Genomic DNA, 260,760 nt, shown 5'->3' with positions numbered 1-260,760 from the left:
TTTTTTTTTAACCACAATCCTGTGAGGTTGGTAGAACAGGAAAAATCTACAATTCAGAGATGACAACAGGGACGAGGGTGGAAACGAGTGCGTATTGAACACCTACTCTGAGCCAAGTCCTGGGCTTGGAATTTTCCCATGTATTAATGGCTTGCTGATACTCACAGCAACCCTGTGGGGCTGCTGTGTTATAAGGAGGAATACGGTGGCTGCAGGCAACGGTGTACTTGCTAATGTCCTATGGGATAAAGATCCGTCATTACCTCAGATAAGACGTCTGGAGGTATAAGCAATCCAGGGTTGATGAAGCAGCGCAGTAAAGTCGTCTAGGATCCAGTCCTCTTTCTGTTTGCCTGCTCCACCATCCTTGGTATGTTAGCCTTTCTATCTCAGGCTTAGCACCTGATGGTTGCAAGATGGCTGCCACAGCTCCAAGCATCACATCCCCACCCAACCTCATCCACAGCAGGAAGATGACAGCAGGACTTCCTGGCATATGAGGAAGAAAAGTCCTTCCTGGAAGTCCAATAGCCTTCCTCTTATATCTCAGTGGTTAAAATTGTATGTCCACCCTTAAACCAAGCGATAACAAAAAGAAAATGACATGACCACGCTTAGATTAGACCAAGTGTAGTTTATCCACTGAGTTTGTTAGACGGGCCCTTCTTCCCTGAGCATGTTTCATCTAAACAAGCTCTAAGGAGAAAGGAGACATTAGCTTTTAGATGAACAACAAGCAATGACATCCACAGTTGTTCTTATTCCCACTTTACAGATAATGAAACTGAGGCTTGGGTATTCAAATAAGCTGCCGAGGTCATCCAGCTAAGAATTGGTAGAGCTAAGATTCAAGTCCAGCTCTGTCTGGCTGCAAACTACATTGTAAATCTACTACATTGTAAAGGGTCCTTGATCAAATTTATGCAACTAAGCAGTGCCAGAGCAGGGCTAGGACCTGAGTCTCCTGGGTGGGAGCTTTAGCCTCACTGGCTGCCTGTTTCTCCCCCGCCTGGACATTCCCTTCACACACACAATCCTGTCACACTGCTCCCTTCCCCCCTTTCTTTTGAGTATTTCCAGTGGCTCTGGAGTAGCCATGGTTCCACGATTTATGGTGCATCACAGGGGGTGCTCCCACCCCATAATATATTCCAGCCTGAGACCCGGTCACAGCTTCAGGGTCCAAAAAATGATTTAGAGACCTACCTTTCTCACCATAAATCCAAAAGCCTGTGCATCGCATTATTCGAACAAGGATATATGTACCTGAGCCTGGTAATAGATAGCCCCCATCTACCCACCCCAATCCCCTGACTACTTCTCCCCAAGAGAAATGGCCTCAAGCTCCAACAATTCAGCAAATTTTACCGTCTCACTGCCTCCTTTCTGGCTCTCCAAGAAGCATCCCAGGGATGTCCCTTTTCTGTTCAGAGGTTCCAGTATGCCAGCTGGTTATGCCCACTGGTTGCTCCATACCAACTCCAGGTCAACTTGATATCCAAAAAAAGACCCTCATGGGGGGTGGGGGGGTGGGGGGCTCACACTTGATCTCTGCTCCCACCCTCCACTGGGTCTGGGAGTTTGCTGGCATTTCCCACAGACCTATCACAGAGACAACGAAATGGGTTCCTACTCCTTCACAGACAGCCTTTTCTGTGTGGAACACACACACACACACACACACACACACACACACACACACACCCTGAAAGTCTCTTGGTATCCATTCAAACCTCCTCCCACCCCAGCCAGCCCTGTCCGCTTGGCCCAGAGACACCCTCCTAGACAGGTCAGTGACTGGAACAGTGGCCAACCTGCCTTGCTTGCCACCCCCCACCTCCATCCTGGAAGAAACACATATTCTTAAGCACTGAGTTTCAGAAACTTGAGGAAAAGCTCAAGGCTGATGTCACACATAGGCTGGGACTTGAAAAAGATGTAGAGGCCAAAGAACCACAGAATCTAGACCATACAACCAGAGCAAGAAAATCTTCAAGATCATCTAGGCCAGTGATTGTTAGCAGCAGAATATCTGTCTTCCAAATGAGTTGTTTACACCGAATCTCAAGATATAAAGTAAATGTAAGAGGGGTGCCTGGGTGGCTCAGTCGGTTAAGCGTCCGACTTCGGCTCAGGTCATGATCACATGGTTTGTGAGTTCAAGCCTCACGTCGGGCTCTGTGCTGACAGCTCAGAGCCTGGAGCCTGCTTCGGATTCTGTGTCTCCTTCTCTCTCTGCCCCTCCCCTGTTTGCACTCTGTCTTTCTCTCTCTGTCTCAAAAATAAATAAACATTAAAAAAAATGTTTTTTTAATTAAGTAAATGTAAGTGAAGCCACTCTAATTAAGCAGAGGTGGTAAACTTGGAGTATACCTTGACCCTCAGCAGAACCCTGGGCCCTGTGGCACACAGTTTGAAAACCATTGCTATCGTCTAGTTTTTAATTTTACCAATGGGGAAATTGAGGCCCAAATAAAGGAAATGATTTGTCATGCAAAATGTCCAGCCAAGCTGGAGCTGAGATGTCAGGAAATGTTCACCAAATCCAGAGGCCAAGGGATGCGCAAGGTCTCCATGCTAGAGCCTGGGGAGGAGGGAGCAGGCGAGGGGAGGGGAGGGGGGTCTGGTGGGAGCTGGGAGGACTATGCAAGTGGCTGGTTACCTTGGGCAGAGCTTCAGTAGACCGTTCTGGGGCTTGGATGAGAGGCCCTCCACCCCAGAGGGGAGGCCAGGCTTTTGTTCGTGTTCCCCCCACACCAGGCTTTGGGGAAGGATTCCCAGGGCAATCCTTCACCACACTCAACTCCTGTCAGGCATTTAACACGCTGAATAAAAATATGAATCACTCACCGAGAACAGCTTCAAAGCGGAAAGTTGATTGAAGCTGGTCCCAGGCCACACTGTGGCCACAATTCCTGCGATGCGGTGGACCCCAGCGAAAGGCCCATCTCGTTTCCAGAGTCAGAACAGGGGACACTCATGCTCCAGATGGGGCTGGACAGAGGGGCCAAGGGTCTAGGAACTGAGGAAGCAGAGCCAACATTTCCCTCCCTCCCCCACCCGTCCAACCGCCCAGTCTAACAAGATCTGGGGGAAGGGAAGTTTGAAGAAAATTGAGGTGAAGGGTGCTATCGTTTTATGCAAATGAGGAAGGAAAGTAGGGACCTCCCAGGACAAGATGCAGGAAGTGGTACCTTAGAGCGGTGGTTCTCACGGGGTTTCCCAGAAGATAGCGTTAGCACCAGCTAGGCATTTACTAGAAATGCAAATTCCAGAGCCCCATCCCAGACCCAATGGAACAAAAACTCTGGGGATGGGGCTCAGCCCTCTTTGTTTTCCATGCCCTCGGGGGCCCTGGCGTGCACCTGTCCCTGATGGCTTCAGCAGCACTTGGGCTGAGGAGACAGGAGTGTGAACGAGGCATTGGCGATTAGATCCTAAAGGGGACAGCTCGGGGGTGACCCCGCCAGGACTGCTGTCAGAGAGGAAAAAGAAGCGTGTTTCCAAAATAACAAATGTTGGCCGGGAGGTGGAGAAATCGGAACCCTTGCGCTTTGCTGATGGGAATGTAAAATGGTGCAGCCTCTGTGGAAAACAGTTTGGCAATTGCTCAAAAAGCTGAACGCAGAGGTACCGTTTGGTCTAGCAATTCCGGTCCTGGGTCTGCGCACCAAGGAAGTGAGGCGGACCACAGGTGGGCGAGAGCTTGGGTCCTCACAGTGCTGCAGTGACACATCTCCATCAACACGGAGGCCTGACCGCATCTCCTGCACCTCCCAGGGCCTGAACCAGAGCCCTGGAGGGGCCTGCGCGCCCCCCCCCCCCCCACCTCAGCTGCTTGACCTGAGGGGAAACCAGGAGGCCTGGGATCTGAAGAAAAAGAGTGCCTGGAGAAGAATGGCCGGGATGTGAATCCTGGGGAGCATGTGGACACAGCCAGCCTATCACCGGTCTGACCCTTACCCTGAGGACACCCACCGGGATCATGTGGACAACATGCTAACCTGGGCCTCCTGACTAGGTTCATCTGGCACCAATAGGGTCCCCAGGGGCCTTTTCTATGGTCTAGAAAAGCAAGCTCCTTTCTTTTAGGGGCTTTAGTTTCCTCCTCCGTAAAATGAGGAATTGAACTAGGGGTCTCCAAGGTCCCTCTTGGCTCTGACCTAGGATGTGTAGGACAGGGTAAGGGGGGTAAGCTTAAGAGTATACCTTGACCCTCAGCAGAACCCTGGGCCCTGTGGCACACAGTTTAAAAACCATTGCTATGGTCTAGTTTTTAATGGGGTTTCTGGGTACAAACCAGGATCACAATGAACCTGGAAAGGGAGCCCAAACCAGTCCTCCCAGACCTCCTCCACCCCAATGCCTTCTGCACCTCTTCTCTGGCCCGCCTTCTCTGGCTGAGGCAGCCCATGGCGCGCTGAGACGAGTTTTCTCTAACGTGAGTTGTTTTGCAACTCCTTCATTAGGAAGCCTTTTAAAATGCATTTTCATTTCTGTGTTCCGTACAGTGTGTCTTGATGACAGAATTTTCAGACAAATCACTTTAAGCAGGTGGGTTGTTTTTATTCTTTCCCCCTAGGCTTCCCGGGTCTCAGCTCAATGCAAACCATGCAGGCACATCAAAAACCATAAAGCAGATTTGGGGCCACCAAGGGCCTGGAGCTGCTTGATCATCTCAGTTTTGCCTAACTGGCTGGGGCCCCTGTGTAGCACCTGTGCAGCTGGCCCAGAGGACAGGCTGTGAGGTGTCAGTGTCCCTTCCCCAGCCCCCACCCTCCCAGATCCATGCTGACCTTGATCACAGTGACAAACATTGTCCTTCACAGGGGTTATTTCCTCAGTTTACAGAAGAGGAAAAAGAGGCCCAGGGAGATGAAGGTGTCCTGCAAGGTCACCCAACGAATCTGTGGCCTGGTCTTCTGAGATGGCCTCAGAAATCACTGCCAGCTTGATTTTCTGCTGTTTGAAAATTCTAAGAAAGGTTGCATGCGGGACCTAGGTTTGGTCTGGAGTTTTCCAGACACTGCAGTTCGATCAGCTCAAAAAGGCCCAGACAGTGCCAGGGAGAATCGTGGGAACAGGGCTGACAACTGGGCTCCAGACCAAGTGTCCCAGTCCAGACTGCTGACTCCTCGTGGTGACACTCGACTCCAGCTCTTCAAGAGGAGTGATGTGTTTGACAGAGGGGCCCGGGACACAGCTGAGCCCTCTGTTCCACAGCAAGTCTGAGGTCTCTGCAGTTTCTACAGGAACATTTCCTTTTAAAAACAAGACAGACAGCAGCATGGATTTCTCCTCTGAGCACAGCAGCCTGACGTCCACAGATGACTTCTTGTATCTTCAGGTCACACATGGCCCTGCTCTCCCATCTGGCTTTCTGTGCTCGCTCTCCTCCTCCCCGCCTTTGCACTGATGCTGCCTGCATGGACCTAGGAGCTCCTTGGGTCAGGACCAATGTCCCCTGGGCTGGTGCCTAGCTCAACCCTACAACAGAGGTGGATGATGAAGGCTCCAGCCCAGTGCCTGGCACATGGGGAGCATTCAACCATCTTTACTGAGTTAAAAAGTTGGAAAAAATCATGAAGGCGACCTACAATCTGGAAGAGCTAGTGTGTTGGGGAAGATGCTTCGTAATCTACTGGTTCCAGGCTTCTCCTGGCTGGGGGAGTTTATTGGGAAACTAATAAGCTTATGCCTGAGGCCCTCCACTTGCAAGGGCCCCTTCCAAGCCCTGTACATAATTCTGAATTACAGAAGGTACCTATTTTTCTTATAGAAGGTACCCAAAAGAGTATAAGCTTCAGGCTTCACAAAACCTGGATCCACCTCTGGTCCTGGCCATTCTGCTTTGCAAACTCTGAGGCAAACTCTGAGTATTTGAGAATAGAACCTCAGAATCAGGTGGGATCTCAAAAGATTAACTGGTTCATCTCTTGAGCGGGGAGATCCATCAGTTCTCAGGAACACTTTTCCTAAGGATCTATAAGGGTAAATGTCACTTCTCAATTGCCCATTCTAATGTTCGACTCCCTTACAGTCAAGAAATTTCTCTTTATATCTGACGGCTGTCTCCTACTTTAATTGAGCATTATTTCCTCGTGATCAGGCATTATGGACACGGAGACCATACCTCCCCTCCTCCTCAGAAAGCCTGGTAAACAGATGACAGAGACAATGCAACACCCTTACTTCCAGAGCACACAGGAAGACCACACTTCCCACATCCTCTCTTGCAGATAATTTGGGACCAAGGGACAGAGTTCTGGCCAATGGATGTGGGTAGAAGATATAAACCACTTCCGGTCTTGGCGCTTAAAAGCATCTTGCATGATCTTCCAGTTCTCTCTCCCCTTCTGCAGAACCTTGGGAAGCCATGTGTTCCAGACAGTATAGCTAAGAGATAGATGTAGCCTGGGCCCCTCGCTCACCTCTTGGAGGAAACTACCAAACAGTGAGAAGATGGTGAAGTGAGAGAGGCATGAACTTTTACTGTGTTAAGACGCTGACATTTCCATGTTTATCCATTACGGTAGCATTGCCTAGTCTATCCTGATTAATACAGTCTTAGTCTCTCCCCCACTCTTCCTCTCTCTCAAGTCTTAAGATGCCTCTTCTATGGCAACGTGGAAGTTCAAACCAACACAAAATCGTACAGTGCGGCATGATGAATCAGGACGAAAATCACTCAAAAGAAAATGAATTCCAATGAATAACTGAGCCATCTCTGAGCCTCTTTGCCCATGTAAACAGCACCAACACCTTCAAATCTTCCCTGGATCCAATGTCCATCCCTTTGATCATCCCTTCTCAAGATTTCCTTCCATTTTCCACCTTTTTGTTCTTTTAAAGAACCAGTGACCCAGATTAGAAAGATTGCTCTGGTAGGAAGAGAATCCATAACATGTTGAGTATAGAATACAGGAGACCTCCTCTTGTTTCTCCTTATGTCTACAGTTACAAAAACACAGCTAAAAAAACAAAGCTTGAAAGGCCTTTAGTCCCACATCTCAGGTAAAGCCTGGCAAATTGAGCACATGGATGTAGCATTGTTCTTCCTGAAATACCACTAGAATGTGAGTTAAGGAATTTTAAAAAATGTATGAGCCCACAAGAATGAAAAGAATGAGAGAAAAAAACCCAGCAGAAGACAAAAGATGTCAACAGATTTTTGGAAGATGGAAAGCAAGTGGAAGAATCATCAGAGCTGAGAAATCTGAATACCATGTGCCTACACAGGGGGATGCTAACGAAAACAGAGCCAATTCAAGCCGCGGATTCTTGGCAAGACACAGGTATTGCAGGCACCGGGGACTGCGAAAGACAAGGATGAGTTGTAGAACTGGAAACTTGGCAGGTTCTGGCCAACTGGAAACTGAGAGATCGGTAGGAAGACGCCCCAAGTTCCCACCCCCATTCAGTACAGCCAAGTGACCACCTCTCCCCTCCTCCAGGAGTGGATTTATTCTGTGGCGAAACTGAGGGTCTAAGCCCAGATCAGCAAGAACAGTATAAGTGGGAGGCACCAGAGGGAAAACAGGAGGATTACATGAAAGTCTATCTGCAAATGGCTGTACCCCCAGTCCCCTGCGCCGTGCATCTCCAAGGATATTGGCAAACAGATCAGCACTAGCCCACCACACTCACCCACCCCAACCCCAGAGAGGTTGGTAGACTCTTTTCTGGAGAAATTGAATGACTCCTAGAAAAGACTCCCTGATACTGACATTTGGGGAACCTCAAAGAAATGGCCTTCATATAACTCCCATAGTGAAGCTTGCCAATTGACAAATGATGTTCATTCGCACAGTGTCCAGATGGCTTTTTAATACTTTACTCTTAAATATCGGTGGACCGCAAAGAATAACCAAGAACTTGAGGAACGTCTCCAACATGAGGAAAGGCAGAAACTGAAACCAGCTGACCAACAACCAAAGGGAGGAACTTGAAAACATCAAAGAAACAGGCATTAATGTCTTGGGAGAGACAGGAGAAGATATGTCACCCATGAAACTAGAATAAAAGACTATGTGAGAAGGAGTGATCCAAACTGGATTATGGTAATGGTTTAATCTCTGTAAATTTACTAAAAATCATTGAATCATGCACTTAAACATAGATGACTTTCCTGGGATATAAATTGTGCCCCCAAAAAACTGTTTTGAAAAGGGAATAATCAGGGGCGCCTCGGTCGGTTAATTGTCCAACTTCAGCTTAGGTCATGCTCTCATGGTTCTTGGGTTCGAGCCCCACGTCAGACTCTGCATTGGTGGTGTGGAGCCTGCTTGGGATTCTCTCTCTCCTTCTCTCTCTCTCTCTCTCTCTCTCTCTCTCTCTCTCTCTCTCTGCCCCTCCCCACTTGTTCTCTCTCTCTCAAAAATAAATAATTTTTTTAAGGCAATAATCAGGGGGAGAAAGGGAGCAAACCCTTGGATATTGAAAATCTGAGAGCAGAGGGGCACTGACTGACTCATTTGGTAGAGCATGCGACACTCGATCTCGGGGTTGTGAGTTCAAGCCCCAGGTTGCATGTAGAAAGGATGGGGGGGTTGGGCTAAATGGGTGATTGGCATTAAGGAGGTCACTTGTTGGGATGAGTACTGGATGTTAAAACTAAGTGACGAATCACTGGGTTCTATTCCCTGAAACCAATACTATAGTGTATGTTAACTGACTTGAATTTAAGTAAATAAATTTAAAACCAAAAAAGAAAGAAAGAAAGAAAGAAAGAAAGAAAGAAAGAAAGAAAGAAAGAAAGAAAGAAAGAAAGAAAGAAAGAAAGAAAACGGAAGGAAGGAAGGAAGGAAGAAAACATGATAGTGAAACAAAGTTGCCAATAAAAACAAAATAGGCAACAAATAAAGTTTGAAAGGATCAAGGAAAACTTTCAGAAAGTAGGAAAGAAATAAAGATATGGAAAAGAGGAGAGAGAAAAAAAAATAGGGAAAGTAAAAGATCCACCTAGGAGGCCCAACAGAAGAAATACAGGACAGAGAACATGGAAGGGAGTCCATTGTCAAAGGAACATAAGAAAGACTTACATTTCCGGATTTAAAAAGCCCATTGAGAGGCTCCTGGGTGGCTCAAGCTGGTTAAGCAGGTGACTCTTGGTTTGGGCTCAGGTCATGATCTCGTGGTTCATGGGATTGAGCCCCGAATCAGGCTCCGTGCTGACACTGAGGAGACTGCCTGGGTTTTTCTCTCTCTGCCCCTCCCCTGCTCGCTTTCTCTCTCTCTCTCTCTCTCTCTCTCTCTCTCTCTCTCTCTCTCTCTCTCTCATGTTTAAAAAATCCCACTGAAAATAAAGAAAGAAATAATAAATAAAAATAAAAGCCCACTGAGCACCCAATACAATGAACGAATAAAGTTCATGCTAATTTCACGGTGGTGCGTTTGAAGTAAAAGACGATCTTAAAAGTTTTCAGAAGGGGGAAAAAAAAAGAACAGGTTACAAAACAAAGCAAAACAGATCAACACGAAGAATGACATCAGGCATCTCACTGGGAATTTTTCTTTCTAGAAGTCAGAAAATAGAGAAATGTGTTTGAAATTGCATCCCTCTCACTCGTAAAAACAATAACAAAACACAAGACACAATTAAAGAGCAAGTGTCGGAGGGCCTCCTGTGTGTGTTTCCACCATTTCTTTCTCAAATTCCTTTCTCTATCTCGGCCCCCCGCTCTCATGCTATTATCTGTACATCTTCCCACCTTCTTTGGTCTTCCCCTTCCTCCTCTCTGCCCTGCTCTCTCTCTCCCTTAACTGGCCATCCCATGGGACGGCAGGAACTTTTTTTCCAATTACTTTTTCATTTGTTAAGTCATTTTATGTTCTCTCTCCTCTGTTTTAAAAGCAACCACGAGGAACACTTTATGTGTCTGCATTACAAAATTGAGACAGAAACTGCTTTTTTGTTTTTCCCCTCTGTGATCTGGGAGGCATCTCCCTGGATTTCTGCCCCAGGGAGCCCTGCCTCATTTCTGCCTCCGGTGGGTGCCATTCATGGTTTGTGGGTCGCCTCAGATAGGAAGAAGAGGCTTAACTAGTTCTGAGCTCAAACTCCTCATGTACATTTAAAGACAATTCCTGGGTGGCTCAGTCGGTTGAGTGTCTGACTTCGGCTCAGGTCATGATCTCTCAGTTCATGAGTTCGAGCCCCACATTGGGCTCTCTGCTGTCAGCACAGAGCCTGCTTTGGATCCTCTGTCTCCCTCTCTCTGCCCTGTCCCCACTCACGCGCTCTCTCAAAAATATACATTTAAAGGCAATTCCAAACTGGTATCCCCTAGTTCTTTAGGAAAAGAGAGCTTAGATCTGGCCTTCAATAGGAAAAGGCCTCCTCATTCTAGATCCTTCTAGCCAGCTGGCTTTCTAAACCTCTCACTAAAGCAGGATGTCCCTCTAGGCCAGACATCAAGTGGGGATTGGATCCTGCTCAGCATCGAGATGTATGTAGAGACGGATGGTGACAGCAATGGCAATCCACTCCTCAGCACACATTCGTTAGGTGCCACCTACGTGCTCAGCCCTAGGATGCAGAGAAAGCTGAGCCCTGGCCTTTCGTCTCAAGAACTCACTGTCTGTGGCAGGGGGAACAAACACCTAAACAAATAACTGTCATTCGCTGTGACCACTGCGTTAGGAAAAGTATGTACAAGGCATCCGAGCAGCATGGAGGAGGATGGGCTTCCTTCTGTCCTGGAGTACTGAAGAAGGCTTCCCAGGTGTGCCCTAGGAACTGAGTCTGGAAGGATGCTCAACACATTGTCAGATGGAGGAGGCCTGAGGTAGGGGAGGGAAGGTCGGGTAGAGGGAATGGCCCATGCAAAGGCACTGAAGTGTGTAAGAACATCTCTGTGTGACTTTGGGAGATGTGACATGACTTGGGGGGAGGAGGGTATCCCAACTCTCCCCCTCGGAACCCCCCAAGCCCCCATGACATCTGTCACCCTGTCTGGGGACAGACAGCAGTGTCTGGTCCTGCACGATGCCATGGTGCCCTGTGAGTGATGGCTCTGTCATTAGCAGGACAGAAGCACACTGTCCCCAGATGAGGAGCTCCTGGGTTTGACAGCCGTGCTGTCCCCCAGCAGCCCCATTCACTCCCAGCCAGACTCTTAGCAGTGCTGCCCTCGTCTCAGGAAGGAAGATTCCCTCCCCCAGAATCACCTCTCCCTGGAGGCTGAGGGCAAAGGCAGCCCTGCCTTCTGTGGGAGCTGGGCTGGATCAGTCTTCGGGGCCTGGGAGACCAGCCCCATTGCAGTGATGGCGAAGACATCAGCTGTGTGGGCAGATCACAGCCCTGACAAGGGGTGGACCTTGGAGAGTCCTGTGCTCACAGTGTCCCATTGTTATGTGCCCCTCAGCTCCCCTCCCCATAGCTTGGCATGTTTGTTGAATGGATGAGAAAGGCAAGAGAAAAGGGAGGGAGGGAGAGAGAGAGGTAGGAGACAGAGACTGATGGGGTTTAAAAGAAGAGAAAGGGATGAGGTGTTGGGTGCCTCGGGCACACCAGGCCCGACTGCGTCCTTACATGGCATTAACTCAATGAACACTCACGACAACTCATTTTGCAGTTGAAAAAACTGAGGCACAGTGGGGCTATGCAACTTGCCAAGGTCACACAGCCCGTGTGTGTGGGAGCAGGAGGTGAATCCAGGCCGTCTGGCCTCAGAGCCCGAACTTCTGACCGTGCAGTGTAATAAATACCACAGTGGTGGTAGGAAGGCACCTTCATGGGACACAGAGGAGGTTGTGCCCCTGGAGGAAGAAATCGCTGGCCAGGAGGAAGGGCAAATCCTCTCAGGATTTGCCGTTTGCTCAGCGAAGGTTCTGGCCCTTGGGCCTCTGTGCCTGCTTCCTTGAGGCTAGATCCTGACCTCACCTGCTGCGGCAGCGTGCTGGCCTGAATGCTGCTGACAGGGGTTGGGGGGTCTCCAGGAGGCCCTGGCCTCCACTGCCAGTTGTGGTCAACAGGGTATGGCTCTCCAAGCCCCTGCCACTATCTATTTTTGTTACAGAAACAACTGGCCAGACGGTTGGTTCGTTCTGCCTGGCACCCGGCTCTGCCAGCACGGCTGCCCCAGGGGTCAGCCGAGTGAGGGTGGGTCCCCTCGGTAGCCTTCCAGGGCCAAGAAACCTTCCTCTCCACTGCCACCTTTCCTCCCTCACAAGCTGCCCATCTTCTCCCTGGTCCGATCCCTCCACCTCCTCACTTCTGCTCCTCACTGAATACTGATCACCATCCTTTGAACCTTGCTGTGTACCACGCACTCTGCGAAGCCCACGGGATGACTCATGTCACTTAGTCTTTGCTACTGCATCCTAGAGGGCAGGTCTAATTCTCTTCTCTTCGCAGGCAGGGAAGGGGGCTCTGGGCATCCCCCAGAAGGAGCCCCTGGACACAGAAATGCTGGGTGGTGGGCCAGGATTCCCACCTGACGGGAGCCGAGCCCACCTGTTAGCCTGGCCTTTTGTCTTCTGAGCACCACTTGGGGGTCCCGGTGCCTTCTCTCTTTTACTGGCCTAGATCCTTTGTCAGATTGCCTCAGATGGGAAACAAAGTCAGGATAAGGATGTTTCCCAGAGAAGAGCTGGTGGCCACCATCACAGATAGATGGAGCCCCGGGGGGTTATCTAAGCGTTAAGATGCCCCCATGGGATCGAAAGGGCTGCAGACGCACCACCTGAGAAGGGGTCAAAGAGCATGAGCAGGTAGGCAAGACCCAGCACTCCATCCACTGGAGGGCAGAAAAGGAGAAAGAGAGGACCACTGGTTTAGCAGGCAACTGGCCCTGTGAGAAGCCCAATGTGACCATGGGGGACCTGTCGGTGGGACACACACCCAGGACACACAGGAAGTAGAAATCCAGACTAGACCCACCCATTGTCCAGCCCTCTCAGGTGCAGTCCCACCTGCCGGAGTTCTCTCTGGGAGCATTCCCTGGGCCACAGCGCCATCTGCAGGGCAGCCCTGCGTCCGCGCGGAGGCTGCCAGGGCTGGCTCAGCAATGACTGTGGGTGGCAAAACCAGCGCCCATACGGTTCTTTAAAGCCTCGTGTAGCCACCCAGGCACCTCCCCTTGCCAGCAACCTTCTGAATGATTCTGGTGGATATCATCATACCATTTGATAGATGGAGAAGATGAGCCTTGGAAAGCTAGAATCACCTAACCAGACGGCAGTGGAGACAGGCAGGACACCAGCTCAGGCCCTTTGACAAAGATCTGTGTTCTACCGCCGTCTCTCTGGTCTCAGAAGAAAGAGAAGTGTGGCGGGTGAAAGATAAAGTGAAATCTGCTGATTGGAGAGGTCAGAGAGGCTGGATCTGTGGCTTGATTCTGTCACACCAGCCATCTGGCAGCCACACCCTTAACCCACCCCAGCCAGGGAAAGCAAACACCCCCAGACAGCGCATCCTTCCCAGCCCGTCAGCCAATTAATCCACCGAGAATTGAGCTGTTTTATTAAAGGGGACTGCCGAGGGGATAAAATGCATCTGTTACACGTCTCAATGACTGCCAAGATAATGGAGAACATTATATTTTCTCCTCTCAGTGCCCATCTCGGCAGCAAGCCTGGTCAGCCAGGGTTTAGAGGCAGAGACTGTCTACCCTCATGAGAAGATACTCAAGTTGCCCAGATGTGCTAATTTTCCCGAAATTTGAAACCTACAATTTCCTGAGCCATGTCCTGTTAATTGCCCACCCAAATTCTTCTTTAAAAAAGAAAAAAAAAAAAGATCTCAGGCGCCTGGGTGGCTCTGTTGGTTGAGCGACTGACTCTTGATTTTGGCTCAGGTCATGATCTCACTGTTCATGAGATTCTCTCTTTCTCTGTCCCAGACCCACGGACACTCTCGATAAATAAATAAACAAACAAACAAACAAACTCAAAAAAAAAAAAGACCTAATTGGCTTTAATAGATGATTCATGGATCACGCGGCACCCCATCTAGCAAGTAGAGATGCTCCTGGCCTTCTAAATTCTTGAGCTTACATTTAAGTGTCATTGATGCAAAACGCAGCGACCCAATCAGGTTAATATTGATGGTTAACGTTTCATTAGCTATGTGTGGAGTATTCACTCAGGAGTGGTCCCAATGTATTTATTTATTCCTGGGACAGCCTCCTTCTACTGCCCAACTTGAATCTCCCACGAGTTTATTCCAAGAGTAGCAGATAAGCGCAATAATATCCCTAGCTACTTGCAATGTTATCCTAACGGAAGCCTAATTAGAAGGTAGATCTCTCTAGCTGGTGGAGGCTTCCTCTCCCTATATGCAGAGCACAGTAGACTCGGCTGTTCTAGATAACTTGTTATCTGCTTATCTGTAACACAGCTCTTTTTTAATTTACCACTCTTGCATATTTATGGTCCCTAATTGGTAACTGAGTACTTATCAACTACGTACTGCATGCTTATCCCTAAGATGCCTGCTTTGGGTTGGGGAGCCTTAAAAGAGAAATATATGCTCCTTTGGGGTGCTAGTCTCTTCTGGGGTCTTCAGTCAGGTGAACAAGTGATATACATTGAACCATCTTTGTGTGCAAAATGCTTGCATGGAAATCCATGCATCTGAAAATGGACACATTGTGAGAATTATCAGGGTCAGTTAAAGGGGACAGAAATACAAATGACGGCGTTTCGGGATTCTTCCGTACACTACCCAGCCAGAAGAACAGAACACCTTACCCAGTGCTAGGCCCTAGGAGGGAATTTTGCAAAAATTCACAGTCCTTTATCTCAAAGCTGATGGCACAGTGGGAAGACTCTAACTTGTTTTCTTTTTCAATACAAGTCACAGAATGGAACAGAGGCAAAATCCAGGAGGGGTGAGGAAATTTGGCTCTGGGGGGGAAAACAGATAGAAAGGCTCATTCTGCTAAAAGTAGAGCATCCTGGAAGGTCTTACCTGCTTGTGGCCGGTCTTCGTCCTCAGTAGGTTGAGGAAGTAGGGGAGAGAGCCACTCCTCTGGACTCATTTCTGACCCTCACGGTTGAAAAAAGAAATGATGGTGTATTGAGGTTCTCCAAAGAAACAGAACCAATAGGATACGTGGTGATACACAGGGGAGACTTATTACGCGGACTGGCTTATGTGGAGGCTGAGATATGCCATGATACGCTGTTGCAAGATAGAGCTAACGGGAAAGCTGGTGGCATAATTCAGTCTGAGGCCAAAGGAGGTTAGGCCTATGTAAATCCCAGAGTCCAAGGACCAAGAACCATGAACTCCGATTCCGATGTCCAAGGGCAGGAGAGATGGATGTTGAAGCTCAAGAAGGAAAAGAAAGAATTTGCCCTTCCCCCACCTTTTTGTTCTATTCTGGCCCTCAATGGATTGGGTGACGCCAGCCCCCATTGGTGAGGATGGGCCTTTTTTACTCAGTCTCCGGAGTCAAATGCTAACCTCTTCTGGAAACACTCACCCAGAAATATACCCAGAAATACTGTTTGTCAGCTATCTGGGCATCCCTTAGCCCAGTTAAATCAACACATACAAAGAACCCTCACAGATGGGTTCACACTGTTACAGCCTCTATCTGGAAGGAGGCTCCTTCTCTCCACTTCCTGCCACGCCCACATATCCTAGACTTTAACCTTTGGACTCCTTCCCACTGCATTCCTAGGGCCAGACCACTTTTCTGCCTTCTGCATCCCTCCTCAGTTAAATTTGAGTTTCTCCCTTTGTATGTAGCCATCAGTTATGCGGAGTCATGCAGCCCCAGGGAACCTCCCCCCACCCCCCACCCCTGCAGGTCTGGGAAGGCAGGACTTCCTCAGAGGCAGGACCCACCCAATCAGGAGGAAGGGACGTGCAGCAGCTTTTAAGGAAATGTAAGTGGTGGCAACACTGGGAGCTCAGGGCTAAACTCAGATTATAAAAGGACAATGAAAGAGAAACACCGAAGGATAAGCGAGAAGAATGGACAGTTGCAGGAATGTTTACAAATGAAACGAATAGGTGTAAGACAGCATAGTGACTAGAACATGGTAAGTATACAAGAAATATTAGGTGGTATTATTATCATCATCATCATCGAATACCAGAATGATGAGGGCTTGTGATAAGATGTGACAAAGGCAGCCTTTAAAAGCTCATTTTTTTTTCTCCTGAGCAAGAGTAACAGGGAGATGTTCAAGGCAGATGACGCGATATTAATAAAAGACTGGGAAAGAGCTAAAGCCTCCTTTCTATTTTCTTACGTTTCCTTTGTTAAAGGGAATAATCCTCAAGCTGGAAAGGTTAACTAACATGATTATGGAGTAACTGAGATCCAAGACAGGTGACGCAGTGCTCAAGGAGAGCCCTGCTGCTTTACATGGGCTCAGCTTTCCTGATTCCAACTAAATATATCCGAGAACTTTCTGGTGTGACTGCAGAACCCTCACTGATAAATATTGAGAAACCAGGAAGGTGCAAGGGGTGGGCGGAAATTGGAAATAGGAAAATGTTGCCCACATTTGAAAAAGAAAGTGGATTCCGGAAATGAGATTGGCATGTCTGACGTTGACCTGTAGTCAGCTCTGTTTTGAGCCCTCAGAGAAGATGGCAGGTGTTACTTGTGGCCAACGTACTCAGTAAGGGTAAATGGTCAAATTGACCTCATTGTACTGTTGATCAATCGGTACATGAAGATGCTGCTATGCACATTGTATACTTATTCTTGGCGAAGCAACTGACAGAATCTTTGAGGATTCATGGTGAGCAAGATGAAGAAATAAGGTTTAACAGATTTAAATATAAGGCACAGAAAGGTTGGTATTTTAACCATTGTCACACAGCTGACCTTTAGTGGAGCAAGGATTTGAACTCAGAGAACTTAACTCCAGGATTCAAACTATTAGCCATATCACCGGGCTGGCATCTGATCATTGGGCTCACCCCTGGCCCTTACATTTTAAGAAAGATGCTGACAGATCAAAGCAAGTATGGCAGAGAGCGACCAGAATGGGAGAGGCTAGAAATCTTACAGATGAAAAATCCGGGGGTTTCCGTATGGGATAAAAAATGAACTTGGGGGGTGGAGTGCATGAGTGGCTCAGTCAGTTGAGCGTCCAACTCTTAATTTCGGTTCAGGTCATGGTCCCAGGGTTGTGGGATCGAGCCCCGTGTCAGACTCTATGCTGAGCTTGGAGCCTGCTTAAGATCCTCTCTCTCTCTCTCTCTCTGCCCCTCACCACCGCCCCCCCCCCAGAACTCTCTAAAATCCCAAAAAACAAAACAAAAATAAAAATAATTCGGGGGGGAACGCAACGTCTGCCCTCAAGCACTCAAAGAAATGTCACATGCCAAAGCAAAGAGATTTATTCTGCACAGAAGGATAAGGGCAAGAGACAGATTTCAATTTTCTGAAGATTAGAGAGTTCTCCCAAACTGGAATCAGCTGCTTTATTTAAGGTACTGAGCTCCCTGGCACCAAAAGCATGCAAGCAGAGGCTGGACAGCTTGTCAGCCAGGCTTCCTACTGAGATGATACTCTCCCTCTTCTCAAGGTGCCTACAGCACTGCCAAGATGCACTAACTCAGCACCCTTGTTGTCATTGGTTTTGTGATTGTAAATTTCACACAGCTTTCTTGAGGTAATTTACCTACTATCGAATTCACCCATTGTGAGAAAGCAATTTGGAGGTTCTTAATAAATGTATACAGTGGTGCAGCCATCAGCACAATCCAGTTTTAGAACAGATTGTAGTTTTTGATTCCCAAAGAACATAAGCATCCAAGGTAGGTTGAGGTGTCCCTTGGCTGCAGCCTCCACTGGCCTAATAATGCAGCCCACGTCCCCATGCCCTGGCTCTTCCCCTCCATCCACCACTCATTCTTTCTTGTCAGCTGACTTGGTTCTGTACCTGCCGCTGTGAGCCTGGGCCCTGGACCCTCCCCAGCTGTCTCCACTGTCACTTTTGCTTCCTTCTCTCGCCACGTGCCAGTGTCTGGTCTTCGGCACAGAGTCTGAGGTGGCAGTGTGTTCTGGAAGACTATGAACCCTTGTGCCCCAGATCTACATTTGAATCATGGCCATGTGGCCTCACAAAGTTACTCTATCCTCTTGAACCCTGGCTTCTCCCTTTGCAAAGTAGATGTAATACATGTGCCTTGCTGGGTGTGAAGAGCAGAGCTGATGTACGTAAAGTGCCTACAATGGTACTATGCTCAATAAATGGCAGTGATTACTGCTTTGCGATTATGATTACCGCTTCTAATCTTGCTGCCACCTTTATTATCATTGGCACTCACAAGTGTTCTGCTCTGGGTGTCCATTTGCCTTTCTCTTCCAGGCACATCCCTAACTGCAGGCCGTTTCCTAGGTTACTCCTGACGTCCCGGGAAGAAGACGGATGCTGCCAGCACCTGGAACCCCCAAGGCCCACCTCTGCCAGCGCTGCGTGTAGGTCAGTGGGATGAAGCAGCAGCACCACCTAGTGGCGATGAGCAGCAGCAAGTTATTTACTGGTCAAATTAGGAGCTAGTCTGACTAGACACTTCGGAGCCTTAAAGGTCAGTGGTCCATCCAATGCTTGTGTGTGAGTCTTGTGTGTGCACAGCACCCTCCTTCTCATGGCCATGCATTAGAATAAAAGAAGACGATTAAAAAAAAATAAAAATAAAAAGAGAAGAAAATTTCGTAGCATGGTGCTCCTAGAGACCACAAGGTGTGACAAGCCAGTTTAACAAGCATCCCCAGCAGGGGCGTCTGGGTGGCTCAATCGGTTGAGAGTCCGACTTCGGCTCATGATCTCGCAGTTCATGAGTTTGAGCACATGCCGGGCTCTGTGCTGACAGCTCAGAGCCTGGAGCCTGCTTTGGATCTGCCCCTCTCCTGCTCACGCTGTCTCTCTCTCAAATATAAACAAACATTTTTAAAAAATTAAAAAAAAAAAAAAAGCATACACCAAATCTACAGACAGAAAGATCAGTGTCAGTGGTTAGTGGTTGCCTAGGATTGGGGTGGGGGGGAGGGAGGATGGGGAGCAAATGCTAAAGGGCATAGGGTTTCTTTTCAGGATGACAAAGATGTCCTAAAATTACAATAATGGTCACACAGATCTGAGTATACTGAAAACCACTGACTGTACACTTTTAAATGGGTGAACTGTAGAGTATGTGAATTATGTCTCAATAAAGCTGCTACCAAAAAAGGTGAGAAGAATATCGAAACTTTCAAAGGGAAAAAAAAAATTCATCTCCACAGCGTATCATCAGTTTGTGTGTACTATTTGACGACCTCCATCAGACCTGTGGACAAAGGACTCAGGTCACTTCGTGGTGTCCTACTTCACTTGAAACCTACCTCAACAGGAGTGTAAACCCTCCTGTGCTGAGCAACTCACATGGAAACATTCCCAGTTCTGCTAAGGCATTATATGCCTATATTATATTATAAATCTGATTATACGACCCACTATATATAGAATTGACTCACAGAACCCCCATATTACCCCATATTCTTGGTATCCACACAGAGCTGTATCCCAGAGGTCAGGCTTCTAGGTAAGGAAATGCAGGGTCATTGGTTGAGTAGCCCAACCAAATCCAGCCAGGAAGTGGGCAGAGCTTTAATTTCAGCCTCAGACTTGGATTCAAGGTTCAGAGCCCTTACCATTCCATAGGGTGACCACACAACCCATTTTTTGCCCTGTGTCCCGCATAATTATTGGTAGCATTCCATTCCCTCTCAAGATAACACATTCCATGGTTCCTATGGGGCAGTCCTTCCCCTGGGGTTCTGCCTCATCTGTGCCTCAGATCTATGTCTCTGGATGGATGCTGTGGTCAGGCCAACAGCACCTCAGCACTTCCTAAAGCACCCACCAGCCCCAGGCCCCTCACCTGCCCGGAACAGGCAAATCCAAAGAAACAGAAAATAGATTAGTGGTTGCCACAGGCCTGGGGGAAGGGAGGAATGGGGAGTGGATGCTACTGGATCCAGAGTTTCTTTGGGGGGGGGGGGGGGTGTCTAAAATCAGTCATTGTGGTTGCATATACTAAAAACCACAGAATGAACCAAAAAAGGGAAGAGAAACAGGTGAGGATAGGACACAGCAACATGCTTGGTAATCAAGGACCCCAGCTGGTCTCGTGAACATTCTCCATGGTTAGAAAAGGACCAAGCATCCAGCAGGAATAGAAGGTAAAGACAGCAAGAGAGAGATTTATACAGCCCCCACACACGATCCCGCTTCCCTTCTCCTACAAATAACGCTCATCGGTTTGTGGCCACCAGCACTGTTGTTCACACTTAGACATGAAGATACTCCCCGGGAAACACCAGAGCAAGGTATACAAAGGTCTGAGACACTGAATCCGCACAACCTTACTGGGTAAGTATCATCATTCCCATTTAACAGTTAAGGAAAAAAGGGGCCCCTGGGTGGCTCAGTCGGTTAAGCGTCCGACTTCGGCTCAGGTCATGATCTCATGGTTCGTGGGTTCAAGTTTGGCGTCAGACTCTGTGTTGACAGCTCCGATTCTGTGTCTCCCTCTCTCTCTGCCCCTACCCCACTTGTACTCTGCCTCTCTCTCTCTCTCTCTCAAAAATAAATAAGCATAGAAAGAAAGAAAGAAAGAAAGAAAGAAAGAAAGAAAGAAAGAAAGAAAGAAAGAAAGAAAGAAAGAAAGAAAAGAAAGAAAGACAAAGAAAAGAAAGAAAGAGAAAGGAAAACAGGTAAGCAAATGGAGGCTCAAGAGATACAGAAGCTAAGAGTAAATGGCCAAAGGCCAGCAGCCAGTAAGGGACATAACTGGGATATCAACATGGCTTTCAGGGACCCAAGTCTTTGTTCAAAGTGACTACACTGAAGTGGCCCCGCTCACCCCCACTCACCAGCTCCAGACCACAGGGAAAGCTCATGGTTTGAAAGTGTCACGGATGCGATCAGTGAGGATACTGCTAGAGGCACAAAGGCCCAGGACAGCACCTCCGGGGTCGTCTTTTGCACAAGTACCCTGGGAATGTTCAACAGGAAGTCTGCTAAGACGGAGGGAAAAGGGATCTTAAAGTAGTTCGACGACACATACAGAAGCACGTGGCTGTCCTCTCCTCCTTCCAAAGCAAGTTCTTTATTGTCCAACCGACCGACAATTGTTAAACGAGGCCTAGCACTGTACTAGGTACACCGTACTAAGCACAAATACAAAAGTAGAGGACACAGTCCCTGCCCATTTGAGGCGCACAACTTAAATCTCTCAGGAACTGTTCCAGGGTTAAAAACCAAATCGGGACTTGGATGCCAGTATTGCAATGAACAGTCTTTAGGGTCAACATCTTACAGAAAAACATCACACCCCACGTTGATCGTGGCAGGAAATCTCTTCCTGGGAGTATCGACTTCATTATTATCAATAAACAAGGGTTACTTTAGTTCAAGTTCACCTTACATTCCCCTCCTCTGTAATTTGAATAAGAAGCTTTTTTGAAAAAGGACTTCTCCAGGGTCACGTAGTGGAAGTGCTCAGGTACACATCCGGTCAACAGCTGTCTGGCCAAACGAGCTCTAGACTACCACGTGAAACCAAGCTCACCTCCAGGCCATTTTCATGAACATTCTGAGGACCACATAAAGCACGTTTCCACGTAGGACATTATTGCCATCCGGGAGGGGGAGCGGGCGCCGCAGAGAGCGGTCCGGAGGAGACATTTTCATATCAAAAGTGAGCACCGACTCAGGGGCAGTCACAGGGGTGGCCGGGAATTTCATCTCGACCCCAAAGGAAGCTCTCAACCCTCTCTCACTCGCAGAACTCACAGGTGTGTGGTTCTGGGAACAGAAACAGACCAAAACCGAAAGTTGAAGGGAGATCCTGAACTTGGCGACGATTCCATCACAGGAGTGAACCTCCCGCTTTGAGCACAGCACATTAGCATGGGACAGAGAAGTGGGAGCAGCAGCCTCAGGAGCCTGAAACCTGAGAAGGGGAGACAGACGCAGGGACACACGCCTGCCCCTCCGCAGGACCCTGTGGCCAAGAACCTCGGCCTCCCGCTGGGTTACTTACCCCACATGGTCTCCATCGGGCAAATAAGAGGCAAACGGGAAGGAACTAGCATGAGGAAAGGACTGGACAATTTTCTAGTGTTATGGAGACTTGACACTCTAATGAAAAAGACCTCGAGTTCCTTTAAATGAAGCACATTACACCAGGAAGAAAATAACTTAAGGGAAAAGTTCAGATCTGAACTTCAAACCTGCAGGAAGCAAGTGCCTTTTTCCTCTTGAGGATCTTTTGCTTTAAAGCACTGACAAGTGAGTTGCTAGCTCTGGCAGTGATGGGCAAGAAGGACGGGCCCTTCCTGCTTACAAAAGAACACCAGCGTCTAAGGGGACTCGAGCTGTGCGGAGACGCCAGCCCCGGCTCTGCCAGCTCCACTCAGCCCCCAGCCAGCTCCCCGCCTCCTGCCCGCTGTGGAGACGGCTCTGGCGAGCGTGCACCAGGAAGCCCCCGGGGGCCCTCCACCCGCGGCCAGGCTGAGCGCCGGAGCTACTGAAGTGGAAGGTAGCATTTCACATGTAACACTGGTTTTTCTTCACACCTAAGACTGGTTTTCTTACAGCATGTATAAGGCACAGTGTGAGAAAGCTGCTCCCGCTCCCAGCCACACACCCACACTCAGCTCCTCGCACGCACGCACGCACGCACACAGAAGAGGCCAGCTGACTTTGCCACAACGCACGGGGAAGGGATCGCTTCCGATCACTTCTGGTTTTTGAGCTGGTTGGAGAGCCAGTCCAGGCCTTCGTAAAGCCCATCTCCACTGGTGGCACAAGTGGCCTGAATGTACCAGTTTCTCTGGCGGAGGGAATGTAAGCCGAGCTTGTCTGTTATCTCCGCTGCGTTCATAGCATTCGGAAGATCCTTGAAAAAGAAAACCCGAAAGTCAGTTTTTAACGATGCATTTATATAACAAAATACTACGTTCTTCTCCCCAAACCTACCCCACCCCACGGTCTGAGCTCAGCTGATCCTTAATCTCTCTCTCTCTCTGACCTCTCAACTCCACACTGGGTAACACCACTGGTTGTACCATCAAAACAGATGCAGAATCTGACCCCTCCTCAGCACCTCCACAGATACCCTCCCGATGCCAGCACCATGACCTCCACCCTGGAGCACTGAAAGAACTTTCCTAATTGGTCCCCTTGCTTCTGCACTTGTTCCCCTCAAGTCTGCTCTCAACCCAGCGGTCAGGGGAAGAGAGAACCATTCTTTCAAAACCCGACAACAGCTCCGTCTCTCTCAGGGGGAGAGCCAGCGTCCTTGTGATGGTCTGCAAGGCCTTCGCGACCTGAGCCCCCAGGACCCCTCCCTAATTGTCCTGCTTAATCTTTTCAAATGCCGCAGTCACCATATGTTGCTACATTATAAAACTTACTTATTTGGTACGTGAATTACTTATCATCTGTCTCCTCTAACTAGAACCCAAGCTTGTTTACAAGCTTGTTCTCTGATATATTTCAAGTTCCTACAACTCTGCCTGCCACGTAATGTAGATCTAGACACATTGATATGGATCTGGATATATCGATATGGATCTAGATATAGTGATATGGAATGACATCAAAGATATGCTAAGTAAAAAAGCTGATCTCCAGAATGTAAATATGAATACGATCACATAACTGTTTACACAGGCATAGAACGTTGTAACTCTGGGAAAAGAAGAAATTCAACAATGTTTTACCCTGAAGAGTGAGGCTAGAACATTTCACTTGGTATTCTGAACTGCTGGCATGTTTTTACCACGGGCATGTTCTGTTTTTATAATTAAAAAGAACAAGTGTCATTTTCTTTTTGAAAGTCTATCGTGCTCACTAGTGAAATTCTGGACTGGCATCGAACCCAGCGGTAGGGTAATCACTGAGTGATGACCCAGCCACCATTTAAAATCATGATTACAAAGAGCCGGATGGCAAGAGAAAAAGTGACACACAGGATGCAACCCAGTCAGAAGAGCGTGAGCTCAGTCACATAACGAATGTGTTCATGGAGGAGAAAGTGGATGGAAACACACCACAATCGACTGAGGTTATCTCGGGCTGGTACGTTCCACAACTCTACCTTCTTTTCCAAGCTTAGTTCGGCTTTGAGTCCCCAGGTGGGACGGCTCTACACTTGGCCCTCCTCCCACTCTTCCTTTACTGCTTTCCATTACATTTATGTAGAAGACCCTTCTCTTCCTGGAAGATAGGCCCCCTATGATGCAACCATCTCCTCCCTCACCGCCCCCGCCCGCTCTGTTCCAGCTGTATTGGCTGCCTTGCTATTTTTGGCCCCACATGGCTCCCTTCCTGCTGGCCTTCAGGTCTTCTTCTCAAATGTCATCTTATGATGGAGGAATCCTGGCCCTTCCCCACATCTATCCTCCACACTTCCAGCAGACACATTACATATTATTTACCGACTGGCTCTGCTTGCGCTAGAATGCAAACTCCATGAACACAGGGATTTTTGTCAGTCTTGCTGCTCACTGCTACAACACCAATACCTAAAACAATGCCTGGATCTTAGTAGATGCTCAATTAATGTTTGTTGCATGAATGAATAGAAGACATAAGCTAAAAAGGAGGTGCATAGGGGGCGCCTGGCTGTCTCGGGGTTGTGAGTTCAAGCCCCATGTTGGGCCTAGAGCTTACTTTAAAAAAAAGAGAGAGAGAGAGATGGGGTAGGTAAGGTGGGAAGGTTACAGTAGAGACTAGAGAGAGAGGAAGGCAGATATCTAATTTAAGTATCCATATTTTTAAGTGAACATCTGGCAGAAATTTCAGTCCCGGTATTCAGAAAGCCAACAACATACCTGTTTATTTACAAACACCAATAAAACTGCATCTCTGAGCTCATCTTCTGCCAACATTCTGGTTAGTTCTTCTCGGGCCTCATTGACCCGCTCTCTGTCATTACTGTCAACCACGAAAATCAGGCCTGGAAAGAAATCACAAGCATGTTGGTAATCTGAACCTGGAAAGGGGAACTGTTTATATGTCCTTACAGCTTCTCCCTACTTATGTGTATGGTTTCACCGAAAGCAATCCATAAGGAAGGACATCTAATCTCCAGTCAGGAAGCCTGCTGCACACTCAACCCACCTACCTTTTCAGAAGCATCACAGGCCTTCACCAGATTAACAGAAACAAGAATACAGAGAGAAAAGGTTAAGGTTCATGCTTTATCACCTTGCTTCTACATCATGCCTACATAATGAAGTCCCAATAAGAACAAAGGACGTCAAAGTTCAGAGAAGCATCCCAGGTTGGCAAGACTCTAATGATGTTACACATCAGCGTGCCAGAGGTAATGCAGTGTTTTCTCCGTGTGCAAAGGACCATGGAAGCTTTGTGTCTGGTAACTCCCAGACCTCGCCCTATGTGTCTCTCCCTTTGGCTGGTTCATTTGTATCCTTGTGCTATAACAAAACTGTAATTCTAAGTATCTCGCTTTCCTGAGTCCTGTGAGTCATTCTGATGAATTACCGAACCTGAGGGGGTCGTGGGAACTGCTGAATTTGCAGCCACCCAATGAGAAGTGAGGGTGGTCTGGGGACCCCATTTATGGCTGGTGTCTGCAGTGAGGGAGTCTTGTGCCTCTAACCTGTGAAGTCTGGCCCAACTCCAGGTAGCTGGTGTTGGGAAATCTTTGCAGGATCCCACACTGGAGAGAGCATCAGGGGATCCCCAGGAAGCAAGAGACAGGTTGAAGAAAGATACCACCACACTGTGTGGAAGCAAAGGTGGTAGAAACCTGCACAGACCTGGTTGCTGCTACGTTGGCTGGAGGAAGCACTGGGCCAAGATGATTCCCTGGGAAAACCTACTCACGCCCAAATAGAGAATGGGGAAGACCGTCTTCGCAGCCATCCGTGTATGGTAAAGTACATAATGATAGTAAGAACTTGGTGGCTAGCTGACAATAAGCCCTCCATGCGACAAAAACGTGAAGTGGCTGCCAGAACTAATTTGCTCTCAGGCTGTATCGAGAGCAGTGTCGGCAGCTCAGTTTCTAGGGTATGGGCGATAAAAAGCCTTCTCTATCGTGTGTCAGTCAGAACATCCTGTGAAGATTACATGGTCGCTGCAGGACCCACGCTCTACAACGCAGGCGCACTGGAAGGATTCAAAGAAAGACTAGGACGGCAGAGGAACTAGAGACGATGTCAGACGAAAAAGAACTGACATAACCGGGGATATTTTATCTCGAGAAAAGACTCACTGGGGAGACTGACAGCTGTCTTCAAATATCTAAGAGTTCATGCCATAAAGAGAGGTTCAACCAGTTTTATATAGCTCTATAAGTACCCTGAAGATCAGTGGGTACAAACTACAGGACATCGACAAAGAGTCAACAAAACTGAAGACCCAACGGGCTGCCTCAGGAGGCCTCCTTGTCGCTGGGGAGATTTGTGCCCCGCTTCAGCCACAGCTTATGGGGACACTGCCAAAGGGACCTTCCCGGTAGCAGAAGTGTAGCGTGAGAGGATGACTTCTTGGCTGCCTCCAACACGGATTTCACAGCGATGTCAGGAGGGAGAACCGGCGCTGGCCCTCTGCCCCTTTCCTCCTGCTTCCCAGGCCCACCCGACAGCTGCCTGGCCAGCTGCTCTGGGGTGGCCCACTCCTCAGACAGGAGCTCCCGCGGCTTCGGGGTGCTCGGGTGCTGCACCCGAGCCAAAGTCCCGTCTGTTACATCACATCAGATTAAAACAACGCAGAACATCCAAAACTTCTCCCAAAGATGCAATATTCTACCAATAGTATAACCAGGTCTCTGATCATAACTAAGCAAACAACGTTACCCAGAAATTCGAGGAGATCCTTAGTCTCCAAAGCAGAGCTGACAGGGTGGGAGCATAGAATCCCTTTGCCATTCCTGATAGAAACAAAGGTTTATAAATATCAGGGCCCACTTTATACTGCTTTCACATAAATCCTGATCTGAGAAACAAAAGAATCTAGCATCAGACTGACTCTACTTTTGAACGGGGAGAACCTAGAAAAGATCATTTTACACATGAATGGTACACTACAATTTGTTTTAAAAGGCCGGGAGGCTGGGGCACCTGGGTGGCTCGGTGGGTTAAGCACCGACTTTGGCTCAGGTCATGATCTCACGGTCCACGAGTGAGTTCGAGCTCGGCATTGGGCTCTGAGCTGACATGCAGAAATATCTTTGGACAGATGTGCAAAAAAATAGAAGTGCTGGTCTACGGAGGGAGAACTGGGTGGTTAGGAGACAGGAAGGAGACAGTGGCATTTCATTATACACTTTTATTTCTTTTGGAAATTTGAACCATATAAATGTATGGCCATTTAACAAATTAAAATTACTACACTTACAATCAAGGAGAAAAACCTTAAAAAAAAAAAAGAGAAAAATCTGTCCACGTGAGAACTAATGGACCATTTTATGCACTCTATGTAATATAATCAACTAAGAAATCACATAAACTATTCAAATTCCAATCTATACAAGCGAAGCCTAGTGAAGACAGTCAAATGTCTTAATGGAGAGCTAAAAGCTATCATTTAGTCTGTCATACTCAACATACTGATGAAGAAAATTTAAATAATAAAAGACAGCCTGACCTTTGAGAAGCCGGCAGAAGAAAAAGAGGCAGCATCCAAGGCCACTCAGAACTGAGATGCCTGGACCCACCACAGACAGCAAATCCATTCTTCAAACACTCCCCATTTGCTAATCTCACGAGCAGTCTAAATTACGCACCGCAAGGTCCTAGAACACAGCCAGGTGCCTGCCATCAAAGCAACAGTCGCTGGAGTTCAATTAAACTGGACTTGTTAAGAATAGAAGATTGAAAACAAAAAGGCATTTCAACTTGGTGACTGAAGGTGACAGCACTGAATCAGGCAGGCAAAAGAAATCTTGCCAGAGAATGAGGAAGTAAAACCTCTCACAATTTGGGCTCTGTGATGGGGTAATTTACAAGTCAACTTGACTGGCCAACGGGGTGCCCAGACATGTGGCCAAACGCTTCTCTGGGTGTGTCTGGGAGGGGGTTTCTGGATGAGGTTAATGACATTTGAATCAGCAGACTGAGTACAGCAGACTGCCTTTCCCCGCGGGGGTGGGCCTCTCCAGTCCACTGAAGGCCTGAAGAAAAGAAAAGAGTGAGAGAAGTCCCTGCCTGGCCATCCTGGAACTGGCCTCCAGGACTTCTGGCTCTGGACTGGAACTTCCAGCATCAGCCACCCTGGTTCTCCTGCTTGCCAAATGCAAATCCTGGGACTGCTCAGCCTTTGTAACCACGTGAGCCAGTTCCTTATAATAAACCTGAGAGATATATAGAGAGAGATCTATATATATATATATATATTTCCATCCACCCTATTGGTTCTGTTTCCTCTGGAGAAGCCAGACTAATACAGGCTCCCAGCCTACTACCATCTAACCACCGAACAAAGCGTTTTACAAAATCAATCTCATTCAAGCCAAATGATCCAACACAGGAGGTGGTACCTCCATTTTATAGATAAGGGAACTGAGAAAAGATTACTTAACCTTCCCAAGGTTTCATAGCAGAGCTGTGGTTCAGACCCACGCTTTCTAGATTTATTGACTAATGAGGAATTGCATCCGTCTGGCCATTATGGCAAGTACCAACCCAAGATAAACGAACACTCTTGAGTATCAGAAGGTATATCGTCTGCAGCGGATTGAAACAGAGATGTAAAAATCTAACAGTCATCATGGAAGTTGCTAGGTTATCAAGTTCGTTCTCTGAAGATCAGTAAAGGTAAAGAATTAAGCACTTTTTCTGCCTTTCTTATATAAACTATATTTCAGAGAAACCAAATATTTGATGGGAGTTCTCTGTTTAGAAGGATTTCAGCTAACAAATACAACTGAAATGACACGATCTAGAAAAATCACCATTCTGTAACTCTAATAACAGATCTAGCAGTCTTCCACGAATGCTAGAATCACTAAGTGAAAGGCAACTTTATTTTGGGAGAAGTATGCTGAAACCATCTGAATCCATTTAGCATCACTAAAAGTGGGACAACCAGGCCTGTGTTAAGATGTGATACAACAGGAAGTACTTAGCACCACTTCTGAAGTATTCTTGCCGCCAATATGAACCAGAATGTAACCAAACCTCTAGAATAAACTACCATTTTACAAGATATCCATAGACAAATTAAGTAACACTACAATAATCAGCCAAATCCAAAATGCAGGATAAACATCTAACAAAAAATGACACAGGAAAAAAAGAGGTGGGGAGAAGTTCTGTTTTAGAGTAAGAGACTAAAGGGACATAACCATGAAACGCAATGTGTGAACTTTGGTTCCCAATGCAAACAAATCAAACGTAGAAAGGACATATCTGACCCACCTGGAGAAACTTGAATACGGACTGGGTACTTGTCATTAAAGAATTAATACTAATTTTGGGGGTGTGATAATGGCATGGAAATTATGTTCAGAAAAAAAGGCCTTATCGGTTTGAAATGAAAACTGAAGGATACATGAGCAAAAGGTATCACGTCTGGGCTTTGCTAGAACATACTCTGGGCAAAATGCTAGTAAACTGTTGAAGCTGGGCAATGGGTACAAGGGGGGTTCATTCTGCATCCTCTCCTCCTTATATCTTTTGAAGTTTCCACTAACAACAACAAGTGTGTGTGTGCATACATACACACATATATATGTTTACACGCACACACACACACACACACACACAGCATTTTAAGAAAAAAAATATACAATTTAATTTAAAGGCTGAGAAAATAGCTGCAAATGAAGTGAAGTGCTACAACAATGATCTAAAACATAAAGGGCCAGCAGGCTTGGGCACTGGGTGTGACAAGACCGACAAATACAGGCCTTTACTATGAACCACATGCAATGAAAACACCACCAGTAGTAGAATCTGCAAAATTAAGACTCCAAATAAGTTCTAAAGTGAGCGTGAAGATGCCATCTGGTTATGATTCTACATGAGAATCAGGGTGCAAACAGCTATGTGAACAGTTTATGGATATCTTGACAGGCAACATTCTAGAAGGTAGCATTTATCCAACACAAAATCCATGGAAAAAACCTCAAAGAGATTGATGATGGGTGTGGACCCATTAGAACCCCAATTTCTAAGAAACCAGTGATAAGGAAACAAGGCAAGGATCTGGATATGCATGTCGATTCCTGCACCTCTAGAATAGCAGGGCAACAGGGAGGGACTGTGGCCACACAAGATGCTGGCATCTGGGGTTCCAGCCACGCCTGTTCATTTCTTTCTCTCCAGAGGCATGATTCTTAGATATTCTCAACAGGTTTAAAAGAGCTTACTGAATCCAAATTCTTCAAATACTGGTACTTCATCTAACATACATACAATTCTCAATGAACCAAAAGACACAATTCATCAGGATAGCCTTTTAATGAATCTGGATTAAGAGAAGTTTTCTAGGTAGGGCATTAAGGCCCAAGCACCTTTTTTAGAAAGGCAGGGACCATTTTCCGAAAAGAAACCTCCCAAGGAAGTGTAAGTGGGTCATCGGAAGAGAAGGAATGACTGACAGTCCAAACAGAGCAGAGCACAAGGTTTTGCCACAAGCATCCAACTTTAGACGCATTTAATACAAACGGTTCCAGGGCCACAGACTGGATAACCTTTACCTTGGGTGTTCTGGAAATAATGTCGCCACAAAGGTCTGATTTTGTCCTGGCCACCAACATCCCAGACTGTGAAGCTGATATTTTTATATTCTACCGTTTCCACATTGAAACCTAAATTGGAAAGATGGAGAAAATTGTTAATGAAGACTTCTGTTGGCTGAACAATTCCAATGAATTTCAGCTAACATTTGGACAGTTCTTTTAATTTACAAAGCAACTTGCTAGTCAAAGATCTATAGCTTACAGGGGCGCTGGGCTGGCTCAGTGGATAGAGCATGCAACGCTTGATCTTAGGATAGTGTGTTCAAGCCCTACTCTGAGCCTAGAGCTTACTTGAAAAAGAAAAAAAGATCTATGGCTTACAAAACCGAGTATGTTAGCTCGCTCTTTCACTCATCACCTTCTCTACTCTCTCCAGACTCAAACCTCACACATCCCCTTCTTTTCTCTCAGCAGATCTTACAGTGCACTTCAGAGCAAACAGAAGCCACTAATGGGACGACTTTCACCTCCCACCAAACAATGTAGAAACCTACCTACACCTTTCCCCACCCTTTGCTTCTCTCCTTGGAACAACAGAAGAGGGCCACTATCCAATGTCAGTTCTAACCACTCATACCGCCAGACCTTGGGCTGCTCTCCCCCCGCTCTCTGAAATCCCCACCTTGTTCTTCTTAGCACACTTAAATCTTCACATCTTTCAAAAAAAGCCCTTCCTTGACTCCACATCTTGAACTGCTACCACCCTCTATTTTCCCTGTTAAAGCCAAACTTCTCCAAGAATAGTTACATTCACTGCACCTACTGTGTCACCTTGTACCCTAGAAAACCTTGGTTCTGCCCACAATGTTACAGACCTGGCGTTGCCGAGGCAAGTAGTGATCGATCGGCATGTCAATAAATCCAACAGATGCTCTTTGGTTCTTAGGTAATTTGACTTCACATCTGACACTACTGCTCACTCCCTCCTTGAAACTCTTCCCTGGTTTCCCATTCTCCTTCTAATTCTATGGCTGAACCTTCTCGGTCTACTTAGTGAGCTCAACCACATTTAATTGATCCTTAGATGATGGACTTCCTAGGACTCTGTACTGCCCCATCCATTCTCTTCTTTCCACATCCCCAGAGGTAATCTCCTTCCCTCCTGGGGCTGTATCACCATTTTTGTGCTAATGACTCTCAAATTTACATGATCTGAACCCAGATCTCCTGAGCTTCAGGTCCACAATCCAACCTTCTATCCAACATCTTTGGTTAAATGTCTCAAAGGCTCCGGTAAGGCAGTACGTCAAAACTGAACTTAAGATCCCCACCCCTCTAACCTGCTCCTCTCCTAGCTACCTCTGCACCCCTTCATCCCACAAGCTGGAAATCTGGAAGGCATCACTGACACTTTCAACTCTCTCACCCCTAAAATTCTCATTATGGGGGCACCTGGGTGGCTCAGTCAGTTAAGTGTCCGACTTCGGCTCAGGTCATGATCTTGCGGTTCACGAGTTCGAGCCCTGGGTCGGGCTCTGTGCTGACAGCTCAGAGCCTGGAGCCTGCTTTGGATTCTGTGTCTCCCTCCCTCGCTCTCTCTGCCCATCCCCCACTCACACTCTGTCCCTCTCTCACTGTCAAAAATAAGAAAAAATTTTAATAAAAAAAAATTCTCATTATCAAATCTTATCTGTCCAACCTCCTAAATATCTAATAGTCATCCTAACCCCTGAAACTGTCATTTCTTGCCTCAATTATTGAAGCAACCTAACTAATCTAGCGGCAGCCACTCTTCCTCTCTGTCCACTACCATTTTCTAATCAAAACTCTCAAAACACATGTGGTCATATCACTTCCCTACACATTCATGCTTGATTGAAATATTTAAAATAAGGGGGGGGAAAATAATCTCTCTTTGGCTTCCCACACCCAAATCCCAAACATGACTGTCGAGGCCTACCACAACCTGGGACTGCTCACTTTCCAAATCTCACTTTGAGTCAAGCCTGGTTTTCGTGAGGGGCTCTCACTACATTGCAGAAATCTCAATTCTTGCTAAATAAATGTACAATTTCAATGCCATTCTAAAACGAAGAGGGAAAGGAAGTGGGACAGGAAACTTAGCAAAACAATCTTAAATGTAATCTGGAAAAATAAGTAAGCATAACCAAGAGCTCTCTGAAAACAGGTAACAAATTACGTTTAAGATATTAGGGGTGCCTAAGTGGCTCAGTCGGTTAAGTGTCTGACTCTCGGCTCTGGCTCAAGTCATGATCTCACGGTTTCGTGAGTTTGAGCCCCGCATGAGGCTCTGCGCTAATGGTGCGGAGCCTGCTTGGGATTCTCATTCTCTGTCTCTGTCTCTCTCTCTCTCCACCCCCGTCTCTACCCCTCCCCCGCTCACACTGTGCGCACGTGTGTGTGTGTGTGTGTGTGTGTGTGTGTGTGTCTCAAAATAAATAAATAAACAAAATTTTTTAAAGATATTATCAAACCTTAATAATACTTGAAATAATGAAGTTCAAATGACGACAACAGGGGGTTGTCCAGAAGGACACACACACCCATGAAAACTTAATATACGACAAAGAAGGCATTTAAAATCAGTGTGGAAACACTATCCAATAAATGGTGGAGAGCTGTCTATCCCTGCACATGTCCTATACACATGTGACTGTCTGGATTTAATTGAAATTAAAAACGTGGGCTCCTCAATCGCACTAGCCACATTTCAAGCACTCAAGAGCCACTTGCGGCTATGGCTATCAACCTGGACAGTGGTCACAGAACACTTCCATCACTACAGAATGTTCTACTGGACAGCACTGGCCTTCTCACTTGAAAAATGTAACTAGGGGCACCTGGGTGGTTCAGTCGGTTAAGCGGCCGACTTCGGCTCAGTTCGCAGCTTCGGCCTCGCAGCTTCGGCCTCGCAGCTTGTGAGTTCGAGCCTCACTTCGGGCTCTGCTGACGGCTCAGAGCCTACAGCCTGCTTCAGAGTCTGTGTCTCCCTCTCTCTGCCCCTTCCCCAGCTCACACTCTGTCTCTCTCTCTCTCTCTCAAAAATAAATAATTAAAAAAACCAAAATATAAATAAATATAAATATAACTAAATCCCTAACTTACTTGTAACAGAAAAATAAACTTCAAGTAAATATTTCAATGTTTTTAAAAATGAAATAAAAATAATGCAAAAAAAAAAATAATGCATTATTATTAGCAGTAGAAAATATTGGTGAATACTTTTATGACCCCAGAGTGAGGAAGACCTTTCTAAAAATGATACCAAACCTAAAAAAAGAAAAAAATTGGTAAATTTGGCTACCTAAAATTCTGTATGGCAAAACACAGAAAAAATGAGGTTGAAAGACCATTAACTGGAAAACCAGCATGGGACAAGACTTGTTCCTGACCCATAATGTCCTTCAAATCGTTAAGAGACATATAAACATGCCAACAACAACAAAAAAAAACCCTAGAACCATATTAAAATCAAGTCACAGAAGAGCAAATACAAAAGACCCACTGATGTTTGAACATATTCACTTACAATAGAAGAAATCCCAATAAAAATCAGTGTTTTTTCTCTATCAGATCGGCAAATTCCCTGGAGAAATTAACAGTTTTTAGTAGCTGCTGACACAACCTTTTTGGTGAGTGTGTACCCATATTAAATGTACGTTGTTTTTAAGTAAACTCTACGCCCAATGTGGGGCTCAAACTCACAACTCCAAGATCAAGAGTCACATGCTCCACTGACTGAGCCAGCCAGCCCCCCCTAAATGTACATTGGTTTTAACATAGCAATCCCTCCTCCAGAAATTACTGCAAGGAGAAAACTTTGCAAAAATGTTAAAGATGCTTACTTCAGCATCACTTACAAAGAACAATCATCAATGGAAATTCATTAAGATATAGCTACAATGGAATACTATCCAGTTATTAAAATGCGATGTTCATCTGTATCAGTCGTTAGGTAAGCCCCCAAACTTAGTGACTTAGAATAATGATTCCCTCCATCACCACCACCAATTCTGTGGGTTGCCTGGGTTTCCCCTTGTAGTACATTCAGCCAAGGAATCCCCTGGGGGCTGGGCCAGGCTTCTCTCTCTCTCCAGATAGTCTTTTCATTCTCAAGGAACATTGGGCTTCCTCTTCTGAAGGTGGCAGTGTTCCAAAAGTGCAAGCCCCAGGGCAAAAGCACTAACTTCACCTTTGCTTGAATTACATTTGTTGATGCTCCCTAAGCCAAAGCAAGCCTGTGGCCAAGCTGAGCATCACAGTAGAAGGGAACTGCATATGGGCGTGAATACAGAGAGGAATGATGCATTGGGGGCCATTAGTTTAATGATCTACCACAAGGTTGGTATCCAATTCATTCACCAAACATTTACTGGACAGGGGTGCCTGAGTGGCTCAGTCAGATAAGTGCCCCACTCTTGACTTGATTTTTGGCTCAGGCCACGATTTCATGGTTCCTGAGTTCAAGCCCCACGCTGGACTCTCAACGCGGAGACTGGTTGGGATTCAATCTCTCTGACCCTCCCTGCCCCCCCGGCTGGCTCATGTGTGCGCATGCATGTGCTCGCTCTCTCTCTCTCAAAATAAATAAATAAACTTAAATATATATATATACGTGTATATATGTATATATACGTATATATATGTATATATACATATATATACGTATATATACATATATACACGTATATATATATATGTATACGTATATATATATATATATATATATATATATATATATATATATATATATATATACATACATATTTATGGGGTGTGTGTGTGGCTCAGTTAAGTGTCAGGCTCTTGATTTCCGCTCAGGTCATGAAATAGAGCCAGCATCTGGCTTTGTGCTAATAGCATGGAGCCTGCTTGGGATTCCCTCTCCCTCTCTCTCTGCCCCTTCTGTGTGTTCTCTCTCAAAATATGTAAAATAAACTTTAAAAATTATCTCAAAAATAAGTAAACTTAAAAATAGTTACTGGACGACTATGTGCCAGGCATTTTGCTAGGGGCTTGGGAACAGTGGTGAAAAAGACAGACCTGGTTCCTGCCCTTATCTTACACACACACACTGTTGGAAGGAAGACAAGTGAGCAAGCAATGACAAATGTGTTGAGAGTTACTAAGAAGTTCAAGTTACCATGGAAACTTTTACCAGGGGAAAACCAGTCCAGGGTATCAGGAGAGGTGTCCCTGAGAAATAATGTGTAAACTAAGACCAAAAGAATGAGCTGGCATTAGCTACATAAAGGGGGAGGAGGCTAAGGAAGAAAGCGGGAAAGCATTCCACAGGGAGGAAATAACAAGAGAGATCCAAATATACTGTCTAATGCAGAGTAGGGTGGAAAACAGCACACGTATGATTTTACAAAAATATTTACCAAAATCTTTTTTTTGTTTTAGGTTTATTTATTTTGAGACAGAGAGAGAACAAGGAAGGGACAGAGAGAGAGGGAGAGAAAGAATCTCAAGCACGCTTCATGCAGTCAGTGCAGACAGAGCCCAACACGGGGCTCGATCTCAAGAACCCTCACAAACCACGAGATCATGACCTGAGCCAAAATCAAGAATCGGACACTTAATCGACGACTGAGCCACCCAGATGCCCCTTCACCAAAATCTTCATGGTACAGTGTTTTTAACACTTGTTTATGTTTTGCTGTAGGTCTGATATCATGGAGGCATGAATTATTTTTATAACTGGAGAAAACCACACAATTCTGCTATTTTCATTTGGGACTGATGACATTTTTTTCAAATTGTGGGTACGAACGTTTTGTCCATCTGGTTTCCTCCTTCTCCAAATGTTGCAATCTCTGAAACCATTGCCCAAGTTGGAAGTCGATCCTTTGGTTCCTGTGACTAATCCAACATTCAGAATGCTACTGACTTCACACATCATCCTCGGGAGCCTATTCTTACGTGGGAGTTTGGATCTAGAGGCAGTTCATAAGGCAGAGATCAAGTCCTGTCAAACCTGCCTTTGCAAAATCCCTAAATGGCCCACAAAACACAGTGCCGGGGTGCAGGGATAACTACACTGCCATGTCGTCCTCCAGCATTGGAATAAATCAGATTCTTCAGCTGGACACCAACTCAAGCAACTGGTTTGAGCCAGAGTGAAGAAAATCACGCTGCATCTTTAAACCTAGAAGCATACTTCCTGCGGACATGCTTCCCCTTAGAAAGGCCAGCTGGAAGGAAGTCTGACTGAAGAGGCAACAGTAATTGCCAGCTCCCATCTCAGGCTGAGGCTGGGACACACACTGAGTGGAAGAGAGGACATACCTGCCCTCCCGGTTTGTTTCTTTTAAGATTTTATCTTTAAATGATCTCCACGTGGGACATGAGGGTCAAACTCCCAACACCCAAGATCAAGAGTCCCAAGGAGCCTGCTATGGAATCTGTGTCTCTCTCTTTCTCTGCCCTTCCCCTGCTCACGCTGTCTCTCTCTCCTTCAAAAATAAATCAACATAGGGGCACCTGGGTGGCTCAGTAGGTTAAGTATCCAACTTCGGCTCAGGTAATGATCTCACAGTTCGTGAGTTCAAGCCCCGCATCCTGCTCTGTGCCGACAGGTTGGAGCCTGGAGCCTGCTTCAGATTCTGTCTGTCTGTCTGTCTGTCTCTCTCTCTCTCTGCCCCTTTCCCTGCTCGTGCTCTGTCTCTCAAAAATAAACGTTAAAAAAAATTTTTTTAAATAAATAAACGTTAAGATTTTATTTTTATGTGATCTCCACATCCAACATGAGGCTCAAACTCACAATACCCAAGATCAAGAGTCCCAAGCTCTACCAACCAAGCCAGCCAGGTGCCCCTGCCCTCCCTGTTTTAATCATTATCTTTTTCCTTTTTTTGCCAAGCAGATAGGGTTAAGTGTGCTTAAACCGAAATGTGTTCATTTGAATGCCCTGTAAACCTAGCAATGTCCTAGAGATGCCGAGGAACTAAGAAATTCTATACCACCTAGTTTTAGCCTCAAAAAGTTTACGCTCTTGGGGCAGACAAAATTTTCAAAAAAAGTATTCAGTAATAGGGATGCCTGGGTGGCTCAGTCGGTTAAACATCTGACTTCAGCTCAGGTCATGATCTCACAGTTCGTGGGTTCAAGCCCACGTCAGGCTCTGTACTGAGGGCATGGAGCCTGCTTGGGATTCTCTCTGTCCTGCTCTCTCTGCCCCTCCCCCACTCACACTGTTTCTCTCAAAATGAATAAACTTAAAAAAAAAGCATTCAATAACAAAAAAGCATGCGAAAGTACAACATACTAAGTTGTAAATTGGTCTTGTCACAGGTCCTGAACATACCTATTGTAGGGATGGTAGTCACAATCTCTCCCAGTTTCAATTTATACAAGATGGTGGTTTTTCCAGCTGCATCCAAACCCACCATAAGAATCCGCATCTCTTTTTTCCCAAACAGACTTTTAAACAGTTTTTCAAAAACGTTCCCCATTGTGACTGAATTCTGTTACCTGAAAAGAAAGGCAAATTAAGTAACTGTTCTTTGCAGAGATATAGAAACACCATACATAAAATACAAGTCTCTGTCAGAGTGGCTCCTAGTAAAATTTAAACAATTTTAAGTATAATTTGGCCAATAAAGAGTAGTGTATCTAATTTTTAAAGGGAAATTCAACTAAGCTTTTTGATGTCTTGCCACAAAATTCTCTTTTTTCATTGCAGCACCCAAATGGGATAATGGAAACACAGTCAATGATACCACTATGGCAGCAGGCTTTGGTCACCCTAAGTATGGAAGCCATGCCACAACATACACATCTACACTCTCTTGAAATGAGAACTAATGAAGGACAGAACCAGTGTATTTTTTTTTTTAATGTTTTTATTTATTTTTGAGACAGAGAGAGACAGAGCATGAGCAGAGGAGGGGCAGAGAGAGGGGGAGACACAGAATCTGAAGCAGGCTCCAGGCTCTGAGCTGTCAGCACAGAGCCTGAGGCGGGGCTCGAACTCACAGACCGCGAGATCGTGACCTGAGCCGAAAGGACGCTTCACCGACTGAGTCACCCAGGCGCCCCAGAACCAGTGTATTTTACTGGATGTGAAGCAAAGTCCTTAAGGCAGGTTAAGTATCAGTATCTCTTAGAAATTTAGTAGTTGCCTTTGGCTAGCAATCAGTATCAATATCCAGAAAAGAACCTACAAAATTTTCAGAGGGGAGGAAATAGGGCATTGAGACACTGCACTGCTAATAGAGAAACTGGGCAAAGAGTTGAGGAGATCCCATAGCATCCAGTGTTGACATCACCTGCCTCTCAACCAATTTTTTTTTACTTTTTGTTGAAATATAATTTACACACAGATAAAAACACACACGATAACCATACAGTTCAATGAAATGTCAGGAACCAATCATAAAAAGATGATTACCAGCGACCCAGAGCTCCTTGTTCCTCAATCCCAATCTTTACCTCCCAAAAGGTAATCACTACTATTGATATCTAACAGATACATGTTCAATATTTTATTTTTTAGGAGTGCATGATAGATTCTATAAAGAAAGGCAATAGTAAAGACAGACTAGCTTTGCAGGAATTTACAGTCTTTTAACACATCAGCCTATGAAGTGTAAGCTTGACATTCTAAAGACTTAAAATAGTACTGTGTCTGAATCTCGAACCAAGCTCCTCAAAGTCTACAAAGATTCTCCCACCCACCCCCCCCACCCCCAAAAATCCTTGTTATAAAGACTATGATTTTCCAGTTAAACTGCTAAACAAAGAAAAACTTTACTCCCTGGCAGAGCAGAGAGAAAATGCAGTAAGGACTGCCAATCTCATTCATCTGGACCCTAGTGACCTCAGAGGGGAGGTCACCAAATTCCAGAGGCCTCACGAATGAAATTCAACGGTTTCCCACAGTAGCCTAACACGTATGATGTCCAAGCATACACCATTCTGTTCCGCCATCAGAGAAAAGAAGCATTTATCCCGTACATAAATGAAGTAAAGATGAACTGCTACAACCAAAGAACGATGAATGCTTTTATCATTCATAGATGGTTCGTATGTAAAGTATACAAACGTCCAGGGCATTGCAGCAGTCAAAATCTTGTTGGGCGACAAAACTAGAGACGCCTTGTCTTTGTTTCCGAAAAAAACGCAAACCGCATAGATGAGAAAAACTGTAAGGAACGTGCTGGGAGTGGAGTGGGGAGGTACTTCCCACTTACACGTCCTTGGAGCCAAATACTCGTGCTCCGTTCCCCCTCCCAACCACACACGGTACACCACCTAGGTTTTCCCTCCTGCTTCTCTTTCCCTCTTCTCCCTCCTCATCTGCCAGAGGCTCCCAAATCCCGCTGCGTTTCTGGAAACCCTCTGGGGAAAAATATCCCCGATCCCGGCGCCTCTTTAGCACGTTCACCCTTCCCTGCCACAAGCACCAACTATCCATCAAGGAGGAACAGCGGCGAGATCCTCTGGGCGCGAACGAGAAGGGGGCGGGGGAGGGGAGCAAATGGGCGTGCGCGGCGGGCAGGCACGGGCTCCGGGTCCCCGGGAAGAACCCAGAATGCCTTTTCTGCCTGTCCGCCAGGCCGCTCCCTCTCAACCTGCCGGCCCTCGGGAGAGTGGAGGGTCACGGTGGACGCGCCAAGCTTCCCCCGGGTACCCGCAGCGCTGGCCCTACAGAAGGTGGAAAAGGGACAAGAAGCCCGACCCCTTTCCGCAGGCCAACCGCTGTTCTCTGGTTTCCTGGCCGCTGACGGTGCGGAAATCCAGCCAGGCCTTGAATGCTGCCGCCCCTTCTACCCAGCCGCACTTACCTGCCGCCGCACAGGGCACCGTTACCCGCACCACTGCCTTTCGGATTTCGGCTCCCCTCTGCAAAATGGCGACTGGCGCGGGGGCGGGAACGGCAGCCAACCAATCATCCATCGTCTCTTGGAGCTTTCGTACCAATGAGCTCGAAGTTCTGTGAGTGACGACATGTCTGGCCAATGCAAAGGATAATAAGAGCCTGGGCGGGAGGAGGCCCGCCCCTCGCGACCTAGGCGACGGCACGAAGCTCTGGAAATGCCGGGTTTATCTTCCAATGACAGCTCCCGGCTTCCAGGCAAGACACTCCCACATGCCCCGCCCCAGTGCCGCGCGCGACCAATCAGAAAAGTAAAAGGATTTCCGATTTGCTGCGCCAATCAACTCGGAAAAATCCTTGGGATTGAACTAACCCCGGGAGCATTGGAACCAACCGGGTGGGGGCATGTGGGCGGGGCCAAGTTCATAAGGATATTTAAGGAAATTTACCGGGGTTGAGCTAAAAGTAGAAACTAGTTTGGGGTGGTGTCCTGTGTAGGAAATACCCAGACGCTGACACCGAATTTAGGCTTAAGGAAAGTTTCCTACTCAGTCTGAAGCTAGACTGCAGCTCTGCCTCTAAACAAACAGATTTTCAACAGTTGGGTAAAATACTAGCCACCTGCAGAGTTCAGATGTCACAGTACCACAGTCTTCACTTCACTTCCACTCAATAATAACTCAGTCCCTCTCAATGCCAACTTGGTTAGCTAAAAAGGTAACCAACTGCTGTAAATGATACCTAACAATAATCGAAAATGAACACCTGCTGAACACATACCGTGTGCCATGAAAGTCAAGGGCTTTACCTGCATGACCATAAAGCCTCGTGAATTAGAAACTATCATTTCCATTTTACAAAGAGGAAAATTAAGTAGCCGACCACAGATAAAAGCTTAGGTCTTAATCTTTTTAGTGAAATACTTTCTGTCCTGGTCACAGTGATTGTACATATGGAAGTAAACATATAGGAGGTTTTTCTACATGACTCCTTAAAAATTTTTTCTGACTATAAAAAACTTACACAAAGTTGCTTTTAAAAATACATGAAAAATGGCATTCCTCACCAGAGAGAGGAAGAAAAGGAGGAAGGGGAAGAGAAAAGAAAAAAATTACCCATCATTCTATCACTTAGAGGCAATCACTGATATATTTTCAATTACTTCTTTCCAGTCATTCTTCTGTGCAATTTTTACATAGTTCAGATTAGGAATACATAAAACTTGGGTTTTTTCCCAGTTAGCATTTTAATCTGAGCATTTTCCACATTACTTAACATTCTAACATTTCTTAAATTTTTTTTTTAATGTTTATTCATTTTTGAGAGAAAGAGAAAGATAGAATGCAAGCAGGGGAGAGGCAGAGAGAGAGAGGGAGACACAGAATCTAAAGCAGGCTCCAGGCTCTGAGCTGTCAGCACAGAGCCGGATTTGGGTCTTGAACTCATGAACCATGAGATCATGACCTGAGCTGAAGTCGGATGCTCAACCCACTGAGTCACCCAGGCGCCCCAATATTTTAACATTTCTGATAGCTGTGTGATATTCCATCATACAGATATACCCTGATTTATTTAATCATTTTCAAGGAGTTCAACATTTAGATTGTGTTTAAGTTTTTCTATGTGAATATTGTTGCGGTGAACTTCCCCCCCCCCCGCCCCCCCGCATTCCTTGCTATTTTTTTCAGGAAAGAAGTCCAAAAGTGGAATCGCTGGGCCAAAACATGAAGTTGTTTAAGTCTCGATAACAATTACACAGCCAAATTGTATTCTGAGTAGACTGTACAAACGAACATTCCCATCAACCAAGTGAAAACAGTGCTTACTTCATCATTTGGTAAGCTCTTTTTAATGTGTTTTGTTTGCTAATTTGATAACCACCAAAAAAAGGATCTCATGTTGGTTTCATTTTCATTTCTTTGATTACTTGTTTTTTCCCAAATGTTTACTAATATTTGTATTTCATCTACTACATCTATTCATGTCTTTCTGCTGACTTTCAAGTCAAAGATGCAAAACTGTTTTGCCAGCAACTATAAGGTTGCTTAAATGGATTCCTCATAACGTGAAAAAAGGATGAAATAGCAAAAAGCTTTTTATCTACCATTGTTTATACCTACAGAAGGAATGTTGGAGCTAATAATAATGAGACTTTATCCCTCCACCCCTACTGACCTGAGAATACGCATTATTTTCCCAAGATCTGCATTATGACTGTGAATAAAACAAAGTCCCTGCCCACATGGCACTCAATTATTAAAGGATTACAACCATATATAGATTCACACATTAACACAGAGACATGTTTTATATACATACACACATATTTATGTTTTATCTTTTTATATGTGTTTTTTTATGGGGAATGTGTGGGAGAGGGGCTAGAAGAAAACAGCTCTAATTTGCTAGTAAGTGTATTCGGGAGACAAGGTTGTGATTTTAAGTGATCTAGAGAAAATACTAATTTCAGAGGGCAAAACTCAGCTTATTTTTTTTTTTAAATACAAAACTGACAATTAGGAAGAAGGTTTAATTGAGATCATGGTAACTGTTTAGGGGAGGTTCATCCAGCTCAATTGTGGTGATCCAATGAATAAATTGCTACTGTAAGTGATGTTGACTGATTGGTTTTTATTTTTTATTTTTTTTTAATGTTTATTTATTTTTGAGAGAAAGAGAGAGAGCGCGCGCGCGCAAGTGGGGGAGGGGCAGAGAGAGAGAGGGAGGCACAGAATCCAAAGCAGGCCTCAGGCTCTGAGCGGTGGGCCCAGAGCCTGATGTGGGGCTCAAACCCATGAACTGTGAGATCATGACCTGAGCCGAAGTCGGCCGCTCAAGCTCAACCCACTGAGCCACCCAGGCGCCCCGGGGGCTTTTTGTTAATAGAAAAGATCACATGTCAATAGAAGGTTATTTGTACAGCATGGAAAGTACAGAGTGCTCTTGGGAGATCCTTTCACCCTGAGAAACATTTTATTTGGAGATAGCTTTCCTTCTCTAAGTTAGACTTTAAGATTAGTTAACAGCATTACCAGTAGTATAGTATTCTTGGTAGTGGTGGTTAGCTTTCTGCTGCGTAATTGCTGGATCTGGTACTAAATGTGTCAGGTACCGTGTGATAATTATCTCATCTAATTCTCACATGCAAACATTTAAGTTCAGAGAGGCTAAATGTCACATAAGATACCCACATCGCCTTTCCCCAAGTATCACTAAACTTATCCCTCTATTGTTTATTATTATTTATTTATGCCCAACATGGGGCTCAAACTCATGACCCTAAGATCAAGTGTCACATGCTCTACCTACTGAGCCAGCCAGGCGCCCCCTTAGCCCTCTATTCTGGTCACACTTCTGCTCAAGAGATGTCTTCTCCCTCTCTTGAAAAACCCTGCTGTACCTGTTCCTTGCCCTAGAAACAGCCCTCCAGAAAATTAATCCTTAGGAGAAACCTTAAGACACACCTTCACTTTTTCTCTAAAGCCTTCCTGAGAACCGCCAGATAGCCAGTATTGCCAAGCCCAGTGAGCTGCAGTTTGTGGGCCTCTAGTGTCTTAAGATTTCAGGCAACTCAGCCTTCCCAGAAGACTCTGACTCCCTTTTCTCAAAATGCGTGAAAGCTCATATCTGGGGGCGCCTGGGTGGCATAGTCGAGTAAGTGTCAGACTCTTGATCTCAGCTCAGGTCATGATCTCACAGTTGGTGAGTTCGAACCCTCTGTAGGGATCTGCACTGATGCTGCGGAGCCTGCTTGGGATTCTGTCTCTCCTTCTCTCTGCCCCTCTCCTGCTTGTGCACGCACTCCCGCTCTCTCTCTCTCTCAAAAAAATAAATAAATAAATAAATAAATAAATAAATAAATAATAAAACTTAAAAAAAAAAAAAAAGACCAATCTCTGAATAATTTCTTTTCAAAGAGGTGCAAGCAGCTCTTCAGACCCACAATATTAATATGCAGGGTTAGGCAGCCCGGCAAGCGCTTTGGGGCTTGCACTGAGGGATCATCTGGTTTCCATAGCAACATTCATTCCCTTCCATGGAGGATTCTATCATCACTCCTGCCCACTCAGACTTTCCAGAACAAATTGATTTTTGTGACTATAGGTGTTTGTCCTTGATCCTCCAAAGAGAAAAGACCTATTCATAAACAAACAAACAAAACAAACAAAAACAAAACAAAACCCAGAAGGCAAAAAAAAAAAAACAAACCCAAAAAACAAAAAGCCCAACAACAAAAAATCTGACTGCAGCTAGAATGCTGCATTGCATCAGCTAGTCTTCCTTTCTTTAAAAATTCCATATCGTTTCCTCATTTTGCTCCGTCCCCTGGCCTTATCCATCATTTTGGAAAATAGGTTTCTCTGACAGAAAACAAACAGATGGCAACTCCATTTTCCTAAAACTGGCAATGATGGGACTGTAAAATGAAATTTTCAGCAAGGCTCCCTTAAGCTTAGGGCATGGGTGGCTGACCTGTGGGTTATGATTGGAGGGGCAAGAATAAGGATTATTATCCACATTCAGAGAGATGTCACAGTTTTTGAAATTTCACCAGTAGCGATTTGTTTCCTTAGGGAAGGCATCGCTCTCCCAGCAATAATCTCTTAAATTGCATATACTTCTGGGAGGAGTGATATATTAGGTTACTAATGCTGGAAGAACTTGGGAAAGAGAGGAGGGGGTGCAGAGGGAAGGGTATAAAAGGGCCCCTGGAGACCGCTTTTATTTGCTTTACAATGATATCTTCTACAAGAGGGGTGGGCAGCTCCTTGTCACTCACATACACACGGCCACTGGAGGATGCTCTCTGACATCTACAATGCAGTGGCGAATTCACTGCATAGCACTGTTTTCTGAAACACCTGCATGCAGTCTTACTGGAAGATCATTGAAACCCACGCCTTAAAGTGACTAAAACACCTTTCTCTTCCCCCCATCATTCGTTTAACCCTAGAGTTTCCGCAAGCAAAAGGTTCATTCTGGGTAACGTGGCAAGTGCCAAAAAGCTGCACTGCTTTATTAAATAAACTAGATGACACTGAATCAGTTCACTTCTATGTTGTTTACTATTGCCCTCATTCTTCAAAACACAGAAGAAATTTTTTCCCCCAGTTAAATTGTCACGACTGTTAAACCAAAATGTCTATGTAACCAGGTCAGGGTTCTCCAGAGAAACAGACTCAATGGATATATATTGAGATTAAATATATAATATGCATCCATATAAAATAAAAAGATTTATTGGCTCATGCAGTTGTGGAAGCTTAGGGAGTCCAAAAATTTGATAAGGGAGGCTGGCAAGCTGGAGATTCAGGAAAGAGTTGCAGTTCAAGTCTAAAGGCAGCATGCTGGAACCAAGACGATGTGATATTGCTGATGAATTCAAAAGGCAGTCTGCTGGAAAATTTCTTGTTGCTCCAAAAAGCTCAGCCTTTTAGTCAATTCAGGCCTTTGGCTGGTTAGATGCGGCCCACCCACATTATGGAGAGCAATCTACTTAAAATCCATGGGTTTAAATGTAAATCTCATCTAAAAATATCCTCGTGGAAAAACATGCTGCATAATGTTTGACCAAGTATCTGGGCACGGTGACCCAGCCAAACTGATACATAAAATTGGCCATCACACGGAGTCACCCAGTAGCTATGTTCAACAAGAACTGATCTTGATCAAATCCTCACTACCCACTTCCCACTATTCACTGCTATTTATCCTAGATACTGCTATATCCAATTCCTTACTAGGTCATTATCTTTTGCACTCTCATTTGAGGTACCTACTACCCCTTTCCTCTCTGGCTCTATCCCTAGTCTCACCTCATCCACCTCCTGGTCCTCCTAAAACACCCTCCAGCCCTTAGAAAATGATGTCAGTCATTTATACTTTAGGATAAATTTAGGGATGCCAAGCAGGCTCAGTCACTAGGGCACGTGACTTCTGATCTCAGGGTCATGAGTTCGAGCCCCATGTTGGGCAATTTTAAAAAGGTTAAATTTATTTTATTTATTATTATTTTTAAATTTTTTGAACATTTATTTACTTCTGAGAAAGAGAGGGAGACAGAGACAGAACATGAGCAGGGAAGGGGCGGAGACAGACAGAAACACAGAATTCAAAGCAGGCTTTAGGCTCTGAGCCATCAGCACAAAGCCTGATGTGGGGCTTGAACTCACAAGCCATGAGATCATGACCTGAGCTGAAGTCAGATACTTAACTGACTGAGTCACCCAGGCACCCCAAAAGAAGGATAAATTTAAATCATTGTTAGCTGTCTTACCTATTTTCTCATTGTAAAAGGAAAGCTTGTTAAAAAGGTTTTTAGGATTAACGAAGAGCTGAGGGAAGTATTTTTTTTGAGGAAGGGAAAGAAAAAGGAAAGTGACCACACACACACAAATGAAGACAAAGGGGAACAGCCAGATTTTGCCTAAGACAGAAGCCAGATAAACTCCAGGGGTCTAGATGATTCAGGAATGGTCTTTTCAAGCTGACACCATTGCAGTAAATCCACTGTTTTCTTTCTTCCTCAGGATAGTCAAGATTGCAGTTGCTCGGGGAGAGACAGCATCTGACCGATGGAGCTTGGGTTCTGTGCTCCCTCCTGGGCCAGGGGATGGCAGGGCACTTTGTCTGACAATATTTCCAAGCTGCATGAGCTGGAAGAACTGTGACTAGGAAAGGGGGACATGGATTTGGGGCAGCAAAATATTTATTGTCTATTGACTATCTCTGTAAGGACTGCTCAAAGGTGTTGCAGAATCAGCTCCACTAGATCTAAGATAACCTTGAATATCAGAGCAAGGCACAGACAGGAAGCACAGACACGGAGACAGCTTGGAGCAAGGTCTCAGAATCCTGTTGCTCCAGCTGGATACTAAGCACCTTAAGGACAAGAGCTCATGTTTCCCGAGAGCTTCTTTGGTACACCGACCTGCAGGATTGTGCACATGACTCTTGAATTTATACCACTTGTGAGATGCTACATAGGACTGCTTATCACGGGTGTATACATGCTCTAAGCAGACACACTGGAACCCAACAAGGAGGCCTATCTTTCCTAGGTGGAAAGTGTTCCTCCTCGTTGGACACATTAAAGACATTTTCCCTTGCAATCTATTTTACTTAGTAACAAACCAGCAGTATAAATATATTTGCATTACTCTCTGGCCTTGAAAATCACAGGAGGTCATTGGACTGAGAACCACTGTCATCTTCTGGATCCGTTTGGTAAATCTTTTTGATGTAGCGAGTCAAATTCAAAGTATCAAAAAATGTAAGACACAACCATGAAGCTCATCTAATTATACCTCTCACATTGTGAAGACAGTAAGGAAACTGGGGCTCAGAGAGGTTAAGGGATATGGCAAGTGAGTTGGCAGAGAAAGAATAGGGACAAGAACCCAAGCCTCCAGTCTCCCCAGTTCATTCTGATTATTTATGTAGTTTTTGCAGGTTAATAGATCAGAGTTCAACTAGTTGTCTTCCCTGATAAACTCTGACTCACTGATGACCTAGCTAACATCTGATTTGTTCAGTAAAGCAGGACGGTTCTCGGGTACAGTGTGAGAGTTTATAAAACCGATCTTTTTACTTCTGTCCCTGGCCTGCCTTCAGGTCACTTACTCATTTTTATTCTCAATTTTAAACCACTAAGCAAGCCCAGCTCTTCTAATTTTTTTCCTTGGCTCATGTTGGAAAAACTTTTTTTTTTTTCCTAATCATCTGTGAGAAATGAAAGATAACAAATTCTGTTGTTTCTCCTTGTCTTGTGTAAATATGGAGAAAATTTAAGCTAGCAGGGGCAGGGGCAATAAAAGCATCAAGAAAACTGTTAGGCAGTATCTCAACCTTCTTGCATAGCGCTGCTGCTGTCACTATTATTTATCCTATTATTGTCCCCTAGTCGTCTTTTTTTTTTTTTTTTTAATTCTTTCTAAGCAGGCTCCATGCCCAACGTGGGGCTTGAACTCACGACCCCGAGATCAAGAATCACACACGCTATTGGCTGAGCCTCTAGGCGCCCCTATTATCCTCTATTCTGAGATTCCAGTGAGGAAATAGTATAGTGGGTACATCGAGGTAAAAAATGGATGAGTTTACGGCATATTTCACTCAAATTCTACCCTAGGGTCTAAAGTGAAACAACCCTAGGGAATGACAAAGATTGCTAAAAACACTACTTTTATAAATAAATATACTTAATAGTGAAGTTAAAAATATAGAAAAGAAAGTTCTAGAAATAATCACAATTCACTTTCAAATTTGATGAAAATACTGCGTTTTCCAGGCTACACATAAGCTAAATATAAAGGCCAATGCTGATAATCTCCAGGAGCTAGGTAAACAAGCTCGCCTACAGAGAAAAGCTTGAATTAAGAACTTGAATTCAGAACCAACTGTACCCGTGTCGGCGCTCTTAAGCACCTTTTCACAATTCAGTGGGTCTGGAAGCAGAAAGGCCGTTCCTGGGCAAGCGGCAACGGGCAAAGAGAAACAAGGCTAAGTAATTAAAGCAGCAAAGGCCTTGCTACAAAGTCCAGCGCAAACGGCCAGATGGGACAAGATTCGCAAAAGAAGCCTTTGAGAAGTCGCCCGGGGACAGGCACTCGAAAAAACCGAGTCACTGCACCCACCGCTCGCGCTCAAGATGGCGTCACCGCCCCGCCCTCCCCAGGCGGCCCCGGAGCTCGCACGCGCCCTGCGGGGCGGGGACGCCAGGGACGTGGCCGGGCGCGCGCGCGGCCTCAAGGCGGCTGCGCGCCTGCGCGAGGGCGGGCGGCGGGCGCGCGCGCGCGCGCGGCGGGGGCGGGCTTTACTGAGCGCCCAGCTGCAGTCGCCGAGCCGGACGTGTCCGCGAAGATGGCGGGCCGGGTGAGTGCCGGCCCCGGAGCTACGGCTCGAGGCGGGGGTGCCGGGCTTGCGGGTACTCTGAGGTCCAGCCGGCTCCAGGGGAGGGGGAGTGAGTCCGAGCGAATGGGGAATTGGAGGGGGCGGCAAGCCGGAGAAGGGCACGCGGGTGAGAAGGGGGAGCGGTGGCAGGGGATTAGCCCTCCTCGGAAACTCCATCCCTCTTAGGAAGCTCTAGGGGAGGTGACCCCCCTCACTACTCACCCCAGTCTCCTGGGTCTCCCTTAATTCTCCCTTCCCATCCCTTGGAGCTTGTTACCCGCGTCCCCCAAGGCAACCGCAGGGTTGTGGCCGTCCCAGCCCCGTCGGACCGGCTCTGGGGGTTTCTCCGCACCCCCTTGCGAGGGCTTATTAGGTGCAGCCGCTGAAATAACTGCGGGGGATCCGTCTGCTGCGTTGGGGCGAGGGCTGTGGGAAGGAACATTAGGGACCCATTTCTGCTTCAGAGTGAAAGGTCTTAGGAGAGGAGGAGGGGGTGCAAATGACTTTTAGTGTTAAAGCCCAGCCATCTAGGGGACCTGTCACTGTCGGGTCAGGCAGGAATGTCTTTAGCTTGGAATAGGGATGCATTGGGGGTGTCGCGGCTTGTTTTTATGAATGACAGTCGCTTTGAATGCAGCAGAATATGTGGTAGTTTCAGGGTTTTAAATTTTACTTCCTCCTTGAGCCTCCTAAGATCGCGGTGTAGTATGGGTTTGGCAAGGGGAGGTAGGGCTGGTACTGTGCTGTACTGCAGAGTGCGTTGAGCTGAAAGCCCTCTGAGGGATGGATCCTGCCCAGAGATGACACTGGTCATCAACCTGGGGACATTAACTGCGTCACTGGGGATAAGGATGTGCTTGACTGATTTATTTATACCGGAATATTTGAACAAGTTTGCATAGATTTATGCATGCATACAAATGTCCAATCTAAAAGGGATTGTAAATCGTGAGGTTATGGAGTGAGAAGAGACCTTAAAGGTCATTTAATTTGACCTCTTCCTCTTCCTTTTTCCCAGAGTCTCTTCTTTTATCTATCCACCCGTGTTTCAGATTCTCTTTTCCCACCTAAGACACCCCACTCCTGTGTATTCACCTGTTCCCTCTTAACATGCTTAAGCTTCTCCCATCTTAAGACAAACCCTCCCTTCACCCCCACAGCTGTCCCGTTGTCTCTTCCCACTTTTCAGCCAGAAATTTTGATAGAGTTGTGTACATTTATTGTCTCCCATTTGTTTACCACTTTCCTACCGCTCAGCCGGCCCACTGCAGTCTGATTTCTGGCCCTATCATTCTACTGAAATGTGTCCCTAAACTTAATTGACATTTTCAGTTCTTTGTCTGACTTGCTGTCTCCACAAGCATTTGCCATCGTTGACCATCGCCTCCATGGAAAACGCTCTTCCCATGGCTTCTGTGCAGCCTTGCTCCGGTTTTTACTCAGACCTCTCTTTTGCAGACTCACCCTCCTCTACCCTGTTATTCAATGCAGATATTCCTCAAGGCTGTCTTTTCACTCCGTTTTCTCTTCAGGCATTCTCTTCACCTACCCTTCTATGCCCACGATGCTCAGTATTTTACTCCTAGTCCAGACTTATCCTTTAAGTTCCAGATCAATATGCCGGACTGCCTATTTAAAACCAAGGCATCTCAAAGTCTACTGTTCAAATCTAAACCCACCTAATTAGTACTTTCTCTGTTTTCTATTTCAGTGAATGGCACCACCTTCCGTGCACTTACATAAGCTGGAAACCAGGGTGGGGTGGGGTGGTGATGGTGGCGGTCATGGTCATCCTTCATACCGCCTTTCTCCCCCCACATCGTCTGCCCCGCTGTAAAATTCATCACTGAGTTCTGTTCTGCGCCCCGCGCGCCCCCCACCCCAGCCCCTTACAAAAAAGGGTATTATTAGGGCCAAAGAATCTGTCTTGGGCATTGCTGCTTTAAACTATACCCAAAGAAGCCACTGGAATGGTCATGTGGGTTCCATCATTTTAACATATCCTAAAAATCTCTTCAATCTGTCCACCTCTCTACATCTTCATTTCCACCTCATTTCCCCAAACTACCATCATTTGTGGTCTGGACTACTTTGGAAAGCTCGCTAGAGGTCTCTTTACAACATTTTCCACATTGATTATTTCCTCCCGTGCCTGTTGCTACTTAAACCCCTACCTCAGTAGCATCGAGTTACTTTTGGGAGAACATCAAATCCGAACTGGGCCTTTAAGGCCCTTTGTGGTTCCACTCCTGCTTCTCTGTACTCATTCTCTTACTCTCTCTGCTCAGGTTATATAAGAATTCAGTTCCTTGAACTTTAGTAGTTTTTCTTACCACAAGGTCTTTGCATGTGCTGTTTCCTTTCTTTGTAAGGTTCTGTTCCCAACCATTTACCTCCTACTCATAGATCACTCATGTACTCGAGAGAAGCGTGTTCTGATCCCACACAAGTCAGGATCCTTTGTTACATGCCTTTGAACAACTGTATGCCTTTCGTTAGAAATTTAACGGTGATTTACAATTTTTTTAATGTTTATTTTTTGAGAGAGAGAGAGACAGAGCACGAGCGGGGAAGGGGCAGAGAGAGGGAGACGCATGATCTGAAGCAGGCTGCAGGCTCTGAGCTGTCAGCACAGAGCCTGATGCAAGGCTGAAACCCATGAAACCGTGATATCGTGACCTGAGCTGAAGTCAGACGCTTAACCTACTGAGCCATCCAGTCGCCCCAGCTGTTTGTCGTTTTAAATATGTTGATGTAATTATTTGCCTTTACTATTTATCTTCCATGAAAGAAGAGGCCATGTTAGTTTTTTACCATCATCATCTGTGCTTTGCACACTGCCTGGGGCCTAGGAGCTCAATACATTTTTGTTTATTTATTTTTTAATTTATTTTTTAATGTTTATTACTGAGAGAGAGAGACAGCATGAGCATAGGCGGGGTAGAGAGAGGGGGAGACACAGAATCAGAAGCAGACTCCAGGCTCCGAGCTGTTAGCACAGGGCCTGACGCGGGGCTCGAACCCACAAACCATGAGATCATGACCTGAGCTGCAGTCAGAGGCTTAGCCGACTGAGCCACCTAGGCGCCCCACATTTTTGTTTAAATTGAGCCTAGGGGTGCCAGGTGGCTCAGTCGGTTAAGCCTCTGACTTCGGCTCAGGTCATGATCTCATGGTTTCTGAGTTCGAGCCCTGCGTCGGGCTCTGCTGACAGCTCGGAGCCAGGAGCCTGCTTCAGATTCTGTGTCTCTTCTCTCTTCCCCTACCCCGCTCACTCTCTGTCTCATAAATAATTGTTAAAAAAAAAAAAAAATTAAAACGAGTCTCATCTAGCCTGGGTGGCTCAGTCGGGTAAGTGTCTGAACTCTTGGTTTCGGCTCTGATCATGAGCTAAAACTCACAGTTTGTGAATTCGAGCCCCCTGTCGAGCTCCACGCTGACAGCAGGGATCCTGCTTGGGATTCTGTCTCTCCCTCTTTCTCTGGCGCTTCCTGCCACCCCCTGCACAGGTGCACTCTCCTCCCCCCACCTTCCCGCCCCCAAATAAATAAATAAATTTAGAATGAATTTAACCTAATCTGTGTGTGAATACTCTACCAATAGAGAGTGCAGACCATTAAAGCTAGCCCATTTTAGTGTCATGTTAGGCCTTTTTTGTATGGAGTTCCTTGTAATTTTTAGATAGATATGATTTCTGCCCTTTAGAGTCACATAGAACTAAAGAAAACAGTTTCTTTTCCATGTGACAGCTCCTCTGATATTTTAAGACAGGTTACAAATTCTCTCAGGTTTTCTCTTTTGCAAATTAAACATCTCCAATTCCTCAAATACTCTGTATTCCAGACCCTTCATCATTTGGGTTACCTTCCTTTGGAAATGCTGTTTTACCAATGTTTCTTCTAAAATGTGCCCCAACTAGAACACAATGATTAGTGAAGAATATGCTGAACTCTTATTCTCTTGAGCTGGACACTAGTGTTATTAATACAGGATAAAATTGTGTTCACTTTTTCTTTTTTTTTAATGTCTATTTATTTTTCAGAGAGAGACAGAGCATGTGTGGGTGAGGGGCAGAGAGACAGGGAGACAGAGAATCTGAAGCAGGTTCCAGGCTTTGAGCTGTCAGCATAGAGCCCGATGCGGGGCTCAAGCTCACGAACCACAAGATCATGACCTGAACCAAAGTCGGACGCTTAACCAACTGAGCCACCCAGGCACCCTGTGTTCGCTTTTTTCTGCAGTAAATCACACTCTTGGCTTATAATGAGCTTGCAGTCAATTAAAACTCTCATGAGCCTGGAGCCTGCTTTGGATTCTTTGTCTCCCTCTCTTTCTTCCCCTCCCCTGTGTGTGCTCTCTCTTTCTTTCAAGGATAAATGAACGTTAAAAATTTTTTTTTTTAAATTGGCTCTCCCATCCCCTTGTAGGTATTGTGCAGTTGGTTTATCGAACCTCAGTATAAAACCTTACATTTATCCCCTTTACAATTCAGTTTTTTGGAGGGTCAGGGCCTACCTATTACTTGCTCAAGGTCTTCTTGATTCTGCGATTCTTTTATGCAACACAGCTCTGTCTGCCAATTTTGTTTTCACGTGTAGGTTTTAAAATCATGACTTCTGTGTCTACAGTCAAGTCATTATTAAAAAGGAGAATGAGGTGGGTCAGAAATAGCCCGTGAGCATGCTGTTAGAGACCTTCCTCTAGGCTGATGCAGATCAAGATACCTTGGGTGCTATCACTTAAATACAAACCTATCTCGTTTACTTCTGACAAAACCACCTGCAAGCTAGGTAGTATTAATATTGTTTCACTCAGAGAGAGAGGCTCAGTAATTTGCCAGCTTCACAAGAAGCAGGGTCAAGGTATGAATTCAGCTCTGTTTGTTACTATTACCTGCTTCACCAACTTAGTTGTAATGGTATAGGGAAGAGTAGATTCACCTTAGCTAGAACTTTTGGAGGTTGCTGCCAAAGTTTGATTTTCAAAAACTACCTTCTGTCTTTTGGAAAATCTGATTGGCCTGTCTATCTTTGGCCCCTCTCTGTCTTCTATCTTGTGATAATCATAATTTCCTAGTAACTATTGATGTTTAGCAAATAGAGTTAGCCTTGTTGTAATACTTTTTAAATGGGTTCTGAGTTTCCTTTTTAGGGGGGAAAAGCTATTTTGAATTACTGCTTTTGGTTAGTTTAATTTTGACATTCTGATATTTTGTAGATGGTATTTATATTCACTTTGTAATTGAAGGTGGTTTTTGGTTTTTTTTTTCCCCCTGTTGTATCACTGATTGTTGCTGTTGGTAGCGTTGGTAACCTGTATATCTTGTCCTCTGCTGTTTTGGCCAAAAAAGGGCAGCATCGTGTTTAATTTATCTGGGAAATTGGCTTAACAATGAAATGTGTGATGTTATTCAGTATATAGCATTTAGGTCATCAGAAATTGACGAATCCTAAAATATCTTGAAGCTCCTAATCTGAAAAGCAAAGAACCTTGGGGCACCTGGCTGGCTCATTCAGTGGAGTGTGTGACTCTTGATCTCAGGGTTGTAAGTTCAAGCCTCAGGTTGGGGGTAGAGATTGCTTAAAAAAATAAAAATTTTGAAAGGCAAAGAACCTAAAAGAAAAATTTTTAACTTTTTTTTTTTTTAGTATATTTACTGTATGAAAAAAATATGGAATTGTAAGTTGGATACATTTTATAATAAATGATGAATCGATTTAAACTTGCTTGGTTTCCTTTGGCCTTTCAAAACGATTCAATTAGGTAGTAACTATTCTTGGCTGTTTTACATTTTTGCTGGTAATAAAGCAGATTCTACAGTTCAATTCTTATTACTTACGTTGAACGCAGACTCTTATTTATAAATGAACTCCACAGACAGACGGCTACCGCTGCCCCAGGCCTCCACACTGTCTGTCAGAACTCTTATGCTACAGCTTCTTTGGAACCGTGGAATCAGAAGTAGAGGAAAGAAAGAATCTGAAATACAGCCTTACTTGCTTGGGAGAGCTGACTCTGAGTAGGGAGAGGCTCCTTAGTAAAGTTGCTCCAGTGATGTGGCCTTCTGGGCCTCTTATACCATCAGCACCACCTAGTTACTGAAAAGAAAAGTAGAAGGGCTTATCACGTCGCCCGGACTTTTTGTACTCTGTCTTTTAAAATTGCCAGAAATCTCACTTGCCAGAGATTCCATAGTTTCTTTCTGAAAATACGCCTACATTAATGCAAATAAATCCAATGGATCACTTCATGAATTCTTACACCTAGTTGAGGTAATTTGTTGTGAAGAAATAGGAGTAGGCTGATGTTAAATAGGAATCTAAGGGAGAGAACTGTCTTAGGAGTTGAAAGAGGTGTAGAGGGGCGCCTGGGTGGCTCAGTCGGTTGAGCGTCCGACTTCGGCTCAGGTCATGATCTCACGTTCTGTGAGTTCGAGCCCGCGTCGGGCTCTGTGCTGACAGCTCAGAGCCTGGAGCCTGTTTCAGATTCTGTGTCTCCCTCTCTCTGACCCTCCCCTGTTCATGCTCTGTCTCTGTCTCAGAAATGAATAAACGTTAAAAAAAAAAATTAAAAAAAAAAAAAAAGAAAGAGGTGTAGAAAGATGTTAGAGGTAAAATTTACCTAATATCAGGTAAAATTTACCTGATGAGGGCAGGCTAGTGTATTTAGTATTAGTATCAGTTACTACAGTGATGAAACTTTTGTAGCCTAGTCTAGAAATGTAGCCATTTGTAACCTTTTGTGAGTGAACAACATCTTTTTGTAAATTGGGGATAGCTTATGTGCAATACCACAAGTCAAAACAAGTAATACAGAATGTTTTGTAGTCTTGTTTCCTAAATCAAAGTCATGGTATCTAAAGTGTATCAACTTTGTGCAGCCTTACATGCAGTAGTTATTGTTTTTGTATGTTACTTTACTGGAGATTTTTAAAAGTATCTTCAAATACTGTAGATTTTAGAAAACAAAAAGGAAGTCTTTATAGCACTATTAAATACCTTTTTGAAACCAGAGGAATTTATGCTTAAAGTGGGTGGATTTTTTCAAGTATTTAAATGAAGGTTCAGAGGCATAAGGTGAGAGTATATTATTGTGGTGTTGAAAATTCTTGAATTGGCAGAACAGTGAACCTTAGAAACCTCTGCATTGGCCATGCACTAGACACTTGCTATAATGCAGTTCTTAAGGATCTGTACTCTGGTATTGTATCTCAGGTAAAAATCTCTCTCTCTCTCTGAGGCTTTTTACTTATTTTTTTTAAAGATTTATTTCTTTAATCTCTACACCCAATGTGGGGCTTGAATTCACAACCCCGAGATCAAGAGTCACTTATTCTGTTGACTGAGCCAGTCACGCGTACCAGTAAAAATCTCTTTATGAGATTCTTTTTCATACTTTAATATTAATACCCTTGAATGGGCTCTGAGGTCTACATTATACTACCTTCAGTTTCCTAGTGATTTAATCTTATACTTTCCAACTTTTTATGGTGGAAACTAAATATTCCCTTCATGACTATAACTGTTTCTAGAAGTTCTATGCACTCAAACGAGTATAATTTATATACATTTTAAGAGATTTCAAGCATGCTGAAAAATAACATATATATCCATATGCTCACCTTCCAGATTTAAGTGGTAACATATTGTGATATTTGTTTCAGAACTTGAATTTTTAGAAATAAAACATTGCAGATCGAATTGAATCCCTTTTGATTCTCCTTTGGATTCCACTACCCTTTTCCAGAAATTACCACTCTCCTAAAGTTGGTATAGATCCTTTCTGTGCACATTTATGTATGTTTGTGCCCATAAGTAATATATTTTGTGTGTTTTACTCTGTGTGTATGGTGTCATACTGTATCTTTCCTTCTGCAACCTGCATTTTTAAAATTTAAAATGGCATTTGAAATTTAGTCATGTTGGTATATAGAGAGCCAGTTAATTCTGTTTACTACGTAGTATTCTATTTTGTGAATATACCAAAATTATCTGTTTTATTATCTGAGGATAATTTAAGTGGCTTCTAATTTTTTTCTGGAGTGCACATTCTTTTATATGTCTCCCTACATACATATGTAAGAACTTCTTTAGGATATATGTCTAGAGACTTGGATGTTGCTACGTAGAATTGCTGGGTGATGAGTTACCTTTGTCTTTACCTGGTTATACCAGTTTGCAGTCTTGCCAGCATTATACGAGTGCCTGTTACTCATGTCCTTTCCAGCACTTAACATTGCAGACATTTTAGCTTTTACAATATGATGGATGTAAACAATCTTATTTGCATTTTTTTCCTAATGTCTCGTGAGATTGAGCAGTTTTCATATTGGTCATTGGGATTTCCTCTTTTATGAATCACCTTTGCCCATTTTTACTGTTGGGCCATTAGCAATTTTTAAAAAATCGGTTTGTAGAGTTTTCCTTTTGTAGGGACTAAATTATGCTTTGGAATCTAATTCTTTTTTTTTTTTTTTTTTTAACGTTTATTTATTTTTGAGAGACAGCAGGGGAGGGGCAGAGAGAGAGGGAGACACAGAATCTGAAGCAGTCTCCAGGCTCTGAGCTGTCAGCACAGAGCCTGTCATGGGGCTTGAACTCACGAACTGTGAGATCATGACCTGGGCCGAAGTCAGAGGCTTAACTGACTGAGCCACCCAGGTGCCCCTCTTTTTTTTTTTTTTTTTTTAATGTTCATTTATTTTTGAGAGAGAGAGAGAGAGAGAGCATGTGAGCTTGCATGAGTGGGGGAGGGGCAGAGAGAGAGGGAGACAGGATCCCAAGCAGGGTTTGTGCTGACAGTAGAGAACCTGACGTAGGGTAGGGGTGGGAGTCTGGAACCCAGGAACCCCGAGATCATGACTTCAGCAGAAGTCAGAACCTTAACTGAGTCACCCAGGCACTCCTGGAATTTATTTAGTTGCAAATAGCTTCTCCCAGACAGTAGTGATCTTTTCCCGGTTATAGAGTTTGTTTGTTTGTTTATTATGTACATATGTTTATTTTCTGAGAGAGAGGGAGAGAGCGAGCACAAGTGGGGGAGGGGCAGAGAGAGATGGAGAGAGAATCCCAAACAGGCTCCTGATGTGGTATTGATCTCACAACCATGAGATCACAACCTGAGCTGATATCAAGAGTCAGTCAGCTTTACCAACCAGGGCACCCTGGCGCCCCACAGAGTTTTACATTTAAATTTTTATTATAGCCAGCAAGGGCGCCTGGGTGGCTCAGTCAGTTAAGTGTCTGAGTTCAACTCAGGTCACAATCTCATGTTTTGTGGGTTTGACCCTGGCATCAGACTCTCAGCTGTCAGCATGGAGCCCACTCAGATTCTCTGTCTCCCTCTCTCTCTGCCACTACCCAGCTCGCTCTCTCTGTCTCTCAAAAACAAATTTCATTAGAGCTAGCTATAAATAACTACTTTTTTTTTTTACCTTTATGATTATTACGTTTGTGTGTTTTAAAAGAAATCTTTACCTACCTTGAATATTTTCTTCTAAATGGTTTAACATTTGCGTTTTACATTTTGGTATTTAATTCATCTGGAATTTATTTTTGTGTTTGCTGTGAATTGGAAAGCTAATTTTATCTTTTCTGTATGTGTAGCCAGTTATCTTAATATCATTATTGAGTCCACCCTTTTTTTCACTGATTTTTACTGCTCTCTGTGTTTTATGTCCACTCTAAGTCTGGAGTCTATTTTGGTTCATATTCTGTTTGCCTATATGTGCACCAGTTTCAGTGTTTTAATTAAAATAGCTTTAATATTATATTAAATATATCAGATTATATGTTTTATTATAAATAATATTATATATATTATACAATAGCTTTAGAATTATTCTTGCTATATGCTAAAATTATTCTTGCCCCCTCTTTATTTTTCTTTATTTGGCATTTCTTGGCCCTTTTCCATATGATAATAATCTTTCCTCTTTTAAAAAATATCATTTTATTTAAATTTAAAATTTATTTTTATTGTTATTGATTTTGACCTACTTTTTTTTTCTTATATTTTACAAGGGTAGATACAAAGACCACTTCAACAAAATTCAGCTGAATTGCTCAAGGAAGATGATTTTCCTTCCTTCCTTCCTTCCTTCCTTCCTTCCTTCCTTCCTTCCTTCCTTCCTTCCTTCCTTCCTTCCTTCCTTCCTTCCACATGAAGCCAAAAAGTACTAACACATTGTGCTCTATAGATTTAATACCAAATGAATTAGCATCAGCTGTTTATGAGTAATGCAGGGTATTTTGGTCCTTTGCTAAATTCAGAATGAAGTGCTAAAGTTCTTACGTGTTTTGCACTAACCATATAGATCTTTGGTAATGGAGAAAATGGGAAAATTATTAAAGTAAGAAATAAGTTGTCATTTTTGAAATCCAACATTCACTAATAAAGAGTATTTTGCTGGTGGATTTTTAAATATTGTGAAGTGTTTTTAGTGTTATATGCATATGAACAAACATTTTCTTGGTTGACAAGCGATGAGAATAGCAATTATCACTGATTCTTGGTCTTCCAAAGAACATCAGTGTGGGAGAATTAAAAAAATTTAGTTATCCTAGTTACTTTTTCCCTAGAGAATATTATTGACAACATTTTGTGAGATGATAAAAGACTTGAACAGAGCTTGTGTGGAGGTATTACTGAATGAATGATTGTTGAGTGAATGGATGAACATTTATTTCAAAGTACTTAAATAAATTGCCATTTTGGACAATGTAGTTTGAATTCTAATTTTATATTCTCTGCCAGACTATCAGATCATTAAAAATGTGGCATAGATCAAACTTTAAACAGTTGCTGGACTTCATGCTAGTCTTTTTTCTCCATGCACTGATATTGAGTCTGGTTACTGATTTTTGTATATAAAGCCTTCCAGCCAATTTACTACTTATCAAGCATCAAAAAAATTTTAATTGTACTTATCAAGTTAAATGATGAAATGGCCCAAGAGCATTATTGAAGCCTCTTTTTCACATTTTCTCTTCTATTGTAGGAAGATACGAACCTGTCAGTATTTCTGTTTTTACAAAGTTCATTTCTCCTTATTTAATACAGTGATTCTCAAAGTGGAATCTGCAGACCAGCTAATCAGTATCATCTGAGAACTTGTCAGAAATGTATATTCTCAGGCCCAACCCCAGACTGAAAGTTAGAAACTGCTGGGTGGGGCCCCTGCAATCTCCTTTAACACATTCTGCAAGTGATTCTGATGTATGCCAAAGTTATGAACCATGGACTTGGGGGCTCCTGGGTGGCTCAGTCAGTTGAGTATCTGACTTCTGTTCAGGTCATGATCTCACGTTTCGGGAGTTCAAGCCCCACCTTGGGCTTGGTGCTGTCAGCACAGAGCCTGCTTTTTTGATCTTCTGTTCCCCTCTCTCGGCCTCTCCCCAGCTTGCACTCTCTCTCTCTCAAAAATAAATAATAAAAATTATTTTTTCTTATTAAGTATTCAAAAAAATAAAAGTCACTGCTTCGTTGTTAATTGAGCATCTACACACAGCAAAGTGTCTGGGATGTTACAGATATTTCTTAAAATATTCGTTCCATTGAACAAAAAATAGGTTGTAATTTTTGCTTTCTAACAGCCAAGTTTTTACTCAATTATTTGTAAATAATAAAAATATAAATAATACGAATATATTGTGCTTATATTTATTATCAAGCTGATTTTATTAAATGAGGAACTTCTTCATATTACAAGCACATACATCATGAATTATTAACATTATGTTTAATTATAATGACTCAGATTAACATCAGCAATTTAGATACAGTGTGGACTTACAGATGTAAGTCACTAGATTTTGTAGCTTTGAAGATGTGAAGTTTATTAGACCTATCTAAATGTCCTTTTAGGTGCCGCATGATTTGTTTTTTTCTTTATTGTCATTTTTTTCCTGAACAGCTAGAATCACGGCTAAGTTTTTCTGCCAAATCTTGTGTTCTTTTCTCTGTACCATGCTGCTCTTGCTTCTTGCCTGTCTTATATCTCTGCTTTCTGCTTTTCTGAGTGCCCTGTGTTGTGCTAAGGGAAGAGTCCATAGGTAAGAGACTTAGGGGTTGAGACTGGGGGGAGGCTTTAGGCCTCTATGGACTCTTAGGGGTTGAGACTGGGGGGAGGCTTTAGGCCTTCTGGTTTTGTTCTGATTCCTTCTCCAGATTCTTCTCTTCCTCTTCATTCTTCAAAAGGATGTAGGTGCTAAACTTTCATCAGGATGTTGGGAATTTAAAAAAAACTTCACATTGTTTTTATTTCTTTAACATTTAGAGATAACTCTTTAGAGTAAGAGCACTAAGTTACTGAATAAGTGTATCTTAAACTAAATGGTATTTTACCGTTTTGAAAACACCTTCACAGATCTTGTTAGATTCTCAGAGCAACCTTGAGCTGGCACTCTGTAAGTTCAGTTCAACAAGCCAAATTCAACCAACAGAATAATTCACAGCTAACATTGTGCTTACTGGTGAACACTGAAAGCTTTCCCTTTTAGGATCAGGACCAAGATAAGGATGTGTACGCTTGCCACTTATATTCAGCACTATATTGGAGGTTCTAGGTAGGCAGTTAAGCAAGAAAAAGAAAAAAAAAGAATGGAAAGGAAGAAGAAAAATTATCTATTTGCAAATGACATGATCTTATATATAGAAAATCCTAAAGGATTTATAAAAAATAAATCCAGCAACATAGCAGGATACAAGATCAATCTACAAAATCAGTGGCATTTCTGTATACTAGCGATGAACAATCTGAAAATGAAATTGAGAAAACAGTTTCATTTACAATAGCATCAAAAAGAATATAATATTATGAATACTTATGAATAAATTTAATCAAATAAGTACAAGACTTGTACACTAAAAACTCAAACATGTTGAAAGAAATTAAAAATCTAAGTAAATGGAAAGACATCTTGTGTTCATGGATTAGAAAACTTAATATTATTAATATTGAAATACTCTCAAAATTGATCTATAAATTCAATGCAATCTCTATCAAAATTCCAGCTGCCTTTTTTCCAGAAATGGATAAGCTGGTCCTAAAATTCTTATGGAGATGCAAAGCCATTTTAACCACAACAATTTTGAAAATGAAAAACAAAATTAGAGGACACACACCTGTTTTCAAAACTTATTACAAAGCTACAGTAATCAAGATGATGTGACAGTGGTAAAAGGATAGTCATATAAACCAATGAAATAGAATGGAGAATCCAGAAATAAACACATAAATTCATGGTGAATTGATTTTCAAAAAGAGGGCCAAGACCATTCAATGGGGAAAGAATAGTCTTTTTTTTAGCAAATGTTGCTGGGACAACTGGCTACCTACATGCAAAAGAATGAATTTGGATCCCTACCTGACACTACATACAAAAATTAACTCAGAATGGATCAAAGATCTTATAAATCTATACAATTCTTAGAAGGAAACGTTGGTAAAAATCTACATGACTTTGGGTTAAACAGCGATTTTTTTAGATATGACAAAAGCACAAAATATAATTTGGACTTCATCAAAATTTAAAACTCTTACGCATCAAAGAACACTATCAAGAAAGTGAAAAGACAGCCCATAGAATGGGAGAGAATGTTTGCAAATCCTATCTGATAAGGGTCTAGGATCCAGAATATATAAAGAACTCTTACAATTCAATAATAAAAAGACAATATAAAATGGGCAAAGGGAAAAAAAAATAAAAGTGGGCAAAGGAGTTGAATAGGCATCTCTCCTAAAAAGATATGCAAATGACCAATAAGTACATGAAGAGATGCTCAACATTATAGTCATTAGGGAAATGCAAATTAAAACCACAATAAGATACCAGTTCACACTATAGGTTGGCTATAGTAAAAAAGAAAAGAAAAGAAAAAGTGTGGGTGCTCATGCAGAGAAATTGGAACCCTTATCCACTGCTGGTAGGAATTTTTTAAATGCTGTAGCCATTGTGGTAAATAGTTTGGCAGTTCTTCAAAAAGTTAAACAGAATGACCCAGCAATGCTACTCCTATGTATATAACCAAGTGACTTGAAAATACATGTTTTTATATAAACTTGTTATGTGGATGTTCATAGCATTATTCATAATAGCCAAAAAGTGGAAATAACCCAATATCCATCTGCTGATGAATAAACAAATGTTCATACAATGGAATATAATCCAGTCGTGCTGCAGCGTAGATGATCTTGAAAACATTATGCTAAATGAAAGAAGCCAGTCACACAAAGATGACAGATTAATGATTTTATCTATATGAAATGTCCAGAATAGGCAAAACCACAGAGACAGTAAATTAGTGGTTATCAGAGGGTGAAGGGAGGGGAGAATTGGGACTAACTACTAATAGGCATAGGGTTTCTTTTATGGAGTTTGGTGGAAATGTTCTGGAATTAGTGGTGATGATTGCACAGCATAGTGAATATACTAAAAAACACTGAAGTGTATGTTTTACAATGATGAATTGTATGTTCTAGGAGATTGTCTTCGTCTATTTGTGTTGCTATAATAAAATGCCAGAGACTGAGTAACTTATAAACAACAGAAATTTATTTCTCAGAGTTGTGGAGGCTGGAAGTCTAAGATCGGGGTGCCAGCACGGTTGAGGTTACAGTGGAACGTTGTGATCCTTGAAAGTGATGAAATGGAACTATATTACTTGTTTGAATTAAATTGGAGGTACCTGTAGGATACGAATATGCAATCTTCAGGTTATTCACCTTAAAATTAGAATTATTTCTCTTAATGTGGTATTCAGAATGAACCATATTAAAAAAAAATCATTTAGAGAGAAGTAGTTTTCTTGTGAGAAACAAAGTGGTAACTAGAGTGAGGCAAATACAGTTGACCTTCGAAGACCATGGGAGTTAGGGGCGTTGACTCCCCGTGCAGTTGAAATTCCACTTATAATTTTTGACTCCCCCGAATCTTAATTACTAATAGTCTGTTGACTAGAAGTCTTATTGATGAACAGTTTAATAACACATTTTGTACGCCGTATGTATTATAGACTGTATTCTTAACAATGAATTAACCTAGAGAAAGAATTTTTTTAAAAAATTTTTTAATGTTTATTTTTGAGAGAGAGAGAGAGGGGGTAGGCAGAGAGAAAGTGAGACAGAATCTGAAGCAGGCTCCAGGCTCCAAGCTGTCAGCACAGAGCCCAACACGGGGCTCAAACCCACGAACTGCAAGATCATGACCTGAGGCAAAGTTGGATGCCTAACTTCCTGAGCCACCCAGGCACCCCAAGGTAGAGAAAAAATGTTAGGAAAATCATAAGGGGGGCACCTGGCTGGCTCAGTTGATAGAGCATGCGACTCTTGATCTCAGGGTTATGAGTTTGAACCCCATGTTGGGCATAAAGTTTACTTAATTACAAACCCATATATATATATATATATACACACACATATACACACACACACATATATATATACACATATACGTGTATATATGTGTGTGTATACATACACATACATGAATCAAAAGGAAAATACATTTATAATACTGTAATGTATTTATTAAAAAAAAAGCTGCATAGAAGCGGAGTTCAAATCCATGTAGTTCAAGGAATCAATTATAAAATTAAAAAATTTCCCTCCCTTTTTCTTGCTGTATTTTACTTGCCAGTTGTAGTTTAGATTGAATTTGTGAATGACCCATTGGGATTTTGCTTATAACTACATCACATTTATAGGTTAATTTGGAGGTCATGATATCCTTACAATATTGAGTCATTGCAAAAGATAATGGCATTTATTTGGATATTCTCTTATGTATTTCCATTGGTTTTCTTCATGAAGATCTTATGTATTTTTGCTAAACTTTTTTCTAGTACTTTAAGCATTTTTTTTTTGTTTCTGTTGTAATTGGAACCTGTTGTCAACTTCCTATTTATAGCAGTTTTTGATTTTATGTATTTATCTGCTTGGATAGGCATTAATTTTCTTCAACTTTCTAGATACACTTCTCCAAAATTTTTTAAATTCAACAAATGTTTATTGAGTCCCTGTCATGTGCTAGATAATTGTTTCAGGTACTTCTCTAAATTTTTAGGTAATTTATTTTAAGGCATTGATGAACTTTCCCAAATTATTGCAGCCTTGGACAGGAAATTATTTACTGCCAGTGCTAAGGACTCAGTTAAATGGCTATGATTTAGTGCTCATTTTGATGCTGTCATTGTTTAACCTGTCCAATATAAATAAATCTTTAACTCTTTATATATTTATCAAGTGGTTCTGAGTTTCAGACCACATTTTATAGCATCTTACTGAGTTTGCCAAAAGTACTTTTTCTTTACAAACATCTTTGTCATACTGTTATCAGAGGAAATTAGCTTAAACAACATGATTTAATTATGAAGGAAAAAAAAAAACACACACGAATGATGAGACAGTGTCTTGTATGTCATGAATAATGACAGTGCTTTTTTTTAGGCATGTCCTTGGACTTATTTTCCTAATGTGCATGGTCCTAACTGTCTGTAGAGAAGCAGACAGAGGTCTAAAGGGAAATGTGATCAGTTAACTTTAAAACAAAATTTTAATTTGATTAGTAAAATGATATCTATATTTTAAAATTGGAAAATGTGGAAAATTTGGAAAGAAATGAAATCACCTGTAGTTTCATTATCCATTCACAATTGTTTTTTATATTTTGATGCGTTTTCAGTCAGTTGACTTGCTATAGTTAAAAAAAAAAATCAAGCTGCAGGGGTGCCTGGGTGGCTCAGTCAGTTAAGCATCCTACTCTTGGTTTTGGCTCAGGTCATGATGTCACGGTTCAGGGATTGGAGCCCTACATCGGGCTCTGAGCTGGCAGCACAGAGCCTGCTTGGGATTCTGTCTCTCAGCCCCGCCTGCACTTGTGCTGTCTCTGTCTCTCTCAAAAATAAATAAGTAAAAAGAAATTAAAAAATCAAAGTGTAAGGTAAAACATATTTTTTCATATTTCTGTGATATAAAACTCTATTATGAGGCTTTTGATGGTTATATGATATTTAATTAAGTGGGTATATTGTAGTTTGGGTAGCCTTTACTTAGAAATAGTATTTTTACATTGCTTCTAATTCATTACTGTTTTTTTTTTAAGTTTGTTTATTTATTTTGAAAGGCAGCATGAGCTGGGGAGGGCCAGAGAGAGAGGGAGACACAGAATCCCAAGCAGGCTCCACACTGAGCCATCACGGGGCTGGAACGCATGAAACCGTGAGATCATGTCCTGAGCCGAAACCAAGTGTCACTTAACTGACTGAGCCATCCAGCTGCCCCTAATTCATCACTGTTAAAATAATGCTGTGGAGAACAATTTTGTACATAAAAACTTTCTATATTTAAAATTTCCCCACAACAAGGGTTATTTATTGTAAAAACAGTTTAGAATTGTGGAAAGTGAAAGTGTTCCCCTTATTCCTTCCAGTTTCTACTCAGTAGTAACTACTGTTAACAATTTAGTGTGTATTTTATTTTTTTAAAAAAAGCTTACCCTACATACTGTTTTAAAACAATTTAGCACTATATTGTGGACATTTTTCCCTTGTCAGTCCACACAGAAGTACCTTGACATTGCTGCATCCTTGAGATTCCTTTAACCACACTCCTACTTCTGGCATTTATTTGGAGTTAGGTGTCTGTGATTTTTTTTTTTCTATTTCTGAATATCTCTAGGATAGTTATAATAATAGCTAAGATTCAGTAAGTGTTTACTCCATGCAGTAGATGAGGATTATCTCATTTGATTCTCATTCTTATATTTGTGTGGGTGGGTGCACAGTTCCCATTTGGTCACTTTTCTATCCCAGCCCATAAGGAAGGTGGAACTTTAGTTCAAACTTCCTTGCCTCTTAAGGGAAGAATCATTACAGGGGAAAACATCCTTATTCTTCTCAGGAGGAAGAATTCCCCACCTGATGGCCGGTATGGGACATTTGTGCCAGAAGGAGGTGTGGGTTTTATCCTTCCTCTTTCACTTCCTATGCCCAGGACTAGCAGGCCAGTACGAGCAGCACCCTTGGACTGGCCTCTTAGAGGTAGATTTGACCATTCTCTTAGTTCTCTATAATCCCTACATCTGGGTTGAGGACTGGCTGGGGAGTCTGTTCTGCAGACCCAACTATCTTTTCCTACCAGATAGCAGTATGGACATCTCAAGGTCTGGGTCTTTGTTATATAGATTTAGGGGCCCCATTTTGACTTTCTATCGAAAGTCATTTATCCTGTCTTTGCAATAGGAATTATTAGAGATTGTCCAGCCATTAAAAAATCAGAACATAATTTCTGAACTTTATTGAGGTATAACCTGTATACAGTAAAACACAGTCAAGATAGAAAATACTTCTGTCATCTCAAAAAATTACTTCATGCTGCTTTGGTGTCCCTTTCACTCAGGCAACTACTGATTGATTTAAAAAAATTTTTTTAAGTTTATTTCTTTCTTTTTTTTTTTTTTTTTAAATTTATTTTTGGGACAGAGAGAGACAGAGCATGAACGGGGGAGGGGCAGAGAGAGAGGGAGACACAGAATCAGAAACAGGCTCCAGGCTCCGAGCCATCAGCCCAGAGCCTGACGCGGGGCTCGAACTCCCGGACCGCGAGATCGTGACCTGGCTGAAGTCAGACGTTTAACCGACTGCGCCACCCAGGCGCCCCTTAAGTTTATTTCTTTATTTTGAGAGAGAGAGAGAGAGAATGCAAACAGGGGCAGGGGTGGAGAAGGAGAGGGAGAGGGAGAGAGAAAATCCCAAGCAGGCTCCTCACTGTGCAGAGCCTGATGCAGGGCTTGATCTCACAAAGTGGTAAGATCATGACCTGAGCCAAAATCAAGAGTCGGACGCTTAACTGACTGAGCCACCCAGGAGCCCCTGATGGATCTTTTTTTGTTGTTGTTACTCTGGATTAATTTTGCTTTTTCTAGAATTTCATCCAAATATGAGATGAATTTTACATAATGTAGGATGAACTCTTATTTTGTGTCTGGCTTCTTTTACTCATCATTTTGTTTTTGAAGTTTACTCATGTTGTTGCATATGTACCTGTAGTTTCTTTTTAATTGCTAGGTAGTATTCCATTATATGGATATATCACAGTTTTTTTACCCATTCATGTGTTGGTAGGCATTTGTGTTATTTCCAATTTTTGGCTATTGTGAATAAAGCTGTGAATATCTGTGTATAAGTGTAGCTATGTTTTTTTTTTTCTTGACTAAAATCTAGGCACATACCTGCTGGGTCACATTAATTTTATAAGAAACTATATTATGTCTTTGCCAGTATTTAATGTTGTCAGCCTTTTACCTTTTTCTTTGGTGTTTCCCAAAAAGACCAAAATGGGAACTTGCTTTTTTTCTTTTTCAGTATAAAGGGATGTCAGGAGGTTCATTTATGTGAATAGTTACTGGTCTGAAATGGATAAGGTAAAAGTATCCCTACAGGCTCTTTGAGAGATAACTATAGGACATACTAGTTTAATTGATTCCTACCCCATCACTTTCAGGCCCATGTGACTTCAAAATTTTAACAGAAATTATTATTATAGGAGTTGATAGCACGGAGTGAATCCATAGGCCTGAAGACAGGTATTACTGATGGCCTTTCTCACTTTATTCTAGACTAGCACTGTCCAATGAAACTTTCTGTGGTGATAGCTATGAACCACATATGGCACTTGAAATGTGGCTAATGCAACTGAAGAACTGAATTTAAACAAAATTTTTTTTTAAATATGTATTTATTATTTTGAGAGTGAGAGAGACAGTGCAAGTGGGGAAGGGGCAGAGAGCAAGGGAGACACAGAATCCGAAGCAGGCTCCAGGCTCCGAGCTGTCAGCACAGAGCCCGACATGGGGCTGGAACCCACACACTGCGAGATTATGACCTGAGCCGAAGTCGGACGCCCAACCGACTGAGCCACTCAGGCGCCCCAAGAACTGAATTTTGAACTTTAATTAATTTTAATTTTGATAGCCATATTTGCCTAGTGGTGCTTTATTGGACAGTGCGGTTCTTAAAATGTTATTTTTCAGCAAAGGTCACTGACAAAAAATAGAGTAAGACTTGTCAGCTGAGCCCACGGGCTAAGTTCATATTTTCTGTCCTGCTTCCCTTTCCCGTGGGGGGATTCGTGTGTCTCTAGAGAGATGTAGCCAAGGCCTCGACTCGAGCACCACAAAGGAAGAGCCAGCAGATTCAGGAGTGTTGCAGTTAGTTAGGGTAGGGGTGGTTCTTTGGTAAGGAGCTCTTCTAGTTAGGTACTATGCTCTGTGTTTTTTACTGTTTATTTTACCCTCCTAAATTCTTTGGTAGACAGTAAAGCCTATATTTGAGTAATCTAATTTTTAAAGTGGACCTTTGGACAAAAGTATGCTGTTTAAATTTGAAAACTGTATAATGTTGCAGAGAGGAGTCCTGATTAAATCCTCCCAGTTTTTTTTAAGAGAAGCAAATTCTCTTTCTACACTTGAAAGGCTTTCAAGTAATGATATAATTACTTCTAAGGTTTCCATTAAGGATTTGAGATTTTTATTCTTTTGAGTAGCAGAGTTAATAATTTTTTTACATTTCAATTATTAGTGAAAGCATTTTACAGCCTTTGGATGGTTAAATGTAGTCACTCAGATAACTGAATCTATATAAAATTGCCTATCCGTGTAGTACTTTTCATTTCATAAGAGCTGCGCAGCTGTAGTGGCTGAGTTTTTATTTGTTTCCTAGAGGCAAGGTCAATGTTAGAAAAATTGTGGAATTTTCCCTTGGCATTACTGTGGTAAGTAAACAACTACTATTTATAGGAATTTATATTTTGATGAAAAATGAGGTACCCTGCTTGGCTTATCATAAAAACACAGATGCTTCTAGATTCCAGTAGGGAGGCCTTTTGCTCACAGCATCTGTTGTAGTTGGCCAGCCAGATGACTTCCACTGAGTTTTTCACTTTTTTTTTTCAAGGACACCACCTCTTTGACAGCTAAATACATTTACAAATGAAAAGGTTAACTTAACGTTTTGTAAATTTATTATTACTGTGGCTATATCAGTTCTGTGCAATTTTGAACTATTAGATAATTTAAATTAGATCACTTCCTAAATAACCTTGAAATGTCCTTTGAATACATGTCCTTTGAACTGTTTATTCTGCAGTTAGGTAGATTTGTATTGATCTATAAGTTCATTTATTCAGCAGGTGTTTGATGAGCACTCTACCAAGCCCTGTGCTAGCTCTGGGGAACCACAGATGTAAGCAGGATATAATCTGAGTCCTTGAGAAGCTTCCTGTCTTGTATGCAATGCAAACATGTAAACAGACCATGGAAATACAGTCAGATACTTTCATTTGAAGTTTATTATATCAGTCTAATGGGAAGGTCTTCTAGAAAAAGTAATGTCTGAGCTGAGAATTGTTGAAACAAGCAGGAGTTTAGCTAGGCAAGAGGCTCGGCATTAGGGGAGAGAGAAGAATATAAAAGGAAGAAGCTTATAGGTGAGAGAGACCCTAGGATGGGTGGGAAACTAAAAAAGTTTGGTACGCTTTTGTCAGATATCTGGTCACACTGACTATGGGCAAAAATTCAGTCTCATTCATAAAGCAAACTTATGACCCAGGCTTTATTCTCCCATGTCCTAAATATTAATGATGTCCAAATATTTTATGAATCCCATAAGAAAAACATCTTTGGTCATGTATCTGCAATATATTTACATATTTATTTATAAATGATATACTCAGAGTTTATATACATGGTAAAGTATATACGAAAAGATAAAAAGGAGGAACTAAAGGTGAAAAATATTCTTTATTTTATTAAAAAATACAGAAAACCATTTGCTGCTTCATTGTTCTTTAAAATCTTGGCTTGATATCTTATGATACACCTATTCAGAGGTCTGTTTCTAACTGCAGTTGAATTTGATACGTGAATTATCTGTAGATCCTTCTGGTGCACGTAGCCCACTTTAGGGACCACTGCTCTAAACGATTGGGATAAGTGTATTGAAACTAGCCTTTTAGTTAAAACAGAAGCAAAGCAAAAGGTAGTTTATTTTGCCCTATACATTTTTGAGAGACAAATTTAAGAAGAATCAGCTTTGGCTTGAGGTTTGAAGAATGAGCACTTGAGTCATAAACTATGTCATGACTAAAAGGGTCATATTTCACTAACTAGGAAATCCAAGAGAATGGCGGAAGAGTTATTGGTTAAGTACATTGTGTGAAGGAATGTTTTGCTAGTAGCTGTTAATCAAAAATATTACTTGCTGTTTTGAAAAAATATGCCTTTCAGTTAACCTTTGTTGGGAGATATTTAGAAGATGGTTTTTCTTAATCCATAGGAGATGTGGTCCATGCCACTTGGGATCTCTTATAAAAAGATACTCTTTTGGGGCGCCTGGGTGGCTCAGTCGGCTAAGCGTCTGACTTCGGCTCAGGTCATGATCTCGCGGTTCGTGAGTTCAAGCCCCGTGTCGGGCTCTGTGCTGACAGCTCAGGGCCTGGAGCCTGTTTCAGATTCTGTGTCTCCCTCTCTCTCTCTGACCCTCCCCTGTTCATGCTCTGTCTCTCTCTGTCTCAAAAATAAATAAATGTTAAAAAAATTAAAAAAAAAGATACTCTTTCATTATATACTTGATTAAACGTACTGAATTTACTTCATTGCATTTGAATCACTCAAAATTCTTTTCATCAGAAGAGTTGGAAAACCAAATCAAAAGAGCTTGAGTAAAAAAAAAGAAGTATTTGTTGGTACATAACCAACATAACCAATGCAGTACTGGTCTCAAGGGCTTTAACTTGGTTGTCAGATCTGTGTTTCAAAGTGTCTATTTGTTTCTTTGTCTCTGTTATCTTTGCTTTCTCTGTAATAGTTTTACTGTCTCTTAGAGCAGAAATTTGACCACCGTGCAGTGATGAGGCAGGGGAGAGTGTCCTCCTGGCACATGTCTATAAATCCTATGAATGGGATAGGACTCTATGTGATTGCATGTGTGCTGTGATTGGCAGGCCCACAAAAGCCTATATGGAAGGGGGAAGGAACAGTTTCCCAAAGGAAGGGTTTGCTGTGATCACAGAGGAAGGAATGCAGGGAGTCAATAACAATAGGTATTTACCACAGATGATGGGGAATAGAGGACAGGAGGCATAAATTATTCTTTAAGGTTATAAAAGATGACTTAATTTTCTTTTCCTAATCATTGCTTTTTGTAGAGTATGCAAGCTGCAAGATGTCCTACAGATGAATTATCTTTAACCAACTGTGCAGTTGTGAATGAAAAGGATTTCCAGCCTGGCCAGTGAGTATCTAACTTTGTTTTTTTCCAACCTGCCAAGTGGTATTTTGGAAACTTGTAGAGAGCACTTGTGTTTTAGGAAACTCGAAAATAATTTTTTTATTCCTGTTGCTAAGTTGGAAAATGGAAAAGATGAGAGTTATGCATTTTAGTCTTTTTTTTTTAACATTTATTCATTTCTTTTTTTGAGAGAGAGCGCACACGTGAGCGAGCAGGGGAGGGGCAGAAAGAGAGACACACACACTCTGAGCTGTCAGCACAGAGCCTGATGTGGGGCTCAAACTTGCAAACTGTGAGATCATGACCTGAGCTGAAGTCGGCTGCTTAAACAACTGAGTCACCCAGGCACCCCTGTATTTTAGTCTTTACTGTGTTAAACTTTGATTAATATGTTTTTAAAATCATACATAGCTTTTTATATGTAGCTTTTATTTTTATTAACTTTGTTAGCAGAACTAAACATACTAGTTGTATGAATCATATATAGCATAGTCTTTAGGTTTTTGGCTCTGCAGTCAGATTGTCTGAGTTTGGATGCTCTGCCAGTTGCAAACTGGGTGACCCTGGATAACTTATTTATCATTTCTGGGCCTCTGTGTCCTAATCTGTGAAATGGAGATGATGATCTCCTCAAGGTAGTTGTATCTTCCTCAAGGTAGTTGTGAAGATTGACTTATATAGATAAAGCGTTTAGAATAGTGCTTAGCACATTAATAAACCTCCATAACTGTTAGCTCTTTTGATGATTATTACTGTGATCTAAGAAATGAACATTGGAAGATGCACAACAAAGTATTTTTAAGTATTTTTTATAAGTATTTTTTTGTTGTCATTTATTTTAACTAATTCGCATCATCCACTGCCAGAACTTCTAAAAACTCTGTTACCAAGTTCAGTGCCATCCATATGCTTCTGAGGCTGATAGAGGTATGGAGATAAAGGAACCCTACCAGAAGGCAGACTGGGGAAATAAGGAACAACAAGGCAGGATTTTAACTGAGCCCTTTTTTTTTAAAGCTATCTATAAAATACATGAGTTTTACAAAGTTAGAATTGCCAGTTATCTGTAGTTTTCAGTTTCAGAGTAAGGGGCTGAATGATTGCAGTAATATTGTTTCTTGCCCTAAAAATTCTATGATGCTAAGTTGAGCACAGAACTTTCTCTGTATAAACTGGGGTATAGATAATCAGTGTGAGAATTTGTTTATAGATTTTTCTTACATGTGTCAAATGTTCGCTGTACTCATGATGGAGCTTACTTGAAATACAGCACATATAAAGAACTTGTGTTCTAGTGTATAACACTAACCATTAATATTTAGAAAGTCATAGCATTCTAAAAGATGATTTTTAAAAAGATAGTGCTGTTGCAAAATAGAGTTTAAAGGTTTTATTACACACACAGTCCTTGGCAATTTCTCTGCATAGGAGGTTATCATGAGATGACTATATTTTATCTGTTCACGGGTAACTCCTGAGCAGAGTGAATTAGCAAAAGATGCTTTGAAATAATAAATATTGATATCTGTATGAAAGCTGATGTATTTTGTGACAATTCCTTGTTTTTACCATCTTTTTAATTTTATAGGTTGTTACTGTTTCAACTGTTATGAGAGCCTACAGAGATTTAATGATTAGTCCTAAAACTAACTCTTTTTCGATTGTTGTATCCTGGTTCTTCTATCTTTGGTTCTCCTCCTTTTATTCTATTTGATGTGAAATAGAGGCACCTGGGTGGCTCAGTTGGGTAAATGTCTGGCTCTTGGTTTCGGCTCAGGTCATGATCTTGTGGTTGGTGGGTTCGAGCCCCATGTCAGGCTCTGTGCTGACAGTATGGAGCCTGCTTGGGATTCTCTCGCTCTCTGCCCCTTCCCTCCCTCAAAATAAACCTAAAAAAAAAAAAAAAAAAAAGATGTGAAATAATTCTCAGGAGAGGAATTTCTTCTAATTTTTACTTAAAATCAAAGATTCTAAATCATTATCTTCAGTTTTATGTAAATTGGAAATGATATTTTGGATGGTATGTATGCTCTTGAACTTGGTCCCGATTGTGCTTGATGTGTGCTTGTACCAAGGTACCCCTTCTGCCTGGAAAAAATTTGGAATTGCTGACAGTTTTTAGAAATGAAATTTGTGGTTCTCTTCCTTCAGGACTCTCAAACACTCTGCCATGTTTCCACCTGGTACTCATGAAGCATCAGTTGTTGGAAACGAACACATACACAGGAGTTAATGTTTCTATTTCCTTTGACATGGAATATTAACTATGTTTCCGTCTTTTAGGCACGTGATTGTGAGGACTTCTCCCAACCACAGGTATACATTTACACTGAGGACCCACCCATCAGTGGTTCCAGGGAGCATCGCATTCAGCTTACCTCAGGTAACCCAGATGCTAGTTTATTCTCTTCCATTCTGAAAAGTCCTAGAAGAATCAATTCGTTTCAAGCAAGCATCTTCCTATAACTGTATTAATTCATATTGAAGAAAAACATCTAGGTGTTTATATAAGGAATTTAAAGATGCATTCTTAATTGCCCATTTCTACTATACCTTCCTTTTATTGCCTTGATTTTTTTTTTTTTCCTAATTTAAAAAAATTCTGTGCTAATACCAGGTAGCTATCAGATTAAGTCTCAGGTTATTTCAGTGTTAACTTGCAGGGTAAGAAAATATATTAAAATAACATTTACTGGGGCGCCTGGGTGGCTCAGTCGGTTAAACGTCCAACTTCGGCTCAGGTCATGATCTTGGGGTTTGTGAGTTCGAGCTCCGTGTTGGGCTCTGTGCTGACCGCTCAGAGCCTGGAGCCTGCTTCCAATTCTGTGTCTCCCTCTCACTCTGCCCCTCCCCTGTTCACGCTCTGTCTCTCAATAATAAATAAACATTAACAAAAAATTTAAGAAAATAAATAACATTTACTTGTACAATTGACATCTGATGATAGTGATTTTATTTTTTTTTTAATTTTTTTTTTCAACGTTTATTTATTTTTGAGACAGAGAGAGACAGAGCATGAACAGGGGAGGGGCAGAGAGAGAGGGAGACACAGAATCAGAAGCAGGCTCCAGGCTCCGAGCCATCAGCCCAGAGCCTGATGCGGGGCTCGAACTCACGGACCGTGAGATCGTGACCTGAGCCGAAGTCGGACGCCCAACCGACTGAGCCACCCAGGCGCCCCTGATGATAGTGATTTTAAAATGCAGTGATGTTGGGGTGCCTGGGTGGCTTAGTCGGTTAAGTGTCTGACTTCAGCTGAGGTCATGATCTTGCGGTTCATGGGTTTGAGCCCCATATCAGGCTCTGTGCTGATAGCTCCTAGCCTCAAGCCTGCTTCAGATTCTGTGTCTCCCTCTCTCTGTGGCCCTCCTCTGCTTGTGCTCTGTCTCTCTCTATCTCTCTTTCAAATATAAATAAATATTAAAATAATTAAAAAAGAAAATGCGATGATGTCACACTAATGAATGTGATATGAGTAGTTATCTTAAATTACAGTTTTTTTTAAAGGTTTTTATTTATTTTGAGAGACAGAGTGCACGTGTGCACATGTGAGGGAGAGTGGGGGAGGGGCAGAGAGTGAGGGAGAGAGAGAATCCTGAGCAGGCTCCACGTTGTCAGCACAGAGCCCAGTGCGGGGTTTAATCTCACAAACTGTGAGATCATGATCTGAGCTGAAACCAAGAGCCAGATGCTTAATCGACTGAGCCACCCAGGCACCCCTCAAATTGCAATTTAACTTGCTGGGCTTTATAATGAGTGGAAGGATTATGATTACATTTATAACTATTGGTGGATTCTGTGGTGGGAAAACTGGCTAGCATTGTCCACAGGCACCTAATACATAGTTGAGGAGCACTGCAGGTACTAGTCTGTGTCCTTTTCTACCTTATCGTCTTACTCATGCTGCTGATCCCATAGTCCTCAGCAATGTAATAGAACCCTGATCTCCTTCCAGTATGTTCGTAAGCAGTGATTTACTACCCTGGAGGTTGAAGGAAAGAGATTAAACACTCTTTAGGGATCTGTTAAAGATCTCTTGAAGCTCTGAAAGATTATGGGAGATCTTTACTATTCCCCTTTTCTCTATTTGAATGCCTCTTTATTATCAGGACTACTTTCCACATTTGTTTCTATACATAAGATGTTTGGGATATTTTAGAGTTTGCCAGCTTTTGCAGAGCTAGGATTTTGGTGGTCAGAAATACAGTTTTTGATTATTTCTTCTTGTTTCTCTGCTTTTTTTTTTTTAAAAAATTACCCTAATATTTACTATAGGCCAGGTAGTATACTAATGCATAATTGTGTATTTTAGCTCATTTAATTCTCAAAACAACCCCATATGATAAATACTATTACTGTCATCCTTTGAGTCTGTCTTTGGGATTGAAGTCCAGAACCTAATTGGCTGCTTGGTGACACAAAGTCTGGACTTGCTCAGCATTCTGCTCAATTCTTCATTGGCTGGAAGCAAGATGGGATGTGACGGAAGAGAGCATGAAGGGCAGAGGAGGGAGAAGTAGCCTGCGATGAGGGAGCTGGAGGGAAAGCAAGTGCTGCACATATTCACAATGCAGCATCTTCACAGTCCACCCCCAAATCCACGCTGTTTGATGAGTAGACAAAATGTGGATTTTTGGCCAAAAGTTATTTTTCTCGCTGTTCTTTGGAGCGTTATCAGTAGTGACTAATTTTGAATCCATACCAAGCCAGTCCTAAATTCCTGCCTAAATGCAGTCTGGCCTGCCTTGGTACATTCTTGCCATTGCAACCAGTCTGGACCTGGGAGAGGCTAAAGTCTACTTGCAAATGCCTGAAAATCCTTTGGCTAGTACAAAGAGTAGTCAGGAGCATCTAATGATTGGAATCCCTGCTTGGGTTTCAGGAGAGATTAGCTGACCAGTTTTAATTTAGTTTTCATGAATTGAGTGTCTTTCTTTTTGAGATATCCTAAGAAACAGTATAAGTAACCATAGTTTGTTTAGAACACTGAAATATCTGATACTATGAAGGCCTTCAGGAGCAGTATAGTGTGCAAAGGAGCTTCCTACTCAATGAGGCCAGTTTTATTGTACAAAGGCAAGCTTTGTATGTTTTTGAATAGATGTTCAGATATAAAGTATAGCATATAAATATGTTTCCTGGGGCTGCTGTAGCCAGGTACCACAGAGTGGGAGGCTTAAATTTATTCTCTTGCAGTTTGGGAGTCTAGAAGAATGAAATCAAAGTGTCAACAGGGCTGTGCTCTGTCCAAAGGCCTTACAGAAAAATCTGTTCCATGTTTAGTTTCTGGTGTTGCCAACAAACCTGGATATTGCTTGACTGGTAGATGTTATCACTTCAGTCTCTGTTTCCATCGTCACATGACTTTCTCCCCATGTATCTGTCTATCTCTTCTTATAAGGACACCAGGTCATATTGGTTTATGGTCTATCTTAATTTTATATGACTTTTTTTTTTTTTAAAGTTTATTTATTTATTTTGAGAGAGGGGAGGGAGGGGCAGAGAGAGAGGGAAGAGAGAGAATTCCAAGCAGGTTCTGCACTGTCCGTGTGGGGCTCTAACTCACGAACCATGAGACCATGACCTGAGCCGAAATCAAGAGTCGTTTGCTTAACCGACTGAGCCACCCAGGTGCGCCTGACCTCAGCTCAACTTGACTGTATCTCCACAAAGACACTTTTCCAGATATGGTTGTAATCATATGTGCCAGGAGCTAAGACTCCAGCATATCTTGGTGGATCACAGTTCAACACACAACACTAAACCACGTTTTGATCTTTGGATGTGTTCCTATTACTGAAATTCATAGACATTCCCCTTTTCCTCATTTCTATAATTTTTATTGATTTGGTTTTAAGTGTCTTTTTTTTTTCTTTTATTTTATAGCGAAAATGGGCTGGACTTTCTATTGGGCAAGAAATAGAAGGTAGGTAATTTTTTTTTTTTTTTTTTTTTTTTTAGCTACCTGATGTGGATTTTCTTTATGATTTTCTCATAGTTGTGGAAATCTGTAAAATTTTCTGTTGCTGGTCATCAGGGCCATTAAACATTCATCCTATTTATATTACTGGTTAGACATATGAGAATGGAAAGTAAATAGTTATGGTACTTACGTCTGCCTGAAAATTACAATCTAATGGGGGAGAGAATATCCACTTATTCATAGCTCACACAATGTGTACAGAGTAAATAAGTGCACAAGTGTTACCATTGGGACCTCTGTGTGAAAGTGCTAAGATGGAATGGGAGTGGATGAATTGGTTGGAGGCTGAAAAATCAGCCAGAGAAATCTTTTTAGGCACTGGAGTTTTGAGCATGTTTATGAAGTAGGGGAAAAGCATTACATAGTAGAGATAAGGAAGAAAGACTCTTAAGATGGGAAATAATATCAATAAAAGACATTGAGATGGGAGCAAGCAAATCATAGGCAGTGCTCAGGAAGTATGTGTGCCTGATTGAAAGGATTTACCTGAATGAATTGTATTAAGTGATGAAAACATGCAGTTAGTGGAGGGCCTGAAAGTACATACTAAAATTTTTGGATTTTATTCAAAGACAAAGAGAGCTCCTGAAGATTTCTGAGTGAGTCCATCAAAATCCTAATTTTAGAGAAGATTCTGATGTCAGTGTGGAGTATAGTGAGGAATGGGGAGAATTCAGGAGTCAAGGAAAATAGCTTGGAGATTATCTGACTTGCCTAGAATTAAGTTGAATAGGCCTTTGTGAAATTATGGCTGTGGAATAAATTTTTTGAAAGTCTAAGATATATTGAAGAGGAATAATTGGGATTATTTGATGATTCCATTTTCCTGTATACTGAGATATGTTTTCTTTTATGTTTGTTTGGAAAGATAAATCAGATTAAGTTAAGGAGAAGAAAGAGTGGCAATATTTAAGCAAACGGTATACTTATTTTAATGAAGTGTGTATCTTATAATGAAGTTATCACAGTTCATTGGGGGAGGGCGTGGAAAGAAGGTTATGACTTCAGGAGGAAAAAAAGGACTAAGCTACTTGTGGATTATAAGCCAAGGGACAAATAAGCGAATACTGGCATTGTCTCCTAGGCACTGTGTCAAAATTGGGAAAATGGACTCTGAATCTTCTTGTCACCTAGTTTCATGTCAACTTCATGGGTACGGCAGGAGAAGGAGAGAAGAAGCCAAGAATGCTTAAGTCAGCTTTTTTTCTGCTTGCTTTTAAAACCTAAAAAACTGGATATTTACAAAAAATTTGCAAAAATAAGAGAATTCCTATATACTATTTTTACCAGATTCACCAGTTACCATATTTTTAAAATTCATTTCCTCTCTTTCCCAACACACATGTGCGCACACACATTTCTTAAGCATTTGGGATTAAATTGCAGAAATCATTCCTCTTTACATCTCATACTTTAGTGTATATTTCCTGAGGACAAAGATATGCTCTTACAGTAATCAAATTCAGGAAATTAAACGTTAATGTAATTAAATGTTGAAACTTTAATCTCTAGTTCATATTTCAGTTTTGTTAATTGTCCCAGTGATTCCTTTACAACATGTTTTTCCTTCTCAGCAGAGGATCCAGTTTGGGATCGTGTATTGTACTTAGTTGTCATTTCTCTGATCTTTGGCTTTTATTTTTTTCCTTTCATGATGGTGATATTTTTGAAGAATACATTTACAGGATGGGTTATTGAAGTTTCAGTTTTGTAAGATGGAGAAGTTCTGAAGATCTAATGTGTAGAAGGGTGACTGTAGTTAACAATGCTGCGTGCATACTTAAACTTTGCCAAGTGGGTAGATCTTAAGCATTGTCATCACACGTGCATGTGCACACACACGCAGAGAAAGAAAATGGTCCGTGTGCACTGAGAAGGAGGTATATTATGTTATCAGGGTTTATTGTCTGCTATATATCTGTAAGCGCTACTTTACTAATTATGCTGTTTAGATCTTCTGTATTCTTAATGGAATTACTTGCCCTGTATGGCACTGAAACTGGTGTGTTAAAATCTTAGTGTTCTTCTGCTCTATTTTTCCTTGCATCTCCTGTAGTATCTACTTTACATAGTAGTTTCTATGTTATTTGGTATGTAGATATTCATAACTGTTATATTTTTAATGTGAATTGTGGCTATTAGCATCATAAAGTATCCTTCTTCGTCTTGTTTAATGTGTTGTAAATTATACTTTGATGTCAGGATTACAAACCCTCCTTTCTTATGTTTTTAATTTGCTCAGCATATCTTTGCCCATCTCTTTACTTTTAGCTTTTCTGAATCCCCATGTTTTAGATGTGTCTGTGGTATACAGTACAGAGTTGGGTTTTGGTTTATGAGCTAATTTAAAAATCTTCTAATAGGTTTATTAAACCCTTTCATAGTTATTGATATTACTGATATATTCAATCTCAGTTCTGTTATCTTCCATTTTAGTTGTGTTTCTCTATTTGGTATATCATCTTGGCTATTTTTAATTTTTTATTTTGGTATTAAGGAGTATTTATATTTTTGTTTTAGTGACTACTTTTGCATTTATACCTCTCATAGTACCCTTGGTCCCCCCCCCCCTTTTTTTTCTTGACCTTTTCAAAAAAACTGTTCTGTCATGTTCTAAGTGATATCCTTTAACTGTCTTCTGTTGCCTGTATAGCAATTAATGATCATTTTCTACCCCCCCCCCTCCAATTTTGTTTGTTGCTTTCTTTTTCAATTTAAAAATTTTTTTAAGTAGAAGAAGGAAATTTTCTAAAATTGAGGTATAACTGACATATAACATTGTATTAGTCTCAGGTATATAACATAGTGATTCAATAGTTGTATACATTGCTGATGATCACTACAGTAAGTCTAGTTAACATCCATCATCATATATAGTTACAAAAACAGTTTTTTTCTTGTGATGGGAACTTTTAAGATATACTCTCTTAGCAACATTCAAATATGCAATTTAGTATTATGAACTATAGTCACCATGCTCTACATATTAGTTGCTTTCTTTCTACTTTGTCAGAGCATGATGTTTATATGCTATTCTTCCACACATGACCCCATACTTGTTTTAGTCTTAACTCTACAATTAAGTCACTTAAATGATTATGATAGTCCTTTTGCCAGCTTCTACTTGGTTGTATAAAACCTATGATCTAGTACATTCCTCTAGGAAGTATATATGTGTATAGGTGTTCATTAAGTTCTTGCATGTTCAAACTGCTTTTCTATATCTTTGCTCTTTCAAATGCAGCTTGGCTTGCATAGACATAAAATTCTTGGCTTGTTTTCTTGAATTTCTTGAAAATACTGATCACAATTGCCTTGCCTTGTATGATGCTCTTAAGAGGTCTGATGCCAGTTGAATTTTCTTACCTTTATAAGTAATTCAGTTTTTCTGCCTGGGAGCCCTGAGGACTTTTCTGTATTTAAAGTGTAATATTCTTATTAGGATATTCTAGGTCAATGACTAATGGATATAATGGGTCACTTCAATATGCAGATTTAAGTTTTTGTTTATTTCCAAAATTTTTCTTAGATTATGGTTTTGAACATTAGTTCTGGTCCAGTTGTTTTGATTTTCTTCCTAGGGGCTCTAATTATATGTATGTTAGTCCTTGTCTGCCTATCTTCCATTTCAACTACTTTCTCTTTGTTCTTTTAAAAGTCTTTCTTTTATTTCTATTTTCTTGGTTGTTTTCCTCTTCTTTCACTGCCTCTTACTAAATAGTAATTTGAGTCTACTCTCCTATGGGCACTTTATAATTTATTATTCACTCTGAAATAGTTTTATCTTTTTCTTCAGTTTCTTTCCTGAGTTCCATAAACTCTCATTGCATTTCTTTTGTCTATTTGTGTTCTTATTTTTTAATCTTCTGATTTTAGATGTTTTGTTGTTTTTCTAAGTACTTGTTTGAGGATATTTAATTCAGTTTAAAGTGTTACGCATATTTTTTTCTAGTTCATGGTTGATTTCTTTGGGGGAAGACACTTCATCAGCTGAAATGCTGCAGTATTTTGTTATATGTTTATGTTTTCTTTTCGTAGTAAACTTGTGGAGTTATTTTTTAAAATTTTTCATGGGAACTTCTTTTTATTTATTTTTTCCTTAGAGGGAACTGAAATATTGGGGTTATCTCTCTTTTGTAGATTTTATTTTATTTTTAACATATTTATTTATTTTGAGAGAGAGAGTGGGGGAAGGGCAGAAAGAGAGGGAGGAAGAGAATTCCAAGCAGGCTCCACACTCAGCGCAGACCCTGACGTAGGGCCCAATCTCACAACAATGAGATCATGACCTGAGCTGAAATCAAGAGTCAGACACTTAACAACTGAGCCACCTAGACACCCCTAAGATTTTATTTTTTAAAGTAATCTCTACACCCAACATGGGGCTTGAACTCACAACCCCCAGATCAAGAGTTGCATGCTCCACTGACTCAACCAGCCAGGTGCCCCAATATTGGGGATATCTTTAGGTGGCTTTTTTTTCCCTTTGTGGAAATAGGATGAAGGATAAAATTTTTTGATTGGGGTAAAAATAAAGGAAATCACTTTAGATATGGGTAGCTGGTGGAGAGAGTTGCATAATTAGTGCTTTCCAAATTTGCCTGAGAGAAACATCTGGAGAGTTTGTTAAAAAAAAAAAAAAAAAAAAAAAAAGATTCTCGGGCCCTTTCCTTGAGGAATCTGATTCCTGAATCTGTGTTTTGAACACTCATTGTTAAGTGGTTCCTCAGCCACATTTTGGGAGACACTGACAAGTGATTCTCTTTATTATAACCCCCTCACCTGAAGCAGGGTGAGAAGCTGAAACAGTGAAGGAATTCAGCACCGAAGTGAAGTAGGTCAGTGCATGAAACCAAGGTTCCTTATTTACAGACATTGGTAGAAATGAAAATGTATTAGTGAGAAAATGAGTGTGTATGTAGCTTAGGTTGCTTATTTCTTCAAACATATTTTTCTAAATACAGTTAAGAGAGTGCTTAAGTTTAACCTTTAGTAAATACATTCTGTTGTGGAAAGGTATGGAAATTCAAGGTAATAAATCTTGATGAGTTGAGAAATGTATTTTGTGACTTAAATTATATTTAAAGCATTCTTCTGCTACCAGAAATGGTTGTCTTGTTGGTAGAGTTGTTCTTTTTTTTTTAAGCTTTTTTTTTTTTTTTTTTTTTTAAATTTTGAGAGAGAGAGAGTATGTGTGCATGTGGGTGCAGGAGGGGCAGATAGAGAGGGAGAGAGAGAATCCCAAGCAGGGTCTGCACTAGCAGTACAGTCCGTTCTTTAAAAGGTGAATCAAATGGGGTGCCCGTCTGTTTGGGTGTCTGACTCTTGATTTCGGCTGAGGTCATGGTCTCACGGCACATGGGGTCAAGCTCCGCACAGGGCACTGTGCTGACAGTGCCTGCTTGTGACTCTCTTTCTCTGTTTCTCTCTCTCTCTCTCTCTCTCTCTCTCTTTCTCTTTCTCTTAATAAATAAATATTTTTCTTAAAGTGACCCAAGCAGATTTAATGGTCAAAATTATAAAACTAAATGATCAAGTGGGACTTAGGGGGGTAAGCTTGGGACAAGGAAGGGTTTGGAGGCTTGAGTGATGTAGATGATGTGGCCATAAAGGTAGAAAACTGATTCAGTGTAGTAGTGATGTGGGCACAGTTAGGGTAGGATGTGTGGTATGAAGGGGAGTGCTAATTCAAAGATTCTGGAACAGGAGTTTCTGTCTGTAGGGTGAGAATTTTTTGCAGTCAGGTCAGTGATTTTAGTGTGAAGGAATCTTCTAGAAGAATCATTTAGTCTTCTCTCCATCTGGAGATGCCTTATTTTAGGTATTACAGACTGATGTTCAATTAACATGTTTTTGACCATCATCATATACCTTTTTCATTGTAATGTTTATTCATTGTAACTGTTTATTCAAATACTGCCTATACATTCTTTGCTTATAAAAATAATTTTTATTAGTCTTTGACATTAAATTGCTATAAATCTTAAAATAAGAAAACATTCTCAATCTTATGGTCCTTTGCTTGTGGATACTTCAGGGCATCTGGCCCTTTGAGGCTGACAATGGTGCTGACCATGGTGCTGCCTGTGGCGCTGTCCATGGTACTGCCCACAGCATCTGAAATTCTAAGAGCTTGGTCTTTTCTATTTAGGAACACTAACCTTAAAGCACATTTGAAAAACTATAGTCAGTAATGATATTTTAATACACTTAAGTTTCTTGATATATAGATGATACACACTCATATATAAACACATGTGTGTATATTTATATACATGTACATGCATTATGTTATAGAATTGTTTTTCAGTCTTTATTTTTATTTATTTTTAATTAAATTTTTTTTAATGTTTATTTTTGAGAGAGAAAGAGAGAGAGCACGAGCAAGGGAGGGGCAGAGAGAGAGAGGGACACACAGAATCTGAAGCAGGCTCCAGGATCTGAGCTGTCAACACAGAGCCTGACGTGGAGCTCGAACTCACGAATTGTGAGATCATGACCTGAGCCGAAGTCGGACACTTACCTGACTGAGCCACCCAGGCGCCCCTATTTTTGAGTCTTTAATGCATGTAATGATGTCATACGGTATGAATCTTTCTGCAATATAGTTTTTTATTCAATATATATATTTATAAGTTTATTTATTTATTTTTGATAGAGAGAGAGCACAAGTGGGAGAGGGGTAGAGAGAGAAGGAGAGAGCACAGAGCCTGATGTAGGGCCCAAACTCACGAACCATGACCTGAGCTGAAACCAAGAGTCAGACACTTAACTGACTAAGCCACCCAGGCCCCCTTCAATATTTTGTTTTAATAGCCATATTTATTAAATATACATCGAGTTTTTATTTTGATTGCTGTCTGGTATTCCACATTATGAATATGCCACATTTTATTCATTATTTCCTTACTGATCACTGTTTTTTTCAGTGTTGACTGTTGAAAATAATGGTGCAAGGAACCTCTCCATTTTTAGGCAAATGTTCAGGAGTCTTTGGGACAGACACCTGGAAATGGAATCGATGAATCAACTTATTCATTTTTACATTAACATTTACTTCTATAGTTATCTTCACTATGTGAGGAAACAATTAGGCTGTCTTGTTTATGAAAATTACTTAATGTATAACCTGTATTTTCTAGGAAATGTTAAGAAAGAACAAAACACTGAGAAGTAGAGGCAAGAAAATATCTGAAACTTTCAGCTGAGATTTGGACTTACTCTTTGATCTTCAGTGAATTTTCTATTCCTTACTCTGGCTTTCTTAGTTATTTTGCTTTTGAAAATGTTTATCTTTAAAATATGTGTGTACCCCTTTACAACAGTAAGCCAGGATATAAAAATATGATTGCATAAGCAATTTCATTCAGAGAATATAGAGAAAATCTTTAATTCAACTGGCTAGACTATAAGAAATAAATTTAGAATAGAATTTAGGGTATGAAAGAATCATAAGGTTTATGTGGTCCTGTCTTCTTGTTTTACAAATGTGACAAATCAAGGCACAGAGAGCTAGATGATTTACTTTGATTTTCTAGTTACTAACAGAATCTATTGAAACACAGACTCCAAAGTCCCTTTGTCTTGACTCCTTTGTTACCAGCATGGAAATTGGGTTTTTTGCTGTCAGGTGTTGTTCATACAAAGATGAGTTAAAAATGTCCTTGGCTTCTTTTACATGTTATACATGTAGTACTTACCATAGTTCCCTGGCTATAGTAGGTGTTCAGTAAATATATATTTTTTCAAAAGCTTATTTATTTATTTTGAGAGAGACAGAGACGGTGCGAATAGGGGAGGGACAGAGAGAGAGGGAGAGAGAGAGAATCCCAAGAGAGAGAGAATCTCTTGGAGAGAGAGGCTCCAAGCTACCAGTGCAGAGACTGATGCGGGGCTCAAACCCATGAAGCTGCGAGATCATGACCTGTGCCAAAACCAAGAGCTGGACGCTTAACCAACTGAACCACCTGGGTGCCCTAGTAAATATTTTTATAGTATTAAAAAAGAAATGCCAGGGGTGGCTGGGTGGCTCAATCAGTTAGGCATCTGACTTCGGCTCAGGTCATGATCTCACAGCCGTGAGTTTGAGCCCTGCATCGGGCTCTGTGCTGGCAGCTCAGAGCCTGGAGCCTGCTTCAGATTCTGTGTCTCCCTCTCTCTCTCTGCCCCTCCCCTGCTCACACTCTGTCTCTCTCTCCTTCAAAAATAAATAAACATAATTTTTTTTTTAAGAAATGTCGAAATTTAAATCGCTCTGGAGTAATTTATTTTTTCTCAAGCTTTTTTTTTTTTTTCCTGCATAGTAACTTGCTAGGACAAAAGAGTACACACTTCTCACCTTAGCTCTTGCTTGTGTCAAACAAAAATCTTGTTTGAAAGCAGCGTGTTATGCCAACTCCACTGGGACTTCCCATACTATCATTTGTCCTCTGTTAAATGAGAAGGAGGAAGATGTAGAGACCATGTGGGGAGGGCTGTGATTTCCCATAAGAGTTGGGTGAGGGGTAAAGGTAGAGGGAGAATGCTGTACAATGTGAACTAATTAATTCAGAGGGGAACAAAATCTCTAGTGGTTATTATCATTTTCTTTAATCTGTGCTTGTGTGTCCTGTCAGTAAAGGCCATGGAAAGCCCTCTTTTGGTCAAGTTTTGTTAGGATTCATTTATGTGAAACTTTTAGTTACTCAAAACACAGCAAGTATTTGGTGTCCCTGTGTTTTAAGAAATGCTTCTTTTCCCCTCTAGTATCCTTATATACATTTGACAAGGCCAAACAGTGTATTGGCACAATGACCATCGAGATTGATTTCCTGCAGAAAAAAAGCATTGACTCCAATCCTTATGATACTGACAAGATGGCAGCGGAATTCATTCAGCAGTTCAACAACCAGGCGTTCTCAGTGGGACAGCAGGTAGTTTTGAATTTTCTTTCATTTCTTCCACTTGACAGGCATTCCAGTCATTGCAGTTGTCCAAATTAATTCGACTGTTTAAAAATTGGGAGGAGCTCTGTATATGGACAGATATATCCAATTGATAAAAAGTGAGGGTGATACGTGTGCTGAATGTCTTGAGTCCATTCAAAAAAATTCTAAAGTAACTTTTAGGTTACAATGTCAAATTTAATTACAGCAGCTTTTCCCTGTGCAAACTTGAGAATGCTGCAGACTTAAATGTTTCAGATTTCTTACTTTTTTTTTATTGTGAGACACTTGTTTTGTCTCTGGATGGTTTTTCTTTTTATATTATATTTCTTTTTATATTATATATTTTATATATATTTCTGATATATTTCTGTAGAAAAGTAATTCGTAACTTTTTTGGTTCTAAACTAATTTGAGAATCTTAAGAAAATTATGTATGTGTATTTTCAGGTTTTTCTTGGAACCTCTGAAGCCCAATTTTTCTATCCTTAAAAATGATATTGCTGATCTTGCCTTCTTGCAAAAGGACTTCAGTTAGTATATTGTTAATCTCCTAGGAAGAAATTCTGTTCTTTTAAAGTTTTACTTAAAAAGCTGTGTGAGTCCATAAATTGCTGCTTGTTTGTACACATAAATAAGCATTGCTCTTTTGGCCTTACCATTATATTTGTCTCCTTCTTTGTGACTTTTCTTAATTATTCCTAACTCCTTCCTCCTATCATAACGCCATAGCAGCAGTTCTCAAAGTATGGTCCAGAGACCTGAAGCTCTTCAGGGCGTTTGTGAAGTCAGAATTATTTTCATAATAATACCAAGGTGTTATGTCTCTTTTTCCTCTTATTCTCTCACAAATGCACAATGGAGTTCTGCAAACTATGTGATGTGTGCTAGCTCAGCACATTGGCTATTAAAGGAGATGTGAGGGTCCAGCTGTCTTCCATTAGGCAAGATGTTAAAGAGATTTACAAAAATGTGACAGTGCCATGGTTTCCACTTATGTTTTTTATTTCAGAAATAGGTGGGTTTTTTTATGTTAAAAAATATCATTTATGTTCACACATGATAAATTTATTGTTATTTTTAAATTAATAAATACATTTTAAGTTTCTTGTTCTGATTTCTACTAGAGTGAATACCAGTGGATATAATCCACTTAAACAAAGGCTCTTTGAGAGTTCTCAGATAGTTTTAGGCATATAAAGGGATCATAAGACCAAAAGTTTGCAAATCACTGCTTATAGCATTCTGATCTCTAGTGACTCACCTACACTATCTCAGAGGCTCTCACCTGGGAAAGTATGTGGAACCGGCAGGGAGAGAAGTGGTGGAAAGAAACAGCTGTTGGATGAAAGGAGTGTCATTTCTTTTGATTCTCTCACCTCAGTGAAATGGCATAAATCTGGAAGAACAAGACTAGGGATCTGGGTAATCCATACATTATGATATCAAACTTGCACAAGTGGAAACTGAGTCACTGCTAGACAGTTTATTATTTTTAAGAGTACTAGAATTGGAATGAGTGATTTTTACATTCAGAGAGGGTAAATGTTGTGCCCATGGCTACACTGCCAGGGCTGTAGCTGAGACAAGAACCCATTGGTTAATTGAGCTGCTAATTAATTAACCAAGTGTTTAATGGATAACCTAGTATGTTTCAGCCTACTATGTTAGGTTCTGCAGGTCAGCAGTGAACAAAATATACACAATTCCTACTCTTACAGAGCTTACTTTCTAGTTGGGGAAGACAGAAAATGAGAAATGCCATTGCTGTTAATGTTAAGTACTTGAATTTAAGTAAAATGAGATGATGCGCTGGAGGACCAGTATGGTGCTAATTGAGATTAGATGGTCCGGGAAGGCTCCCCAGGATGGCAGTCAGCTGATAATTTGGTGACCACATGTCCATTGCTTTTTTTTTGTTTGTTTTTTTAAAAATTTTTTTTAATGTTTATTTATTTTTGAGACAGAGAGAGACAGAGCATGAATGGGAGAGGGTCAGAGAGAGAGGGAGACACAGAATCTGAAGCAGGCTCCAGGCTCTGAGCTGTCAGCACAGAGCCTGACGCGGGGCTTGAACTCACGGACCGTGAGATCATGACCTGAGCCGAAGTCGGACGCCCAACTGCCTGAGCCACCCCGGCACCCCTGTCCATTGCTTTTTGAGCCGTGCTGTATTTCTTCTGGATCCCTACACTTTTTGATGAATAATTGTGCTCTCATTGCCTACCTAAATGTCATTGTTTTTACCTTTTCCTTTAGTGTTACTAGTTTAATAGCAAATGCTTTGGTATTTGTGATTATGTAAAACCTAGTATCATGCAGATATATGATTATGCAGAGAAGAAATAATACAGGGAACAAATAATACAGAGAAGAAATAAATATCTTACCCCACATCGCTGTTGTTACTTTTTATTCCCACTTGCAGTAGTCACTAGTGGCAGGATTAACAGTCAGCTTTGCCTGCTGTGCTTAACTGTTATACCCCAGCATGTAGAAGAGGGCCTAGGTTATGGAAGGCGCTCAATAAATACTTGGTGAATGAATGAGCATTCACCATCTGTCAGTGAACTTGTATGGCAGGAATTTTGCATTGCTGGTGGAAAGGCATGAATTTTAGAGTCATGGACCCAAGCTTGAATCCTGGCACTATTGTTTACTATGACTCTGGTTTCCATTGCTTAAGCCCTCTCCGGATCTCAGCTCCCTTCCTAGTAAAACTGAGGAAGACTATCTGTTTCCAAGACAGTTTGTGAATATCAAGTATAGGACATCCTATACGGTTTGGCACATGAAGATACCTCAGTGAATGTTAGTTCCCTTTTCTTCTCATTGCTTGTGTGAGCAGTTTGCCTGTGGAACAGATTTGAGAGGGATGTACAGGAGAAAGCTGCTTCCCTGCATTTGGAAAACACTGGTGATGATGTGAGAATCAAGCCATTGTATCATGAAGTAGTTTTTCTCCCCTTATCTCTTTTCTACATAGCTTGTATTTAGCTTCAATGAAAAGCTTTTCGGTTTGCTGGTAAAGGATATCGAAGCCATGGATCCTAGCATCCTGAAGGGAGAGCCTGCGACAGGAAAAAGACAGAAGGTATGTTTTATTTTTAATAATCATTGTGATGTGAATTGTGCAGATTAATATAACATTCCTAGCCATTCTCTTGCTCAGTGATTTATATTATGTACTCTTTCTTTTAAGGTAGTAGGGAGAAAACATTGCTCTTATAAGCTAGCGCTGTTATTAAAGTATAGCAGAAAATACACTTGTAGACTTAATAGTAATTTGAAATTTGTATGGGTACTTGTATTCCTGGTTGAATGCAGATGATGATTGTTCATAAATAATAACAAAAAGACAGACATTATCAAAAGACACATGCATTGAAATTAAATAGAAATAGTACAAGGTAGTTAGGAGAAAAATTAATTTAACTTAGATGATAGTTTGGAAGAGTTGCTTTGCTCAGAGAGACCTTATTTCCCCTTCATTTTTGGCCTTGTGTTAAGAAGTCCAGAAGTCTATTATTAGACTAACTACTACTAATTGTTTTTCTATACAGATTGAAGTAGGACTGGTTGTTGGAAACAGTCAAGTTGCATTTGAAAAAGCAGACAATTCATCACTCAATCTTATTGGTAAGATTTGTAATTTTAGAAAACTCTGAATGAAGTGAGACTGTCTCTGTTATTATTTGTGCCTCAAGTACCACGCTTTTCAAGTCTGGGAGAAGAATAAGGGCATCTCCATTGAGAAGGTTTATAACAAAATCATGGAGGATTTCATCACTGTCAGATGTGCTGATACAGAGAAAAAAGTTTAAAACCTTCACTAGATATCATTGTCCAATAGAAGTGTAATGTGAGCCATATGTATAATTTTTAATTTCCTAGTAACCACACTAAAAATCAGGAAAAATACAGATAAAATTGATTTTTTTTTTTTTAAACCATAAGTGACTCTTTTTTTTTTTTAATTTTTTTTTTCAACGTTTATTTATTTTTGGGACAGAGAGAGACAGAGCATGAATGGGGGAGGGGCAGAGAGAGAGGGAGACACAGAATCGGAAACAGGCTACAGGCTCTGAGCCATCAGCCCAGAGCCCGACGCGGGGCTCGAACTCACGGGCCGCGAGATCGTGACCTGGCTGAAGTCGGACGCTTCACCGACTGCGCCACCCAGGCGCCCCTAAAATTGATTTTTAAACTTTCAATATTGAGGTAAGTTCAGGCTTACAGAAGATTTGCAAGAATAGCACAGAGAGGTCCGATATACCTTTCACCAGCTTCCTTGATGTTCCATCTCAAATAACTAGAGTACAGTTACCAAAACCAAGTTAACATGGTTGCATGGCCACTAACTAAAATATAGACTTTAGGGGTGTCTGGGTAGCTCAGTCAGTTGAGGGTCTGACTTCGGTTCAGGTCATGATCTCACGGTTTGTGGGTTCAGGCCCAGCGTTGGGCTCTGTGCTGACAGCTCAGAGCCTGGAGCCTGATTCGAATTCTGTATCTCCCTCTCTGTATCTACCTCCTACCTTGCTCACGCTCTCTCTCTTTCAAAAAATAAATAAACATTAAAAAAATAAAATACAGACTTTATTTGGATTTCACTAGTTTTTTCATTATGTCCTTTCTGTTCTAGGATCTGATTGAGGATCTCGCATTGCATTTAGTCATTTAATTTCTAAAGTCCTTCTCTCTGATAGTTCCTCAGACTTCCACCGTCTTTCATAACCTTGAGAACTGTTCAGTTATTTGTCGACTGCCTCGTGCACGGTGGTGTGTTAAATGTGATCCTAGCGTCACTTTGGTTTGTGATTGAGTTAAATGGTGAATGTGCAGGTGAAGAAAGTCTCTCCAACAGACTCATAGCTCAGTCCTGCTCTTGTATGTTAGTCTTGCTTTTATTATATTAAAATAATGCAGATTGGTCTCTAAGAAAAGTAACTCCCCAGAATAATGACGCCATTAACTGTGTAGTAGTTCTGACTTGGGGTTGGTTTTCACTGTGCCAGTGTCTACGCCAGTAGAAAGAAGAGGATTTTCGTTGGCTACACACCACGATTTCCAAGGTTACTTAACTTCAAATATGTGACCTTTTTCCTCAGTCCTTAAGTTATTCCCTTCTTACTGTTTTTTCTGAATTTTACAATAAAATAAATCATAAAATTTGGATAGACATTCACTCAAAAATAGCTCACACACTCTAAAATTTTACAATTTGATTCTATTTTCATAATGTTTTATAATTTGTTCTTTTGCTTGACATATTTCAAGCCTCTTAATAAATATGTCTCAACAACATAATTTTTAATGACTATGCATGTTGTCTTATGGATTAGGATTTCTCAGAATCTCCAATTATTGATCCAATACATTTCTGAAGTGTTTTCTTTGTATTTTATACACCTTTCATACACCTTTTGTTAAGATGCCTTACCTTTTTTTTTTAATGTTTGAGAGAAGAGAGAGGGAGAGTGCGTGCATGCAAGCAGGGTAGGGGGAGAGAGAGAGAGAGAGAGAGAGAGAGAGAGAGAGAGAGAGAGAGAGAGAGAGAACGAACCCAAAACAGTCTATGTGCTGTCAGTGCAGAGCCGGACAAGAGGCTCAATCTCAGGAACCATGAGATCATGACCTGAGCGGAAATTGAGAGTCAGATGCTTAACAGACTGAGCCACTCAGGCGCTCCAAGGTGTCTTGTCTTGTGGGCATTGCATGGCTTTCTTACAATGTGGGTATTTCTAAGTAATTCATGCAAAGGTGTGATTGATAGGTTTTTTCCATTGATAAATAAAATTGTGGACTGATACAGCATGCAGTAAATTTGGCCGCAAGAGGGCAGTACCGTATAAGAAATATATTTTCAGATAGCTTCAAAGAAGAAATGTGGAGTCCACAAAACTCTAACCATAAAATCACCATCTAGGGTAAACTTTTTCTAATGTGACCATTTGTTTTCTAATTTAAAAAATTGTATCACTTTCTTTTTTGTTAGTAGAATGTACTAAGGCACTTTTATTGTTTTTGAGATAGCTCATGTGGTTCTCTTGAGTTACTTTAGGTGGCACTATGACATTTAAGTTAGATAATTTTTGTCTTTGTGAAAGTGAAAACATGAATTTTGAAATTATTAAGACTGTAGGATGATCTTAAACTTTTGTGTGCAAATGGGGAAAAACAAAAATAAGACATCAGACTTATTCAGTGCATCTTCTCAGGCTGAGGGGTTATATACAGAGTTTATAAACATCTAGATAAATACATGCATTTTAAAATACACTTGCTTCAGGAGCCTTGAGGATTATTAGATTTCACTTGCATTTCTAGCAACTAGTATTTCCTTCATCAGATAGACACATGATGTTTCTTCTAATCAGCCAAGTTAGTTAACTTGGTTAAGATTAGAGGCTAAGAGGACCAGGCTCCATGGATTGATCACAAATGGACGACTGTGTGAGCTTAGACATTTCACAAGTGTTTTGCTGGCCCTAAGTGGGTCCCAGGCACAGTAGTTAACATAGCAAAACTCATTCTTCTTATTAGAAAGTCAGCTAAGAGCATGTTCATCTTTGTAGAGGATAACTTCTCTTGATTCATTAAAGATGCCCAGTGAAACTTATCTTATTCCACCTGGTAATGAAGTTCTTGTTTCACATTTGATTATCTTTGTTTGACATAGGCAAAGCTAAAACTAAGGAAAATCGCCAGTCTATCATCAATCCTGATTGGAACTTTGAAAAAATGGGAATAGGAGGTCTGGACAAAGAATTTTCAGATATTTTTCGACGAGCATTTGCTTCCCGAGTATTTCCTCCAGAGATTGTGGAGCAGATGGGTGAGTTTAAAAAGGAAAATTTGATCAAATCTTATGTTGTTAAAAAAAAAAAAAATGTGATGAAGTCTTTTTTTTTAATAATGTTTTGAAATTATTTTTCAAACCTGCCAGTGTATTTTTGTCTTAACTTTTTCTTTTAAAAAAAGTTTCCCCCAAAATTTTTGAGGTATTAGAACTTGTAAAATTACATTTTTGTTTTATAGGGAAAATAGAAATATTTGCGGTTACTTTATCTTATTGATTTATTTACTAATTTAAGTACGTCTGTGGATAGGACAGATTTAGAAATTTCATTTTATTTATCTATTTATGAATGTTTTCCTATAGGGCATATTTGGAAATTTCACCTGACTCTAAAGACCCACTGTGGGTCAGATGTACCCTGCGGAATCATCGTTATCTATTAGACTGTGGGCATTGTTCTTACGTTAGTTAGCTGCTGTTGCATTACCCAATTAGTACATCTTCATACCTAGTAAATGAATTCCTGGCATGTTTTGAAATTAGATAAGTTTGATCCAAAGAGACAAATGTAGGATATACATGGAAGTTTCCATATTGCATACACAGAAATGTGCTGTTCATTTATCATTTTCTTCTTGAAGTTTTATTTAATTTATCCGTGTGTGAAGTGGCTTTATTTTCCCTAGTGGAAATGCTGTCATGACTGTTTCCATATCCATATCATATAGGTTGAATTGGAATGTGAGCCACGGAATATCTGAGAAAGGAATGTATAACAGCTTCTGGCAGACTATTAGTATAAAAACGGTATCTAAAGAAAAACCCTGAAGGAATACGAATATATCACTCCCCTCACCCTCCATCATTCTTTATCTTTACATTGCTACTGGCAGATAAAAGTGTGGTGGGGAAGAGAACTGCTGTGTAGGCACTAAGTGCTTGGTTCTATTAGCCTCCTATTGTTGGTAGCCTTCCTGCCTGGCCGCTCACTGTGATAAATTACAGGCACAGCACACACCTGTTCACTGGGTAAAGGTCGAGTTTGGAATTGGATTAAGAGAAAATGACAGAGACCCTCATCACCTGAGTTTTATACACCTTGAGATGGCAATAACATACTTTTTTATCTGAAAGATACAAAGGCCAAGTCCATAAAAAAACAGAATTTTAATTTGGAACATAGTAAAAAATGTGGTAATTCACTGTCTTGGTCATGTGTATTTTGAAAGTTTATGGACTTATTGTCAAGACATGGAAATACTGTTTAGGTTATTTTGGGTGTGAGGAGAGATAAAAGGATGATCTTAAATGTTCTAAATTATTCTTGTGGAATGTTTTTACTAATTTTCCAGACTGAGAGAGTCTAATGATTCTGTTTCTTTGAACATTTATATTATCTGGCTAACAAGTAGAAAACCAACTGCTTCTGTTGTAAACTATATCTTTTCATTATATTATAATATTTTCTCACAGTTTAGAAGCTATTCAGGATTCCGTTATTCAGATACGAGTTTCCTGTTTGTGCGTTATCCAAACCTTGCTCATTAGGGCCTCTGTCTGCAGTTAGGTGGATAATGAGTGAAGGAGCAAAACTCCTATCGGCCGATTTGTGACTTTGCCAGCTGTTGAGGAGGTTGGAATTCAATCAAAAGAGATTTGGGATTTTTGAGTGACTTTATGAATCTGTGTTTCTGTAGTCCATATCGAAATTAGTTAAATCATAATACTTTGCTTTTTGTATAATACTTTGCCTTTGTGAGTGCTACTATCCAAAACCTTTTTTCGTGGATTTATTTTTCTAATATTTTTACATTAATTGGACAAAAAATGGATTCTGTTCTTTAAAAAAATTTTTTTCTCTTTATGGCTTTTGGCCATCAAGATGCATGTGTTAACAATTTGATTCAAAGGACAGAAAGTATTAAAAAAAACTACCTTTACTTTTGAACTAAGTTGAAAGACATTATTACTATTTTTTTTTTTTTTTATTCTGAATGAAGATTCTCAGTGTCATAAAGCTACATTTTTATGGTAAAAAGGCTGGGAAATAATTCTCTTGCTGTGCACGTGTCATTCCTTGTTTCCATTAGAGTCTTCTTTTTCCCTTTGAATTTGGGGGGGAATTCCATAGTAGAGTACCTCATTGCGGTGCAAGAACAGTATGGTTATAAAATTCTCATTAGGTTTTGGTAAAGGCATATAGAAGTACAGATTGCTACATTTTGTATAGAATAAAAAGTAACACTACACAGGTCCTTTTTATATGTATACCCTGTGTTCTTTTACCCTGTCAGGTGGGGGAACAAAATTGGCTGATTTCTTCCTCACTCTTAATTAAATAGATAAACCTCTGTGGTTTTGGGATCCAACTGGACACTGGGTGTGATTGTTTAAATCGATTAAAATGGAAAAAAATAGTGATTAGTAAAGAATAATTTATGTAGGTTATGGGACCGTTCTGTTTTGTTTTAAGCAGAGAACTCTTTTCCTTTTGGCTTGAGACCAAATCATTGTGTGTACCATGGAGTCTAGAATTGGGTCTACTTTGTAAGCAGGAATGTTCACTAAATGGATCTTTTTGCCTATGTATCAAAGTTGTGAGCTCACAGAATGATAAATTTAGAATTCTCTTCTCTCATTGTGTTTATGAATAGTTATGCTTTTAGGTAATACAGTTCTTTTGCTTGTAAAGCTTCATGTTACCTTCAGGATTGAAAATATAGTTTAGATATATATGGAATGTTGCTTTGAGGAGGTATAGGAAGACTAAAGGGCTAACCAGAGGCACATAGTTCTGCAGGAACATTAAAGGTCAGATGAGGTCACGCACCTGCAATAAATGTCCTAGGAGCACCCAGGGTAGAAATGTGGGCATCACACACTGGTATCTGCAAGTCTCAGCAAATAAACTCAGCAGCTTATTGCTGTCCTTGAGCACACTCAAGTGTCAGCCGAATATGTCCTTCCGCTCAGACATTTACTGCACTTATTCCCTTCCATGCAGTTTTGGGGAGAGTGTTCTGGATAATCGATTGATTACCTCAGTTCTCATTGTAGCTCTTTTGTTGGCAAAGATAGAGATTCTGTAGAGAAACTTGATTTTTCCGCATCCCTGGCAGTTACCCCTAAATCGTAAGTGCCAGAGCAAAACAAAACAAAAAACAAAACCAAAAAACCTTCTTCAAAGAACAGTGGAATAGTTGTTAAAGAATTAGCATCTCTTAATGTAGTTTTAGGACTAGGTTTACATGTATCCAAGGAAAGGGCCTTTAGCAGAAGTTACCCGTTGTAGGGCTAGAAGGAAAAGGGCTTGGAGACCGAAGGGCCTCCAGCTTCACGCTGTCTTGTGGTGACTCTGTATCTTGCAGATATCCAGGCCACCTGGTGGGGAGGAGAGCCTCTGTTAGGGTCTTGTGCTCCCCCCCCCCCCCCGCCCCTTCTTTGAAACTGACACTGTTCTTTTTGGTCGCCTTTCTTCAAGTCTCCCTCTCTAAGCCCATTTTCAACCTGTAGTTTTAAGGTTTCTTTTGAAATCCTAAAGAAAAGCAACTCCTTTCTGATATCATACGTGAAACTGCAGTTACTCTATGGAGTAGAGCTGCCGAGAAGATAAGGAGCCTCTCAATCACAGGCGGACATCTTTCACATGCTAAGAACAGTGCAAAAAAAAAAAAAAATACTGTGGAAGAAAGAGCACTGAGGTTTTGTGCGCCATATTTGAGAGAGAGGGAGTTCTTGCTCAGATTAACATAAACACTGACACTCTTAAAATGCATTTTCACACCCCCACTCATGAGGAGAGATTGCAATTTAAATGGGGGTTAAGACATCTAGCCGAACTCCAGGGCTCTGTAAAAGGAACCCTAAGGCTAAAGAGCTTATCTGAAATTTGAAAAAAAGAAAAAAAAATGAAGCTTTCTGACATTCATCTTTTTTCCTTGTATTAGTCATAACTTGCTTTTCAGCTATATTTTAGGTTTTGAATGCCAACCTGACATCTGTTCAAGTCTGCCTGTAATTTATTGGGAAAGGAAAAGAAAGCAATTGCTCACTAGTTAGAGACGCAAAACTTCCCCCTTCTGCTTTTCCACAAAGTACTTGTGGATGATACTTGGATATGAAGAAGTAACAGTTTCCTAATTTACTAATTCTAACTTTCATGTTGGGAAAATGTATAAAGTTCTTTTTTTTTTTTTTACTTAGAAGAAGAAATGGCTTATGACCATGTGATTTCCAAAATCTCTGAAGCAGTATTTAGAGCTAAAGCACACACTCTAAAAAAACTATAGGTAACTTTTTATAAGTTGACATTTTTAACCTTGAATTAATTCTTCCATTGGTTTTGGTTTTTTAAGTAAAATTTACTTACATTTGAACAGGAATAAGGTAGCTATGCTAATATCTCAGAGTCAAATAATATATAAATTCAGTTGACATTTTTTTATCAATAGACTTTTAGAAATAAATCTTTTGAGGAGGCAGAGCTGTCTGTAGAGTCTAATGGATTAGATTTGCTGGCAACTGCAGGTGAGTTACAGATCAAGAATTGGGTCACTGTCCACCAGTAAGGAAATAATTAAATAAACTATGCTACATCCTCTTACCCTCATTATGGAATACAGCAAAGCAGATCTTAAAATGATACAGATCCAAATGTACAGACATTTTTTTTTTAATATTTATTTTTGAGAGAGAGAGAGAGAGACAGAGCGTGAGTGGGGGAAGGCAGAGAGAATGAGAGAGAGAGAGAGAGAGAGAGAGAGAGAGAGAGACATACAGAATCCGAAGCAGGCTCCAGGCTCCGAGCTGTCAGCACAGAGCCCAACGCGGGGCTTGAACCCACAAGCCGTGAGATCATGACCCGAGCCGAAGTCGGATGCTCAACTGCCTGAGCCACCCAGGTGCCCCCACACATGTTTTATTAAAAAAAAAAAAAAAAAAAAAAAAAAAAAATATATATATATATATATATATATATATATATATATATATATACACACAACTGAAAGTAAATGCATTACAAAACTCTTTACAAGCACACATTATATTGAAAAAACGTTTACTTCTGTGAAAGGGGAGTGAGGATGGGAAATACAGGGAGATTTTTCTTCTTTTACTTGCTGTACTTCCGCATCTGAATGTTTTAGTGTGAGATTATATTTCCACTTGTGTAGTTAAGAAAACAAACAAAAAGGTAATATCATAGGCTGCTTCTCTGTTGTGGTGGCTTCACTGTCAGCAGGGGAACAGGTGTGCCCTTCATGAAGTTTCTGTGGAGGAGAACAGCGCAGGGGTAACAGGACCCCCAGGGCTTTGATGGCAGCCCCTGATGAGGGGAGGCAGAAAGTGAAGACCAAGTTGCTGATAGCTAACAAACTGCTTCCTCCCATTACTTTTTTGCATGATAGTAATGGGTACAAGTACCACGTTCCCTGCAAACCATGAGAACATTTGCATCCAAGCCTTTCCGTAGCCATGGAAGCAGGAGAGGGGAGACATGGGACACGATGACTTGAGGGAGAGCAGAATTTCTGATGTGGAAGGACCTGTGCTTAAATTTGCTCGGTCTTCACACCCTTCCCACTGAGGAATCCAGCTCACGTGACTCCTGAAGTGAAGCGCTGGCTGTTTTGTCCCGTCTTATGCCCATATTTACATTGGTGGTGATGATGATACTTACATGGTAAGTAGCTAATACTTACATGGTGCCAGGTGCTGTTCTAGATGCTTTACGTACATTAGCTTATTCCATTCTCACAACAGCCTTATCAGGTAGATTCTGTATTGACGCCATATTATGGAGAAGGAAACAGTGTCAGAAAGGTTAAGTAACTAGTCCAAGGTATACAGCTAGTGAGTGGCGGAGTCAGATTTGAACCCAGACAGTCTGGCCTCAGAGTCCATACCCTTAACATGTACGTTTTTTTTCTCTCATGAAAGCCCATCATAGAAAACTGCTAAAATGGGCCTTCTCAGCCCCACTTCTTGGGGACCTCTGAGGCGGTCTTTGAGAGATTTAGAGCCAAGGGATTTTCAACTGTGGCATCATAAGACATTTTTAGACTGGATAATTATTTGGCATGGGGCGCTGGCTGTCCTGTGAATTGTAGGATGTTTAGCAGCCTCTACCTACTAGATGCCAGTGACACTTCGCACCCACCCCTAGAGGTGACAACCAAAAATATGTCCAGACATTGCCAAAATGGTCCCCGGGAGGCAAAATCACCCTTGGTGATCTAGTGCAATCCCCTGGCGGCTTCTCTTCACAGATGTGGAAACTATGGCCCAAGGTCACTAAGCAAGGCAGAGGCACAGGCAGAGGCACAACTAGGACTAGAACTTGGTTCTCCTGATTCAGGAACTCTTAAAGGAGGAGAAGGAAATGACATACAGTTTGTACAACTCGTAAGTGGCAGAACTGGGGTTGGAAGGAGGACATCTGGTTCCAGGGTCTGTATTCTCAACTGCCTCTCCAGATGCTGGAGAGATGAAGCCAAGAATCAAGTAGTCAAGGAAGCTTTCAATTTTATGTCAAAGAATATTTTATGATGAGTAACTAAGTACAACTTATGCCTTTCTTCCTTAATTAATTCTCCAAGAAATTGACAAAGTTTTCCATCTGTAAAGGTTCTCAGAACTTAGAAATGATAGGTTAGGAGGGTGAAGAGGAAGAGAAGCGTTGTTAAAACACTGAAGATCTGTATGTCTGGCCTCACCTCCCCCCACCATTGCCTGTATACAGTTATAAGTAGGCATTCAGAAAATAAGCTACAGAAATCTGACTTTTGTATTTAGATATCAGACAATTTTTTAAACTGTTTAAACTTCTCCAACATCTCTCTGCTAAAGAATTAAACCACCTCCTTCATCTTCCTCTTTGTCATCCTTTCCTTCTTCCTCCCCCTCTTCCTGATTCTCTTCCTTCTCCTCCCCTCGACCCCTTTTCTTCTTCCGCTTCTTTTTGAGATTAGAAGCATTTTCCAAAATTTCAGATTTTTGTCATGGCAGTGAGGGTGTTGCCCGAAAATGTAAAGATCTCTTTATCTGTTTCGGTTTTAAAATTTGAGCAGAGAAACTGCCCCAATAGAGATTTCTTAGTTTTCTTATTTCTGGCAGTTTCTGGAACGTAAGTGTGGCAAAAATCAGTGGACTTCTCTTGGCCTGAAGTAAGAAGTATAAGTGTGCAATGTGTGGGATTGAATGGACGCTCTGTGACACTAAGGTTTATAAATAAACTACCACTCTAGTAACTGGATGTATTCAAATTGTCATGAGCTCAAAGACCTGAAGCATTGGTTGTAGGACTGTAATGTCTAATACTTAACAAGTCTAGTCCACTTTCTTCATGTGTTTTTTGGCATCTCTTGTAGCATTAATACAGGGAAGGAAGTGATTGGAATGGGTATGTCAGAAGCTTTGTCTTAAGTATATTGTCAACATAGAGATGGAACATTTATAAATGTTAAATAATCATGCAGAAGTTAAGCACCATAACCTAACAAATGATATCAAAAGTGTATATGATAAAGTGCCAAATGAGTGGTCTAATTGAAAAGTCCTATAGCAATTTTAAGAGAAAGAATCACAGAAGACTTCATGGAGGAGGCAGAACTTAATTAGGCCTTGAGTGCTGAGGGATTTGGGATAGGAGGGGAAAGGATGGTTTATCCATGCCCTGGGAAGAGTGACAGACTCAGCAAGGTATAGAATCCACAGTTTAGACCAGTCTAGCAGAGCTGTTTTTGGAAGAAGCAAGAAATTAGATTTAAAAGTTAGGTTGGAGTTGTGCTGTAGAAAGCTGTGAATCAGGAGATGAGGACTCCTTTGTTTTACTGAATCTGTTTGACCTTCCAGACAGACTCCGGTGCTTCTCCTATGCTTCCTCTGTACCTTGTATGTACTTAGAATGTAGCTCTATTCTTAATATACTGTAATTATTCATTTGCATTACACACATTAGGGGAAATTTCTCACCCTCAGCATTTTTGACATTTTAGGCTGGGGAATTCTTTGTTGGGAGAAGGGCCCAAAGCTGTTTGTTGTAGGCTGTTTAGCAGCATCTCTGACCTCTACCCACTCAATGCCAGTAGTTCCCTCCTTCCTTCCTGCCTCCTGTGTAGTGATCAGAACTGTTTCCCCTGAATGGCAGAATCGCCCTGCATTGAGAACCAGGGCTCTAAGACTTTGAAGGCACAATCGTAATGTCTTTTTATCCATGTGTTGTCAGCATCAGGGCTGTTTGCAGTATGGTCTTTGGACCACTGCTGGGCCATGAACCATTGTTACCAGTCCACAATGAAATAAATATTGAAACTCAGAGTAAGAATTTAGAAACTTTTTTTTTTTTTTAGCAATTTAACATCATCATGTTTTTTATTGTATTTTGTAAAAATATTGATGAGAAACTTGTAAAAGAAAACTGGACCTTAGCATATATAGTTTGAGAAGTATTGCCCTATGTAAATATTTGCTAAATGAATGACATATTTTTTTTTAAAGATTTTATTTTTAAGTAATCTCTGCATCCAACATGGGGCTTGGATTTATAGCCTAAGAGTTGCGTGCTCTACCAACTGAGCCAGCCAGGTGCCCCAAACTGAATGAAAGTTTTAAACAAATGATTATAATGGGGAGTTATTGGAGGGCTTTTAGCAGTGGAATAAAACAAAGTTAATGTCTTAAGATAGTTAATACTGTTATTCTGTGTGAAAAGGATTGCTCTAGAGAAGAGGTGAAAGACTGCCTAATTTGGCAGACGTAGATTAATTATCCAGTTGTGTGGTACTTAGAACCTGGATTGGGGTGGTGGCGATGGGGATGGAAAGGGAAGAAGAGATACAGAAAAGGTTACAAGGACGAACTTGATAGAATGTGATTACTTATCACGGGTGACAGAATTGGAGGTGAGAGTCAGGTCTCACTGGGAAAATGTTAGAAGTGAGAAGACCAGGACGACCTAGTTTGGGAGGAGTGGAGAATATTGTTGCACGTATTTTCATTACCATGAGAAGAATCTGGGACCTGAATTGAAGACAGGAAGACTTACTGGTGTTTTTATTTTGTGATGGCTAGCTTCAGTCACTTTACCCGTGTTTGAGAAGCACTCTGTTGACCACTCTTTCTTGAAATATCATTTTTACTTGGTTTCTCTCACTCCAAGGGTTTGTGATTTTCCTTATACCTCTGGCTATCCCTTTTGGGGTTTTTTGTGTCCTTTAAAATGCTGGAGTACTTCAGGAGTCTGTCTTAGACCTCCTCTTTTCCTCTGTGATTGTTCTCCCTGAAATTGATCACATCCATTTCCATAGCTGCAGTTAGTATCTTTACGCCATTAACTCTCAAGTTAATTTTATCTCAGTCTCTGTTTAAAGCTCTGGGTTTTTATCAGCATAACCTGTTGTCTATCTCATGATCATGCAGGTAAGTTCAAAATTCAATTAATTCATTCTGCCCTCCCATCCTCCCTAAACATGCTCCTACCGCTGTTTTCTGTCTTAGGCAGAGCTCTAGCCAAAAATCTGGGCACTTCTTTAACACTCCTCTCTCCCTCCCCTCTGGTTCCCAGTCACAGAATAGACCCTCTGTGCTGAAGTCTCCTCACTGTGTCAGGTCTGTCCAGTCTCTCCATCTTCCTCCCTCCACCCCCACCCCCCATCCGTGCCCCCGCCACTGCCTTCCTCCGGACACCATCACCCCTTGCCTGCATTGCTCCTTGGGCCTTCAGCCTTACCCATCTCCACTCCATTCTCCACACTGTAACTGGAGCGATTTTTATAAAAAGGCAAGTCTGATCCTGCCGCTCCACCGGTTAAAACTCTTCCAGTAGCACTGCTTAACTCCCTGCATGGTTTACAAGCCCTATGTGGTCTTGCCCCTGCTGAACTTCCCCTCTTCCCTCAGCCTGTGCCCCTCCCCCATGCTCTGGGTTCCAGCCAACCTGTTCTATTTCAGTTCCTCTGATGGGTCACGCTACTGTCTCTTACCTGTGTATCCCGGGGTGTTTTCCACCATCTTTTTATCCAACTCCTGTTCATCCTCACTATCAAAAACTCCAGAGAGGTAGTTGGTTGGTATGATTATATTGCCAGAGGTACTCTTATAGCTCTGTAGAGGTAAAAATCTTTAATACATTGCCTGTAATCAAAAATGTTTATAGATGTATTTCCTTGTCTTAAACTTTTGTTGCTGTTGAAAATAGTTCAAGCATTAGATTATCCTCTTATAGTGTTTGATAATTACACGTTTTGAAGTGTTTGTGGATAAGGTAGTCAAGAGGACACTTAGAGATATCTTTTATTTGTGAACTTATACTTTGGCTGATTTATCTTTACTTTTTATCACATCCCATCAGAGAGGAGGTGATAAATGCTCAACCACTTCTATAAATCTTGTCAGTTTCTTATATGTGAGTACTGATTTGGAAAAACGACGACTACCTTGATAGGATGTTGGAGAAAGGGAGGTGGAAGAAGGAATTAGCAATAATGTTAGCAAAAAGCTGCCCAGAACTATATACAGCATTATTTAGAAGAGTATGATTCTAAAGAGACTTTTCGTAGGGTTCCATATGATTTGTTACTTGGGGCAGTATCCTTTGATAGTATGTTCACAATTAAAAAAAAAAAAAAAAAACCTGCAGGAAACTTGGGTTTTGCCTTTTGCTTTTTAAATAACATGTTGTTTTTTCAGGTTTTTCAAAGAAGTTAGAGTAGACAGTGGTAAATCCCTTCCATATACCATTTTACTAATAGTGTAAAATTTGACATTGAAAGTCATTGTAGATGATGTATCCAATGCTCAAAGATTTACTGTACTTGTAGCTTTGAGTTCTTCACTAACATCTCGGGCTTTAACACAGTATCTTTTCTCTGGGCAAGTAATAGTTCGAGGTATATTCTTATTCTAGAGTGACTCAAAACTGATATATAAAGATACACACATGGGTAGCTTGAACTTCTATACCATTTATACATGTATTTACTCGAATTTATCCACAATGACATAATTTTTTTGGAAGTGCTTTGATTTTTAAAAATCTACCTAGAGTCCTGTCATGAAGGAGGAAATTTAGCAAGACTTAAGAGCCGTTTGATAATGAATGGTTACTATAGGGTAAACCTGTAATTAGAACGCTAAGCCCCACATTAGATATATTCAGTCAAATCTCAAATATATGTAGGAGAATTTATCCAAATTGCCGATTATTATTGCATTCCAGAGACATTTCTATGATGTTCTACAACTACTTTTTGACCTGACACTTTTCCTGTGTTATTGGACTTTTCTTGCAGAACTTCTCTTTATCGATTCTCCTTGCTTTTCTGTCTGCTGCCTCATTACTTTGGTTTCTTCTGTAACTCCTCACTTAGGCAACCAGCTGTGGCCGCGATGAGCTCAGAAAGGGAGATAGGGAAGACGCACAGTACTTGAGTTACCGATTCTGTGTCTGTTCTTTCTCCAGCTGCAGAAGGCTGCCCATACGTGATCCTAAATCACAGAACTCAGCTGTTCAAAATTGAGATTTGTCTTATAAGTAGTAACGGCCCCACGTGGGACACTGTGTCAACATAAGGAGAGAAAGATGATAGTTTATTACCACAGTCAAAAGATTGAATCCTTTTCTCTATTTTTATCTAAAGGTTAATTTTTAAAAAGTTGAATGGGATGAACTTGTAGCTCCTTTGCTTCCTGCACTCAGTTGCTGCTGTCAAGGTATGACATTTTCTCAAAAGGATTGTCACCCATTTTGAGTTATCTAATGCTCCTCTCTATGACATAACCACAAGTAGATATTTACTATATCTGTAAATATAGTAGATTTAAGTACATTAAGATGACTATGGTTTTAAATCAGAATTAGGCCAGGTTAGAGAAGGAGACCTTAGAAATTATCTAGTCAACATTTTCCAAATTTACTTAAACCTACTTAACCATACATACGTAAAGTTACAACTATTAATATTCCAAGGAAATACCAGTTTGAGAAACACTGATTTTGTCCATGTATTCTTCCCCGCCCCCGATAAAAGATGCTCTTGGGGGTTTCTTTTTGCTCCTTTAAAAATTTTTTTATTTTTATTTTTTAAATGTTTATTTATTTTTGAGAGAGAGAGAGAGAGAGAGAGTGTGTGCAAGAGCAGGGGAGGGGCACAGAGAGAGAGAGGGAGACAGAGGATCCGAAGCAGGCTCTGCACGGACAGCAGGGAGCCTGATGTGGGGCTCGAACTCATGAACCGTGAGATCATGACTTGAGCGGAAGTTGGACGCTTAACCAACTGAGCCACCCAGGCACCAATTTCTTTTTTTTTTTTTAAGTTTATTTATTTTTGAGGGAGGGAGGGAGGGAGGGGGAGAGAGAGAGAGAGAGAGAGAGAACACACAAGCCAGGAAGGGACGGAGGGGGAGAGAGAATCCCAAGCAGACTCTGCACTGTTAGGCTTGAACTCACAAACTGTGAGATGAGCCAGACACTTAACCGACTGAGTCATCCAGGCACCCCTGTCCATGTCATTCTTATTTTGTAGATGAGAACACTGGGACCCCAGAAGAGTAAGCAGCTTATTTAAGCTAAAGTCTCAGAAGTGGGGGCTAGAATCCAGGTTGCCTTGTTCCCAGTCTGGTAACCTTTAGGCTTCCTGATTCAGCCACTTAAAATAATTTGACTTATTATTGGGTTTCTTATTCCAGATTTCACAACTTGGATGTGAAGCCTCATTCTCTAGAACAAGCTTCACTATTTTTTGGAGTCTGAATTTGATTCAGAAAGCCCCTTCTTGCCTTTAGATCACTTCAGGCTCTCTGGTGGGCCTGGAGGGTTCAGAGACAGGGCCGCCTTCTTCTTTTCTTTTTTTTTTTTTTTTTAATCTGGTCATCTCACCAGCTTTTATAGGGTCTTTTAGATCTCCCAGATCTAAGATCTGTTTATAAAAATACTTTTATTAGTTCTTTTAATTATAGAAATGCATGTCTATTATTTCAAAAATACAAATGAATGGGGCACGTGAGTAGCTCAGTCGGTTGAGCATCCAACTCTTGATTTCAGCTCAGGTCATGATCTCACAGTTGTGAGATAGAGCCTCGTGTCTGGCTCTGTGCTGAGCATGAAGCCCACTTAGGATTTTCTCTCTCCCTCTTTCTCTGCCCCTCCCCTGCTCATGCTCTTTCTGTCTCTCTTAAAATAAATAAACTTAAAAAAAAATACAAACGAGTAAAAGAAGATAGTCACTAAGTATAAAAGAAAAAAAAGCACCTGAAAACTATTGTTAATATCTGGAGTATGTCATTTTACTAGTTTTTGCTTTGTACATGTATACACACATACACATGCACACACTCACATATATATATATATATATATATATATATATATATGTATAGAGGGGGACAAAAATGTATTTTATGGTTTGTAACTGCTTTTCCTCCACTCAGTAACGTAAACAGTCTTTCTTAAATATTCTTCTATAGTTTATTTTATAGAATGATAATGCCATGGTTTTATTAATCAGTCTACTACACTTAGACATATATATTATATTTACTTTTTCACTATTATCTACCATGTTATGATAAGGACGCTTAAAGCTAAATATTTTTGCACATCCATATTTATTTAGGATAAATTCCTAGAAATGGAATCGCCATATCAAAGAGCATTCCCAAGTGTAAACCTTTTTTTCATGCACGGCCAAATTTAGACTTCCTTCTTAAAAAGTAAAAATGCTATAGATGAAATCAATCACTAAGTAGGTTCTCTGGATGAGAGAGAGAGAGAAATACAAGAACTGTAATGGTTTAGTGGGAAACTGATGGACAAGGTGTCAAGAGTTTTGGAGCCTAGCCTTAGAAATGTCATTGACTGATTGTATGACTCTCTAGTTTTAGTTTCCTCATTAGTAAGAAGGGGAAGATGGACTAGATATAGAAATCTTTCCAGAACTGCTACCATATGAATGAACGCCTCCTTTTAGTGAGATACGGGGTCCGTACATAGACTCTGGCAGGGAAGCTCATCCCTCAAGTTGTAGCTTGATTACCTTCTCTGGAAGATCCCTCACACATTTATCTTCCAGTAGAAGTAATTATTTTCCTCTTTGGCTTCTCATAGCCCTTTATTTTCTTTGTATATGGTTGTGTCTTTGGTTTTTAATATTGAGCTACTTATGACAAAGGCCATCTTATTCATCTCCTTAAAGCACTCTGCTTAGCATATTTTGGGGTATATAGTGGATACTCAGTAAATATCTATGGGCGTCGAGAGTGGTACCTGGGTCTCCATGTCCCCAGCCTATGAAAGCAAAGAGCCTAGCTTCCAACTAAGTGTTGTCTTTTCCCACTCTAAAGAGCTCACCAGGTTTCTTCAGTTTGGGGGGTTATTCCAAGATGTCTCTGTTCTGACGTCGCTTGTATTTAGTGACACGATGGTTCTCAATCTTTGAGGTCTGTCAGAATTTGGGGAGCTTTATAAAACCCCCAAAATGGATTTCCAGATTCTCCTTCAAGTCCACTAAATCTGAGTCTCCAGCAAAGCTGACACCCAGTGCCGTCGGTAGCTGAGCCGTCCCTGCAGGGCTCACTTGGCATCAGGCAGGTTGGTGTTCAAGTTCTGTCTCTCTCATTGGCCAGCTGTGTCTCCGGGGGAAAGGCATTTTACCGCTACAAGCCTCAGTGCCTCATCTGCCAAAAGAAGAGTAAAAATAACACCTAGCTCCCATGGCTATTTTAATGATTATAGAAGAGAACACGTTAAAACCCTTAGCACATTGCATCCGTAGCTACAGTTCTAGCCTCGGTCTGGCACTTCTTGGATTCTGTATGCATTAATTATTTATTCATTTCTTCTTCAAATAACATTTATATTTTTCCAACTCTTGGAAGTTAGTATACTCAGAGTGGAGGTTTACTAATTCCATTTCCGAAAAGTAATATCTCATGTGAATTTATTCATTTGTCCAAGCATTTAGTGATGATTTTTAGAATACTTTTACTGTAGGTAATATATGGCTATATCTCCAGAAGCTTTTACCATCTTCCATTAGAATTCTTACTGAAATGAATTCTTGAAATGTTCAAAACTTTGTTACATTTATTAAACATTTTTTTCCTTATCTTACAAATAGTAATCTCTTCCCAGTTACCTTTATTTTCTAGGTCCTTCGAGTCATGTTTCTTCCCCTTTTCCTTTGTATGCATTTTTTTTTTTAAATTAAGACTTTTTTTTGAGAGAACACACCTGAGAGTGTACTGGCACATGTGGGGAAGGAGCAGAGGGAGAGGGAGAAAAAGAAGCAGACGTTAAGCAGACGTGGGGCTTGATCTCACAACCATGAGATCGTGACCTGAACCAAAATCAAGAGTCAGATGCTTAACCAACTAAGCCACCCAGGCGCCCTAAGACTTTTTTTTTTAAGAGTAGTTTTAGGCCCACAGCAAAAAGGAGGGGAAGATGCAGAGATTTCCCATATACCCCTGTCCGTATACATGCATAGCCTCCCCCATCATCAATATCTCCTACCAGAGTGGTATCTTTGTTATGACTGAACCCACATTGACACATCATAATCACCCAAAGTCCACAATTTACTGTTTGCTCTTGGTATTGTGCATTCTGTGGGTTTGGACAACTATATAATGACATGTATCTATCAATTATTATGGTATCATACAGAATATTTTCACTGCTCCAAAAATCCTCTGTGCCTTCTCCCCCCATCCTTGGCAGTCACTGACCTTTTTACTGTCTCCAGAATGTCATATTGTTGGAATCATACAGTGTGTAGCCTTTTCTGATTGGTTTCTTTCATTAGCAGTATGCATTTAAAGTTCCTCCGTGTCTTTTCACAGCTCGATAGCTCATTTCTTTTTAGCGCTGAATTATATCCCATTGTCTGGATGCACCACAGCTCATTTACCCATTCACCTACTGAAGGGCATCCTAGTTGCCTGCATGTTTGGGCAATTAAGAATAATTATGAATAAAGCTCCTACAAACATCTGTGTACAGGTTTTAGTGTGAACATAAGTTTTCAACTCCTTTGGGCAAATACCAAGGAGTGCAATTGCGGGAAAGAGTATGCTTAGTTTTGTAAGAAGCTGTCTTCCAGAATGGCTGTGCCCTAGTGCATTTCCACTGGCAACAAATGAGAGTTCTGTGTTCCACATCCTCATCAGCATTTGGTCTTGTCAATCGAATGGATTTGGGCCATTGTAGAGGTGTGTGGTGGTATCTTGTTGCTTTAATTTGCATTTCCCTGATGACATATGATGTAGGGCATTTTTTCATATGCTTACTTGCTATCTGTATACCCTGTTTGGCTTTTGGCCCATTTTTTAAATTGGGTTGCTTCCTTATTTTTGAGTTTTAAGAGTTGTTGGTATATTTTGGTGCTTTATCACATGTGTCTTTTGCAAATATTTTCTCCCAGTCTGTGCCTTGCCTTCTCATTCTCTTGACATTGTCTTTCATTGACAGACAATTTTTAATTTTAACAAAGTCTAGCTTGTCAGTTATATCTTTCATGGATCTGGCTTTGGTGTTATGTCTCAAAAGCTGTTGCCATACCCAGTGTCATCTAGGTTTTTGCCCTTTGTTACCTTTTAGGAGTTTTATGGTTTTGTGTTTTACAGGTAGGTCTGGATCCATTTTGCATTAGTTTTTTGTGAAAGGTGTGAGATCTGTGTCTAGATTATTCTTCTTATTATTTTTTTGCATATGGATGTCTAGTTGTTACAGCTTCATTTGTTGAAAGGATGATCTTTGCTTCAGTCAATACATTAACATATTGCCTTCATTCTTTTGTCAAAAATCAGTTGGCTATACTTGTGTGTGCGTGCACTTTTCAAGTCCATTATTGAATACTCCTAATATTTTTCTGCTTTGTTTTTCGGATCACTCCTTTTTTCTTTTTTTATAGCTTCAGTAAATCACACTTGAACTATAGTGTAGCCTCCTTATTATCTTCCTAGCCTTCAGTTTCCTTTTTCCTTCCCATCCTGGAATATTCATTTCAAAATTCATCCTCTTTGCAATACTAGCTGGTTCTGTCAAAGAATAGCAAGGGAATTATAGAATCTCAGCATTGCAAGGGATCTCAAAAATCATTTAGTTCATGTGTTTTGGTTTGAATTTTCTCTCCATTTTTGCTAAATGACTTCTGTCAAGTTCCGTAGTCTAAGTTCGAATTCCTTCAGTGTCAGAGGACTCATTCCCTTCGAATGTTGCATTCCATTTTTTGGACACCTGTACGTTAGAGTCTTCCTTACGTTAAGATGAGATGTGTAGCTTCTACACTTCTCCCCCCGCCAAGACTATATAGAGCAAGGATGCTTCTACTTCCCTGTGGAAGTCCTGAAGGTATATGAAGAGAACTTTTCCATCCAGACATAAAGGCCCCCAAAATTCATCTTTTCTCTAAGCTAAATCCCCCAGCTTGGTTGGTGCCTCCAGCCAATCCTTTTATAATTTATTTTCAGCCCTTTACCATCCTATTCACATTTCTCTGAACTTTAACATTTGTTTATATTCACCTTAAGTTGTGAAACCCAGAAATCATGGTGTACTGCAAGTGTCGTCCCTGTTCTGAAATAGACCAGATCTATCTATCCGTTGTTCAAAACCTTAGTCTTCTTTTAATGCACACCGAAATTGCATTAACATTTTTGACATCCACATTCTATCTTGGATCCTATCTCATGTTGAATTTACTGTTGAGTAAAATCCCCCAAGTCATCTCTCACACAACCATACCTCCCCCAGCCACACTTAAGTACAGAGATCTTACATTTATTCTTGGTAACTTTTTTATCTTGTTAGAATAGTTCTTCGGCTGTTCTACAGCTACAACTTGTCAAGGAATAAAAATGTGTCCACCTCAGCTTATGATTTAATTAAGGCTATAGAAAATATACACTAAATAAAATGAAAATCTAAGAACTGTTAGAAAACAACTTAATAGAGTGTCAGTTGAAACTATGAAGGCTGGTTCTCAGTGTCCTCTGGCCTGCATTAGCCTCATCTCAGGGGAGGGACTTATCAACTAGACACGTTCCTCCACTCCACTCCAGACTTAATGAATGAATTCAGATTTCTAGGAGTGATGCCTGAGAATCTGCATTTTAATAAGCTCCATTGAATGTTGGTGCATGTTAAAGTTTGACTATTGCTACCGTAAGTGTTGGAGAGTAGGACCACGGACGTGATGCGAGCGAGGTGGCACTGACGCAGTTAAACGTGATGGGGTTGCGTGGCATTACTTAAGGAGGTGATTTCTGAGGAACAGAAGAACATGAACTTGATAGAGTGAGGAGAAGTTCCAGGTGTGGGAAAGGAAAGAGTAAGTTGTCTGCTTCAGAAGACAAGATATTTGCTGTCTGTAGCAGACGCCTTACAGCAGCAAGTACAACAAGTTGAAAGCCAAGGGACAGGGAAAAAGAAGAGAGGAAAGTTGTAAAATTCTGAAACCAGTGAGAATACATGCTGCCAGGTGGCAGCAAGGCAGGACCTGCCATAATGGAAGCATGATCTTTGTCATCAAGAATTCATGAAATACCAGGCCACACCCTAGGAGGGAGTGTAACAGGGTGGGGGTGTCGGCGGAGATTAGTTTGGAGAGTTGCTACACATACCCCATCTTTGGTTCTGGGCTATCTAATGAGAAGATCTATATTAAATCTCAGTTGACTAATTTGGATGTAGACCAGTCAGGTGGTAGACATCACCCAGCTGCTTGGTGCTCAGGGCGTAGGCCTTTTTCACTTATCGTAACGGAACTCAAAGAGAGTTCTGAGAGTGCTCTAAAGTTGGTGGGGCGCAGCAAGTCTCTGCTAGACAGAATGATACCCGTGGATGATTAGAGACCTGACTGTACAAATGGGGTCAGGGCCTTAAATATTTGGTAAGTGCACAGCTCAGCAAATGTAGATGATGACCTGTGTTAGACGCTGGCTGCCAGTCTTTGAAGCAAACAAACAAACAGAAAGGGCCTCCTGTATTATGAGTTGATGGAAGTTATGCTCCAAGTCCTCACTGCATGGCTGGAAAATTCAAAACCATTTCTTAAAGTCGATAATCATAGCATACGACTGAAATGATGAGTTGGATGGAACTAAGAAAATACTCATGATTCTAGGAGAAGTTGGAATCACACAAACTTTAGAACAAAAGACCAGATATTAATTTGTGATCGTATTTCTGCAAGTGCATGCACTGTTTAAAAATAAGCATTCAAATCTGGTTTGCACAACTGCAGAGAAAAGCTTGCAAGACTTGTGAATATGTCCTGACTTGCCACTAGTCTGCTGATAGTCTCCCTCTTAGGCAAATGTGGCAAATCTGTCTGCATTTGAACTGGAAGCTACTTGAACTAACCCCTTAAACATCAGTTATATTCAGAACCCACTTCACACTTTCTTTATAGATCATGTTGCCCCCCAAATGAAGTAAACACTCCTTACCCTGATGCTAATTTGACAGAGATCACTTCTAATGTATCATTATTCTGTTCACTCTTGTGTGAAATCACTGGGTTGCATTTTTCTTTTATATATATATGTATGTTTATATCTATATGTATGTGTGTATATATATATATTCCCACCCCCCCCCTCCCCTGCCTTTCGGATATCTAAAAGTTGACTGACAGTTTTTCCTTGGTGCAGCTTGCCTCTGATATCATCTCAGGAAAACAAAGAAAATGCACTGCTTTTTAAAATAAAAGAGCCTAGGGGTGCCTGGGTGTTTCAGTCGTTTGGGCGTCCGACTTCGGCTCAGGTCATGATCTCGCGGTCCATGAGTTCGAGCCCCACATCGGGCTCTGGGCTGACAGCTCAGAGCCTGGAGCCTGTTTCGGATTCTGTGTCTGCCTCTCTCTCCGACCCTCCCCTGCTCATGCTCTGTCTCTCTCTGTCTCAAAAATAAATAAATGTTAAAAAAATAAAATAAAATATCCTAGCAAATTACTTGTTATTTTTTTGAGATAATGTTTTATAAGATTATAAACAGGAAACATTACTGTTTATTCATTTTAGTGCAGTAGTAAGGCTATATATTTTGCTTTGAGCTATTTTAAGAAGAGAGATTTCAATTAGTATTTTAGAAATCTTATATTTTCATGTATCATTTTAATCAGAGGCTGGATAAACCTTATTAGAGTGGATAGGGTCCTCTTCAACTTAGACTTTCAGGCCAGAAATCACTTCAGGCTATTTGTAGTACACACCTTAAAGCCCCTTCAAGTTGTCCCCACCAAAATTGGTATGATTATAATCGCTGGTTATCAACAGCTGGGGCTCAAATAGTATTCCAGGTTTTATACATTGCTGGAGAATTGCTGGTTCATCTGAGAGAATAAGAAGTGGGGTGGGAAGGTTGATCTACTGCAGGGGGCAGGCTGTGGTCATGTAGCATGGCAAATAGGCTTTTGGATGAAGTACCCAGAATTGGCCTCAGTTCCCCCCAGTTGACCAAGTCATTCCAGGTGAGCCGCAGGAGAACAAGGTGTGTGCCCCTTGAGAGAGGGCAGTGGCAGCTGGGGACTATGACAGTGGTTACACTGGGGAGATACAGGGGACTTTGGAGAAGAAGCATACTTATGGTAGAATAAGGTGTGGAGGAGATAGAAGGATGCATGCACATGGAACTGATAGTCATGGTGGCTTGGTTTATGCAAAGGAGCTGCATACTGACCCTAAATAAATTTGGAAAACTTGAGGCATAGATAAGAATGGACTCTGCCTGAGGCATAAGAGAAGCAGGCAGGATTGCTTCTGGTAGTAATCCACCCGGAAGATAGAGGCTAAAGCTTTGGAGAATCCTAACTGCAACACTAGTCAAATCTTTGTGAAACTGCCAACTTACTTACTACTGTGCTCATTTGGAGCTTGAGGTCCAGCAGAATGTGTACTATAATTTGCAATGTTCAAGTGACAATAGTGTTAGGTAAGTTAAGGCGTCACAATAGTCAGTCTCAGAAAGAATTACATAAGCAGAATAGTCATTTATTTTCAAGCTTTACAGTCACCTAGCAGTGATGTAATTCTCAAAACAGTTGGGGAGACTGGTTTCATTTCACCGCTTATCTCCAACAAGATGGTAAAGAATAATTAATCGATAGACAGTATTTATGAGCTCTTACTGTATGCCAGCAAGTGTTCTAAGTGCTTTATGTGCATTATATTTCATCCTCATAATAACTTTCCGAGGTGGTTGCTGTTATTGTCTCTAGCTATTAAAACCGAAGAAGCAGGATTTTTTTTTTTAATTTTTTTTTTTTTCAACGTTTATTTATTTTTGGGACAGAGAGAGACAGAGCATGAACGGGGGAGGGGCAGAGAGAGAGGGAGACACAGAATCGGAAACAGGCTCCAGGCTCTGAGCCATCAGCCCAGAGCCAACGCGGGGCTCGAACTCACGGACCGCGAGATCGTGACCTGGCTGAAGTCAGACGCTTAACCGACTGCGCCACCCAGGCGCCACGGAAGAAGCAGGATTTGAAACCAGGCTAGCTGAGTCCAGAGCCCCCACTTTTAACAATGTATATATAAAACTCAATTTGTTTAATACAAAAACTGTCCTTTATTCTGAGATTATGTCCACCCTACCTCTTGATATGAAAAAATATTTTTATGGAATGGTGGGGATAGATGTCAAGTTTGATTTTGTTTTTAAGAAGCCTTTACCTTGCAAAATAAAAAACTAAGTAACCCCATGACAGCGCTTCTCCTCAGTTAAAAAAAAGGGGGGGGGTGTCTTTTACTATTTTGTGAACTCTTAAGTCTGAGAACCACTGGTCAGAAAAGTGGGACTCAGTAATTTTTAATGTTCTCTAGAGACTTTTCACTAGATTTGTTTCCTAATACATTTAATCCAGTCAGTCCTCATCTGTCTGGCACCTGACCACAAATCATATGTTCATCTTTTGGACAGATATCTATTGTGAAACACAATTAGAATATAGTTTTGTAGTTCATATTTTAGGAAGTTGTTAAAAAATGCTTTATGACAGGTGGTCTAGAATGAGATACAAGCAAGCCGTATACTAAATTCTTTACTGAATGTAGTCTTACGGTGAGGTTCCAGTGTGTCACTCACTTAAATCCTTAGTAAACAATGGCATTATCGTTGGCTGTGTTTATTTCTTGGGCATTTGATATTGTTCATACCTTTAGTAGTAGCTGTTATATAATGATATGTCAATAAATGTTCATACTTTTTTCACTGTCAGTAACACTTAAAGAACAAAATGAAAGAGGAAGGGTAGCCCTGCGAGAGAAGAATGAACAGCGGAGGCAGATAAGAAGCTGTCTGGCTTACTTGCTGTTCCTAAGTGCAGCCTTTGGTGTGTTTTAGTTCTCTCTCTGTTATTCTTGACTTTGGCGTTCCTGTTGGGGATTTACTCAACAATCTATCTTCACGGTTCTTTGAGTTCCTCATTTCCAGTAAATTTTGCTTCGTTCCATCTCAGCCACCCCCTCTTTGGTCATACTGAAGGCTTCACTCTTACCAGTAACCACCACTTGAGAGATCTCAGTGTTAAGCATCCAGCACTCAAGCCTCCTCGCATTTGTCCTAGGCTTCTAGCATTCCCTCACCCCCTGCTCTAACTGCTTTGATCCCACGGGACCCTCCAGTTCATTTACTCTGACACTTTTTGTTCTCTGTTCCCTCTTTACCCAGCTTCAATTCCATGGTCTATCATGTTTATCCTCCTCAAATACAACTTTAGTGGCCTTGCTCCTCATCTTCTATGTGTGTCAAAGCCCCAGGTATGTCTCCCCTTTCTGCCTACTCTGTGTCGGTACCCAGACTATTGAATATGGCTTAAGAAAAGCACAAAGCTATGGTGACTGATCTTACTTTGAAATTAAGAATCACATCTCAAGTGGGCCCTCGGTATTCCTTGGCATCAGTATTTTCTGGTATTCCTTCTGTATTTCCTTAGTTTAGCCAGTTTACTCTCCTGCTAAGATGACTAGTTCCTCTTCGTTCTCCTCAGATCTCCAGCACCACCTCTTCCAGTCCACCCTCCCTCACCAGCAGCTGACGACCTGGAATCAGGATTTCATTGAGAAAATAGAAGTAGTCGGAAGAGAACAGCCACCAAATGTAGCATTTGTTGATGAGTGAAAGAATACGATATCCCAGAACTTGATTTACTCCCATATGCAAATAGCATTGGCAACTTAGATTCCAAAACTGTATATAAATCTATTTTTGGCCATTTTAGATTATGCTTTTCACTACCACTGTCCTTTACGTTACTATAACCAAGAGTTGTTAATATGTTTGTGCCGTATCCAAATAAAAATTAGGTATTTTTAAGAAGATGATCATTAACAGGAACAGTTTATAAAATAAGCACTTAAGTCATTCAACACAGGAAATTAAGAGAAGAAATCCTTTGGAACTATGTTTGATTATGCTGTCCACCCACAATTGTTCTTATATAAGTTCTAGAGGAAGGAAAAAAGATGTGAATGACTTACAAATGAAGACAAAGTCTTAAACTTTGTGGAAAGTGGAGGGAAAATGTTGAGAACAAGTCCTGTGATGGTTTCGCCCTCACACTTTGGGAAAATTAGATAACAGAATTTAGTTATAAATATGTTGGCTTTCTCTTTTTTTTTTTTTTAATATCTTTTTATTTATTTTGAGAGAGAGAGAGAGAGAGAGAGAGAGAGAGAGAGAATGCCAAGCCGGCTCTGTGCTTTCAGTGAGAAGCCCAGTGCAGGATTCGATCTCACGAACCACGAGATCATGACCTGAGCCAAAATCAAGAACAGGATGCCTAACCAACGGAACCACCCAGGCGCCCATAATATGTTGACTTTAAATTAGTGCTTTTATTTACTTTATGTTGCTCAATTTTAAGGTTCAGTTCTAAACAAAATAAAGTGGTTCAAGCCAAAAAAAAAGTCAAGATTCTTATGCCAGCTTTAATGAAATTTGTATTTATAGAATTGAATAAGAAACTGCACTTTACGTAACACTGTTAAGTTACTTATAGAATCACAACAAAGAGGAGAGTCCCTCGGTGACCTGAGTTCCATATGCTGAGTTCGCTTACCTAATGGCACCTATGTGCTCAGGGACACTTTCCCACACATCTTCTTAGTTCCCCACAGTCTTTCCAAATCTTTACCAAGCTTCCCAGTATCCTGTCCTTATTCCTCATTTTGTAGGTGAACTAGCTCCTACTTCACATAGTAAATAGAATCCAACGGGCATAACCTCAGCTTACTTCCTCCCCGCCTTTTCTTAACTCGTCTTGCAAGGTATTTCTCTCAAAATTCCTCCTTTGTATTGCCAGAATTCCCCAAATTGTGATCTCTGTTTGTTCCTGCTTATATTACTTAGCTTCCTTCTCCTACCTCAACCCAAAATGATCTGACCCCGACCTAAGACCTTATGGCCCAGATAAGCATGAACTTCCTGGGTTTAAAAAAAATTTTTTTTTTAATGTTTTATTTTATTTTTGAGAGAGAGAGAGCATGAGCGGGGGAGGAGCAGAGAGAGAGGGAGACACAGAATCCGAAGCAGCTCCAGGCTCTGGGCTATCGGCACAGAGCCCGACACGGGGCTCGAACCCACAAACTGTGACATCATGACCTGAGCCAAAGTCGACGCCTAACTGACTGAGCCCCCCGGGCGCCCCTGAACTTCCTGGTTTTTAAATCTAGTGTTCTCTTTCCAGGCCTCACCCTCTGTCTCTGCAGCATTTGTCCCTATGGTCATACTCCTCTGCTTAAAACTTCTTGTGGCTTTCCATGTGCCCAGAGCAGGCATTCAGAAACATGGAACCAGTAGTTTTGATATCTTTCCTGAGCTTTCAGTCTGTTTTTTAATGGACATTTCTGCCTGAATCTCAAACGCCTTAATAGCCAAAAACAAAGTGATGATTCCCTCTAATCTCCTCTTGCTAACTTCTTAATTATGTTCTGGGTTTATCATTATTTTACCATGAGCCCAGGCTACATACCTTAAGGTCAACGTTGATTCTTCCTCTTCCTCTTATTTTCTTTTGGTCTCTGAGTGCTGATGAGTATCTCCCAAATCTTCCTTTCTTTTCCTACTACAGTTTCTTTTTTTTTTTTTTTAATTTTTTTTTTCAACGTTTATTTATTTTTGGGACGGAGAGAGACAGAGCATGAACGGGGGAGGGGCAGAGAGAGAGAGGGAGACACAGAATCGGAAACAGGCTCCAGGCTCCGAGCCATCAGCCCAGAGCCTGACGCGGGGCTCGAACTCACGGACCACGAGATCGTGACCTGGCTGAAGTCGGACGCTTAACCGACTGCGCCACCCAGGCGCCCCTCCTACTATAGTTTCTTATGACTGTTGCCTCTTTCCATTTCTGGTCTCTTGCCTGGATCGTTTCAGTAGCACATTCAGAGGTTTTAACTTTGGATTCCATGAATAGATCTCAGAGGATCTAAGAATACCCTCAAAATTGCATGCAAATTTTTTTAAATGTGCATTTTTCTGGAGAGGTCCATTAGACTATTCCATGGGGAAGAAGATAAGAGAATGAGAGAAAATGACAATTTAAATGAGTCAGTTCCACTGATTTCTCTGCTTTCCATGCCTGCTCTGTGCTGTTTTTAGTTCACCAGCCCAGGGCACTCACCTCTAAGTAGTGAGGGGGTATGTAAGACATAAAGAAAGAACAAGTGAATGGATCAGTTCAGCTTGGCAGTCAGGACAGTCCAGCAGCCACAGATCAGAGGCTTCCCAGCATCAGAGCCAGGTCTTAATGCCCTGCAGAAGCTCAGGAGAAAGCTGGGGCATCAGTAGGGAGGTGTCCTCCTAAGGCCTCTGGACCCATTTTTTCCTGTGCTTCCAAAGGACTTGGAGGGAAATGAAAGCTTAACTGGCAAAAATCCAGAGCCAGCCAGTGAGGCAATGTCCCCAGAAAAAGGTTAAAAACATTCCTCCAACTACACTTGTACCCCGTGATCTTTGTTCTCTAGACCTTCCTCCACTCTACCGCCAGAGTTAGTTTTTAAACATATCTCATTGTGCACCCTCCCTGATTAAAAACCTCAGGTTTTTATAAAACAAATTAAAAACTCCTGGGCATGGTATCAAGGTCTTCTGTAGTTGGGAGCCTGTTAGCCTCGTCTCCAGCCCCCACCCCCCACCCCCCCATCCCCGCTCCAAGGCTATAGCCACAACAGGTTACTACTGGCTGTTTTGAAAGGACAGCTTCTATGTCCATACCTCTATGCCTTTGATCATGCTACTTTCCTTCATTAGGTGCCATTTCTTCTCCCATGCCCAATCATGAACCTCCTACTGTCCTTGAAAGCCCACACTAAATTTTATCTCTTCCCCTGTTGTCCATCCCTAATTTTCTGCCATCACCCTGGCAGGATCTGTCTCTCTTGGCCAGGTTCCAAAAACATTTCATACATATCTCTGATAATGTCTTATTATATTATAGATAACCTATTTTTATTTCTGTCTTTCCTACTAAACCAGAAATGCCCTGCAGGTAGGGACTGCCTTTTTCATGTTTGTATCCCTAACACCTAGTTTCATGCCTAGTCCAAACAGGAGCTTAATACACTTTTGTTGAATGGAATTACTTACGAAGAGTTTTTATGACTCATTTAAAATTAGAGACCAATGCTTATTTAATAAGTCAGAATAGGCTATCATAATAGTAGTAATAACAAAGTCCCATTTCCACCGCTTATTCAAGTAACTGCTTCCTTTGTGGAAGTGGATTTTGAAAATCTTCCCATGTCAATGTATATTTTTGATGTGCTTTCTTGAGATCCTGAAAGAATTTTAGTTCTAACATGGGCTAGAGCTTCTATGACATTCCTGTTGGTGTCATATTGAATAGATTCTGTCACTTCAGAGATCTGTATGGTAGACAGTAAGTTCCATGGATATAAATTTTATCTCTTTCTCTTCAACTTCATGGTAATATTTTGTGAATTGTTTATTTTATAAATCTGAGTCGATTTAATTCAAACCACATTAAATCGAGCATTTTCCATGTACAAAAACAGAGTTACAGAGTTAAGACTCTAGTACAGACAGTCCCCAACTTGTGATGGTTTGAGTTAATGTTTTTTGACTTTATGATGGTGTAAAAGTGATATGCATTCAGTAGAAACCGTACTTCAAGTTTTGAATTTTGGTCTTTTCCTGGACCAGAGCTGGGCAGCATGAATTCTCTTGTGATTCTGGGCAGCGGCAGCCTGCAACCCCCAGACAGCCACGCCATCACATGGGTTGTTTTCAGCTTACAATGGGTTTATCAGGAGGTGCCCTCATCGTAAGTTGAAGAAGATCTATATTTATAAATTATGTAGCTCTGCTAAGTTTGCAAAGTCCCAGTCATTGCAAATACGTGTTCTAGGTATTTAAATTAGTCCAGCTGTGAAAGTAAACACTATTCCATAAATTAAGAGCTTCAAATAATTTTTTTAAATGGTCTTCTTTCCCTCATTTTCTTTGAGGTTTGTAGGAAAGGAGTCAACAATTTACTTAGCCATTTATTTAAGAGTACATATTCTGTGCTAGGCATTGTGGTGGATGTTTGCGATGCCAGATGGATAAGAGAGCACCTTGAATAGTTCATGGTCTAATAGAGAAGAAGGTATATAAACAAATAATTGCAACTTAAACCTTGGAGAAGAGGAACTCTTCTTTGAGAACCAGTGCTGAGGTGGAGATTGGATGCGTCTGCAGATAAATTTGTGGATAGGGAAGCAATAAGCTGAAGGGAGTTCACACCTGTTCGTCTTTTTTAAAAAATATGCAAAGCAGGAATCTAGATCTTCTCTATGAATTAATGGCGTGGGGTAGCACTTGAGAAGAGCAGAGCAGGGAAGATCTGGAAAAGTAGTGCAGAGAGCGGAAGGTGGTCTAACAAGAACAAGTAAAAGGTGGCAGGTAGTATTGACAAGCAGTGAGTGTGGAACTAAAATTGGATAGCATGAAATTGTGAGGACATCCTATCAGCACAGTGGTGTAATTTTCTCTGTCTGTGCTCTGTGGCCCATGCATAGGTGCAGTAAAGCCAGGGCCTTTGGATGTTCAGGGCCTGTGGGATGAGTAGAACAGAAGTGTAAGAAGGCCAAGGAGTTGAGAACCCTTGAAAGAAAGTATAGCTTAATATGGAAGGAAGTATGGTTAGGAGGTAGTTGATAAACTTGGAGAAAGTTAAGAAATTGGAGGATGAGGATAAGGCCTGGCACTTTGTAGGGCCTCAGTAAGCCTTCATGTTCTCCTTTGTGGCTCCCCCATCCTGTGCCGTTTTTCACCACCACCATGCCCACCTCCCTCTGCTATGGTTTACATGAATCGTTTCAAATCATGATGGTAGCGGTTGGCTCAGAGGGTAAGATGAGGAGCAAGGTTCTAAAGTTTTCATCAAAAGTGTCCCAGGGGCTTGGATGCTGGCAGTGCTTCTGTGATTTTTGCCTCTAGGAGAAGCTCAGGGCTTATCCCCTTATCTCCCTACTACTTGTGTTTCCAAGGGTGGATCAAGGGCAAAGACATTTATTGGACCATGATTCTCAGGACAGGACTTTACTCTGTGAGGGAAAGGTTAAGACTGTAAGCCTTCAAGGGTTTCCACTAAGTTCCCCTTGTCTCTATAAATCTAACCGTAAGCACAGATCTCATTACTTTCAAAAATTTTAAAGGAGAGTCTTTTATTTTGACATATAGAAGCAGTGACCATACTGATAACCCAAAGGGTCTTCCTACTCAGAAGTTAAAATTCCCAGTAGAGTTGGTTGTACCTTGTGATAGCTTTTATGGGACTTATTAAATGTATTGTCATATTTTTTTTAAAGAAATTATTTCTTAAGGCTTTCGTTCCAAGTGAGGACAAACACTATGTATATTCCATTTTCAGAAATTTTCTTTTTCACCTATAGTTTTGAGTGTGACACTGAAATCTAATAAATTGTTATTTCACAAAATGCCTTTTTGGTATAGTATAAGGAAAAAACTTGTAAAAAAAAAAAAAGAGTTCTGCACCCTAAGTGTGAAACTGCTGGAAAGGTGGGAATTCCTAGAGTGAGTAAACTGAAACCACAGGCCACTGCAATCTTAGAAGTGGAGTAAATGCTTGTGAAGAGTTGGCTAAAAAAAACCCTGGGGAGTCAATATCACCAAGTCTTGCTCTTTCCCTGTTGTTACTGATACCTTTCAAGGTATTTAGCAATGCTTGCTTAGAAAAGAATTGAATACTGTTCTTTTGAAACTTCATCTTCATCTTGGTGGCTCTGAGAAAAGTGTGTGCCTCCCTTGGCATTAGTCACATGAAGTAGGACATTCAACTTTACCCACTAAGTGTGTGACATCCGTCTGGATCTTATGGATTGCCTATACCAGTCCAACTCAAAACATGTTTGCCCATTCTTCAAGGGCTTGTATCAACAGGTACACCTATAATTTCTATGACTAAGATACAGTTTCCATAGCCTACTGTGTTATAATAGATTTATGTTGGGTTAAATTTGCCTAAAAGCAGATCTCTTTTATTCCTTGACTTTAAAGGAGAATGGAAAATAAGTAATAGTTCGTAATTAGGTATTTAGGTCAAAGAGATGTTTTCAGAGTTAAAAGTATTTGTTTTAAATGATAGTTCAAATATACTTTTCTAAAGACTTTTAATTGGCAGCTTTCCCCCTCAAATTTTGGCACTCGTGTAGGAATTGCTTCTGGATTCTCTGTTAAAAAAAAAAGAGTTTTAGGGATGCCTGGCTGGCTCAGCCAGTAGAGTATGCGACTCTAGATCTCCAGGTTGTGGGTTCAGACCCAAGCTGGGCGTGGAGCCTACTTTAAAAAAAAAAAAAAAAAAAAGAACTTTAGTTGTTCATTCTTGTTTTGCTCATGGCACTTGGATATTATATGTTAATGGCATGACTATAGTTTTCCTAACATTCATATGAAGAAGAAAGGAAACTCCTTTAGATGTCTCACTTGGATTTTAGGTGGTTAATATAAGACTGTTTTCTTTTGTTTTTTAGGTTGCAAACATGTTAAAGGCATCCTGTTATATGGGCCCCCAGGTTGTGGTAAGACTCTCTTGGCTCGACAGATTGGCAAGATGTTGAATGCAAGGGAGCCCAAAGTGGTCAATGGGCCAGAAATCCTTAACAAATATGTGGGAGAATCCGAGGCTAACATTCGTAAACTCTTTGCTGATGCTGAAGAGGAGCAAAGAAGGGTAATGTTAATATAACTTAGTACAAGTTTGTTATCACTTAATATGATGAATGAAACCCAAAGCTGTGGTGGAAAACTTGTTTCTGTGACCTGTATTTTGAAAAGCATGCAGGTGAAATTTATTTAGTACCAAATTATATCACTGAACCAGGGATTATGGGAGATTTACATGATGGGAGCAAATGTCATTACCCAAATATACACAATACAAAGATAGATGATTGTGTAAGCCAAAGGTTTTGCAAAAACAGATCATGAATTTATTTTCAGGTGTCACTTTTATTCCACATTATTTTCAGAGACTTGAACTCATTTATCCTTTGGAAAAGGGGGAAATTAAATTCACATGACTTGTAGAATTATGTATATGTAAGGTCCATGTGCAGAAAGCAGCTTGTTTACTTACCATTGAGTCACCTCAGTTGTAGAGTGACAGGTAAGAGTTGTTAGGCCTCAAAGGAAAGCTTGATGTGGGTCTTAGGAAAAAAATTAATTAAAAGTCAAATCAGAGTTTACTAATTGTTATGGTTAATTTCATGTCAGTTTGATTGGGCCTCAGGGTGCCCACACACTTGGTTAAACATTATTCTGGGTGTGTTTGTGAGGATATTTCTCTATGAGATTCTCATTTGAATTGGTAGACAGACTAAAGCAATTGCCTCCTCTAATATGGGTGGGCCCCATTCAGTCAGTTGGAAGGCCTGACTAGAACAAAAAAGGCTGCTCCTCTGTTGAGTAAGAGGGAATTTCCTACTGCCTGACTGCTTTTATCTGGGCCATCAGTTTTTACCTGCCTTTTGACCCAGACTGAAACATCAGGCCTTTCGACTAGAACTATACCATTGGCCCTCCTATGACTCCATCTTGTCAACTGAAGATTTTGGGACTTGTCAACCCCCATAATTGAGTTATCCAATTCCTTATAATTAATCTTTCTGTAGATAGATAGATATAGATGTATATTTAGATCTATATAGATCTCTCTGTATATAGCATGTTTATTTCATAGACAGATGTTTAAAACATTGCCATAAGGGCATCTGGCTGGCTCAGTCTGTAGAGCATGTAACTCTTGATCTCAGAGTTGTAAGTTTGAGACCCATGTTGGGTGTAGAGATTATTTAAAAATAAAATCTTAAAACATTTTTTTAAATTAAAAACAATGCCATAGGATTTCTGCTTCTGGCAATACAGTAGACTAGGTAACTGAAAACTTTTCTTCTATAAACACCTTCAAATACTGGATAAAATATAACTAAAATTATTTTAAATGTATAATTTATCTCTCAAGAAAGAAAAGGAGATTTCTAGATATTAAAACTCTGAAAATTAGAGTGGTAAAAATATTCATTGCAACTTTTGGTTATGGTAATGTGTGAGTTTGAGTTTTAGCACCCACTAGCAGACAGAGAATGAGTCCTTGAATTAGCTTAAGGTGTGGAGTAGGGCCTGAACCTTCAAAGGGGTCGTGCCCTCTATGAAAAGAATGGACTGGAAATTATCTGCTGACCACAACAAAATAATAAAAACATTTAACTATCTGAGTGGGAGCTAAGGAATCTCCAATGGGAATTCTAAAGTATGGATTCTTAACTGATGCTTAGGATTTAAAAACGCACACACACACATAAACCACCACCACTGATCTATGTGGTCTAGGGCTCCCAAGCTGAGAAATTAACTTAAAAATGAATTCCAGGGGCACCTGGGTGGCTCAGTTAGTTAAGTGTCCTGACTCTTGAGCTCAGCTCAGGCCTTGATCTCAGGGTTGTGAGTTCAAGCTCTGTGTTGGGCTCCATGCTGGGTGTGAAGCCTACTTAAAAAAAAATAAGAATAAAAATGAATCCTGGACTAATGATAACATGGGGTTGTTAGCTATAAGCAGACCCCTGGGGATGTTCCAACAATCCAGGCCACAAGAGATTCTCATGGGAAAGCCACATCAATAAATGGAAAATGTCATCATCAAAATTTAAAACTCAACAGCTGTGTTAAACAAAAGCCAGTAGTTTCAGGGGAAAAGAGAAGTGATAAACAGAAAAATAGATCTTGAGAAATCACCCAGAATGTAGCACAGAGAGATGGAAAATATGAAAGAGATGTAGAGATAATAGAGTTAAGATGAGAAGTCCCAATAGAAAGGATAGCATAGAGGCAATATTCAAAGATAGAATGGCTGAGAATCTTCTAGAATCGATAAAAGAAAATATTTAGATTGTGATAGCACCATGAGCCCAAATAGAATAAATAAAAATTAATTTATTTCTAGACCCATTGTAGTGAAAGTAGAGAATGCCAAAGAAAAAGAGAAACATCTTAAATGTCAACAAAAGAGAAGTGATGATGACATACAAAAGGATATCCATTTTGTTGACAGCCAACTTCTCAACAGCAGCAAGAGAGGGCAGACAACAGTGGAAGAATATCTTCACAGTTAAGTGAAAATAACTGTCAACTTAAAATTTTATACCCAGCTTAATTCTCATTCAGGAATAAAGATGAAGTGAAGATATTTTTTCAGGCAAAGGCTAATAGAATTAACTAGTTACAGAGGCTTGCTGAAAGAATGTGAAGCAGGATGTAGTTGAGACTGAAGGAAATTGAACCTAGAAGGAAACAGGATACAGGAAATAATGCTGAACAATGAAATTGGTTGCTAATGTGGATAAAATCTGGAACTTCTGCTTCTCATAGTGGCATATTAGGAAATTTGAATCATGCCTGCCATGAAGACTACCAGAAGAACTCAACAAATATTGAAAAAGTTTTCGCTTAAAGGCATCGAAGAACTTTTAGGATCTAGGGGGAGAATGGAGGCCTAGAATAAAAGGTCCTGGTGTGTACGGTTACCGTTCCTCTGGAGATATTGCCATTTCTGGAAGGATCTGCTGAACAGCTATGCAGCCCTTTGGACAGGCCAGTGGGAATAAGGGGGCAGGGATTAAAATCCATCATGGCGGCGCCCGGCTGGCTGAGTTGGAAGAGCATGTGACTCTTGATCTCAGGCTTGTGAATTCGAGCCCCACATTGGGTTTAGAAACTACTTTTTAAAAATATAAATAAATAAAAAAATTTTTAGCAAAAAATCAATCCGTGGCTCATGAAGAGAGGACACTTGATGAACATGCCTCAGTTTGGGTTGGGAACCTGTAGGGCTACACCACAGAAGCAAGAGTTAACCAGAAGTAGACATCCTGTCAAAGCTGCAGATCAGCTTGGAATCACATCTAACTTCTCTAAAATTAAATTGAGAGTTCCTAAATCGCTCATGCTCTCCAGCATCCAGCAGAATTATAGATCCTTCCTAGAAGAAGTTAATACCATGCAAAGTCACAAATTATTTTTATAGCTTGCAAATGAAATGCCTGGTTATAATCAAAAGCAGTCAGATATACAAAGACATAAACCACTTGAAGAAAGAGAAACAAAAGGTGATAGAAATTGGGCCTCCATATATTGGAATTCTCAGATATAGACTTTTAAAATAACTACACTTGCCATGTTCAAAGGGACACAAGATTGAGAATTTTGGCAGAGCACTGGAAACTAAAAAAATCAAATGGAGGGGCACCTGGGTGGCTCAGTTGGTTAAGCATCTGACTTTGGCTCAGGTCATGATCTCACAGTTTGTGGATTTGAGCCCCATGTAGGGCTGTGTGATGACAGCTCAGAGGCTGGAGCCTGCTTCAGATTCTGTGTCGTCATCATCTCCTCCTCCTCCTCCTCCTCCTCCTCCTCCTCCTCCTCCTCCTCCTCCTCCTTCTTTTCTTCTTCTTCTTCTTCTTCTTCTTCTTCTTCTTCTTCTTCTTCTTCTTCTCTCTCTCTCTCTCTCTCTCTCTCTCTCTCTCTCTCAAAAAGAAATAAAACATTAAAAAAATAAAACAAATTCTGGTAATGAGATATTCAGCAACTGAAATTAACTCAAGTAGATGGGTTTAAACAGCAGATTAGACACATGTGAAGAGAGAATTAGTGCACTAAAAGATGTTAGACAAAAATAACCAGAAACAAAGGATGGAAAGAATGAAGAGAGATAGAAAATTCCCCAAGGAGGTCTAGTGAGTATATTTAAAGTTCCAGCAAGTTGGGAAAAAAAGGATGGGTCAGAAGCAGTATTTGAAGAGAAAATGGTTTAGAACTTTCTAAAACTGATGAACATTAATTCATAGTTTCCAGGAGTTACATGAACCTCAAGTAAGAGAAATACTAAAGAAGCTTACTCCTATAGATAATCTTTGTTAAACTGCCAGACAAAAACAGAAAAATCTTAAAAGCAGTTAGAGAAAAAAGAAAGGTTATCTTTAAGCAACAGTTAGCTGGTGGCTGTCTTCTCAACACAAATGATGGAAACCAGAAATCGGTTGAATACTACTTTTTAGAAGTTGAAAGAGAATAACTGTTAACTTAGAACTTTATATCCAGTAAATGGATAAATTGGCATGTAAATATACAATGAAGTACTACACAGTAATGAGAAATAGACTATGGCTATGCACAGTTGTGAATCTCACAAATAAATGTTGAGCAAAAAAAACCAGATGAGAAAGAATACATACTATATGATTCCATTTATATAAAGTTCAATGAAAATATAATGTTTAATGATGCATGCTTACGTGGTAAAGTATAAAGAAAAGCAAGAAGTAATTACCATAAAAAATCAAATTGGGGTTGCCTATGGGGAAAAATAGGGGACGGATATTGAGGAAGGGCTGTGAGGACATGTTCCCAGGATGCTGGCACTGTTCTGTTTCTTGTTGTTATCTAGATGTTAGTTTTGTGACGGTTCCTTGAAAAATACATTTATATTTCGTGAACCTTCCCTCTCTGTACACCATACTTCATAATAAAAAGTTTAAAAGAGGTAAACTTAATAATCACTCACTGTATACAACAACAATAATAATCATCAATATGGGTGGTTTTTAAGGGTAGAACTAAAATATGGAACAAAACATGGGAAGTAGATTAAATATATATAAGATATTTGTATTATTTGGGAAGAGAATAGCACTATTAATGAACATAAATGTGTATGTGAGATTTGTGTATAACTTTCATGCTTTTCCAAAGCATGAGAAGGAGCTGGGAAAGGAATCAAGAAAACTCAAAAACTTCAGAAGGCCAAGACTCAAAGAAAATTTGAAGATATTGAAAATGTAACTTAAAAAAAGTTTTTCCACTTACATCAACAGTCATAATTATAAGGTACCTAGAATCGAATATTTAACAGGAAAATTAAAGAAGAAAACTGTAAACATTTTTGAGAATCTTTTTTTAAGAGCTAATAAATGATAAGATAAAACATGTTTACCTGTGGGAATACCGACAGTATCATAAAAATGACAGGTCTGCCCTGTCATTTAATTTTTGAATTCATGCTTTCCCAATCAAGTCTAACAGCAATTTTTTTAATTTAAGAACTTGATTTTTTTTTTTTTTTGGAAGCTCAAGGAGCCGTAAAAATTTTGGAAAATTATGAAGGCTTATTTCAGAAGATATCACAACTTACTAAAAAGCTGTAATAATCAAGACATTTATATGTTCTTGCATAAACAGACCGAAGAAACAGAATAGAACACAGAAGAACTTGCTGTATGAAAAATGACATTACAAATCAAAGGGGGAAGAATATTCCATGAATCAGGACGAGATCATTGGCTTTCTGTTTGGATAAAGATACAATATAATCCCTATCTCACATCATACAGAATTGCAGAATGGATTTGCAAAAAATAACCTAAAACTTGCCAGAGAAAATATTTTTGGAAGAAGTAGGCCAGAAGCTTTAAGAATTGAGGCTAGAGAAGAATTGATTTATTCAGATACAGAAATCAAATGCATTAAGGAAAAAAAAATGTTAACTTGGTTACATTAATATAATAAGATTCCATCTGACAAATTACACTAAATACAGATATCTCAAGCTGGAGAGGATATTTACAATGCATATAATCGCCAAAGAATTGGCATTTTATATATTACTTCTCTGTAGTAACTCCTGTATAATATGTACAAAAAAGGCAGACATCACAAAAAAAAAATGGCAAAGGATATGAACAGGCACTTCTCAGAGAAAGAACCCAACTGAAGATAAGCAAATGAAAATATGCTTAGGAAAATGAATAATATGAGATATGTTTAATAAACAACCTGGCAGAATTTACAGAGACTAATTGCACCAAAAGCTGGTGAAGTTGTGAAGAAACAGGGCCTCATATACATTATTAGTTGTAGGATGAATTAGAAGAAGATACCAAGTGGGTAATATCTTGCATATGAATTTGGCAACATCGTGAAGATGTGCAACCCCATGACCCATGAGTTTTCCTACAAAACAGCAACCCTAGAGAAACACTGTAGTGCTTGAGCACAAAATGACTTGTACCCGGATGTTGATTGCTGCACTGTTTGTAATGGGGGTAAAAATAGAAGCATCTTGATTCTTCCTTGGTAGCAAATGGGGTATCATATAAACATTAAAATGAATAATAATAGATTTACATGGGTCAATATAAATAATAGAAACATAATAACATCTAATATTTTATTAAATCTAGCTTTGCCAAATCTAACCTGTCATTTCCCTCTTTCTCTTATTTTTATTGACAGTAAAAATAAAATGTTAACATTGCCTTCTTAAACCTTTTAATGCTTCTAGTCTGCTTGTTGAGTGCTTAATTGTTTCACTGACACAAGGTGGTTTTCTCCCCTGCTGCTCTGTGTCCCATTAAGCACTTTTTCATATGTTCAAGTTTCTGGCCTTTTAAGCCACATCGGTTCTAGAAGGATTGGTACAAGTCCAATAACTGATCTTAACTCCTCAGATAGTGCCAGAACCAATTCAGTTTTTTTTTTTTTTAATTTTTTTTTTTCAACGTTTATTTTATTTTTGGGACAGAGAGAGACAGAGCATGAACGGGGGAGGGGCAGAGAGAGAGGGAGACACAGAATCGGAAACAGGCTCCAGGCTCTGAGCTGTCAGCACAGAGCCCGACGCGGGGCTCGAACTCACGGACCGCGAGATCGTGACCTGGCTGAAGTCGGACGCTTAACCGACTGTGCCACCCAGGCACCCCAGAACCAATTCAGTTTTACCATTCATCCCTAATACTACAGTATTTTCTGTTTCAAAAATCTTTTTAATACCAAGTATACCAAGAAGAATCATCACCACCATTTACTATCTGGGTTGAAAGAATTCCTTTTTAAAAATTATTTTTGGGGCACCTGGTGGCTCAGTTGAGTGTCTGACTTTGACTCAGGTCATGATCTCATGGTTCATGAGTTTGAGTCCCACATCAGGCTCACTGCTGTCAGTGCACAGCCCACTTCAGATCATCTGCTCCCCCCCGCCCCTCCCCCATTTGTGCTCTGTGAAAAAATAAATATTAAAAAAAAAATATTTTTAAGGTATTTTACAAATAATTTACAAATGTAAGAATATAAGGGAGTGAAAGACTATTAAATATTTAATAAGAACTTAAATACAGCAAACCAAGTTTTTATTCCATATTTTCCTGGGTTTGAAGATACACGTGTGTGTGTGTATGTGTGTGTGTGTGTGTGTGTGTGTGTGTGTGTGTGTGTGTGTATCCATCTATCCAAATGGGCAGGAGCCCCTGAGTGTGACTGTTCATCAGTTGTCACACATGAACTTCTACAGACTGATTCTGTTTTAAATACACCTCTAACAGAGTCTAGCTTATCATAACTTCTGGTTTTTCTTATACTCGCATTGGCAAGACACAGTACTTAAGAAATTTTTTAAAAAGTCTTCATTTTGTTGAAGAGAGGATGGCCACCAGGTGCTCCATAGTTGCAAAACATTTTCATTTTGAAACTTGTATACACCTTTTAGATTGGTCAATCAGATTTTTAATGTCTGTATCACCTGTTTCTTCTCATTATCTCTCTATAATACCTGTCTTCAGCATCTGTCTGTTTGAAACCATATCAAGGAAATTGCGATGCTCAGATGAAATAAAAGATGAAAGAATACTGTCATGTGTCCTTTTAGAAAAATGAGATGGTCTAGTTTTTTGTCACAAAATATTGCACTGTGAAGATTTTTGTTTAATAAGTAACTAGATGAAAATGCCATTTTTTTTTTTTTTTTGGTCCTTAGAAATATTCACTCATTCTTGAGTTTGAGAAAACTTATGCAGGATAACATCTGAGGGAACAGACTCTGAGATTTTACTTATAATGATGATTTTCACTATCTTCATTAGGTGCCGCTAATCACTCTGCATTAATCTTTGGATTCACTTAATAAATATGAAATAGCTTCGTCTGTCTGTTTTCTTTTCTTTGACGTTATGGCCAGAGAATTTAAAAAAAAAAATCTGAATTCTCCACTGTGTTCAGTTAAAGCTAAAACCAGGCAACAAAGATGGAGGATGCTGTCTCCAGATTTCTTTTCTACCTTCTTGAAAGATGTGGTGTACTTGGGGCAACACAGTAAGAAAGCTGAAGGGTGATGTCATGGGGTATTGATTTCCACCGTTGCATTATCCCTCTGAGCACTTCCATCATTCTTCCATTTTCTTATTATTTTAATCTTTTTTAAGATAGTTAGGAATAATTGATGAGTAATGATGACATAATTTCTAGAATGTTGAACTAGCATAATATATCTTAGATTTATAAAAAGGTCCAGTGGATTCATGGTAATTGCAAGATAGAATGAATTTTATTCTATGTATTCTGTTTTTAAAAATGTATTTTCCATTTTGTTCTGTGAAAGACTTCTAATAAAAAGTCATGAAATACCAATATTTATAAACATTTGAAACTTTTCAACAAAAAACTTGAAAACAGAAATTTTATCTAAAGCACCCTGATGGTGTACTGAATGTTACACACTAGGTGCAGGTGAGTCAAAATGTCCTGTAAAGAAGCATTTTGTAAAATCTGTTGTGACAGTTTCCACATGGCTATAGGTATCTTTGGTGCTGTTTTAAAACTTGCAGACAGTTTAAATATGACACCGTTAATGATAAAACTGAATTGACAAAGAATTTCTAGGTAGATATTAATCTAGCCAGCTTTTTCAGTTACACCTTTTCTCAATTCTTATATCCAGAAAGGGCTTGGTATACTCAGCTAATGACCCCATGAAAGGTAGGTGTGTGTTACATAATAAGGAAAGGCATCACCTCTGTGATTCTGGACAGTCCAGGCTGACGGAGATGAACACTTACATATAGGTCAAACTAGTTAAATATAGAACAGCTGTTATCAAAGGCAGTTGCCGGGGGCGCGACAGCATCAGCTTTGTTTCTATGGCGGAAGACTTTGCAGATGGTAAGAACAGAGCTAGAGGCCAATGAACTAAAAAGGATTTAAACTCTTTGGTAAAGGGCTTATTGATGAGTCAGCTGTAATCTGTGAACATTAATCTTGACATCTTCCTTACCTGACTCCTAATTTATTGCAAGAAGAACTTACCTTTATTTAAGTAACACACCTGTAAAAATTGATGTGGTTGTACTGACTAGGTTGGGGAAGGCACTTGATGACAGGTCACAAGATTAGTAAGGTTGTGAAAAGGTCAGAATTAATACTGAATTATGTTTAAGACAGATTGCTCCTATGATCCTACAGTGTTCCTATTGTCTCTGGCTTCCCATCCACACAGATGACTTTTGAGGTTGGACTGAGAAGGAAGTCATGATTCCAGTGGCAACATAAGGCACACTGATAGCAAAATTCATACTTTTTCTTAGCAGCTTTTTGTTTCATGCTAAATTGACAGGCAACTTTGAATAAAAATGTCTTACGAAATAATGTAGAATCTCAGTTTTTTAGTGGCAAACTGCAGTGACCTTGTTTTGCACCAAATATGGCAAGAATACCCTCTCATACAGAAGTGTTTGGTAAAGCTGAGGGTATAGTTCCAATTCCTGATTCTCAGTCATTTCTGCAGTTAGAAAGATAATCATTTTTGGTGTTGAATTTTTTTTTTTAGGCAACAGGCTATCACTTTTCATCAGACATCTGTTCGGTAAATATGACTATATTGAGAAAATAAGTTAAATTTTTTTTCAGATTTGAATTTAGTTTTTAAAACATTGGTGGAAAGAGAACAATCTTAAGTAGTGTTTAGGAAAAAAAAACTAGTTAAATTTTGGAAACCTTGATGAACTTAAGACTATCATCTTGCATAGAATTGCATTAAAGAGTGAACAATATTCCAAATATGCATAGTGAAGTATAAGTATTATAAGATACTTTATCTATTTTTAAAAATTTATTATTATTAAGTAAAATTGACTTTTCTAGTATTCAGTTTTATGAGTTTTAACACATGTATAGTTTCATGTAACCATCACCAAAGTCTAGATATGGAACATTTATCATCACCCCCCCACCCCTACTCAAATTCCCTCATGCTGTCTCCTTATGGTCACTCGCCCTTTGCTAATAACTCCTGGATACTAATAATCTGTTCTCCATCCCTAGAAGTTGTGTCTTTTCGAGAATGTCATATAAATGGGATCGTAGTATGTAACCTTTGAGACTGGCTTCTTTCACTTGGCATATTGCCTTTGAAATACATCCAAGTTGTTGCATGTATCAGACATCTCCTTTTATTGTTGAGTAAAATTCCATTGTATGGATGTACTATAGTTTGTTTATCCATTCACCCACTTAAGGGCATTTGGGTTTCCAGTCTGGGGCAATTATGAGGAGAGCTGCTATATACCAAGGAGTGGAATTTCTGGATCATAGAGTATTTTATCTATTTGTGATTTTAAAAAATACTTTACATACTCAGGTTTGTTTTAGACCTAGTCTAATTTCAGCTTTGGAGCTGTTTTTCTTTTCCTACTTCTGATGTAACATTTCATCTTTCATCTTTGTGATGTTTTCCTGATTCTCTTTTTCTTCAGGTTGCCTTTACTGTAGACATCATATGGTATTGCAGCCCAGAACCTTCTTGCTTTTATACTTCTCCAGTTTAATTATATGATTCATCTTCTTACAGAATCTAGTTCGCCACTAGATTCTTCTCTACTGCTTGTAGATGACTTTCAGATCTATCTTTCTCTCTTTTGTCTAGTTGCATGTATCTTTTTCTTTCTAGAGGTCATTTCTTTATATATATATAAAATGTTTGTTTGTTTGTTTATTTATTTATTTATTTATTTATTTATTTATTTATTTATTTATCTTGAGGGGGGAGAGGGGCAGAGAGAGAGGGAAAGAATCCCAAGCACACTCTGCACTGTCAGTGCAAAGTCCTACGCTGAGCTCAAACCCACAAACCATGAGATCATGACCTGAGCTGAAGTCAAGAATTGGATGCTCAACCAACTGAGCCATCCAGATGCCCCTGGAGGACATTTCTAATTAGATGTTCTGTTGACACTTTAATATTATCATAGTAGAAACTTTAAAAAAAATTTCTTTTGCGTCTTTTCATTCTGCATCTTTCTTATCCTAACTACAAGGTATTTCTTATCTTTGTTGTCACTTCCCCCTTCCACATGCAGGCAATAATCAAATCTAGGACTTTGTTATTTTATTTTATTTTATTTTATTTTATTTTATTTTATTTTATTTTATTTTTATTTTTCTGATTTTTTTTAGAGATAGAGGGCGCACATGATTGAGGGGCAGAGAGAGAGAGAATCCCATGAGGGACAGAGAGAAAGAGAGGGAAGAGTAGAACTTTGCTTTTTTAGTCATCACCACTTCCATTACCAAAATAAACTTACAGATTCTGTTTACCTTATTCATGTACCATTGTTTCTCGCTGACCTAACTGCAGTCTTATTATTAATAAAGTAAAATTGACCTTTATCTTCTGCAGTTTCTTTGTCTGCACGTGGTATAGTTGTATTTATAGCTATGTGAAAGGGCTGAAGATACTATCTGGACTAAAAAAATGGTTACAAACTACTTACATAGCACCAGATTAATAATAGGAGTTATTTCCAGCTAGTTGAATTTTGGATGATTGTGATTTCTTTACATTTTTTAGTATTTTTCCACATTTTCTATAATCATGTATTTTGCAAATAGAAACAAAAATAACAGTTTTAAATACTTTTCTTTTGTTAATTTTTTTTTATTTTTTAAAATTTACATCCAGGGGCGCCTGGGTGGCGCAGTCGGTTAAGCGTCCGACTTCAGCCAGGTCACGATCTCGCGGTCCGTGAGTTCGAGCCCTGCGTCAGGCTCTGGGCTGATGGCTCAGAGCCTGGAGCCTGTTTCTGATTCTGTGTCTCCCTCTCTCTCTGCCCCTCCCCCGTTCATGCTCTGTCTCTCTCTGTCCCAAAAATAAATAAATGTTGAAAAAAAAAATTAAAAAAAAAAAAATTTACATCCAAATTAGCATATAATGCAACAATGATATCAGGAGTAGATTCCTTAGTGCCCCTTATCCATTTAGCCCATCCCCCCTCCCACAACCCCTCCAGTAACCCTCAGTTTGTTTTCCATATTTATGAGTCTCTTCTGTTTTGTCCCCCTCCCTGTTTTTAGATTATTTTTGTTTCCCTTCCCTATGTTCATCTGTTTTGTCTCTTAAAGTCCTCATATGAGTGAAGTCATATGATATTTATCTTTCTCTGACTAATTTCACTTAGCATAATACCCTCCAGTTCTATCCACGTAGTTGCAAATGGCAAGATTTCATTCTTTTTGATTGCTGAGTAATACTCCATTGTGTGTGTGTGTGTGTGTGTGTGTATATATATATATATATATATATATACATACATATATACATATATATATACATATATACATATATATATATATACACACACACACATATATATATATCACCTCTTCTTTATCCATTCTTCCATCGATGGACATTTGGGCTTTTTCCATACTTTGGCTGTTGTTGATAGTGCTGCTATAAACATGGGGCTGCATGTGTCCCTTCAAAACAGCACACCTATATCCCGTGGATAAATGCCTAGTAGTGCAATTGCTGGGTCGTAGGGTAGTTCTATTTTTAGTTTTTTGAGGAACCTCCATACTGTTTTCCAGAGTGGCTGCCCCAGCATGCATTCCCATTTTTAAAAATTTTTTAATGTTTGTTTATTTTTGAGAGAGAGACAGAGACAGAGCGTGAGCAGGGGAGGGGCAGAGAGAGAGGGAGGCACGGAATCCGAAGCAGGCTCCGACTCCAATCATGACTGAGCCAAAGTCGGATGCTCAACCCACTGAGCCACCCAGGTGCCCTAAATAGTTTTCAAAGAATAGTTAATATTCAAGAAAATACAAGATTCAGTGAGCTCCCAATTTTTTAACTAAAATAAATTTAAAATATAAAAATAAATCTAGAGAATGTTAACAGCATTTATCTTTAGGTATTATATAGTATATATCATAGGTATGATAGGACATAGTTTATTTTTAACTTATTTCTATTTGTTTTACAACTTCTGCTCAGTTAGTATCTAATGCTTTTATAATGAGGTAAGTATTAAAAATATTATATCCTTTTTAGAGGGTTAATGAATACCAACCATATCTAATCCTGAATCACATGCATGCATCATTTATATTAACCATATGTAAGTCAAGTTTTCACATATTCTGTTAATCTCTGATGGGTTATTTTTGTTGTTTTTGTTGTTTAAAAAAAAAGAAAAAAATGTATAGAGTATACTTCCTTCTTTGGTTCCTAATGGGAGACTTAAATACTTGACTATAAATTGTTAGAAGGTCCATGTTAACTTAACCTAGTGAATTATTAGCATTTGGAAGTATTTGCATCTATTAAAGGTTCACAGTACATAAAATTACTTTCTTGTAATAATGACTCTATATTCAATAAACTCAAACAGAAATCACTAGGCAGAAGAAACAGCACCCCCTTGACTATTCCTTCTATAAACTGTGTCTCTGTTCTCACTTTACTGTTAGGAAGAAGTAATCTGTTTTCATGTGATGTAACAGAATGTGAATCGTGCTCACTTCCTTCCCTCATCTGCCCCCTTTCCAGGTGGCCTCCAAGTGGAGTTACTGTTCACAGCCGTATAGTGTGACAAACATTAAACCTGCTGCAGCTGGGATAGTTCTCTCACCAAAACCCAGGGAAAATGGGAGGGAGTTGCCCTTCACTGACTTAAGACATGGATCTGATAATTATGAATTCTTCTTTCAAATAGTGAGAGAAGAAATGTGTGTCATTGAACAGGTTGTTATTTGGTGGGCTGTTCACGTTCATCAGCAAATAATGTGTATTTTTGTTTTATGGCTATTAAATATGAGGTTCTGGAATGCCTTTGAGAGCACAGCAGCCATGATTGATTATACTTTCTGTATTTGTTAGTCAAAATGCAGCAAAATCAATCCGTGGAAGCTTTGTTTTGCTTTTTTTAAATTAGTTTGTTTAATAATATATTCAAGTTATGACCTTTAATATAATTTCTTCCCTTTCTAGCTTGGTGCTAACAGTGGTTTGCACATAATCATCTTTGATGAAATTGATGCCATCTGCAAGCAGAGAGGGAGCATGGCTGGTAGCACAGGAGTTCATGACACTGTCGTCAACCAGTTGCTGTCCAAAATTGATGGGGTAGAGCAGCTGAACAACATCTTAGTCATTGGTATGTTTGCTTTAAAAAAACAAAAGTTCTATGATTTCAAAAACGTGAGATAAATAGGTTCTGAATTAAGATCTGAGCAGGTTGTAATTACACTGTACTGCCCATGTTTCCAAATTAGAATCAAGTGATATTGAAGAATTTGACTGTTTTAATGTCTAGCCTTAATAGGACAAATAAAAGATGGGTTTTAGTGACTCATGGGTGTATGCTTACAGCTCAAAGGTGAAAAAGACAGCAGAGTGTAATGCAGTGGTTTTCAAATTGCATCCTGTAGGCCTCCAGGGGCCCCAGAGGTGCCTCAGGGTCTGTGAGTGAGCTTCAGATCATGTATCCCAGTGGTAACTTCTTTTAATTGCTTCATGTACTCAGATTCTCCTCCTCCTCCTCCTCCTCCTCCTCCTCCTCCTCCTCCTCCTCCTCCTTCTTCCTTCTTCCTTCTTCCTTTCTTGCTGCTTCTTTTTTTGAAATGTTTTTATTTATTTTTGAGAGAGGGAGACAGACCGAGCATGAGCTGAGGAGGGGTAGAGACAGAGAGAGGCACAGAATCCGAAGCAGGCTCCAGGCCCTGAGCTGTCAGCACAGAGCCCAAACGTGGGGCTCGAACTCACGAACTGCGAGATCACGACCTGAGCTGAAGTCAGACGCTTAACCACCTGAGCCACCCAGATGCCCCTGTACTGAGATTCTTCTTAAGGTGACTTTAGAAACAAAACAAAACAAAACTTCTGCTGCTTAGGAAGGTTGAAAACCATTGGCCTACGGAAAAGGAGAGGGACGTTGAGGTTGGACAGATTACATTCACATACATTGCCCCTCTCTCACTTTGAAAGGCTACTTATCCTCTCTGAACCTTACATTCTCTTTTTAAATATTTGAAGTTTTCATTACATTTATATTTCATTGGCAGTGGAGTGAAATACTAAAGCAGAGTCTTCAGGTATTTTCATTAGAACAGATCAAGAACAAATCATATTTTTATTTGAGAATAATTGACTTTCTATTTGATGTTTATAAAATGTCTTAGCTTGTTTGAGAAATCATTATTCTTACATATACTGAAGGGACATTTTATCTTATTTTTGAAATTTGTTGTTTTGTTTTAAAATTTGTGCTCAGGAATGACCAACAGACCAGATCTGATAGATGAGGCTCTCCTTCGACCTGGAAGACTGGAAGTTAAAATGGAGATAGGTAAGCAGGTCTGTCACCGATTGGGAGAAGGGTGTATGTTTAGAGTTCATTAGTAAGAGCAAAGTCATGTAACTTAACACTAGATAGAAAAGTTGTATGTCGTGAGGAGCACAGGTTTACCTGCTTAAGTACCTATCAGAAAAGCATTAGGATTATAATAATTTTTATTTCATTTTCAATTTTATCAGGCTTACCAGATGAGAAGGGTCGACTACAGATCCTTCACATCCACACAGCAAGGATGAGAGGGCATCAGTTACTCTCTGCTGATGTAGACATTAAAGAACTGGCTGTAGAGACCAAGAATTTCAGCGGTGCTGAACTGGAGGGTCTGGTGCGGGCGGCACAGTCCACTGCTATGAACCGACACATAAAGGTCAGTAAAATCAGGGCGCTTGGGGGGTTCAGTCGGTGGAGCACCCGACTCTTGATTTTGACTCAGGTCATGATCTCACGGGCTCATGGGATCAAGCCCTGCGTCGGGCTCTGCGCTGGCAGCATGGAGCCTGCTTGGGATTCTGACTCTCCTTCTCTCTCTGCCCCTCTCCCACTCACGTGCACTCTCTCTTTCTCCAAATAAATAAATAAACATTAAAAAAAAAAAAAAAGGTCAGTAAGATCACTAACAAATTAGGAGCCTGCAGCTCTATAAATACTGTGTCAGTATTCTTTCCTTTCACATGTGCCAAGGGCTGTGGTAATGCTGACTTTTGATAGAGAAGAGACATGGTGAAAATAAGAGTAGTTGGTTGCCAGATCTTCAGAGTAGCAGGAAGAAATGTAATGGCGGCATCTGCCCCATGGTAACCACTGACACATTTGCCTTCGATTGACGCCATCCGATACAGACATGTGAAGATGAAGATTTCGAAGGATTTTATTTTTAATGTTTGTGCTATGTCGTAACATGTCATAGGAAATTGTGTTCTCTACAATGCTAGAATTATGGGGGCTGCTTCATTCAGCACACACACCGAACACCTGCTGTTTTCTGACTATTAAGCAGGTGACACATCATCAGATGTTCGGCCATGTCTCTCATGGAGCCACGAGCTCCGTGACCTCGCCTCTCAAGGAATTTAGAGTCAAGCAGATGGACCTGTTTGCAAATTAGTATAATAATGTTATTGATATTATGATAGAAATACATACGAGGGTACTTTTATGTTGATAAAATGCTTTCGAATCTTTATCATTCCTTCTCCTTTTTAGATGGATGGATGACTCCCAGGTTGACGTCTCATCTCTTGAAAGTTTCTTTCTCCCACTTTCAGATTTATACTAAATATCTCTACCTGGGTGTTTTATCAGGTCTCAAATTTAATATTCCAAAACCAAATTCACTGTCTTTTTTTTTTTTAAGCTACTTTCCTTCTTGTTCATATGTTCCTGTTTATCCCAATTTCCCAGGCTTTAAACTTCAGGATTCTCTTTAATTCCTGTCACTCCAGCGTGTCCTACATCAAGTCGTTTGGCAAATGTCGCTTCTGTCTTGGCAGGTGTCTTTCAGTTTCTACCCACCTTCTGTTGGATTAGTCTTCCTGTCTCATACTGTTGTGCCCTACAGAAGCTTTCAGCACAAAGTACAGACTTCTTAGCCAGATCTTTAAAGTCCTCTAGATCTGACCCCGAACTAACCTTTCCAAATGTGTTCCCAGTTCTTCTCCATACTTCAGCCAAACTGAAATACTACTCATTGGTCATCAGACATTAATTTATTTTTTCACTTTTTTGCTTTTGCAGAAGTCTTTACGGTCTGCGTTTACTTACCTTTTTAATACCTAGTTCACATGCCACCACTTGCTTCAAACCTTTCCTGATTGTTCTCCTTCAAGAAGTCTGTATTGTCTTCCTTCTTAAAGTAGTAATGTATCGCTTTGTGGTACCTTCAGTTGACTTTGGTTCACCGTAGATTAATTCGGCACCTACCCTCTGCCAGACGCTGTGCTAGCAGTTAATGCTACACCTGAAAGAAGTAAACCAACCGCCTGCCCCTGAGCAGCTCACAGTTTAATCTCCCCATTCAGGAACAGAAAGTACAGGAGAGTTAAGGAAGTGAAAGCGTGTCAGAGCTGGTCAACTTGTGGGGTGAGAGGATGCTTCACAGAGGAATTTCTGGGCGGATGTGTTTCTTGGTGGTATAGGACATTTTAGGTAGAGGGCAAAGGAACAGAGACACAAAATAGCATGGTGTCTTAGGGTAATTCAGTATCGCTTCAGCATAAAAGGTAGCGGAGGGGAGGTAGAGAGAGACGTGTGAGGAACAAGTCAGGAGACTAAAGCAGGGAGTGGAGCACAAAGAGCCTTTTATACTGTGCTAAGAAGTATGGACTTTTTTCCTGTGAGTAGTGCTAAGCCATTGAAGAGTTTTAAGAATAGCAGTGACATAGTGCTAAAACAGAAGCTCACTCTGACAGCTGTGTCGAGTGGAGTATTGAGGAGAGTGGAGTTGGCAACATCCTATCACTCGTTCTAACCTGAGGATCAGCAAACTATGGCCCGTGGGCCATATCCAGTTAACCACCCATTTTTACATATAATGTCTTCTGGGAACACACCCATTTATTTATGTGTTATCTATGGCTGCCTTCATGCTACAATGGTAGAGTTGAGTATTTGCAATAAGGACTGCATTGCCCACAAAGCCTAAAATAGTTACTGTCTCATTTTCTACGGAAAAAGTTTGTCAACCCCTGTTCTAGACTTTAAGTCCATATCTTATTCATGTCTGAATCCCCCCCCCAGTGCCCTAAATAGGTCTAAATAGTGAGAACAGAGCAGGTGTTTGGTAAATATTTCTAGTAAACTCATGTATGTATTCTGAATTAAGCTCTACCTATAAGTCGTAATTTCCCTACATAATAGAAGTGACTTTGTTCTAGCTCAGGGATGCCAAAGGTCAGGATAGTGTGGAAATATAGTACTGGGTCCTTCATAGAATGGATCCATCCATCCATCCATCCATCCATCCATCCATCCATCATTCCTTCATCCTTCCTCCTTGCTTTAAGAAATGTCTTAGAAGTGATGGGGACTTCAAGAAAAATTGTGTGAATGATATGAAAATTGTTCCCCACCATACTGATCTCTCAGAACACATCAGTGCATCTTGGTTTAACCCACAGTGGCTCGTGTATTATCAGAGTTTTCGTATATGCACTGGCCACCAGATTATTTTCTTAGTCACTTGTAATTTTTACCACAATAGTCCTAATCCAAAATGTCATTCTAAGCCATTGTCTCACAAAGAAACACACATTCTTCAAGCATGTATTGGGTTTATCTACACACGAGGCAACGAGGAATGTTGGAAAGATCACAGCTTTTGTAGTCAGTAGGTGTGGCTCTGCATTATAATTCTTATACTTTATTTCTGTCAAGGGGAAATAACTACTTACCTCATCAGGTTTTTGTGAAAATGAAACCAGATACTGTATATGGAAATGCCTTACAGACTAGATAAATGTTAATTATTTCCAATTTCGTTATTATTGGCTGGTTTGAGAGCATACCATAAATATCCTTTACAGTGTCTGAGTTTCTGAGTTTGTTGACTGTTAGCAGTTACAGTTTTTTTCACTGTAAGTGTTAGTTACCACTGTACAGAGTATGTTATCCTTCAGATTTGCAAGTAAGAAGTAGTGCAAGTAGTTGATTTTCTTTCCTTCACTTTTCCCGTGTTTTTACTTTCAAACTTAAGGTAATGCATGTTGACTTGTGATCAGTATCTTTTGTATCAAACAGCTTTTAATTTTTTACAGTGTTTGTGAAATATCTAATACAAGGGACTTCAGGGAAGAGACTTATAGGCCACTAACCCTTAGTCCCCAGAAAGAAATAACGTGAACATCTATTATTGCCTTTTCTGCATTTAAAAAAATCTGTCATCAAAACACTGTTTTCACAACAAGACTCCTCAGCTGAACAAAAGGCGTCCAGTTGTAGTATTTCCATTGCTGTAGATGTTTATAGCTTTGCTAGTAATGATTGATGAATAAGTGTTTAATTTGAAGCTTTTGATCTAAAGTTGAGACAGAACTTTAAAACATGCATTCAACTGTTTGTTCTAATGTCCTGTTTCTGCATTATAAAAAGCCAGTATTGGTTTTATTTTGTTTCCTTTTCAAAAGATTTAGGCTTAAATAAACTCAGGTGGACTCAACTAAATGAGTCTTCCCTGTTAGACTGTTTTCTTCAAGTTTTCTGAATCAAGTGGAAAATCCAGTCATAAACACCTGATGTGCATGTCATTTGTACTTGAACCCATGTTTGTGGTCAACTGAAATTTGTATGACATTTGGTTGTTTTCCTCTTGAAAGGAATTTCTGCTTCAGGTAGAAAAGACTCATAACCCAAATTTCTTCTGCTCTAATCGGTTGTAAGGAAGTAAATTGAGGACATGCACGCACACAAAACACACAGACACTTTCCACCTGAATCAAAGCTCTGATTTATGCTTACACAATTTCAATAGCATTATTTCTTATTTTCTGTAGAATTTTGATTGATTAAGGTCATTCTGCCCTTAATTTGAGAGGAATGATAAGAACTTTGAAAGGTCAGATTTAAAAGGTTATGAAATTTAAGGGTGACCACTTGATAATTTGCTTGTGTTGAAATACAAGCTTATTAGTTTCTGCAGGTATAAGTTGAAAGATGTTGCCTCTTCTATATTGATTAGCTGTTATAAATAAAATGTAGGAAAAAAATCACAGTAATTCAGACAAATGAGAAAAGGTTTTCTGAATGAGTAAACATTCAGAATTGTAGAATATTTTACTTTATTTTATTTTATTTTTTTAATTTACATCCAAGTTAGTTAGCTTATAGTGTACCAATGATTTCAGGAGTAGATTCCTTAATGCCCCTTAACCCATTTAGCCCATCCCCCCTCCCACAACCCCCTCCAGTAACCCTCAGTTTGTTCTCCATATTTAAGAGTCTCTTATGTTTTGTCCCCCTCCCTGTTTTTATATTATTTTTGCTTCCCTTCCCTTATGTTCATCTCAGAATTGTAGAATATTTTAAAATTAGATTTTACCAATTTTGACAAAATAATAAAAGTTAGCTAAGAGAAGTCCTTAGAAAACTTATTTTAATGAAGAGGTAGGAATAATTTAGAATATTGATTGTTTACAATTAGGTAACTTCTAAAATTCCTGTAGTGCCTAACAAAAATTTGTTCTAAAATAACTCCCCTAGCCATCTAATTTACTTTTAATTCATTGAGTGAGCCCTTTCTTAATGGCAAAAAGACAAGTTTCACACAGTTTCAGTCCTGAAATCTGTCATACTTTTTTGGCAAATGTGGAAAGGTAAGATTTTCCCTTCATATTGTTATATGTTTCTATCATTTGAATTTAGTTTCACTAGCAGAGGAAATCAGCACATAAAACATCATAATAAAAGTTCAGGGCTATATAGAGCGGGGACATTTGGAACGAGGCTGGTGGCTTCACTGGGGTTTTAATGTGATTCTGTCAGAGCTCCTTCACTTCCACCTGAGAGTTTACACCTTGTCAAATCCTTTAAGATGTGTCAAAAAGTTTTAATCAGAGTTTAAGACCTTTATGTAAGATTACCTGGGAAGGAAACCTTATATCCCTTAGTTAAATTATCCTACCCTTAATGTAAGAAAACGTATGGGCTTGTGTAGGATAAAATGAGATAATGGGTATGATGAAATGAGAAAATATATGCAAACATACTTTATAACCTATAAAGCACTATAGAGATGTCTATATTGTGAACTGAGCATTATAATTTTTTTCATAGAGGTGCTGTTTCCTGTAACACCATTTCCTTCTTTAACTTAGAAATGTGAAGTAACTTAGAAATGGCGCCTGGGTGGCTCAGGTGATTAAGCATCTTACTTCAGCTCAGGCCATGATCTCATGGTTCATAGGTTCAAGCCCTGCATCAAACTCCTTGCTGACAGTGTGGAGCCTGCTTGGGATTCTCTCTCTCTCCCTCTCTCTACCCCTCCCCTACTCATGCTTTCTTTCTCTCTCCCTCTCTCTACCCCTCCCCTATTCATGCTTTCTCTCTCTCTCTCTCTCTCAAAATACATACATACATACATACATAAATGTATGAATAAATTTTTTTGTAGGAGATTCCAGATGCCAGATTATATAGGGAAAAGTGAGAAAGGCTGTCTCCAATACCCCTTGTCTTTCCCTCTCCAGAGGTAGCCAACATTTGGGATGTATCTTTATAATCTTTTCTCTACATTTACAGTCATACATATGTGTGCTTTTTAAAAAAGATTTTAATGGAATTATTCTGCAGTTTATATTTTTCACTTGGCAATATATATTGGGTAACTTTCCATCAGTATGCACAAGTCTTCATTATTTTGGACAAATGCACAGTATTCTAGAATATTACAACAATCTAAAATGTAAGATCCATGAGGGCAGGAACCCTGTTTTGAATTGTTATGTCTCTAGTGTCCAGAACAGTGCATAATAACTATTGTGAAAATGCTTGCCTATGCCTCCCTAAGTATATGTGAGAATCATTCTTTAGGGGAGACAGCTGGATATGTGTTCTCTTCTTGTTTCTAGTGTTGCTAGTGAGAGATATGCCAGTTTTACTCTGGTTTCTTTGCAGGTAACCTGTTTTTGTCACCAAAAAGTTGTCTAGGACTTCTCTTCACCTTTGGTGTTCTGATAGTTTATAGCAGTGTGTCTAGACAGATGTGGGGTTTGTTCATTTATCTAATGAGCACTCATTGAATCTTTTAAACTGCAAAGACACTCCTTTGGGTGCGGAGAACATTTTTTCTCCTCTCTCTTATTGTTCGTTTCTCTATCATCCTTTCTCTTCTCTCTTTCTGAGACTCCTCTCTGTTAAATTTTTGGATATGTCTTCTATGCTTTTTAACCTTTCTCTTTCACTTTCTGTCATTTCATGGGATTTGGGGCAGGAAGGGAGATAAATAAATGTATTCTGTTTTGCTGTCTTGATCCGGTTTCTGACATAGTTCCTTTTATCCCGTAAGTCTGACTTTTTACAAAATGTTTGTCATTTCATTTGTCTCAACAATCTGTTCCTAAAGGAACATGACTCGTGTTTTATAATAATCAATGGAAGGTTAATATTGCTTAATTTACTTTTGTTTTATAGTCAGATGTTTCTGAAGATACCTTTTTTAAAAAACACAGTGCCATTTACAAATTAGACTCACTTGCCTCGTGCTATTGGGAGTGAGCCCAGTCGCGTTAAAAAATGTGCTAGTGTCTCAATCACTCATCAGGTCCAGGCAGCTCCAAGTGCTGATAAAGGCCTTGATGCTTCTCCAGATGTCTGTTCTAAGTGCTAGCTCCAGGTGCAGTAAGCAGAATATTTGGAGCTGGCACAAAGTATCAGTACAAATCAAAATTGTAGGACCTTGGTCTTCTAGAATAATGGTTCACAAACCTAGCTGAGCATTAGAATCACCCGTGGCACTTTTTAAAACTATAAATGCATGGACCCTCTGTTGAACCTGTCAGATCAAAATCCTGAAGGGAGTGGGGCTGGGCTTCTGTGTATCTTTAAAGGCTCTAGAGGTTATTCCGTATGTAGCCAAGGATGAGAACCACTGTTCTTAGAGACCCTTTGTATGTATTTTCTCCTCCTTGTGCCTTATTTTGAAGGAAAAAAAAAAAAAAAAAAAAAACTCTCCAGCGTTCTTTGGTCCAAATGTGTCCTAACGTACGTAACTGGTATCCTCTGGTAGACACTTAATTTGCTTCTAATCTTCTGCTATTACAAATTACTCTAACAGATATCCTGATACATGTAACTTTGCATGCATTTGTGGATATACTCCTGGGATAAATCCCTAGAAGGGGAATTGTTCGGACAAAAGTTATGTATGTTTGTGAATTTGAGAGAGATGTCTTTTGTCTGTGAAAATATGCTTTTTAAAAAAGTCCCCAGGTATTACATTCTTAGACTGAAAATAGTCTTAAATCTTGGAAGGCCTTACATTTTTGTTTTCATTCCTGATTAGGCCAGCACTAAAGTAGAGGTGGACATGGAGAAAGCAGAGAGCCTGCAGGTGACGAGAGGAGACTTTCTTGCTTCTTTGGAGAATGATATCAAACCAGTGAGTATGGATATTGAGTGATGGATAAACTAAAAAAAAACAAACCCACAATCGCCATTTTACCCAGTATTCTGTAAGGTTATATGGTATGTACTTTTAAAAATCAGGAAATCTCAGGATTGGAAATGTCCAGTAGGAGAAATATTTGCACATTAATGCTGATGGCTGGGTAATTAGTACTTAAATTGAAATTATTCCTCATGATAGGGAGATCACCATCTCATAACACTTGGTACTCTCGGACTTCATTTTTGCCATTCAGTCGAATGTAAAATGAGCTATCATTTTGGCCTTGATTTGCAGTTCACTGATCACCTATGAATTTAAGTATCTCTGCGTATGTTTATTGGCTGTATGAGTGTCTTCTGTGAAATGCTATTCATGTCTTTTGCCTGTTTTTCTGTTGTATTATTTATTCTTTATTTGGTCTGTTCAAGTTCTTTATATATTCTTAATAATTATGTGTTGCAAGTATCTCCTTTAAAGACTAAAATCAATTTGTTTTAGCCCTGTCTACTTTTTTATGACTGTTGTGACTTTTAAATATAATAATTACTTTAACTTACTGAGCATTGGAAATGATTTCATCTTTTGCTGTTATCATTTGTCATAGTTACCAAAAATATTAGAGCCCAGCCTAACTGATCTATTCCAAGATTTTTTTAATGACAAATAATTTGGCTACCAGGAAGGAGAAGCTGAGATAACTTGCTTAGTTAAGTACTTAATAACTTCCTTTTATTTGTTCCAAGGGTCCAGGGGATAAAACAGAAAATATAATGACAGAATGAGTAAGGAAGACTCACATATATGGTTAGCCTGGAGGGTCACTGTTTCCAGGTTCAGGTATCTTAAAGCTGCTGCTATGAAGCTTACAGCATATACTTGGAATAATTAAAGACAAAAAGCCAGCCAATCTGTATATTTCCTTCAATAGCCATTCAACAAGTGCTTACTAGACTCCTCCTTTATAACTTTTTACAGGGCCATCGAGTTTCTCATATCCAAAACAGGGAACGATAACTTTCTTCTGTGTACAGGAATCAAAGGACTAGTGCATTCAAGGACAAAAGCGTGGTCTGCAAAATGATTTGGTGGCAAAGTAACAGAGTAATGAGACCACCGTATGTTGTTGAGACAGTATTACAGAGGATGACTTTCTGTGAGGTGCAAGTTCTAAAGAGCTGTTAAAATCATTCCATATGTTGGATAATGAAAAATTGACTTTTTGAGGGATGTGGTAAATTTTTAAAATTTGAAGTTCTCAAGATATGGGACCTTTAGATTACGTTGAGTTATGTTTTCCTACTCATTTCTTCACTTGTTAACCTTTTAAAAACACAATTCCATTAAGTCGCTAAGTACTAAAGTTACTGATTACCCTTGGCAGCTGGTTTGGTGGGAGTTACAATTTAAAACTAGAAGTTGAAAATGAAGAGGGATGTGATTTAAGCTCTAATATGTGGCGAGCACACATAAAATTATTATATATAGTGATTGCTTTTTATTTCCTTTTTCTGATACTTTAGTCTTTCATTATAGTTGCTCATTGCTACCTCATTCTAAATCTTATATTTACACACATAAACTTACCTTGGTGCCATTTAACTTATGTCCCCCACCGCCAAGCTGATGTGGACAAGATCTCCTCAATGCCATTTCATTTCCCATTTTAATCCATGACACCGACAGTCAATGTCAGGATAGTATCTTTGTCTGCTGAGCCAACTGTTTCTAAGTTGTAAGTCCATAATCTCTTTCTCCCTTTGTTCTTAACAGAAGGACACAAGCAGTGTACTCCTTATAGAAACAAGCACATTGGAACCTGCCCTTTCTCAGGGGTTACAAGGGCTTGGGCTCTTGTAGAATCTGACCCTAGAATCTTTGTTTTATTCTGTTAAGTCACCCAAAACAGCTTCCTCCCCACCACCGTTGGGTAAAAGTTTAAATGAGAAACTATAAGATAATGGTTTTTTGTTTGTTTTTATTTGCTTTTCAGGCTTTTTACGTTAATGTGGGATATTGCTCAATACTTTTAATATGTAGGAATTACTACTCATCTTTTATATTTTTGGGAATTTTAGTTTTTATACTGACACTCAAAATGCTTTAAATTATAATTTTCCTCCATAGGCATTTGGCACAAACCAAGAGGATTATGCAAGTTACATTATGAATGGTATTATCAAATGGGGTGATCCAGTTACTCGAGTTCTAGAAGATGGGGAGCTGCTGGTTCAGCAGACTAAAAATAGTGATCGTACACCCCTGGTTAGCGTCCTTTTGGAAGGTGAGAAAGAATGAAGAGATGGCATTAAAAGTTTAAAAAAAAAAAAAAGCACTTTTACAAAGTTATTTATTTAGCACATTCCAGAAAAATGAATTATTTACAGTTTAAAACCTATTCATGATCTAAAAATAGCAATCCAGTTTATGTACCAATATTGTACACAAATTAAAGTTGGGGGGGGCATGTTACTGACGAATGATAGTAACTAGTTTTCTTGTAGAATTGCATTGAAACTTCTGTTACTTAATAGACTGTGTGATACCACATAGTAATCAACTTGATTAAATAAATATTCACTAAACATTATGTAGTAGACTGTATGATACCACATAATACTTAATCCAATTAAATAAGTATTCATTGAGTAAAATGTTTTAGGTATTGAACCAGTTGCTGGGGATATAAAGACATTCACAGAGTTCAGTCTGGTCATTAAAAAAAACATGTAAACAAATTCTTTTTTTTTTTTTTAATTTTTTTTTCTTTTAATGTTTGTTTATTTTTGAGATGAGAGGGGGACAGAGCACAAGCCAGGGAAGGGCAGAGAGAGAAGGAGACACAGAATCTGAAGCAGACTCCAGGCTCTGAGCTGTGAGCACAGAGCCCCATGTGGGGCTCGAACTCATGGACTGTGAGATCATGACCTGAGCCAAAGTCAGACCCTTAACCTATGAAGCCACCCAGGCGCCCCCATGTAAACAAATTCTCAACTATAGTGTATATGTGAAGGTGTGTGTGAATGCAAGTCATTTTGCGCAGGATGATCAAAAAAAGCTAAAGGTGGTGTTTAATTTAGACTTGGAAGGATTAGTTAGGAGTTTGCCAAGTAGACAAAAAGGTAAGGACATTCTGTTCACCAGTTAACTTGTTTACAGTTATGATTAGTACAACAACAGAAAAGTTTGGTGAGTCCACATGACAGAGGAATCTAACTCCTTTCAAAGGTCTGGGAGTGAAAGCTCCCTGAAACACATTAAGCCAAGACCTGAAGGATGAGAAACTGGCTGAGCAAAGTAATTGGGGAAGATGTTCTAGGTGGAGGGACCAGCATGTGAAAAAGCCCTGGATGGGAAGGAGATGGAAACAGAAAAGGAAGGGCTCCTGGGTGGCTCATTTGGTTGGGCGTCCACCTTCGGCTCAGGTCATGATTTCGTGGTTTGTGGGTTCGAGCTCCATGTCAGGCTCTGTGCTCCATCTGTGCAGTTTCTGTGTCTCTCTGTCTCTCTGCCCCTCCCCCACTCATACTCTGTCTTTCTGTCTCTCAAAAATAGATATAAAAAAAAAAGAAGGAAGGAAGAAAGAAAAAAAGAAAGAGAGAAAAGGAGAGTGGCTAGGCATGAAACCAAAGAAGTAGACAGGAGCCAGTTCATGCACAGCCTTGTGGGTCATATTAAAGATTTAGTCTCTGTCTGAGGGGCAGTTTGTAGGGTTTTCAGCAGTAAAGTGACATGATAAGGTTTGTATTTTCAAAATGTCGTGACCGCTTTGTGACAGAGAATGGATTGGAGAGTCAGAAAAGATACAGGGGAAACCAGTGGTTAGAAGCAGTCGCATTAATGCACCTTGATGAAAGTTGATTGTGGTTTGAAGTAACATCCTGGTAGTGGAGATGGAGATAAGCAGACCATTTTGAGAAATATTTAGGAGGTAGAAGGAAAGAGGATTTATAATAATCATTATTACTTATAATTAAGCTAACATTCTTTGAATTGTTATTATTGGTTAGTCACTCTACTAGCACTTTGCATACACTATCTTATTTAAACCCCACTTCAATCCTATGAAGGCAGATGCTTCTGTTATCCCTATCTTGTAGATGGGGAAGCTGAAGCTTAGAAATATTAAATAACTAGATTGAATATGGGGAGAGGTATCAAACATGATCACCAGGTTTCTAGTATACACAACCTGGTAAATGGTGCTGTGTACTAAGATTGGGAACACTAGTGGAGAAGCAGATCTTAAGAAGAAAGGTTTTGAGTTCAGTTTTGGACATGTTGAGATTGAGGTTCCTATAGAATAATTGAATTGGAAATGTTGAGCAGCCCATTGGATATGTGGGCTCAGAAGAGAGGTCTGGCTGACAATAACATTTATGAGTTGTCTGTGTATAGACTGTTGTTGACTCCATGGTGGTTGGGTGAGGTTGCTTACAGAAAGGGTGTAGGTTGAGAAGGAAAGGGGGCTTGGAACTGATCTCTGAGATTTGTCAACATTTAAGAAGCAAGTAAAGCAGGAAGAGTTGACAAAGACTGAACAAGAGTAACCAGGGAGGTAAGAGGGGGAGAAGAGAAGATGCTGTTACAGAAGCCAAGAAAAGTATTTTTAAAAAGAGAAGAGTTCTCCCATTGTATCAAATATTCCTAAGAGGCCAACAGATGAAGTGTCTGTTGGATTTGGTGACATAGAGGTCATTGATGACCCAGATGGGAGCCTGTTCCATGTAATGGGAATGGAAACCATAGCATTTGTTTGAGAATGGAGGGAAGATGCAAAGTGGCAGCCAGTGTAGATAATTGTTTAGAGAAGTTTCATTTTGAAGGGAGAAGCAAGACTAGTGGTGAGGGGTGTGAAGTCCAGAAAGTTTTTTTGCTTTGTGCTAAAATGTGCTTAAATGCTATTGGAAAGACCAGGGAAGACGAAGAGATGGAACATAAGGGCAAGAGGATACAGTCAGTAATGTCAGGTTCTTGAGAAGGTGGGAAGGAAGAATCGGTTGGTTTATGGGTGGAAAAGGGACACATCTTCCATTTCACAGAAGGGAAGGAGGAGAAGGTGTCTAAATACAGTTAAGCTTATAGATTTGGCCTTTATGAGAAGGCCTAAATCTTTAAAATTTTGGCTTTTAAAGTCGTATTTGCTTCTAATAAGGCAGTTTTCCCCTGCCCACAATATTATCTCCTAAGAAGGTCGCATTTGTTTATTAGACAAGTGACTTGGTAGAACTAATAACATAGGACAGATAATGTGTTTGAAGGTATTCTTCTTCTTTTTTTTTTTTTAAGAAACAAAACCCTTGCATATTATATATTTAGCCAGAAGTTTGAAAGATTAAGACTATGAGAAAGAAAGAAGGAATGTATTTCATCATACCTTTGAGAAATGCTAATCAGTTCATTAAGTTTAGTTGCTAATAAATAAGAGAAAACATGTCTGCTGTGAAATTGTGTCAGGAAATGTTAATGAGCAACTAGTTGAGACCTCAGTACATTGTGGATAAAAGTTTAAACTTGTTTTATTCCCCTTTGCTTGGTTTGGCTTTTTTCCCCTGACTTGCTCATATCTTTATGCAGGCCCTCCTCATAGTGGGAAGACTGCTTTAGCTGCAAAGATTGCAGAGGAATCCAACTTCCCCTTCATCAAGATCTGCTCTCCTGATAAGATGATTGGCTTTTCTGAGACAGCCAAGTGTCAGGCCATGAAGAAGGTATCAAGATTTTTGCTTTCATTTGAATCTCCTATCTCTTAGATACATGTGTGTACACATGTACATATCTGTCTATCTTTGTACCTGTATATATGTAAAAGCCGTAGCAGCTATGTTCTTCTCAAGTGGAACTAAATTATCAGCAGAATTTGGGGGGAAACGGGACTGTTTAGATAGATTTAACTTTGTAATGCATTTTTATTAGCATTCCTTTATCTTCTAAGTTATGTTTTGTTTAATACGTATTACTATTAATTTTCATCTCTTAAGTTTGTATCGACTTGACTGAAAGAAAGATCAGGTTAAAAGTATTTGAGTAGAGTGGAGCAAATTCATTTAGGATTTTTTTTTTAATCAATGTACAAAATCAAACTTTTGGAGATCAGTTAGGTTGTGTGGTTTGGGAGAGAACAGAGGTAGATCATTGGAAAGCTATTCTCAAGTGCCCTACAAAAGGATGGTGATATAGTAGGTAATGATCACAATCTGCTTGGCGACTCGATGCGGTCCTCGTCTTTCTTTTTCTTTCCAAGTGCCATTTGTCGCCTTCTTAATATGACTACTTTGAACCGTCAGTGAAAGGAAGAGCAACATAGAGCAGAGTCCCAGAGCTGAAAGGACTCTAAGACCATCTCTTACATTTGAGCAAGTGCCGTGTCAGGCCTCTGGGATAGCAAGTGGCTGCTCTTTAAAAACACAAAAATCACTGATAAGACTTAATGGCTGTCACTTGGGAGCCAGTGTTCCCGTCGATATTCTGATTTGGTGTACTCCCCGACAGTGAAGAAGTTATTTTTTATATGTAGTCGAAGTATTTCTCCTACTTAAATCCTATTTTTCATGCTTGAACTTTTATAGATATGAACTGACTCTAAGTTAATGAAATGTGGGAAAATCAGAATCCGAGAAAAGAGCCTTGAGAATTGGAGTGCAGCCTGGTAAAGGTAGCTCAGGAGTTCTTTTACCTTGTTCCTAGGCTCCCACTTTATAAAGATACAGGATACGACTTCAGGGGTTTCTTAAGGGAAGAGACAGAAGAGGAAAATATATTTTAAAATATATATAAATTGAGAAGTCAGCTTCTCGTTTGTGCAGGTGGCAGAAGATTGTTGGTATAAGGTGCTTGAAATGGGTGGAGGGGGCAGAGCTTGAACCAGGATTCTTCTCCTACACACTGTAACATCAAGATAAATATTCTAGGTTTTTTTTTTTTTTTAATTTTTTTTTTTTTTTATGAATTTATTTTCAAGTTAGTTCATACAGAGTAGTCTTGGCTTCAGGAGTAGAACCCGGTGATTCATCTCTTACACAGAACACCTAGTGCTCATCCTGAAAAGTGCCCTCCTTAATGCCCGTCACCCATTTAATCCACCCCAGATCAACATTCTTTGTAAAGGTCTTTGAAATTGGGTGTGAAAGAGAACCCAAAAAGACACAAAAAGAACCTAAATGTCATAGTTTTTTCTGTGTCTGAGGTGACACCGGTAGTACCTGTCCTTCTGGGGAAAATCTAGACGGAATCACTAGAACCAGTAACTTCCCTAATGTAGGTAGGGGTTGCTTTTCTTTGTTTTTTAGTTTTTTCCTTCTCAGGGGAACCCTTAAACAACTTCCTCTGGTGAAACTTTAAATAATAGCCCTTGGACCCTGTGACCATTGAACGTACCACTTAATTGAGCGGCTAATTCTGTTTGTATTTCCCTAAGTCCTCTAATTCCTTATACTTGTTCAAAAATAGTAGTCTTCTGTACAGATGGTAAATGACTCCATTGCTTTTCACCAGCTGCCAGCTTCTACCTCAGATGTACTCTGAGATGTGGGTGGATGGTCCTAGTTTTTCTATAAAGTTTTAAAAAAGCACTTTAGGCTCCTACAGATCAAAGCTGCTTTGTAAGTGTGAGATATTATCATTTTTATTATTTTAATCTCTTGCAAATTGACTTGAGGGGGGAAGGTAATAGATGCTGGGCTTAGAGGCTTAAATGGTTAAATTAATGACTTAATAACTTATGATTTAATCTTTAAATTGTTAAAGCCTTTCAAGGTAGAGTTTTAGATGAGCAGAAGGCTAAGGAATATAAAAATAAGTGTCTATACAAGCTTATTCAAAACTGTTTCGATTCATGATTCACTGTCTGGATCATCCATGCACCCTTAAAGTTACAAAAATTATTTCCATGTTGTCAGTATTATAAATTCCTATTAGACTTTTCGGTTTTTCTTGACAAAAGAAAAAGAAAAAAAGTCATTCCCTGTAACTAAAGTACAGAACAAAGAATGAAGCCTAGGAGTCTTAGAAATATATCAGAAATATTGCAAAATCCTACCCTGCAAATAGTTTTCACATTGTTGCCTAATGATAGGTTGACAAACGCCTGAGGGCTCGAACCAGTCTAAAGGTGCTAAGTCTTCCAGGCTGCTTTTGAAAATGAAATATAAATGCCATTCCTTAGTGCTTCTGGTCTACCTCCCACTGCTGTAATCTTTCCTCCATTTTTAGTGTAAGGATGGGAAGAAGATGTTTTCTTTCTTCGTTTTTTTTTTTTTCCTTAGAGCACAAATAATCTATAATTTTTTATTGATTGTGGAGAGGACATTTCTTTCTTTTTGAGTTCTACCCCCCCTCCCCAAAGATGTAGCTTTTCCTGATCACAAAAATAATTTTAAAAATACAGAAAAGAACACAGAAGAAAAGAAAAAAGAATCCATGTTTATCTTTCAACTTTCTTGTATGCTTCGACACACATACACATGCATTGTGTATGGGGGATCACATTGGACATACTGGGTTTTGGGGTTGTTTTTTTTTAAGTTTATTTTATTATTTGAGAGAAAGAGAACACAAGCAGGGGAGGGGCAGAGAGAGAATCTCAAGCAGGCTCCACGCCAATAGCACGGAGCCCACGGTGGAGCTCAGTCCCATGAACCCTGAAGTCATGACCTGAGATGAAATCAAGAGGCAGACACTCAACTGACTGAGCCACCAGGTGCCCCTGGACATACTGTTTGAAACCTGCTTTTTTCATTTAATCTATTACGAGCCTTTTTCCATGTCATTAAAATGTATCTCAGTATTATGTCAATAACTGTATAATGTTCATTTATTTATTTTTAATGTTTTTATTCATTTTCGAGAGAGTATGAGCAGGGAAGGGACAGAGTGGGAGACAGGGGATCTGAAGCAGGCTCTGTGCTGATAACAGCGAGCCCAATGCAGGTCTCGAACTCAGGAACCACAAGATCATGACCTGAGCTGAAGTTGGACGTTCAAGCGACTGTCACCCAGACACCCCTGTATGATATTCATTGAAATATTCGCCTTTTGCTGGACTTTTAGTTTGTTTCCAGGTTTTTTCATAATTAAAAATAATATTCTTTAGAACTATCAAACTAGAGAAATCACCGTCCCCATTTTCTTACTAGATTTTTCTTAGAGTAGCATCATATTCTATTGGCTGGGAACTTGGGCTTAGGTTTCAAATAGATCTACCTTAGAATCACAGCTCCACCACACTTACCAGGTCTTACAGTCACTTAACTTATAAGCCTCTGTTTTCTCGTCTATGAAATGAAGATAATAATCAGAATTAAGTGAGATGGTGATATATGTAAAGTATGTGCAGTGCTTTGGGATAGAATATGTGCTCAGTAAAGTGTAGTGGTTATTTTTACTTATCATTATTGCTGTATATACATTTCTGGTTACTTCCTTGAATTCTCCGAATTGGGATGCTGAAGTAAAAACATTGATATTTTGAAGATTTCTGATGAATATTGGTATCAAAACTCTTATGTAAAAATACTGCTGATTTATAAAGTGTACTTCTTCAAAAAGTTGTACCAGTTTACATTCGCAGCCCCATCATGTGAATGTCAGTTTCCTTGGACTCTCACCTACACTTGATATTATTAAAATATTTTTCCTGGGGTGCCTGCCTAGCTCAGTTGGTGGAGCATGCAACTCTGGATCTCGGAGTTGTGAGTTCGAGCCCCATGTTGGATGTAGAGATTATTTAAAAATGAAATCTTTAAAAAAAATAAAATAAAACTTTTTTTTTTTTTTTTTTTTTTTTTTGCCAATTCGTGAGGTAAAAGATTGGTATTTAAAATTATTTCTTCAGGGGCACTTGGGTGGCTCAGTCGGTTAAGCATCCAACTCTTGATTTCAGCTCAGGTCATGGTCTCAGTTCCTGAACTTGAGCCCCCACATCAGGCTCTGCCCTGACAACCTGGAGCCTCCTTGGGATTCTTTCTCTCCCTGTCTCTAAGCCCTTCCCCCACCCATTCATGCACATGTGTGTGTGCACAGGCATGCGCACACTCTCCTCTCAAAAATAAACATTTAAAAAATTTCTTCAGCTACATTTTAATGAGTAAGTACTCAAGTTGAAAGATTTTTAAAAATGTTTTGTAACAGTAATAGTTGAAATTAAAAACTATAATTTCATATAATTTAACATATTTTTGCTAAAGAAAGACGATCTGACTAGCTAATTCATAGAATATCGTTATGTACCATTTTATTGCTTAAACCAAGAGGTAAGAGTTTTTGTTAGTAGGGAGGCCATTCGGCCTGTTTTAATGAGTATCTTAGAGATTTAATTGTAATTAAGCTATTGCTTCTTGTTCACATATGGAGGGTGCTAAAATACATGATAGTTTATTCTCAGCTCATTAAAAATTTACCTTGTACTTCTCTTAATTTGCTTAATAAATCCTTTCTCTGTGGAGAGAAATCCTTTCTCAACACTGCCATTATCCCCACATTCAGGGGTGGGGTGGGCGGGGATACCACGTGTTCCATTAAGATATTTGAAGGATTTACAGACCTTCTTCTCCCTAGTTTATGTTTGCATCCCAACTCCATTCTGTTTTTAAATTTCTGTTCCTTTATCCATTTTGCATCTATATTTTTTTAAAAATCTATTGTACTATTTCTATTAGTGCCATTAAATGAACAAAAGAACAAAACAGTAGAGTTTGATTTTAACTAATTACCTAATCTTGATGCTTTCCGAGTACACGATCAGTACAGAGATGAAATGGAACAATCCAGTGTGACTAAATTGTTTGAACAAAATTAAGTAGGAATATCAGTGATTTATAAAACTATACCCACTAATAACATAATATGGTCTTGTTTTTAAAGGACTGAAAATTAATGGGAGAAATTTTCCTTTCCACTAGCTTTGCAAGAAGGAAATAATCTTCTCTGAATATCCTCCTGTAAATCCCACTGCAAATTGTAGTCTGTACAGAACAGAATCATGGTGCCTAATCCTCCTCTTTTCATGGTTTAGTCCATACAAAGAGCAGAGCTGGAAATTGGATCTTTTGACAGCAGTTACTAAGCAACAGAATTTGGATGTTTTTGGTTAACATCCTAATATATCAGGTAGCTGATTTGCCGAAGTTTGTGCACGTATTAAATGAGAGAAGTGGACACTCCGGAAGTGACTGCTGGTCCCTGTATGGCTGGGGGGCGGGCGCATGTCGTTGTTTTGTTTAATACACTCTGTCTTTGGGCGTTCGTATCTCTTTGGCACACAAAGGAGAATAGTGCAGATCTTTAGTGGAACTTTCAGACCTTGTGACTTTTTATATAATTAAGAATACCCCACTCTGTGGTTTGTGTTATGTGAAAAATGTAAGAATTTTTCCTGAAAAGCAGGGAGAACAAATGAGGGATTTTAAGGTCATTCCAGGAAGCTTTAGTGCTTTGCCAAAAGTTTAGGTCCACTTCCTGAGGCAGTTTCATTAGAAGACAGCTAATGTTTGCTTGGTCTACTCCCAGGTTATTTTTAGAAACTAGAGATTATTACTGATAGCACCGATTTGAATTTGCTCATTTACGTTTTTATATGCTACCAAATATGATTAGGGTATGCTTTCAACTAATTGCTGACAGATTTACTACATTAAGGATTTTCTAAGTCATCAGATTCCTCCGAACTAGGTGCTTCACGCCAACCACTTCAGAATTGAGATGAACTCTTTCAGCCCCAGAAGAACCAGAGAATTTGGCTTCACTTGCCTCAGAGCACTAATGAGGTTATAGAAAATGGAGGATAGAATCCACTTAGAACATGCTTTGCTGTGGTTTGTGATTCTGAAAGGCTGGGATTAACGTGGAGCTCATGCTGGCGTGTTCCCATGTGTATTCGTGTAGACTCCAGAAGCTGCAGCTGCTGCCCCTCCCCTACACCCAGGTGGCTCCCAGCTTGTCTGTAGATTCCAGGAGTGGGCTCTGTGCCTGGGGAACTTGCAGTGTCCTTGAGGACCATAATCAGACCTGCCCCAAGCCCTTTGTGGCAGGAGCCCCACGCCTCTTTTCCTCCGTGCTTGCATAGTGCTTCCAGCATGTTCTTGCCTTCAGCCCAGGCTCCTCGTACTTTAGTTTGTCTCTTTTGACCCGCTACCTACCTGGCATACAAGAGATGTGGTACTCAAGAGTAGAAATAGACTGTGGGATTCTCTGTTTTCTAGAGAAACTGTCCATCTTCTAGAACAGACCTGTCATCATGTCTGTGTTGACCAATGCTACTCTTTATGCACTTTTTCTTCAGTCCTTCCAATTCTTTTTCTTTAGCCTTCTCTTCCAGGCTTCTTATCAGACTCTAATGCTATATATACTGATAATTTTACCTGCTGATATTTACTGATATTATATGCTGATAATTTTATACTGAGAAGTTTCCTGTAGGAAACTTCCTGATAAAACTAGGATGACCAGACATTCCAATTTGCTTTGAGCAATCCTGGTTTTTACCTGTTCTTCCAGCAAGATTATTAACAGCTCCCTACTTTCAGGTGTCCTGGTTTGCATGATAACTATTTATCTGATCCCCAACTGAGAACCTCTCCACGAAGATGAAACTTGAGCATCGTACGTACTTTTGTCGTACTAAGTGAGAGGATCTGAATTTAAATTAATTTTTAAAGACACTTTGGGAGGGGCTCCTGGCTGGCTCAGTTGGTAGAGCATGTGTGCGACTCTTGATCTCAGGGTTGTAAGTTCAAGTCCCACGTTGGGTGTAGAGGTTACTTAAAAATAAAAATCTTGAAAACAAGCAAACAAGGAGTCTTTGAGAACGACCACTAGCCCAGCTTCAGCCCATCTGCCTGACTTTTGTTGGGCGTCATTTGTTGTGCAGCGGCACTGTGTATCTATCTGCCGTGTGCCCTTAGCAATGGTAAGTTTGGCATGTCAGTTGTAGTGCTCTAGCTGGGGCAGTTTGTACATTTTTCTTTTTTTTTTCTGCATCTTTCTTTCTGGTACCACTCCTCCTTTTTGGGTTTATCTACCTAAAGTTGTGGTAGAATTTCCCAACTCACTGTGTAAATATCTCACTTAGATTTTCATCTGGCAGCTAATTGTGTGTACTTGTCAGTCAAATCTGAGTGTCTTCTTAGTGAACATTGTGCTGGGGCCTGGGCCAGGGAGCCTAGACTGGAAGGGACTGAGGACACTAGGCCAGAAACAGGGATCTGGGGGAAGGGTGGTGACCTTCCATTACACTAGTAAAGAATTACGTGTGTAAGAAGTGAAAGGGGTGTGTGTATTTAAATTAGAGCAGAGTTGCTACCCAAAGGAGTTTCAGTTGACCTGTCAACTGAAACTGGTCAAGTTACAACTGGAATCGCACAGCCTTTGTCATGGTTAGTAGGTTGTTAAGAGAGTTAGCTGTGAGTGCTCCTCTCCTCATGATAGTAATTAGTACATTAAGAGCTGTCTGTAAAAACAAAAAAAAAACAAAAAACAAAAAAAACAACTACATTAAATGACTGCCGTAGGTACTTTTCTTCTAAAATCTTACAGGTAAATCATGCAGTCAACTATGAAGAGATTTGTAATGCTTCATGAACACAGTATCTGAGGTAAATTGGTGAGACAGCGTACCAATTTATCATCAGTTTTGACCCCAGCAATGTCCCGAGTAAGATTTCTGTAGCAGTGTAAGCTCTCCACTGTTCTTGAGAAGGGAGACGGACTGATTCAGGAAAAAGCTAGTACTGCAAATAGCCAGTCCACCATGTCCCCGGGCCCTGTGGCTCTAACCCACAATACTGCAGCCTGACAGACAGAGTTCCATGATGGCATCAGAGCCTTTGTGGAATTCTGAACAGTGATTTGAAGAGCAAGCATTATTTTCAGGGACTCCTTGAAATCACTAAAGTTTATAGGATACCACACTGGCTGCTATATTGGGTCCGGTCTTCAAAAAAATAGCAAAGAGCCACTAAGGAACCGCTTCTAAACTTCTCTACTATCTTGAATTCACCAACTCAAACCTAAAAGGGTCCATCATTATGTGTCAGGAGGCTGGAATAAATGTCCTATTTTCCTTCCCTTTGAGGGGCGGGGCAAGGAGAGGTGAGGGGCTTCTCTTTCCCTGCTCTTTACATGTACTCATCATGACCCATCCCCAGACGACCTCCTCCTCTGTTCTCTATTTTAGTGGCCGAACCAGAAAGAACCCTTGACTCTAGTTTCCTCCTCATTACCACACCCGTTCATCCCCAAGTCTTTTCAGTTCTGCCTCCTAAACATCTCTAGAGTCCATCCACTTATAGAACACCCCCCCTCCCGCTTCCAGACCACCATTATCTTTCACCTGGAATTCTACAGTATTAAACAATGATTACTCCCTTCTGATGTTTTCTCTACATCAGGCAGAAAAATGTTTCTTAATCATAAACCTGACATGTGAGTCCATTATTTAAAATCCTTTAGTGGCTTTTCATTTCCTTACAGTAAAACTTCAACTCGTACGAGATGTAAGACACTTCACGTCCAGGCTCTTTCGTCACCTCTTCTGTTTCAACTCTCACCAACCATTTCCCACACATACCACACCAACATCTCTTTATTTTAATTCTTACTGACTATATGTCAGTTCCTGCAGTGCTTCTGAATTTTCTCACTCTGAGCCTCCTAATATTCAGTATGCTCCTCTCGGAACAGTTTCTTCTCCGTTTTCCACTGGTTGTGTATCCTTCAGGTCTCAGCTTAAATGTCACTTCCTAAACTTAGGACACCATCGTTGATTCCATAATCCTCGGTGTCAGTGAGGATAGGCTAAGCTATGCTGCAGTACTGAGCAACCCTCAAATCTCAGTGGCTTAACATAACACGGTTTAATTCTTATTCACACTGCATGTCCATCATGGCTCAGAGGGGGAGCTCTGCTCATTGAAGTTTCTCAGAGACTCAAACTAACATGTAACAGAGGCTCCATCTCACATGTGATGGCATGATAGCCGAGGCCAGATAAAGGGAACATGGTGAATCGTGCAGTAGCTCTTAAAGCTCCTTTCGGAAAGTGATCTATATTTCCAGTCACATTTCATTAACTGACACAAGCCCCATAGCCATCCCTGACGTGAGAGGGGGTGGAGAACTACAGCCCGACCACATGCCAGCTCGTGTGTGGGTCTCCCCAGTGACTACCCCAGCTCTTTCGCTATACAGCACCATCTCATCTTGTATTTCCTCCAGCATAGTAGCGTCATGCTTCATTATGGTTACGTGGACCTGCTCCCCCACTCCAGTTTTTGCGGAGGTGGGATTGTATATGTCTTTTTCGTTACTCTCTCCATTGCCTTCATTAATGCTTGACACATAATAGGAATTCAAAATTATTTGTTGAATGAATGAATAGACCAACGCTCTAAGATTTGGCACTTGACCCATTGTTCTTTTACCTCTACCATTTCTCCTTGAAGATATCATCCCCTCTCGTGGTTTCAGCAATCACTGACTGCCCTGAAGGTGAGCCCCATACCCTGACTTCAATCGTACATCTCCAACTACTTGTTGATATTTCTGCTTGAATTTAAAATGCAAATTTACTCTTACAGAAAATATTTATTGATTACTTTCTGGTAAGGCATTCTATTAAGTAATGTGAGGATACAGAGATAATTAAGACACCACTTGCCTTCAAAGGGCTTATAGTCTAGTATAATACAAGGAAGAATACAATGGACCCTTAATATGTATACAATATACAAAATGCTGTACCAAAACGGAACAGAGACAAGTGATTTATGGCAAGATGGAATTAGAACTTGTGTCGTTTGAACCACCAAATCCACTGGGCAAGTATAAATACTATTCTGTGCCAGATCCTAAAGACAACACGAATAAAGTTTTTATCCACCTCACAATCCAGCGGGGAGATACATAGCTGAGGAGGCAAGAGTAAATGGGATTTTAAAATGGGATTTAACACATGTGGGAGAGTGAGCAAGGGGTTAAGGGGACGGTGGAAAGGAAAGCAAGCAACAGAGGTGTTCTTTCACACACGCAAGCAGGAAACCTTTATTAAGCACCTGTGACATGTCAGACATTGCAAACCTAATACTGAGGAAGACAGTTCCTACCTTAAAGAACAGATAGCATGTTGGGAGGAACCTACTATCTAGATTGTCCACTTTGCCAGGGTTTTTGTTTTACATCTTTGAGGGTGACTTTTGAGCATAAAAGGACCGTGTAGAGCTAATTTGAGGCTTAAAGAATGAAAAGTCAGGGTGCCTGGGTGGCTTAGTCGACTGGTTGAGCGTCCAACTCTTGATTTTGGCTCAGGTCATGATCTCACAGTTTGTGAGTTCTAGCCCCGCATTGGGCTCTGCGCTGGCAGCACAGAGCCTGTTTGGGATTCTCTCTCTCTCTCTCTCTCTCTCTCTCTCTTTCTCTTTGCCCCTCTCCTGCTCACGCTCTCTATTAAGTAAACAAACAAAGCTAACTTTAAAAAAATGAAAAGTCAGCATACTAAAATTTTGTAATTTAAAACCTAGTTTTTCAACACAAAACAAACTTTTTTTTTTTAACGTTTATTTATTTTTGAGAGACAGAGAGAGAGCACAAGTGGGGGAGGGGCAGAGAGAGAGAGAGGGAGACACAGAATCTGAAGCAGGCTCCAGGCTCTGAGCTGTCAGCACAGAGCCCGACACGGGGCTTGAGCCCACGAACCATGAGATCATGACCTGAGTTGAAGTCAGACGCTTACCTGACTGAGCCACCAAGGCTTCCTGAAAACGAACTTTAAAAAAAGTTCAGTTACATCTCTTATTCTATTTGTAAGTCTAGTGACATTTAGCAGTTCCTTTAAAGGGGACTTTTACAACTTAATTAAATTTCTTTTAATATTTTAAATTATATTTACCCATTTAAAGTATTTTGTTTTCTCTTTGAAGTACTTCAGTTGTTTGTCTAACAAAACATTTTCAAGGTAATTATATTTACTTAATGATAAGTTAAAATACAACTAATAATAAAAGTATGGTGAGCCTTAGATTATCTTTACTATATGAAAGGCTATTTATCTCTTACCTTCCAATGTAAAAGTTTATAAAAATGAATTATCCAATTGTGTATTTTAAAGTTTTTTTTTTTTAATTTTTTTTAACGTTTATTTATTTTTGAGACAGAGACAGAGCATGAATGGGGGAGGGACAGAGAGAGAGGGAGACACAGAATCGGAAACAGGCTCCAGGCTGTGAGCCATCAGCCCAGAGCCCGACGCGGGGCTCAAACTCACGGACTGTGAGATCGTGACCTGAGCTGAAGTCGGACGCTTAACCGACTGAGCCACCCACGCGCCCCTATCCAATTGTGTATTTTAAATTGAACTAGCAAGGCTAATCTAATCTTCATACGGTAAATTTTCTTAACTGTTACTTTAGAGACCAAGTATACACAAGTTGTCTTTAAATTTGATATGAAAAATATTAATATGGAAGGCTTTGATTTACTTTATTTCTGTACCTAATACTTAATTATCTATGGTTAAAAGATAACCATTAAGGAATATTATGCTACCCCAAGCAAGATGGGTGGAGGGGTGGCTACCATCTTGGTGCATTGAGGTTATTTATCAACCAGAAAGACCGGGCTGGGATGCAGGAATTACTTCTTACAGATGACATCTGTGAGATGCCCTGAACCCCAGTTATAGTCGCTAGAATAGGAACACCCACATTTATGAAAAGCCTGGTCTCAAGGCCTTGGGCACTTACATTCAACTTTACGTAAATTAAATCTTCTGTCTGGCTTGAAATTGCTACATCCTTGTGAGGATATAACGATTTCCTTTACTGCTTGCTTTAATTTGCATTTCTTTCGCTGCCTTAAGACAATGTACTGTTATCTTTTGTCTGGTTCTAAAGATACATCTATCTGATCCTTTATAACCAACTTTAACTCTTCTGTAAACATTTTAACCATCAGACCATGGTCTGATTTGAGTGAACAGGATTCTTTCAGTGTTATTCTTGCTTAGCCAGGGCCACAACTCTTATAGATAATAAAATGGCATCTAGTTTTATTCTGTGCATCCCTTGTGGCTCCATCTAGCTCTTGAGTCACAACACTGAAGTCACGCTCCTGACATAGGAGAGACCATTGTGATAATTTGATGAGATTTGCCAGTTGATTAATGACCAGCATTCCTCAGCATGCCTGTGTGTGACACATCCAGCTCGTGGGGCTGAAAATAGCATCACCCTACTTCTTGCTCAGCTGTGATCCAGTTGTGTCATCTTGAGCAAGTCATTTAACTGCTTTGGGCCTCAATTTCCTCATTTTTAAATGGCAGGAACTCTTAGTTTTAAAATCCTATTGTCTGTTAAATTCTAATGTAGTAGAGTCTGAAATATTGGTGTTATACTGTGCTTTGTTTAGGCATTGCTCAAGAATTAAGTAAATTTTATCTTTGTGGATATTGTCATAATTATGGAGAGCAGCGAGATAATAAATGGTTTTGCTTTCTTCCAGATCTTTGATGATGCATACAAATCCCAGCTTAGTTGTGTGGTTGTAGATGACATTGAGAGACTGCTTGGTGAGTCACATAACTTTTGCCATTATACTATCTTTGCCACATTACACTAATGTCTCGCAAATTACAAGAGAAAAATAATGGGTATCTGTAAACTATAGAGCAATAGAATTACTTTTGTCTTACAAAGAACTATGTTCTTATATGCGAAGTCAGTGATGGTTTTCATGTTAAATATGCCTTATGACCATAACTCCATTATCAACTGTTTTCCCATAAGGGCCCATACCTCATATTATTTTGTTTCTTCCACAGAGTTCCCTGCCCATAATAAGCGGTTAGTAATTTCCATTGCGTGATATATTTGCTGTTTTGTACCTCTGAGTTGCCCATCCGTACCCCAGAGTTTCCACTTAGGAACTTTGACAGAACTAAGTAGGGGAGGAGGGGCATATGAATGGAGTGAAATAACACTTGGGGATAAGCTGCGAGTGCCTTGTACCTCAGTGTCTGTTCTTATAAAACAGAGACAGTGTTTCCTTCCTCACTCATCCCATGGAGTAATCGTGAAGACAAAAATAGGATAAATATGTTGAAAACATTCTGAAAGTTAAAAGTGTTCGATGGTAATTCTTAAAAATATTGAGTAAACATCTCCTTTGCTTAAATGCACTCCTACAGGCTACAGAAATGAATAAGACAGTCCCTGCACACAGTTCATAAGGTGTAGTAATCCCCCAGTAAATGCCAGAAAAGTGTTGTTACTTACATTTTATATCATTGCAAAAATTAGATAAATCTGGAATAAGTGCATTATAATAGTCACTCAGGATGCTGTGATAACTGTACTGAAATGGAACCCACATGGTGACTTCATAAACTTCTTAAGGTACTACCCAACACCTGAGTAATCCCTTCTGAAGCTATCCAAAATGATTCCAGCGAAACTGTACTTACCAAATTTTCCTCATGATTTTCAGACTTGCTTTAGCCCTCTGTTATTTATTTTCTCGTTTCTTAAGGCAATGTTTGTTATAAAGCAAAGACATACCTTTATATATAAAGGTGTATCTGAGGTCTTCTTAATTTGGTAGTTTTATTTAGTGACCCTGGGGTTTTGGTCTGCTATTTTTGATACATTTCGGCCCAGTTTATAGGATTATTTCTTTAAAAGCTTTTAAGCACAAACTCATAGCTCTGTGTAAATTCCTTTATCTAAACACAATTGAGATGTGTGGTCATAGCAACACTACTATGTCAGGAATGTGTGCCCTCTGAGTATATTTTCACTTGTATGAATAGTTATTATCTGTACTTGTTTGTTCATTTATTCGACAAGTAAGCTGAGCCCTTACTACTGGGCTAAAATTAGTAGGGTCTCAAAAAATAAGATGCTGTCGCTATAACATATATTGGGAAAAACGAATGCAAAGTAGAATGTGCCATATGTTCTGGATATTCAGAAAAGGGAAAGATCACTTTTGACTTCAGAGGGCTAATGCCTGAAGGTCGTTCTAAGCACAATACAGAGAAAGCTGAGGAGGTAGCATTCATGCTGAATCTTGAAGGATTAGTAGAAGTTTAACAGAAAGTTGTAGAAAGTTCTCTGTTCTTCCCCATCTGAGGACCAGTCTTAGTGGCTCTATCATCATTTCAGTCATTTTGAAGTATCTTACTTACGTTATTATTTGCCATCTCCCCCCCCCCCCCCCCCCGCCCCCCACTACCCATTTTCTGGTATGTTTTGTTGCTGCAAGCTTACTATACTAATGTGGTTTGTGGTCATTTTCTGGAAATGCTTAGTAAATATATCTGAGTTTTTTTCTTCTCCCTTAAAAAGAATGTCTCTGAATATTTAAAAAAAAGAAAAAATGTCTACCTGAACTCAAAATGGATATTTAGAAGCTTTTTAAAAAAAATGTATGGGTGAGAGTTCTTACATAATGTTTTAAGCATTTAAGTTATTGGAGATATTTTTTTCTAATTATCATTAGTTGCCTGACAGTCACTTGGGGCTGTGTTTATTCTCGATGCAGAAAAATCTGAATGTTTGGAATATGTGCATATACGTATCGAATCCCTAAAACAGAGCAATATTTCTCTTCCAGATTATGTGCCCATTGGCCCTCGATTTTCTAATCTGGTATTACAGGCTCTTCTCGTGTTACTGAAAAAGGCACCTCCTCAGGTAAAAATAATACAAGGAACCTTTCACAGAGTTTTTCCAGTAAACCGCACATAATGGTGCGAATGAGCTGGCAAATAAGCAAGCGACCATAAACATATAAAATTCTGTTGTTGAGGGGCTTTTGCAAAATCCTCTGGTTTGGCCTTCGATTTGAAGGTAAATGATTTTCTTAACAGAGAAGTGTCCTTTTCTGAAGATCTCAAAATCCTAGTTTCGATTGGTGTTCTGTTCTTGTTGTTCTATAAATTCCCCCCCATATTACACATCCCTCCCTGCCTCCCTCTCCCTTGAAAGACTATGATATTCGTGTAGGAGGGATTAAATGCATGTTTCCATTTGTCTCATTTATCATTTCCTAGGTTTTCCTAAGAATTTGTATTTGGGAAAATTCATTTCCCGTAGGCAGATTTTCTTCTTCTTTTCTTTTTAAAAATTTTTACAGTTAAGCTTGAATTGTTTCTCTTGTGTCATGTGGCACTTTTGAGTAGGGAGTTTGTAGCCAGGATCTTTGTTCATGTGGTTGCATTTTTACTGATGCTGCTATTGGAGACTGGTGATTTTGATAACTTAACACATTTAAAACTAATCTACAAGGGTTGGTGAAATATGTTAATTATGTAGAGGCTTCCAGAGCATGTTTGGCTATGACACAAGACCCAAATTCTCTTGACTGATTTTATATACTGTGACCTTGAAGAAATGCCAGACAAAAGCAGATACAAAGGGGTTAAGCAGTAAGTTGAGAAACATCTTAATGTCTGTATGGGAATCTGGTATTTGAAGTTAGAGATTCTAACTAAGTTACGTGGAAAATATTTAATGTTGGTGAATCTACTTTTTAATTTAACAGTTAAAAGTGTGTGTGTGTGTGTGTGTGTGTGTGTGTGTGTGTGTGTCAGAACTAAGTGATTGACTCGTCTTGATTTTCTAAGATTTTTTGTTTTTTTGTACTTCTAGAATAGTTAAAAGAAACAGAAGGTACAACAACCTTGAAAATTTACTGCGTACATGGACTGTAAGGATTTTGTAATCATTTTTCCATCAACTATCATTCCCAGTAATTGCAGTTTTAGCTCATAGTAAAGTTAGAGAAGTGAGTATATTTTTCCCTTTTCTGATTCCTTCAATAAGTATGTAAATAGACACAGCTAAAGTTGCTGACAAAGGATATACCCCCGAATCACCATGTATATCACCTACAAAAAGAATCCTTTCTTATGAAATAGCATTTAAAAATTACCAAATTGGGAGACTTTCCAGGCATTTAAATGTGTATTTTATTCAGTTTTTAGGAGAAGGAAGAATAATTTTTTAATGGTATTTTTTAAACTGCTTGTCCTTTACACTGTTAAACACATTCATTTAAAAAGAGAGACATACCTTAGTTGAGAATACAAATTATTATTTGTAATCCAAAATAGATACCAGTAGAAATAAAATAGGACATATTAAAAAAAAAGACAACCCTTTAAAGACTTAGTAATCACTTTCCATTTTATAAAAATAATTGTAAAATTCTTGAGGAAAGGAACATTATCTAATGTTTTTAAATCTTAACATCTGGTACAGGTTTATACAGATGTACTTCATGAATAACTTATTCAACAAAAAACATAGATAACTTCTTTTCTTTTTAACTTTTTTTAAAGTTTATTTACTTTTTCTGAGAGAGAGAAAGAGAGCGAAGGAGGGACAGAGAGAATCCCAAGCAGACTCCACACTGTCAGTGCAGAGTCCAACGCAGGATTTGAACTCATGAACTGTGAGGTCATGACCTGAACAAAAAAAAAAAAAAAAGAGTCGGATGCTCAACTGACTGAGCCACCCATGTGCCCCTAGATAACTTACTTCTAAAGGTACTTTTTGCGTGTCTCCTCATTTTGGTGGGCTTAAGTATTTTATTTTGTACTGTAATTTATATTTGTCAAGGTACGATTAAAGTGAAAACATTCAAAAATAAATAAATTTCAAATGACCAATAAGCACATGAAAAGATACTCCGCATCCTTAGCCATCAGGGAAATGAAAATCAGAGCCTTAGTGAGATACCACTTCATACCTACCAGGATGGCTACAGCCAGAAAGTCAGATAGTAACAAGTGTTGCTGTGCATTTGGAGAAATGGGAACCCTTATACACTGCTGATAGGAGTATAAAAATGGTGCAGCCTTCGGGTCTAGTTCCTCAAAAGGTGAGAGATACCCTACGACGCAACAATTTAGGTATGCACCCCAAAGAAGTGAAAATATTATGTCCACACGAAAGCTTGTAGATACGCTCATAGCAACGTTATCCATAATAGCCAAAAAGCGGACACAACCTAGATGTTCACAGATAAAATGTGCTATATGGTATATGGATACAGTGGAGTATCATTCAGCAATAAAAAGGAATGACGTCCTGACACGTGCTGTCACATGGATGACCCTTGAAAACATGCTAACCGAAAGAAGCCAGTCACAAAAGACCACATATTGTTTGACGCCATCTGTATGACATGTCCAGGATTGGCAAATCTGTAGAGTCAGAAAACAGACTCATGGTTGCCTAGGACTGAGAGGGGTGGATAGGGAGAATGAGAGGTGACTGCTAACGGGCATGGGGTTTCTCGGGGTGTTTCACATGTTCTAAAATTGATCATGGTGATGGTTGCACATATCCGCAAAAAACCCTAAAAACCATCGAATTGTACACTTTACCTCAGCGACTTGTGTGTTATGTGACTTCCATTTCAATAAAAGAGGCACTTAAAAAAAAGCGGTTGCTGAAGCTACCTAATTGATGAAAGGAGGGTTATGGGGGAGCTAGAAGCAAGAAGTGAGCATCCAAAGTACATGGTCCGGCTTGGGAGAAGTCTTAGAAACAGGGATTGGATCATTCAAAAGGGATGTAGAACTAATTTATCTAAGGGCCGCAAAGGAAGGGTATAGGAATATGTAAGAAGTCAAAGATAGATCTGGTCGCCTTAGTGATTGGAAATGGCAGGGATTCTCTTTTAAGGAATACCAGCCCATCCTGAATCAGGATTGGGTGACTCTGACCCGGCCTGATAGATGGTGGCCTGCTGCTTACGTGAACCAGTGGCAGAAGAAGTTATACTGTGTCCAGTATTTCTAGTTGGCATACATTTGACAAAATGAAAATATGCTGTCTCTGCACCACCTTGCTTTTTAAGTCAGTTTATATTCTCTCAGGAGAATTCAGGGAAAAATTTCAGGCTGTGATCCGGTGTCGAGAAGATTCGTCTTTCTACAGTGGAAGCATTCGCTCCACCGGACCATCAGCCATGTAGGTTTTTCAGGTGTTTTCAATTAAATATTAAAAGCTCATGAATCCGAGGGTCGCAGAGCCACCTAGGGTGGTAGAAAACTCTTAGTTATTTGTATCATTGTCAAAACAGAAAAGTTGAAGGCATTTTTCTTTAAAAAGAGGAACTGTACACGTATACAATATAGTAATCATATCAGCCACAGAATTCTTAATATCGCATTTGTTGTGATTCCAGCTTTCACGTAGAAAAATTATGTGTGCATGTGTGCACATGCTCAAATAAAAGAATCCCTTCAGGGGCACTATGTTGTTATGTATCAAGATATTCTCTTTTCTCCTCCTCCCCTCCCCCCACACCCCTCCTCGTTGTAAATTGGCTTATTAAAACTGGTTCACAAGCCTTCTTTTTTCCCCTTTGTGATTGCTTTGGTCTTGGATTTTCAGTGTAGGACTAAAAATTCAAGTCAGATTTCAGTTACCAGGATAATTTTCTTTGAATTTTAAATTTTTCTAAGTAAATGCATAGATTTTTAATGAACCCGGTATTCAGTGGGTTTGCTTTAAATTTAGCTGGAGAGTTAATTTCATGATTGATTTATTAGCCCTTTGAAAGTATAAAAAGTGGTATCTGTAGTTCATGAAGACTGAAAAACATCATCACATTTTGTTTAGCATCTTTTTAAAACCAATTAAAAGCTTTTCTAAAATGGATTGAACAGGAGAAAATAAAACATGTTCCCTAGGTCTTTATTTCAATCAAGTTTCCCTGTGTTGTGCAGGAGAAGAGATCGAGGGGGGGTAGAGGACTGAAAAGGGCTGTCCCAGCAGGGAGCCACGCCGGAGAAAAGCGCTGCTCTGAGAACTCAGCGGCCGCGGCTCAGAAAGCCCCCGGCCTGCTTCATCTACATGCAGAGTCACACAAGGCACGGGGGCGCTCACCGGCACCACAGAGGCTTCACATGTGCTTCCCTGCTGATTCCCGTGAAAAGCTAACAATTGGCTCGGAGGGTAAAAGACCACTGCAGTTCACCCTCCCTGAGCTGGATGTACAATTTGTCCAGTGTTAGGAAATGTCCGGCTTAGCAGTGAGAGGCTTGAAGACACCCCTCCTTCCAGTGAGATTCCTAAAGCCGGCTCTTTTACTCGGTGACACTGGGGCTCTTTTCAGGTTCTGCGGATTTATGGAAGTTGAGGGGAATGTGCTTTTCAAGATCAGGAGGATGAAAAGCCTTAGTCTTAATGTCGAGGAAGAAGCAGTAGCAAAGCCGTAAGGCCAGGTAAATCTCCCCGCAACCTGCAGCACCGACGGCTTTATTATTTTCCTCACAGATCTCTTCTGGCACCTTTTTTTCCTTTCGAGAGACAAAATCAAGTGCCCGCAGAGGAACTCCTCAAGCTGTAAAATGACAGGACTTCCCAGTTTCCTCAAGTGCGGGAGTAGTTAAGCCCATTAACCTGACTGCTTCAGTGCTCAGTTTACTTGACACTTGGGGGGAATCAGTTTGGAAGACGGCATCTGTGTCTACCAGAATGGCCTTGTGATCTGTGGAGAACCATACCTTTTTGAGTTCCGGTGCTTCCCAACCTTTCTCATGTAGCGGCATAGAGAAAACGGTCACATCTGAGGAGGCCCGTGGGTCAGTGGACGCAGCCACCCCAAGGGCCACCCAGCCTTTCCCAGGGCTGACGAGAATTGACATCTGAGTCCACCCTTAACCTATGTGCGGCATACCGGTTGGAAAACTCTTTGGCAGCGGTGAACTCCTGTAAGAGAAGATCACTCCAAATTCATAGCAATATTACTGAAGTAGAATTCAGACCTCATGGTTGTTATTAGAGTTTCAGTTAAAATACAAAGTCGTTGAGGGTAAAAATAACTCCCTCGCTGCTCTGGCACCTGGGGATGTTACCGAATACGAAAGAAGGAGGATTTAGGGACAGGCCTGGGACAGGCATCACGTGTAAACCAGTAAGAAACTGCCGAGAGCTGCTGGTGGGAACTCGAGCGGGCGTTATTTGTGTGTCCCGTGGATTTCGTTTTGACGTCACCGGTCTCTAGACAAGATTGCCTTTCGTGTAATCCTTACACGACATCTGAGCGCGGTCTTGCTTCAGAGATGGTATTAGGAAGTCTTGGTAACATTAAGCAACTCTTCAGGCTTTGGGTTTCTTCAGCAAAATAAGCAGATAATGGAAGAGACTCCAAATCGTGCAGGCCCCAACATGAGTATCTCCCCATCTATCTGTTCAAAATTAACTCTGGCTAATGACTACAATATGACTCAGTAAGATGTATAACCACTTTAGGAAAGAGGTGTAGTCATTTTGCCAGACACATCATTGTAATCACCGATGTGGTGATTCGTGCTTTGGACTTCTTTGTTGAAGAAAAGCTGTATGATGGTGGACAACTTAGTGGCCCAATTTTTCCATTTATTAAGTCAGTGATATTAAATGGCTACTGTATTTTATAAAATTGCCTATACTTTGCTTAAATCTAATATGCACATAGTACATATATATGTAGAATGATTTTAAGTACATAAATTACAGTGAAAGACATTTGGTGAGCCCTTTCATAAAGCGTTGCTACAGATATCTGCTGAATAAAACCATGTTTTCAGGGGCGCCTGGCTGGCTCAGTCGGTAGAGCATAGAGCATACGAGTCTTGATCTCAGGGTCATGAGTTCAAGCCCCACGTTGGGTGTGGAACCTACTTAAAAATAAATCAAGTTAATAAATAAATTAAAACAGACACATTAAAATACATGTTTCTCAAAATCGGGATTTTGTTTTGGTTTTTGGTAGAGCACATCTATGATAGGTATTAATGAATACAAAAATTATAAAACATATACAGTATTTTCAGCCAACTCAAAATTAAGTATCTAAAGTTTAATCAGCAGGACACTGCTAATGGTGTCGAGACAATAGCCTCTCACTGCCAGAATGTCTTCAGGTCTAGCCCCATCGCCTTAAATATATTATTGTGACATGACATCGGTGTTAGGAAAGTGTTGATTTTTAGTACCATAGTATTCCACGGTGCCGTGAACCTTGTTATGACGACCCCCTCTGCAGAACTTCCTCTTTGTGTTGGAGTCAGAAAACCTAAGTTGGAGTCTTAGTTCAGTCAACTTTGAACTAGTCCCTTAATATCTTTGTTTATTTCTTCATCTGTACAATGGAGGTAATTCTCCCTGCTTTACTTACCCCAATGAGGGCCAACTAATGTACAGTGTAATGTATAGTGAAGTCCTCTGTAAACCCATGGACTACGCAGGTAGAAGGTATTAATGCTTTGTTATAAAAAGCATGGAGTTACTGAAAAGTAGGAATGTTTTGTTGTCTACAGAGCTTGCCATTTGTAAAGAATAGACTTACAGAGTCTTCTCCTAACATCTTCAAAAAGGGAATGAATGTCTGTCCTTGTTTTGAATATGCCCATTAGTTGGGGCTCCAGGGTTGACATCTCAGATACTGTTTGTTCCTGTTTTGTTGCTGTTTCAAAGTTCTCAGAGGGTCTCGTATTTTGTGAAGACTATTGTATGGAACTAGAAATACATCTTCTGGTTTTTTTTTGTTCTGTTTTGTTTTAAGAATAGAGGTACCTTGGGGAGCCTGGGTGGCGCAGTCGGTTAAGCGTCTGACTTCAGCCAGGTCACGATCTCGTGGTCCGCGAGTTCGAGCCCCACGTCGGGCTCTGGGCTGATGGCTCAGAGCCTGGAGCCTGTTTCCGATTCTGTGTCTCCCTCTCTCTCTGCCCCTCCCCCGTTCATGCTCTGTCTCTCTCTGTCCCAAAAATAAATAAAGGTTGGAAAAAGAAAAAAAAAGAAAAAAAAGAATAGAGGTACCTTTAGATAGTCCACAGAATCTTTGTAGCTTGTAAGACAGGAAAACTAAAGAATGCAGCCATTTTTCTGTAGCAGATTTTCATGGAGAGTGAGTTCAGGGTTCCAACTTGGAGTGCCCAGGCACAACTTGCCTCATGTGCAGTACTGGGGAAAAAACAAGTACCCCCTACTTCCCTATCTCCCATTTGCTGGAATTAGAAGCTTCCTAAGTGCTCTGGTCTGGGAATTAAAGACCCCTGTTATAAAAGGAAGAATGAAATAGAGACGGGAATGTCAGGGCTCAGCTGGGAAGGAGTAGACGGAGGACTAGGGCTTCTGGCCATTGTGAGGTCCCCACGGACACTGCCTATTAACATTTATCCTCAGCCTCCAGGGACTGGCCCATGTACTGGCTCTTTCCCTGCAGTCGCCTGTTGCTTGTGACTAAAGCTTCCTTTTCTCCCAACTCAAGGTGGAACAAAACAGTGTTTCATAGAGTCTCTCCTACCTTCTTGTCCCTAAAACAAGCACACAGATCTTTGGGGATTTCCTAGGGCTTTCTACTACCTGGCATGACAATGTTGGGTGAGAAGAGACACTAAGGGGAACCTTACAAAAGGTCCAGAACAATCCATCAATATTCCTGATAGTTATTGGGATATAGATGGAACGAGGTCTTGATCTTTTTAAATCACTCCTTGGTCTATAACCACATCTTCCTCTTGACAGCCCTCCTTATACCTCACACTGGGGAATGGAGAGAGTGCTTCCACAGGAAAGGCCCCAGACAGTCCCACCTTTGCTTTGCTTTGCTTTGCTTTGCTTTGCTTTGCTTTGCTTGCCTGCCTGCCTGCCTTCCTTCCTTCCTTCCTTCCTTCCTTCCTTCCTTCCTTCCTTCCTTCCCCTATTTAGGCTATGTGGATGATAATATTCACTGAATGGCTATTTTGAAGGTGGTGGGTGTTAACCACACACAGAACTGGCATTGGCAGTGTAAATAAGAGCACAGGAGTTAGAATTCAGAGACTTGAATTAGAACCCAGTCACTTCTGAGCTTCAGTGTTCACTTTTCTAGAATCGGAACAGTAATAATACTGAGGTTGAGGATGTGAGAATGAAATATGATAAATGTTTATTGTAGTTCTCTGTAAACCGCAAAGCACAGCTCAGTTGTTAGTGTGCGATTCGCCTCAAAGAAAACCCTGACCCTGTCTTTCCTCACACAAAAAATACATAAAACTGACAAAGCAACCCACCCATATCAAAGGAGTTGGGCTCCACGTGGCTGCTGCTGAAGAAACCAGCCCTAGAAATGCTGGCAAGAAAGAGCATAGCGGCTTTCTTGGCCCGTAGCTGCCTGCCATCTTGCTCCCGTAGCCCCTGCCTCCTTACTTAGCCTCGGAGCGAGTGGAAGAAGGGGGCAGTTTCCAGAATAAGAGGAACAAAAATGGGAAGGGAGGACAGGGAGAAACACCAGGTGACAGCAGTCAGATGGAAAATTCTGGCCACCCAGCTAGTGACCCGTTATCTGTATTAACTGGGCTTAGGTCAGAAACTTCCTACATAACTGTCAAATCACCTTTCACTTAATCCTCAGTTACTCTCCGAGTGTGCTTTCAGTCGTAAAGGAGAAAGGACTGGGGGAGGTGTGCCGAAATTGTTTATTGTGATTGCCTTTGTCTCAGTGGCCCCTCAACTTTCTGAACGCATACCCCTACCAGTCAAAATAGCATTTGAGCTCATCCTTCCAATATTTTAATACATCTCTTCTTCTGTAAGATGATGTTCATTTTAAAACATACGCAAAAAGGGTGATTTTTAAAAGAATGCAATCAAAGGAAGTTCTATTATTTTTCCATCTTAAAAGTACCCACTCTATCCTAGATGATAGGATTATAGGTGATTTTTTTTCAACTTTATTTCCTATACTTTATAAATTTCAACACTATGCATTTATTCATAATCAGGAAAAAAATGAGTATGCTCTTTTTCATTTTTAACTAGCAGCATATAACTGTCAAAACTCTTTAATTCCAATCTTTCCAACTGATGTGCCATTTAACTAACACTTAAATGAATGTACCTTTGTCTCTAAGCTTGTCTACATGTAGCTTTTTTTAACCTTGTTTTTTCTTTTTTTTTTATATATATTTTTTTCAACGTTTATTTATTTTTGGGACAGAGAGAGACAGAGCATGAACGGGGGAGGGGCAGAGAGAGAGGGAGACACAGAATCGGAAACAGGCTCCAGGCTCTGAGCCATCAGCCCAGAGCCTGATGCGGGGCTCGAACTCACGGACCGCGAGATCGTGACCTGGCTGAAGTCGGACGCTTAACCGACTGTGCCACCCAGGCGCCCCTAACCTTGTTTTTTCTTAAAAAAAATTTTTTTTTTAATGTATTATTTATTTTTGTGAGAGAGAGAGAGACAGACACACAGAGTGTAAGCTGGGGAGGGGCAGAGAGAGAGAGGGAGACACAGAATCTGAAGCAGGCTCCAGGCTCTGAGCTGTCAGCCCAGAGCCCAACGCGAGGTTCTAACCCACAAACCGTGAGATCATGACCTGAGCCGAAGTCGGACACTTAACCAACTGAGCCACCCAGGCACCCCACCTTGTTTTTTTCTTTTAAGGCTGGTTTAAGGTCTGGTGTATAAGACACCTGTGTCTCTGAGAGGACAAGTGTGAGGGTGCCTCATGGCTCTCACAGTTGACCTTGGACACCCACCTGGCATACCACTCAGTGTTTTGCTTCCAGTCAGAGCTTACGATGCAGGAATGCCAATGTGACCAAGGTTGACTAAGATAGACAGTGACAGTTGTATTACGTTTCATGGAAGGGAGATGGAAAGTTTTTTTTCCATCCAAAAATATTTCTTTCGACGTGCCAGTTTTGAAATATTACTTCACAGGATGTATGCTTTCACTAGGATGTGCATTTCATAAACATTTGTTCCAACCTATAGAAATACAAGGATGAGTGAGCCACTACACTGTACCTTCCCTCAAAGAGTTTCAAATCCAGGGCCACCTGTTCAGTTGTCCAGTTTTGTACAAGGTCAAGTGACAATTGAGGGTTAACATTCAGCCCACACTGTACTCACTAAGCCATCCACCCTGGTGTGGGGCTGCATCTGCCCTGAGTAGGGTTGCTGGATTTAGTAGACAAGAATAAAGGACGTCCAGGTAAATTTGAATTTCAGAAAGATATCAAGCACTGCATGAGATATACTTGTTTGGGGCATACCTGGGGCTTTGTCTGGCAGCCTTAACCCTGAGAGTTACTCATACAAGGTGCTGGGGCTTTGGGGAATGGGCCTAGGGTAGGGGCATGCTTCTTTCTAGTTCATCCCCCTAGGAGGGGTACTCTTTTTCTAATCGAAGCTGACTGGTGTCCATGTCAGTATCCAGTGAGGGAGAAAGATGTGTACACATGATGTATCTAGTTAATTTTTATAAGTTATGTGGGTTCCAGTGGAATATAAAGGAAAGCACAGTCAATTTTCCTGAGAGAATCTGCAAATGTTTCACAAATAGTTCTTGATCTTGGTCTTGAAAGATGAGTAGAAGGGAGATTTATCAGGGCCATTGTGCCTTGCTAAGGAATTCCAGCTGTGAAGCGATGGGGAGAGACAGCGAAGGATGTGTCTATGCAAGAATTAGCAAATTTTTATTATTTACACACTAACTGACACTTGGAAATTTAAGGATATGTTTTGTGTACAGTTACTTATCTCAGGCTTCATATAGCATATTCAGTTTCACTGGAGAGAGGAATAGGAATTCATAAGAAATGAAAAGCTTTATTTTTTTCCAAATGGCTAAAGCTTAACTTCTGTAAATATCAATTGTTATACTTTAGCCTTTTTTTTAAAGTTTATTCATTTGTTTTGAGAGAGAGAGAGAGAGAGAGCATGTGAGCAAGGGTGGTTAGGAGAGAGAGAGAGAGAAGGAGAATCCCAAGCAGGCTCCGCACTGTCAGTGTTGAGCCTGATGTGGGTCTCGATCCCACGAACTGAGAGATCATGTCCTGAGCCGAAATCAAGAATCAGACGCTTAACCAACCAAGCCATTCAGGTACCCCACTTTAGCCTTTTTTTAAGAGAAAAAAAATTGTTACATACCTGTTTGGTGTCTGAAGCAAAGTATAATAAACAGTATGGTAAAGAATAAGGATCATCATTACAAATCATAATCACATGAGTCAGTAATACCACAAGTAACAGCAAGAACTATTGGGATGTATAAGACTCTGCCCATGTAGTCATTAAATGGGTCCAGTGTGCCCTGTTTTGTTTTGTTTTTATTTTTTGGTACTTTTCCTTGTTCCTAATGTTTCTTAATGGTTTTACTATTAGCTGTTTCTAAATCCCATTGAATTATGTCAGGCACCCTGCCTCTGATGGTTCCCACTTTTCTAATTTGCTGCTTCTGGTCAGCTGTGCACTAAAAAAAGGCAACCGCAAGGACTCATGAGTTGTTTTATAAAGTAGGGGTAACCAGGCCACAAGAGCTGAAGGAGCTTTCCTGTGACTATACCTGGGCCCCTTCCTTCATTAAAAAAGTTCAGTATTTTATTTTCCAACTGTTGGTATTGAAAACATTTTACTGGGGTGCCTGGCTGGCTCAGTTGGTAGAGCGTGTGACTCTTCAGCTTAGGGTTGTGAGTTTGAGCCCCACATTGGGTATAGAGATTACTTAAAAATAAAATGGTAAAAAAAATTTTTTTTCTTTGACCTGAAAGTTTTTTGTTTCTTCGGATGTAAAAAAAAAAAAAAATCTGAATATTTTTGTGGGCGCTTCGAAGTTTAATGGGCCCTGTGGCTGCTGTGCCCACTGTGCCTACTGGATAAATTGGCACTGGCAGCACGGAGTCACTTGAACCTCACTTTGTTTTGTTTTGGTCCCAGAAGTTAGAGTATTTTTGCTTATATCTTGGTTCTTGTCTGTGTTCTGGATAGCTGAAATTGCGTAGCAGATTGGCCTCCAGATAAGTGAGGTGCTGTTACTGGGCATACCGATCCATTCTGTAAAATATCTTGGACCTAAGAGATAATTACAAACTGGTAGAAAACTCTGGAAAGAATTTTAATAAAGAGGAAGGCTGAGAATAAAAATCACAGAGATAGAAATTAAATGAAAAGGAAGGGGGCGCCTGGCTGGCTCAGTTGGTACAGTGTGCAACTCTTGATCTTGGAGTTGTGGGTTTGAACCCCACATTGTGTGCAGAGGTTACTCCAAAAAAATGAAACCTTAAAAAAAAAAATGAGAAGGAAGAAGAAAATTGACCTGATTAGAGAGCACAGAGGTCACAGGCATATCAAAGGCATATCAAACTAAAAGTTGAGAGAGGGAGGGAAATTTTCTGTCGGTGCAAGGCTGAAGAGTTTGGATTCACTAAGTAATCAGTGATCATCTTAGTTCAGTTTTGTTTGTTTGTTTGTTTGTTTGTTTTCATTTATTTTTGGGACAGAGAGAGGCAGAGCATGAATGGGGGAGGGTCAGAGAGAGAGGGAGACACAGAATCGGAAACAGGCTCCAGGCTCCGAGCCATCAGCCCAGAGCCTGACGCGGGGCTCGAACTCACAGACCGTGAGATCGTGACCTGGCTGAAGTCGGACGCTTAACCGACTGCACCACCCAGGCGCCCTCATTTTTTTTTTTTAAAGTTTATTTATTTATTTTGAGAGAGTGTGTGTGTGCGGGCAGGGGAGGGGCAGAGAGGGAAGCAAGACAGAGAATCCCAAGCTCCGCACTCATGCAGAGCCCGATGCAGGACTCGATCTCACGACTATGAGATAATGACCTGAGCCAAAATCAAGAGTTGGTCATTTAACCAACTGAGCCACCTGGGTGCCCCTTAGTTCAGTTTCTAATGAGAGAGAGTATCTACAGAACTATTCCTTTTGGCACTAAGAATACTGTGCCATGGTCAGTACAGCTCTATTTGCTTAATTTAAACTTTTCTCCCAAGAGCTCAAAGATCGTAATTTCTAGGTGATGTATCTCCCTAACTCATAATTAAGAGGTCAGCCATTGCTGATAGGAGTTACAAATTATACAGATGAGAACAATGCACAGCAAAGCATAATGGGAATATCAAAGAGGCCTGAACTCTAGCTTCAGCTCCCTGCCTGGGTATAGAAGCTTCAGACAGGTCACTTTGCCTCTCATCCCAGTTTTCTCTACAAAATAACCAGGGGAGGACTAGGTAATCTTTAGACGAGGTAATCTTTAAGAGCGACTCCAAGTGTGAAATCTGATGATTCGGTGTCTTTTTCACATATTGGTACTGAAATATTCTTAATATCACAAAGTGGTCTGCTCTTGCTATAGTAATTATTTTAAATTATTTGGGGTGAAGTTTCTCATTTCATATCCAATCTGCATCATTCATTCCCCTCCTGATTGTCCTCTGTCCTTCTTACAGCACCATGAGGATGGTTACAAAGACAGTAGACTAAGAATTTGCTTCAGGGTACAGTCTGATGGAGCGTTTAAGTGTAGTCGTCAGCCTAGTTGTAGCATGATTTATTTGAAACATCCTTCCTTTGGTATTCAACTTAAACATTTAGCTACAAAAAAAAAAGTTACAGACATTTTGAGCATGAGAAATCAGAAATGCATGCAGGATATGCAAAGAGGCCCCATTCCTCTCCTTTTATTGTCCAGACTCTGGTTGTTTTTAATGGTAGTCAATTTTTTCTCTTTTTTTGGGGGAAACCAAGAGTTGTAGGAGATGCTTCATAATACTTAATTCACTATCTTAAATTAATGCCCTCTAATAAATCTCATCTTTTCCCTGTTAGAGAAGTCCGTATTTTCCGATCAATAGCTTAACTACTCATCAATCACTTGATTAAAAGAGAGAGACGACAGCCTTATGGCATCTACTTACGTTGTAAATGTAGCATACGTGCCGCTCATTCTGGATTATTTTCTTGAAAACTTGTTCTAGCGTTCACCACGTGAGGCTCCAAGATATAGACTCTGAAATGGTAGATAGTTAACTTTCCTGTTGAACACTGGCATAACGTGCATTTCTCCAGGGCCAGAAGAGAGACTGTAACAAGGAAGGAGTGATCTGCTGCCCTTAAAGCCGACAATGAGATCAGCGTTCATTTGTTCAACACAAATTTATTCACTTCGCAGGATGTTCAAGGCACTATGCTGGCCCTGGATATATCAATAAACCCCAACAGACAAAACTCCTGTCCTCCCGAAGGATGACCAGCAGTTAATACAATAAACAAGTAAAGACAGTAGTAAATGAGTAAAATATAGAGCATGTTAAACCATACAGTGGAAGAGAGAGCAGGATAAAGGGAGATGAAGAAGGGGAGACTGGTTTTAAATGGCGGAGCATGGGGGGTTGTGTGGGCCCAGTGGAAGAGGTGGTGTGCAAGCAATGCCTTGACATTAGGGAAAGAATCACGTGGATGGGAAGAGCATTCTAGGCGGAGGGCGCATAGGAGTATCTTCCGTGCGCCAGGCGTGTTGTGCTCACAACCACAAGAAATGAAACACGACTCCTACCCCCGGGGAGCTGATAGTCTAGGAACAAGATTCAGACTTGCGAATAAATGCAGCGATAAAGTTGTACGAGCACTGTGGTAGGTAGAATGTTTTTTAAAGGTCTCTGTATTGGCTAATACAAACTAAGTAAAAATGTGTGAAATTATTCCCATTCCAAGAATGAAGCTAGGGTAAGGGGTGGACTAAAGCACGGCTTACCAGGAATGCTCCTTCACACCCCTGCCCTGAGCAGACCTTTCCCTCAGAAGCCTCTTGACGAGGCCACTCACTCTCACCCACTCCACGATTCCAGGGGGTGTTTGATCTTTCGTTTGGGCCCTGACTGGGCCTCACTGCCACCTGAGTCAAGCTGAAGATTGGAGCTCTCATCTTCCCCTAAGAGGAAGTGTTGGCTCTCTGGGAGAATGCACTCTCTGTGCATCATTTGCTGCCAGGGCCCTGTGTTGGGAGGACAGGGATTTCCAGGCACCCCACTGCTCGCCCACGAGACCTGACCCTGACCTAATCCTAACCTGACGGGGCCCCCGACATCCTAGGCAGAGAATGCTTTTTCAGGTTCCTCTCAAGACCTATGCATTCAAGCTTGTGTCTCCTTTCATTCTGGCCTCCTCCGACCGCAATGGCCAAGACCCCCCCTTCCCCAAGCATTCTTCACCCGAGCTGGTATAGATAGGATTTGTATCCCACGTGTATGGTTGGGAAGGAGACAGGTACTCAAGTTAAATCGTCTACCCCAAGTCACACGATTATGAATGATGGAGCCTGACCTTTTGCTACCGCACTAAACCACCTGGCCATTGGGGGGACTTGCCTCTCCTCCTTTGCTTTCTGCCAGCCCTGGGCTTGCCTTCAAAAGGACGGCGTGTGTGAGGTATTGGTGGGACAGCGCGGATCCTTCCTGGGCACGCTGACTTGTAGTGCCGGCACACCATTGGTGCCGCAGCTTCCTGCGGGCCCCCAGACCGGCCTGCCTCCAGCTGCCAGGATCCTCTCTCTCTCCATCGCCGTTCTGCCTCCTCAAGAGCCTTCTGTGGTTTCCTGTTGCTTGTTATACTAAATCTCCTTCCTTAGTTTAGCATTCTGAGTCTTCCTTTTAGTGGCTGCCCACTCCCCTCTCTAAAAAGACTTAGTGCCCTGGCTCAGCTGCCTCCACCACCCACATAGGATTTAGTAGCATTAGAGACCCGTCCCGTCTCCTCCAGGGCCTCCTCTCTGTCAGTGTCCCTACAGTACTACGGGAATCTTCCTAGAGGAACCTACTCTAATAAATCTATCCCCTTATGCTGTGCCCCCACAGCCATTATTAGTTTGTGTTTGCTGATGTGTTCCTTGGTACACATCCTGAATGTCTATTTGCTCTTCCCAGCTAAATTATAATCACTTGGAAGACACAAATCAAATCTCATAATTCCATAAATATCTGAACAGAATAAATTCTTGGTAATGGTCTGATCAACGAGTCTTTTGCTTACTGGGCTTAGAAATCCTTACTATTCTGAACATTTTCACTCTCAGTTACAAAAACCTCAAATTCTAACAATCGACATAAAGTTTAAGGCCCCCGGCACACAGCAGTTTTGAGTTGCACTTTTAAACTCACTTCTTAATCCATTTCAGGGTTTCCAATTGTTCACAGTTAATTCTTCTTACCAAGGGTGTATTACACTTGCTCAGCATTGAATGATATGGAAAGAATGGCCTTTCTTTACTGCATAACTGACTTTACTTTTGTTCACAGGTTAAAATCAGCCCTTCCATTTCACTGCAGTATTATATTGGTGGCATTTTTATTTAAGAAAAAAAAGCTTTCTTCCACATGAACTTTTGTTACAAATCAGTTTATTGGGGCCAATCAATGGGCAGGACCTCTGAAAGGGTGTGGATTATCTGGTTAGTCCTTTGTGTGGCAAAAGGCTTAGATACTGCTTAGTACTTTGTTCATTCTTCATCATGTAAAGAAGTGTTTTTTTGAAGGATCAACACCTGACTGAGCCCTGCCTTTTTCATGGTAATGTTTTCACCTGAGTTGCTTCTTATGGTACCAAGAATTAGTTAACTAATACTTACTTAACCTTGGAACAATGTTTATCATAATCCGATTGGCAGATAGTCATTTTATTTAGGCCTGTTTCTTTATTGTATCAGGAACTAGCAAATCTCAGTAAAGAGTATGCTGGGAACAGTTTTTTTTCCCTTCAAATAAGTTATCACTCTTTTTTTTTTTTTTTTTTTTTCTTTCCACCAAGGGGCATGTTTCCATGCTGTAGACTTAAGCCTAGAAGCCACACATTAACCAGTTGGATTTCCCCTCTTGGGTTGAGCTCTACTTTTATTTTCAAAGCTGACTTTCCTATTACATGCTGCTGGCGGCTTTTCCTCCAAAATGTTCTCCAATATGATTTATTACACTCAGCTTTTTTCATGATAAAGCTTCCTCATGAGCATTACCACTAATTAATAGACAAAATGACCCAACACAATTTAATTATTTGGTAATGATTTTCGGTGTTTTCTTAAAGATGATGCTTTACAAGTCAAGGCCTGAACTCGCCTGGGTCATGGCCTCTCTGCAGTGTTTGCAGTCTTGTTAAACAAGAAGTAAAGCAAAACATAAATTAGTGTTTCCATTATAAGTTGCTCTACATTTCCCAGTCTTTCAACGCTCCGAAGAGCATAGTCATTGCTAACGTTCGAGAAACTTTCACTAGGAAAATGGCAATTCCGTCTTTCTGGAGTAAAAAGCTTCTTCCTCGGTGCTGTTCTTCTAGGGCCAACGCTGCCTTCCTTGAGAGAAGGCAAGATGAGGGAGCTTGAATTATGGGCTGAATGGAGGGAATTGAGGGAATTTGAATTATGAACATTAAAAACCTAAGGAAAAGGAGAGATAACAGTCAGTTACCTTTCATTGTAAGGCAGCTCCACCAGCCTGTGTGGCCTTTAGCATCTGTTAGCCTTCAGAGATCCCTTCCCAAGTTTACAGATGGAATTTCGTGCTGAATGTTAGAGCACCACTCTTCTGTGATAGCGGAAGTGTGGATGTGTTTGTGTTTGTAATTACCTCAGCTCCCCAGGTTTTGTTATTTCACCTTCAGACTTGGGTGTTTCTGCTCCTTCTGGCTTGGAATAGCCTTCCCCTTCATCTTCCTAATCAGCCTACTCATTCCTTAAGACTCTGTTCCAGAGAAGGAGCAGGAGAGGTTTCTGTGCCACGTGTTACCTCCCTCTACCACGACAATCCTGTGCATAATACCTCCCACCTGTCCATGTTGGATCGTCATCATCTCTTTCACAGCTGTCTCTCTCTATATACAACATCTATTCCATATTCATCTAGGAGCTTGACGAAGCTCTGTTGAAAACGTGTTTGGTTTTTAGATAGTTGATGTCTTGAAGAATAGTAATGATTATCCTTCAATTAAACTCCACAGGTATACTTCTTTTTTTTTTTTTTTTTTAATGTGGATTTGTTTATTTTGAGAGAGAAAGTGCTGTGCATGCACAAGCAGGGGAGGGACAGAGAGAGAGAAAGAAAGAGAGAGAGAGAGAGAGAGAGAGAGAGAGAGAGAGAGAGAGAACCCCAAGCAGGCTCCGTGCTGTCAGCACATTAGCCTAACAAGGGGCTCCGTCTCAAACCATGAGATCATGACCTGAGCCTAAATCAAGAGTCAGACACTTAACCAACGGAGCCACCCAGGCACCCCACAAATATACTTGTACCCCATAGTCTTTGCACAGTCATCTGATATGCCAGTCACTAATTGTGCCAGAAGGGCTCAGCTTTCTTTGATATGCCTTTGTTTATGCCTGTGTTTCTTTGATAATGCCTGTGGTTCATTTTCCATTATTGGCACAGTAGGTGGACAAAAACGATGAATAAAACTGTGAATGGCTGGTATGCCTTATTGATAGTAGTGGTGTAATGTTTACAAAACCCAAATTGAAATTGTTTTGGTGTCTGATCTTCAATTTCTTAACATCTTTTCCTGCGTTCATTTTAATGTTCACATAATAATTTATTTTAACATCATGCGTTTCTAAGATCCGTGAATAGGTTTAATTGTTGTATTAAAGGCTTATCTGTGGAATGAGTGTGTACCATCAATCTAGTGACATAGTTTAAAATGTGTTCCTCTTCCATTTTCCCAGTAAACGGTTTTTGGTTTTGGTTTTTTTTAATGTGTTTTCTTCATGAAGAAAGCAGTATACAATTTTGGATTCTGGATCTGGTTTCCATTCCTGTCTCCATTATATATTCGTTGTTTGACCTTGAACAAATTACTTCTATCTGTGAGATTCAATACCCTCATCAGTAGAGATAACACGAGTACTTAATTGTCAGGATTATATGAACAGTAAATGAGACATTGATCTCAAGAGATGCCATACTGTAAATAGGAATAAACGGGAGTCTTCATATTGAATGATGAGATACCCAGACCCCTTCCCCCATCGACTCCCAGAATGCTGGAAACTAGCCTTTAGAGCCCTCAGGAAGGAGGAAGATTCTTCCCTGGGAAAAATGTACACATCTTGACCTTTGAAGGACTCCCGATAATCAGCCAAGTCTTATCTGATCATCCTGTATTAAAGCCCTCAGACTCAGAACTTCCAGTCATTAGTTTAATTTTTAAATCTGAATGGTCATCCAACAATCACCAAGATACTTGAGGAAAACCTACAGTAAACAAATAGGAAAAAAGGAACTCCAGGGAGACAAGGACTAGGCAGAGAACAGAAGAAAACATTATAAAATCTATAGGATTCACACAGACTTAAAATAAGGCATCATAGCCATTAAATATAATAGGATATAATAAAAAAAAAAAGACATTCAAGAAACAAGAAAGAGCGCTTAGAAATGAAAATATACAAAGAACTTAATATAAATTTGGAAGATGATGTTGATGCTAACCCAAAAAGCATTAGAAAGAGAAAAAAATAAAAACCAGGAGCAAGAAAAAGGAAAAGAACTATAACAGATTAGTCTTAGTAGACCAGTATGCAACTAATGGAGATTCCGTGGGGCGGGGAGGCAAAAACAAAGACAGAAAAACACAGAAAATGAATGAAAAGAAATAATCCAAGATATTTCCTAAAACTGAATGATTAGAGGTTTCCAGTTTAGAAGGGACCCATCTAGCCACCAGCAGAATGAGTAAAGAAGGACTTATCTCAAAGTACCTAATTTTGCAATTATAGAATATAAGGATGAGAAAAAGATCCTTTAAAAATTAAAAAAGTAAAAGCAAAGAGTCAGAAAACCAGAATGGCGTCAGTCTTCTAGCCAGCAACACTGAAAATTAAAAGGCAATAGAGTAATGCCTTCAGAATTCTGGAGGGAAAATTATATTTAGGCTTGTTCTCTCTACCTAGCCAAACTGTCACATGTGGAGTAGACAGTATTAATGGTGGAATAAAAGCATTTCCAGACATTCAAAGTCTTTACATTTTCACCTCCTGTGCACCCTTTCTCTGGTAGTTATTGAAGTAGATGCACCGTGGAAAAGGGAATAAATGAAGTAAAGGGAAGACCCCGGGATGTAGGGGATATAACAGGAGAGAGGAAGGTTCTAGAGCTACAGCTGTGCAACAGGCCTAGAGAGCTATCAGTTCAGACTGAGCTTTGAGAACAGAGGACTGCAGGAGAGGGAGGTCTTAAACGAACAAACAAACAAACTTTAAAATTCCCTGACATGTTTGAATGTATTGAAAAGATTTTCATGGTTGTGTGTGTTTGGGGATGAACTTATAATAGGCACCTGGTAAACTAAGCAAAGGGTGAAATAGCAGTTATTAACTCTAATAAATATAAAATGTTTCCTAAGAAAGGAAATGTAATAGTATATTACATGGCTTAGCTGTCAATCATATTTATGCAATCATGATAAATACTGAATATAGATTGAACCAAAGACTATAAAATAACTACATTGGAAGGACAAGAAAAGAGACACGGGGGGGGTGGTAAAAAATTAATATTAAATCTTCTTCATCTTCCATAATAGCCATCAAATTCTATTTTAAGCGGAAAACAAAAATCTAAAAATAGTGGTATCACCTTGTTATTGTAAGAAAAGAAGGTAAATACAAGAAGAAAAACTAAGAGTTTAAAATGATTGCCTTTGGAAAGAGGGACATGGGAATGGTGGCATAGGCCTGCTATAGTTTTTAAACATTTTTTTGTATGTTCTAGGGTTAAAAATAAAAATGAAATTTAAAAATATTAAATGACACAGTTATGTAAAGCACTCAACACCATGCCTTTCACAGTTAAGTGTTGCATAAATGTAAGCAATTTTTGTTACCCTGCTCCTTCTTAAAAGCATAATAAATCTTTGCTAAGTGGGTGATACAGACTTTCCGTTCATTCATTTCCTTTTTCCCAATCCCTACCCTACGTGTACCATGTTGGCCGTGAGAAATGAATTACAACATATACTTCAACATATATCTTTTTATTTGGTTTGTATGTCTCCCTGATTTATCCATTATTTTATTGACACGAATGACAAGAAAGAGCTGTTGTCTCTTTCTGGATCATGTTCCAAAGAAAGTGTCTCTTTCTGAATCATACTCTTGATACTTTTCTTTAGATTTTCATGAGGAAAATTTTGCATTTTTTTTCTCTTGCCTAATCACTTACATTTCCGCAATTAAATAAACGGATATTGTTCAGGCTTACTCTGGTTTCCTGACCAGTCTTCTCCTATGCATTTTAACACATTTTCTCCTTATGGGCAGGGCCGCAAGCTTCTTATCATTGGGACCACCAGCCGCAAAGATGTCCTTCAGGAGATGGAAATGTTGAACGCTTTCAGCACCACCATCCATGTGCCCAACATTGCCACCGGAGAGCAGCTGTTGGAAGCTCTGGAGGTGAAAAAAGTCAATGGATTGCAAACTGTCTGTACGACAGGAGCTGGGGTGGCAGTAACGCTCAGGGTGTACCACAGACATTGCACCCGGTGCCTCATTTCTGTGCTGACCTAGAACAGGGCGCCTGGGATATACTTTCAGTAGTTTCAGGAATTTGAGGAAGAGGTGAATGTCAGTGAAAGTGAATGACTCTCCCATTCCTTGGTGTAAGCAGTACCCAGCCTGCCAGGAATGAATTACTGTGTGCCCGCCATGAGTGATGCATATGGTACATGGGCCAGAAACTTGGAATGGGAGAAGGGGAGGGTAGAGTAATCAGCATGCAGAAAATTCAGTCCCATGCAACAGCTTTCTGCCCATTTACCTGCATTTAATAAATCGGAACCGTGATTAAAACATTGCAGACTTCAAAAAGCTGCAGAAGTAAAAGGAACTGCTTTACTAAGTTCATAATATAGGAATGTTTTCTTAAATTTTTTGAGGATGACAAAGTTTAATTTTTAATTTTTATTCATTCATTCATTCATTCATTCATTTATTTTAATGTTTATTTTTGAGAGAGAGAGAGACAGAGCGTGAGCAGGGGAGGGGGCTCGAACTCACAGACCATGAGATCATGACCTGAGGCGAAGTCAGACGCTCAACCGACAGAGCCACCCAGGCGCCCCAATTTTTATTTTTTTTAATGTTTTTATTTAGTTAGTTTTGAGAAAGAGACAGAGTGCGAGCAGGGGAGGGGCAGAGAAAGAGGGAGACACAGAATCTGAAGCAGGCTCCAGGCTCTGGGCTCCAAGCTGTCAGCACAGAGCCCAATGCGGAACTTGAACTCACAAACTATGAGATCGTGACCTGAGCCGAAGTCGGACGCCTAACCGACTGAGCAACCCAGGAACCCCAAATTTTAATTTTTTTAAAAAAACTATATTCTTCATTAAAACTTTTGGTTAATATCAGTGTACACAAATGACTTGATGAGATCTGTGAAAAAAATGTTACCTAGTGATTTGTTCAGCAGTGGTAAAAGCTTCTTGAACTCCGCAAGACCCATGCGGTTGGGGCATACTCCCAGCAAAATAGAAATTCTCTATATGATAAATGTCTCCAGATTACCTATGTGAGCAGCTCTGGTGTCGAGGTTGGTTAAGAATTAAATTTAGTCTCTGCTTTGACACATGTTAAAAATTGTAACTGATATAGGGGCGCCTGGGTGGCTCAGTCACTTAAGCGTCCAGCTTTGGCTCAGGTCGTCATCTCGCAGTCTGTGAGTTCGAGCCCCGCGTCAGGCTTTGTGCTGATAGTTCAGAGCCTGGAGCCTGCTTCAGATTCTCTCTCCCTCTCTCTCTGCCCCTCCTCCGCTCACACTCTGTCTCTCTTGTCTTTCGATAATAAATAAATGTTAAAAAATGTTAAAAAAAATTTACTCAAAAATTGTAACTGATATTTATTATGGGTTGGTTGGAGTTTTTTTTCCCCACAGCCAGGAAATATATCTCTAAATTAAATGGAGGTCTATAGGAAAACAGGATTTAGGATACCAGCTTTCACTTTCATAATTTTACCTAATGGGTTAGGAAGGTCAGTTTGGAGTTTAAAATATGATAAAATCCAGGGTGCCTGGGTGGCTCAGTCGGTTAAGCGTCTGACTTTGGCTCAGGTCATGATCTCACCGTTCTGAGTTTGAGCCCCATGTCAGGCTCTGTGCTGACAGCTCAGAGCCTGGAGCCTGTTTCAGATTCTGTGTCTCCTTCTCTCTGTGTCCCTCCCCGCTCATGCTGTGTCTCACTCAAAAATAAATAAACATTTTAAAAAATAAATAAAATAAAATATGATAAAATCCTGTCAACTTAAACCAGTCAGGTAGCTCTTACCACTCTTCTTTTAGGGATAAATGTGACTGTTAACTAATGTTGTTGTAATTAACTTACTATCAAAGTGCTTTCGTTATTTTTATTGCTTTTGTAGCTTTTGGGCAACTTCAAAGATAAGGAACGTACCACAATTTCACAGCAAGTCAAAGGGAAGAAGGTTTGGATAGGAATCAAGAAGTTACTAATGTTGATCGAGATGTCGCTACAGGTAAGATGCTTCATTCTCTGTGTGATTCAGACACAGCTTCATGATATACCAAAAGGTTTTATATTTCCTTTACTAAGGTTTTAATTGTTTTAATGTTTATTTATTTTTGAGAGAGAGAGAGAGAGAGAGAGAGCGCGCGCGCGCGCATGAGTGGGGGAGGGACAGAGAGAGAGGAAGACACAGAATCTGAAGCAGCCTCCAGGCTCTGAACTGTCTGCACAGAGCCCGATGTGGCGCTAGAACTCACAATCTGCGAGATGATGACCTGAGCTGAAGTCAGACGCTTAACTGACTGAGCCACCCAGGCACCCCACCTTTACAGGGTTTTGAATAATTTATCATAATTGTCTTATTTCTGAACTCAAGTTGCTATTAGTAGCCTGCTTCTGAGACCAGCAATAACCTATTGGTACTTTTCTTTCTTCTTAAAATTCAGAAATAGAAGAAAAGATTATGAAGTTACTTTCAATTTTAACTTAGGGAGTCATAAGATCTTAGAACTAGAAAGGGCTTTGAAGGGCAATTGCTTTGCTGTTCCTCCCCACCCCCACCCCCCATTTTAGAGATGAGGGTACTGAGTGTCCCACAGGTGGTGAGGAGTTATCCAAGGTCACACAGCCGATTACTGATGGAAGGAAGATGGTGTTGTTCATCAGAGGTCCAGAAGCTACTGTGCATTACACCAAAAGGGGTCTGGGAGACTGTTTTAAGGGACATGTTAATTGAATTGTACAGAAACGACTTAGGCTCTATATATTTCCCCCTAGCTGGGCTCCTAGAAATTTCATGCAAACTACTGTAGAGTTAAAGCATCCAGGATCACATAGAAAACTGAGCCCTAGGCTAGTACCCGGACAAAGATGAAATTTCTCTGGGACTTTCGCACATCTACTTTTGGGGACTCCACCCTGCATGTGCCCGTCCTGTGTCTTCTGTCCTTATCTGCCATACTGGTTAGATAATAAATGTACTTCTACAAGTTCTGTGAGTTCAGGGATCTTGGCGATCACTCACTATTTGAATCCACAGTGCCTAGAACAGAGCCGGACACACAGTAGGGTGCTCATCAAACTGTCATCAGATGGGTCCATCCTAGGTTATCGGTGGACACACTGGCTGCACTGTTGGCATGGTTTGCCACTGCTCAGTCCTGCCGTTCACTCGATGGGAGCAGTGGGTGGCGGGGGGGGAATGTCTGAGTTTCACGGCGACACCTGAAATAGGCTCTTGGACCAATAACAAATTGAGAACATGAAATGAAGCCTTTTTAATCTTTGCTGGCCCATCTATTTGAAAACAAAATTGTGGCTTTGAGAAACCTAAAGTTTAATCTATTGAACTTTCAGCCAGACTGAAATTTATTTATTTTCCATGGTGAGTGGTAAATTAAAGTTACAGGCTAATCACTTTGCTCAGGCTTCTTCTTGGTAAAGGTGCATATACAGACGTATTAGCTCTTTCCTTGGGTAAAGATAAATCTGTCAAGATAGTCAGCTCTACTCTTCTTCTTCTTCTTTTTTTTTTTTTTTTTTTTTTTTTTGGTTTCAGCATAATTTTTTTCAATAATTGCAGAGAAGAAACTATGTGGGTTTTTCTCTCCAGTCCCTACCCCTTCTTCCTTTGATGCCTGCAGGTCAGTGATCACCTTAATGCCTCTATGTATGTGGGGCAGAAAGTGAGAGTGGGGCAGTCGGGCCTAATCTTCAGCGACTGACACTTCAGAGGCCTCTGAGTTTGAACCCCTTCATGTCAAATGGATTTCGTGCAGCTGAGTGAATTCTCTTTAGATCTGCCTTAGAGAGACTGAGCCTAAGTGAAGAGGCATGTAGTTGAGCAGAATATAAGTCATGTTACCTCTCTGTTCACTCTACACGATTCTGTTAAAACTTGCACAGTGCTGAGTATCTGCTCTGACTGGATGTCACCTGAGGGAATAAAGTCATTTATCTAGATTACTTTTTTCCTCCCTTTCTCTTGACTTTTAATTCCATAGCTACAGGCAAGTCAGTAAGTCGTTGCTCACACATATTAAATATATTTAATGGGCAAAGACCTGCAAGTACGGACTACAGCTGAGCTCCAGCCAGTTCCATTTTTTTAAAGAACTTGACAATTGATTCATATGTAATTCTATTCCCAAAGAGGGAAAATGTTTCTTTTGTTAGTTCTTCGTACTTTTTCTTAGTCCTTTGTAGTCTGACCTCTTAACTTTGATACATTTGAAACTTCTGTTGGATGTTTTTCTGGGGATAGAAGAGAAGACATCTTAAAAAAAGAGAAAACAAAACTGTGGTTGGAGGGATCCAGTTGTACCTTTCTGCACAGCCGCACCGACGACGTTTGAAAGCTACTCCTGGAGGGCAGGGAGTTCCCTCTGGGGAAAGACGCCTGCCCGGGAGCATTTTTTAAAAGTTAGGCATGTTTCTCACAATAAAAATTCATCTTAAGGAATTAAAGATGTTTTTAATCATCATTTTTTTAGATAACATCTCTGGCTGACCACTGGGAACAAAATATATTTAAACAAATGAGTAAATATGAATATAAAAGGAAAATGAATAGAGAGCAATAGTAATAACCTAAATCTGGCCCCCGAAGCAAAACTTCTCTATCTTCACCTGGACTCATGATGCCTTTTTTTTTTTTTTTTTTTTTTAAAGATGCTATTTTTAAGTAATCTCTACACCCAGTGCAGGGCTCGAACCCACAACCCGGAGATCAAGAGTTGTATGCTCCATTGACTGAGCCAGCCAGGCGCCCCATGCGTGATGCTTTTCTGTCAGGGGAGACCCAGATTATCCAGGCGTCGCGTTAGGGGAGTCAAGCCCACTCTTCCTTTTTTTACTTTCAGCACAATTTTTTTTAATTAATTGCAAAGAAGAAACTATGTGAGGGAGACCAAGGCTAAGAAAAGCTAACGTGTCAATCGTGAATAGATGGTAGGCTACTTTTTAGTCACCCTCAATTGGTTTTAAGTTTGGTCTCACCTTTTTTTTTTTTTTTAATTTAATTTTGGTTTTTTTGGTCTCAGTTTTATATACCTTGCATAATAAGTTCTATGACTTGGATGCCCTTTGAGCCCCCAAGAGTGGCCACTGTCTGCTCTCACACGTGTCCTCTTACACAGTGCTAGCTACCGGGACACTCAGCCGAGGTGCCTGGGAATGACCAGCTGGGTCATTTGGAACCTCATGCCCAGCAATTGTCTGCTTGGAAATCCCGCTCACTCCTCTGGAATGAGGTCATCCGCTTCGCTGTGTGTCAGAATGCTGGTCAGGGAGCAGGTTAACACATTTCTGTGACTCAGCAGAGCGCTGGAGGAAGTACGAAACCACGCATTTCCTTGGCGTGAAGTGCATAGTTATTAGAAGGTACCATTAACCCATCTTCTTTATTTCTTCTGTTTTGTTTAGATGGATCCCGAATACCGTGTGAGAAAATTCTTGGCCCTCTTAAGAGAAGAAGGAGCGTAAGTACATGCAACACTTAAGACCGTCAGCCAGACTTACCACTCTGTTAAATTCCACTGCCTGTTCTAAGACTTGCTCTACAGTGTGTATAAATTTGAATTCTCAACCTTTCTTGGACAACTTTGTTTCCATTTATTAGAGTTCTTCACTGTGTTGTAGGCCTGAGAGACCAAGCAAGGAAATTGGTTGTTCTGTTGGTTTGTTCTCCTTGTCCTGCTTCGCAAAACTTCCTTGTCACAATGCAGGAAAAAACTCAATGGTACATATTTATTGGAGCCTGCTTTTAAATGCATGGGGCTATGACCGTTTTCTTTTGTGAAATGCTTATCTAATAGCAAATGCATAGTGAAAAACGTAGAAAAACCATTAAGAAGCTTTTAGTGATCTTGTGACGCATGGTTTTTTTGTAGACCCTCATCTGGTTTTTTGTTTGTTTGTTTTGGGTATTTCTTTTTCAGTAGCCCCCTTGACTTTGAAAACGGACTCTTTGCACACACACAGTGACCAAGGGAAGTGACCAAGGTGAAGATGGCCTGGGATCTTCACTCAACTCAAGATCCTGGACAAAGTGAAACAGTCCCTACCTTCATCACGTGCTCACTCTGCATGATTAGTGCAATAAAACTCCCTCCCTTGTGCTTACTCAGATATTCTGCTGTTTTGTGGAAGGTACAAATTCGCTTTAGAATGCTGTGCTTACCTTTCTGTGCAGGCTAAGATGATTTCTTCTTCCTCGGTCTTTAAGTGCGGGTGATGTACTTGTGAACACTTGTGAACTTGTGAACACTACACGTTTTAAGCTCCCCACCGCCATCACCACCCAACCCCCTCAGTAAACGTAACAATGTTCCAAGACAACACTTGGCTTCTTAGAAGGAAGACTTTCTAGATGTAAACCAGGAAGAGTGACTGGAAGTGTGGGTTCAAAGGGATTATCTTACAACTCCCCTGTGCTAACACTAAAGGTACTTGGGTATTTGGTTTAGGTTCTCCCAGAAAACTGGTGGTTATGTTTGCCTGAAGGAACAGGGCTTTGAATTTCGAAATGCTGTTCTCAATCATTTTCAGAGATGTTTCCAAGTTGCAGTCAAAAGGTCTTTCTTAATAGGAAGTCTGATTATTACTGTGTTGGCCGTGGCATATCCTCAATGTTACTGACTTGCTCTGTGGTAAGAGATCTGCTAACCGTTACCGCTTGGTAGTCTTGTTATTCAAGACTTGTTAAAGACCCATGTGGAAAAAGCGTACACCCCTAAATAGAAAAGAGTCGTTACAATAAAATCATTTATAAACTTTCAGCACGTTACTAGCGTCCAATTCTAAATGGGACAATTCTTTGTAACATTAAAGGCTTATTAGTATCCTTAGCTTAACAACTTAGAATTTATCCTTCCTTTATTTTAAACCATCTGTACTATCTAGCATCTGTTAAATAAAACACTTTTCTCCAGAAGACACTGTTTTCTAGCCCTTGCCCCCTGAGTCTTTTAACATCCATTCCAGTACATTTAACACATTTCCTTTACCCTCTACACTCTTCTTCCAAAGGGAAGGAGAGCCCGTGGTTTGTCTTATAACGGAGTCAAAAGGAGTTAATTAGGTCATCATATTTGTGATGAGACTTACAGAGCAGGCCACTCTCTCCCCACTGCTGCTTAAAACGCAGGGACAGGCAATCAGAAGCCATCTGAAGGGGCTTTACGCCACCCAGGGACTTGTTGCCACAGTGGCACTTGGGTGTAGTGGTAGAACTACATTTGTCATTTGTCCCCGTGGTAGAAGGCAAATTGTCTCCAGATCTTGCCATCTATGTATTTTTGGTTGACTTCAGTGTCATATCTATCTTGTTTTGGGTTTTCACCCCTAGCTTATTTTGTGGCTTTTTAAAAAGTGGATTGTATTGTGAAATTCTGTGATTCCCGGTGGCCAGTATCTTGGATTCCCTTATCTGTTTTACAGCTTGCCTCTTTTCTCTTCCTGTGAAAGCAGCACACATTGTATTAACTTATGTCTCTTGTTAAATGAGGTTGATTTCTTGGTGTTTTGTCCAAAACTATATTGAAAAATATAAATATATTGTTTAATGCAAATGAAGGAATGCAATAAAGAATATCTATACTTGAAAACATTCTGTAGACCAGTATTTTGTATGAAACAGTGTGTATGACTGATAGGAACGTGTGAAGAAGAGGGGCCTCAGAAGAGCCCCTCCTTGCTTTGTTACAACTAGTCTACGGAGATGGGTTGTTTTTATTTAAACATCTCTGGTTTGGGGCACCTGGGTGGGCTCAGTCGGTTAAGCGTCCAACTTCAGCTCAGGTCATGATCTCACGGTTTGTGAGTTCGAGCCCTGCCTTGGGCTCTGTGCTGACAGCTCAGAGCCTGGAGCCTGCTTCAGATTCTGTGTCTCCCTCTCTCTCCGCCCTTCCCCTGCTTGCTCTCTCTCTCTCTCTCTGTCTCTCTCTCTTAAAAATAAACATTAAAAAAAACTGATTTTCACTACTTAGGGAAGTATAGTCATTTAAAAAGAAAAATAGATCACTGACATATTTTCAGATGTTAATGCGCAACAAGAACCTCCATACTTATTTTACTTATTTGCACCTTATTAAAAAACAAGTTATACCAAAGCTATAAATGGGTTAGGAATACTCCAGAAAAGAAAATTGTTTTGCAGAATTACTCCTTCCTGTGAAATGCACAAACCAAGGGATTCAGACACTCTCAGTGGGATTTCTTCACCTGTTTCATTTTGGAATCCTGCATCCTTTTTCATTTTTCTGAGCTATAGGATCTCTTAGTCTAAAAGCCCAATCTTCAGAGGTGGACCAGGCTGGGATGAAAGGCAGCTCAGAGAATCAGCAAGGCCCAGTGGGAAGAGGTCAGTTTCAGAGCCTCTCTGACAGCAGGATCAGCTCGCCAGGAGTTGTCTATACCTCCTAGGAGGACCCTAGGCCACCCTGGTCCCTGTGTAGCCTCGAGAAGGTGGGGTCTTGAAGTTATCCCAGAACTGTGCTGGGCAGAGCAAGAGAGCGTCTGAGGTCACAGGCTTAGTGACAAAGCAAAGGAGACTGCAGCCAGCTGCTGCCTTGGGTTTCTTCACATATGGATCCACTGTGAACAGGCTAGTTTTTGTCAGAAAATGTAATTAAAACTTCAAAAAAAGGCCATCTCCTCCTTTCTGTTATTTGTACATCTTCACTCAAATACCTTTAAAAAGATATAACGGAAAAACCATAATGGTGGCTAAAATCTGAAACATGGTTTGCCTTAAGGCTGTCTTTTCATGTCCCAAAACCTGCAGTGAACAGCCTCCGCTTTAAGTTTCCACAGCAAGTCATGGAGTAGATTCGAGTGTGTAAATCATGAAGTCCCGGTTAACAGACTTGTTGAAGCACCGAGTCAGCGATCAACAACCCAGCCCAGCCCAAGCACAAAAGGTGAAAGCAAGATTTCATGTTCCTCTCCTGGCCGCTTGATTCATAAGCCTCGTCAAAGACGACACTGGGGAAGGTGTGGATGAAAGTTCAAAAACGCATGTAAATTTCAGAAGTTGCTGCAAAATGATCTAAGTTTCTCCTCCACTGGCAAGCGGTGCTGAGACTGGGCCCTGGAGCTGCGCCCACAGAGGCCGTGTGCTGTGCGGACAATGTGGCCTTACAGTGCAGCACAGAGCACCTGTGAGGGGCAAGAATCCCGAGCCGTGAAGACAGAATTTGCAAGGAGGACTCATGTTTGAAATTTTCCCAGCACACGGTCTCTCCACACCACTGACTTTGTCCCACTATTTGGGGAGTTTAAGATTAATGGTAAGGTAACTCTTTGCCTCCTAGAAAGTTCTCTGTTAAGCTAAGAGAAATGATGACAGCGGAGTAACCATAAATTTTGCTGCATTAACTTCACCTGTGTGTATGTAGATCACCTACAGCTTACGTGTCCGTCCACATACCCAGGGTGGCCTGGATCTACCGCTGGACCATTGGATGCCATCACTGGATGTACCTAGAATAGCCTCACCACCATCTCTCCCCTGCTTCTCTGCCTTTCCTTTGCCTTTATTTGTTCTTCTTCCCCTCAGCCTTGAATGCACACATTTTCTTCCCTTTTTTCATAAAATACTGCTTTGAAAGGAATCTCATTATATTGTCTCTTTCAGATCTTTTTTTTTTAAAGGTTAAAATTTTTTTTAATATTTATTTTTGAGAGAGAGAGAGAGAAAGAGAGAGAGCGCAAGCAGGGGAGGGGCAGAGAGAGAGAAATGGAGACACAAAATCTAAAGCAGGCTCCAGGCTCTGAGCTGTCAGCACAGAGCCCAACATGGGGCTTAAACCCACAAGCCGTGAGATCATGACCTGAGCTGAAGTCGGACACTCAGCTGACTGAGCCACCCAGGTGGCCCAAAGATTTTTTTTTAAGTTTATTTATTTTGAGAGAGAGTGCACGAGTGGCGGGGGGGGGGGGGGGGGGGGGGAGGGGGGCAGAAAGAGAGGGCATGAGAGAGAACCCCAAGCAGGCTCTGCACTGTCTCACAGAGCTGTGAGATCATGACCTGAGCCGAAATCAAGAGTCGGACGCTTAGCCGACTGAGCCACCCAGGCGCCCCTTGGATCTTTATTTTTTTAAAACTTCCTCTTGTTTTTAGATGTTTATTAGTATTTATACTTATGGAGAAACTGAACGTTCAAGCACTGCAATAAACTGTGTTCTCTTTAATCATAGTATATGATTAATCATAGGATTACAAATGGCCTTGGTAAGTATGAATAGGGACCATTTAAATATTTGGCAATCTTCTAGGTTAAAAAAAAAAAAAAAAAAAAAAACTACCCAGAATGCTGGGGTAGATGGGTATTGGCTTTCTGTCAAAGTTAAAGTACAAGATGAGCAGGGCTGTAAGATACAGAGATTTCCGTATACTTTCCACGTCCGATTTCTTGTGCCGCCGATACCACCATTTTTGTGGTTTAAGCTTTTCAGGGACTAAATAAAGACACGTAACGGGCACAGTAAAATTCATGAACCTGTAGTAGCCATTCCTAATCGAAGGTTAGAGGTCTGAATTGTAGCACGAGACAGCCCGTCACCACCACACAGGGCAGACCGCTTTATTTTTATGTTTTTCTATGCAGTGAGATGAGTAAGATTTGCTTCTAATAAAGGTAAATCAGGAGAAAGAAAAAGCAAAAGCATTTTAGCCGTGCTACATCAACCGAAGGTGACATTTTATGGGTAGCTCTGAAGACCAAAGGATCGTCTATTGTCATAAAACCGAGTTATAGCCTCTCACTGTTGAGAAAGCATGGCTTGGGAGTCTCAGGTGAGTCCTTTTGAAGCAGCGTTTTGAGGAGAGAATGCCCTTCCCAGAGCGTGCCCACTGGGGAGTCCTTTCTGCCCCATCGCAAGCTGCAAATGACACCTGTTCCAGGCCACCCAGAGGCTAGGGCACACCACTTCATCTTCCTGACCCACCTACCCCTTCTGTAGATTAGCTAGCAGCGGGGGGAGCCATTTCCAGTCAAGTTTCATTTTCAATAGAGCAAATCCTATTTTCCCAATAAATGGAGTTGAAAACATGGGTGAGGAAAGGATTAACCAACCCCGTGGTCTGCTGGCCTCGAGCCACATCTCTGAGTGTCTGTGACATTAATTTGTGCAGTGGAGGTGCCTGAGTCTATGAAAAGCATTAGCGCCCAACTGCTTACTTGCAAAACTGGGAATTATCTGTTGGATGTTGACTTAGAGCAAAGTAAGCCTGTAAGAAAGGCCTGCAGTGGATCAGACCTACTGTCCCTGATGTCTCCGACGATCCCGCTTAGAGAACAGAGGGAATGGCTTTGATTTGGGGCACTAACTTAAGGGTGCAGGTGGAGGCCAGCACATCCAGAATCGGATACTCTCGACCTCCTGAGCATTAATCTGGAAACTCCACACACGGTACAATGTATCTGTTTTAAGTTTGTTTACCTTCTCTTTAATGACTTAACAGAAAAAAACTGCATGATGAAATATATTTTCTCCAAATATATATATATTTATATAATATATAATCTTAGTTAACTCAAAGGTATATACATTGTATAATAAATAATATTTATAAAAAGAGACTTTTTGAATATAAAATCAAAAAGATCAACAACTTCTACAACTTTTTACAAAACTTTGGATACAGCAGGTTGGTAGGAAATTTCTGTTGGATACTATTACCTGACTACGGCAAGAATAATTACAATGCACTCAATGTACTATTATTAAATAATTACTTGTCAGCTACTTGAATACGCCCCAGAAACATGACTTTATCACTTTTAATATAGAATACATAGATATGAAAAGACTGTTTTTGAAAATTTGTATCCATTCTGCTGAAATAATTCTCACATAAAGCAAGCATCATCTGGTTGACATGATTTGAAACTTCAGTCTAAGGTGAGGTGGGGAGGGGCATTTCAGACTCTCTGGAGAGGGGATGGGGTGTGGATCTTTATCAGGGCTCGTTGCCAGCGGATTCAAGAGGGCGGGCATGGCTTCTAGATGGTGGCGGCAAGCCTGCCTGGGCCAGCGGGAAGACCCCGGAACCTTAGGTCAGCGTGAGGCAGACCAGAGAGAGAAGGGAGAAAAGGAAGAAACGACTTTGTCCTGGACTATTCTTCCCGATTCTCCTTAAGACACAGCTGCATCGATTCATACTGTCCGATCCGCCTGCCTCCATTCTGCTAGCCTCCTTCAGGACGCGCCAGAGGACCAGCATAGAGCAAGGGGAACTCGGCCGTGAGAGGCTTTACCCGAGGGACCGAGTGACCGCTTGCCCCGCTTCGGACACCCAACCCTGATCCTTGGTAACTGCGCGGATGGGTGCGGTGTCCGCGTGCAGGCGAGGCCGGAGGGTGCGTGTTAAAGAACTCGGCGCTTCTGTTTACCCACACAGGCCAAAGAGAGAAAAGGAGGCCAGAAGACGTGTCTGCTTCACAGAGGAGACGAAGGAGCGACTTTTAACCCCCCCCCCGGCCCCCTCCCCCGTCTACGAGTCACCAAATTGGAACTTCGGGACCAGATCGCCACTCCCTGACCCTTTGTCTAACTTCTACCAAGGTGGCCTAGACTCCCAGCCACTCTACCTGGGCTTGTTTTTGTGGAGACTCTGCCGGTGAGCCGGGCTGGGAGGGATTGAACGGCCCCGTCTAAAGGTACCACTTGTTGCTTTAGGAAGCTACTGGAGCTGCAGAAGGCCGGCCCCCTTGAAACATAACCTATTTACATCATCCTCTGAAAACCAACAAAAACAAAACACGCAAAACAACCCCACCGTCCCGCGTTACTGGTGGAAACCGCAGAATGGGCAACAAGAGGGGAGCGGCTCTGACTGCAGGTCCTAAGAGCCTCTTGTGCAGAACCGGGTTACAGAGAAAACGAGACAGAACACACGGCTGCCTTTCAAACAGCTTACCAGGCCACCCAGCGCTCCTGGTTCTTCGAAACTCAAAATCCTACTCCCACAATCGCGTTGGGCCTCCCTACCACTTTATCCTAGCTCAACCTATGGCTTTTGTCAGAATGTGGAAGGACATCAGATTTGCACAGGAGGAGACGGAGAAAAGGAGACTGCAGGGGTCTGTCCTACTTCGTAACTCCCACCTCACGGGCGTCTTGGCGCATCACCAGAAGGAGCGGTCTGGAAACAGAATCTTGCCCGTGCTGAAGTCTTCACCACCGGGCAGAGAGCTCACGGTAGCCCAGCCTGTTCTGTCGGAGTAGAATTTTTTTTTTTTTCCATTTTTTATTTTCTTTAACATGTGCAAAGAGAAGCCTGGGGTCCGTTCCTATCAGACCCTAGAGAACTAAAGAGAAAGCCCCTTCTTTAAAAACCACACACCATCCAGAGCAGGGTGAGAGACTTAAGAGAGAGCGCGAGGGGGGCCTCCCCGTCAGCGGGCGGCTCGGGTCCAGGTAATTTACCGCACGGGCGTCTGGCAACAGTCCGGGTTCCTTGCTGTCTGGTGCTGAGGGCTGAGCCCGGCTCCAGGTCCTGCTTCCCATGGGACTTCGGTGAATCTGCCCAGCCACACACTTCACCCGTTCCCACTGCCCTTTGGAAAACAAAGAGGAAGAATTAAGAGACGCAATGCCTTTCTCAGAGAAACCACCCGTTGGGGGGCTGAGATCCGAGGCTGATGACAGGCGACCTCGACGCTTCTCGACACTTCTCGTGTGCCCGGGGGCTAACGGGGGCACTTAAGTGGCTTTTCCGTACCCCCTGCCCTCCTCTGCTTTTGGGGCCTGCCGCTGAGGAAGGGTGCGAGATTTAAACAGGAACGGTAGGGCTTTAGCCACCACCGATGTGGATCCAAATCCTACCTGCCCCACCTTCTAGCTGGGAGCTCAGGCAGCAGGGAGCCCAGGCGTGGGCAGCTGTCCTCTTGCAAGAATCTGCCCTGTGTAGACCCCAGGGAAACCCTGCCAGTCTAGCCCCCCCGCCCCATTCCCACCGAGAGTGGACCCGTGCCCTGTGCTTCCCTGTCGCACCGATAGTTTGATGATGAGCCGTCCACACAGGAGCATGTCTATTTAATTAACTGCGAATAATTCCTTCTCAGGAGAGCACCAAAGTGCACATCTTACTCATTTGTGTACTTCCATCTCATAAAGGATTTGAGCCCCAAAGCGCTTTCGTGGGCATCCCCGATCAACCCTCCACTCCTCAGGGAGCTGACAAGACCAAGGGAAGATTATTTTCTGGGGGCAGAAACCGAGGCTCAGCCAGATTAAAGGGACATGTCCAAGGTTTTGCAGCAAGTTAGTGACGGATCCAGCACTTGGGGCCAGCCAGGCCACCTGACTCTTGTCCAGAGACCTGTCCAGCTTACTGGGCTCACAACATCTGAATAACAAGGAATAAACCCGGTACTTGCCAAGGGAGGAAATGAGTGGTAAAGCATGAGACCCAGAAGCTACAAGCAATGGAGAAGATGTTTTCCCCACCCAGGGGGGCCCGGGAATCCCTGGCCTTCCTGTGGTAGAAAGCCATTTGACTGGGGCTCGCTCCCCACCCAGCGGGTGGAGGGCACATGTCCCTGCCGGCCTGTCTTGAAAGTTCCCATCTTGCCCATGGCGTCAGTGTGGATGAAAAGACGGGCGAGATAACCAGGTCTCAGCCAATCTTGGGCCCGTGGCTTCTGAGCAAGCAGCAGGCTTGGGGGAAGTCGCTCTCGGAGGTCGGCTCTGCTTAGCCTGGGAATCTTTGCCGCCTCCTCGGACCATGTGCCAGGCCCTGTGTATACAGCCGTACGACGACCCCGTGAGGGACTGGCTCTTGTCCCCAGTTCACAAACGAGGGAGCCAGGGCACAGAGAAGCTCAACAGCTCGTCCCAAATCACTCAACAAGTAGAGTATTTGTTCAAAGGGCACCACATTGGGAGAGAGTCCTCCACTCGTCCCAGAGCAAGGGCTCCCGAGTGACCGGAGAGGAGGGGCCTGGAAACCCGATCTACCTAGACGCGGCATCTTGAAAACGTGTCTACATAGCACTTTTATAAGGTTGGAGAAAACACCATTCTACTTCAGAAATGGGAGAAAAGAGGGCTGAAGATGTACTGATGCCTCTTAGGGTCAGTACTAACCCCAGGGGGCAGAAGGCAGGGGATTTTCTGGAGCCTGAGGGTCAAGACACCTCCTTCTCTGCTTGGCAGATGGCTCTTCTTGGCTGCCCACCTGGAGGAGGGGACGTGCTGGGACGCAGCTGCGGGTCTGAATCAACGACCCCCTAGAGCCCCCTAGAGCCACTGATGGGACCTGGGCTGCTGCTGCTACGGTCTCTGCAGTTGCCACACACGAAGCTTCCTGGAGGCAGAGACCTGGGCTCACTGTTCCGACCCTGGCAATGGGTAAGCCAGACAGATGTCCAGTGTGAGTGTTCTGAAATTCTGACTTCCCCAAAGCTCCCTCTCAGAATGGCCACGTCCTGCTTGATGGTGGGGACACCATGTTGCCTCTGGCCATAGTGGCCATGCTACAATGGGCCTGTGAGCTCTTTCACGGTCGCTAACTCTTCTATCGTGAGAAGCAAGAAATGAAACTTGGCCAGGTGATGACACCATCTCACCGCATGAAGACACCCTCATGTCACGGCTCTCTGATGGCCTCTGTCCCTCTCTGTTAGTAGGAGATTCAGACAAACATACACCCCTGGTGGCTCATTTGAGCCTCACGACATTTATGTTAGGCTCCCACCATCACTGTACAGATGGGGACACTGGGCTTTGGGGTTCCACGGCTGGTACGTGATGGAGCTGGAGCCACCTCTGTCCTCTTTCCACTGGCCACACTGCACTTAGACACCAAGAAAGTACCACCAACTTCCAAGTGCCTCCCGCTGCCTTTCCGGGCTCCATCCCGGCCAGGTCGTAACCTGAGCTACACGGAGGGGCCTCGCAGATGGGCTGAGTGAGTCCCCTTCACCCAGAGCTCTCCCCATGTCCATGACCTGGGTTCCCCCAAGCCTCAGGGAGGCCCGGCCCCGCCCCCAGGCCCGCACAGCCTAGACGTGCGCCACCAGCTCTGAAGTGCCCTCTAGGGAATTGCATCACCTGGTGGGGTGCTCTTTCCTGCCCTGCCCCCGGGAGGGGGGTGAGGGGATGATCCAGGCGGGCAGGTTCTTTGCAGTGAACCAAGCACTGTCCCCAGTGTCCTTTCATTGGTCCCCCACAGCACCTCCGGGGAGGATGGCAGATAAGGAGGCAGCTCTGTTCTTGGTCCCCCTGGCCGGCAAGCGGTGGCAGCTGGACCAGGGCTCATGACTCTATAGACTAGGCTCCCTCTCAGGGCAGAGAAGAGGGAGAAGGGGCATAGTGGCCTCAGCCCTTCCACCTCCAAGACTCGAGGACCACCCTCCATCGGTCCTGAACTATGCTGGGGACCTATGGACACAGGGGCCTGGCACCTGCGTGTCTCCCACGCAGGCCACCTCTGGGAAGCTTGGGAACATAATCCACCAGCCTTTGATCCCTTGATTACTCACCACCATCACTCTGAACTTGAATCCCTCCTCCTCCCCATCCCCTTCCATAAACTCGCTCAGAGTGCCCCCGCCCCACCCAAGCTTTAGATCTGTCAGGATATGGGCTTACATACACCGCTTCCCCCCACCCACCTCCTCCAGGTCGGTAGGATTTATGCTTGTGCAAAAACTTGCCCTCTCCGTTCAAGGTGGATGCAAAAATGGCTCTGCCCCGGGGGTAAAAGAGGATCTTTGGCCTGCTATGTCAAGTATTTTAACCCCCTTGTTTTACGGTAAGGAAACGGAGACCCACGAAAGCGGAAGAACAGGAAATTAGGGAGTTCCTGGAACAGGGTAACACTGGGACCAGAAGTCAGGTGTCCTGGCTTCCAACCCCAGTGTCCCTCCTCTGGCGCCACAGATGCTCAGCAATGACAGCCAGTGGCCACGCAAAAGTCTGACCTGGCTCATAAGTGACTAACTTGTACACAAATGTTAATCAATTGCTTGCCGCCTTGTGTGCACACTCTCGCTGTTATCTGTGCTTTGGGCAATCCGCGCAGGAAAGCGGTCCAAGGATCATTGCCACCGAAGCTTGGGAAATCCCGGCTTCCTAATTCGTCCCTGGAAACTTGTGTGCCTTGGGTGACTCAGGAATAGAAGCAGGCTGCTGGAGAAGGGGCGAGGGGCAAATCCAGTTCCCTGCCCCCTGCCCCCCCCCCCTCCCCACCCCGCCACCCTACCTGGCTCCCTACTTGCAGGTGTGTACATCGTAGATGCGGATGCACTCCTGACAGCTCACGTAGCAGCACCAGTGGAAGATGCAGTGACATTTCTCCTTCCGCTTCTCCGTCCTCGTGTTGTGGCCGCGGCCACAGCAGAGCAGGTCGCAGCCATCGATGCCATGGGAGGTGACATTGCAAGTCCGGTCCCTGGTGCCAAAGGAGCCCGTCTCGGGGTTGGGCTCGCAGAAGTTGGGGGAGTTCTCGTAGTAGACCAGGTCCCTCTCGGTGGGCGGCTTGAAGAGCGCGTACTTGGCGCGGAGGGTCTCCACCCAGCCGCGGGATTCGCGGTGCTTCTCCACCACCATCTCGGAGGCGCTGTCGTACTTGTCCTTGAGGAAGTCGCCGATGGCGCGGAAGTCGGGCTGGGCCCACCAGCAGGTCTTGACCTCGCAGCTGCCTGACAGCCCGTGGCACTTGCACTTGAGGTGCATGTGGTCCAGGATGGTCTGGGGAAGAGGAGTGGCAGCTGGCCCCCGGAACGACCCCACCTGGGAGTACACCTAGGCCCTCCCACTCTGCCCCCGCCCACCCCCATCCCTGGAGCCTTCTCCGAGCCCACTGGGTGCCGGGAAGACAACGGATTGGGGACCGAGGTGCGGACCTAAAAACGATGACCACCGTCTCCCTCCCCTTCACAGCCCAAGCATTGGCAGAAATCGCAGCCATATTTCAAAGCTGCAGGAAATAGGGATTGCGATCCCCGTTTAACAGATGGGGAAACTGAGGCTGGGAGCGTAAGTGACTCGCCCTAGGTCAAACCACCAGAGGAAGGGGTGGAGGTTGAACTCAAAGCCAAGCCCACCGGTCTTCACAGCCCTGTGCAGGCTGCCCAAGTGCACTGGATGGGCTGGCGGGTACCTGCGCCACAGGGCCGCCACACTCCCGAGTTGACGCACCCCCGGGGAAGGTGGGCGGGCGTGCGTGCAGGGGAACAGCCCAAGGAGAACGGAGGGTGAACGGAAGGGGTGACCGTGGGGCGTGGTGGGGGGGGGGGGGTGACAGGCTCCACCAGGGGGAAAGAGGAGAGCAGGGAGCCCGCATGTACAAGAAGCACCAGAAGGGTAGGGTGGGGCAGGGGTGGGGCCAGCCGGGAGGGGCAGGCACAGGGTCCGAAAGGGGGACCGGGCAGGGTCGGGGCGAGGGCGGCCGCAGCTCACCGTGCGGCCCGCCTCGTTGTTGTGCTTGTTCATGGCCGAGCGCGCGTCCGGCCTGTTCTCGCGCGCGTCCGCGAACTCCCGGGACACGAGCACCCCGAAGTCGGCGTCCTCGCTGCAGCCGCCCCACTTCCAGCCCTCGCCTGGCGGCCCCTTGTGATGCGAGTCGCAGCCGCAGATGGTGGAGGTGCCCTCGGCACAGGAGCGCGTGACGGCGAAGGCCACGCCGGCAGAGGCGATGGCGTGCACGAAGGCCGACTCGCGGGTGGCTGCGGGGAGGGCATTGCTCAGGCCGGGTCCCGGGGGGCAGCCTCTCTGCCTCGACCTCCCCAGTCGGGAAGAAGGGCCCGAGGACAGAGGGAGGAACCTAGGTGCCCTTCCGACCCCCTTTGGTCCAGTCTCTGAGGTACCCCCACTTTACAGATGAGCAAACTGAGGCCCAGGGCAGTAACTGATCAACTCGGGGCCTCAACACCTGCTACAGGGCCAAGCCGAGGCTGTTAAAAACAGCGGTGGGTACTATAGCTCTCGCAGGCTGCTGAAGAGATAAAGTAGTCCTGCTCTGGCCTAGCCCCAGGCCCCCTGCCTTCCACCTGCCCAAATTCCAGAGACCACAGCACACGCCTGAGCCCCCCCACTCCTGAGAGAGCCTGAGGTCTGCGGGCGGGCAGCCTGGGAACCCACCACCTAAACGTAGTCAGGATGCCCTTGGGCAGACCCTTTCCTTTTCTGAGCCTCAGTTACCCTCTCTGTAAAACGGGTATAAGTTCCCTCTGCCACCAGACCTCCCGACCAGGACGTCAGTGACCTGCATCCCGAGCCCTCTGCCCACCACCACCAGGAGGATCAGAAAACAAGGCAGTTCCCTTGGTTCCGCCCCAGGGTCCCGTGAAGGGAAAGGAGAAATTCTTAGGGGTGTGCCCCTCGCCTCCTTATCCTGATAACCACCTTTGAGCTCTCAGTATGCACCAGATTCTGCCCTTCGGGTGCGTTAGCTCATTTAATCCTCTTAACCACGAGGCAGAAAGTCTTAACATAGGCCTGTTTTACAGATGCAGACATTGACGACCACGGGGCGAAGGCCTGGGAGACGACAGTCCAACTATCTCTCTCCCCGCAGGCGAGGCACCCAGAACCGGAGGTGACCTGCCCAAGGCCACGCGGGCCGGCTTAGGAGCCAGGCTCGCGTCCTGAGTGCGGAGGGAGATCGCGCCCGCCCCCCGCCCCCCGCACACAAGCGGGGAGCCTGGTGGCCTCATGGGCCACCTGCAGAGGAGCCGCCCGTCCCGCTTCCACGGACCGCCCCGCCGGCGCAGCGAGCCCGCGCAGCCCAGGCGGACCGCGGCCGCGAGCCACCAAGGCCAGGGGCCCGAGCCCCACCGCCCCGCTCTCCGCGCCCCCCCGTTCCAGCCCCCGCCCTCCCCCCCGGGCGGCCCGGGGACGGGGGCGCCGAGGACCCAGCGCCTCGCTTCCGGCCGGACCCGCGGCCTCTCGCGGCGGCGGCGGCGGCGGCGCCCGGGCCCCGGGCCGCGCTCGGTTCCCAGCCCCGGGGACGCGGGGGCGGCGGGGGCGGGGCGGGGATTAGCCTGGGAGCGGCGCTGACAGCCCCGCTGTGCCGGTCCCCGTCCGGCGGGGCCCGCTGGGCCGCTCAATCCGCCTTTGTTCGCGCGGTGTCACACCGCATTACCCGCATAATGCGGCCGCCGGGCCCGGGCCGCCGGGCCGGCCGCCACCGCGTAGCAACGGGCGGCTCCCGCGGCCGGGCCGCGCCCCCGGCCCCGGCGCCGGCCCGCGAAATCCCCATTGAAGCGGCGCCCCCCGCCCCCGCGCCGCGCCGAATGGCCAGAGGGCGTGTGAATGGCGCGGCGGCCGCAGCGGGCGCGGGGCCGGGCCGCGCGGTGGGGGGCGGCGCTCGGGCCCCTTTCAAGCCGCCTAAGCCCCTCCGGGCCGCCCGCGCCGCCCCGCCCGCGGAACGCGATCCCCGGCTCGCCCGCGCCCCGCCGTCGCGGCCCCGTCGTCTTCCGGCCGCCGACCCCCGCGGCCCCCGCCCCACGGGCGCGCGGTGCGAGTCCCCGGGCCGACCAACCCGTGGGGAGTGGGCCTCGGCCTCCGCGGAAGAGGCGCGCCCCGGGGACCGGGCCCTGCCACCCTGGCTCTCCAAGCGGGAAGGTGGTAGAAATTAACTCTTGGCGGCCCACACGGCTTGGGGGCTGGCCAAGGGCCGCGCGCCAGCGTGGAGCCCAGGGCAGGGTTCGAACCCGGTTCACGGCCCGGCCTCTGGGCGCCAGCGCGTGCGTGGGCCCTTTTCCCAGATCCTCCTCGGCTTCATCAAATTCCTAGAGTTTCGGGCAAGTTACCCAGCTCCCAGCCCCGGCCCAACACAAAACTGCCCTCTTGCAATTTAGGATGATGAAGGGGCAGGTACCAGAACCCACAACGGCGATTTAAAACGTTAAACACGGACTTGAATGGGGAATAAGCTCAAAGGGCCCGATTTTCATTGCCAAATGTCCCAAGAGGGTCAAAGCAATCAGAAGGCGAGTCTTGCTTTTGGGGAGCGCGTCTAGACGCCAGGCTGTTTGATTAAGCGCTCCCTGGCCCGAGGTGGGGCACCGGAAGGCGGTGAGACCGACACACCGGCAAGATCAGGTTTGAAATGCAAACCGCCGCCACTTGGCCCCAATTAGAGGCCAAACCTTTTATGTAAACAAGGAATAATTAGCTTTGGTAATAGAAGCGTAAACAGAACCATCATCCATTGATTTGCTAATTGCCCTTCTGTCCCTTGACAATGGCCTGTAGGTCAGACCGACTCAGCACACTTGAGACACAGGTAAAGGGGGCACGACACACTCAATGTAGGGGTCCATCCCCCCACTTGCCACCCACCCCCTGTCAGATCCACCTGGCTCTCAGATCCCTTTTCCTTCTGGCTATGAATACAGTTTTGTAGGAGGGAGGGCCAGGCTCACCAATTTGGGTGGCAAAGCCCTGGTGGTGGTCCGGAGGGTTCAAGTTGCTACAGGGGCCGTGGGGGGGAGGGGGGGAGGGGGGGGAAGCGGTGGCTCCTTGGAGGCCAGCTGAGGTCACTACATTCCTGGACACTGCAGTTCCTCAGAGTTGCCCATCTTCAGCCCAGAACTCACAGCCCCAAAGTCCCCTTCTTGGGAGCAGTTGCCCCCCTACCGCTCGCTCTCTTTTGGTCATGTTTGAAGTCAAGTTGGGTGAACCCCATTCATTTCAGGTACAGCGGGTTAGACTCCTGGGTGGCAGGAGGGCTGGAAAGTTACCGGGACACCAGCACGCCCAGTAGCCCCTCCACAGTCCTTGGGCACGTCCAGCTTGCAGGGCACATGGCGACCAGCGGGATCTTCTCCCTGAAACCTTGGGGGCAATGCAATGCCACCAGCTCCAGGCAGTTTCCTCAACTCCAGAATTTTCTAGAAGGGAGGAACCTAGAGGTGGTGATGCCCTCATCCCACCCAAAAGCTAGATTTGCATAGCACTTAACACAGTGTTGGCAAAACGTCACAACTGTCCACATCAAGGCCTGCCCCCTCCACTGTGCAGCCGGGAGCGGGGAGGAAGGCCATGGCCACCTCTCCTGCCCTAGGATCTCAGGAGACAGAGCATCTCCAGGCTGCTCAACCTCCAGTGGCACCTGGGAAGGTGTGGCAGCCAAGGTGACCCAACTGGATCTGTCCAGAGAGGGAGCCCGCCCACTCCTGTGGAGGCTGTGGACCGTGACCGGCTTTATGGCCCTCTCCTGGGGACCCTGGGCTGGGAACTGAGGCCTGCTGAGGTGGAAGGCTCACGTGTCCTCATGCCCTCCCCCAATCTAGCCCCTCACCCACCTCCTACTCAGCCCAGAGACAGTACCTTTGTCTAGGACGGGCCCGAAGATGGCCAGGCTGTCGTCTATGGTGGTGCAGTTCCAGCGGCGGCCCCGGAACTGGTGCTGGCACTCCTGGATGCCCAGCTTCACGCCCTCGGCCACGCTGGGCATGATCTCGATGTAATTGCGGCAGAAGCGCAGCTGCTTGGGGACCAGGCCTGGGATGGAGCCACAGAGCAGGGGCTGCGAGCCCAGCGAGGTGTACTGCTGGCCCAGGGCCAGGGACCTGCAGGCAGACAGAGGGCAGTGGCATTGCCAGCACAGGGCACACGGAAGGTCATGGGCATTGCGTCTTCTTCATGAGCCCTCTGGGGGCAGGTGGAGCGATGGAGGGCCCGTCAGCCCGAACCCATGGCCTTGAGAAACGTGGTACCTGAATGCGCTGTCTTGACCTCAAGAATACACCATCCCTTGAAGGGCAGAGCTCTGACCCAGACCAAGTCAGCCCTCTGATGTGGGCATATCTGATGTGAGCACAGTGACCAGTAGGCACCTCTCGTGGGGGTCCTTGGGGGCAATGCAATACCATGAAAAGAACCCTGGACTGGAAAGATCCTATTGAGAGCCCAGGTTAAGTCCCTCCTAGGCTCTGGGCCAGTTGCCCTGATGGGCATTGAAGCAGTTGGGCTGGACAAGCTTCTAGGGAGTCTAAGTTTCTAGAGCCACATAGAGACTCCTATGACCCGTGGGAAATAACCCAAACCCAAGTCAAGGAAGCTGGCAGGAGCTGGCCTGACCCCAGTCCCAACTCAGCTAAAGCAGAGAAGCCCCTGTCCCAGTGGGGAACTTGTACATGCATGTGTGTCTGAGATTTGCACACACACACACACACACACACACTGCCCATGGCAGTGCCCCTCCCCAGGATACTGCCTGCCCAGCCCAAAGCATCCCAGTGTCTCCCCAGGGAACTGATGGCTTCTACTAGGTCCTCTGTCCTTTGTCCACCAGGGCCTCCAGGACCATCTTGGCAGCTTCCTAGAAGTTTCTAGAGTGCCATCTTCCCTCTCACCAGCGATTGGAACTTGGCTTTGTTGCACGACAAGTTTAGCTCAGTGTCAGGAGGGAGAAGATGTCAGAGCATACTCTCCCAGCCAACACTCACGACCTTACTCAAGTCACTTCACCTTTTAACCTTCATTTCTCAAGCCATATCCGGTCAGACCCTCAGATTTTATTAAGAGTCAACAGAAGGAAAGGTCTTGGGGGAAGCCGGGGAAGGAGGAACAAGAGTTTAAAAAAACTAGAAAATTCAAGGTGCTGCTCTTCCACTCTCTCCCCCAGCACAGGAAGAGCAGGGATAACATTGTGTGGGAAAGACTGAGAAAATGATCTGTGGGTCTCAGTGGACCTCAAGGCCAGTCACAATCAGCCCTGTGGTCAGGACAGTGTGAGCTGGAAGACGGGTTGCATGGGGGCCCTTTACATCCAGCACCGACCCCAGCAAGGCTTCCAGTCTGGCAGTGACCTTGGTCAAGCCTCCCACACAAAGTGATGACAAAAACCTTGGGAAGAGGGTCCAGAAGATCCCAGATTCAGATCAGGGGGGGAAAAAATACCATGCAAACGCTTCCTGGACTAGACACAGGGCTGAACCAAATGTCTGCCATTCATCAGCTCTTACTACGTGCTTCATTTCTGATCAGTTCTCCAGGGTGGCGACGAAGAAGCGGAGGTTTAGGAAGGAAGTCAGCTTGCTCAAGGCTTTTTGGTGCCAGGTCTGCGACAGAGCAGGGCATGCTCCCCGAGCTGAGTCTTCCCCTTGGGTTTGCTTCACTGAATCCTCAGAGCAGCTCTGTGACACAGAAGGGGGCATTACAGCAGCCCTGTTTCCAGATGGTGTAGACTTGTGTACTGAGTAACCAGCCCAGCTGGCAGAACTGCTAAGAAGTTGCTCATCGGACCCCAAGACATCTGGCTCCAGAGCCTGTGGGGCAAACCACTGTGCCACCTGTCTTCTGGGCTATGCCTGCTTGGGTCCTGAAGGAGGCAGGACTGGCCCATCTGTGGCCTGAGCCACACCACCGATCCCGCACCCGAGTGAGATAGAGCGGGTCGGCCCAGAGCCCCCGGATGGGCACATGGCACCCGGCACCCAATGGAGCCCTGTTCTGCCCCTGCCCCGCTTCCAGTTATAAACAGGTTATCATGATAACCGTGATATTCAAATATCTGTCACTGATTATATGCTGGGCCAGTTCTAAGCGCTCGTGTCTCTTACCTTACATAATCCTCATAGCAAGTCTGTGAGATAGGAACTTCATTATCATCGGTATTGTCCCATTTCCTAGATGAGGAAAACTGAGGCCCGGAAGCCAAGTAACCTGTCCAAGTCTGCTGGACGGCCAAGTGTCAGCGTTGAGCCTCCCTCCCAGTTCGGGCTGCCTCCCCACCCGCTGTTAGCCAGGACCTCCAGCCCAGCCCCGCCAGCCGCCCGGACAGCACTGCCCTCACTGGAGTGGGAACCCGAGCCCGGGGCTGGGGGTAGATAGTCAGCATGGCGCCATCCTGAGGGGACGGCATGGGAGCGAGGCTCCCCTGGGAAGAAGCCCAGGCCTTTCCCACTCCCTCCTGGGACATGTAGGACCCAAAGCCCCATATGAGGAGGACAGTCGGAGACAAGAGCTGAGCCCCAGTGGGGAAGCTGCCACCCCACCTGGGTTTGGTCCTGAGTGTGGTGCCAAGTCCTTGCCCCCTCCCCACGCCTGTCCCAGTGCGGCACGGGAAGACCTGGGCCCACTTCCCAGCCTCAGCGTCCTTCCCCTTTGGCCGGGGCCAGTCTCCCCGGGGTCCCCACCACGGGCCCCCGTCCACGCCTGTGTCTGGAGGGGTGGACCGCCCCTGCGGTGGCCGCGCTTGCCGTCAGCTCGGCCTCCTGCCCCCACGGCACACACTTCTCATCGCGGCCGGTCTGTCCCACAGTCACTTCTGGCACCGGGGACCCTGTCCCACGGCACCTCCCCCACTTATTGGTCTGCTCACCAGCCAAGGCCCCAAGGCCCCCAAGGCTCCGGCCTCTTTTTGCCCAGTGATGAAAGTTGGGCCGAGCGGGAATTCAACCCTGGGTTTGTCTGGCTCCAAGCGTGACACCCTCTGAAAACAACTCCCTGCCTCAGAGACGAGACCTTTCCCCTTTCCCGCCAAACCCTGGCCCCTCCCTGCCGCCCGGGGACCAACCAGCTATTCACCCCAGTGCTGTTTCCTAACTACGGTGTCAATTTCCTTAACCTTGCCGTGCCTCAGTTTCTCCACCTGTAACGTAGACGTAAGAGGAATAAATGATGGTCGTGCGGTTACCGTGGCGGGGGGTGTCCCAAGCACTCTGTCCCTGCCCTGTCAGCACCCTCAGCCTCCTGCCCTCCATCTCTGACTTGATAGAACACATCAGAATTTTCAGAACCCCTTCCCATCCATCGCTGGGAAGGATGCCGGGGCTCAGAGCAGCTCAGTGCTAACCGGGTGGCTGGACAGACACCTGGGATCTGGCTGAGTGTTAAAGGCACCCAAAGGGCAAGGGCACAGAGACGTTTCCAGGGGGCTCCTTGCCAGGGTTCCAGCTCGGATCTGGATATCCCGCTGGCAGTGAGCAAGGCCCTCTGGGGATGGGGGCGACGGGCCAGCAATGGGGCTGACGAGGCCTCGGCCGTGGGACTGACTTCTGCAGGATGGCTGCCGTCCCCCGGACATAGCCTGGCACCCCCCCCCCCCACCGAGCCTCCTACCCGCACAGCGCTCAGGTCTGAACCTCTGCCGCCACGGATGCATCAGTTCAACTCACAGCTCCTCGTCCCCCATTAGGAGGTACACATTCCCCTGGAGGGGGTCGGGGGGGTGGGTCACGCAGCAAGCCTCATTCTCCCTAGTTCTTCCTACCCGAGGGCAAGCGGCTCCGGGTGCTTTGCCGGGCAGCCTCCCACATCCGCGCCTCTGCTGGGGCTGAGCCCTCCGCCCGGAGTGCCCGTCCCCTGCCAAGCTGCTGGCGAGCACCTTACCCATCCTTCAACACATGCGTCTTGGGTCACCTCCTTTCTAAAGACTTTCGGGGGCTCCCAGGTGAAGGTAACTTCTCCCGCCTCTGTGTCTTTGCTGTACTTTATTCCTATCTTATTACAAAGCCCTGGACTCATTTGTTTCCAGTTTGATCTGCCTTGGGAGTAAGAGTTCCCCAGGGAGAGAGGTTGTGTCCTCTCCCATCTCTCCAACACCTCGGCCTGTGACACACACACACACACACACACACACACACACACGAGCACACTTGGTCTACTGAAAGTCCAGGCCACACGATGGGTAGTTGCTAATTCTCAAGGGAAGGATTGAAGGAGCCACTCCTTCCCCCAAAGGCCAGTCTGATGTCCTTTTCTTGTAGTGTTTTGGCCTTACTCCCCAGGAATCCAGGCATCCGGAGGTCTCGCCTCCACACAGGACAAGACTCCTCGGTTCCGCTGAGGAAGTTCCTATGGTTAGGACCTGCGGGCAACAGCCAGGCTCCCAAGGGAGGTAGGGACCCGCCTGGCATTGGCAGCTGGTGAGGGGGAGGGCGGAGGGCACTGCCGGGCCTTCCCAGCTGGGCGGGGGCTATTTATACCCAGCTCCTGGCCTTGCCCTGCCCGAGAGCCCTGCCACCCTCCCCTGAGGACAGCTCGTCCTCCACCCCAACCACCCACCGCCCAGCTGGGCTGAGGACAGACACGGGCAGCCGGGCAGCCGGGCACATAGCAGGTGCCAGCATGCAACAGGCTGCTCGTGGGGCCCTCGACGTTGACCTCTCGGGGGGAAATTCCCTGTCCGAATAGGCTGGCCTTGAATATGTGCACTGCCTTATCCGACTGCCACCGCACCCTGGTTCTCTCCTCTCCCCGACAACACCTCCCGTCTCCAGAGGCTGGAAGGCGGGCCTGTGGGGCGGGCTAGGGCAGAGATAAAACTTGTAACCCAAGAACGCAGGTCGGCCTGGATGCTGACTTGACTTACGCGCCACGGTGACACTCACAAGTGCTCTGCGCAGGGAGCGTGTCCCGTCTGGTGTTGCTGGCATTGTCGGCCCCCGGATTCTACCATCCACCCATCATGCCCCCCCACTTTGGGCCGACTGTCTGCAGCAGGGGGGTACAGGACGTGCCGTCCCTGCTCTGCTTTCCTTTTAAGGCTCCGTTAGGGCTGGAGCCCTGCACCCAACCTCCGCTGCACCCAAACTTGTTTATAGTTTTTACCTTGCCCCCCCCCGCCACCACCAACATAATAGGGTTTTAGAGATGGGAGGGGCCTCAGGAGTCACAGTCTCAGTGTTTCGTATTTGTTAGCTGTTTTTTTTTTCCGAGTGGAATCACACACAGCCTTCCCCCCTACTCCGCTCTACATAAAACAGATCAAAAAGAGGGGCCCGTCCTTCAAAAAGCGAAACGTAGAATCACCACGCAATCCAGAAATGCCACCCCTAGCTACGTGCCCAAGAGAACTGAAGGCAAGAACACGGGCACGCGTATATCAGCCTCACGGCAGCGCGACAGGTGGGCACCCCGAGTGTCGGTCAGATGAACGGACAACGAAATGTGGCGTGTCCACAAGGTGGAATATTGTTCAGCCACAAAAAGGAATGAAGTTCCGGCACCTGCTACAACATGGGTGAACCTGCTCAACATGATGCCAAGTGAAAAAAGCGAGTCACCAAAGGACAAATGTTGTACGCGAGGAACCTAGAATAGGCAAATTCCTAGTGACAGAAGGAGAGTAGAGGTTACCAGAGGCCGGCAAGCGGGAGGGAAGTTATTGCTTAATGAGTATAGTTTCTGCCCCCACCAACGGCCCCTCTGCAGGATGAAACCTGAGAACCGCTGGTCTAGTCCAATCCCTTCTCTAGTTGGGAAGACGGAGGCCCAGAGAAGGTCTGTCATTTTCCCAAGTCACACAGTCACCTATGGGTGGGGCTGTGGAAGATGGGGAGGGGCACAGCCCAAGGAACGTCTCCCCTTCTGCTCCCCCCTGTCTCAGGGCGAGCTCCATGGGGACGCCTGCCGCCTGCCCTAGTCTTGAGTCTTTCTTGGAGTCCTCAAGCCTAACTATCTCTGCCAACCCCAGGCAGGGCACCTGACACGGGTGCTGAGAGGGAAGGAAGGAGACAGAACGGGGACGGAGTCAGAAGCCACTTGCTCTGCAGTCACCTGTCTCTCTCTCTCTCTCTCTCCTCCAGAGTGACCACCATGTTTCAGGAAACCCTACAATAACCCAGTACTTGGTGCTCCGCCTGCTGGCCCCCTGGGCAGTACTGGACAGGTGTCCTCTCCGCTCCTGGGTCCAGTGGGGCCCCACCCTGGCCTGGGACAAGACGGAAACTTCCAGAAGGAGAAGGAAAGGTTTGAAAATGGGCAGGAAGTAAAGAGCCGAGTGTTGGTTTGGGAACTCAAGGCTACTACCTTTCCATTTAGGTCAAGAGGCCCTTCGGGGCTGGCAGACAGCACGAGGGGAGCCTGACAAGTTCAGTGGCATGTAGCAGGTGGGGCAGGGCGGGGGCAGGGCCTGGGGAGCCCTGATGCACCTGACTCCTGCAACCACGCGGCAAGGTAACCACTGTTCCTGATGTTGAGAGGCCTCCGGTGACTCACCGGGCGACTTAGCAGGGAGCTCGTGACGGAGCAAGAGAGACCTACCTCAAGATTCACGAGGCTTGTGTCCCCTTGCCCAGCCACTGGTCCTCCCTGGAGCACGTGCGGGCCCCGTGGGTGCTGAGCACTAACTCAACGCTGCACCCATCTCAGTGTGGGCCAAGGATGGGGAGTCGCTTCTGAGTCCCAAGGGGCTCCCGTGCTCCCATGATCCACAGAGCAGGCCTAGAGACACCCCGGCGAGGCCTTTGCTCAAAGCTGGGAGATCTCCCTGGACCTCAGGTCATTCACTCAGGAGGCATGAGTGGGCCGTATGGGTCTCATGAGTCTCCAGCAGGCTAAGTAGCACCCTTGTTTGGATGCAGGAAGGGAAGGGATGGGGAGGGTGGAAAGGGTCCATGCACTGAGCTGAGACCCAGAGGCCAGAGAGGAACCAGTGAAGGAGCAACTGTCAGAGCTTCTGAGCCCGTGGGGGGGGGGGGGGGGGGGGGCCAAGCCTCCGGCCGGGCTTCCCATCTTGATTTAGTCCCAGCCATCCAGACGAGGGCCCCACGAGGGCAGTAAACCTGCGGAGTGAATGGAGGTGCCTGCCCTTGGGAGAGCAGGTGAAAGCCTTCCTTTGGTAAACAAATTCATCCCCCGCCTATTCACTCCACACACATTTGAGTCATGACTTGGAATTGGGCAGAGTGCCAGGTACTGGGGGCGTGAAGCTGTGTTACACCACACCCACGGAGCACCCAGACCAGGAGGCGTGTGTCAGTTACGAAGAAGCCACAGCATTCTTCCAGCAACGACTACGTCTAGGTGCCACGGGTGCCACGAACAAGGGACAGAGGGTCCCGGGGCCCTTGTAGCTTACAACCCGAGGAACCACCAGGCCAGAGAGGCCTCGGTAGGTAGGAGCCGAGGCATCCAGGAAGGCAGAGGCGAGAGGGTCCTAGCCAGTGGCGATCACGAAGGCATGGCCGGGGCTCCCCCCGGGAGGAGCTGGTGGGGGGGGACAGGAAAGAGCCCCAGGCACGGGGTGGGAGAGGGAACCGCAGCTGTCCCACCCCAGCTGGAGCCCAGAAACCATCCAAAGGAGCAGGAGGGGAAAGGGGCCTTGGGTGCCAAGCTTAACCCAGGCAACCTGGGCCGCACTGGAGGCTCCCGAACGAGGCTTTGGAATATTAATCTAGAAGACAAAGTCTAACTGCAAAATGGGCCCCGAAGGGTGGGGTCTAGTGACCCAGGGCTGGGAAAGGGAGGCTGGGGTGACACTTGTGCTAAAGAGAGTCTCAGACTTGGCTGCACGTTACGACCTCTGAGGGGCAAGATTTCCCTGGCCCGGGTGAACCCACTGTGCGGCTGGGCATCACCCATCCTTGTTAGCGGGGCCTGTGGCACTGGGGCTCAGGACGGAGGCATTAGGAGCGGAGAGGAAGCAGCGGCCATGGAAACCAGAGGAAGGAAGAGAGCGCGACCAAGGTTCTGAGCCAGAATGATCAGGGAGACAGAGATGATGTCAACGGAGAAAGGGAACTTAAGAGGTGGAGCAGGTTTGGGAACAAAGATACATCGTCTGGGGGGCCGAGGAGACCTCCAGGTACCCGTGTCCAGACAGGGCTGGAAAAAGAACCTGGAAATTCAGATTTGGGAATCTGTGCTGGGGCTAGGACAGCTGGATGACACCCGAGGCCTTGTCCCCCGCCCAGGAGGCACACGGTAAAGGGTGACATGAGCAGGGAGCCACGTGGTGTGGGTGCTGGATGCCACGGGCCAAGGCAGGAGCCCCAGGGGTGCTTCGAGGCATGCAGGGCCGTCCGGGAGGGGGGCCGGGACCTCACAGCAGACGGACTCACGCTGCAGGCTGAGAAATGGGGTGGGCTCGCCCAAACCCCCACAGAGGCCGGGTTGGTTGGGCCTCGCTCAGCCAACACTGGCACCAAGTGCCCACATCTGGCTTCTGTTTCCCCGTATTTCTGATGAGGTCCCCGTGGAGGCACGGCCAGCACACCTGGGCAGAGCGAGTCACCACACCCTGCCTTTGCCCTGGTCTTTCCCTCTTCCACTTCGGTCCTCACCCTCCTCCCTGGGTGAGAGCTCTGAACACGCACTAGGCCATCAGCCCACAGCCTCGTCCTCCTGCGGGCCCCTCTCTGTGCAGGTGGGAGGCACTTCTCCTCCCTGGGAGGAGCCCTTCCCTCTCACCCTGGGACACAGGTTTTCGGCCTTTCCCTCAGGTTGGCTTGGCTGAAATCTGTGCCTCTGGACTTTGGGCAGCCTTTTCTGGACCTGTCACCCTATACTGCGTGCCCAAAGTCACCATGAGTGTGGCAGGAACGGGAAGATGGGAGACTGGGGGTGCATGTGAGGGAGAGGGGGTATTCCGGGCCAACTGTCCACACCGCCATGGATGATAAACTCACACATCCCCCCCAACCAAAGCAAAAAGCCCTTCATTCCCATTGGGCAGCCACGGGGACCCGCCACGGGAGCCTGAAAAGAGCTTTCATATCTTCCTTCCTCTCCCTAAACTCTCCAACACGACTCGCTGGCCTTAGTGGCCAAGTGGTCACTTCTACATTCTGTGAGTGACTTTGACGACTTCCCTCTGCCTGCCACCTGCTAGAGGTCCCCTTGTAGGGCCAAGTGGGGCCCTCTGAGGAGGTGAACTAAGACCACCTGAGGGCCCAGAGGGGCCACAGCTCTGGGCAACCGTGGGAGGAAGAGAAGGGGGGCGGTGGACACACTGAGTCCCAGTCAGAGGGAGGGGCGGAGGGGCTGGCCCTGCACTCCATCCGCTCAGTCCTGTCCCAGTCCCAGGAGCCCTGTAGGGTGTTTCTCTGGGGAGAAGAGGGAGGGAGGGGTGGGGAGGGCGGGCCAGCCTCAGCTGGAATGTTACAGCTTCTGTTCTCCAAAGCAGCTCCCAGAGCGCCTGGCCTGCGGCTCCCGGCTGATCTGATAAGATGTGACAAGGCGGCCTGAAAAATGTTGAAACCTGTAAAATGTTTAAACCTGTTTTTTGTTGTGTTGTGAGCGTGAAGGTTGTTTTTTTTTTTTTTTTTTCCTCTCAATTTCATAGGAAAGTGGAGTTGATCAGAGTGGAGACGAAAGAAAGAGGAGGAGGGTGGGGGGGACAGGGGTTGTCCCCTTCAGCCAAATTGGGAGGCAGGGCTCAGAGCGGGATGGTCAGACCTGGGGAGAAGGAAAGGAGGGTGAGGACTGGGAAGAAGTGGGGGGGGGCGGTGGGGGAGAGGCCTGACAGAGGCTGGGGGGTAGAGCGGGGAGAAGGTGAGGAGAATGGAGGGAGGGAGTTTCTGCAGCTCTGACCTGTCGGTGGGTCTCCTCAGGGCTGTGTCCTCCCTCGGCACCCTGAGAGGACAGTGAGCTGGGGGTACCCTCCTTCAGGCAGGTATAGGCCCAGGAGGACTCACTGCGGGGCACGGAAGTGCCTGAGCCCAGGTGGGTGTCCAGGCCCAGGGCCTCGCCCCTCAGACTCTCCAAGGGTCTCCCAAGAGGCACTAAGACCACAGGTGGACAGATGCTTACAGGTGACCACAGAGGGGGAAGCCACTCCCAGGGCCACTTGCTTTGCCGAGCAGTTCAGGACTCACGGCTGAGCCCACACCATCTCGTACTTGTTTGACAGAGTCCTGCCTTCACAGGCGGAAGCTGTGGCCCAGCCTCTGCCCTCGGACACACAAAGGGTTTTACGCTCTCTCCAGATGAGGCGACTGAGGCCCAAAGACACGAAATGACTAGCTTGGGGTCGCCACACTCCTGCCTCTCAGTTTGGGGCGACTCTTTGACAGCTCCCTCCCAATGGGTCCAGTCTCTCCAAACCGAAAGAGGCAAAGCATTCTAGAAGCCGTGGTGGGACCAGGGGTCTCCGGGCGCTCACCGGTACAAGGTAGGTGTTTCATAAAAACCGCTGAATAAAAGTGTTGGCCCGAGGAGATTCCCTGCTGGTCTCTTGTCAGTTGGAGGAGGCCCAAGTTACCCTAGAAAGGCTTTAGAAGCATTCTGTGAACAGCCACACGTGTTAATTATTCCATCCCAGTACCAGGCCATTGAATGTCGAAGCTGGATGGGGTCTTGGACACCATTAGTCCACTTCCTCGGGGGAAACTGAGGCCCAGAGGGGCAGTGTGACTTGCCCGGATTCCCTCCACTGGTTGGAGGCAGCACAGGGAGTCAGCTCAGGCCTCGGGACCCTAGCCGGAACTCTGTCTCTCTTACACTGTGCAGTCCCTTCTCGAAGCCTCAGGTCCCCGGGCTGGGGCCCCATTCAGTACACGTGTACCGGGCGCCCGGCGCGTATAAGATGCAGCCACTGTTGTCCTCGGAGGCCCCCACCCTGGTACAGGGCAGACATCCCCGCAGGTGACCACGGTAGCGGCGGAGTGCGACAAATCTCATTCAGGCTGGAAGCCACAGGGGTGGGAAGGCTGAGGGAAAGGGGCTGTGAGCGGGGAATCCATCTTCAAAGGGGTCACCTTGGAGCTGGGCCTTGCAGATGAGTTCGGCTGGGACAACCCTGACTCCTGGATCCCGGCCACCTGTGTCTTCCGTCTCCCCCCTCCACCAATCCGATTTCCGAGGTAAACTCTTCCTAAACCACGTTGGCATCTTTAGTTCATTTCAGTCGGAGAACATTCTCCCCTTCCAGCTCCTCCAGCCCCTAAGTTATTATAGAAGACAGAAGATGGGGAAGGAGGGCCCCACAGGGCCGGGCTGCTCGTTCTGAGAAGTCGAGTCCGCTGGTCCCCAGGCCAGGATGTTGCTGGGTTCGCATACACTACCTTCAAGACAGTTCTGGTAAAAGACAAGACAGAGCCTGCCCGGCCCTCCTGTTCGCGTTGGACTCTTTTTCATCCATCGGGGTTCGATTTTAAGACCCCCTCTTCATGGTGCAGTTTGAACTGCTCCCTCTGGGTATTTCCCAGTTCTTCTACCCACCCCGGGGGGGGGGGCAGCTTAAACACATTCCATTGAACTGGCCACTGACTCCCTGTTTCGCCACTGAAACGAGTTTGTCGAGAGGATGAATGACGTCACTCGTTTGTGCGAGGTGGGCAGTGTGTCCACCTCACCAGAGGCCCAGCGCCCCTGCTCCTGCGGCCACACCGAGCGCTCCCCCTGACTCGCCTGGCCCTTCTCACCTCCTCAGGTCCCGCAGGCCGCCATCAGGACGAGCTGAGGGCAGGGGACGGCCCTACCGGTTCTCTGGGCCTTCTTACTCAGCTGCTGGCCCTACCGTCCAGAAATCCTTTGTTTGAATCTTAGGAAGAAGCCCGGGAGGGAACACGGAAAACAGAATCGCTCGGCTGAGATTCCCTCTCACGGCATCTCCCCGGGGCTCCCCTGTCAGCTTGGTGGGTGTCGTCTCTCAACGAACGCGTATGCTAGGTCAAGCCCAGTGCTGGGCGCTGGGGGCACAGACAAGTGTGGGGGGTGCCCCTCGTCTTGCCAGAACTCCCAGCGGAGCCTGGGGGCTGCCCCCAGATACCCCACGCTCCTCCGCTACGGGGACCCAGAGGCCCAGCCACCCCGTTTCACACCCAGACAGCACTGATCGCACACACTGGGGAAGGCTGGGCTCTCGAGGACTTCCCCTACGTCAACCATCCCACCTCTGCTCCCTCACCCCGCCTTTCAGAGGCCCCGAGGACGAGCATTTACCAGCTGGCTGCCGCCAGCCAGGGCTACAGGCCACGGGACTGTGGCGCAGAGATCACTTGGGGTGGTTTTGAAAAACACAGACAAGTGGGATCAAAAGCCAGCCCCGCTGAATCAGACTTTCTGGGGAGGCGTCCAGAAAACTGGATCATTAAAAACCTCCCCCAGAGTGTGACAATAGCACGGTAAGAGATGACGCAACGTGCGGTAGCCAGGCCCCCTGCAGGACGTTCTCTGGTCAAGGACGGCCGTTTGACCTGAATCTCCCCAGGCTTTGAGAAGTAACTGTCACCCAGTCAAGAAACAGGAAGGATAGAGGAACAAACCAAATGACACGATAGGGAAGCAGCCAGACAAATCGAGAATGTGGGGCGGCACACAGGGCTAAGGCCTGAACTTTCCAGAAGTCCGTGTCATTTTTAAAAAGTGTGTGTGTGTGTGTGTGCACGCGCGCATGTGTTGGGGCATTGGGGTGGACACTTTAGATTAAAATAAACTTCAGAGACATAACAGTCAAATAATTGGAACCTAGTGTGAAAATCCTAACAAGGAAGATATTCTGAGGATAACTGGGGAAATCTGAATCCTCAGGAATCATGATAAATTTTGTTAAGTGTGATATGGTATATGGCCACAGGGGTTTATCCTTACATATTGGAAATACAGGGGTGAAGAGTCATCATGACTGTATTACTTTGAAATGGTTCAGCAAAAAAAAAAAAGAACCCACACCAAACTTGGGGCGGGGGTCATTTGGGGGGGGGTGATGGGTGGGGCAACGGTGGCAAAATGTAAAACAGCTGAACTAGAAGGTGTGTATATGTGTGCTCCTTGTAGTATTTTTTTGTTTTCTGGATCAACAGTTTTCATCATAAAACTTTGAAGGAACGATAACAATAAAAATTCCTCCCAACTGGGGACTTCTGGTCACAGCCGCATCGGGCTCGGATCCGAACCCCTAGACCTCAGGGAGCTGGGACCCACGGGGCAGGTGCGCATGACAGGGCATGGGCGGTGGGGGCTCGCCCGAGACTCCACGAGGTCACCGAGGCTCCTGGGTTCTCTGGGCGCCGCTCGCTGCCTGGCTTTCAAAGTGGGTATTTCCACCACGTTCCCAGGAGCGCGTCCCCTCACGGCGCCGAGCCCGTGCAGGTGAAACAGCCCTGAGCGGCCCCTGGACTTCCCCACTCTGCCTAGGGAGGCTCCACGCAAGTTCAAAGCAGTGGCTGCCCCTCCCCCTTGCCCCTTTCCCCATCCGCAGACGAAGCAGCGGGAGCGAGCCTCAACATCTTCCCCTGCGCCCCCCTCTTCCCCCTCCCCAATTCACCAGTCCTGAGTCGTGCAGCCAATTCCTCTGCGGGGGTCCTTGCGTTCATTCCCTCTGCCCTTTCTTCTCAAGGGGCTCATTGCCACGGGCGCCTCGACTGGGGTTTGCAAACATCTACTGAGCACCTGTTAGGAGCTGTGTCTCGGGTCCACCGCAGACCTCTGCGGGACCTCGTGACATGTTCCAGCACTCCGAGGGGTGGATCGCTGCTTCTCAAGCCTGGCTGAGCGTCAGATGGCCCCGGGGGAGCTTCCAGCTGCAGAGGCCCAGCCCCACCCCCAGAGAAACAGATGGAACAGGCCTGGGTGCCCCCTCCTCTCTGCTCGTCCTCCACCTTAAGGGGAGGAGACTGGGTGGAGGCTGTCCTAGTGTCCTGGGTCACAGACAAGGCTCAGACCCCGCCCAGGGTGGTGGTGGTAGGGGTGGGGGTGGGGGCCTGACTCCTTACCATCCGCCTTCAGGGGCCCCACCTCTCTTGCTCCCAGGAATAGTCCATTCTTTCCAGCCACTGGTGTTTCCACCTTCCTCCCCTGAAGGAGCCCTCCCTCGACATCCCTTCTCCTGGGCTCTCGACAAATCTCCTCTTCACAGCGAGGGAAGAAGCAAAACTTTTTTGACCCAGCAGCAGCACACCATAAAAAGTGTTTGGGCGTGCCCTTCCAGACACGCACGCGTGCACACACACACACACACACACACACACACACCTTGGGTCTACAGCACTGGCCGGCCAGCCACCATGCTCGTATTTTGTGTGCCTTACAAAACACGCGCTAACATTCGCTGGGAAAAGACGAGATAAAAAGTCTATTTCAAGAGAGATCACTTCCCCCTGCGGCCTGACGCTTTTTCTGGTGACCCTCTTCCGAGCTTTCAGTCCTGCCGCCCTTGGGCTTTTTCTGCCTTTATTTCCCCTTCTTCCTGAATCTCAACTTGTTCTTAGCCTAGCGGCAGTGTGAATGTTGTGAGCCTGTGGAAACTCTCTTGCAGAGATGTAGCAGACCAACTCTCTTGGGGTTCAAGGTACCGAAGGCACCAAGGCCTTCTCCCGCTGGGGGTCCACATCTTCCCCGATTCTTGCCCACAGCTACCCCTTTGGGGTTTTTTGGTTGTTGTTGTGTTTTGTTTTTTTGTCTAGGACGTCGAGCGCCCCAGTCATCTCTCGCTGGAATGCCTTCTCTCCACAAGTCCATGGTAGAGTCCCACTCACCTCCTCTGGGTCTGTCCTCACCTCCTGCCATGTCAACCTCAGCTCACTGCCTGCACCCACCCTGTCCGGGCCCACACCAGTGCTGGGGCCACGGGGAATTTCTATATTTTTAGTTCTGTGTGCTAGTCATATTCATGACAAAAGTAGGAAGAAATTTCTTCCAGGAAGAAACACACGTGAGACAGAAGAGATAAAATCACACAACACACACACACACACACACACACACACACGTAGCATACATTTAAAGCAAAACAAAGAAACATTTTCTCTACAAATAGGATGTGTGTTCAACACGAGAGGCAAAATGTCAAAGCATATTAGCTCCCATCAAGGTTCCCTCGGGAGTCACCCTGGCCTGAGAGGAGGCCCGAGTCACCACAGGCAAGAGGAGGTGCCCACACAGCACAGGGGAGATGAGCTAATGGGGACACTCAGAGCTATAAATGAAATAAAGAGGAATGCCTGTCCAGGTATATGCCCAATGGTGGAAAAGAGAATGTAGGGTGTATTTACTTGGGTAAAGATGTCTCATAAGGTCAGGAGGAAATAAATTACTGAATTCTGTAAGCAAGGTAGTGAGGGGACCAAGTTACTGGGGCGCTCAGACTGGTTATTATTGTGAATAATAATAGCTCACATTTATGGAGCCCTGGCTGGTGCCAGGAGCCATGTAAAGCACGTTACGTAGAATATATCGTTTAATTTGCCAAAGAACCCACTGAGGTTATAATTACCCCCATCTGACAGGGAACAACGTGGGTTCAGAGAGGCTGAGCAAACTTCTCTGGGGTCACACAGCTAGGACATGGTGGCACCGAGTGGCTCATAAAGCAACGAGGGGACACGTTTCTCAGGACAGAGTCTGTACAGAGCATGTCGATGGAGGGCTGGGAGACGAGGAGAAGGAAATTTGTCCTCAAGTCTATCCTGTCACTCAGGCTGTAAACCCAACACCGGGGTCCCTGCCTATTGGTCTGCCTTCTTTTCCGTGTTGTAATGGACCTCCCGTTCTTGAAGTCGATTTGTCTGGATCTCACAAAGGGCCAGACCCACGCTCAAGGCATCCCCCGGTGGGAAGGAAACCTCTGTCTGAGGGCTGGAGGGATTTGTGGGTAAGACAGGACATGTGAATTCAGGATCTCTCCCAGGAGGCGTCCCAGAGGGGTCCGGGGAGATGACAAACGTTCCAGCACCTTCCACTGGGGAAAGCATTTCCCCACCCAGCGCCTTGGTCAATTCCCTCAACAGCCCTGAGAGATGGATACGGTCTCCACTTTACAAATAAGGACACTGAGCCTCAGACAGGGGGCGAGTAAGTGAAGGTGAGGTGGGGTCTTCTGAGGTGGATTTTTATGCCCTGAGAGAAAAGGAAGAGGAAGGGGACTTTTGGGACTTTGATGTGACTCAGAGAGACCAAAACCCAAGGAGCAAAGAGGGAAGGAAGCAGGGACTGAGGTCCCAGCTGACGAGTTTAGACCCTGCAGGCAGTGAAGTGGGGACCAGGGCCGTTCCCCCTGAAAGAAGCCTGTTGGAGCTGGAAGGTAATTTGGCACAAAACCAAGGCCCAGTCTCTGTAGCCCAGACTGGGAGTTCAGTTGGGATCCCAAGGGCTGAGGGGCCAAAGAACTCAGCCAACCGTGCGTGATAAGGGGCTCCTCCCCATCTTCACGGAATTCTGGTTCCCCTTCATTCACAGAACACACTATACCACCACGGAGAGGCGGAAATCATAAATTCACCCCCTTAGCAACTTCTCACACCAGTCAAGCTTTTGATAGACCAACCAGCCCCTAGATTCCTGGGCCAGATTCCGGGCCAGACAGTTCTTAGCCTCACTTCTCTCGGTCCCTCGGCCAAACTCACTGACCGCTTCCACTCGTGGGTGCCTTTGCCTTGTGACATGTGATGGGCACCCTCATCTAATTAGCTCACCGCCATCCCTCGGAGCCACCATTTTGGCTCTCGTGGCCTCTCCTCAGGTGCTGACGGAGCAGCTGCTCCCCTGCCTGGAATGCAGCCCCCCGACCTTCTCTGCTCCAAGATAAACAGCCCGTGGCGTTGCTCGTCTTAAACCTCCTACATTCACGCCATCCCACCAGCCCTTCCCTCATGCTTCCCTCGCACTCATATTGTATCGCGAGACCCGGGATGATGGCCAGGCTAAAGCCCTGGCCACTCTGGAAAAAAGGAGGACAGTCAACCCCATGACTCCTGGGGTTCTCCTCTTAAGTGGAGAAGAATGGAGTCGGCCTACAGGGTCTGAGAAGGCCAGCTGGCTCGTGGGGAAAGGGATTCCAGCATGTTCTCCCCAGCCGTCAGGGATGGCCCCCCCAGTCCTGATGCCCTCTCATAACCATCCGTCTTCCACCTGGATAACCTGCCTGGATAAAAGCGAGCACAGATGTCCTGCCTGCAAACATTTCCTGGGCACACACAGGGCCCTGGGCAAGGCGCCGGGGGCGGTGACGACCAAATTGACTTCTGCCAGTTCTGCAGCATTGCTGATTCACAGGTGATTTTTTTTTTTCCTGTGTATTCTCCCCGTCCTGCCTCAACATCTTTGTTTTCCTGCGTCTGCCACGAAGGCGATGGCACCCCCCCAGGCCTCTCAAAGAACTCATTCTCGCTCGCTTACACTCGCTCTCGTCTGTGCACACGTGCGCTTACAATCCGCCCATGCAGTGCCTTGGATTCCCATCTTTTGGGAAGGACGGAGGGTAAAAGAGCCCAGCGGGTTCTCAGTGGGGTGATTGTAGGTGAGGAGGTAGGGGAGGTGCCCCGGGGTAACGCAGCTGATCCGGCTGCCCGGATTCCTGGTCCCTGAGATGATGCACGGAGTGCTCACATCACAGTTCCTGGTTACTGTGGTTCCCGGCGCCAGCACAGGCCAGCACTGCCCTCCGTGTCGGGCATATTTCATGTGCTTTACACACATTAACTCAATAGTCCCCCAACAACCTGGTAAGGAAGATACTGTTATCACCCCCAGCTGGCTAGGGAAACTGAAGTGCAGAGATGAAGTAATTTGCCTGAGGTGATCCGGGTAGTTAGAGACTCATCCAGTCTGGCTCCAAAGCCTGCAGGCTTAACCACAGTGTTCTAGATCCCTCTGGAAGGAGTCAGAGGAGAGATGTCATTCAGCAACCAGGGACTGTGTACCCACTTATGGGGAATACAGAGAGGTGGAGGTGAAGGTGATGTGGTCCCTGCCCTGCAGGGGCTCCCAGTCTCACCGGAAGAGAGACTCCTAAAAAGAAAATTACCAGAGCCTAATTAGCGGGGAGAGTGAGTCATTCCACTGTGGAGAGGGTCTGACACTGGCCAGATAGCAGTGTGTCCCCAGGATACAATGACCCGGCAGTTTCTGACTGCTTCACAGCTGGATGACCAGCCAATTGACTGACTGTTCAATTCATTCATTCATTCATTCACTCATTCACTCATTCACTCATTCCCGAGTACATGCATTCATTCAATTCAACCCCTCTGGGGTGGTTACTCTGGACCGAAGTAGTTCGCAAAGGATGATTTTTATAAGTCAGAGAGGCGCCTTGTTGGCTAAGTCGGAAGAGCAGGCGACTCTTGATCTTGGGGTTGCGAATTCGAGCCCCGCGTTGGCCGTAGAGATTGCTAAAGCAATTAATTAATTTAAAAAGAAAATACAAAATAAAAAGCAAGAGGAATCACAGCCTGATTGCTGAGAAGAATAAGACCACAAGGACAAACGGACACGTGGAAGGAGCAGGCGAATCTTCCAGATCGTGTTTTCCAAATGAGTAATAGTTGTTATTTGGGGAGAGAGAAGGGACTACCAAGTTCAATACTTTTGGGAAACAGACTAAACAAATGAAAGCAAGGGTCATCCCTGCGGGGCCTGTGTGGCTGTTATGCTAATGAATGCTAGTATGCTAATGAGCACCATAAACCCCAGGAGGCTGAGAGTAGCAGGTGGCACGTCCCAAGTGGGACAGGGCGTAAGAGGCTCACCCACGCATGTTCGAAGCCCGGCTCTGGCCCAAATGTGCGCAGATGAGCTGGGAGCAAGGTGGTGGCAGTTAGGCTGGGAAGGCGCCCAGGAAGATAGCAGCTCTGAGCTGGATTCTGAAAAACCCTGGGAAGGTTCTGGTCAGGCGAAGAAGTGATAGGGAAGAGTTTTCCAGTCGGAGAAGGGGCCCTAAGATCCCTTTATCTTTATAGTAAAGGCCTGAGGAAGAGGGGTTTCACCCCAGGCAAGGCCAAGCCGTGAGGACTGAGGTTCCAGCCAGGACACGGCTGCCGCGTCTGGTTTCCGAGGTGGGCGGAGGTGCTCGCAGCTTTGCTTTGCCAAAGGAAGGAGCCCAGGCTTTTGGATAGATTTAGGGGAAACATTCACCTTCTGATCTTCCCTGAAGTGACAGCTGGGAGATGTTCTGGCTGTAACTCAGGCACAGAGAGGGCCGGGGGGAAACGGACCCTAGGTCTCATGAGGCTGCCAGGGGGACTTCCTGGACGAAGCGGCATTGTTTCTGGAAAGCGAGTGGGCACGTTCACAACCCAGGAGGGCGCATTTGAGGAGCACAAGGAATGGTGAGGGGAGGCAGAGAAGAGAAGGCTGGGGCTCCATTAAGCCATGTGCCCCGTCACCGAATGCCAGTGATGCCCTCTGGGCCTCAGGCAGAGAACTGGGAGGGCACGAAGGACCGAAGGGCCAAGTCGGGGACTTGCACCAGTCACACCAGACGCGGGCCGTATGTTCTTCCAAAGGCGTGTCCTATGCATCGCCCCGCCCTGCCTCTGCTTCCGCCAGCTCTGGGACCTTAAAAAGGTCCCATCTCTGCACAGGAAGCCCACAGATCACGTCTGGCAGCTGCCAGATTGCCAAAAAATGAAGCCATTTGATTCCAAAAGCGTCAGCGACAATGTAGAGCAAAGGTGAGAGTTAGAAATGAGCACAACCTCTTTGAAGAGCTTGGTGTCGACTTGCAAAGGGGGACACTCGCGCATCGTGCGACAGGCACCCCCATGGTCACCCGTCACTCGTGCGCACCCCGAGACACCCGTCCGTTGGCGGGAGATGAATCGGCCAAGTGTGGTGTCGTCGGACGATGGGCTATGACACAGCTGTGAAAGTCAAAGAGCTCCAGTAACACCCAAAACTTAGTTTGAAATTTGGAAACCTACTGTAGAGGGAGAAAAGCATACTACAAAAGACTGCAGACAGCATAACGTCCTTCTTACAACGCTTGAAAAGAAGCAAGATGAAATACATATTGTTTAGGCATTCTTAGCTGGGAAAACTCTTATTTAAACAAATTTTTTAATGTTTGTTTGTTTTTGAAGGACAGAGCATGAGCAGGGGAGGGGCAGAGAGCGAGGGAGACACAGAATCCGAAGCAGGCTCCGGGCTCTGAGCTGTCCGCACAGAGCCCGACGCGGGGCTCGAACTCACGGACCATGAGATCGTGACCTGAGCTGAAGTCACACGCTTAACTGACTGAGCCACTCAGGCGCCCCTCGTGGATATATTTTTTAAAGATGACATATATATATATATATTTTTTATCAGTGTGCAATCAAAAATGCTTTAAAGAACAAAAAGCATTAGGTGGCCTCTCCGTGCCTCAGTTTCTCAACATTCCTTCCCGTGGTCTGGCAGGCCTCTCTCACCTCTCATTGCTGTCCCTGGGACAGCCCGCCTCCTACCCAGGCCTCCTGGTGCCCTCAGCCTGATTGGCTCACGGCACTTGGCAAGGCTGAAATGGCCAGTGTCTCCGCCAGTAACCAGAGTCGTATGAAACCCACACAGGCCACTCCTTGGAACCCCAGGAAGAACTGACAGCTTCCACATCGGATTTGCCCTTCCCTTCCCAAGAGCTGCAGGCCTCTGTGAGTATTTTGGCCCAACAAGACACCTGGACGTAAGGTCAGGCCAGAGTCCACATTGTATTGGGTCCACCGAGTCACAGACTTTGCCCCATGCCCGTCACCCACTTTTCTCTTCAAACAGGTTAAATTGGTTGGGACAAAACAGCATAGAGCATACGGCTTTCCCTGAGTGTGGCCTTTTCTGTTTTGGAAGGAATTCAGGTCTTTTCGTTGCACAAATCCGATACAGTTTTATAACCCTTGCTACACTGGAATGACCTTCAGAACATCCTTGATTTAGTCACTATTTATTCCCCTTTAACTCAGCTCCTGTATATTGTTTCATTTCATCTCCACACCTGCCCTGAGGTCAGAAATTCTACCCCCGTTGTACAGACGAACAAACCGAGACTCAGGGATTTTTTAAGAAGCCACCCAAACTTCCAGAGCAATTAAGTAGCACCTCTGAGATTCCCGCTACGGCCAATTTGACCCCTCTTTCTGGAACACCAGGCTGCCTTCCAGCACAGAGGCTTTGAGGCTCAGGGCTGGACAGTCTGAGGAATCACAGAGTGGGGGGAAGCGCTGTCCCAGAGAGTGGGAACCAGCCGAACCCGGACGTGAGCTTGCTTGGGAAGGAGCCTCCGGCCCGTCGGCCACCAATCAGCAGAATTAGCAGCTGTGCTCCTGCATTATTCAGGGTGATGTGGGAGGCTCACTAGGGGTATGAAGACATTTCAGGGGAATCCTGCTGTCAAAGGGCTGACTCTCTAGTCGGGGAGGCCGGGCAGATGTACGTGAAGGGCTCACTGAGAATTCAAGAGAATACGTGAAAAAGTGCCAGCAGGCTATCCCGGGACGGCCTCACAGAGGCTCTGAGCATCCAGCCGGGGCTGGAAGGCTGAGCCTGTGAGTGGCTTGTGACTCTCAGCAGTGTCCCCTTCACTCCACGACTCGTCTCAGAGGACGTGCTTGGGGACGTGGGTTCAAAGGCGACCGAGAGCTGGTCCTGCCCGCAGGGGCCTCCAGTCTAGTCGATGAAAGGGCTCCAGGCGGAAGGCGGTGAGCCAGGGCCGGGGGCCGAAGGAGGGCCACCCAGACACAATGTTGCCTGAACTGGGCTTTCAAAAATAAACATAAGTTTGAAGAGGTCCTTCCAAAGAAAGGCAGGGCCGAGCATAGAGGCCTGGAGGTGTGAGGCAGTGTAAGGACAACACAGACAATAAAACAAGATCAAGGATAGCAAAATGCGTGGACCCCAGACCCCACGCTAAGTCCCACGCGTGTTATGTCCTTTACTCCTCATTTTATGTGAGAAATGAGAGTAACCCTCATTTTGCAGAGAAAACAGGTTCAGAGAGTTTCGGGTCACCCGGCTACTACAGGCAGAACCATCTAGGTGGAGCTCAGGACTGCTGTCCCCCAAGCTCACACTCTAACCCATGCAAGGAAAAGTAGGTCATGGGGAGGGGACGGGAGTGGGCCATGGGCTAGGTGGGGGGTTCGGGAGGGGCTGGAACATGCAGGGCATCACAGGCCGTGCCCGGGAGGAGGCACAACAGAACGGGCAGCTGAACGCGCTTCTGATGGGGCCGGTTAAAAATGACAAAACCGAGCAAACACGAAGGAGGCTCCTTTGAGGCTCAGGAGGGGTTAAGACAACGTTCCAGCTTAACGAGAAGGGACTTGAAGGTGCGAGGTGACCCCAGACGCGGAGGAGCTGGAGGTGTTGCCCGCGTAGAAGGCAGTCGACCTGCTAAGGTGGAAAGGGCAGACGATGCAAAGTTGGAGGAAGCAAGCCTTCTCCCCGATTCTCAGGCTGGGGCGGCCCCCGGGCCTGCGTGAGACCGTAAGCAGAGGCCCTTCTACCAGCGCCCAACATGTAAAGATTTCGTATCGGGTCAACAAACTGTTAAATATGATGTGTTCCCGTTCAACTCAGTGAGCTCTCCACTTTTACCTTCTGTACTTTCCTGTGTGTGTACTCCAATCGTGAGTTAAAAAGTCGTTCTCAGGGCGCCTGGGTAGCTCAGTCTTAACCGACTTCAGCTCGGGTCATGAGCTCGCGGTTCGTGGGTTCGAGCCCCGCGTCAGGCTCTGTGCTGACAGCTCGGGGCCTGGAGCCTGCTCCGGATTCTGTGTCTCCCTCTCTCTCTGCCCCTAACCGATCACACTGTCTGTCTGTCTCTCCCTCTGTCTCAAAAATAAATAAACATTAAAAAAAAAAAAAAGTCATTCTCTCATCCTTGTTCACCACCCGAAAGGCTGGGTTCTCCACGGAGTTTTATGCTAGAAAACATGGTGGGGGTGCGGAGGGCGCCTGGCTGGCTCAGTCAGTAGAGCATGTGACTCTTGATCTCGGGGTCGTGAGTTCGAGCCCCACGTGGGATGTAGAGATGACTTAGATAAATAAATAATGTAAATTAGAAAAAAAGAAAACAGTGACAAGGGGAGAGCCAGCCCCCAGCCTGCTGTCTGCCCATCTCTATTCTATCGCACACTGAACACCCCAAAAGAACCTCCAAGCCCCCATGCACCGTCCCTGCCAATGGCCTCCCCTGGTTACCGCTTGTGCCCCGGGGCACCCACACCAGCAACACCGGCAGTATGGTCTGCCTTGACAGGCTGAAATCCAGACAAAGGTCTGCACCGCCCAGAAGCAGGCTCACGGCCATTTGGGCAAGAAAGTCCAGGGGCTTGAGTACCCAGAGCATTGGTTGGGGGTCGGAGAGTGTGGGCTCTGGGTGGGTACAGCCCCTTGGGCCCCAGACCCCATGCCCGTGCGGAGGGACACGGCCTCAAGACACTTGAGCGGAGCCCTCTAAGTTGAAGGGTCTGGCAGGACCCCTTCACCTCGGTCTAAAGGCAAGTTGTGTGACTCACATAACTTGCAATAGGATGTAGAGAAGCTGGAGAGAGATTGGAAGGGGAAGAGCAAGGTGGCCAAAGGCGTGCGGGAGACCGGGCCACCCGGGAAGGGTTGTTCCGGAGAAGGGAAGACTCCGAGAGAAATGCACCCCTGTCCTGGAGGCAAACTGGAAATCTACAGTGCAGCTCAGGTCCCCAGCAGGACAAACAAGAGAATCTGGGCTTGGACTAAGCCAGGAAAGACTGCAGTGAGACCTAAGGAGGAACTTCCTCTCAGGGTGTGGGGTGGTGTCACTGGAAGGCCTGCGAGGCCTGGCGGGCCTGGCTACAGGCGGTTTGTGCTGTGGTTGGAGCTCCCGGGCTGGCCAGCCGTGGAGGCCGGGGCAATGGGTTGGCTCTCTTGGGACCTCAGTTTCGTCATCTGTGGCATGGGGATAACGAGAGTATCTGCCTCCTGAGATCGTGGCAGGGGATGAGTTAAAGTGTGTGCGGGGGCGCCCGGTGGCTCAGTGGGTTAAGCGTTCGACTCTTGATTTCAGCTGGGGTCCTGATCTCACGGCTCGTGCATTCAAGTCCCACACGGGGCTCTGTGTTGACAACGCGGAGCCTGCACGGGATCTTTCTCGTCCCCTCTCTCTCTCCCCTTCCTCTGCTCAAGCTCGCGCTCTAAATAAATAAACAAAACAAACTTTAAAAAGTTTTATAAAAGAGGGGCGCCTGGGGCGCCTGGGTGGCGCAGTCGGTTAAGCGTCCGACTTCAGCCAGGTCACGATCTCGCGGTCCGTGAGTTCGAGCCCCGCGTCAGGCTCTGGGCTGATGGCTCGGAGCCTGGAGCCTGTTTCCGATTCTGTGTCTCCCTCTCTCTCTGCCCCTCCCCCGTTCATGCTCTGTCTCTCTCTGTCCCAAAAATAAATAAACGTTGAAAAAAAAAATTAAAAAAAAAAAAAAGAGGGGCGCCTGGGTGGCTCAGTGGGTTGAGCGTCTGACTTCGGCTCAGGTCACGATGTTGCCGGTCAGGGTTCAAGCCCCGAGTCAGGCTCTGCGCTGACAGCTCAGAGCCCAGAGCCTGTTTCGGATTCTGTGTCTCCCTCTCTTTCTCTGCCCCTCCCCCGCTTGTGCTATCTCTCCCTCTCTCTCTCTGTCAAAAATAAATAAACCTTCAATTTTTTTTAATTTTATAAAAGAAATAAAAATGAAGTGTGTGCTCTGTTTCCTCAGCACACACGGTCCACGATGAATTATCAGCTGACCGTGACCTGCCTCCCCTACTTGCTCCCTAGCTCCCTCCTCAGGCTCCGGCAGCCTCAGCTGTCTCACAGACAAAATAGGGACGAAGGTGCAGTCGGCCGCAAGGACAGTGGCCTAGACGCCGTCCCTCCTGATAGCTGGGGCAGGCCCCAGAGTCTCTTTCTTTGCAGAAGCTTCCGTTAAAATGGAGGTCCACCCGGCCCGTGGTTAGGCATCCTCTTTCCTAACGTCAAGGGGCTGAGTGGGTTGGTCTCCAGAGGTGCTGCCCAGGGCAGAAGCAGGGGAGGGGAGAGGTGACGCAGAGCCGAGAGGACACCTTGCCGGCAGATGGGTGAGGCCCGCCTGGCCCCCCAGGCCAGCTCCCCTCCTTGGAGATCTGTCGGTAGGTGGGGGCTTGGCACCTTCCAAGCCAAGCCAGTGTCGCCAATGGGAGAGGCCTGGCTGGCAGAGAGGGGCCTTGGTGCTCATGCGGCGTGACCTTGGGCCTGGCCTCCTCCCGCTCGGACTCCTCCCCACCGTGCCTTTTAGCGATAGCTGTTCTCCCGGTGGCTGCTGGGGAGTGGGAGCATCCCAGCTGGGGAGACGGGGTGGATGCGACCGGGGCATCCTGTCACCTGCAGAATGGCAGCAATGGCACTGGCTGGCTTCCAGGGCAAGGGGAGGTGGGAGGAACCAGATATGAAGGGAGCCAGGGCAGGGGAAAAGCAGACTCATTGGCCGGAAACAAGAGAGCTTCCCATTTCAAGTTTCGAATTAAGCAGCTCATGACGAAAGAAAAGATGGTCACTTACCCAAAGACAAGATTTTAATAGATTTCCGGTGGAGGGGGAGCCGATGATAAAGAAGTAGAGACTGATCAGAATTCTTACCACCCAACCCCCTGATAGAGCAAAACTACCACCCGCCCCCCCCCCACCCCTCCCGGAGAGAAAGAGAGAGCATGAGCAGGGGAGGGGCAGAGGGAGAGGGAGATTGAGAATCTTAAGCAGGCTCCACTCCCAGAGCGGAGCCCAACTCGGAGTTCGATCTCACAACCGTGAGATTGTGACCGGGGCCAAAGTCAAAAGTCGGAATCACTTGAGGCCGGCTGGCTCAGTCGGTTGAGCCTCCGACTTCGGGTCAGGTCACCATCGCACGGGGCGCAGGTTCCAGTCCCGTGTCGGGCTCTGTGCTGGCAACTCAGAGCCTGGAGCTGGCTTTGGATTCTGTGTCTCTGTCTCTCTCTCCAAAATAAATAAACATTAAAAAAAAAAAAAAAAAAAAGCCGGACGCTTAACTGACTGAGCCACCCAGGCGCTCCAGGGCAAGATTTTTAAAAAATGTATGTGTGCCTTGCCGTTTTCCAGAAAGGATTTGATAGCAACCGTTTATTCCAAAGACAACACATGTTTATTGAGCAACTACTCTGTACTTGCCAGGCACAGAGGATACAGCCAGTGTGCGAGACGGTGCGTACCCTCAAGGAGCTTATACTACAAAACACACAGGATTAAATAATAACCTTAAAACCAGAAAATCAGGATCAAGGTGAAGAAGACAAATATGCCAAGTCAGGGCCAAGGATTGAACTCCAAGTTTGACTCTGGGTTACCTAACAGCCAGGACATAAAGGGAAATATACTTCATCTGAAAGGAGAGATCATGCTTGTCCTCAGGGAGGAATAAGGTTGAATACTGAATTGTGAAGATGGGGTAAAAAATCAGTTGAATCAGATACACTAACGCGAGAATTGGTTTGGGCGCGAAGGATTCTGTCCGATTGCTTTCTGGGATGTGTATGACAAAGGTCAGGCGCGAAGGGGCAGAAGGGACTAAACAGAAGGATGAAACTTAGAGCTGGAACTCTGTTTCACAGGTAAGAAAAACGAAGGCTCAGAAAGCAGGGATTTGCCCAAGCACCCTGCGCCCATCCCAGGGGTGACAAAACGGTCGCCTGGCCTCTAATGCCCACACCCAGCTAGCCCAGCTTGAAGACCTGTGGAAAGTTCGCCAGTGACTAGCACACATCCTCATCTAAGGGACCTCCCAGAGTTTCAGAAATAGTATCAATAGACCCAAAGTAGCAGCTTGCCATTTGAAGGTCACATGTAATCTGGCCTCAAAGCCATCCTTTGGGGAATAAGGTAGAACATGAATAGGTAAATTCTTGGCTCAAATAAGAAGTCAGCTTTTGAGCCTGAGCGGTGGGAGAGAGAAAAAGCTTTGGGCCCGATCGGATGTGGATTCCAAATACAGGCTGCGTGACCAGAGTCCCCAACTGCAGAGTGGGGTGAGATTTTTTTCTAGAAGACCATGACGTATGTATGGGAACCAGCACACAAACACCACCAACAAACACTCACCTAACCCTGGGGGGGAGAAACACGTCCCACCGAATGGGAGTTTAAAACTAAAGATTTAGGTTCCCAAGTATACATGAGCTGGTGAGGGTGAGGGGGGTGTGGAGGAAGAGAGATCACAGATGGACAAAGTTTTCAAACGGACCTGGGATGGACAATCTAATCCCAGGGGAGCGGAGACTCTAGGGACAAGGCTCAGACAGCAGCCTGCTCAGGTCTGGGCTCCCACCCCGCTGTTCAGGGCTGTCGGCCACATGGCCTGGGCCAGGGGGACCTGAGCGGAGCAGGGCAGGCTGACCGCTGGTCAAGGGGAAGCAGGTCCGGCTGCCTTTCAAAGTCAGCAGGAGCCAGGTGCTCCAAGCCTCAGGTCACACCGGCAGGTGGGGTTTGTATCCGTTCGGCCCATTCAGTCTGCTCGTGACACCGTCGCGAGACACGATGCAGCTGGGACTCTCAGAAACACCTTTTGTCCCTGTGCCTTGAGAGAGCGCATCACACACGGCACAGAGCTGTGTTTTTGTTTACTGACCCCTACTAGATGCCGGGCACTGGTGGGGGCAGTTACAAGGGGACTACAACCCAGATTCTCCCTCGAGGGGGGCATCTGTAGGATGAAAATAAGACACCCAAAGCCCATGGCAGAAGGCAGCGGGAACTTTGGCGCGTCTGCTTGTAGGGACAGAGAGTGATGGCATTTTCCCCCGGTTAGGAGGACATCGCTTTGGAAATCTAGGAGGGCTTCCCGAAGGAAGAGGGTTTTGATCTGGGTCCAAGACAAAGTGGAATTTCAGCCGTTGAGTGTGGGGAAGGGAGGCTGGGGGTGGCGAGGTATTTCCACGAACAGGCACAGAGGACCTGGCCGGGGGCGGGGGGGGGGAGGGGGGCATGCTCCCAGAGGCTTATGAAACTACTACCGAGTAGGTGGGCAGAAGCCAAATCCTAGGGAGCCTCCGTGCCAGACGAGAAGTGGGGAGCCACAGGAGGTGTGAGAGCAGGGGAGAGGCCCTCAGAAATGCCAGTTAGGAAGCTACGTGGCGAGGAGCTGGGCAGGAGGCAGGAGGCTAGTTGACTGGCACTGCCACAAACCCCTACTTGCATTCCTAGTGGCCCTGAGAGGAGAGAGGGGGAGAGAGAGGAGAGATTGGTTTTTCTCGCTGGCCAGGCTAGCTCCGTCAGATAAGTGGGACTCCTCGCCCAGGGGCAGGTTTCACCCAACGGCCCCCCCAACAGACTGGGTGCTTGGTCCTTACCACCCCCAACACGCATGTGCGCACGCACACATGCACGCGGGCAAGCACACTCGGCCCCCGGTCTTTCCAGCCTCGCTCGAGTGAACGGCCCTTATGCAGGCGATGACCTGGTGACCACAGGCCTCAGAAGAGCCCTCTACTCTTACCCCCACCTCACTTCCACCCACGTCTCCCACTTTTGCGTGTCGCTGCTTAGAAATCCTGCTCTGTGCCCGGCCGAGCCCCGGTCAGGCCTCTGGTCTCCGCGTTAGGTGGGGAGGGCTCCCGTGTCCCGCACTACACGCTATGGACCCGGGCATGTCTTGCGGCCACTTGGCCTCAACCTCTGCCCCTCCCTGGGGGGCTCCTCACTGAGCTTCACGAAGCCCCCAGGAAGGAGCGGAGATGCCCGTATCCAGCCCCTTTCTTCCTCTTCTGCGGAAAATACCAACTCCTCAGGCTCAGACACTCCTGCTGGGTTCGCGCTTAGCACCCTCCGACCAGGGGCCACATCTTACTCCTCTTCTCTGGTCAGACCGGCAATGATGCTAATTTCTCTGGAAGGAACCTGACGCTTCTCAAAGGGCTTCGTAAAGACCACTGCTTCCGAAGCTCTTGGCAGCCCTACAGGTAGGCGGGGCGAGTGATCGTGTTATTATCGTCACTCACTTTGCAGATGAGAAAACCGAGGCCTGGGAAGGTTCGAGACGCATCCATGACCTCACGGCTGGGTGAGTATAAAGTTTTGTGCTCACCACTCCCCACCCTGCCCCGAGATCAACTCTCGGTGACGAACCCCCCCCTCCACCAGGCAGCTAGCTAATGCAAATCGCTGGGTGATCAGAATCCGGGATTGAAATCTCAGAGCTGGAAGTCCGAGGCCAACAGCTCGCCCAAGTCCCCTATTTCCTGAGGGCCACAACAGTGAAGGGACTGGCCTAATGTCAGACCACAACGAATGGCAGAGCCAGGTCTCGGGACCCCTAACTCACGGCGCCGGAAACCTCCCGCCATCCCACACTGCCCCCTCTTGTCCTCCAGCCTGCTTCTGGGTCTCCATCCTTGCCCTAGATGTATGGGTGTGCCTGACATTTCTGGAATTCACTCCACACACATAATGAGGCCATTTTGAGAAGGCCCGCCTCAGGGGGAACCAGAGAGCTGTCTAGTGTCCCCATCCTGACCCCTGCCAACTCCTCCCGGCTGTACATGCCGAGCTGCAAAACAGATAAATAGACTATCGGTTCGGGCTACCCTCCCACCCTGCCCCCGACACACCTTTCTAGCCTCCAGAGCTAGAGGTGGGGCTTGGGGGTTCAGAGCCACGATGAGACTGCACGGGAACCAAGAAGTAGCAGAGAGATGTCAGGCTGCCACGCGGGTCAGCGTTCATAGAGGGAATCCAGATGTCACCACGGCAAGTAACTCAGCAGAAGGGGGGGATTGCTTGTCAACAGTGCAGAAGTAATTTTCGCTTTAGCAGTAGAAGTGTGGTGGCCCTGATACGTTGGTTTAATATGAGGATAGCAAAGTTCCTCTCCCTCTGATACAAAGCTGACCCTGCCTGGAGAACCCTCTGGATCTGAGGCAGACATCGTGCCCACACGACACAGGTTGTCGGGCACTCGAGAACTGGGTTTCAACCGCTCAGCATCAACCATGGTCCCTAGTCCCCAGCCCACGGCTCGCTGAAAAACCGAACAACCTAAAAGGAACATACTTGAAGGAAGGATCCAGAAGCAGCAGTAGGATAGGGCACCGGCGGGAAAGTGTGGGGTCGGTACCTTCAGGAAGATTCTAGAAACCCTTTGCCTTCGGCTGGGTTAGCTGTTCACCTGCCCAGAAGCAGGGGAGAGAGGAAGTGATCCTCCCCAGGGCGGTCCTCTTTCCCAGCCCCCTCTGTAGGCCAGACTCCCCCGGAGGAGTCCCAGGAGATGGGACTCTGGCCTCTTCCCTTTTCCTCCCCCTCCTCCAGCCCCAGAAGTTCTTCCTGCTCTCCTGGCCTAGGCTTGCATTGACAATAGGGAATTCCTTCTCTGGGAGCAGGAAAAAGAGGGGACACTGCTTGGACCTGGGGCAGCTATGGGGACAAGGCCTGGAGGGGGAGGGGGTAAAAGTCGATCCTCTGCTGCCGCCCCACTCGTCCCCCCACCCCCCCACCCCCCCAAACCAAAGAATGTAATTAAGCAGCCGCTTCGGCCAGGAGCCAAGCTTTCTGCCTTCCGTCTATAAATCACCTTCTGAATCATCTCTCGGCTCCTGGAGGAGCAACTTCTGTGCTCCGGCTGCTCCAGGCGGCCCCGGTGCCACTCCCCCTGTGAGCCCGCCTCCCCCACCCCTCCCCAGCCCGGCCCAGGCTCGAGGTGGCTCCAGGTCCCAGCTGGAAATGGCAGTGGCTGCAAGTCCCACAGACTGTGGGGTGGGAGGAGGGCCAGGGGAGGCTTCGGTGCCCTCTCTTCCTACCCTTCCTGGGCAAGCCAAGAGCCGAGGTTAGGTCAGCCTGGCCGAACTCCATCAAGCGAAGAATAAAGCTACAGTCAGGGCGCCTGGCTGGCTCTGTCGGAAGAGCGTGTGAGCAGCTCTCCGTCTCAGGGTTGTGAGTTCGAGCCCCATGTTGGTTGCAAAGATTACTAAACAAATAAAATAAATAATAATGACAATAAACTTAAAAAAGAAGAAGAAGAAAGCAACAGGCTCATGGTCACCAGTGCCAAGTATAATGGGCAAGCTGACCTCTGAAGATGAGAAAACAAAGCCAGGTGAGTCCAACCTGGGAGGGCTTCTTGGAAGAGGCAAGTTAGCTTGCAGATGGGGTGTAAGTAACTAACATTTACCGGGTACTTTCTGTATGCCAGGCATTGTTCTAAGAACTTGATATGTATCCACTCAGTTAATCTTCACAATAGCCGTGAGGTAGAAGCAATCACTATTCTCATTTTATAAATGGGGAAACTGAGGCTCGGAGAGGTTAACTTGCCCTAGGTTACCCAGGTAGTACGTGAAAAAGCCGGATGTGAACGTGAGCAGCCTGGCCTGGCAGGAGAGGAGCTGCCCGCTTTGGGACTGAGGTCAGACGGGGCTGCAGAAGGGGCTAGGCTGCCTGAGGCAGGCTCTGAATGTCTGACTGGGCCTGGGAGGGGTGGGGGGTGAGGGTGGGGGAAGGTGGCTCTGGGGCCACCTGGGGCTGATGTTTCTCAGCAATGTATCAGTCCCGGTCATAGCCCTGTGAACTCCGGGGTAGAACGGATCCCTCCCGGTAAGGAGCACGAAGCCCGGAGGGGAGTCAGGGACTCAAAGCACAGAGAAGAAAAGAAACTCATCCTAGGTCACACAGGAGAACTCAGAACTCAGACAAAAGTCTCCCCACTCAGCTCTAACCACTTCCTGGCACTCACGAAAACATAACGGTGTAGACGTAATTCCCGGATGGCCCTAACCTTTGAGGGAGGGGTTAGGCATACCTCCTCTCCCAGTTAGGGACAGAGGTAGAGAATGTCTCTCCCTCCTTGGTGGCTTTAGAAGGATTCTGTGGCTTTTACAGAAGGGTGGGTGGAAAAGGCTGGAACACCAGCTCCCCCTCCCTCCCTGGGCTCACTGCCTTCTGAGGCCAGGAAGTTCTTCCTTTTCCCCACTCTCCCTGGAAGAGTCTGTTAGCTCCAACCTCCTCTGAGAAAAGTCACCTCTCCTGCCTTGACTCAAAGCTCCTAGTGTCCTGCCCAGACCTATTCAAAGTCTAGAGAAAACCCCAAGGTCAGAACTCTCTTCCCCTTCTGGAGCATCCATATTAGCTTCTCCATCCTTCACCTGCCCAAGTACCTTCAGGTTTTTTTTTTTAACATTAAGTTCTGCAGTGAGGTGGATTAGAGATGCTTGCTTGCCTGAATCTACCTTTGGGGACCTCCACCTAGAGCCCTCTTGCTCTGCCTCAGTTTCTCCACCTTTATCAGTTATTGAGCACATGCCCAGATGCCAGAGTGTGGGTGCTGGCGGGGTCTGGCTGGGTTTGTCACCACGGAAAGCTGCAGGGAGGGAGAGTGTCCACTAAAGAACTTCCTGCCTTTTTCGACCCCCCCCCCCACAAAAGGTCTTCCTACCAGGCAGCTGTCTCAGATCTCGGGCCCCCAAGATCCCCGGGGTGGGGCTGATGCTCAGGGCCCAGCCTCCACCCATAGCTTGCCCCTTGGCCCCAGAGCTGTCGAAAAATGCTCTGAGGTTCTGGGAGAACTTTCCCTGACTGCTGCCCCTTCCCCCCCCCCACCCCCCCCACCACAAGCCTTCTCCCCCCCCCCCATCCTAACTCAGCTCCAGGCTCCTGGTGTTATTATAACATTTGACCTGTTCTTGTTTTTGTTTAAAACAAAACATGGTCCCATCATAAGAACGCAAACAGATCGGGCCACCAATTTTGCTCCCGCTGGACAGCAAACCCCACCCACAGCGGGGGGCGGGGGGGGGGCGCGAGGGTTGTAAACTCACTTCCAAAAGACCCGGATTAATTTCCCCGCCACATTCCCCCAGGGAAAGGCCTGCCCTGGAAGGGAGACCACCCGGTTCAAGCCCGGCCATCGGATCTGCCCATCTGTCTGTCTGTCTGTCTGTGGGATCAACAGCCTCCAGCCAGCTCAGCTCCTCGCCAGCCCCAGCCCCAGCCAGCTGTAATTCCTGCCTGTTACAAGTGTTAACACCTGGCCTGGGGCCTTCCTCCCCCGCAGTCTCCAGGTGCCTCCTTGGGCCCAGCCCACTGACCCCCACGGGGTTTGACTGAACATGTTCACAAGCCTCTGAAAGGCGGGTGGAGGCGGGAGCGCGGTGGGGAGGCAGCGGGACACCTGACAGGGGAAACTGAGGCAGGGACTAGGGCAGCCACCTGAGTGGGGAAGTAGGTCCCGGACGGTGGAGAGAAAACTCAGGTGTCTTATTTCCTAGCTCCCTGCCCTTGACTTCGGCAGAACGCTTCCCCCTGCCCCCGCCCCCGCCCCCCAACCCCGGCTGGGAGGAGGCAGGGCAGGCTGGTGAGCCCTGAGTGAGAGATGAGGACACAGGCGCCCATATGGGTGGGTCACAAAGAGGCAGGGCGTGCACCTGACCCCCGGGTAGGGCCCCTTCCATCAGGGCCTCTGTCTCTGGAATGCAGCAGGGCCCTAGGATGGGTCTTAATAAGGGAGTTCATTTTTTCCCCCAAGAGGGAGAAGAAAGACAAGTTCCTCCAGCAGGCGCTAACTGGGACTGACAAGAAGAATTCTAGAATCCAGGGCTGCTGTCACCGCTTCCTGTCCCAGCTCTACCACTACCTGGCTGTAAAGCCCCGGAGCACATCTGTTCCTTCCACGAGCCCCCGTCTGAGGCCCTTATAGCTCTGCTTTCTGGTCCGCCTTTTCTCAGGGCTGGGGCCTGGGCGGCACAGGCCACGGGGCGCTGGGGGCGACTTCCTGGAGGGGTGGCATGGACAGGAATCCCCACTAAAAGCTTCCCCCTGCAAATCCTCCTGGGGAATGTGTGAGCTGGGTGGGCCAAAGAGGGCAGGCGATGCTGGGCTCAGACGCTCAAAGACCTGGAATCCGACTGACCGCCCTGGAGGCAGAGTGGGAATAGGAATCTGAGGCCTGTCCACTCTATGGTCCCCGTCCCAGGCCCGGCCCCAGCTCTGAGAAGGCGACTTACCCTCCATCCCAGTCCCAAGACCAAAGACAAATGGCCTGAGAGGGGAGGGCTGCTGACCACAGTCCTCAGGCAGACAGGATGAGCTCACGCCAGGGAGGGCCCTGTACCCTGCCCCACACCGCCCAGCCCGCGACCCTCGGTCAGCTGTGTCCCCAGCAGTTTCCTCGTCAGACCTTTGTCTCCTGCTGGACCGCCCCTCCAGGACCATGGACACCCACCAAGCACCCAAGCTCGGACGTCACTCACACCCGTAAGTCATAGGTCCGCGAACATATCCACAACCGTGGGCCCAGCCAGTGACTTGAGGGCAGGGTCACAGGCGGACCCATTCACAGCCTCACACTCATACTTACAAGCACAATCAGGTCATGGCCATGAGCACTGATATCCATGCACAAAGACAGCTGTGGGGCTTTCCCCTTACACCGTCATGAAGGCATGCGCGCACACGCACGCACACACGCACACACACACACACACACACACAACACTCGCATGCCCAGTCATGAACGCAGTCATGCATAGTGTCACAAGCAGACACAGGTGCTGACCTTTACGTGAGCACAGACACTTCTAGACTTTCTCTGTCTCACACACACATACACACACACATCCTAGAATCAGCTACTTGCTGTCACTGGTCTATAGGGGCACAGCACACCCTGTCACAGCCATGGATCCCCCCATCTCACATGAGTTCACATCCATGGTCGCCCAGCTGCAGGCACAGACTCTTCCATATACAGATACTAGTATACATTTGACACCTCTTAGGATCGTAGACCTAGAACACACACACACACACACACACACACACACACACACACACACCCCTCTCCTCTGCTGAGACAAAGCAGCATCCCTGTCCCCCCCAGTCCCTCCCCACTAGTCCCCAAACAAGCCATGTGTCCAGCATTATGTCAGGGAAGATATCCTGGCTTTCCAGGTTTTTCCAAATCTTCCTATCTAGGTGTTCCCCAACACACCATTACACATGAGACACCCCCACACACAACCCTTCCCCACAGGCACTGCCCCGGGAAGTGCCCTCCTCCAGTTAATGGGGTAGGGGACCTAGTCTCTCTTCCTCGCCCCTGCAGCCAGTGGGGTTCCAAGCATTCTCTTCCATACCCTCCCCCCCACTAGTCCCCAGGAAGGCAAAGAACAGCATGGCCTTGGCCCAGGGATGGAAAGAGGGTCAGAAAGGGCTGGAAAGGCAGGACTGGTTTAGGCAGAGCCCCCAACCTGGAATCCCTGTCTGCCCCAGCCGCCCCTTGGACTTCTTTACGCACAGGAGGCCTCAGGCCGGCCCGAAGCTGCGGGAAGGATGGGTTGGGCAGAAGAAAGACTTTCCCTTGGGTATATGTCCTGGTAGCAACTCTCAGCACCCTCTCCACACGGACCCTTGGCCATGCCCTGCTCCTGCCCCCATCCCTGCCCCCAAATGCTACTGTCCCCAAACGACAGACAGACCCAGGGTGTGGCCCCGGAATCCTGCTGGCTCTGCTCCCCTTACCTTGGGCTGGGGAGGGGGCGGCCAGTCAGGGAAAGGGGGACACGCAGGTGGCATTCCTCTCTGACACTCACCCCAGGGGCCACGGGCCCTCTTCTCGCTCCTGGACCCCAAATTCTTCCTCCTCACCTCCCACCCCCCAGGCCAAGGCTCTCCTACGTCCAGGAGGGTAAGATTCTTTAATTAAAGTTTTCCGGAATGCAGGGGGCTGGAGACTGAGGACAGGCGGGGTATAATTTAGAGAGCTGGTTTCAGTGTGTCTTTCCCCTCTGGCCTCTGGGACCTGCCGGGGGGCGGTGGGGCTGCTTGGAAAACAAGGGGACTCCCGGGAACTAGGGCTCCCAGAGGGCTGTTTATTCCCTGGTCAGTCCCCCCATCCACGCACACCCCCCTAAACACCGCGCCTGGTTTCCCAGCCTTATTTACTAAAAATGTCTTTTGTATCCGCATTTCTCGGGGACAGAATTCTCCTTTCCCTCTCTCCCTTTCTCCTCGGTCCTCGGTTTTCCAAAAGGAACGAATTTGACATGGAGAATTGGGGTTTTGGTCAAAGCACAAACCCACCCCCTCCCAAACCACTACATTTTCAAAGAGCCCCCCTTCTGCCAGGATGGACAAACACGAAATGTATAAAATCCGAATTCAATGGCATCTCGATCAGCAAATACCATATTCACTTCTGAGGCTCAAGATTAATCTAGAGCAGAGTGGGGAGAATCTGATGAAATCCCCCCTGCTCCCCTACCCCGGGGATCCCTGAAGCCATCGGGGTCTGAAATCTGAAGGCAAAACGGGGTTATTGTGGGGAAATCTCTTGATGGAGGCGCCGGCGGAGCGGGGGGTGGCAATGAAGAAACAGGATGATTTTGCCCATGAAGACCCCAAAATGGAGAAGAGGAGTGGCTGGGCCCCAGGGACAGCGCTGGATTTCCAGAAACCCAACTGCAAGCAAATGGAGGGTCTTCAGGCCCCCCAGATTGGGACCGGCGAAGGGTTAGGATTTAAGAAATCAGAGACCTTCTGAGCCGGGGAAAGTCCTCCAGCCTCTGTAGCGAGTAGCAGGGAAAATGGTGATTATCAGAAAAGCCAGGAGTTGGATTCTGAAGGCGACACCAGCAGAAAATCCAGGAGGGGTGGGCGAGTGGGGGGCTGGAGGGAGGCAAGGAGAAAAAAGCCGCAGCCCACCCCCGGCCGGCGCGCCCCCCCCCCCTCCACCTCCCCGGGACTCGGCGGAGAAATCGGGCCGCGGGCAGACAAGAGGCGAGTCTTACCACCAAATTGGGTAGCCGGCGAGGACCCTGGTGCCACAGAGCAGGAGGCCGAGGAGCAGCCCGAGCAGGTGGGGCTCCATTAGAAGCGGCGCCGAGGAGGAAGTTTGCCCGCGACCATGAAGAGGGGGAGCGACGCCCCCAATAGTTGGAACAAAGTCCACTTGAGATTGGAAATGACTTTCGGGCTTGTCAGAAGCGCACCTCCACCCGCAGCCGCCCCCCTCCCGAGCCCAGCGCGGAGCAGCCGGGTTTGAGGATGTCAGCGAGCAGCCAATCAGCGCCCGCGGCCTAAGGTAAGAGATGAGTCTGTAGTTCAGCTTGTCAATCATGCGCCCCTCCCGCCCGGCCCACGAGTCGGGCTCCGGGAAGGGCATCGCCCAGCAAACTTGGGCGAAGCCCGCGCCCCGGACACAGTGGGAACTTGGCGGGGGGCGGGAGGGGCCGGCACGTTGGACCCTCTGCTGGCCCGGGACTGCCGCGGCCCCCCGCCAGCCAGGTTTAAGAAGCTGGGGCTTTGGCCGGGGCGTTCACGTGGTGCAGGGTTGGCGTGGGCATTGATGGGTGGCTCCTTTTCTCTCGGGGGACCGTGACCCCTCTGGACTCGGGCGTGTGAGAAATCGAGAGTAGAAAGCACAGAGATGTTTCCAGAAGCCTCGCTCGGCCAGGACGGGATCCGAGGGTCTCGGAGGGGGTTGGGAAATACAACCCCTCCCAGCCTCCAGCCTCCGGAGCCCGAGAGCCGGCCGGCCACTCGACCCCAGCCGCAGGAGGTCGCTTCCCGGGTGTCCGAGAGGCGCGCAGAAGGGTCCGCGGAGGCTCGAAGGTCTGGCTGCGGGCGGCGCCGGGGGACGGAGCTGAGTGTCATTTGAGTCTTTTGTCAGGGATCAGATCGGTATCGGGACCTCCTGCTGCCTTTGCATTTCCTGCAACTGACACCAGCGGCCAGTTGCATTTCCTGCTCGCGGAGCCGGGTCACTTTCTCCTCCACGAGGGGTTCAGGCCTGGCCTCCAGCTCGGGTCAGAAGCAGTGCCCGCAGTCCCATTTGGATCTTAGGGATGAACCATTTGGGGCCAGGGGAACGCCGCAGCCCCAGCAGGGAGCAGCTGGGGTCTTCGGAAAGACCCTGCTGCCCTCCGGGGGCCCCCTCCCCCCAACTCCCTGCCTGAGTTCCCACCTGGGGTTCGGTGGTAACCGGTCCTTTCCCTGTGCGGAAGCCAAATGTATCCCAACCCCCCAGCCCCCACCATAGGAAAAAAGTCCCACCACGGCGCCCTGGGTCCTTTCTGTCCTCTCCCTCTCCAGAGTCAAAGAATCAGGTCTCAGCCCTGAGTGGAGCCGAGATGGACGCCAGATCCTGGGGGACTTTCCCCCTGCCACCTGGGCAGCCTGCTCCCCAAGACCCTTTCCCACCACCCGAAGCCCCAGAGGCACCTGGACCCTAGAGCAGACCCCGGCCTGGGATGAAGAAAACAAGACCAGTGGTGAGGGGCAAGGGCCACTGCTCAGGGGACTGCGGCAGAAGGGGCAGCAAAGCCGCCCCCAAGTCCCGCAGAGGCCTGGAATGGCGGGCCATCTCTCCACCAGGTGGGGGGCATGGCTGGAGGAAGTCCGGGCCAGGGGGCCAGACATTCCTGGCCTTTGATCTGGGCCACCCGTGCCCACAGCTCGAACCTGCTGCCCCTGCCCATCCCGAGAGCCCTCTCCCTAAACGGCTGCTGGGGCGCAGGGAGCTCGGGGAACTGGCCCCGGGGCACCAAGGGTCGGGAGAGCCGCCTGGGCTTGTCACGGCTCCTGCCGCGTTCCTAGCCGGGTGCTCGGCTGGAGGGGTGGGGTGGGGTGGGGTGGGGGGAGAGATGAAAGAGAGGAGGGAAGGGGTGGGGGAACAGGGAGAGACAGAGTGGAGAAGGGAGAGAGAGAGAGAGAGAAACTGGGAGACACCAATACACAGAGAAGAGGGCGGGAGACTAGCAGGGGGAGCCCCAGGAGAGAGAAGGGGAGGAAGGGGGAAGGAGGGAGGCTGAGAAAAGAAGGATGAGCAAGACGGCGAAAAAGCCCCAACCTGCCCAGGAACAGCGACTGGGGTGCAGGCTGCAGAGATGGGGATCCTTTAGAAATGCCCGTGTGCTGGGCTAATTCAGGGGTGCCTTGTGTCTGATTCACCTGGAAAGAGGGTCGCAGTGGCTTTGCCACTATCGCTGACTGTCGAGCCCCAGGGCCCAGCTCTAGCGGTAGAGAGCCCTCCACACACCCGGGTGGCCTGCTAGGTCCCACGTGGTGTTCTGTCCCACCCAATGGCTACTCCCTGTGGGTTTTCAGATCAGAGGTGCCTGCTGGATCTCACCTTCTGCCTGGCAGTTTGGGAGGCTCCAAGGGCCCCAAATCGTCATTCTGAGACTGAGCAGGACAACCTGCCCCGGCCACCAAGACACGATTGTGGATTCAGTGTGGCCAGGAGGCAGGAGCTGGACTAGATGACCTCTTGGGGTCATTTTAGGGCCCTAACATTCCATAGGTGCTAGCCCTGGGAAGAGAGGGCAACAGATCCCTGAGGCTGTCGGTGGGTTGAGGGTTGGCTGAGACATGCCCAGCCAGGAGCCCTGGACAGTGTAGGCAAGACTGGCCATTCTCCAAAGGGCCACTTGTATCCAATGCCTCCTCCAGGCAGCCTGGGAGCACCGGGAGACCTAGGTCAGGAGCTTGAGGCAGGGAAGGGACTAGAGGCCAGCAAGCAAGTGGGTGGGAGGGTAGAATCCCGGACCTTCGCGGGGACAGCGGCGCACAGCCTGGGGAAGTGGAGAGGCCTGGCGGGGAGGTGTGGGAACCTGCCAGTGGCCCCGCATGGCGCCCTGGAGAATGGAAGTTTGTGTGGGGATTTCCCCCCACTTGAAAGCTCCCCAGAGGTGGGGATTCCTGAGCCTTTTCCCCTCCCCTGCCAGGTGTCCTTCCTTCAACACGGGCTTAATTTCCTTCCTCCTGCCCGCCCAGCGCTGCCTGTGGAACATAGAAACGGTCCCTACCCGGGAGGGGGAGGGCGCCCCCGCGCCACGTGTCGCAAACGGAAACACCCTCTCTCTAATAGGCACCCCGAACCTCAGGGTGGGTTGCAGTCCGTGGGGAAAGGGTTAAATTCACCCCCAGGCCAGCCCGAGGGGGTGTGGTGGAGGCGTCGGTGCGGTGGACCCCGAGGCCTCCGCCCCGAATGGGAAGGTGGCCTCTAGAAAGGGGGCGCAGGAGGTGGGGAGGGCCGGGGCCCCGGAAGCCGAGGGCTGGCACGTGGGAAGCACTTGGTGCTGTGTGTGTGAATCTCGGGGACCTCGGGGACTGCCGTGCGACTGCCCGGCCCCATGCCACCCCCACCTCGCTAGCCGCCCCGAGGTCGCTTTTGATGTGCGCTCCCCCCAAGCCCGCAGTCGGCCAGCTGTGTTTTCAGCGCCGCTCGCCCGGCCCCCTGCGGAGGCCCCGCCGAGACAAAGAATACGGCGGCCAGGCCCCCGCCCGCCCGCAGGGGGCTACCCGTCTGTCGCCGGGAGAGAGGAGGAAATCTCCGATCGATCGATCGAGGGCCGTGCTATTCATTTTTGCCCGGAACGTGCCCGAAAGCTGCTCGGGGCTCAGAAACCTGGCGCCCACACCAGCCTGGGGAGGGTGAAGAGAGGGGGAAATAGCAAGGGGGTGGGGGGAGCAGCGAGGGGGGGACCTCCACTGGTCTCTCCCGGGAGAGAGGGGCTTTTAACTGTCTCCTAAGAGCTATAGGAGCTTCAGAACGTTCAAGCGAGCTCCTTGGAGGCCACCAGAAGGCTGGACAACCAGAGAGGACAGCCTGGAAGCAGGCAGGCTGGAGCGTGGGTGGTGAGCACAGGAATTCGCAGAATAAGATTGCTTTAAACTGCCCAGCGTGGAGGTAGCGTCCTGGAAATGCCAGAAGCCTGCACCGGCTAAGCACCATAGGTGAGCAGAAAATGCCAGCGGAACACACAAAAAAAGCCGGGAGCCTGCCAGCCCCTGCGTCGTCCGGCCCTGGCGCGCCCCCTGGCGGCGGTGCTGATACTAAAAGGCGCAAAGTCGGCAGGCGAGAAAGGTGGCCCCGCCCCGCACCCGCACCGGCACCGCACCCCGCGGGTGGGGGAGTCGGAGACTTTGTTGGTGAGCAGCCCGGATCTTCCGGGATCCAGGTTAAGTAGGCGTCCTCGTGAGTGAATGCCCTTAATCTACTTCGCAATCCCGAGCTTAGCTGAGGATAAGGTGTGCGTGGCTTCGGGCTCCCCTTTCCTCCACACCCAGGTGGCTCCCTGGGGAGGGCGAGCGCCCGAGATGCAGGACTCGGGGCGGGCTGATGCAGGATGCGGGGCGGGCTGAGGCGATGTGAGGTCTCCTGGGCACCACGAGCGGGAACCCAGCGGCTGCCTCAGCTCTGTGTCAAGATCTGCGAGGCTGCCACCGGTAGAGTGATGTCACCGAGTCCTTCCCAGCCTGGCCCACCCGCACCCCGGTTCACAGGTGCCACCTGCGGGAAAGTGAAGGTGTTGTTTCTGTTGGTTTGTTTGTTTTGTTTTCCTGTCGCAGTAACTCCTCTGGTGCTGGTCATCTCGAGGTCCCCAAGGGCATTTTGGAAAGCGATTCGGGGTCAGGGTCCTTTGGAAGGGAAGGGAGCATGGAAGGAATGGAAGGGCACCCCTGGCCAGCTGCTGGTTATGGCTGTACCTCCTCTATTCTGTGGGAGGTGGAGATAATACTTCACATCTCATAGGGAGCTGTCAGCGTTAAATGAGAACAGTGCTGACAGAATGCCAGACCGCGGCCGGGAATAATAAATATTGGGTTTCTTTCTTCTGCTCTTAGGGGCTGAGGAACATGCTACTTGCTCTCTTGGGTCGCTCCTTCTGCCTCAGCCAGACTCAGCTAAGCAGTCCCCCGCCACCCCAGGCGCCCAAGGGCCTCCCCCAGAACGGCTTATCCAGGGAAATCGCCTCTGACATTCCAACTCGAGACCCACTTCAAAATCTCTTTTTCGGAGAGATCCCCCTTACCACTGGCTCCTCCCCGACCCTGTCCCTCTTGGCCTCATATTCCGCTTTCTTTTTCTGCACAGCCCTTAACAGTGACCTTCTGTTACATGCATTGTATATCACATACGTCCGTTAAGTTGCTCACTGCGGGTCTACTCTTACATGAGAACTCGGCATCCGGCTCCGTGCTGCAGCGCGGAGCCTGCTTGGGATTCTCTCCCTCTGGCTCTCTGCCCCTCCCCCACTTGCGCGCTAGCTCGCTTTCTCTCTCTCAAAATAAATAACTTAGAAAAAACTCTCTTTAGTGACCCCTGCTACGTAAAAGCAAATCTCTGTGGGACGTCTGAAGTCCCAACACCTAGAGCAGGGGATGGCACACAGCAGGCCCCAGATAAACGTTGTTGATGACTGGCTGAGAGAGGGAGGGAGAAGGTTGGGACCCGAGGCCTCAGGTGGGAGGACTGCTCTCTCATGTCTGGGTTCCTTAGGGCCCTTGGGGATCCCCGTCGTGAGCAGACCTTGACCCCTAGAGCTCCCCACCTACCCCAGCGCCTCCACTCTGTTGTTTGGCTCCTGCTTCCCTTTCGGAGGACACTGGCCTTGCCCCAAGTGGGGGGAGGTCAGAGGTTGGCATCTGGGGCTTGGGGGCCCTCATGCTGCCCTTCCCCATGCTGCCGGCACCTCCTCTCTGCTCCTCTTTCCCTCCTTCTCCTTCCCTTTCTTCCCCTTCTCCTGCCATCCCCCCAGCCCCTTTATTCTGCCTTTGCCTCAGAGCCAGGAGCCCCTCACCCAGACAGGGCCAGCCCACCAGGGGAAGTGATCCTGCCCAGGGAAGTAGACCAGACCTTCCTGTGGCCGGCCATGTATGGCTGGCGCAGTTTTTCTCGTAGACTACGGCTCCCAGTTTCCTTTGAAACCAAGATAAGAGCCATGAACTTTCTTTCCATCTCAGGGGTCTTTTGGGGGGAAGACTTCTGTGGGGCACATCAGGGAGATGGGACAGAACAGGACTGATAGGATTCTTGGAGAGAGTGTAGAGATTTCTGGTCAAAACGTGGTTGGTACCCGCCAGAGCTCTGCCAGCTAATTAGCTTGTCCACGGACCACTGCAGCCAATAGCAGCCATCGGTGGGACCCCAGGATGGGCCTGCTGTTGGCCCCGGGGCCTGGGGGCCTGGACACACGGCTAGAGACCCAGTGGGCTGGCGACAGGGTCAGAGCTGCCTCATCTGCAGGAGCCCAGGAGCAGGTGGCTGTGGCGGGGACAGGTATGGGCAGGTCCTTGGGCAGTCTGAGGGCACCTGTCTGGCATTGCCCCACACCTGGCAGGGCCCATCTCCTTTTCTGCTTCATCTTGGCTTACGGGTAAGGCCCGAAGGGGGTTTCATGCATCTGGCGGGGAGACCCTGTGTCTGAGAGGTTGTCTTAGAGCCCAGATCTCTTGCCACTGCTGTAACCCAATGAATCCCAGCTCTGCCTCTTACTGTGTGACACGGGGCACAATGCCTACCCTCTCTTAAGCCTCTTTCCTCCTCTGCAAAATAACACCTGCTTCCAATGGCCGTTGCCTATTCAATGGCGTGATGGCTGCAGTGTCTGAAATGGCACCTAGGACATGTGAAGTGATCAGTAAGTGGCCCTTCTGTACTTTTATAGCAGTCGGCTGCCCTTTCTTGAGCCTCTGGAAGGCAGCGTCTTCTAGGCTGGTGGCCCCTTCCTTGAGGCTGAAAGAGGCCCTCAGCCTGTTCTGCTATCTACCCCTCCCCGACCTGGCTCAGAGATAAATCCTAATTGGTCTAAGCTGGGATCATTCCTCTTAGCAAGGATTGGTTTAGAGGGAGGCAGGTGACCCAGCTGTGGTCACTGAGACATGAGGGGAGGTCTGCCGGACGGTGCAAGAGGGCTTCTGGGAAAAGGTTTTTGGGGCTCTTTAAAATGAGACTCAGAAATGTCCCTTTTGCTGGCTTTTGGGTGACGTGTCTGGGTGGGATGCCTGGAGTTGCAGCAGCCATCTTGTGACCATGAGGGAGTAGTAGTGGAGGAAGAACAGAGCAGAGAGAGAGAAAGAAGCTGGGTCTCTGACACCACTGCTGAGACACCAGCTCACCACAGCGGAGTCCTGCTTCGGAACTCCTTGTTATGTGAAATAACACACTCTCCTTGTTGTTAGGTCACTCCAGGCTGTTACCTGCGACCACAGTCCTCCTAAGTGAAATCTGCGCCCTCCTGCCCACCGTGTGTAGCGCAGTGCGGTTAGATTCAGGGTTGCCGACTGACTTACAGTTGAGTTGCTTCCATTTAAGGGCCGGTTAGGCTTCTTTGGTACAAGTATGTTTGGGGGTTCGTATGAAAAGCTTTTGGAATTAGATCGTGGTGATGGTTGCACCACTTACCGAATACACTGAAAGCCACGGAACGGTAACACTTTCAAATGGTGACTTTTATGGTGTTTGAGTTATATCTCCATTTAACAAAAGAGGGAAAAAACGCTGGAGTTCAGCTGCCTTCCTCCCACACTCTCTCCACCTGTAATCACAGCCCTCCATTCACCGGCTCCCTCAGACTCCCAGAGAAGCCCCCTCCCACACATCCACATGGTACTTCCTGAGGTTGTGCTCTCTGGGGCTGGTGGAAGGCTCCTCTGGGAACAGGGCCCGGGGGAGAGGGGAGGGGAGCTGCGTTCTGTCTTGCACCCCCTATGTTCAGGCCTCTTACCATCAGCTTGCCCCTTTTATCAGAGGGGCCAGGATCTCCTAAGGTCTGTCCCCACTGGCCAGCTAGCCCCAGGTTGCAGGGAGGGGGTCAGAGTGATGCTGTGGGAGGAGCATGGGCTGTGGGATCAGACGGAGGCATTTCAAATCCTGGCTCCGCCACTGCTGTGCTGTGACTTTGGGCGATTTATTTGGACCTCTGTGTGCCTGTTTTCTTATCTGTCAAATGGGTATGCTAATTCCACAACTCCTAGGGCTAAATGGAATAATTTACCCAGAGAGCTTGGGGCATGTAGAAGACAATGAATGCTGGTGCCCTAAGACTTATTTTAAACCCCAAAATGGCAAAATCTTGAGCAGACTGTGGAATGATCAAGGGCCAGCGGTGATAGTGATGATGTTCCCAGATACCCTTTGCTGGGCCTGAGAGGCTTTTTTCCCCTCATCTGTCTCGCCTACCCTTACCTGGACCCTCCCCAGGTCCCCTCTGCCTTTTGTTCTGCACATCGAGGGGGGTGCTAAGGTGAGACATCATTTTCTGAAGTCCAAATCAGAGAACGTGGCGTCACCAAAATATTTTCAATTTAATTTAATTTTTTTTTTCCTGCTCCAGAATTTAAGAACGTCTGAAACATCGTTTGGCCAGAGGTTGGAATTTGGAGGGCATTTCCATAACGCTTCTCAGAAGCTGGAGAGGACCATGGATGCCCCGCGAGATGAAGCGTGGTATTTAATAACTTTGAATCACACAATGAGAAAGCTCATTTATTCACATTCCCTATTCCATTCTCCTTCACTCCTTTTGAGTATTGTCAAGGAGAAAGTCTGTTTGCTGCTAATACGACACTAAGATTCCTTTCTAATAAAGAGAGACGGTCACACATTCAGAACTTTTGTGGGGGGCGGGGGTGGCGGGGAGCACAGCGTCTGGTTAGAATGAAATCACATTGTCGAAAATCATAGTAATCTAACATTTCCTTTTTAATTGGAGTTATTAAGAACAAAGCAAAGCAATTTAAAGGAAAGTGTTAAGAAAGTAGCAGATCAGGTAGTATGGAGTAAATGTGGGGTGGAAATGCCCGGAATCTGGAAAACACTGGATCGTGGCTGGAGCACAGCAGAGTGCTGGCAGTCAGGGCGTCCTGCAGGTGCCAGCCCGTGTGGCCAGGGCACCTTCTTGGTGACCTGCGCCTGCTGGTTGGCCACGGGCCCTGAGGGTGAGCCAGGCTGGAACCGGCAGAACTGGGGAAGCATCCGAGTTAGATTTGGAAGCCACTGTGGCCAAGAGCTGAGATTCACTCCCAGCATCACCCCACCTTGACCGAGATAGGATACTCGGGGCCACCCATCCAGCCTTATGGATGTGTTAGATGACAGGGTGGCCCAGCACTCTGTGACCCAGACACTCACTGTTGGGGATGGGGAGGGATGGAGAAGGAAGCTCATCGATCTCCCAGTTGTGCAGAGCGGCTGGGCAACCCCCCAGCGCAGGCCTGATGGAAGTTTTGTGTGTGGATGCGGCAGAGAGCCTTGAGGCAGGCAAGTCAGAGCTCAGAAGGTGCAGTGGCCTCAGAGAGCCACCTGCTCCCCTCCTGTGAGGAGTGTAAGGAGTCACAGAAGAGGGACAGCAGACACCAGGGTTCCAGCCCCATCTTCCCCCTGACTGGCTGTGTGTTCCCAGGCCAAGCACTTACCCTCTCTGGGTCTCAGTGTCCCTCTAGATTGAAGTGGCCAAGTGACGAGTCCTTCCGGTCCCGACACTCACAGTGGATGACCTGCCCCCCCGTGATCCCCGTGCCCACTATCTTTTGTGTTCCTGCCTCTTTCAGGGCAGACCGGGACACTGGGCCGGAGCTGGCTGCAGGCCTCCAACTGGGGCTGTCCCCGCCTTCGGCGGAGGCTTGTCCTTCTAGGTGAGGGGTTGTTGGTGTCCAGCCCCGGGAGGCCCTAGCACGGCTGGACAGTGCCCAGGGGCACTATTGGCAGGCTCAGGGCACTAACAGAAGAGGCCGAGAGCCGAGACAGGGGAAGGGGGAAAAGAAGGAAGAGGGGCGTGCGGGGCGAGGGTGGGGGTGGTTCTAGTGGCTGCCCCTCGTGAACGTGCCGAAGGTTGCCAAATTGAGTTTAAGCCTTGGTTCCAGAACACAAAGCCTCGTCTCTGGGGGCTTGACCCCTCGGAGCCCCCACCCCCAGGCCCGGCTGGCTGAGCCGCCCCAGAAGGGCCCGGTCGTTGGCTGCGAAGTGGCTGGGAGGGAAGTTTTAATGATACACAACACAAGACACAGGGGGGAAAAGAGAAAGGGGGGTGGTGGAGAAGAGAAGGGAGGTGGGGGGGGGGGGAGAAAGAAAGACCTCCTGCCAGGCCTGTTGCCAGGAGACGGCTAGGCAGCCAGAATCAGTCCTGCTCTTTTCACTGTTGCCTTTAAGCACCGAGAGAAAGCCCTGGCCATAAAGGGGGACATGTGTTGCTGGGTGTGTAAGGCTAGCCTCTGCAGTTAGGGGAGCCCCTGGCCCCCGCCCCCTGCCGCTGCCTGGAGAGAGCCCCTTTCGCCCCCAGCCCTGCCCCCGCTCCTGGGGGTTATGGATGAGCGAGACTGGGCTACAGAGCAATGGAAAAGGTCTCGGGGAAGGCGGTGGCCCTGGCCACCAAAAGGCCGCAGCCACTTCTGGGGTGAAACTCACCAGCCAGGGGCGCCAGGAAACTGGCAGGGGCCGGCAGGGGCCGGCAGGGGCGGGGAGGCCGGGAGCATCCAATGTGGCATGTCCGTGGAAGAGTCTTCTCTTGGCTCTGGGTGGGCCGTGAGGGCATGGGGGGTGTCTCGGTATCTGCGAATCCTCAACGGGGGACTGGGGAGCTGATAAGTCCCCCAGCCTGCTGTCTGGGCCCCTGGTCCTTGTCACAGACCCCATGATAGATCTGCGGGGATCCCAAGGCTGTGCCTTAGCACTTGGGGGACGGTGCCCTAGCAGCCCAGCTGCTGGGCTGGGAGTGAACACGGCCACAGGCGTAAATAGGAGGGCTGCTGGCACCACGAGGACTCTAGCGTCCCAGACCTCGGCTGTCAATTGAGAGACATCAGCCGCGGGGGTCACACACAGTGCACTCGGTACAGGGGCTGGTCAGTGAGCCAGGCTGCTGCGGCCTCTGCTGCTGGGCTCGGGAGCCCGGCTGGAGCCCCAGCGGATTTTATCCGACGTGGGTGTGATCTCCCTGGTGTCAGGGCTCCTTTCAGCCCTGAGTTCTCCCCCACTGAAAAACAGGCTGTGATTTCTGTTGCTTCGTGC

At 44.4% G+C, this 260,760-nt stretch overlaps 3 protein-coding genes and 1 long non-coding RNA gene across 8 annotated transcripts; 2 read left to right on the top strand and 2 right to left on the bottom strand.

Moving 5' to 3' along the window:
* Nucleotides 1–4,546: 4,546 nt before the first annotated feature.
* LOC101089059 (ADP-ribosylation factor 2) lies at nucleotides 4,547–40,579 on the bottom strand. Of its 3 annotated transcripts, XM_045044384.1 has the most exons (6): nucleotides 40,432–40,579; nucleotides 37,950–38,116; nucleotides 30,638–30,748; nucleotides 24,801–24,925; nucleotides 22,680–22,861; nucleotides 4,547–5,261 (listed from the first exon to the last, which is right to left on the bottom strand). In XM_045044384.1, exons 2-5 carry the CDS (start codon nucleotides 38,095–38,097, stop codon nucleotides 22,700–22,702), a joined length of 546 nt encoding a protein of 181 aa, XP_044900319.1. In that variant the 5' UTR covers nucleotides 38,098–38,116; nucleotides 40,432–40,579; the 3' UTR covers nucleotides 4,547–5,261; nucleotides 22,680–22,699. The 3 variants fall into 3 exon arrangements, with proteins under 3 accessions (XP_044900319.1, XP_003997071.1, XP_044900320.1); XM_003997022.5 differs by lacking the exon at nucleotides 4,547–5,261 and having other exon boundaries at nucleotides 21,048–22,861; XM_045044385.1 differs by lacking the exons at nucleotides 4,547–5,261; nucleotides 37,950–38,116 and having other exon boundaries at nucleotides 21,048–22,861; nucleotides 40,432–40,558.
* Nucleotides 40,580–49,217: 8,638 nt separating this feature from the next.
* NSF (N-ethylmaleimide sensitive factor, vesicle fusing ATPase) lies at nucleotides 49,218–198,279 on the top strand. The gene is made up of 21 exons (XM_023244667.2): nucleotides 49,218–49,334; nucleotides 72,556–72,641; nucleotides 74,922–75,021; nucleotides 78,525–78,564; nucleotides 87,367–87,533; nucleotides 90,532–90,639; nucleotides 91,109–91,184; nucleotides 94,228–94,383; nucleotides 124,339–124,538; nucleotides 138,951–139,116; nucleotides 140,233–140,307; nucleotides 140,496–140,683; nucleotides 148,310–148,405; nucleotides 150,539–150,695; nucleotides 153,989–154,122; nucleotides 166,901–166,967; nucleotides 169,013–169,092; nucleotides 190,473–190,607; nucleotides 192,570–192,683; nucleotides 196,097–196,152; nucleotides 196,612–198,279. The coding sequence occupies exons 1-21, from the start codon at nucleotides 49,323–49,325 to the stop codon at nucleotides 196,655–196,657; spliced, it is 2,259 nt and encodes a 752-aa protein (XP_023100435.1). The 5' UTR covers nucleotides 49,218–49,322; the 3' UTR covers nucleotides 196,658–198,279.
* Nucleotides 103,611–118,016, top strand: LOC123382127. Its single transcript, XR_006590049.1, has 3 exons — nucleotides 103,611–104,459; nucleotides 105,987–106,059; nucleotides 117,017–118,016. It is a non-coding gene; the product is annotated as an uncharacterized LOC123382127 (long non-coding RNA).
* Nucleotides 198,280–204,095: 5,816 nt separating the features above from the next.
* WNT3 (Wnt family member 3) lies at nucleotides 204,096–250,146 on the bottom strand. 3 transcript variants are annotated; one of them, XM_019818026.3, is made up of 5 exons: nucleotides 249,758–250,146; nucleotides 212,963–213,204; nucleotides 209,087–209,352; nucleotides 207,888–208,375; nucleotides 204,096–204,232 (listed from the first exon to the last, which is right to left on the bottom strand). In XM_019818026.3, the coding sequence occupies exons 1-4, from the start codon at nucleotides 250,129–250,131 to the stop codon at nucleotides 207,896–207,898; spliced, it is 1,362 nt and encodes a 453-aa protein (XP_019673585.2). In that variant the 5' UTR covers nucleotides 250,132–250,146; the 3' UTR covers nucleotides 204,096–204,232; nucleotides 207,888–207,895. The 3 variants fall into 3 exon arrangements, with proteins under 3 accessions (XP_019673585.2, XP_003997069.2, XP_044900557.1); XM_003997020.5 differs by having other exon boundaries at nucleotides 204,105–204,237; XM_045044622.1 differs by lacking the exon at nucleotides 204,096–204,232 and adding an exon at nucleotides 207,279–207,814.
* Nucleotides 250,147–260,760: the final 10,614 nt, after the last annotated feature.

Source organism: Felis catus, chromosome E1 (assembly GCF_018350175.1).
Source record: "Felis catus isolate Fca126 chromosome E1, F.catus_Fca126_mat1.0, whole genome shotgun sequence".
NCBI lineage: Eukaryota > Metazoa > Chordata > Mammalia > Carnivora > Felidae > Felis > Felis catus.
Note: the sequence above shows the minus strand (reverse complement) of the source record. Positions and strands in the feature narration are given on the sequence as shown.

Excerpts from the sequence above, each read along its gene's own strand:
- LOC101089059 (XM_045044384.1), bottom strand. The coding sequence starts at position 38,097 with ATGGGGAACGTTTTTGAAAAACTGTTTAAAAGTCTGTTTGGGAAAAAA. Across the intron at positions 24,926-30,637 it reads TTATTTCCAGAACACCCAAG|GCCTGATTTTCGTGGTTGAC; the intron begins GTAAAGGTTATC and ends ATTTCTTTCCAG. Across the intron at positions 22,862-24,800 it reads TGGTGTTTGTAAATAAACAG|GATCTTCCGAATGCTATGAA; the intron begins GTATGTTGTTGG and ends TTCTTTTTCAAG.
- WNT3 (XM_019818026.3), bottom strand. The coding sequence starts at position 250,131 with ATGCCCTTCCCGGAGCCCGACTCGTGGGCCGGGCGGGAGGGGCGCATG. Across the intron at positions 209,353-212,962 it reads CGGGCCCGTCCTAGACAAAG|CCACCCGCGAGTCGGCCTTC; the intron begins GTACTGTCTCTG and ends CCCTCCCCGCAG. Across the intron at positions 208,376-209,086 it reads ACAACGAGGCGGGCCGCACG|ACCATCCTGGACCACATGCA; the intron begins GTGAGCTGCGGC and ends CCTCTTCCCCAG.
- NSF (XM_023244667.2), top strand. Across the intron at positions 148,406-150,538 it reads TGGAGAATGATATCAAACCA|GCATTTGGCACAAACCAAGA; the intron begins GTGAGTATGGAT and ends TTTCCTCCATAG. Across the intron at positions 196,153-196,611 it reads CTCTTAAGAGAAGAAGGAGC|TAGCCCCCTTGACTTTGAAA; the intron begins GTAAGTACATGC and ends TTTCTTTTTCAG.